This window comes from Stenella coeruleoalba (assembly GCF_951394435.1).
Source record: "Stenella coeruleoalba genome assembly, chromosome: 20".
Lineage (NCBI taxonomy): Eukaryota > Metazoa > Chordata > Mammalia > Artiodactyla > Delphinidae > Stenella > Stenella coeruleoalba.
In genome coordinates, this window is record NC_137166.1 from 51,984,605 (window position 1) to 52,228,397 (window position 243,793).

Sequence of the window (243,793 nt, forward strand, 5' to 3'; positions counted from 1 at the left end):
GTCAAATGCAGGGGATTATAAATGAAAGAATAAAGGTCATATGTTGATAACTGTTGGAGCTGGGCATATGGGGGTGCATTATACCCTTCTGCTTTGCAGGGATATATTTGAAAATTTCTATAACACATTAAAAAAAATTTTTTTTTGTTTTTATTTTTTGGCTGTGCCACGTGGCATGTGGGATCTTAGTTCCACAACCAGGGTTTGAATCCAAGCCCCCTGCATTGGGAGTGCAGAGTCTAAACCACTGGACCACCAGGGAAGTCCCTTAAAATGTTTTAAATTGAAGTATAGTTGATTTACAGTGTTTCAGGTATACAGCAAAGTAATTCAGTTTATATATATATATATATATATATATATATGTATATATATTCTTTTTCAGATTCTTTTCCATTCTAGGTTATTACAAGATAGTGAATATAGTTCCCTGTGCTATATAGTAGGTCCTTGTTGTTTATCTATTTTATATAAAGTAGTGTGTACCTGTTAATTTCAAATTCCCAATTTATCCCTCCCCCCTTCCCCTTTGGTAACCATAAGTTTGTTTTCTATGTCTGTGAGTCTATTTCTATTTCGTAAGTTTTTTGTATCATTTTTTTAGATTCCCCATATAAGTGATATCACATGATATTTGTCTTTCTCTGACTTACTTCACTTAGTGTAATTATCTCTCGGTCCATCCGTGTTGCTGCAAATGGCATTATTTCATTCTTTTTCATGGCTGAGCAGTATTCCATTGTATATATGTACCTCATCTTCCTTAGCCATTCATCTGTTGATGGACATTTAGGTTGCTTCCATGTCTTGGCTATTGTAAATAGTGCTGCTATGAACGTTGGAGTGCATGTATCTTTGAATTAGAGTTTCGTCTTTCCCGGATATATGCCCAGGAGTAGGATTGCTGTAACACATTTTTTTTTTAATACTGGATAACGTGTTCAAGTACGACACGGAGAGGTCACTTTATTTTTTTATTTCTTTATTTATTGGCCACGATGCTCGGCATGTGGGATTTAGTTCCCTGACCAGGGATTGAACCCATGCCCCTTGTGGTGGAAGCACAGAATCTTAATCACTGGACCGCCAGGGAAGTCCCGAGAGGTCACTTTAAATCCCTAAATCCAGAAGTTCTCTCCTAAGAGGGGACATTGCATTGAGACCTGAAGGATGAGCCAGCCATGGGGAAAGCTGAGGTGGGCAGGGGGCAGGAATGAGTCTGGAGGGTCTTAAAGGCCAAGAGGAGGCCGGTGTGTCTGGTGCATTTAAGCTGCGGAAGGACACAGCTGACTGATGTTGCAAAAAGCACCCTGAGTGGCCAGGATGGAAGCAGGGAGAATGGCCAGGGATGTCTCTACAAGGTTCCAGGCAAAAGATGATGGTGATGGTGGCCTGCACCAGGTGAGGCAGTGGGGATGGGAGGAGGTGGCCGGCTTTGGGGTGTGTCCTGGCTTTGGTTTGGGGTGAAGGATGGGAGGGGGTCCGTCCTGGCAAGAGTGCCTGGGTGATTGATGGTGGGCCCAGCTGCCAAAATGGGAAGACTGGGGATGAGTGTAGTTTTTCTGGAGAAAATCAGGAGTTAATTTGTTCAGGTCAAAATCTTAAAAGCTATTGTGGTTCAACCCCTGAGCAATTCGAGGAGCTCCTGGGGTTCCCTCTTAATGCTCCATCTTTTTTTTTTTTTTTTAAAGATTTGATTTGATTTTTAGTTTTTTGTCTGTGTTGGGTCTTCGTTGCTGTGTGCGGGCTTTCTCTAGTGGGGGCTACTCTTCGTTGCGGTGCGCGGGCTTCTCATTGCGGTGGCTTCTCGTGTTGTGGAGCATGGGCTCTAGGCACGTGGGCTTCAGTAGCTGTGGCACGTGGGCTCAGGAGTTGTGGCACGTGGGTTCTAGAGCGCAGGCTCAGTAGTTGTGGCGCATGGGCTTAGTTGCTCCGCGGCATGTGGGATCTTCCCGGACCAGGGCTCGAACCCGTGTCCCCTGCATTGGCAGGCGGATTCTTAACCACTGAGCCACGAGGTAAGTCCCAATGCTCCATCTTGAAGCCAAAAAGGACTTGTCTAAGCCTCATCTAGAACCCCATACATGAACTTGTTCATGACATGGTCTTAAAACTTAGTAATGGGTCACCTCCTCAGCCCCTGAACCCCAGAATGGTCTTACTCAAATCCCGTCCTGTAATTTTTTGCTTTCCAATAATGGCCTTGTGGCTGCTGAGCGCTTGCGACGTGGCGTGGCATGTCTCAGCTGAGCTGTGCTATATGTATAAACACCAGATTTCAAAGACTTAGGAAGATAAGAATGTCAACTATGTTGAAATGATAATATTTGGGTATATGGGGTTAAACGAAATATATTATTAAAATTCATTTCACCTTTTCTTTTTACTTTTTTTTTTTTTAACGTGGCAGGAGTATACTGAAAACTGTACTTGTGGTTCCCACTGTATATCTTCTGGGAAGTGCTGCTCTAAATGGGCAGGGATGAGTCCATGAGCTCCTGTGGGTGGCGCCACATCCACCCCCCACGCAGGATGGGACAGTCCCAGGGATTTTCAGGTTAGGGTGGCTCTTCCCAATCTCACTCCTCATGTGTGCCCAGAACGCCTCTGCTTTACAGCCAATCTTAAAAATTAACTTTTGGCTAATTTATGAGCTCTAGAGGGGGTTGGGAGAGGACTGAGTTCCCCCACCTACCATGACAGAACTTAGAAACAGGACATCTTTCACCCCACAACAAAACCCCAGAGTTTACTCTATCTGGCTCCTGGTGGGCTCTGGGTGAAGGGTTGGTTGAAGGTGGTGGGTGAGAGGGAGGTGGATAGTTAAAGCTGGGAAGTGGGTCGCTTTTCCCTCTTCCTTAGGGACAGAATTTTCCTGTTCTTCAGACTCTGGATGTCTCTCTTCGCATCCCTCGAAAAGCAGACTAGTACCAACCTCACTACTGATATATATATATATATTTTAATGGCGTTATCCATACCCCCAGAATTCAGAGTGGATGTTCCCAGCACCCGTGACACTCCCCCAAGGCTCATTCCAAGAATACTAGGTTTCTGAGATTGGAAAAGGCTGGCGGGTGGGGCTTAGTTCCTCGAGGTGACAGAATGGACTCTTCCCGTTCCTTTTGCCCCAAATTTCTCTTTAGCCCTGGGCGTTGGAGTTCTGGAGGCTTTGCCTTCCCCAAAACCAGTCACCCAAAGGTCTCTGGGGCGCCAAGGGGTAGTGGTTGGGCGAAACAAAGCGCATTCACTGATTCCTTCCCTTTAACCAACGTTCTTCATTCAGTACCAGGTCCCCTTCTTGTTCAGGAGGAGCTCCAAGCCCAATTTTTTATTCGATATCTGTTTAATGGTGTTATGGTTGAAAAGAAAAAAGCCATTGTATATTGAAAAGTGGTTAAAGGCCAAAATATAGTTTACATCCAGGCTCTACCACTTCTGAGCTGTGTGACCTTGGGCATGTCATTCAGGTCCTCTTCGGACCTCAGTTTTAACCTCTGCTTAATGGGAGTAGACTTGAATTACTGGGTCCTCCGCTCTGGGATACTTGGTCTCCGGACAAGTTTAGGTCGCAACATCTTGGCCTCTAGAGAAGGTAGGGGAAGGGGGAAGGGATGTCTTCCTGGAAGGAGATTAAGGAGTCGGGGGTGAAGGAAAGGGAGAAAGGAGAACAGAAAGACGCTTGCGCAGCAAATACCTCACGCTCTCCTGCCCCTCCCAACCCCTTCTCTGCAGCAGGGAATTGCAGGCGCCACTCCACCTATCCTAGCCCAGCCGAGGGCAACCTCCTGCTCCTTCCTTCTCTACGGATCGTCGCCCTCCTCCCGCCCCCACAACAGCCCAATCGGGGGTGGGAGTCGGACTGGCCCGGCGAATCCTCGACGCCTGCGGGGGCGGTCTACCCGCCCATGGGCCTCAATCAACGTAAGTCCCGCCTGCTCGAGCCCGCTCCCCCGCCTTCCTTCACGTCAATCCCTCCTTTCTAAGAGAGCGACCGGATCCAATCAGTATCGGAGCCGGCCGAGCGGAGGGGGCGGTCCCACTGTACGTAACCGAACTCCGCCCGTCTCTCGGGCAACGCCCCCACCCCCCCCCACGGATCGGAAATAGCGGGGCTCTGGGCCAATCGTAGCGGCGTGCCTTTGTCCAGAGACCAATGAAAGAGGGAGTGGGGATGAGCCCGAGTCTGAGCGGCAGTAATACAAGCCAATAGACGGCTGAGAGCTCAGGATGGCGGAGGGGAGGGGTGGGGCCGGGGGCGGAGCCGCGGCCTGCCAGCCCGCCTGCCTGCCAGCCCGCCTGCCAGCCCGCCCTCCCCCCTTGGCCGGCTCGGCTCCTCTGCGCTGCCTGGGGTCCTTCCCTCCTGGTCCCCGCCTGCCAGCCCCCGCTGTGCTGCGCCCTGCCCGGCCAGGCCTGGAGCCGACACCACCGCCATCATGCCGGCCGTGTCCAAGGGCGATGGGATGCGGGGGCTCGCCGTGTTCATCTCCGACATCCGGAACTGTGAGAGAGCGGCTGGGGGACACCGGGCGAGGGGGAGCGTGGGATTGAGGGATTCGGGGGTTACAGAGGGGCCCAGGGGATAGAAATCCATTGCGGTCTTAGAGTGAGAGGATAGAGAGGCCCCGGGGGTACTTTAGGGTGGGGGGATGGGGGGGCTTAGGGTGTCATAGTGTGCCTCTTGAGGTGACGACACGGAGTGGCTAGAGGCGTCCGGGAGGGTCTTAATATAGAGGAGGCTAGTAAAGTCCCTGGGATGGGGCATAGAGTTGTCCCTGGGAATGGAAGAAAGGCTGGGGGATCGTATTAGAGATGGGGTTAGAGAAATCCCTGATGTAGCTAGAAAGGGAAAAGGGTGCATGGGTGGGTGGGTGGGGGTATCCTGTGGAGAGATAAAGTGGGAGGAGGCCAGAGAGGACTGGGAGGACGTGAAACACAGGAATCCTAAAGGGACTGGGCTTGAGGGCCTGGGTGAGGGGGTGTCATAGAGGGGAAGGGACTAGGTAGGTCACCGAGGCTCCCAGCTAGTTCATAGAGAGGACTTGAGAATGACAGAAAGTCCCAGGGGTTTGGGGAGGAGAGACGGAAAGGTGGGGGCCTGTAGTGGGCCCCTGGTGAGGGATAGAGGGGCTCCAGGATGGAGGATTGCTTAGGAGACATGGAGGGCAGTGGAGAAGGGGCTAGAGGGGGTACTGGGAGGAGCACAGAGGAGAGGCGCTGCAGGTGGAGAGTCTTGGGAGAACCTGGAATAGCGAGCTGGGGGGCCTGCAAAGGAGAGGACATTATAACGCGGGGTCTTGGGGTATGTGCCAGAATGGGGAGAGCCCAGATCTCAAAGAAGGGGCCAGGGGGCCTTAGGAATTTGTGGGGAAGAGATCTGGAAAGCTGGGGGGTGGGGGAAGCCTGGCCCCAGAGAGGGGTCATAGGTCAGGGAGCAGGACAGCCCTGAATCTGGAGCGCTCTCCCATCTGACCACATCAACATGGGGGCAGCCATCACCAGCAGGAAGAATGGTCGTGACTGTGGGAGGCCTGGCGCCAAGTCAGCTCCCGGCTCCTGCGAGCGGGTGTTGGTGTTTTGAGCTGCCAAAAGCTTCACAGGCTGTGTCCGCATGGGCTTTGGGGTCAGCCAGACTTGGGTTTGAGTGTGAGCGCTCTCACTCCCCAGCCGTGTGACCTTGAATGAGAGACTTCGCCTCTCAGTTTCCTCATCTGTCAGGAGGGACTGATCACACCTTCCTGATGGGGTTGTTATGATACCGAATGTGGGTGAGGCCTTTCACACACTCCAGGCACTAGGTAGCTTGGCTACTGTTCTTGTTATTTGGCTGGGTCTGAGGAGCGGCCTCTGCTGGGTGCCCAGTGATGATTTTAGAATTTAGTAGGGATGGGAGGATCTGGCATGTAGTAGGTGCTCAGCGAGCAAGAGGGGTGGAAACTGTTGGGTCTCAAGTGGTGGAGAGAGGTTAAGTCTGTTATGAAAGGGGTGGAGCTTCGAGGATTTGTGGGTTGCGGGGGCCAGCTGTTAGCAGCAAGTGTGCATTGCCTCTGACACCTACCTTGCGACCCTTGGCAAGTCATTCAACCTCTTGGAGGCCCCCTTTTCTTGTCGGCCGACTCCCATTGATCAGAACATCTTGTCTCTGAAGGTTCGTTCATTCGTTTATTCATTTGACAAAAAGCTTTTTGATCACTCCAGTGTGCCAGACACTGTTCCGGGGACTGGGGCTATAACAGTGAACAAAAATTCCTGCCCCTGGGAGCACCCATGCCGGGAGGGAGATTAACAAGTAAACACAGAGAACCCACAGGGTCAGACGATGACTAGTGCTGTGAAGAAAAATAAGGCAGGCAAGCGGGGGAGGGGAGGGACCAGGATTGAGAGGGATCGAGCCCTGCAGACTTTGGAGGAATGAGGGGTCCAGGCAGGAGAATGGTGCATTCAAAGGTCCTGAGGTTGTAGCATGCTTGGTGTGGGTTCAGATAAATGCGAGGGGGCTTGTGTGGCTGGGGCCAAGAGAGGGAGGGAGGGAGGGAGAGCGGTGGGAGATAAGGACAGAGAGGGGACAGGGCTTTGTGGGCCACTAGGAGCACTTTGGCCTTTCTCTGAGCGAAGCTAGAGCAGCGGGAAGGTTTTGAGCATAGGAGGGACAGGAGCTGATTGATGTATTAAAATAGTTCCTCTGGCTGCTGGGAAGAGAACAGACCCAAGGAGGTCCAAACAGAAACAGGGAAGGAATTAGAGGGCCGTTGCAGGCATCCCAGTGAGAGACGGTGTTGGTTCGACTGGGGTGAGAAGGAAACGATGAGAAGTGTTTGGTTGGAGATAGATTTTGAAGGATCTGCAAAGGGATTGGATGATGGGGGCAGGACAGGAAAGAGAAAACAAGTGGGTGTCACTGCAGGACCCCAGAGGGAAGCCAGAGGACGGAGGGGAGACTCCGACTTGGGGGCAGTGGAAGTAGTTTAGCCAAATGAGCCAGGGCTGGAGAATCAGGGCTTCCCCTTGTCCTTGGTTTTCTCATCAAGTGTAGGTTGAATGGCTGGTATGTTTCAAGCCTTATCATGGGCACTGGAGAAACAGTGGTAAATAGGACAGACTTGTCTGTACCCCCATGAAACTCCCAGCCCCTGAGGGAGACAGGTGCTGCATAAAAGTGGCAGCTGTCCATCTCCCAAGCACTTGTATATGGATGTTCATACAGCATCGTTCATGATAGATAACCAAAGAGCGGAAGCAAACCCAAATGTCTGCCAGCGGATGGATGGCGGCGAAACACAATGTGGACACCCACACGATGGAATAGTATTCAGCCATTAAAAAGGAATGAAGTACCGTAGAGGCTACAGCACGGATGAAGCTCGAAAACATCATTTTAGGTGAAAGAAGACAGACACAAAAGGCTACATATTGTAGGATTCCATTTCTATGAGGTGTCCAGAAGAGGCAAATCCAGAGAAACAGAAAGTAGTTGAGTGGTTGCCTAGGGCTAGGGGGTGGTGGAATGTGGAATGACTGCTAAAGAGAACAGGGTTTCTTTGGGGGGTAATGAGAATGTTCTGGAATTAGATGGTGGTGATAGCTGAACAACACTGGATCTGCTAAAGACCACAGAATCGCACTATCAAATGGTGAGCTCTGTGGTGTGTGAATTGTATCTCAGTTTTTTTTTTAAATTGAAGTATAGTTGATTTACAATATTGTGTTAGTTTCAGGTGTACAGCAAAGTGATTCTGTTATACATATATATATATTTTTTTTCTCATATTCTTTTCCATCATGGTTTATTACAGGATGTTGAATATAGTTTCCTGTGCAAATCCTGGTTGTTTATCTGTTTCATATATGCCACTGTTAGATGATATATTAATTTTATTTTCTTTACCTAAATTGAGGAAGAAACCTAAAATCAAATCTAAATATATTACAAGGCATTCAGGGAGGTATGTTTTGTTGCCCCTCAGAAAATTACCTGAAATTTACTTTCAAAATTAGATCTGCTTGTTTAAAAGCCCTATCCTGGCTCCTTTCTTGTTTGCATCAAGTTTTTTTTAAAGCGGAAAAAAATTGTAGCTGTCCTAAGTCCAGTGAGGTAGAGGGCCACAATGATGAGAGAACGGGGCCTCTGTCTGCTTGCGTTGCCCAGACAATGGGGAGGGGTTAGCCAGGCCAAGGGAAGGGGAAAAGAGCTGTGAAGGCAGAGGAACAGCAAGTGCAAAGGTCCTGAGGCCCCGTCGAGACTCTGTGCTAAGGCCTATGTGGCTGGTACAGAGAGGGATGGGATCTGACACTGGGGAGGTGGGCAGAGGCCAGGTTGGTGTTTGTCCCGAGAGCACCGGAGAGGGTTTCAAGCTGGAGTGAGGGCAAAAGAAGGAATGAGGGACATGGATGAGGCCGTGCTCAGAGCTGAGCAGGTGGAGGACAGCGAGGAGTGTGGAGCCATCCTGCTGGAGGATCTGAAGGGCATAGTGGAATTCAGGGGGAAGGAACTAGAAGGAGATGAAAGGCAGGCTTTGAGAAGGAGAGCCAGGAAGGGCAAATTCTGCAGATAAGAAAGGGAGAGGTGAGGCTGGGCCCAGCCTGAGGGCGTAGTCCTGTCCTGTCTGGAGGGGAGTCAGCCTCCCAGACGCTTATCTGACTGGGAGCTCCCTAAGGCAGGAGCTGGGGTTGCCTCCTCTCTAGGGCCCAGCTCCCCCCAAGCCCAAGGACAATGTGAGTGAATGAATGGGAAGGGGGTTGCTGGGCTGCCACAGTGCCCCGAGCTCTCCATGAGGGCACATCCCACTGCAAACTGTGACCCATTCTGTTTGTGGCGTCTCCCTCAGCCCCTGGAGTGCAAGCCCTGGTCTGATCCCTTCCCGGGTCCCCACTTCCACCTTCTGCAGGGCCTGGCCCGCAAGAGTCCTTGGGAGGTGTTTGCTGATTGAATGAATGAATGGACAAATCAATCTTTACTGAGCACTGATTGAGTGCTAGACACTTTCTAGGTGATGAGACTAAAACGGTGAGCAAAAGTCCCCTTCCAATGGTGCTCACATTCTAGCAGGGAAATGGACCAATATACAGGTAAATATGTAGTGTTCAGGTGTTCAGACAGGTAGCAGTGAGTGTTGGGAGGAAATAAAGCAGGGAAGGGGTGTCGGGGTGTAGGGATGGCGCTCTCATATAGGCTGCTCGGAGCGTCTCTCACTGAGCAGGTGACATTGGAGCAAAGAAGAATTTGGTGGGTGAATTGGCCTGCAGAATCTGGGAGAAGACATTTTTGGCAGCGCAGACAGCCTATGCAAAGGCCCTGAGGCAGGACTGTGCTTGAGGTGTAGGAGGAATGCGGGGAGAGGGTGGGAGTTGTGGTCAGAGAGGGAACTAGTGGATCCAGTGACGACTTGTTTTTACACTGAGCCAGATGGAAGCCAGGGAGAGATTCAGTGCAGAGAAGGGACAGGGTTTGACTCAGCTTTTCACAGAATCCCTCTGGCCGCTGTGGAGAGAGCAGAAGGAATGAGTCCCACTTTGATGGTGCTCCAACATCAGTGTGCCGTTGGGGACAGCGCCCCTCCCCCCACACCCCTGCTCAGGGCACTTAAAGGAACTGGCTTTAGGTTGTGAGTGGCATCCAGATGCTGGCAACAGACAGATCCAGGCCTGAGCTCCATCCCTCTCTACCTGTGTGTCATCTAGTGACCTCGGTCCACAATCGCATTCAGCACCTCCCCCGCGTCAGGACTGCTCTGGACCCTGTGTCAGGATGCTACACGGGACGCAGCCACCCACCCCTGCCCTTGGGGAGCTGGCATTCCCATCCAGAAGCCGAGGGCTTACAGAGCAACATGTGCCCCCTTAATATGTTAGGCGGCAGCTCAGGGAGGTCTTTGCAGCTGCGTTCAAGTAAGGGAATGACAGGGTCTGACTTGGTTGCTCAAGGAGAATATTTTCTCTCAGAGATGTTGACAATTTTGATAACGTCTAACCCAGGGTTGTCATGCGGCGATCCACATACGTACATTTTTTAAAAATTGAGGTATGGTTAATTTACCGTGTCATGTTAGTTTCAAGTATACAGCAAAGTGATTCAGTTATACGTATATATTAAATACATATACGTATGTATATATATCCTTTTTCAGGTTCTTTTCCATTTGAGGTTATTACAAGATATTGAGTATATTTCCCTGTGCTATACAGTAGATCCTTGTTTATCTCTTATGTATAGTAGTGTGTGTATGTTAATCTCAAACTCCAAATTTATCTCCCCCCCTCCCCCCCACCCCTGCAGTTTCCCCTTTGGTAAACATAAGTTTATTTTCTGTGTCCGTGAGTCTATTTCTGTTTTGTAAGTCAGTTTATTTGTATCCTTTTTTTATATTCCACAGATAAGTGATAATCATATGATATTTGTCTTTCTCATATGATATTTGTTACTTCACTTAATATGATAATCTCTAGGTCCATCCACATATGTACATTTAAATTTTCCGTAGTCACATTAAAAAAGTAAAACCAGGGAAATTAACTTTAATATGATTTATTTCCTTTACCCCAGTATGCCCCAAATATTATCTGAATGTGTAATCGATATTTTTTCAATGATTAACAAGTCAGTTTATGTTCCTTTCTCAACTCGGAGGCTACAGTTTCTTTGGAAATATTTTCTCTGTCTTAAGAGTTCATAAAACTTACGGTTAAAAAAGAAGATTCACAAAGGGTCCAAGTCGTTCCAGACATACTTTTCCAGTGACTGAGTGGAGGATTGGTTTTTAATTTTTAACTTACTGCAATTAAATAAAATTAGGAATTCAGTCACTCCATAGCACCAGCCAGTTTTCAAATGTCCAGTGGCCACATGTAGCCAGTGGCTCCGATGGTGGGCCGCGTGGGCCAACATGTTCTGAACTTTATAGGGGTCCAGAGTCAACAAGCATCATCTCCCAGAGCCCTCTTTGAGGACTCAGGGCTGTTGGGACTTGTGTGGGAGACATCGGAGCACATCCTAGTAGAGAGAAACTTTTGTTGCTTTGTATTGTAAACAGTTGTCTGGAAGGCAATGAAGGGTCTTGCAGTGAGGTGCCAGCCAGTGCCTGGGTTACCGCCATAAGCGCATGTCAATCCCTTCATGGTAGTCCAGGTTTGTTAGGAGGCCTTTTGTGGCAGTGACAGCCCCACCCCGATGCCCCAGGTTAAATGCTTAGGGAGGCTTATTTCCCCTACCCAGAAGCCCCAAGGTCCTTCTGGAGCCGTCAGCAGTAACCTGCCCTGGCCTGTAGCAAGGGGGTGGCCTCTTTTCCACCTGCACGGCCCTCACAGCAACAGCTGCAGGCAGAATGGGACCCCCTGCCCTCCCATGGCTCCCCAGCACCCTCAGAAAAGCCAAGAGGTTGCACGGTCTGTCCCTGCCTGCTGTGCTGGCCCCCAGGCCTTTGCACAAGCTGGTCCTCGTGCCCAGAGCACACCTCCCCTTATTTCTGCTTGGTTCATTTCAGCCTCGTCTTTTGAGCCTGAAATCCCAGGAGCGGGGAATTCCCTGGCGGTCCAGTGGTTAGGGCTCCATGCATGCTTCCACTGCAGGGGTCATGGGTTCTATCGCTGTTAGGGAACTAAGATCCCACATGCCGCAGCGTGGCCAAAAAGGAAAAAAAAAAACAAAAAAAAACCCAGGAGCTGGCCAAAAAAAAAAAAAAGTCTCAGAAACTGGGTACCAGGAAGCCTTCCTCCCCGCATCTGATTCCAGCATCCCAGCCCCCACTGTGTTTGTCTCTGTGAAAGTTTTCCCCATTGTCCCTGTCAGCCTCTCCAATCAAGGAGCATCCCCAGGGCAGAGCAGATGTGACTCATCCCTGAGCTTGGCCCAGGGAATGTTTGAAGATAAAGGAATCTCTTTAAAACACCCTGAAATGCTTGCATGCCTCTTGTGACGGGAAGCTCATTCCCCCTGTCGCAGGCTGGCCGAGTGATGGAAAGTTTCTTCCATGAGCCCAGTTCTGTCACAGCTGCCTTCAGCCCCTTTCTCCCATGCGTTACACTCAGCAGCGCCCAGGTGCTGTCTCTGGGCACCCAGGCTCTAGATATTTGCAGAGGTTATGTGCTCTGCTGGGATGCATTTCCTCTAGGGCCACAGAACATTCTCTTTTGGAGACCTGATGCTTTGTTCTTTCTGTGAATTCTTTTTTGTAGCAAAGTATATTGGTGGTGCAGAAGACAATATCAAATAGACGTGGACAGTTTAAAGACTAAGGAAAAAACATATACACACACAAACATATATTCTTTGAATATTCCTTACTTTAAATTTTATTTATTTATTTATGGCTGCGTTGGGTCTTTGGTGCTGCGCGCGGGCTTTCTCTAGTTGCGGCGAGCAGGGGGCTACTCTCCTTTGCGGTGCGCGGGCTTCTCCTTCCGGTGGCTTCTCTTGTTGCGGAGCAGGGGCTTTAGGTGCGCGGGCTTAAGTAGTTGTGGCTCGCGGGCTCTAGAGCGCAGGCTCAGTAGTTGTGGTACGCCGGATTCATTGCTTCACAGCATGTGGGCTCTTCCCAGACCAGGACTCGAACCCTGTGTCCCCTGCACTGGCAGGCGGATTCTTAACCACTGCACCACCAGGGAAGCCCTAAAAATTTATTTTTAATTTTTACACATAGCAGGCACTAATAATATTTTTTTATTAAATGAGCGAAATGTCCAACTATACCATAATAATTAAATAAATTACGGGATAATTCACTCAGCTATCATAAATTCTTTAATTAGGAAACAGATTCTCATACCACGATGGTGGGATATAAACTGGTTCATTATGGGAAAGCCATTTGCCTTCATATATCAGAAAAATTTGAAAATGGGCATACTCGTTGCTCTAAGAACTTTATTTCCGGGACTTTATTCTAAAAACAAATTACATAGTGTTATCATTTAGCTATAAAGAGGTGTATTGAAGAACACTTCAAATTAGCCAAAATTTATGAACTATGGCCATTACTTTTCTTTTCCATATTCTCTGTCATGTGCTTATGTTATCTTTGAATTTTTGGTTTTTTTGGCCACACCCCGCGGCTTGCAGGATCTTAGTTCTGTCACCAGGGATCGAACCAGAGCCAAAGTGCCGCGTCCTAACCACTGAACCGCCAGGGAATTCCTGCATATTCTTTAAATTGTCCATATCTGTTTTCTATTCTCTTCTACATCATTGATATACTTCACTATACAAATATATTAATATATATTTGTATACAAATATATTAACTTGTATATTCACATATACATATATAGTGTATCTATAAAAAAAGCTCACAGATCAGAAGTGATGAATTTTGATGAATTCATCATCAAAATCTGATGAATTTTCCCCAGCTGAACACAGCTGTGTAACTGGCCCCCAGGGTCAGAAACAACATCCCTAGCTCCCTGGCACCCCCCTCCCCACTGCTCAGTCATCCAACACCATAGGTTAGTTTTGCCTGCTTCTTGAAGCTTTTAATAGAGGTAAACGAAGGCCAGAGAGAGCTCTAGGCTCAGTAATTTAATTGCCGTTCAGATACCCGTCTATCTGTGGTAAAAGTTAGGCAGCCACCGTGTGCTATATGGTCCATTTATAAAAGCTGTTTGGTTGTTTTTTCTCGTCCCTACAGAATAGCTTTAAGGCAACTGATTAGAGCAATTGTGTGGTTATCCTCAGGTTAGGAGGAGAACGGAACCTGCGCACCAGTTTTGTGGAGCTGCCGTGCTGGTCACCGCCCCTGCCCTGCCCCCAGAGGGAGGTGCTGTCCTGACCCCCTGGCCACCCTCCGGTGGGCACACCTCAACAGTGTGACGTGGTTCTGGCTTAGTTCTCGCTGGTGAACTGCGCCTGAACCCTCCTCATCTTTCACGGCCCTCCTCAAATGTCCCCTATTCTTGGCAGCCACCAGCAAGGCCCCCGGGGGTGTCTGGGTGACCTCCAATCGTGCCCATCTCGCTCAGGTGTGGGGACAGGGCCCCGCTGCCTGCGCCCCACCAAGCCAGGAGTCCCCGGGGGAGGATCAAAAGTGCCAGATCTGCGTGGGCCCTGGGTGCCCAGCGTCGCCCCGCTCAGGCCTGGCCCACAGGGCTTAGGAAACGTGTAATTAATAAATGAAGCATCAGATAGCCTCTGGGCCACACAGGGCAATTCAGCCTCATCACTGAGGTACTGGCCCTTCATCGCCTGGCTCCCAGAGACCTCCCACCCTCCCTGAGGCCTGGGAGTGGGTCACTCTGTACCTCTTCAGCCCCTTTTTCTTTCACATCTTCATGCCTTTCCTGAGCTCAGGCACTCAGTAAGCCTGTGGAACGTGGGGTCACTACCCAGAAAAGTGGCAGATGCTGGCCCTACCCTCGGGGCTCTGGTGTGGTCTGGGGACAGCAGCAGACCCAGACACGCACAGCAGCGTTGAGGGAGGTGACCCGGGCAGTGTGGGAGCCCAGGAAAGGCCCAAGAGCAGCGTTACCCAGAGGGCAAGCCGCATGTGTGGTTTTTAACTTCTTCAGGAACCACTTTTTTGTTAGTAGAAAGTAGAACGGAATGGGCCAAATTAATTTTAATAATATGTTTGTATAATCTGATACACCCCCAATATTCTTTTTTAAATATTTATTTATTTATTTTATTTTGGCTGCCCCAAGTCTTAGTTGTGGCACGTGGGATCTTTTTAGTTGTGGCATGCGGGCAACTAAATATTCTCATTTCAACATGTATTCAGTATTTAAAAATTGTTTTGATTAAAAAAATTTTAAACAACTAATTAATTATATTTTTAACTTTGTAATGAGATAGTTTACATTTCTTTTTTTTAATTAATTAATTAGGTTGTGCTGGGTCTTACTTGCGGCAGGCAGGCTCCATAGTTGTGGCATGCATGTGGGATCTAGTTCCCTGACCAGGGATTGAACCCAGGCCCCCTGCATTGGGAGCACAAAGTCTTAACCACTGTGCCACCAGGGAAGTCCCTACATTTCTTTTTTTTTTTTTCCACACTCAATCTTCTAAATCCCATGTGTCTTTGCCACTTACTGCCCATCTCAGTTGGGAGCAGCAACGTTTTAGGTGCTTGAGAGCCACCTGGCTGATGGCTGCCGTATTGGACACGGCAGCTCTAGCGTCTATTTGGAACTGATCAGGAGGTGCTAATCAGAAGGGGCTTCCTAGAGGAGGTGGTAGCTGAAGTGAGGCTTATGGGAGCTTCCCCGGAAGTTGGGAGTAGGTGGTGAGGCAGGATTTCTAAAGAGAAAGAGAGCACATACCCTCGCTTTCTCCTTCATTCACTCATTCATTTGAACCTCCCAGTTGCCTGATGACACAGCCATGGGTCAGAACAGGCTCCACCATTCAGATGACCAGACATTTATTAAGCACCTGCTATATGCTGGGCACTATTCTAGAAGCTCCCCTGTGATGCTTATAATCTGAAGGGGGAGCCGAGGTTTGACAGTAAAGGTAAATAAAATAGTTACATGGTGTGAAATGAGCCAGGGAAGACTTTTTTTTTTTAATATTTATTTATTTGGCTGCACTGGGTCTTTAGTTGTGGCATGCAGGGTCTAGTTCCCTTACCAGGGATGAAACCCGGGCGCCCTGCATGGGGAGCACGGAGTCTTTTTTTTCTTTTCTTTTTTAAATTTATGTTTTAGAAATTTATTTTATTTATTTTATTTTTGGCTGCATTGGGGTCTTCATTTCTGTGCGTGGGCTTTCTCTAGTTGCGGTGAGCGGGGGCTTCTCATGGCAGTGGCCTCTCTTGTTGTGGAGAACGGGCTGTAGGCACTCAGGCTCAGTAGTTGTGGCTCGCAGGCTCTAGGGCGCAGGCTGAGTAGTTGTGGCACACAGGCTTAGTTGCTCCGCGGCATGTGGGATCTTCCCGGACCAGGGATCGAACCCATGTCCCCTGCATTGTCAGGCGGATTCTTACCCACTGTGCCACCAGGGAAGCCCGGGAGCCCGGAGTCTTAACCGCTGGACCACCAGGGAAGTCCCAGGACATTTTTTTTAAATGATGGAAACAGAAGAAGAAGGCACTGACTTTAAAGAACTGGCCAAGAGGGAATTTCCTGGCAGTCCAGTGGTTAGGACTCTGCACTTGCACTGCCAGGGCCCCCGGTTCGATATCTGGTTGGGGAACTAAGATCCCACAAGCCGTGCGGCACGGCCAAAAAATAACAATAATAAATAAATAGAGAATTGACCAAGAAAGGCCTCTTGGAGGAGGTGACAAGAGCTGAGACCCAAGTGATGAGAAGAAAACTGGATAGATGGGCAGGTGGAGGGCACAGCACGTGCAAAGGCCCTGGAGGTGGGAAGGAGTGTGAATTGTCCCTGGAACTGACAGAGGCCTGCGAGGTGGGGACACACAGCAAGATGGTGAGGGGTGACACTGGTGGGGTGGCCAGGGCAGGGCCAGAGGGCTTGGTAGCCACGGGGTAGAATCCCCCCAGTGGGAAGCAAGGATGCCAGAAAGGAGGCTGCCACAGTGATCTGGCTGGGCAGGCGGAGGTGGGGAGCCGGGAGCTCAGGACCCAATGCCTGGCAACTGGCTGGAATTGGGAAGGTGCAGGCCCAACAGTTTTCAGGAGACACTGAGCTCTGGGGTGTGGTCAGAGTGAGGGTCCAGGGGGCCAGCTCGAAGGCAGCCTATCTCTGCATTCATTCATTCATTACATATTTCCTGCCAGGGGCATATTTCAGCTGGGGGCTGGTGCAGTGGTAACCGGAGCCATGGGTGGGACAGGAGCTGGAGGAGGGAGGGAGGCAGGGAGTGCCCCAAAGTGTGTGCTGGGCTCCTCCTCTGGGTGGTAGGGACCAAAGAGCCAAGGTTCCCACCTCCCGGAAGCTCCCAGCTAGAGACAGGGCCCAGGCCTTGCCTCAGCCCCCTGGGCCTGGAGCCCCAGGGTGGGGAGAGTCTGCCCTTCCAGCCGGAAGGACCTTGCCCAGCAAAGTGAGGGCAGGCGGCTCAACTCTCTGGGACTCTCCTGACCTGTCCTCCCTTCTCCCTTCCAGGTAAGAGCAAGGAGGCGGAGATTAAGAGAATCAACAAGGAACTGGCCAACATCCGCTCCAAGTTCAAGGGTATGCTGGGGGCCCAGGCTCCTGGGTCTGTGGGAGGAGCGGGCTGTGCGCTGGGGCTGGGATACCTGGGACCTGTAGGTTTGATCCTTCCTCATTTTTACCTCCCCTTTCTTCCTTCCTCTGGCCCCAGGGGACAAAGCCTTGGACGGCTACAGCAAGAAAAAGTATGTGTGTAAACTGCTCTTCATTTTCCTGCTCGGCCACGACATCGACTTTGGGCACATGGAGGCCGTGAACCTGCTGAGCTCCAACAAGTACACGGAGAAGCAGATAGTGAGTCTGGGCGGGGAGAGGGCTGGGGGCCTGGACTCCTGGGTCTGAGGTGGGAGGGGCCGGGGGCCTGGATCCTGGGTCTGAGGTGGGAGGGGCCGGGGGCCTGGATCCTGGGTCTGAGGGAGGAAGGGCTGGGGGCCTGGATCCTGGGTCTGAGGTGGGAGGGGCCGGGGGCCTGGATCCTCTGTCTGAAGGAGGAGGGGCCGGGGGCCTGGACTCCTGGGTCTGAGGGAGGAGGGGTTGGGGGCGGGGATTCCTGGGTCTGAGAGGGGAGAGGCCTAGGACCTGGACTCCTGGGGCTGAGGGAGGAGGGGCCGGAAGTGCAGACTCCAGGGTTGAGGGTTGGGGTCTAGGGCCAGTTAACCACAATGCTCCAAGCCCACCACCTCCCTCCGCAACCCAGGGTTACCTGTTCATCTCGGTGCTGGTGAACTCCAACTCGGAGCTGATCCGGCTCATCAACAACGCCATCAAGAACGACCTGGCCAGCCGCAACCCCACCTTCATGTGCCTGGCCCTGCACTGCATCGCCAACGTGGGCAGCCGTGAGATGGGCGAGGCCTTTGCCGCTGACATCCCTCGCATCTTGGTGGCTGGGTGAGGCGTTGGGGACCCAGGTGGGGGGATGGGGTAGACAAGACCCAACCCAGTTTGAGGGTCAGAGAGGCTCTGTCACCTGCCCAAGGTCTCCCAGCCAGGCTTGGCACCACCGTGATTCCGGTGGCAGCCCCATGGTTGTCTCTTGTCATCTCACCAAAGTGACTCGACAGTGTAAGGCAGCTTCCCAGCAAAGCCAGTGGGATGTCTATCTGATCGACCTTTAACATCTAGTAAAGAAGAGGTGATAACCTTAAGTTATGTCGGTGACAGCCCTCCAGAGCTTCTGCCTCTTCTCCATTCATTCATTCAACAAACATCTGTTGAGCATATATGTGCGGGGCACCATGCTGATTGCTGGGGATGTAGCCATGACCAGAAACGGACATGGTCATCCTCCTCCCAGGATGAAACATATATTTCCTCTCAGAACCATGCTGTGGGGTGCGGAAGCCCATAGGGCATGTAGTAGGCATGCCTGACCTAGCCTGGGGGCTCAGGGAGGGCTTCTCAGAGGAAGTGGGATCAGGCTGAGACCTGGGTGAGTAGGAGGAGTTGGCTGTGGAACAGGGAAAGGCGTGAAGGGTGGTGGATCAGCCTGTGTGACCTTTCTGAAGCAGGAGGTTGTTCAGCAAACACTTCTTGAGCACCTGCAATGTGCCGGGCACTGTTCCGGGCATGGGAAGGCAGGAGGGAGCAGCGGAGACGGTCATGCCCATCCTCAGGGAGCTTACATCTCGGGGGGAATCCAAAGAGCAAACACATAGGCAAAGAAGTGAGTTGAGTTCGGATAGTGACAGTTCCTCTGAAGAAAACAAAACAGGGTAGTGGGGGGCAGCAGAGATGGTGGGGAAGGCTGCTTAAGTCAGACTCATCAGGGAGGGTCTCTGCAAAAGGTGACATGTAATTTGAGACTGGAATGATGAGGAGAAGACAGTCATTCAGAAATGTTGGAAGGTATCTCCTCACACCAGTCAGAATGGCCGTCACCAAAAAATCTACAAACAATAAGTGCCGAAGAGGGTGTGGAGAAAAGGGAACCAACCCTCTTGCGCTGTTGGTGGGAATGTAAATTGATACAGCCACTGTGGACAACAGTATGGCAGTTCCTTAAAAAACTAAAAATAAAACTACCATATGACCCAGCAATCCCACTCCTGGGCATATACCCTGAAAAAACCATAATTCAAAAAGAGTCATGTACCATAATGTTCATTGCAGCTCTATTTACAATAGCCAGGATATGGAAGCAACCTAAGTGTCCATCGACAGATGAATGGATAAAGAAGATGTGGCACATATATACAATGGAATATTACTCAGCCATAAAAAGAAACGAAATTGAGTTATTTTTAGTGAGGTGGATGGACCTAGAGTCTGTCATACAGAGTGAAGTAAGTCAGAAAGAGAAAAACAAATACCGTATGAAAACACATATATATGGAATCAAAAAAAAAATGGTTCTGAAGAACCTAGGGACGGGACAGGAATAAAGATGCAAGCTCAGAGAATGGACTTGAGGACACGGGGAGGGGGAAGGGTAAGCTGGGACGAAGTGAGAGAGTGGCATTGACATATATAGACTACCAAATGTAAAATAGATAGCTAGTGGGAAATAGCTGCATAGCATAGGGAGATCAGCTCGGTGCTTTGTGACCATCTAGAAAGGTGGGATGGGGAGGGTGGGAGGGAGACGCAAGAGGGAGGGGATATGGGGATATATGTATACGTATAGCTGATTCACTTTGTTACACAGCAGCAACTAACACAACAATGTAGAGCAATTATACTCCAATAAAGATGTTAAAAAAAAAAAAAAAAGGTTGGAGTAGTGCTCCAAGCAAAAGGAGCAGCAAGTACAAAGGTCCTGAGGTAGGCATGAGCTTTGTACATTCAAGGAACCAAGAGATAGTGTCTCTGGCTTGACTGTGGTGAACAAGCGAGAGAATAAGGGGAGTATGGATTTATTCTAATTGAAACTGGGAGGCAGTAGGTGTGTTTTGAGCAGATAAATGACATGCTTGGCTTTGTTTTTTTATTTTATTTTATCTTTTTAATTTTTATTTATTTATTTTTAATTTTTGGCTGCATTGGGTTTTTGTTGTTGCACATGGGCTTTCTCTAGTTGCGGTGAGTGGGGACTACTCTTCATTGCAGGGCTTGGGCTTCTCATTGTGGTGGCTTCTCTTGTTGCAGAGCATGGGCTCTAGGCACGCGGGCTTCAGTAGTTGTGGCTCATGGGCTAGAGTGCAGGCTCAGTAGTTGTGGCGCACGGGCTTAGTTGCTCCGCGGCATGTGAGATCTTCCCGGACCACGGCTCGAACTGTGTCCCCTGCATTGGCAGGCGGATTCTTAACCACTGCGCCACCAGGGAAGCCCCTGTTTTAGTTTTTGTTTTTTAATGTTTTAAAATTTTATTTATTTATTTATTTATTTATGGCTGTGTTGGGTCTTTGTTTCTGTGCATGGGCTTTCTCTAGTTGCGGCAAGTGGGGGCCACTCTTCATCGCAGTGCGCGGGCCTCTCACTGTCGTGGCCTCTCTTGTTGCGGAGCACAAGCTCGACGTGCAGACTCAGTAGTTGTGGCTCACGGGCCTAGTTGCTCTGCGGCCTGTGGGATCCTCCCAGACCAGGGCTCGAACCCGTGTCCCCTGCATTGGCAGGCAGATTCTCAACCACTGCACCACCAGGGAAGCCCGCCCCTATTTTTTTTGGCTACTTTATTATTTATTTATTTATTTATTTATGAAGCCTCTGTATTTTTAAAAGGTCACTGAACCTGGTGTGGGAGAAGGTAGGACTTGTATTTCTGGCAGCTTGTGGGCTAGATTCCTGCCTGAGGGTCTCCCCAAAACGCAGTTATCAATGTGGGTTAAAAGAGGAAATGAAATATTCTTCAATGTATTCATGAGCTAGCAAGAAAATAAGGAGACACACAGGCCACAAGCCAAGAGGAGCCTGACACCCAGGAAGATGAGCAGAGTGCCTAAGCTGGATTTTGCTTGGAGCATTTGCTGACCTGGATGAACTTAGGTATTGGTTTTGGGGCCCTATAGCCTCTGGGAGCAGAAGACAAGCTGGTTCAAGCAAGGGCTCCAGAGACCACACTTCAAAGTGAGGGTGACCTAGAAATAAATCCCCTTAAGGTCTATAAGCAAAAGTATCCTTTTTGAACTTTGGCATGGAACAGCCCACACACTGGTGTTCAGTCCGATTTTCCCCTTCCTGGGTCATCCATAGAAACTTAAACCAAACTTCAGCTTAAGTGACACAAACTGCTAGTACCCCAGTGCCTGACAGAAGCAAACACATCTTTTTGGGAGAAACCCACTTTCACCATAGGCCTCAATGATTTCCACAGATGAAGCTCCAAGTTACATGAGTAGCTCACAGTCGAAAATCACTAAGCACAAGACGCAAGGCACCGTGAGGGAGAACCAGCAGAAAGAAAATGGAAAATAACAGTTGGATTGGAGTTTTCATACAGAATGTAAGATGAGTATGCTTAATATGTTTCAAGAAAAAAGAGAACAATTTAAAAATGGAACGAAGTGTAAGCATTTTTTAGAAAGAAATGGACAACATTTAGATTTTAAAAAAAAATTAAGTGGTCTAGTTTAGCAGCAGAATAGACAGAACCAAAGCAAGGATTGTAAATAGGCAGAAGAACTGGAGAAATTAATCAGAATGCAGCCCAGAGAAACAAAGATGGAAAAATTTAAAAGAGAGGTTAAGAGTCAAGGGAGATAAAATCTAACAGCACTCTTTAGAGTTCTAGAAAGAGAGAAGGGAGAGACTCATAACATGACACAGTGTTTGAACAGATTATGGCTAAGAATATACCAGAACCAATGAAAGAACATGATCCTTCGATTCAAGTAGCCTAGAGACTGTCGGGGGCGCCAAACGCGGTAGCAGGGAGACCATTGAGATGTCTGTTGCCGTCCTGGGCAGAGCTGACGGTGGCTGGGACCAGGGTTGTTGCAGAAAATAGTTACTAGAGCTGTATGTTTTGGAAGGAAAGACGACAGTACTGATTGTATATGGTGTAAGAGAGAGAGGAGTGAAGTTGAACAGGTGGATGAATGATGAAGGAGGGAGTGGGGAAGAACCAAGTGAAGGAGGGGGAGGATCCAGAGCGGGGTTTGGCCATGTTGAATCTGAGATGCCTAGTAGACAAAGTCAAAACAAATAAGTAGGGACTTCCCTGGTGGTGCAGTGGTTAAGAATCTGCCTGCCAATGCAGGGGACACGGGTTCGAGCCCTGGTCCGGGAAGATCCCACATGCTGCAGAGCAACTAACCCCGTGCACCACAACTACTGAGCCCGTGCTCTAGAGCCTGTGAGCCACAACTGCTGAGCCTGTGCGCCACAAATACTGAAGCCTGCACGCCTAGAGCCCGTGCTCCGCAACGAGAGAAGCCACTGCAATGAGAAGCCCGCCAACCGCAACAAAGAGTAGCCCCTGCTCAATGCAACCAGAGAAAAGCCCGCGTGCAGCGAGGAAGACCCAGTGCAGCCAAAAATAAATTAATTAATTAATTAAAAAGAAAAAAGTAAAACTAATTTCATTTTTTTTTTTTTAATTTTTGGTTGCACCGTGCGGCACGCGGGATCTTAGTTTCCCCACCAGGCATCAAACCTGTGCCCCCTGCAGTGGAAGCTCAGGGTCCTAACCGCTGGACCGCCAGGGGATTTCCCCATCTAATTTTAATATTTTAATCTCACCTGATCCATCCAGAATCATTTTGACATTGGATCAACATACACATTATCCAATATTTTTTGCGTTAAGTCTTTGAAACCACTGTGTAATTTACACACATGGCATCTCAGTCTGGACTCACTCCATTCAAGTGCTCGGTAGCTTCGTGTCGCTGGGGGCCACCAGATGGGACAGCGCAGGGTGGATGGTAATGAAAGCCACGGCCGGATGAGGTCCCTCAGGCAGGATGTGACCAGAGAAGAGAAGAGACCAAAGGCTGGGGTGATCCAGCGTGTGGAAGTCTGGCCAGGGAGAGGGAGGAAAATGCAGAATGGGCTGTGGCTTGGAGCTTGGAGAAGAAACTTTCGCGGAGGAGGGAGTGGTCCGCCGTGGTGAATGCCGCTGACAGTTTCTTTAAGATCAGGACAGGCAGCTGGCATTGGCTTGGGTGAGTCAGGTGGCCAGTCACCCTGATTGGGGAGAACTTGGCACCTCTGAGGGCTGAGAAAGAAGCCAGTGTGACAAACATATATGAGCACAGGTGATGTTCCCGTTTCACACAAGGGCAGGGCCCTGCCGAAGTCACAGGCCACGCTGGGCTTGTCTGACTGTAGGCTGGGCTCTCAGCACTGGAAACTTGACCTTGACAGTGACTGGGACACAGAGGAACTGTTTTTATGTTTTTGATTTTTTGTTTTGTTCTGGTTTGGGCTGCACCGCGTGGCTTGTGGATATTCCCTGGCCGGGGACTGAACCTGGGCCATGGCAGTGAAAGCCCAGAATCCTAACCACTAGACCACCAGGGAACTCTGGGTTACTGTTTTCTTAGGTCGTTTTTTTTTTTTTTTAATTTGAGGTAAAATTCACATAACATAAAGGTCACCATTTTAAGCACTTTAAAGTATACAGTTCGGTGGTCTTCAGTCCATTCACAGTGTGTTCAAGCATCCCCACTATCTAATTGCAGAACATTTCCATCACCCAAAAAAGAAGCCCTGTGCCCATCAGCAGTCATTCCCCAGACCCTCTCTTCCCAGCCCCAGGCCCTCTCTAATATGCTCTGTGTCTCTAAAGATTTGCCTGTTCTGGACATTTCAGATAAATGGAATCACACAGTATGCGGCCTTTGTGTCCGGCTTCTTTTCTCTTGGCATAATGTTTTTGAGGTTCACCCCTGTTGTCGTATGTGTCAGGGCTTCATTCCTTTTTTATGAGCCAATAATAACATTCCACTGTATGGATGGACCACAATTTATTTCTCCGTTCATCACCAAGTTTCCACCTTTCGGCTGTGATGAATAATGCATGCATTTGTGTGAACTCTGTTTTCGGTTCTGTTGCGGAGCTGCCTGGGCATGAAATTGCTGGGTCATAAGGTATTACGCCTTGTTTCAAAAAAAAAAAAGAAAGAAAGAAAGAAAGAAAACAGCTGCGGTTGAATTTCCCTTCGGTTCCCTCATATCATCTCTCCATCTGGCGTTCCTCCCGGTGCCCTGAGTCTGATGGTGCTTATTCCCATGTACGTTTTGTCCTTTTGCACCCAGGCACACCCCCCTATATTATGTAGCTTTCAGCTTTACCTACATAGTATCACAATCTCTGTGTAACTTAACCAAGTTGATCAATCGCTCTTATTCTTTTTTTTTAAAATATTTAAATATTTATTTATTTAATTTGTTTGGCTGCATTGGGTCTTAGTTGCAGCACGCGGGATCTTCGTTGCGGCATGCGGGGTCTTTCGTTGGAGCACGCGGGTTTCTCTCTAGTTGTGGTGCGCGGGCTCAGTAGTCGCTGCACGGGCCCAGTTGCCCCACGGCATGTAGGATCCTAGTTCCCTGGCCAGGGATTGAACCCGCGTCCCCTGTATTGGAAGACGGATTCTCAACCACTGGACCACCAGGGAAGTCCCCGCTCTTATTCTTTTATTTGGGATTCTCCTGGACGTTTCCTTACCTGTCGCGGAGATGATAATAGAGTCCACCTCCTCAGAGGGCTGTGCTGAGGATTAAACGTGTTAATATGTAGAAGCTCTTAGAGCCTGGGCCAGAGGCAGGCCTCATGGGGTGTGAGCTATGATGGTGATGGTGGAAAGACCACCATTCATGGAGCTCCGCTGTGGGCAGACCTTCTGCTGGTTTCTGGTTTTAATATGATCTTTCCTATGCCATGACCTTGAGCACGTGTGTGTGCCTTTCCCCAGGGCAGGTGTCTGGGAACAGAATTGCTGGTCTAGGTCCGCATGCCTTACAGCAGCTACCTGACCAGGGGTAGCCCAGCTCCTTTTCTGACGGCCTGTGTCTGTGTCCACCCGTGGCCACGGCACCCGAAGGCTCCCGTCTCCCCAGCCTGGCCGACACACACGAGTCTGCCTAGCTGATGGGAGAACACGGAGCCACCATGTCCATGCAATTCATGTTTCTCCTACACATCCAGGAAAACATCTTTTCACCTGGCCTTTGACTCCTGCAGTTTCACCCACCCTTCCTGGGACCCTCCCCTGTGCTTCTGTTGAGTCCTTTCTGGGGAAATGTCACTGTAAGGCCCAGTCTGGGTGGTCGAGACAGCTCCTAGGACCCATTCTGTGCTTGAGGCCGCGATACCCAGGTTCACTTCTTCATCCGCCAATCTGTGGGGGTCCTCATTTTCCCCAGGAGGAAATTGCCAGTCAGAGAGGGTCAATGCCTTATACCCAGATCACGCCCCACAAGCAGGCGTGTCTGACCCCAGAGACCGGGGAGTGCTTTCTAGAACTGTTAGGCTTCACACTCTTCGTGATGCTGGGACCTGGGTGCTGACCGGGCCATGAACTCAGCCCTCTGGAATGGGACACTGCTGGCTGCCAGGCTCTGTGCTAACCCAGTGCCTGTTCAGTTTCCTGTGGCCACTGTAACCCACGACCACAAGTTAGGGGCTTAAAACACACATTGATTCTCTCACAGTTCTGGAGGTCAGAAGTCCACAGTGAGGCTCACTGGGCTAAAATCAAGGTGTTGCTAGGTCTTTTCCAGCTTCTAGAGGCTGCCTGCATCCCGTGGCTCATGGCCCCTTCCATCTTTAATCAGCAGGGTAGCATCTTCTCTCTGATCTCTGTATCTGGCCTTGCATCTCTCTAACTCTGATCCTCCTCCTCCTCTCTTCTAAGGACCTTGTGATTACATTTAGGGCTCACCTGGGTAATCCAGGATCATCTCAAGATCCCTGATTTCATCATATCTGCAAAGTCCCCTTTGTTTTTGTTTTTTTGCAGTACGCGGGCCTCTCACCGTTGTGGCCTCTCCCATTGCGGAGCACAGGCTCAGCGGCCATGGCTCACGGGCCCAGCCGCTCCGCGGCATGTGGGATCTTCCCAGACCGGGGCACGAACCCATGTCCCCTGCATCGGCAGGCGGACTCTCAACCACTGCGCCACCAGGGAAGCCCATATCTGCAAAGTCCCCTTTGAATGTAAGGGAACACATTCACAGGGTCTGGACATTAGGATGTGGACCTGTCGGGGGGGGCATTATTCAGCCCACCACGGTGTTTGACAGGCTTCCTCTCCTCTGAAGAGGGGAGTAGGGTTCCCATTTTATGAAGGACATTATGGAGGCTCAGAGAGGGAAGGGCGCTTGCCAGAGGCCACACAGCCCTGTGGGTCCAGGGCCACACTGGGTGTCTCGTTAGCATGTCAATTTCGTATCTGTTCAGTATCAAACTTGGGTCTCATTCAGCGCCCCACCAGCCATCTTGCCCCAGGTCCCCACAGAACAAATGGTCTCACCACTCGCCAGGTCCCTCAGGTCAGAAACTTGAGGGTCACCTTGTCCCCTCTTCTGTCTCCACCACCTCATAGTAAAAATGTATCAGAACAGAGCCACTTCTCACCTGCATGGCTGCAGCGGGGTCTGAGGCACTGTCGTCTCCTGTCATCTCCTGCCTGGACTATTGCTGTCACCTCCCCCCCCGACCCCGCCCCAGCCTCCCACAGTCTCTTCTTCACACAGCAGCAGAGGGACCTTTTAAAAACATACGTCAGGGCTTCCCTGGTGGCGCAGTGGTTGGGAGAGGCCCGCGTACCGCAAAAAAAAAAAAAAAAAGCAAGTCAGATCTGGGGACAGTGGTCCATAGTAGTACCTATTTTCTCGGTTTGTTGTGGAGATAAAATGAATGAGCCAGTGCCTGTACCAGGGCCGAGCAGATCGGAAGGGCCCTGGGTGGTAGCTTTTACTGCTGTCGCCTTAGTATCATAGCTTCCCTGCTTGTCACCTGCAGCGGCTCCATCTCCCGCTGGGTAAAAGCATAGTCCTCACCATGGCCTGCAAGGCCCCGCACGGTGTGGCCCTCAGCCCCTGCTCTGTCCTGTCTCCAGCCACACAAGACTCCTCCAAGCTCCTTCCACACACAGGCCTGCCTGCCTCGAGGCCTCCACAGGCTCTTCTGTCTGCTGGGAACATTCTGTGCAGAGTTTTAGTCGTTTCTCTCAGTTTTCTGTTTACCTGGTGCCTTGTTAGTGAGGCCTTCATCCAAAATAGCGTCCCCAGGGACTTCCCTGGTGGTGCAGTGGTTAAGAACCCGCCTGCCAATGCAAGGGACACGGGTTCGAGCCCTGGTCCGGGAGGATCCCACATGCCACGGAGCAACTAAGCCCGTGCGCCACAACTACTGAGCCTGCGCTCTGGAGCCCTCGAGCCACAACTACTGAGCCCATGTGCTGCAACTACCGAAGCCCACACACCTAGAGCCAGTGCTCTGCAAGAAAAGAAGCCACTGCAATGAGAAGCCCGCGCACCGCAACGAAGAGTAGCCCCCGCGCCACAACTAGAGAAAGCCCGCGTGCAGCAACGAAGACCCAACGCAGCCAAAAAATTAATTAATTAAAATAAAAAATTAAAAAAATAAAACCCCAAAATAGCATCCCCGGAGTGCCTGCCCTAGTTTGCTCTGTAGCACTGAACCTGGACAGTATCTGTTGTAGGATGCTGGCTGCCCTGGTGAGAACGTACGCTCTGTGAGGACACACTGTTTTTGGTTTTTTTTTTAAGAAAGAACAACTTTATCTGATACTCTGTGGATTATTTATTTATTTTGGCTGCATCAAGTCTTAGTTGCAGTACGCGGGATCTTTCGTCGCAGTGCGCGGACTCTTCGTTGCGGCGCAAGGGCTTCTCTCTAGTTGTGGCACGTGGGTTCCAGAGCACGTGGGCTCAGTAGTTGCAGCATGCGGGCTTAGTTGCCCTGCAGCCTGTGGGATCTTAGTTCCCCGAGCAGGGATCGAACCCGTGTACCCTGCATTGGAAGGCGGATTCTTAACCACTGGACAACCAGGGAAGTCCCTGTGAGGACACACTTTGGACCAGTTTGTCCACCACTCTGTCCACAGAGCCGACAGCAGTGCCTGGTTCCCAGTAGGTGCTCAATAAGTGGACGGTAACTGAATGAAGGTGCAGAGTCACGCTTGGCATTTTGCTCGGCCCTGCCCATGACCCCATGAGGTTACTGGGATGCAACCCATTTTGCAGATGAAGAAACTGAGGCCCGATGGGCAGTGAGGGCAGCACCAGATGGGTTCCTGGGTCTGCCGGGCTTTTTCCGCCTCTTGTTGGACACCCTTCCTGGGAGGAGCGAGAGAGGAGGGGGGAGGTGTGCAGGGCCGTGGTCACGCTGACCCCCCACTCCCACCCCACATTGTGTCCCGGCAGGGACAGCATGGACAGTGTGAAGCAGAGTGCAGCCCTGTGCCTGCTGCGGCTCTACAAGGCCTCACCCGACCTGGTGCCCATGGGCGAGTGGACGGCCCGCGTGGTGCACCTGCTCAACGACCAGCACATGGTGAGACCCCTGCCTGGTGCCCAGGGACCCTGGACCCAAGACCCACCGCCCTTGGCAGCCACCTGATGCCTGGGGCCCCCCACCTCTGCCCTGATTCCCACCTGGGTGCCTGGGGACCCCTCCTCTGCCCTGATTCTTACCTGAATGCCCAGGGCCCCCCACTTCTGTCACTGACACCCACCTGGATGCCCGGGGTTCCTGTCCAGTGTCCCCAACACCCGTCACTCACCCAGCCCCTCAGCAAAATCCCAGCCTCTATTTCCGACACCCAGAGATTCCCCCATCGCCTGCCCAACCAGCACAGAGACACTGGCCTCTGTCGCCACCCACGGTGCTCCAGTCCCTCATGGTCCCCAAGCCGTGAAACAGCCACCAGGACACCTGTACAAACCCAAGCGCACCCCTCAGGCCACCCCAGCCCCAAGTACTCCTGCGCCTCTCCTCTCAGAACCACAGCCTGGACACTTGTCTCCAGTCTGACCCTCCCCCGAGGGCCCTGACCTGTCACTCGTCTGCCCCTACAGGGCGTGGTCACAGCCGCTGTCAGCCTCATCACTTGTCTCTGCAAGAAGAACCCGGATGACTTCAAGACATGCATCTCCCTGGCTGTGTCTCGCCTGAGCCGGGTGGGTGTGGTATCAGCGCCAGCTGCAGCGTCCCTGTCCCCTGGGCACCTCTCTGGTCCTCACTTTCCCAGAGAGACCATCTAGCTCAGTGGTTAAGGACTCAGGGTCAGAGCTGGGTTCATCCCAGCTCCGTCACTTCCTGGCTGTGTGGCCCTAGGCAAGTGGCTTCACCCATCTGGGCCTCGTTTGCCTCATGTGTTCAAAGGGGATTATTCCAGTGCCTGCCTCACAGCATAGCTGCTGTGAATTAATCTGTATAAAGAGCACAGGGCCGGGCACACGATGAGCACCCAGGAAGTGAGGTTGCTCTCCTGTCTGTCTCCCTCTCGTCCCCCTCTCTTTCTTCTTCCTGCTTCGCCTGCTTTTCCTTCCCTCTTCTGCTCCTCTCACCACCTTCGCCCCTGTCCTGGGAACATGCCCTGAGGCCTCCTGTGGGCCCATCTCTGTGCAGGCTGACACTTGGGGACACGGATGAGTCAGACCCGAGCCTGCCCTCAGGGAGCTCCCTGTCCTGTTGAGGGGAGGGATGTACGGCAGGGCCAACTCAGGCACAGATTATCATAAAAGGGGCGGTGTGTGCAGTCGTGGAGGTAGCAAGGATGTTGCAGGCCCCCCAAAGGAGGCACTTCACCCAGCCTAGAAGTCTGGGAAGGCTTCCTGGTGGAGGTGATCCTTGCCTGAGTTGAGACTTGGAATAAATATAAATGTTTCCTGAGGAGGTCGAGAGAGGCCTGTGTTCTCAACCAAAGAGAACAACACACCAGCTTACTCCTTCGTATTTTCATTCATTCACCACACATCCGAATTCTCTCGCGGGCCAGGCTTGGTGGGGGAGACACAGACAGTAACAGCGGGGGCGGGGCACCTGCTGTCATGGAGGTGGCTCAGAGCAGGATGGGGCTTGCTTCCTGGAGAGGGGTTTTCAAGGTGGCGTAGGAGTTTGTCGTGAGGAAAAAAAGTTGCTAATTCCCCCACCTCTTCCCTAATCCCTTCTCGTGTCTGACCCTGTAGTAGGCCCGGGGACCCAGGAATGGGTCAGACCCAGTTCCTGCCCCTGTGTATCTTCGGGTGTTGGGGGAGGGCCACAAGGAAGCACTCTCCAGGGAGCCGTGGGGTCCAGGTTCTAGTGAAGGCAACCCAGGGCATTGTGAGGCGCAGAGTTGGAGTCCCCTTCACAGAAGGGGATCGGGTTGGCCGAGATTTCCTGCCCACCCAACGCCAGCTTTACTTGGAAAAACCGACCAGTCCCAGATCCAGCCAGTCACTCGCTGTGTGCCCGAGGCTTCCTCACCACCCTCCCTGAGCCTCAGGTTTCTGCACCATAAAACTGTCAGGTCACAGCCACCCCTCCCCGTGCCCCTACCCATGCCTCGCCCCCCTCCTCTGCCCCCAGATCGTCTCCTCGGCCTCCACCGACCTCCAGGACTACACCTACTACTTCGTCCCGGCGCCCTGGCTCTCGGTGAAGCTCCTGCGGCTGCTGCAGTGCTACCCCCCGCCAGGTACTGCCGAGCGCACCCGGGCTGGGGTCTGGGGCCTCCAACCCCATGGCTGGGCAGCGGGGCCGGGTGCTGGGGGTCTGTGTCAGGAGTCCTCTGAGGCTGGGCTGGTGCCTCTAGCCCCTGTTCCGAGGCTGCAGTGGGGGCAGCGCTGAGCCCAGGGCCCCGGATGAGAATGTTGTATGAGGCTGTTGGAGACGGGTTGGGGGAGGGTGGGCAGCAGAGAGCAGGGCATCCTCCCGGCTCAGCACAGACAATGGGACAAATCGCTTGTTTGTTGACTCCCCTGCTGTGGGCCTGGGTCCCTGCAAAACCAGACTCACGCTCCAGCCCTGAATGCTCCAGCCCTGGAATGTCGGGGCTGTCATGGCATCTGTTACAGATGAGGAAACCAGGGCTTGGAGAGGGGAGGGCCTTGTCCAAGGTCACCCAGCAGGTCAAGGGGCAATTCCAGGCCATGCAGTGGGAGTTAGCATAGCTCTGCTAGGGGTTTTTCATGCCCTCGTTGCTCATGGTCATGACCGCTGGTGTGGACGGAGGGTACTGCAGTGAGCTGGTACTGCACCGGGGTGTCCAGGTGCCCCCAGCAGAGCTGGGGATATGAGTCCCTGAAATAGACACACCGGGCAACTGAGGCTTGGAGAGAAGACATTGCCTTTCCAGGGCAGTGAAGGAAGAGCAGAGCCTGACTCCTGAATCTCTGCTCTAAACCCTTTCCCTCTACCACGTGGGCCGTGGCTCCCCCTGGGCTTCTGTATCCTCGGCTGTCCGACCTCACAGAGCAGTTCTGAGGGACCCTGTGCTGAGGTGCTCAGCACACAGTAGGCGCTTGATAAACCAGTGCCCTTCGATTCAACCAGGGTGCTAAGCACCTGCTGGGGCCCAGGGAGCTGGTGTGTAGCCCCAAATCTTCACAGCCAGCTGGGTGCGAGCGTGCGCGAGCGTGCACACACGCACACACTGTGATGGAGTGTGTGATGCAGGTGACACCCAAGGCCCCTCCCAGCCGGTGAAAGCCAGGGATGGATTTTGTCATGAGGCCCTGGGGAAGCCTCGTCCCCACTCTGGGCCTCTTTTCTCATCCTGTAAGGAAGGGCATAGCTAGAACCTAAGCCCTCTTGCATCTAGAAGCCCCGCCTCATAATTCTGGGGTGTGCCCTGGGCAAGCACCTCACCAACTCTGATCCCCTGCCCTGTGAGAATTGCAGCCATTCCCCCACCCCACCCCCACCCAGTGCTGGGCAGGGAGGGGCTGCTCCAATTTGTTTCCAAGTAATTTATTTTTTATTCAGTTGCACCAGGTCTTAGTTGTAGCAGGCAGGCTCCTTAGTGGCAGCACGTGGGCTCCCTAGTTGCAGCAGGCGGGCTTCTTAGTTGCAGCTAGTGGGCTCCTTAGTTGTGGCATGCATGTGGGATCCCTGACCAGGGGTCGAACCCGGGCCCCCTGCATTGGGAGCGCAGAGTCCTATCCACTGTGCCACCAGGGAAGTCCCATAAGTCTCTTTTAATCTCGAAGAATTCCCCCTTCATTCCATGACACTGGCCTTCACTGCAACCTTTGGTTAAGAAAAATTTTGGACATAAGGATAACTTGGGAGAACAGTAAAATGACCACACCCAGATGCCCCCGACCCAGACTCGGCGGAGCTTTACCACTTTGCTGGATTTGCTCCCTTGTTCCCTCACTGTCTCGGACATCCAGTTGCTGAATTACTTGAAAGTAAGTGGCAGGGACTTCCCTGGTGGCTCATTGGTTGAGAATCCTCCTGCCAAAGCAGGGGACACGGGTTCGAGCCCTGGTCTGGGAAGATCCCACAGGCCGCGGAGCAACTAGGCCGGTGCGCCACAACTACTGAGCCTGTGCTCTAGAGCCAGCGAGCCACACTACTGAGCCCACATGCCACAACTACTGAAGCCCGTGTGCCTAGAGCCCGTGCTCCACAACAAGAGAAGCCACCACAATGAGAAGCCTGTCACTGCAATGAAGAGTAGCCCCCGCTCACCACAACTAGAGAAAGCCCGCGTGCACCAACAAAGACCCAACACAGCCAAAAATATATAAATAAAATAAATAAATTTATTTAAAAAAAAAAGTGGCAGACATCATAACACTCCCCCTCACCCCAAAATATTTCCGCAAACGTTTCTTAGAATCAAGAACGCTACAAACCCACAATACTCTTATCACGCCGAAGCAGATTTAGAATAACCTTGGGGTCATCAGCTACCCAGGCAGCAAACTGCCCTAATTGTCCATAGCATTATTTTTATGGCTTAAAAAATACAGCCTAGGACCACAAATTAACTGATTACGTCTTTGTCATTCTTTTTTTCCATCTGGGATAGCCCCACCCCCACTCCCAGTTTTTGAAGAAACGGGGAGGTTTTGGGTTGCGGTGTGTCCCATGTTTTGGATTGGGCCGATCGCTGCCTGTGTCCTTTAGCTGGTTCTCTATCTTGTGAATTTCCCGATAGATTTGGGTACAACATTCTTTGCTAGAACACTTGACAGTTGTTCTGTCCACTTGGTGTTGCCTCACAGGTGAGGGAATGGCAGTTCCCAGGGTTTGTGTGAGCTCCTAGATGGCAACTGTCTCAGGCACTCAGACCCCTCCTTGGGAAGAGCCGGGTTTGGGCGTGTCTCTGGGGAAGGTTCCTGCAGCTTTCTTTGTTCTGTGAGACTCCTAAAGTGCGTGAGTGCTGCGGGAGGGGAAACAGGGGCTCCCAAGGGTGGAGCCTCTGGCCCAGCAGAGTTAGAACGGAGCAGGACGAGAGCTCTGTCCTCTGTCAGCCTCCCCTGGTCACCTGGGGACCCAGGAAGGACTTGGGGGAGTAGAGGCCCCAGCCTGAAGCTGCAGGGCCCGCACTCTTCCTCTGGAGGATGGGAGCCATGGCGTGGCCCCTGCCCCTGGCATGCGGGCTGGGCCGGCGGAGAGCTCAGCCCAGGGCGTGCCCTCTGGTTCCCCAGAGGACGCGGCCGTGAAGGGGCGGCTGGTGGAGTGTCTGGAGACCGTGCTCAACAAGGCCCAGGAGCCGCCCAAGTCCAAGAAGGTCCAGCACTCCAACGCCAAGAATGCCATCCTCTTTGAGACCATCAGCCTCATCATCCACTACGACAGGTGCCTGCCTGCTGGGGGCGGGAGCCTGGCCTGGGAAGGGAGGGCTGAGGGCCGGGAATGTGCCTGCTAGCTAGGAGGGTGATGGGGGTGTGAAACGCTGCCCTGCCAGATTGGCACCGGGCCCCTCTTGAGGGGCAGAATTCCCGAATATCTGTATTTGGGCTGGATGCCCAGGTGTCTGGGTCCCCAGGGGACCCAGGGCAGGAGTTAAGAGCTGAATCAGCTGAGGCCCGGTCCTCCATCTCCTCATGTCATCTTGGGTGTCTTCCCTGCCCCCACCCCGGTCTCTTCCTCTTTTGCCGGCAGTGAGCCCAACCTCCTGGTCCGGGCCTGCAACCAGCTAGGCCAGTTCCTGCAGCACCGGGAGACCAACCTGCGCTACCTGGCCCTGGAGAGCATGTGCACACTGGCCAGCTCCGAGTTCTCCCACGAGGCCGTCAAGACCCACATTGACACCGTCATCAACGCCCTCAAGGTGCGACCTTTGGGAGCCTGCCCCCGGCCACACTGACCTGGCCTGTGTCTCCTCTGCTCCCTCAGAGAGGCTCTGGGGGTCAGAGGCCCTGGGGTGGCCGGCCCATGCCAGGAGGGAGCCTAGAACACACCCTACCTGCTCTCCTCCCTCAGACGGAGCGGGACGTCAGCGTGCGACAGCGGGCGGCCGACCTCCTCTATGCCATGTGCGACCGGAGCAATGCCAAGCAGATTGTGTCAGAGATGCTGCGGTACCTGGAGACGGCCGACTACGCCATCCGCGAAGAGATCGTGAGTCCTGGCAGGGGCAGGACGCCCAGACTCCTGGGTCTCCAGATCGGGATGCGCTGAGCCCAGATGGGGTGAGTGCACACCCCACCTCCCCGCCGTGGGCACACTCGCACACCCGACCTCCCTCCTGGCTGGCAGGTCCTAAAGGTGGCCATCCTGGCTGAGAAGTACGCCGTGGACTACAGCTGGTACGTGGACACCATCCTCAACCTCATCCGCATCGCGGGCGACTACGTGAGCGAGGAGGTGTGGTACCGCGTGCTACAGATCGTCACCAACCGTGACGACGTCCAGGGCTACGCTGCCAAGACCGTCTTCGAGGTCAGCACCCCCGTCTCACCCCCACAAAGGGGCCACAAGGCAGAGCAAGGACAGCTGGGGCGGTGGGCCAGGTGGCCTGGGCCTCCATCCTGCTTCCTCCTCCTCAGAGGGGCCTTGGCCTCCTGGGGCCTTCCAGGGACACAGGGCCCGGGCCTCCACGGGCTCATATATATGAGGGTCAGCAGGGCGTGGGGTGCCACCAGTCCCCAGGTCCCGGCAGTTTCTCACTCCCTCTGCCCCAGAAAAGAGGGCCCATTCTGCCCCGTTTTACTCCCTGTGTGAGCTCCGGCCAGTCACTTAACTGCTCTGTGCCTCACTTTCCCCATCTATAAACCCACCCACAGCAGAGTCAGGAGGCTTCTGCAGTTAATAGGAGTCGAGGGCTCAGCGCCGCGCCTGGCACATGCTGAGCGCTCCTGAGTCAGGATGGTGCCACTCACCGCTGTCCCCGCCCCCCAGGCGCTCCAGGCCCCCGCCTGCCATGAGAACATGGTGAAAGTTGGCGGCTACATCCTTGGGGAGTTTGGGAACCTGATTGCTGGGGACCCTCGCTCCAGGTGAGGGGGTGAACGCACACAAACTCCTGAGGGGTCTGGGGCCCTGGGGTCCGCCTGCGATCCCCGGAAAGGTCCCCCTGAGGGAGGCGGCACCTCTCATGGGGGCTTCTGGGAGAGGGTGGTGGAGCTGGCCACCTGCTGACGCGCACCCCCGGCCCCGCCCCCTGCAGCCCCCCAGTGCAGTTCTCCCTGCTGCACTCCAAGTTCCACCTGTGCAGTGTGGCCACCCGGGCCCTGCTGCTGTCCACCTACATCAAGTTCATCAACCTCTTCCCGGAGACCAAGGCCACCATCCAGGGTGTCCTGCGGGCCGGCTCCCAGCTGCGCAACGCCGACGTGGAGCTGCAGCAGCGCGCCGTCGAGTACCTCACCCTTAGCTCGGTGGCCAGCACGGACGTCCTGGTCAGAGCCCCAGTCCCCACGCGCCCCTCCTCTGCACCTCTGTCCCCTCCTCCTCCCCGGGACGCCCGTCCCTGACATGCTCCTTCCCCCCAACCCCCCTGCCCCGATCCGCAGGCCACGGTGCTGGAGGAGATGCCACCCTTCCCCGAGCGAGAGTCGTCCATCCTGGCCAAGCTGAAACGCAAGAAGGGGCCAGGGGCCGGCAGTGCCCTGGATGATGGCCGGAGGGAGCCCAGCAGCCACGACATCAATGGGGGTGTGGAGCCCACCCCCAGCACCGTGGTGAGTCCCGTGGGGCTGGGCTGCCGGGGCTGGGCCCAGCCATGCCGTCCTCTCTTTTCACCTGTGCCTGCATTCCCTGCAGTCCACGCCCTCACCCTCCGCCGACCTCCTGGGGCTGCGGGCAGCCCCTCCCCCAGCGGCACCCCCAGCTCCCTCGGGTGCGGGCAACCTCCTGGTGGACGTATTCTCCGACGGCCCGGCCGCCCAGCCTAGCTTGGGGCCCACCCCCGAGGAGGCCTTCCTCAGGTACCGCCCGCCTTGGGCCCAGGGCTGCCCCCTTTCCATCTGCCCCCTCCCAACTCCCCCCTCCCTCCCTGTCCCTGAGCCTCTGTCGCCCTGGCTGCCACCTCCCCCAGCCTCCTGCCTCCCTCTGGGCCACTCTGGACTCTCGGCTGACCCTGGCCACCCTGTGTTGTCCTTTCCCGTCATCACGTCTCAGCCTGCTCTTCCTTCTCTCCTTCCCTTCTCCCCACTCCCTCTCTCTTTGCCCTCTTGCTGCCTCTCTGGGATTGGCTGCTGCCACGCCTGTCTTCTCTTGTCTGCTCTGGGATTGGATGGCCCAGCGAGCTGGAGCCGCCTGCCCCTGAGAGCCCCATGGCTTTGCTGGCTGATCCAGCTCCAGCTGCTGAGTAAGGGGTGGCCTCAGGGGGTTGGGGGGCAGACTCCCGTGTCCCCAGGGAGGGTTAGGGGCCTGGGAGCTCTCGTCAAGCTCTCCTGATGAGCTGCAAGGAATTGGAAGGGAGTGAAATCAAGGCCGTCTGATACAGGGTAGGGGGGTGCTGACGGTACCTGCCAGGGTCCTATTCCCACTAGAGGCAATTGCCAGTCTGATTCTGGGGCTCTTTGGGGAATCTGGGTATATGGGTTCTGGGCTTCTGTTCCTTCAGGGCTTGCAAGCTCTCACCACTAGCTCTGGGCCTTTACCTCTAGCCCCCCAAGCCCCTTCCCATCTCTCTCCTTTCCCACCTGCAGCCCAGGTCCTGAGGACATTGGCCCGCCCATCCCGGAAGCCGATGAGCTGCTGAATAAGTGAGTCGTGGGTGAGGTTGGGGAGGGCAGTGGGGACAAGTGGGACGCACAGAGCAGGAGCCAGGCGAGCACCCGTCATCTTGAGCTCCCACCGCCCCCACCCAGGTTCGTGTGCAGGAACAACGGGGTCCTGTTTGAGAACCAGCTGCTGCAGATTGGAGTCAAGTCAGAGTTCCGGCAGAACTTGGGTGAGTCCAGGGGGCGATGGGGTGAAGTTTCAGGGAGACCTTGGCTTCGGGAGGGCATGGAAGGAACTCAGATGGAGCCCTACCTCTCCTCACCCCCCACAGGGCGCATGTATCTCTTCTATGGCAACAAGACTTCAGTGCAGTTCCAGAACTTCTCTCCCACCGTGGTCCACCCTGGAGACCTCCAGACTCATATCCTGTCGGCCTGGCCCAGCCCCGCCCCTCCAGGTCCACCTTCCTGGCAGCTGGGAAGGAGATGGACCCAGGTCCAGACCCCTGTTGGGCCCTCTTACTTGAAAGCCTGAGCCTGTGGTACTTCTCTGAGATTTAGTGTCATCTGTAAGATGGGGTGGGCCTCTTTAACAGGACAGGAGATGATAGTGACATGATGTGATCGGGATGCAGGAGGTGTTACTTCCGGAATCACAGCTGCTCTGGGCCTCAGTTGGTCCCTGTGAAGCCCCTCCCGTGTCCTGACCTCGTCTTCCATCGGGCTCGACACCCGATTCCAGTGCCTCCTGCCCTCGAAAGCCAGGCCTGGGGGTCTTGTTGCCAACCACGGCCTTCTCCTGTGTGTCCTGGGCCAGTCACTTGGCCTCTCTGAGCCTTGCTATCCCTTCTGTGAAGTGTAGATCCTCCTCCTCCTTTTCACAGGCTTGTTTTGAATATCAGTGTGGTTCGAAGACCCTGGAAGGGTGGCTGGCATAAAGGAACTGCTTGAGCCGTGTCGTCAGTCCCCTGTCCCGCTTCTCTGGGCCTCAGTTTGCACAACTTGGAAATTAGAGTGGTTAGACCCTAAAACTGAGGACCTTTTCAGTTCTTTGGTTCAGCATTTCCAGAGGCCTTCTGTAGGCTCAGCTCTGTGCTGGGCAGGGCCCGGGGGAGAGAGACATAAGACCCCATCCTTGCCAGTGGGTTGTTGACACAAAGGCCACCATTTTGGTGAACCTACCGTGTGCCACACACACTGACAAGTACTTGTGCTGGATGATTTCATGGACTGCTGAGGACACTACGTCCATTTCGCAGATGAGGCTAAGAGAGGTTAAGTGACTTGCCCATAGTAACCGAGGTGCTAAGAGCTGGGATTCAAACCCAGGTCAGCCTTCAGAGCCATGGTGTGACCTGTACCATAATGGAGGTGGCTGAGCCCACTATGGAAGGCCAGAGGAGGCACCTAGGTCAGAGGTTTGGCTTAGGAAGGACTTTGGAGCTAGGCCTTGTACGATGAGCCCTGGACGGCAGCGCCGAGCCCCTGAAGGGACGGCAGGCTGGGGCTTCCAGGAAAGTTCTGAACCATCAGGTGATGGTCAAGTCCCTTCCCCAACACCACCACCCCGCCCCCCGGGCCGCTCCTGTTTCTGGCTTCCTTGACCACGGGCGGGCACAGCTGGCCGTGCAGACCAAGCGGGTGGCCTCGCAGGTGGACGGTGGGGCACAGGTACAGCAGGTGCTCAACATCGAGTGTCTGCGGGACTTCCTGACGCCCCCGCTCCTGTCCGTGCGCTTCCGGTGAGTCAGGAGGCGGGGCGCTGCGGGGTGGGCGGGGGTTCCGGGGCGAGGGTGTGGTCTGACCGAGCCCTCCCTCCTCTCCCGCCAGGTACGGGGGCGCCCCCCAATCCCTCACCCTGAAGCTCCCGGTGACCATCAACAAGTTCTTCCAGCCGACGGAGATGGCGGCCCAGGACTTCTTCCAGCGTTGGAAGCAGCTGAGCCTGTGAGCCGCGCGGGGGACGGAGCCAAAGCCGCCCTCAGGGTGGGCGGGGCTGGGGCTTCCAGATCCCTGACTTGAACCTTTCCCGGCCCCTAGGCCCCAACAGGAGGCGCAGAAAATCTTCAAAGCCAACCACCCCATGGACGCGGAGGTCACTAAGGCCAAGGTGAGACAGGCTAGACAGGAGAAGCACCGGGGCTAGCTTCCCAGCCCTGCCTCTCTCTCCAACTCTGGGATTTGGGGAGCAGTGGCTGCTCCACTTCTGAGCCTCTGTTTTCCCATGTGTAAAGTGGGGCCAGTTTCCACTCCAAAGGGTTTGGGGGAACTGGTGTGCCACTGTCTGGGAGCTAACAGAGATCGGGCACCCTCTGACGGCTCCCCCGCTTCCTCCTCAGCTCCTGGGGTTTGGCTCTGCTCTCCTGGACAATGTGGACCCCAACCCAGAGAACTTCGTGGGGGCTGGAATCATCCAGACGAAAGCCCTGCAGGTGGGCTGTCTGCTCCGGCTGGAGCCCAATGCCCAGGCTCAGGTGAGTGGTGCTCTGCGAGGCTCCCCGCTTCGTGTGCATTCTCTGCACCCGGCCCCCTCCTGCCTCACTGTGTTCTTTGAATCACATGCCTCTGCTCTGTGGCCCTGTCTCCTCCCTCTCCTGCCTCCCTCCTGTCTCTCCATCCTCTGGTCTTCCTCTCCCTTTCCCTCCCTGACTTTCATCTCTCCATATCCCTTCCACCCTTTGTGGCCTCTTTTTTATCTTTCATCCTTTACCTCTGTCTTCCCTGGCCCTTCTATCACCTTTCTGATCCCTTGATCCTTTTTCTCTCCTCTCATCATTTATCTGCCCTGTATCCCCCTCCCCCCCAACCCCCCACCCTGGGCTCTCCATCCTCTCTGCCTCCTCCCTGAGTCCCCCCGTCCCCCCAGATGTACCGGCTGACCCTGCGCACCAGTAAGGAGCCCGTCTCCCGTCACCTCTGTGAGCTGCTGGCCCAGCAGTTCTGAGCCCTGGACTGTGCCCCCGGGGACGTGGCCGGCACTGGGCAGCCACCAGGACTGAGGCAGCCGTGGTGGATGGGGCAGCGAGGGGACCTCCGCTGGTGACAGGGAAGACCCCGGGGTCGGGGGGTGCCTAGGACCTTCCTCCAGCCTTTTGTATTTTTATTTTTGTTCATCTGCTGCTGTTTACATTCTGGGGGGTAAGGGGGAGCCCCCTTCCTCCCTTTCCCCCCCGAAGCACAGAGGGGAGAGGGGCCAGGGAAGTGGGAATGTCCTCCCCTCCCACCCCACCCTGTCGTAGCCCCTCCTGCCCCCTCCCTGTCCAGGGGCTGTGTATTATTGTGAGCGAATAAACAGAGAGACGCTAACAGCCCCACGTCCTTGTCTGTGTCTGGCGCTCACGCCCAGCGGTCAGAGGAGTGGGGTGAGGGCATGCAGAGTGTGGGTAGCTAGGCCCCGCAGCCCATGCGTGGGGCTCTGAGCAGACAGCAGCAGCAGCAACCGCCGTGGCCCCAGCTGCAGGGCCACCAGTCGCCATCCTGTGCCTGGCTCCTCAGCCCCCGACACCAGGTAGCAGGCTCTCGGTACCTGCGCCCGATGGACCACCTCCTCCGCCTTCTCCTCTGGCTGCCCCGCCTCTGAAGGAAGAACAGGGAGGGCCGAGGTGACCAGTGGGGCCTGGACAACTAGGATGCCAACCTGCGGGGGCCACCCCTATCCTGGGCCTAAGTTTGACTCCTGACAGAGGAGAGCCTTACAGCTCCAGCCAGCTGTCAGGACCTGAGAAGATCACGGACTTTCTCCCCCTCTTCCCACCCAGCCTCAGTCCCCCACTTTCGTGGGTACACTGCGTGTGCAGCCCTAGGTAATCTGCTTAGCAATACAGATCATAAACACGCAGGAGATGTTTACCAGGTGCCGGGCGCTGGGCTCCAGGGAAGACCTCCGTAACCCTTCTGAGGACCCTGCCCCACTTACAGGTGGGAAGCAGGTTGGGCGGTGGAGTCGCATAGCTCGGAAGGGACAGTCGTCTGCCCCTTCCAGGTGGAGCTTTTTACCATGTTGTTACACTCATCAGGGTCTTCGCTGGGGTGGTAGTGTCACTCTAGGTCTGCAGCCCATGCGTGGGGCTCTGAGCAGACAGCAGCAGCAGCAGCAACCGCCGCGGCCCCAACTGCAGGGCCACCAGTCGCCATCCTGTGCCTGGCTCCTCAGCCCCCTTTGTCTCTCTGAGCCTCACAGGTCATATGTGACAACTTTTCCTTCCGGACCTGGGCTCCGTGGAATCTACCACCCCTACTCCACCCAAGACTATCGGCAAAGCGTGTACTTGCAGCACTAGAGCAGGAGTGTGTGGATGTGGGAGCCAGGCTTGCCTGGCTGAATCGTGGCTCTGCTGCTTATTAGCTGAGCCTGTTTCCTCATCCATAATATGGGAATGATGACATAACAGGAGATAGCCCTCACCTATGAGGATGAAGTGAGTCAGTACACAGAAAAGCACCTGGCAGGACATGAGGCCTCAGTGTTAGCTATTAGGATTAGCCAGGAGGTCCTGAAACCTACCGATTGGGACCTCCCTGCCCCTCTCTTGCCTTCCTGTCAGTGTGCACTGCCCAGTCCTCACAGACAGCCAAGCCCACTTCGCAGCTGGCTTCTCCTACCAGTTTCCCCACCATCAGCTTGTGAGAGCTGGGACTCGAGTGTCCCAGCCTGTGCAAAGGGGCCGCTGTGCCCGCCGCTGACCTGGTGGAAAGTGCGTGGCGGTGACCAGGGTGTAGAAGGAGCGGAAGAGGCGCCGACGCTGCTCAGAAGACGGTTCTGAAGGGGGAAGAGGGACAGGGTAACAGAGAGCCCCTCCCCAGCCCACGCCCCTCCTGGCCCCGCCCTCCTCTCAGTCACCTTGATCCCCCGAGGGCTCCACCGTGAAGAGGCAACGTTTCAGTTCCAGGTGGAGGAGCAGCAGCCTGTGGGAAAAGAGGTGTCACGGCCAGAAAAGGGGATGAGGACCCCCAACCCACTCCCCACCTTCAACCCACTCCCCGGTCTGAGCCCTACCCAAGGATGTCCGTGTGCAGGGGGAAGCCCGCGGGCAGCGCTCGGGATCCCAGCGGCAGGCAGGCCCGCAGCGGGTCCAGCAGTGGCTGCCACCAGCGCTCCAGAAGCTGCAGGGGGCGTGGCCAGCGAGAGAGGCGGGGCCGGTGGGTGAGGTCGGGGGAATACCAAGAGAAGGCGGTTTGGCCAGGGCAGGGGAGGAGAACACAAGGGCAGAGGGCAGAGGGGACCGGGGAAGGGGCGAGGCCTGGAAGGACGCTGTAAGAGGGAAAGAGGGGCCGAGCTGCGGGGACGGTGATTGGAGCACAGCCCGAAGGGGGCGGGACCAAGGGCGAGTCAAGCGTAAAGAGCGCACTCGCGGGTCAGGGTGCTCAGAGAAGGGCCGGGGGTAGCGGGTGAAATAGGGGAAGAGCGGGACGTAGCCCAGATTCACCTGTGCATCCAGCTGGCTGAGGGGAGGGCGCGGCCCGCAGAGCAGACACAGCTCCAAGCCCGGCAGGAGCGTCAGGGTCAGAAGCCGGTGCGGCACCTGAGGCAGCCCGCAGAGTGGGCTGGCCGGAGCTCCTCCCCTTCTCATCGCAAGCCCCGCCTCCTCGAGACAGCCTCCAGGTACCACCCCTTGCGCGCTCCTCCCCGCCCCCACCTTCCCCCTGCCCGCCCCATCCACTCACTCACCGTGGGACTCCCGTGAGGCAGGTACACCGGGTAGTCGCGAGCGGCCTGCGGCGGCAGGGATCCCACCAGCCAGGGGAGCAGCACGGCTTCCGGCATCCCCAGCCGCCACCAGCTCTCTGTCGCTGCCACCACCCGGCCCGACACGACCAGGCTGACGAAGGCCGTGCCCGCAGCCTCGGCGAACCCAGAAAGGGCTTCCTGGGTACGGGAGGCAGGCCGGCTGCAGGTCAGGAGACCTGAGCAGGGCCGACAGTGACTTCCCAGGTGCGTAAGGAGTGGGAAGAGACGGCCATACAATTCAAAGCTTGCCTGGTGGCCATGCTCATGTGTCCCACCCTCCCTGGGCCTGAGTTCCTTCACCTTCACATGCAGGTGCCATCCCAAGTCACAGTGCGAAATTAAACAGGTAGGGTGATTGCTAAATAGCCTGACACGTCCTACAGAAGCTAATACTTGTAACAGCAGCAGCTACGGTTTATCGCGTTGTATTATAGGCCAGGTAGGCGCAATCTACAACCAACTGAAGCTCAGAGAGGTCAAGTCACCTGCCGAGAGTCACAATGCTGGGAGGCAAGTCATGCCAGATGAATCCAGAGCAATATTTAAGGAAGGGGAGATAGAGATCTCCTAGGTAGAAGGAACAGGATGTGCCAGGGCAGGGAAGCTGGGAAGCTGTGGGGATTTGTGAGACTCATGAGGCAGCTGGGAGAGGGTGGACTGCGGAGTTAGTAGAGATTAGGGCGAGCAGGCTGGCGGGCGTCAGATTCCTCAGGTCCTCAACACCAGGCTGAGGGGCTGAGACCTTGTCCTGGGGGTGATGGAAAGCCACGGGCGGGCTGTGACCAGGGGAGGGGCAGGGGCAGCTCTCGGTGTAGAAAGATCCTTCCGGGGTCAAGGCGGGGGTTGGACTAGAAGCCAAAAGGATTAGGAAGAGGTTGAGGCAATGGTCCAAGGGTAAGAGGATGGGGACTGAGCCAGGGCCAGAGGGACAGTTTTAAGACTTTACAAGGCATTCCCAATACCTGCAGCAGGGACCCCTCTGGAGGAACCACACAGTCCACACACTGGGTCAGGTCCCCGATGAGCTCTGAGTCCCCAAGGAAGCTGTCGATGAGGCGGTAACTGGCCTAGCAGAGGGAAAATGAAGCCTAGGACCCAGGTGGTACCCAGATCTGCTGCCTCCTCCTCAGAAAACTGGCCCTACTGGGCCTTGCTGAGGGGTGTCAGACAACCAAGCTGCCCCCTGAACCCACTGGGTCAGGCTGCCCCGGGGGCTTCTGGGAACTGTAGTTCCCAAATATCAGTAACCAGGTATCCTAACTTCCCATCCTCACGTCCTGCAGCCTCACCCTCAGCTCCTTCTTCAGTCTCTCTACATTGCGGATATTGGTCAGCTCTTCAAGTCCCACAAGAAGAACCTAGAAGAAACATATAGGAGAGCAGGCGACCTGGATTACTGGTTATAAGACAGGAGGGGCTGGGACTCAGACTCCTGTGTCTGCAGGAGGAGGAAACTGGGGATCTGGACTCCTTAGTCCGAGGCAGGAGGGACTGAGTTCTAGGATTCCTGGGTCCTGAGGGAGAGGGATGCTGAGAGTTCAGATTCCTGGGACTGGAAAAGAGGGCTGGGGAGTCTCACCATGGCCCCAAACACCATCTGGAGTAGTCTCTCCAGCCTCAGCTCCGAGGTGCCCTCCTCAGATGACAGAACAATGAGGGTGATGCTGTGAGAAAGGAAGGTGAGAAGGAAGAATGAGTCCAGGCCAAGGAAACAAGGCAGCGAGGAGAGTAGGGTCTGCCCTTGATCCTGGATGCCAGCTACATCCATGCCCGAGCACAACCTGCTTTTCATTCAGAGAAACTCAGGGATCAGAAAGGGTAACTGACTTGTCAAAGATCCCACAGCCAGGTAAACAGCTGGCGTTAGAGAGCTGGATGGCCTCAGGGTTGTCTTCAACAGGAGCTATCACCCTGGCCCTGCCCCCAAGCTACCCTTGGAGACCTGTCATGGAAGCTCTTCCACACCACGGTTGTGTCCTCCGTCTTCGCAGAGCTCAGCTGCACCTCGAGATTCTGCCCAAACATATGGACTCCATTGAGGGAGCCGATGACAGAGAATGGGAGCTGGGGAAAGATTGGGGATTTTAGACAGGAGCCCCCAAATCCCGTCTTCTATTGGAACCAATGACTCAGGTCCCCAACCCCCTCCTCTCTCTAGATCTCCTGGCCCCTCCTCTTCGGGGAACCAGGATCACTGGTCAATTGCACCCTCGACCCTCCAAACTCAATTCTGAAACTTCCCCAGCCCCTACTCCCTTGAAGACCCAGAGTCCAAGCATCTAAACCCCTTCCATTTTGGAGATCCAGGCGCCCGGGGGCCCACCTGTTGGCGGGCGGGGGCGCCGCCGCGGCTGCTCCTGCAAAACAGAGGGACCCCGCTGGATGCCGCGAGGCACAGCAGATGTACGGTGCCTTCGGTCCCCTCCTCTCCCATTTGGAACCCCCGCTTCCCAGTCCCTCCGTGGGGACAGTCAATGCCCGCCTTGGAGCATGCCGGTAGTCACACGAAGTCAGGCTGCGGTCCGAAGCCGACAGAGGGCGAGATGGGGAGCTAACTGGAAGAGGACTGGATTCCCGCCTTCTTCATCCAACTCAAACCCCCATCAACTCCTATTCCAGCACCTCCCCCACGCCCCGTTACGCTCTCTTCCGCCCCAGCCGGAAGTCACAATACCCCTAACAAAGATGGCGGCTAATTTTATTTGCTAAGCTTCCTAGTCGCTCCTTGGAGCGGTTCGACTCTATTTAAGAGAATGAAGAGCCCGACTCGAAGGTAGGGACTGCGCCAAGGCGTTGCCTAGTAACCATCACGTAAACTAATACGTTTCACATTCTAAATTGACAAAAGAGCCGTGCCACACTCAAAGATGGCGACGGTGCCGAGGCGTTGCCTAGCAACCGCTTTGGCTTAGCTTTCCGTTTTGTAGTGGCAGCACTATGCCATACTCAACGATGGCGACAGTGCCTAGGCGTTGCCTAGCAACCACCATTCAGTCCTCGTTCTCTTCCAAGGCTAGAAACAGCTGTGCCCCTCTCAAAGATGGCCGCATGACGAATCCCGAGCACTTCCTTAGAGCAAAATCTCCCTCCTCACCCTCGAGGATGGTTTGGTCCGGCGAGCGTTGCCTAGTAACCCACAAATGGCATGGTTGTTTTTGCTGTTAGAAAAAGAAAGATGAAATCCTTTATTTTCCAGAATCGGAAAATAATATTATTTGTAATGAATTTATACATGATAGTGTATTGTGCAGAATGTGAAAATACTCCTCCCAAAATCCTTTCCCTAAAATAAAATCTTTACAGTTTAACACAGAATACTCACGTTTTCACAAATATGGTTACTGTGTTAATGTTGTTTTCAAACTTTCTTTTTCTCATGAAACCGTATAAATGCAATTCGTCTTTTTTTTTTTTTTTTGCGGTACTCGGGCCTCTCACTGTTGTGGCCTCTCCCGTTGCGGAGCACAGGCTCCGGACGCGTAGGCTCAGCGGCCATGGCTCACAGGCCCAGCCGCTCCGCGGCATGTGGGATCTTCCCGGACTGGAGTACGAACCCGTGTCCCCTGCATCGGCAGGCGGACTCTCAACCACTGCGCCACCAGGGAAACCCCACTTCGTCTCTTTTGAATGTCCTATTCTGACCTATATTATAGATGTAACAAAATAGATTTAGCCTAGCCTATGCTGATATGCGTTAGGTTCTCACCTCTGTGTGTTTAAAGTGATGAAGTAAATCTTCATTAAGTTATCAATTTAGTCAGCTAGATTTTCTCTCTCTTTTTTTTTTAACATCTTTATTGGAGTATAATTGCTTTACAATGTTGTGTTAGTTTCTGCTGTATAACGAAGTGAATCAGCTACATGCATAGCTACATCCCCATATCCCCTCTCTCTTGCGCCTCCCTCCCACCCTCCTTATCCCACCCCTCTAGGTGGTCGCAAAGCACCGAGCTGATCTCCCTGTACTATGCAGCTGCTTCCCACTAGCTATTTTACATTTGGTAGTGTATATATGTCAATGTTACTCTGTCACTTTGTCCCAGCTTACCCTTCCCCCTCCCCGCGACCTCAAATCCATTCTCTACGCCTGTGTCTTTATTCCTGTCCTGCCCTAATGGTTCAACAGAACCATTTAGATTCCATATGTATGTGTTAGCATACCGTATTTGTTTTTCTCTTTCTGACTTCACTCTGTATGACAGTCCATCCACCTCACTAAAAATAACTCAATTTCGTTTCTTTTTATGGCTGAGTAATATTCCATTGTATAAATGTGCCACATCTTCTTTATCCATTCATCTGTCGATGGACACTTAGGTTGCTTACATGTTCTGTCTATTGTAAATAGTGCTGCAATGAACATTGCGGCACGTGACTTTTTGAATTATGGTTTTCTAGATCTTTTCTCTTTTGTGAGAACAGTTGCCCTCATTTATCCAAATATATTTACAAAATATATAGCAATATTAAAAAACATTTGTTTTTTTAATTTATTTTTAAAAATTTATTTATTTATTTTTGGCTGTGTTGGATCTTCGTTGCTGTGCGTGGGCTTTCTCTAGTTGCGGTGAGCGGGGTCTACTCCTCGTTGCAGTGTGCAGGCTTCTCATTGTTGTGGCTTCTCTGTTGCGGAGCACGGGCTCTAGGCACGCAGGCTTCAGTAGTTGTGGCACGTGGGCTCAGTAATTGTGGCTGGCAGGCTCTAGAGCTAAGGCTCAGTAGTTGTGGTGCATGGGCTTAGCTACTCCGCGGCATGTGGCATCTTCCCGAACCAGGAATGGAACCTGTGTCCGCTGCATTGGCAGGCAGATTCTTAACCACTGTGCCACCAGGGAAGCCCACATTTGTTTCTTTTAAACATGTTTTGTCTGCACTCTGGATTTGATTTCTAATAGTTGATAAGAAATATTAAGACATTTACCCTGCACATTAAATTACATTAAACTAGGTGAAAAACTGCATAAAATAACAAATGAACTAAAATATCAATTTCTCCCTGTAGTTCTATGAATTTTTTCTTTAGTCCACTTACATTTATTTTCTACTGATATATGTAGATTTATTTCTATTGTTTTATTTTTATATTTCTTGTTCTGCCTTTTCAACGCTTTTTTCCTCCATTCTTATCTTTTACTGGATTTTTTGTTTGTTTGTTTCCTCAGTTCATTATTTTCTCTTTCTTCTGGTTTCAAAGTTATACAAGAATTCTCTTTTATTTTTATTGGTTATTCTTGAAACTTTACCTTACACATCTAATTCAGCAAAAAGTTAAAGATCTTAAACCCTCTCTCAAATAATACAAAGAGAATATAACACCTTAACTCCGTTAAGCTCCCTCCCAGACTAACCAACTAGTGTTGTCAGCATTTTAGTTTTACTTTTTTTATGCCCTCGTTGAATATATCTCTTATTTTATGCAGGCAATATTTATTTGTAATTACGTAAATGTTTATGACTCATGTTGCTCTCCCTCTTCCTTCTTGTCTCTCAGATAATCTTTCCAGGTTAATTTAAAATTTTCCTACTGCCTGAAGTACTTCCTACCGAAAAACTGTTTCTCCCCTCACCCCATTTAAAGAACCGGCTTGCTCCCCCTCACGGAGCAAACAAGGGCACCTCTTTCTTGTTTTTCTCCCTCCTGCTGCAGCAAGAGTCCCAATAAAGGCTTGCCTGAATTTCTTGTCTGGCCTTTTATCAATTTTTATTGATTAAAGAGTCAAAGGAGGCTTCCCTGGTGACGCAGTGGTTAAGAATCTGCCTGCCAGTGCAGGGGACATGGGTTCGAACCCTGGTCCGGGAAGATCCCACATGCCGCGGAGCAACTAAGCCCGTGTGCCACAACTACTGAGCCTGCACTCTAGAACCCATGAGCCACAACTACTAAGCCCATGTGCTACAATTACTGAAGACCACACGCCGAGATCCTGTGCTCCACAACAAGAGAAGCCACCGCAATGAGAAGCCCGCGCACCGAAACGAAGAGTAGCCCCTGCTCGCCGCAACTAGAGAAAGCCAGCGCACAGCAATGAAGACCCAATGCAGCTAAAAATAAAATAAAGTTTTAAAAATTATTAAAAAAAAAAGAGTCCAAGGACCCTGGTGGGTGACACATGGAACCTCTGGCCAATAGTCTGTGAAGAACTGAACCCTGGTAACGATGACAAGAATGAGTATGGGAGAAGATCCTTTCTAGTTGTGCCTCGAGGTGATTACAGCCCTGGCTGACACTTTGATTATAGTCTCTGAAGCAGGGGACCCAGCTAAGCCATGCCTGGATTCCTGATCTACAGAAACTGCGAAGTAACAATGTTGTTGTTTCAATCCACTAAATTTTGGGGTAATTTGTTACACAGCAGGAGACAACTTAATGTCCTTTATTTATCCTATTATTTTGCATATTGTGGTTCATTATGAACCTGACAATTCCAGTACCTGGAGGTGGGGGACCTTCATCTGTTAACTGTTGTTTCTGTGGACTCTAATTTCAGTCTTTACTTCTGTGCTGGTGGTCTTTGTGATATTGATTAGAGTCCTCTAGAGAGGATTCACTTCTACTTCTGCAGGTTGTCAGGAGTGTTAGTATCCTGGAACTAGATCAGCTGCCCTGGACGGCTCTTGCTTAGCTGGGGAACTACACTGAAGTTTTACAAATCACAGCTGGCTTCAGGCTCTTGGTAATGCCAGTGCAGTCCTATCTGGGGCAGGAAGTTCGATTCCAACTGCATCTTTTTTAAAATTTGTTTCCTCTGTGGGGAAGGGAAGATACTTGAAGACTACCCATACCTCTTATGAAACCACCAATGTCACAAAAACAATGTCATATCACCTAATGTATCATAATGCCAGAAGCTGAAGTCCAGGCTAAAATATCTCATTGTTTAACTTATCGTTTGTAATACATTAATGGAAATGGTTAAAAATCAGTTAATGGAGCCAATCACGCATTCAGCTTATCTAAAGAAAAGTTTCCTTATGGTTAGGAGAGAATTTTAGGTACCATTTTAATCTCCTTACCTATTTATCATTTTGCCTTTCTCCAACTTACTTTTATCTTCCTTATAATTTTTTAAAATTTAATTACACTAGCATAAAAAAGAAAGGAGCTGCTTTAGATTAAAAGAAATTTAAGCCATCTAAATACGTGTTTGGTCATTGTTTGGATCTTGATACAAATAAAACAATTGTAAAAAGGCATTTTGAGAGAATTGGGAAAATTTGATTATGGATTTAAATGTTCAATGATACCAAGAAATAACACAATTTTGTTAGGGGTGTTAATGGCATAGTGGTTATGTGCAAAAATTTCCATCTTTTTAGAGATGCCTGTCAAGAATGTAGAAGTAAAATGATATGTTGGGATTTGCTTTAAAAGGGTTCATCAAAGAAAAAAGAAAAAAGGGATCGATAAAGTACATGTGACAAAATGGTGACACTGCTGAGTGCAAAGCAATGCACTCTTTTACCTTGAAATATATTGACAAACTGCATTGGAGCAAGTCGTTTTGGTTTCCACCCCCACTAGATCACCTCTGAGCCGGCTCATTTCACCCAAACCCTCCCACCCCAATGGACTTATTATTTCCAACTTTAATTAACATTACAAAGGTAAAATGCTATGTCATTGGACTCTCTGTTAGCACTTTTTAATTGGTGAAGATGAGCGGCTTTCAGATATTTGCTATTTTTAATATTTTTTGCGTGTGAGAAAAGCCTGCTTAGTTTTCTTCCCCATTAAAAAAATCAAGTATTTCTATTTTCCTTAGTTTTTATTGATTAGTAACATGTATTTATGTAGTTACAATGACTTTCCCAGTTTACAGTATCGTTTTCAACTTGGTTCATGGAGTCTTATGCAAACAGTTCAATATTTTACGTTCTCCGGCTTTGCTGTAATGATAAGAAAATCTTTTTCCAGTCTTCAGGATTATACAGGGTTATGCTTTCATTTGTTACATTTACATTTTTAATCCACCTGGAACGTATTTATGTTCTAGGCCAGTTTCTGGCTCTTCTCCCAGAAAACAACTAGCAGGTGTTGCTTAGCAACCTCCACTTGGGTTGGAGATCGGCTTCTTTTCAGGGTGGGAAAAACAGCTGCACTCCCTTCAGAGTTGATTGCAACCTTAAAGCGTTGCCTAGTAACGCCGTTTCGGATGCTGTGATTGGACCCTTCACACGACCCCCCCCCATCCCCCCAAGCCAGAAAGAACTTAACTAGAAACCTAATCTCTCTTTTAGAAAACAAGGGCAGCGTACGCGTTGCATAGCAACCAGGTCTCCAGACCCTCCCATTGAAACTAGTGTCGGAATCGTCGCCACGCTCAAAAATGGCGGCTGACGCACAGCTTTCAATATATTTCGCTTTCGACAGTTCTACCAATAATTCAGTCTTCCACATCAGGCCCCCGAAGGGGTTCGCTAGGTCCTTTTTGAGTCTTGCACACACTGGGTGCGAAGGAGGATGGAGATAAACCCACCAGCCCTGGGTGCCCCGCACAAACATGGCCGCTAGAGCGTCAACAGCGGCGCAAGGCCGTCCGGCGCGGCTGCGCGCGCAGCGCAAGCGCATTTCCGCTCATCCCGCAGTGGCTACGGCGGCGGTGTCGGTTGCGGCGCGGGGCATGGTACCCGGGTCGGAGGGCCCGGCCCGCGCCGGGGGCCTCGTAGCTGACGTGGTGTTTGTAATTGAGGGCACGGCCAACTTGGGGCCCTACTTCGAGGGGCTCCGCAAGCACTACCTGCTCCCGGCCATCGAGTGAGTGCCGTTTCCGCGACTCCAACCCCGCCCTCCGACTTTAGTTTTCCACAGTCTCTTGCCTCACCCCGACCTTTCATCTCCGACCTTCACAGGTATTTTAATGGTGGTCCTCCTGCCGAGACGGACTTCGGGGGAGACGTGAGTCTTGGGACTCCTGAGTTTGAGGGAAGCGGGAAGCTGGGAATCCGGACTCCTGGGTCTGAGAGAGGAGGGGGCGGGGACCTGGACTCCTGGGTCTGAGGTGGGAGGAGCTGGGGTCTGGACTCCTGGGTCTAAGGGACGGGGAGCTGGGAGCCCCAACTCCCCTGAGGGAAAAGGGAGCTGGGGTTCCAGATAAAAAATTTCTCTGTCCTCCCCTTCCAGTATGGGGGGACCCAGTACAGCCTCGTGGTGTTCAACACGGTGGACTGCGCCCCAGAGTCCTACGTACAATGTCACGCTCCCACCAGCAGCGCCTATGAGTTTGTCACCTGGCTCGATGGCATTAAGTGAGCTCTTTTCTGGGCTTTGGGAAGGGTTGGGGGACCCTGTGACGGACCGCGGAGGAATGGTGGCTTGGATTTGAGCTGCAGGATCCATCCCCTCCCATTAGTTGGCTGAAAAGGACTGTGATGGGGATTGTGGTTTTATCCCTAAGTCACTTCTGTGGTCGGTTCTGTGTGCTTAGCTGATGTTGCTGTCTGGCTCGGAAGTAGAAAGAACTTCCCAGTCAAGGAGGCCTGTGGAACTCCAGCACCCACGTGTGATTCCTCCCTTTTCTGCCTGTTGCTTCTCATTTCTACTCTGGTTCTCCATTTTCAGGTGGAGGCATTGAAGCCTGAGTGCAAGAGGGGTGGGGCTAGGCCAAGATAAGCTAGGCCTCTGTGCTTTGGAGTGAATTGTGATAGTTCACGTTGCAGGCTCTTGCAGGTGCAGACAGACTGGGGCCACAGCGTGGCTCCACCACAACAGAACTCCCTGTCCCCTGTGTCTAATATAATTTGTCTCTAAAACGGGAAGGTTAGTAGTACTTATAGGTGTCGTGTTACTTATTCACTATTGGGTAACAGATCAAAACTTAGCAGCTTGGGACTTCCCTGGCGGCCCAGTGGTTGGGACTCCACACTGCCCCTGCAGGGGGCACAGGTTGATATCCGGTTGGGAACTAAGATCCCACATGCCTGGAGGCGCGGCCAAAAAAAAAAAAACAAACGACTTAACCGGCCTAAGACAACAGACATTTATTATCTCATGTGGTTTCTGTAAGTAAGGAGTTCAGGGGTGGCTTCGATGGGTTGCTCTAGCTCAGGGTCTCTTGTGGGATTGCAGTTGCCATGACTTTGGGCTGCAGTCATCCAACAGTTTGATTGCGACCGGAGGATCCATTTACAGGGTGGCTCACCCTATGGCTATTGGCTAGAGGCCTCGATTCCTTGCCAGATGTTAGCCGTGGGGCTGCTTGAGTGTCCTCCAACAGCTGGCTTTCCTCTGCCTGAGCAATCCAACAGAAAGAGCAAAGAGGAAACCACAGAGCTTTTTATGATCAAACCTTGGAAGTCATACACCATCACTTCTATCCCATTCTGTTTAGTACACAAGTCAGTCCTGTCCAGTGTTTGAGGGGGCGTGAATACTAGGAGACGAGGATCATTGGAGACATGGTTACCGTGACTTTGTAGGGATACTTTGTGAATTAAACGAGTTGATGCCTCTTTAAAACAGTGCCTGAGGGCTTTCCTGGTGGCGCAGTGATTGAGAGTCCGCCTGCCGATGCAGGGACACGGGTTCGTGCCCCGGTCCGGGAAGATCCCACATGCTTGCGTACCGCAAAAAAAAAAAAAAAAAAAAACAAAAATCAGTGCCTGACACGTATTAAGTGCTACCTAAGCTTTTGCTGTTGTTTCGTGTTTTGGTTTCTTGGATTGCAGATGGGTGATGGTAGTCCATGTCTCAGCACTCTTGGGAGGATCACAGGACCTGATTTTCATACTGTGTTCAGCTCAGGGTCTGGTCAGAGTTCATTAAATAACACCAGGTCACTGTTACCTTTGTATGTCCCTGCAGCAAATGTTTGTTGAACACCTGCTTTGTTCCAGGCTGTATGCGCTGGACTGGGTGCTGCATGTTCACTGCAAAGTTGACTCTTAAGTTTCCCCCTCATGGTCTTTAGAATTCATGGTCAGGGTAGAGCAGAGTTTCTCAGCGTCAGCACTGTTGACCCTTTGGGCCAAATGACTCTTTGTTATTGGGGGGCCGTACTATGCATTGTAAGGTGTTCAGTAGCATCTCCGGCCCCTACCCCCCAGATGCCAGTGGCTACTTCCCTCCCCCAGTCTAACAAACAAAGGTGTCTCCAGACGTTGTCAGGTATCTCCTCGGGGGCAGAATCCACCCCATTTAAGAACCTTTGGACTAGATTGTGGTAAGACTTGAATAATGTTGAATGGGGGGCTCCTTGAGGCCCAAGTCCAAGTCTGATGTTCCTCAAGTCTCTAGCACCCAGCACAGGGCCTGGCACAAAGGAGGCCTAAGGAAAACTTTGTTGAACCAGTGAGTAAATGAATGAATGCCCAGAATGCACTTCATAATCTGGTTCCCCCCCCGGTAAACTCCTATATGAACATCAAGACCTGACTCAAATGTCCTTTCCCTGATTCTGGCAAGCAGCCAGTTGCTCTCTCCTCTGACCCCATTGCTCCCAGGTGTTTCCCTGTCACAGCTTCACACCTCTGGACTGTGAATGTCCAGGACTTGGGTGTTTCTCCTGCTGTTTGCTTCCAGCTGGGGCCTGGGACCCAAGAGGCCTTAGGAGACCTTTGCTGAATAAATGAACGAGTGAAAGCTGTGGGGAAGATAATTACCAGGAAACCAAACCTTCTGGTGGGTGTCAGGAAAAGCAGTTAAACCCCCTTATTTAAAAATGTCAAGGGCACTGGGAAGATAAGAGGGAAATGCTTTCTGAATAGTTTCATCCCATATTCACCCTCCCCTTTAACCGACCTAGAATACACTGTACCTATAACCAAATAAAAAAGCTTTGTGTGCTGTATGCTCACCGGAATCCTCCCAATCAGCTGATAAACATTTTAAGCCGTTATTTAATATTCACAGTCGTCACTGTTTTATCAAGTCCTATGTAACTATCTAAATTCAGTTTCTGTGGCATTCAGGGCCCTTCTGTAACAGAGATCACGAAGAAAGTCAGCAAGTTTTGTTCATGCTTGGAGAAATCTTATCTTTTCCTGGAACATCCATCACTTATGGAACAAAGCAGGCAGTGTGATTTTTTTTTTTTTCTTTTTTCTTTTTTGCGGTACGCGGGCCTCTCACTGTTGTGGCCTCTCCCATTGCAGAGCACAGGCTCCAGACGCGCAGGCTCAGTGGCCATGGCTCACGGGCCCAGCCGCTCCGCGGCATGGGGGATCTTCTTGGACAGGGACACGAACCCGTGTCCCCTGCATCGGCAGGCAGACTCTCAACCGCTGCGCCACCAGGGAAGCCCGGCAGTGTGATTTTTGAAATGTCCTTGCTTTGGAGAGGTTCATTTCTGATGTTACATTTTCCTTTCTGACAAGAGGGGCGGTTCCCCCTCCCCCCTACAGCTAGTGACCCAGCATCAGAAAAGCTAGGGTAGGGACTTCCTTGGTGGCTTGCAGGGGACATGGGTTCAAGCCCTGGTCCAGGAAGATCCCACATGGCGCGGAGCAGCTAAGCCCGTGCGCCACAACTACTGAAGCCTGTGTGCCTAGAGCCTGTGCTCCACAAGAGAAGCCACTGCAACGAGAAGCCCGCGCACCGCAACAAAGAGTAGCCCCCACTTGCCGCAACTAGAGAAAGCCTGCACGCAGCAACGAAGACCGATTGCAGCCAATAAATAATAATAATAAAAAAAGATTAAAAAAAGAAAGGATAGGGTAGAAGGAAAATAGCCCAAGTGTCTTCCCCATAGCGTTGTGACAGTGCGTTTGTGCATTCATTCATTCGTCTGTGCCTTCATTCATTCAACAGATGTTTGTGGGGCAAATTGTTCCAGGCACCGAGGAGTCGGGGGTATGAGGCAGGCAAAGTTCTCGCTTCTTGGAGCCAGTGTTCCCCTGGGGTGATGGGCTGGGCAGGGGTCTGGCAGTAGGAAGCCCCTGGTCAGAGCTGGCTGCTGTTCATGTTCCTTCAGTCCCTCCGGGGGGCTCCCGGGGCCTGTTAGCCCATGAAAGTGGGTGGTGAGGACTCAGTGGTGTGACATCGGGCGGAACAGTTGGGGGCAGAGGCATGAGGATGAGGAATCATTTTATTTTTACTTTATGTTTATTACTTGAGGGGTTTATTTGAAACTTTATGATATTTAAAACATGTTTTGCAACTGGTTATGCTTTCTCCCATTCCCCATTTTTTTTTTTTTTTGGCCGTGCCACCCAGCTTGTGGGACCTTAGTTCCCCGACCAGGGATGGAACCTGGGCCCTCGGCAGTGAGAGCGTGGGGTCCTAACCACTGGACCGCCAGGGAATTCCCTCTCCCACTGCCCATTTTTAAGGTTTTCTCATTTCTTGGACAAAATATTTGTTATGTGTCTGTCCCTGAGTTGGTAAAAGATGGCTTATGCTTACTGCTCAATAAGAAAAAAAGCCAGCTTTGGGATCTCAAAGTGGTCAATCGCACTTTCCCTCATAAATTATTTTTTTTAGAAATTGAGGTGAAATTCACATAACACACAGTCATTTTATTTTATTTATTTTTAAATATTGATTTATTTTTTGCTGCGTTGGGTCTTCATTGCTGCGCGCCAGCTTTCTTTAGTTGCAGCGAGCGGGGGCTACTCTCCGTTGCGGTGTGCGGGATTCTCACTGCAGTGGCTTCTCTTGTTGTGGAGCACGGGCTCTAGGCGCGCGGGCTTCAGTAGTTGGGGCTCGCGGGCTCTAGAGCGCAGGCTCAGTATTTGTGGTGCACAGGCTTAGTTGCTTCGCGGCCTGTGGGATCTTCCTGGACCAGGGCTCGAACCCATGTCCCCTGCATTGGCAGGCGGATGCTTAACCACTGCGCCACCAGGGAAGTCCAACACGCAGTTATTTTAAAGTGAACAATTCAGTGACGTTTAGTACATTCAAAATGTTGTGCAGCCACCTTCTCTATTTAGTTCTGGAACATTTTCATCACCCTAAAAGGAGACCCCGAATTCCTGAAGCAGTTGCTTCCTGTCTCTCCCCCTGCCCCCTCACCCCTGTCTCCTTAGCCCCAGCCATGAAGATGGCTTGATTTCTTCCAGCACAGGAAGCTGGCAGTAGGGTGGATCCAGAGTTGGTTCACTTATCGGGGTCTCCCCCAACTCTTCGCCATTCAAATTCCTGTGCAAACTGGAGTCTCGGTGGTGAGGAAGAGGAGGGCTGGGGAGTGGGTCGTGGGGAGGAACAGTGGTGTGGCCTGAGCACCCTGAGCGTGGGCGCAGAGGGCAGGAGTCTACACCGGGAAAGCGTTCAGGTGGGCACAGAGGGGGCATGCTTCGGTGGCTCACTTGCTCAGCAGGCATTTCCCGGGACTCTGTGTGTACTTTTAGACCTGGCTCAGACCACTGGCTCTCCCTCACTGAGGGCTGCACCGTCTGGAGGGGAGGTGGGCTGTGGAAGGAAGCTTGACATTCGCAGTATTGGGGGACACGTGATGTGATTGAGGGTGGGCCCTGAGATCAGGTGGCAGGTGAGGAAGGCTTCCTGGAGGAGGATGACACTGGGCTGGGTGTCTGGTTAGGCAAGCAGGGTTTCTACCTGTGCCAGAAGGGGCAGTGGTACATGGTCTTGGGGTGGACAGCACAGGCAGAGGCCTGGGCGCGTGGCTGATCACGGAGTCCAGGGACACCCAAGAAGCTCTGGAGGACTTGCACCCAGAGAGGATGGAGTGGAAGGTGGACAGGGCCCCAGATGCCCAGCTGAGGGCTTGGCTCTATTCTGGCCTTGATGGCCAGGGTTGGATTTGAAGCCATTTGTTTATGTAACACACAGTTCCCAAGGCCTCCCTTGTGCCAGGCTTGGTGGGGTGGGGTCGGTGAGGCTGGCGACAAGGGAGGTCAGAGACCCCCGTCCCTGCCTTGTCGGGGAGACAGGTGCCGACACAGACACAGGGGCCACGGTTCAGAGCAACAGGGCCCTTAGGGCTCCCAGAGCGGGGCCCAGTCTGCACAGATGTCCCCTGCGGCAAAGGTTCAGCCTTGTGACCACGTGACCCGAAGAATCATGGTGACAACAACTGCAGTCTAGGAGAGGCCTGCCACAGGCCACACGGGGACAGACACTGGGGACCCCTCTGTAGATCAGCTGGGGGAGAAGCCCAGATCTGTATGTAGTCGTTTTCTGGGGCTGCTGTAACAGTACTAGAAACAAGGTGGCTTACAGCAACAGAAAGTTATTGTCTCGCAGTTCTGGGTCCAGGAGTCTGAGATGGGGGTGGGCAGGGCCGTGCTCCCTCTGGAACTTTAGGGGAGGGTGCCTTCCTTGCCTCTTCCAGCTTCTGGTCGCCCCAGACATTCCTTGCTCTGTGGCAGTGACATTCTGATCTCCACGTGGCGTTCTCCCTGTGTCTCGTCACATCCACATTGCCTTTCCTCTGAGTGTGTCTGTCTCTGTGTCCCGAGTCCCCCTTCTTATAAGGACACCGGTCATATTGGATTAAGGCCACCCTAAGGACCTCATTGTAGCCTGTTTACCTCTGTAAAGACTCTGTTTCCAAATCAGATCACATCCTAAGGTGTGGTGGAGGGCTAGGACTTAAGCATACCCGTTTTGGGGGACCCAGTTCAACCCATAACACTGTGGGAAGACAGAGGAGGCCCCTGCACCAGGCTGGGAAGCTGGGGTGAGGCCAGGGCAGATGGCCCAGAGAGGGCAAGGTGCACAGGGACTGGGACACAGCACAGGATCCTGGGCTTAGAGTCCTGGGCCCTTTCTCTGTTCCATCCTCTGATGGGGCCTCTTGCCAGAGGGACTGCCTTGCAGGAGATGACAAATGTCCCCTGTCCTCGTGCCAGCACTGGGGATAGAGCAGGAAACTCGGCAGTGTCCCCGTCCCAAGGTGCACAGTCTATGAGGAGGGATGGCGCAGGTTCGGGCCCTTCCAGGGTGGCCCAGGGGCTGGGGGCTGGAGCCGCAGGGCCCCCCAGGGGCTGACCGCCTGGCCCCCTGCAGGTTCATGGGCGGGGGTGGCGAGAGCTGCAGCCTCATCGCGGAAGGCCTCAGCACAGCCCTGCAGCTGTTCGATGACTTCAGGAAGATGCGGGAGCAGATGTGAGTGGCCCACGCCGGTCTCTGTCCGCCGGGCACGTAGCCTGCTTTGCCTGTCGTGGGGCTCCACCCCCGGCCTCACTGTGGGGAGGTGGGTGGGCTCTGCATGCTGGACACGGGGCTGGGAAGCAGGCGGTGTCCAGACGGTGTTCTGATGAGATCACCTGGCCTGTGCCCAGTCTTGGTGTCCTCATCAAAGGGGAGCCAGCTCTGGGTCTGCTTCCTGCCTGCCCTGCTTGCCGGGCATCTTAGAGTGAGTCAGGAGGCTCTTCCGGGCCTCAGTGCTCTCAGCTGTGAAATAGGGGCCTGACTCCTGACTTCCTGTGGGCCGGAGGACTTGCACCTCTGCTGGTGCCGGCTCTGGGTCTTTTCTCAGGGCCCCTGTTGCCACGCGCTCCACATCTTTCCTTGTCCTCGGCAGCGGCCAGACACACCGAGTCTGCCTCCTTATCTGTAACTCGCCCCCGTACCTGCTGCCTGCTGTCGAGAGCACCACGTACTCTGGGTGCACGACGGAGACCCTCGTGCAGAAGATTGGGGAGGTGAGGGCTCCTGGGTCTGAGGGAGGAGGGCTGGGGCCTGCTGCCTTGGGCCACAGGATCGCCACAGACCCCGTGGCCAGCTCAGCTGGCTCCTGTGGGAAGAACTATAACCCAGAATTCTCTGGGGCAGCTAATACAGGTCTTGGGGTCTCCTGTCCCAAAGCCCGATGGGATTTGGTTTTAGGGCCCAGCAGGTGTGACAGCCAGGGCTTGGCCTGGTGCCTTTGTCCTGACTGCTTGTCCCCTCTCCTGTAGCGAGGAATCTACTTCTCCATCGTGTCTCCCCGGAAGCTGCCTGCCTTGCGGCTTCTGTTCGAGAAGGCAGCTCCCCCGGCCATGCTGGAGCCGCTGCAGCCGCCAGCAGATGTGAGCCAGGACCCGCGGCACATGGTGCTCGTGCGGGGGCTTGTGCTGCCAGGTGAGGCCCGGGTGCTGCTGGGGGGACGGGGGTGGGAGGGGCGTCCTCCCTGGCTTCTTCTTACTTGGATTTTCTTCCCGTCTCTCAATCCCCTTCTCGTGGGGCTCGATATCCATCCTTGGCTCTCAGTCGGAGGTGGCTCGGCCCCCGGCCCCCTGCAGCCGAAGCAGCCTGTGCCCCTGCCTCCAGCACCACCCTCGGGGGCCACGCTCTCAGCAGCCCCCCAGCAGCCTCTGCCCCCTGTCCCCCAGCAGTACCAGGTGCGAACATCACCGGGGAAGGGACACGCTCCTGGGGCCTTGAGGGAGCCCTGGCCCCTTGGGAGAGACCTAGCTGGATGTTGGGCCTTGGGGGTGATGGGTGTCTCCCTTGAGACACCTGGAGAGTAGAACTTTTAGGGTGGGGAATCATGTCCCTGTGGGGTGATGGGAGTCACGAGCTCCTGCGATATTGGGGCTGGGGAGGGTGGTCCTCACCAGCCCCTCCCCTCTACCGCCAGGTCCCTGGGAACCTGAGTGCAGCCCAGGTCGCTGCCCAGAACGCAGTGGAGGCCGCCAAGAACCAGAAGGCTGGGCTGGGCCCTCGCTGTGAGTCCTGGGCGGGGATGTGGCAGGGCGGGTGGGGGCAGCCGGGCCGCTCGCCACACACCTGCCCCCACCGCTTCCCTTGGTGTCTCCCGCAGTCCCGCCCATCAGCCCCCTTCAGCAAGCCGCTGCGGGAGCCGGTCCCCCCTACAGCCAGGCCCAGGCCCCCCCGCTGCCCCCAGGGCCCCCCGGCGCCCCCAAGCCACCTCCTGCTTCCCAGCCCAGCCTGGTCTCCACTGTGGCCCCTGGCCCGGGCCTGGCCCCCCCTGCACAGCCAGGGGCACCGTCCATGGTAGGTACCTGCCTTCTGGCTGCCAGCACAGTGCAGGGGAGGAGCAGTTGGCCTTTCTGAGGAGGGCCCAAGGGCACGTGGGTGGTGTTGTTCGGCGTCCTCGGGGGCTCGTGGAGCTTGTGCTATAGGCAACACTGAGACTGCAGGGTCCGGGGGCAGAATCATGGGGTTTGTGGTTCCGTGTGGGTGAAGACTGTTCTCAGGAGCCCGAGGGCTCCTGGGAGTGCAAGACATCAGGGCCTTGAGAGTCTTTGAATCCTACAGGGTCAGAGCATTTATGGTCCCAGGCATGGCCCAGTGGTGTTCTGGGCCTGGGGGTGCAGAGGAAGGGACCTCCGTCCCGTTCTGCTTGTTGGTTTGTCCCTCTCTCAGGACACTTCCCCCCAGAAGATGGTCTGACCCTGCCCCATGGCCCTCCTTCCTCCCCTCTGTCAGGCGGGCACCGTGGCCCCAGGAGGGGTGAGTGGCCCTTCTCCGGCCCAGCTCGGGGCCCCGGCCCTCGGCGGGCAGCAGTCAGTCTCCAACAAACTCCTGGCCTGGAGCGGGGTCCTCGAGTGGCAGGAGGTGAGTGGATCCATGGGGCCAGGCCTGGTGGGGTGCAGGGTTAGGCCGGGGCCCCCATGGGGTTGTGGGACTTGTGGTCCTGAGGATGGTTCCAAGGACACGTGGGATTTATAGCCCGGAATTCAGGATTAAGAGAGGTCTTGGATACTCGGTCCAGGGAAGATCCGGGGGATGGTGGCATCTAGGGGACAGAGGGCTGTGGGATTCGGGGGCAAGAGGAGGAGCCCCAGTGTTTGTGGAATTTGAAAGCTAGAGGATTGTGGGATTGATGGTCTGGCGGAGGGGCCCAGGGCTCGTGGGACTTAAACTGGGGTGGGGGTCCCGAGTTTCGGGGCTCCCAGGGTAGGGCAGGAGAGGCCAAGGGGATGGAGGCTCAGGGCCTTTCTCACTGTGACATGCCCTTCTTCCCCTCAGAAGCCCAAACCTGCCTCCGTGGACGCCAACACCAAGCTGACTCGGTCACTGCCCTGTCAGGTCTATGTGAATCACGGCGAGAACCTGTAGGTGCCTGCTGGGGGTGGGGTGGGCGGGAAGCTGGGGTGTGCGTTTCCTGACGCCCCTCCCGTTGTTGCCCCAGGAAAGCAGAGCAGTGGCCCCAGAAGCTGATCATGCAGCTCATCCCGCAGCAGCTGCTGGTGAGTGGGGAGGGGACAGCCGCCCACCCCCCCCCACCCCCACCCCCCCGCCTCTGTCCTCACGCGCCTGCTCTGCCCGCTGGCTCACGTCAGTGTCTCCCACAGACCACCCTGGGCCCTCTGTTCCGGAACTCAAGGATGGTCCAGTTCCACTTCACCAACAAGGACCTGGACTCCCTCAAAGGCCTCTACCGCATCATGGGCAACGGCTTTGTGAGTGGGGTGGGCGGGTGGGGGGGCAGGTGGCCACTCCCCATCCTCGTGGGCCCCAGGGAGCCACTTTTGATGGTGGGGCTGCCTTTGTGACCTCGGGTTTCTCAGCCTTAACTTTTTTTTTTTTATAATTACAACAAGCACCAGGTTGAGGTCCGTTCCGTGTTAAAACCCTTGGCTCTGACGGGGGTTTGCTGGGTTGGCTTCCTGGGGCCAAGAACGACAGAAATGTATTCTCTCGCACTTCCGGAAAAGAGGAGTCTGAATGAAATCAGGGTGTCAGCAGGGCCGTGCTCTCTGAAGCCTCTAGGGGAAGACCCTTCCTTGCCTCCTACAGCTGGTAGCCCCTGGCGGGGTTGGCTTTAGGCAGCAAAACTCCAGTCTCTGTTTCCGTTGTCACATGGCTGCCTTCCCTCTGTGTGTTTCTTCCCTGTGTGTGTGTCTCTGTCGTCTTATGAGGACACCAGTCATTTGGACTGGGGTCTTCTTTAATGATCTCATCCTAACTTGTTACATCTGCAAACACCGTATTTCCAAATAAGGTCACGTTGACGGGTGCTGGGGTTTGGCACTTCAGCATGTGTTTTCAGAGGATACAGTTCAACTCATAACACTGAGGGAGGCTCTCTAAATAGAGCAGAACCGGTTAACGAGTACATCCTGTGGACCTGGCACTTTTCTAGGAGAGGGGACTTTAGGCGGATTACCTCATGGAATCCTCAGGAAAATTCTACAAAGAAGGTGATCCTGAGAGTTGGGAATACCTGCAACTGCAGATAGCAATACACCCAACCAGCAGAGTTTTTAGAGCAGATAGATGATTGGGGTGGAGGCTTACAACAGTTCACGCTTTCTCCTAGTCCCGTGTGTGTCAGCTGGGCTCAGCTGGGCTAGTCTTGCTTGGGGACTCTTGTGGGGGTTACTGTCAGGTGGTGGCTAAGACTGTGGTCATCTGAAAGCTCACCTGGGCTGGAGGTGCAAGATGGCCCACTCACATGGTGCGGTCAGTGGGGTTCAGCTGGGCCTGGCCATCCGGGTACCCACATGTGGCCTCCCCATTTGGCTTGGGCTTCTTCAAAGCATGGCAGCTGGGTTCTGAGAGGGATGTCCCCAAAGCGAGCACTGTACAAGCAGACATTCATTTGTGACACGTAACAGGACATCCAGAGGTGAGCAGCTCTCGGGGTTACTTATGTAGCCCCATGACGTCAGGGCCAGGATCTCTGGGGTTCTCCTGGCTTCTCTCTAGTGGTTGTAAGATGGCTTTCGAAGCTCGAGAACTCTTGTTTGACTTGATGTAGGAAGGCAAGAAGGAGGCGTGGCATCAGCCGTGTATTTCCCTTTCTTTAGGAAAGCACTTTCCCACACTCGTGGGCAGGCTTCCCTTCACGTCCTGGGCCAGACCCAGGCCACTGGGCCACCCCTGGCTGCATAGGAGAGCATCGGGGAACAGGCACCCATGAGTGCACTGGGACCCAGACATGTTGCTACCCAAACGGAATCGGGGTTCTCTACCCAGGGGAGAAGGGCAGATGGTAGACAGCTAGCAGGGTCTGCCTCACGTGAGAAAGCAAAGCTTACTTGGCCAAGGTTCTACAGGGGGGACCTCAGTCTTATCAGCCCCTCCTCCCCCAAGAGCCCACCTCCTGAATACCCTGCGTATTACGGGCTTACCTGACATTCGCTAATGTTTCCCGGGTACTTCCGTGCGTCCAGCCATGGGCAGGCTGCCTGACGTGTGTTGGCACATCCCGGAGTCACATCCCCTGTGGTGTTAGCGCTGCTACCCGCGGTTCTCACTGCGGGTACTGAGGCTGGGAGGGTGTGGCACCCCCAAGGGCCTCTTGGATTCCCAGTCAGTCACGTATCCGCCACCACCTTTGATCACATGATTCCAGTGTCAGCTCTCTGTTGAAGCCCCTCCCTCTCAGCCGTGAGCCCTCCCAGCCTCCCGCGGTGTGGCCAAGTTGGGGGGACTTCCTCTCTGCTCTCCTGCCCGGTGGTCAGCAAGTGCCCAAGTGAACAGGTGCCCAGCCTCGCCCTGTTCCTTTGGGCACCCAGCTCTCTGGAGCAGCCTCAAGCCAAGCCTTGAGTCTCCTCCACCTTTCAGAGCAGGAAGCTTGCCACTCCCGGCCTGTGGGGCCTCTAGAACCATCTGAAACCCGGAGGGGTGGGAGGCCTCCTTCTCCAGGGTGTGACCAGTTGCGATCCTCTCCCACAGGCGGGCTGCGTGCACTTCCCGCACACGGCCCCCTGCGAGGTGCGCGTGCTCATGCTCCTGTACTCGTCCAAGAAGAAGATCTTCATGGGCCTCATCCCCTACGACCAGAGCGGCTTTGTCAACGGCATCCGGCAGGTCATCACCAACCACAAGCAGGTCCAGCAGCAGAAGCTGGAGCAGCAGCGCGGGGTGAGCGCCACGGCTCCCGGCCCCAGAGCTCACGGCCAGACCCCGCAGGGCCCTCCTGGGACTCCAGCGCTGGGCACTTACTCCTGCCAAGTTCAGCCCCGTCCCCATGTTGCCATGCACCATTGCTCTCCTTTTTTAGTGTTCGTGTCGGATCTCCAAGACACAGCCCCCTCTTGGGGACCTGGGAACGTAAGGTTTACCTCCCAGACCTGCCCACCCGCTGCAGAAAAGGTCCCCAGCTCCTGACAGGTTCCCTCTCAGGGCGCAGACCCTCCCCAACATGGGGACGCCCCACCAGCCACTGATCTGCTCCCTCTCTCCTCACACAGATGGGGGCACAGCAGGCACCCCCGGGGCTGGGCCCCATTCTGGAGGACCAGGCAAGGCCCTCGCAGAACCTGGTGAGGACAGGGCCAGTGGGGTCAGGGCCCGGGCGGGGGCGGCCCCAGAGGAGGCTGTGATTCTGACCCCACCACAGAGGTCAAGGTGTCTGGGGGCTCTGCCCTCACCCCCATCTCTTCCCGTCAGCTCCAGCTCCGCCCGCCACAGCCCCAGCCGCAGGGTACCGTGGGGGCCTCTACGGCCACGGGGCAGCCGCAGCCCCAGGGTGCTGCCCAGGCGCCCCCGGGCGCCCCACAAGGCCCTCCCGGAGCGGCCCCCGGCCCGCCCCCTCCCGGACCCATCCTTCGGCCCCAGAACCCCGGGGCCAACCCCCAACTGCGGAGCCTCCTCCTCAACCCACCACCGGTGAGCTTTGGGGGCGGGGGGCAGATGGGAGCTGTGGGTCCTGGGCCTTGACAGTTTGATTCCTCTCATCTTGGAGGTGGGAGGTTGGTTTGATTGGAGGGTGTGACTGGCGGCCCGCCTGGCTCCTCCCCATGTGTCTTACGTGGGCTTCTGATAAGATTCCTTGGAAGAAAGACCAGAAGCTACCCGAAGGGCTGGGGGAGGTGGGGGCTCCCCACCAGGGCCCTCTGAGCTGCTTTCCTTGTTCTCCCAGCCCCAGACTGGGGTGCCCCCGCCTCAGGCCTCCCTCCACCACCTCCAGCCACCAGGGGCCCCTGCACTGCTGCCCCCACCGCACCAGGGCCTAGGGCAGCCCCAGCTGGGGCCCCCGCTCCTGCACCCGCCGCCGCCGGCCCAGTCTTGGCCTGCACAGCTTCCCCCCAGGGCTCCACTGCCAGGTAAGGGGGTTCGGGGGAGGCCAGGGTCCTGGACTGAGTATCCCAACAGCCCCTGGACTGGAGCCCCAAGACCAGTGACTTCTGGGAAGTAAAGTTCTGGGATTGAAGAATAGCGGGTCCCCCATGGCTCTTGGGGCTCTAAGGGCTCCTGGGGGACCAAGGAGGCAGGAGCTCTCCCCACCATTCCCCTCTTGCGTGTCTTCCTGGGGTTGCTGGGAAATGTAGTCTTAGGGCCAGAGAGGTATGTTGGGGGATGGGCTCCCAAAGGCTTAACGGGAAACAGACTATCTGTGGTCACATGGCATCAGAAGGCGACTCTGTGGGTCCCCCCAGGTCTTCCTAGACCACTCAGTGCCTTGGGCTCCCAGAGGAGGAGGGAGGAAGCAGGTCCAGGGCCCTCCAGGGCCCCAGGGACTACTGGGAGATGCAGTCCCTTCCCCACTGCCCCCCAGGTCAGATGCTGCTCAGCGGGGGTCCCCGGGGCCCGGTCCCCCAGCCGGGCCTGCAGCCCAGCGTCATGGAGGACGACATCCTCATGGACCTCATCTGAACCCCCGACACCCAATAAAGTTCCTTTTAACACACGCCCCGGCTCCCGTCACTGACATCCCCCAGGACTGGGCAGGAGGAGACGGGGGGAGACACCTCTGTCCTTGTTCTCGCTTCAACAGACGTCCCTGAGGCCCCGGGCTGGTGAGGCCAGGGCCTTGGCGGCGAGTCAGGCGGTCTGGTGCAGCCTGGCTCCAGGGAGATGTGGAGGCAGCAGGCAGGGCCCCCAGGACCACGTGCACTCGTGGAGCTAGAGAGGGTACCAGGTGGGCCCGGGCTCTGAGGCCTCTGAGCCAGCTGGGCTTGGCAGCATCTGTGAGAAGCAGGAGTCAGGGAGGCTGGGAAGGCAGGCGCTGGCGGTCTAGGTGCGGAGACCACAGAAATGAACGTGTGGGGGCAGGAGGAAGCTTGGGGTGGTCAGAGGAGCGAGTCCATCCTTCTGGAGCACGAGCATAACGGAGGGGGGCCTAGAGAGGTGGGCAAGCACCAGGCGGGGACGGGGCTCAGGTTCCAAACCAAGCAGCTGGAGGCTTGTCCAGGGGATGCAGAAGAGCTGCGGGAGGCCACCAGCAGGGGCCAGGCCTGGGTCGGCTGGCTCTCAGAAAGCCCCCTCTGGGCTATGGGATGTGATGGGGCAGGACGGAAGGCAGGTAGGGGTCTGGGGCAGTTTCCCTGGGGAGAGGAGAGGCCAGAGGAGGGGCTGGGCCGAGTCGGGGGGCAGGAGGGGTGAGGCTAGAGACTAGTGTGCTGTGCGAAGAAAGCTGGGGGTGTACGGGCGGGGTTGAGGGCGGTGCCCAGGGCCTGGCCTGGGTGTGTGGTAGACAGTGGGCCTCCCTGAGGCAGGGAGCTGGGAGAAGGAGCCAGTAGTGAGTGTGATGGTCCAGGGACATCCAAGTGACCAAGGCCGTGTTGGGAGCTCAGGATGTGTGTCCTTAGCGACAGTATGTGTTTGGTGGTTGAAGACACCAGAATGGATGAGGTCTCATGTGGAGAGGGCAGGCTCCATCCAGGTCCCAGGCAGAGACCTACCTTCCAGGGCTTTGGACAGGGTGGACAGTGGAGCCATCCTGCTGATGGGAAACCCAGCAGGAATGTAAGGAGGATGTACAGGTTTGGGATGTAATGAGGCAAGGGGCCTCAGGTCGTCCTTAGAGAGACGTCCAGGGGACGGCTGGATACAGACACGTGGCTGGAGCACAGGGGTGCTCTGGCCTGGGGGCAGAAAATTAGTTGTCCATTGTCAGACCCTAGAGCAGTGTTGCTCAGAGCGTGGTCCACGGCTGGACCACCAGCATCCGCATTGTTTGAGATGCCGGTTAACATCAGATTCCCGGGCCCCGTCCCAGGAGAGAGGTTGCAAACTGGTGGCCCGTGGGCCACTCTACAGATGAGTTTTGTTTGGCCTTCCCTGTGTTAGCATATGTGGCATTTTTTTTCCTAACAAGTTAGTTGTAAAAATCAGGATAATTCACACACACGCACACACACACAAACACACACACACACACAAAATCTGCAGTCTTGGCTTCTCTTGACAAGTCAGAAGATCTGGCACCCCTGGGCCCGCCCTTCTGCCTAGCAAACAACGGGCTGGAGCTGCCCCTTTCCATGGGGCGTGTGCTCTCTGGTTCGCCACAGTCCCCACCACTCCCTCTTGACTCCCCTACCACGAGGCAGGAGGCTGTTGCCTTTGGCACGGGGCTTGCACTGTTGTTGTTCCTGTGGTAGCGTTCGGAGACAGTGAAATCTTTCTTGTACCCATGTCTCTACCAAAAGTGGCAAAACGAAAGAGAGAACGAGAGGGCCACGTGTTTCGAGAGAAATGGGAGCGAGCCTATTTCTTTGTGGAGGTGAAGAGCATGCCTACGTGCTTAATATGCAAAAAAATCGTGTCTGTGTTGAAAGAATACAACCTGAGGCGTCACTATGAATCCAAGCACAGTAAGAGCTTCGACCAGTACACAGAGCAGACGCGAGACGCAATACTCAATGAACTGAAAAAGGGCCTCAAGTGTCAGTAGGGCTGGTTTTGGGAAGCGGACGGGAGCAGTGGCACGGCTGCCACGCACGGTTCCGGAATCATGTGAAAAGAGTCACCTGGGCATTCCAGCCTACCGACAGCGAGTTTATAAGGGAGCAGAAATGACGCCTCCCGAACAGAAACTCATGTCTGTCTGGACCATCCTTTAAGTCTAGCAGGCGTCTGCATCCCATGGGGAGGTGAAGAGAAATCCGAAGACTGACAAGTCCGTTGCTTGAATGAGTCAAATCAATAGTGGCCTTTTCTATCGCTGCTCATGAACTGTTACCACCCAGTTAGCTTTATTTATTTGTGGTGTGGAGAATCTCGATGTGACCGAAGAAATCTGTGACACCGTGCCAAGGCAGGCCCGACACCGGGACGTGACCTGTTTCCTGTGTGTTGAGAGAAATGCACAGTTTCATGGAGACTGGTCAAAATGCCTGAGCACAGCTACAGACCGTGGTAGTGATCAAACGATCAGTGTCACACGGGACCGACAGGGGATGCCTTGATCCGAGGACTCAGATCGTTGCATCATACCAGGCACTGACCTTACTAAGAAAGTCAACGGAACACAGGACACGACGTCCGTGACAGGCTCGTGTACCTTAACCACGGGCAGGCTGGTGATGAACTTGACCCAATGTGTTTTATAGAAGCTCTGTGACCTGGTTGTCACAGGACGTGTGGAAGCAGTCTGAACCGTTGCAGTCCATCCACTTGGTTCATTTCAGATGAGGCAGAAGCCACACCTTGGTTCCCCTGAGAAGGTCAGTCAGAGACTTTTGATCGAGGTTCCAACCCTTCTGAACACTCTCTTTTCTCCGCAAGGACATACACAAACAGCTACTTGAATGTATGATTGTGTTCACCCAGTCCTGGCAAAAATGGGGAAGTCGTTGGCAGGGAATATTCTGACTCCCTTTCGTTGCTGCAGTTGGTTTCCAGAAACGAAAGACATGGCCCAGACCACATTCACCCAACTCGTGGTGTTGAAGACCAAATTCCCCCAAGGGCTCTCCACATCCAGACTTGATGAAAACTAACACTGTCCACTTTGCCTTTGTTGGTTAATGTCGATCGTGTGAATGCAGACCGCAAATAGTAGTTATTGAACGAACTACAGGGCAATAAGCTGCTGGTTCCTAAGTGGGTTCCACCGGAAGATGACAGTCCTACACCACGCTCCAGTAGTTGTCCTGCATCTCTGCGTTGGGAAGCGGCCACGCTTGTGAACAGCCGTTTTCCGTTACAAAACTGAATCAAGTTCAATATCGCTCCCAGCTTCAGGAGTCCAGGTTGAATTCTCAACCACCCATCCCACCATGACATCCAAGGCCTGACGTTGACATCTGGGGGCGGCAGGGATGATGTCGGCCTCCCGGCTTCAAGTCAGGGAGCAGAAGAGTTACGACAGAGAAAAAAAATTTTAGTAATTAAATATTTCTATTTTTCAATTTGTATTTTTTCAATTTTGGATTTGAAATATAAACTCCAGTATGACACATGTTTGTATTATGTTCCATGCATTCACCAGAGTTCAGTAAAGATTCCATTTGATTATATTTCTGGCCGTCGACTTTTCTTATACCTGGCAAGTGCACTCATTTATGTGGCCCACCTGGCTCCTGCCGGCATTTGAGTTTACGATCCCTGCCCTAGAACCATCTAGAACCATCTAGAACTGTCGAAGCAAATCCATCCGGGGGCGGGAGGGAGGCTGGGCGTCGGCATTTGGAACAAGCTCCCTCGGCGATTCTGACGCAGATGAGAGATGGAGCAGGAGATCCCAGTGGCGGTCGAAGGAGGGAAAAGCGGGTGAGGTTTCCCAGGCAGCGTGCGTAGCAGGGGTTTCTGAAAACTCAGATGGCTCCAGGGACCAGGCAGGTGATGGAAATGTGTGACGCGGACGGGTGTAAGACGACAAGGATTGATGGGGACTGTGGCGAACTTGGGGAGTGCTTGCCCCGCCTAACTGCATTCAAATTAAAACCAAAAAACACTGTGAGGACCAAACAAAATCCGCTGGTGGGTCTCACGAGGCCACCGGGCCGCCATTTTGTGACCTCTGGAAGAAGAAGACGCGAGGACAAAGGACAGAGGCCAGAGAAGGACCCACGTGTGCGAGTTGGGTGGGGGCCGGGAGACAGGAGGAGCAGGCAGGCACGTGTGTTCTGGAAGCCGAGTTTCTGAGGAGAGAGGGATCGACTGTGTCCAAAGCCGCTAAAAGGAAAGAAGACTAGCGGGGAGCAGCCCGTGCCGTTCCCACCAGGGTGGACGTTGCCCTGCAGGGAAACACAGGCTCGAGTCCATCTGGGACAAATTGATCAGACAAAGAAATGTTTCCAGTCACTGGTTTGGCCGTTGTGGGCCTATGAGGCCCTCTTGACCTCAGCACCCAATTAGAGGAACCAAAGGGACTGTCACAGTGTCATCACGGGTGCATATCATACACAGGGTGAGGCAGAAGAAAGCCCTTGGTTACGGGTGGGCCCGGAGAGTGGAGGTCTAGACACGGAGGACTCACCTCCACACTTCACAGCCGGGGTGTAGACAACAGCCTTTAAAGTACCCCCGAGAACCGGCCAAAACGAATAGAGCAAATCTTTCTGGAACCTTTGAGCACGAGGTACGGTTACAAAGCTGCTGCAGTGTAGCAGAAATGGTGCAAACCTTAGCACCTCAGTGTTGAGACTCCAGGTCCTGAACCAATGAGCTGTGTGGCTTTGGGCAGGTCCCCACGCCTCTGTGAGCCTCAGTCTCCCCACATGGCAAGTAGTGACTTCCTCGTAGGATTGAGTACCTGGCGGGCTCAGCACAGCCCTCCTCTCAGGAGAGCTGCTATTAGCCATGGTTGTTATCACTGGCCAGAACGCGCTCTTAGAGGGCAAAACTGCTTCTAAAAATGCATGCCCGTTTGTCAGTACCACCAGGGCGTCCATGAAGGCTGTAATGGATGAGTGACTGGTTGGAAACATTTCATTTTTGACCAATTTGCTTTTGGACCATGCATTTAGAGCTGGAAGCAAGACTGGGAACTGAGAATTCTTCCACAGGAACAGATCTGGCAAAAGTGGCAGAACATAACTGAAAAAAAAACAAAAAACAAAAAAACACCGACACATTAACGGTTAGAAACCTGTCTTGGGTGAGAGCATGCCCCCCTACTACCTCTATAAAGAAAATTTGTGAGAGAAACGACACCTTCTAAAAAAGGTATATTTGTTTCAAGGTACACAATACTCACTAATATATATTTTCCCACCATCTTGGGTTTTTAAAAAATTAACCTTAAAAATTTATTGCGATACACAGGATTCTAGTTTCATAAAGGTGAAAAACCACTGAAATGTGTAGAATAAGAAGTGAAGTACACTTTCACATCTCATTCTCCCCTCTCACCCCAAACACTGAGCGAAGCAGCATCCTCCCCAGAGGCAGATATGTCAGTTTGGCGTTGGGTGTACATGCATGCGGTTGTAGACACGTTTATAGTTTCTTAAATGTTTTATGTAAATGAGGTCAGTTTCTATATGTTCTTTATCTTGCTTTTCTTTCACTTGAGTCATGACCATTTGTCCACATCATTCGTTACATGAGGCTTTATGTCCTGTTATTAAATGGTTGCTTTCTCTAGTCCATTAAGTGGACAAATTCCAATCCCACAGACCATCCCGGCGGCATAAGCTGTCTGTCTGTTGATATGTAACATCACTCAGTGGCTTAAAACAATAAGCGTTTATTGTCCTGCAGTTGCTCTGGGTCAGGAACCCAGGCCCAGCTTAGCTCGGGCCTCTGGCCCAAGGTCTCTCAAGGTTGCTGTCAAGTGGGCTGGGGCTGTGGTCTCATCTGAAGGCTCCACTGGGAGAAGGCCCACTTCCAAGGTCATTCACATGCCTGCTGGCCAGATCTGGTTCCTTGCAGGTGCCTGGACACAGAGCCTCTGTTCCTTGCTTGCTCTTGGCTGGAGGTCTCCCTTGGTTTCTCGCCATGTGGGCCTCTTCATAGGGCACCCAAGATGGAACCCACAGTCTTTTTGTAACTCAGTGGTGGAAGTGATGGCCTGTCGCTTTTGCCGTATTCTGTTCATTACAGCTATCGCTAGGTCCAGCCCACACTGAGGCTGAGAGGGTAATACAAGGATTATAATACCAGGAGGTGGGGGTCACGGGGGCCGTCTTTGGGTAACTGTGTAGTTTTCCACTATTATCAAAAATGCCGCAGAGAATCAGCATATACGTACATCTTTAACCCCTCATTTGTGCAGGGATTCCTGTGTGATACAGTCCCAGCTGGAAAATTTCAAAATTGAGGCGTATGCCAGTTCTGTTTATTTGCCTTTTTAAAGATTGAACTTATTTTTTGCATTAAAAAACCTTCTATGGTTCACACTTGTAGAGGTTCCAAAATCAACCCAATGCATGGTCTCTCCCAGCCCCCTCTGGAGACCAGTAACCAATCTCTTGTGTGTTCTTTCAGAGATCTGAACGAGCAGGTAGAAGCAAACAGAGAAGTATATTCATTTTCTGGCTCTTCTATCCAGTGGCAGCCTGCTTTATATTTTTGTAAACAGCTTTACTGAGGTATGATTGAGTTTGGATATATGTATACACTCACGAAAGCATCACTACAATTAAGGTAGTCGGCATCCATCACCTCCAAAAGTTTCCTTGTGTCCCTTTGTTTTGTGTGTGTTTGTGGGGGGTGGGTAGTAAGGACACTTAACAGATTTATCCTCTTAAATTTAAGTGCACAGTAGAGTGTCAGTAATTATGGGCACTTTGTTCTACAGAAGATCTCTAGAACTTAGTCTGCTTTATTCTGTAGATTACTTTTTTCATCTGACAGAGTATCTTGCAGGTTATACCCGGGCAAAAAGCCCTCTGTCCCTTTTATTTGGCCATGCCCTACGGCATGTGGGATCTTAGTTCCCCGATCAGGGATCGAACCCACGCCCACTGCATTGGAAGTGAGGAGTCAACCACTGGACCACCAGGCAAGTCCCCCTCTGTCCGTTTTCATGGCCGCATGGTATTCCCCCTTGGAATACCACAGTTTTCTCAAATCTGTCCCCTATTGTTGGCCATGTAGAATGTTTCTGACCTTTTGGGGTGCCCATTTTATTTTATTTATTTTTTAGTGGGGTGCCCATCTTAAACTGCAACAGAACTGCCCAGTTGCTCCCTCCAAAAAATGCCTGGCACACCAGTGATTGTACCAACTCGTATCTTGCCAGTTAACCAGTGTGGATCATACTGTACTGGAAGAGGCTGGGCAGGACACGGCCATCTCAAGGCACCTTGCCTCTGAAGGCGAGGAGACAGGCCTCTGGGCTTAGAGGTGGGCGAGGTCCGGGTTTTTCCAGTCTGGGAGTGTTTGGAACAGTACATGTTGCGGAGGTAGGTGGTGGCTGAGAGGCAGACGTGAGAGGTGTCCCAGTGACGAGGACGGGAGGGTCCCAGCCCCTAGTTGATGGCCCTGGGTGGGCCTTGGGCAGGAGCGACAGAAAGTTAAGGTGTTCACGCCTAATGCCCCTCATTTTTTCCACCAACTAGGGACCAAGGGCTTCTGCTGAGATTAAGGACGAACCTGGGGGACTTCCCTGGCAGTCCAGTGGTTAAGACTTTGCCTTCCAATGCAGGGAGTGCAGGTTTGATCCCTGGTCGGGGAGCTAAGATCCCACATGCCTCACAGCCAAAAAACCAAAACACAAAACAGAAGCAATATTGTAACAAATTCAGTAAAGACTTTTAAAATGGTCCACATCCAAAAAATCTTAAAAAAAAAAGAACAAACCTGGGCTTGTGATCTCTCTCTGCCTCTCCTCGGCCTGTGACCTCAGGCTCCTGCCTCACTGGTCCTTGGTTTCCCTGTCTGTAGAATGGGATAATAAGATTGTCACCCTCATGGCCTGGTGTGTAAGTCTTCGGTGAGCTCAGACATGAAGTGCTTAGCAGTGTCTAAGACATGTTTATTATTATTGCTTTTCCAAGAGTGATATATTTTTATTTATTTATTTTTAATTTTATTTTTTTGGCCTCACTGCGTGGCTTGCGGGATCTTAGTTCCCTGACCAGGGATAGAACCCACGCCCCCTGCAGTGGAAGTGCAGAGTCTTAACCACTGGACCGCCAGGGAAGTCCCTCCAAGAATGATATGTTTTTAAATTAAGTGATACAGGCTGGCACCAGCTCTGACAACCAGTCTGACCCACTCTGGTGTGTATGGCTGAGGATCAACCAAACTCTAGGAGGTAATCAAGGAACTTTATACAATGCCAGGCAGGAAGCAGGGGCCAGTTGACATTGGAGGTCAAAAATTTGCAGTTCATTTGTTTGGGAAATACTTACTGGAAGCCTGGTAGGGGTTAGGGCTGTGGCAGGGAAAAGGTGTGGTCCCTGCCTTCCTGTAGTTGGCAGGAAGAAATCAGGGAGCTCACCTTGCAGACCCTGTTCTCTCATATCTGTAAGTTGAGGCTCTCATAAGCCAACCTTGAAGGGTCCTTGTGGGAATTGAATGAGAACTCCCGGTTTCATGCTTAATGAAAAGTACATGCTATTATGGGTCATCCTTTGATAGGTACAACTAAAGGGAAGGGCACAGTAGGTAGAGGGGACAGTGTAAACGAAGGCCTGGAGACTACAGACTACAGAGCACATGTGGTGGGTAGACAAATAGGATTAAAGAGCCCTGTGTGTGTGTGTGTGTGGTCAGATCAGACTATGTTATGTTAACAAATCCTTAAATCTCACTGGTTTAACAGAGGGTTTACCTCCCTCCGGCACTGCCCCACCATGATAGCCTGGGTCAGGCTGTTCCCTCTGGCGGCTCTTCTCCAACAGTGACTCGGGGGTCCTGCTGCTTCCATTCAATAACCAAACCCTCCTTAGTCTCCAACACTGGAAAGAGCAATAGAGCAAGGGCACGGGGAGCGAACACTGGCTCTTACCGGCCTGGGACCGGAAGTGACGCTCGCTCATGACGTCATGATGCTCATGCATACGCTCCCACAGGTGAGAACTCAATCTTCCCCTCCTACTGCAGGGAAAGCTGGGACAGGTGGCTTCCTGGTGCGCCCCGGAAGGGGAAACGGGAGAGTAAACACATTACATAACCTCTCTAGAGGTGTGGAGGGTGTTCTAGGGGGTTGTACACTTAGACCCAGAGAGCTGTGTGCTGGGTTCTTGGAATATAGCTGTGAATACGCCAGACATGGTCTTTGTCCTTAAGAAGCTCCCAGTCAAATGTGGGAGACACAGATAATTACAAATCATGATGAGAAAGCTTAAGGAAGAATGTATAGAGCTTGAAGAGTATGTATCAGGCAGACCCTTAATTTTTAAGAACATTATTTTGTAATTGCAAAAACAAACAAAAGAGAAACTTCAAGATAGAGATCACCTTACTCCCACTTTGTAGTATAAAGTGTTATTTGTCCATGTTGTCTTCATGTCCTTGTCTGTGCCACATACATACCTATTTGTACTCCCAGCTTGCCCTTTCAGTAAAAGCAATCAGATTGGTTAAACAGGATTATTTGAAAAGGACATTTCTATGTCAGGATAGGCTGGGTTATGCTGCAATAACAAACAACCCCCAAACTGCAGTGGCTTGAAATAGAAAAGGTGGATATTCTCACTCTCGCTACACCGAGGATCAGCTTGGAGCCCATGCTGAGAGATCTTAAACATTGCCAAGTGGCATGGGAAAGGCATAGAGTGCTCTGGTCTGGCACCAGTAATTAAATGCTCCAGACTGAATTCACATGTGTCATTTTTGCCCATACCTCGTTAGCCAGAATTAATTACATGGCCCCACTCAAATGTAGTGGGGTCAGGAAGTGCAATCCTTTCAATTGCTGGGCCAGTGGGGAGTTAGAAGAATATGGCAGATAGCATTAATGAACGTCTAAACACTTTAAATGTTTTATTTTCATCAAGAACATTTTAGAAAGACATTCATCTCTTCCCTCTATGTAGAACCAAGACCTTTTTGTTGTTGTTGTTTTTTCGCTGCACTGGGTCTTCGTTGCTGTGTGTGGGCTTTCTCTAGTTGCGGCCAGTGGGGGCTACTCTTTGTTGCGGTGCGCGGGCTTCTCATTGCGGTGGCTTCTCTTGTTGCGGAGCACAGGCTCTAGGTGCGTGGGCTTCAGTAGTTGCAGCACGCAGGCTCAGTAGTTGCGGCACACGGGCCCTAGAGCGCGCGGGCTTTAGTAGTTGTGGCACATGGGCTTAGTTGCTCCATGGCATGTGGGATCTTCCCGGACCAGGGCTCGAACCCGTGTCCCCTGCATTGGCAGGCGGATTCTTAACCACTGTGCCACCAGGGAAGTACCCAAGACCTTTTCTTTAAGTATACGTCTCCCAGTTCTCATACAACGTCACATGCTTGTATAAACTGCACCCATAAACCACAAAGTCATTTATCATTTCCAGTTCTTTTTAAAAAGTGACCTGAGAGGGACTTCCCTGGTGGTGCAGTGGTTAAGAATCCACCTGCCCATGCAGGGGACAAGGGTTCGATCCCTGGTCCAGGAAGATCCTATATGCCGCGGAGCAACTAAGCCCGTGCACCACAACTACTGAGCCCGCGTGCCTAGAGCCCGAGCTCTGCAATAAGAGAAGCCACCACAATGAGAAGCCTGCGCAATGCAACGAAGAGTAGCCCCCGCTCGCCGCAGCTAGAGAAAGGCCATGCACTGCCACGAAGACCCAGCGCAGCCAAAAATAAATAAATTTATTTAAAATAAAAAGTGACTTGAGAACCTAAAGACACTTATCAAGCAAACTGCAGGCTGGACCTTCCTAGGTTTTTATGAGCTTTTCCGTTTAATCATTTACGGTTGCTTTGCTTGCATCTAATTTGGCAGCATTTTATTTTTTTTTTAAGTAGCTCACTTTTATTCTTTCTAATGCAGGCAACCTGCTTTGCATACAAACAACTCTCTTGCATTAATATTTCATTTATCTGATAGGGTTAAGTTATTAACTTAAACATGGCTGGCATAAACAGGTTTGGTAACAGCTACTCCTCAGGAAGTGTACAGCTTAACAGATGGGAGCAGAATTGCTTTGTCATAATAGTAGCCAGCTAGGCTGGGTAGGTTTTACAGATAAATGAACAGTGGCTTGCAAACTGGCAAATTGGGTAAGCTAGATGGTTTCAGAGAGCTGTACTGTAATATTACTAATAGAATTTCAGCCTGTGTTTTCATTTCACATTCTGACATGTTGCCATTTTGCTCATGCTGGAGTGTATCCTGGCACACCTTTCTCCATGCTTAGACAATCCTAGGAATTCATACCAACACATGTGTCCTGATGGGATCTGAGGGACGGGAAGGCATCAACTAGGTGGAGGACAGAAAGGGCACAGAAGAGATCAGCCTGAAGAGAGCAGTAGGGGTCCCACCATGCAGGGCTTTAGAGAAAGAGTTTGTATTTAATTTTAAGGGCATTGGGAAGCCATTGGAGTGTTTTGATTAGCGGAATGAGAGTCAAGGTGGCAAGAATTAGGAGGCTGTTACCTAGGCAAGAGATCACAATGGCTTGGACCGCTAAGAATGGTGAGAACTGAGGATTTAGGGAGATTAAGGAAGAGAAGGAGGCTTCTGCCCCTACAGTTCTTTCTCCTTCCGGCTGCCAGCGGTGGGGTGTCCTGACATTGTCAGGGCTCTGGAGGTAACTGTTGATATCAAACTTGCAGTCTGGGTCCAGTGAGCACTGGTTCCCTATTTGGCCACAATCCAGGCCAGATTTGGGGCTCAGGTTGGGGCACCATCAGCCCTGGGAAACCCTTGGGCAAGCAGCTTAGTGGGTCAGGCAAGCAAGGATGAGAAATATGACCTTGCCTGGGGCTTCTCCTCAAATTTCATGTGTCTGTCCTCTCATTTGCTAGTTGCCCCTCATAGATCTGACCTCTGAAGGGATGGAGTGTCCCAGTCTTTGTCCACACACACCTCCTCGTGATCTCTCATTCATTCTCATCAATTCCAACACTGAAGGCTCCCGAAATTATATCTCCAGACTCCCCTATCCAAATTGTTCAGTCAACATCTTAAATGTACCTCATAGAAACAAGTGATATTTCCATCTCCCCCCCCCCTCCCATAGTCATTTCCCTTTCACAAAATGACACTTCTGTACAAGCAAAAACCTTGGCATCTCTTCACCCCTCTCTTTCATTCACTCTCTGCACAAGTCCTTTCGGCTCCAGCTTGAAAATAAATTGTGAAAGTGACCACTTCTACTGCGGCCACCCTGCCTGCGATCCAGCCCACCTGTGCCTCTCACCTGGATTATTGCCATAGTCTCTTCTCTGCCCTCCTGCTCCACTATCCCCTATAATCTTATATTCAACACAGCCAGAGGGATCCTTAAAAAAAGATGTTAATATATCAACAATTATTTTTCAATAGGCAACATTTGTATATGGGAAGAATTCCAAATAGTCTAAAAGAATAAACTGAGTCTCCTTTCCACTCCTGTGACCCTTCCCCACTCCATCTGCTGCCTTCTCTCCTCAGAGGTGACTCTGGATCCCAGCTTCTTCTGTAGACTTGTAGTGACATTGTGTGCATAACTCTATGCATCCTGTGAATGATTTGTTTAAAATGTAAATGAGACTATGTCCCTTCGTTGGTAAAAAAACCTTTTGCTGGTTCCCCAGCAAAGTGAGACTAAAATCCAAATTCCATCCCAAGGCTATAGGACCCTGCTTGTGGCACCTGGCCACACTACACTTCCACAGCTCTCCTCCACTGTCACTCTGCTCCAGCCATACTGGCCCCCCTTGTTTTCCTTCCACTTTCAGGATTTGTGCCCTGGCTGTTCCCTCATCTTAGCACACTCTTCCAGCCTATGTGGAGTTGCAGGCTGCCTAAAGGTCACTTTCCTGACTTCTCACGGTCACCATCCCACCCTTCTGTGCATTTTCTCTATAACACTTATCACAAACTGCGATTATTTATTTTCTCCAGTGGACCTGGTCTGTTTGGTCACCACGGTATACTCGTTGCCCAGCACAGAACTGGAAATGGTACTAATAATGATTTTAAAAGGAGAAAAACTACAATTTAGGTCGTTACTGTGCCAGATACCGATCCTAATACTTTATTAACTCATATGATCCTCATAACCATCTTAGGGTTAGCTATTATCCACATTTAAGAAACAAGGAAATTGAAGCAGGAAATCTTACACAACTACTAGTAAGTGAACACGCAGTCCTTTAATCGCTGAGTGAATGAGCGAATCAATGAATGGCCCCGAGAGGCGAGTGGCAAGGAGATGCAGAGGGAGGCAGGCGGAGCCTAGGGCCCGGGGACCAATGGGCACGCAGCTGTGACCGGCGGCGTCTCCTGGGGTTTCTGGCTCCGCCCACGCCGCCCGGCGGCCGCTGGGAGTTGTGGTCCCCTGCCCACCTAGCCACGTCACTGTCTTCAAACCCTAAGTCCTCTCCTTAGGCCTTGTACGACCCGTATTCCCGAACTTCTAGGTAGGTTCCCTGGCCCCTAGGCCTATTATTCCTCCTTTTCCTTACATGTCTTGATGCTCCCGGCTCCACAGGTCTGGGTCTCGGGGCACGGTCTCCCCTGCCACCCCCCCCAGCCCACTTGGTATCACCCTCTACGTTCATCTCCTCCGGTCACCCTTCGGTCTGTGTTTCCAGCCGCGCCCCCCTGAAGTGGTTTCTCTCACGTCCTCTCAGTTCCTCCCCTCCGTGCTCGAGCGACCCATAGTATCTTCCAATTGCCGTATTCCCCGCCCCACACACCCTTTTCCCGGGGCTCCCCCAGCCCTATTTTGGTACACCCCGGCCACGCCCCCTTGCGGACGCTATTGGTACGCGCCGCACTCCCCTGCTCGCCGCAGTGGTTTGGCCACAGCGACCGTCTCCGGCGGTGCGTCCCCCACGCTTGGTACAGCCCAGCCTGTCTCCCCCTAAGCCGCGCGCCCGCGCCTCTCAGTCGGTGGAGCCCCCAGCTCGCTCGGCCTGCACCAGCCATGGTCCGTCCGCGCCGTGCCCCACACCGCTCCGGCGCTGGGGGCCCCCTCGGGGGTCGCGGCCGCCCCCTGCGGCACCTCACGGTGCGCGCCGCCCGCTCGCGCTCCTGGCCGGCCAGCCCCCGGGGCCCGCAGCCGCCGCGGATCCGGGCTCGCTCGGCCCCTCCCATGGTGAGCCCCCCGCCCTTTTTCCAGAGCTTTCCACAGCCCCGCCCCCGCCGGCCCCTTTCCCGGACTGGCGTCTTTGTCCGCGGCCTCCCCCCTCGGGGGTTTCTCCGGTGACCCGAAGGGTGGTCCCGCCTGGGGCCGGCTTCCCTGTGAACCCCCCTGGGTGGTACGCGCCGGGCTCTCCCCTTTGTTTCGCATTCGGGATGGGGTGGCGAGGGTGGGGTACGGGGGCGGGAAGGGCTCAAATTACTGCTGACTCCGCGACCCGATTTAAACGCGGGGTGGGGGGCGGGCGGACGGCCGGCGTGCGTTGTTGTTTTTCCAATTGGAAAGTTGCTCGCTTTCCGGGCAGGAAATCTGGAAATGGGGGAGGGGGCTGGGGGGACGGCGGCGAGAGGGCCCCGCGTCTCGCACTGGCGCGCCCAGGTGTTGCCCCCGGGGGCGTTCTCCCCGGGCCCGCACGCGTCTGTACGGCGCCCGTGGCGTGTGCGCCCAGGGTTTATTTGCACGCTCGCCCAGATGTTGGATGCCCTTACGGATGGCAGTAGGCCAAGTAAGTCCAGATCTTAAACATAAACATCCAGCTTTGCAGGTACGCGAAGTTACACATGCTTCCCGAGACCTAAAAGATGCACATACTTGTCAAAACTCTTAAGGTTTTTCTGGAGCTGTAAATCTACATATCCCGACGTTTCACGCACAGCCAAGCCGTGATACGCTTGCCCAGATGCGCGTTTTACCCTAACCTGGCGCTCAAGCTTCCTTCTTAAATATCCTGCCCCAACATTGTGCGTATCGGGGAGCTGTGGCAGCTCCACACTAGCCTTAAACAGGTTTTCTCGGATCTTATATTCAGGTACCCGGACTCGGAACACCTCCCTAAACTTAAACATCATCCTTCACTCCATTGCCTTCTCCGTTCCTTAGCGTTCATGTCTGCTTGTTCAGAAGCGCCTCCTGGGTCCTTAAACGTACATCTTAAAGCTTTCATTCTTCTTCCAGGTACTAAATAGGCTTCCTATGCAGTGAGCACCAGAACAGGTGTGGGAGGCATTTTACACACACCTGCCCAGATGTGAGATTTCCTTTAGGATTGCACGTAGGTCTAGCCCTTAAACGTGGTCCTCCACCTTGACACGCATCCTGCTTTCGGGGAGACCTGAGCTTAAGCATCGCTGGTTTTTACACCCCGGTTAAAACGTAGTCAGACTGGCCTCCAGACACAAGCAGAGTTTAAACAGGTGTCCCTGGTGCACACATTAACTGGGCCCTAAAGTGAGTTCACCTGGATCCCAAAGTCTCCTCCAGGTGTGTGATTTAACTGGTTTTCTCAGACGTTATGGGCTCTGGCTGTGGTAACCTACACGCCCAGGGCTACAACAGTCTTTCTCCGTCTCGGACGCTCCGACCGTGTTCTTACACCAGGATGCTCTCTGCTCTTCTTCCTGATCTCTCACGGTTGCCTGAATCCCAGAGTCTCCTGCCCAGGGGGAGAGTGTGCTTGCTCAGGTTTTTATTTTGCTTTTTAAGCCCCTACAAAATACAGTTTTTCCTGCCTGTTGTTATTCTGGGGCAGAAGACACCTGTGTGCTTTATAGGAAATTTGGAAAATACTGATTAGTAATGAAATGAAAAGTAACAACCATTTTTTTTCTGCTGCCTGGAGGCACCTATTAGGAGGGTTTTCACCGGTTTCCTGCTGTCAGGCTGTTTCAAAGCCTTCCCTTGTTTGCTTTGAGATGTTTTGGGTTTAAAAAAAAGATAACTGGAGAGTGCCTTGTGAGTAAATTGTGTAGCTTTCCTTGGCTTTATTGCTGGGACTTCTGGTGTTTTGCAGATGCTCTCAAGACGTTGTGTTTGAGAGACCCTTCCAGGTGTTGTCAGGCTCTCTGTTGTAAATGTGTCCCCACCTCCCTGGAGAGTTCTGGTTCCTTCCCGCCTCCCCGTGGTCAGCCTGATGTGGCTGCAGCCTGGGCTGCGCTAGGGGAGGCGGGCAACTGGCTGGGGAGGTTGGCGGGAGCCAGAGAGGAGAGTCTGGATTTTCTCTCTCCTTTTTTGATTTTTTTAAAAAATTAATTAAATTACTTATTTATTTTTACGGCTGCACCGGATCTTAGTCACAGCACGCGGGGTATTTTGTTGCGGCACGCGGGCTTCTCTAGCTGTGCACGGGCTCCAGAGCGCATGGGCTCTGTAGTTTGAGGCACGCGTGCGCAGCAGTTGTGGCACGCAGGTTTAGTTGCCCCGCAGCATGTGGGATCTTAGTTCGCCGACCAGGGATCGAACCCGCGTCCCCTGCATTGGAAGGCAGATTCTTTACCACGGGACCACCAGGGGAGTCCCTGGATTTTCTCTTGAGGGCCTGGGGGAGCTTTGGAAGGGTTTTGAGCTTGGATGGGATGGGGCAAACCAGTGTGCCAGACAGACAGACACAGCCCAGGCTGGCTTGTGTGTCGTGGGGGGAGCTTCAGGGAGGCTCTGGACCCCCAGAGAGCTGCTTCTGAGTTATCTCAATAGAGGAATCAAAAATTGATCAGCACTGGGAGGATGAGTGGGGAGCATCTCCTGAGGAACGTGGTGGGGGGGGATGGCCCGCTAGGATGAGAGCACAGCTGGAGCAAAGGCTGGAAGGGGAAGCAACTGGTAGCTTTCAGGGACCCTGCATGGGCCAGTGTTGAGGTGACAAGTAGCCTTGGGGCGGGGAAGCGTCCTGGGGTGGCAGCAGGAAAAGGACACGGGGGGTCAGCCACTCAGGGTCTCAACCCTGGGAGAAAGGGGTTGGAGATGGCCCTGGGGGTTTCGCAGCTGGGGATCGGGGTCTCAATGTTGGGATGTCCCTTCTGGGGTATGTGGGGGACAGCTCCCCTAGCGGGCCCCTCAGCCTCAGTTTCCCTACCCCCTCTGCCACAGCAAGGTGCTCGGGTCTTCGGGGCCCTGGGTCCCATCGGGCCCTCCTCGCCTGGGCTCGCCCTCGGGGGCCTGGCCGTGGGTGAACACCGGCTCAGCAACAAGCTGCTGGCCTGGAGCGGCGTCCTCGAGTGGCAGGAGGTGAGCGTCCACGTCAGGTCCTCTTGTGAGTCTGCGGGGGGCTGGGGGCTGGCCCCGGGGTCCCTTCTGCCCCTGCAGGTGGGGGCAGGCCTGGGCACCCGGGCTGTGTCCAGTGACCCCTCCGCTCCCACCACAGAAGCGCAGGCCCTACTCGGACTCCACGGCGAAGCTGAAGCGGGCCCTCCCCTGCCAGGCCTACGTGAACCAGGGCGAGAACCTGTGAGTGGTGGGCAGGGGGCGGGCGGGCGGGTGGCAGGGCCGCTCCCCTGACCCTCTTCTTCCCGCAGGGAGACCGACCAGTGGCCGCAGAAGCTGATCATGCAGCTGATCCCGCAGCAGCTGCTGGTGAGGCCCCACCCTCTGCTGCCCGCCCTGGCCCCAGAGCACCCGCCTGGCCCTGACCCAGCTGTCCCCTGTCGCCCCCAGACCACCCTGGGCCCCCTGTTCCGCAACTCCCAGCTGGCGCAGTTCCACTTCACCAACAGAGACTGCGACTCTCTCAAGGGCCTCTGCCGCGTCATGGGCAACGGCTTTGTGAGTGGGGCGGGGGTGCTGGGGGCAGATGGGCGGGGACAGGGCGAGAAGGGCCCCTTGGAAGCACCGTGGTGACCAAGTACGGCGGGAGGCAGAGCTCTGCTGGGACAACCCCAAGGCAGGTGGCAGGGTCCGGGTGACCTCTCCTGGGGGCATCCCTGTCCCTGGAGAGCAGAGGAGCCCAGCCAGCCTCCCGGACAAGCTGGAGCCACCCCCGGGCGCGGGAGCGAAGGGAGAGGCCTGGGCCAGCCCTCCTGGGACCCAGGAGCTTGTTGGGGCCATTGCACATGGCAGGGACTTGGCATTTCGGGGTGGCCTGGAGGAAAGAGGGAGCCAGCAGTGGAGATGGTCTGCTGGGACTCAGTTTCCTCATCTGCGGTCCTGGGGCCACTGGGAGGAGTGAGTAAAGCACTTGAGGCGGTGACTTGAGGGCGTTGTGAGTGCTCAGGAGGTGCAAGCTGGAGAGATTGTTAAATTGGGGATTCAGACACAGGACATGGTAGGCGTGGTCCCTGCAAGCCACTCAGGTCTGGGCCCAGGCTTCAGCCGCTGCCCCCACCCCCCAGGGCTCCGGCTGTGGGACGGCAGGTACTGGGAAAGGGTTGGGTTGAGGTGGGAGTAGGTCGTTGGCCTGGAGGACTCAGCTCTGGGGTCCTCTCCCTTTCCTGGTCCCCTTTGGGACAGACCACCCTCCAGCTCCTGGCTGCTGCCTCCGGGGGGGCGCTGTGTGCTGCCCTTCAGTGCCTGGGCGATCCCCTTTTCTTCTGGGTTGTGACTGGTGTGGGGTCTCTTGCCTGCCCGGTCACCCCTTCATTCAGCACCGTTTGCTTGGAGCCTGGGGCTCGCAGGCTGCAGGGAAGGTGGACCTCAGCATGCGCCCTCCATGGCCTGTCCGGTTATGCTCCGGGAGGGCCGACCGCACGTGGGTCCAGGAAGGCCAGGGGTGGGGTCCCTGAGCCAGCGGACCCCGGGGCTGAGAACGCGCATGCCCCACTGTCTAGACACCCCAGGTGGGGACGTCTGTGAGGCTCAGGCTCTCCCGCAGTCCCACCAAGGAGGCAGTAGCATCTTGTGTAATGAGCGTTTATGTGGCGCTTACTCTGTGCGCCGTTGTTGTGCTGTTTTACACGTGGGGAAACTGAGGTCCAGGGGTGACCTGCCTTAGGTCACACAGCTAGGAGGTAGCAGAGCCAGGGTTACTCCCAGGCAGTCTGGTCCTGCGTTTGTGCTCTTAACCCCCGGGCCTGGTGGCCTCTGTCAGCGGGGCCCAGCAGCAAACTCCGCAGGACAGGGATGACCTCGGGGCACGTGGGCGGCAGGTGGAGCCCTCTCAGGACCCTCACCCGGCACATGACCCCAGAGTCACGGTGGGGGGGGACACCAGGGTGCACGTTCACAGGCTCCCAGAACGACATGTTCTGGCTACACACCAGTCATTTAGGGTCCTGGTGTTAACCTTGAGGATTTCTGTCCCGTGATGATCGTTCCCTCCCCACCCCCACCCACAGGCGGGCTGCATGCTCTTCCCCCACATCTCCCCCTGCGAGGTGCGCGTGCTCATGCTCCTGTACTCGTCCAAGAAGAAGATCTTCATGGGCCTCATCCCCTACGACCAGAGCGGCTTCGTCAATGCCATCCGGCAGGTCATCACCACCCGCAAACAGGTGTGCCCTTGGGCCCGGCCGCCACACGTGTCTGAGGCTTTGAAGGGTGAGGGGGTCGAGGGGTCTGACAGGGTGGTTCCCGGCAGGAGGGGTGCCCATGGGGAGCAGGGAGGCGGATGGGCAGGCGGGCACACTCGTGGCAGGAGGGTACACTCGTGGCAGGAGGGTGACCTCAAATCCTGGCTCACACCTTACCAGCTCTTCAGTGACCCCTTCACCCAAAAGTGTCCCAGTTTGTGTGGCAAGTTATACAGCCGCCCAGTTCTTAGAGGCAGACCCTGTGAGCCATGTCCCCCAGGCTGATGGCGGGGGCTTGGCCCAGGGCATGGGGTGTGCTGTGAGGGGCAGGGCCCGCTCTGGGGAATCCTCTGGGCCTGTGGGCAGACTAGAGGCCGGGCCGGGCCAGGCTGGGCCCTGGGGGCAGCAGGTAGATAAGCTTGGGACTGACGGACTGGGGGCGTGGAGGGGTCTGGGCAGCGTTCTTTGGGGAACTCCTGGGGCACCAGCCCACCTGTCTCCTCCCCAGGCAGTGGGACCTGGTGGCGTCGCGGGCCCTGTCCAGATGGTCAACAACAAGTTCCTGGCATGGAGTGGAGTCATGGAGTGGCAGGAGGTGAGCCCTGGGCGGGCCTGGGTGACCTCAGGACCAGGGCATCCTCCCACTCCTGACGGCTCCCCTCTTCTTACCCCCCAAAAGCCCAGGCCTGAGCCTAACAGTCGGTCTAAGAGGTGGCTGCCGTCGCACATCTACGTGAACCAAGGGGAGATCCTGTGAGTGTCGGGCAGGGGGTGGCGGCGGCGTCTCGGTGAGACCTGGCCTCCTGACCCTCGTCCCCGCATCCCTGCAGGAGGACCGAGCAGTGGCCGCGGAAGCTGTACATGCAGCTCATCCCGCAGCAGCTGCTGGTGAGTGGGGGAGGGGCACTCGGCTTGCCGCGACCCTGGGGCCCTGGGGGAGGCTGCCTGTCCAGCAAGTGGCGGTAGGCGGGGCGGGGCCTGCCGACGTGTGGCCATGAGGGGCTGCGGGGCCCTGGCGCCTGGCCCAGCCACCTCGGGGCCTCCCTGCAGACCACCCTGGTGCCGCTCTTCCGGAACTCCCGCCTGGTGCAGTTCCACTTCACCAAGGACCTGGAGACGCTGAAGAGCCTGTGCCGGATCATGGACAACGGCTTTGTGAGTGGGCTGGTGGGGCCCAGGGCCGGGCTGATGGTGGGACAGACAGAGCCAGAGCCGCTTGGTGTTTAAAAACTGAAATGAGATTAAGAGCGGACGATTCCCCAAAACTGGCCGGGTGTGATGGTAGCCGTGGGGAAGGCGTGTTGGCTCTGTGCCTGGACATTGGCTCCCCTGGGGCTCTGGGCCATCCTGACCCCATTTTACAGATGGGGAAACTGAGGCTCGGAGGCTGTGCTGGCAAGTGCTGGGCGGGAACTTGGACCAAGTCTGGTTTGGGCCCCCGGGGCTGTCCCCCCCTGCTCTGTCTGGGTTTACTCAGCTGAGGCTGACATCACCCCATGCGTCGACTCTGCTCCCAGGTTCTTACCTGCCGCCTTCCTCTTGCTCCTTTCCCCTGGGACAGGGTGGAAAACCTGAGGCTCCCAAGGCCCTCACCAGGCAGGGTATCTGCCTGCCTCCAGCCGGAGCGAGCTCTGAAAGCCCCTGGTGCTCACCTGCTGGTGGGCCTTGGCCAGTTCTCCCCTCTCTGCGGGCCTCGGTCTCTCCATCTGTGAAGTGAGGAGCTTGGCCCTCGTGCTTCTGAAGCCGCAGCTGTCTGTGTCCGCTTTGTGGGTGTTTGCTGTACCAGGTCATAGCTGTCCTCGAATTAGCGTAATGTTTCTAAGTCAGCCGAAGTCATCATGGCTGTGCCACTGTGCATTTGAGGGGCTGGTTATTTAAGAGTTTAAAAGCAGGATTCCCTCAGGGAAACTAAGGCCTCGAGGACATGGCCGGTGCTCCCTCGGCGCACTCGGGCTTCCCTCGGCTGTTGGCTCGGGGGTGCTGTGAGGGGCTTCCTCCTCGATGCCTGTCAGCACTGGCCCCTGCAGTGGCACACAGGCCCGAGGGCAGGCATAACCCCTTCTGGCTCTGGGGGCCTGCGAGTCCCCGAGCTCTCAGCCTGGGTTTGCTCACCTGTAAGATGGGGACGGTGACCCCTGGGCCCTGGAGAGAGGATCCTGTGAAAGGCGTCAGGGAGCGATTGGTGCCTGTCGGCACTGCGGTCGCTGTGACGCTGAGCCATGTCCCAAGCCGCGGTGACGGCGGCATCGCAGTGGATCAGTGCCGCCCAGCTTCCCCGCCCTCAGCTGGCCCGGGGGTCGCAGAGTGGACGGAGCCCTGGTGCCCGGCCTCCTGGGGCCAGATTGGCCCCTGGTGTTTCTCCCCCGCCGCGGCCTTCCTGCGTGGTCGCGGTCACGGCCGTGGCTGGTCCCGTGGGCACCCTGGGTACTGGCTGGCCGGCGTGGGGGCCACAGTCTCGCTGGAGCTCGTCGGGCAGCCTCCTGGGCTCAGCTGTAGAGCCCACTCACTGGTCCTTGCGCAGGCACCTCTGGTGTCCTGTGGGAGTGTTGACAGGGCTGAGGACGGCAGCTGGGAAGGCCCAGCGTGCTCCGTGGTGCCCGTCTGCCAGGGCGCTGACCCGTGCGGTTTGCGCCCGTGTCTCAATGGGGAGGAGCGTCTGCGCTGAGGGCCCGCCCGTGACACTGTGCTCCACACCGCCAGGCCGGCTGCGTGCACTTTTCCTACAAGGCCTCGTGCGAGATCCGCGTGCTCATGCTCCTGTACTCCTCTGAGAAGAAGATCTTCATTGGCCTCATCCCCCACGACCAGAGCAACTTCGTCAACGGCATCCGGCGCGTCATCGCCAATCAGCAGCAGGTCCTGCAGCGGAACCTGGAGCAGGAGCAGCAGCAGCGTGGGGTGAGCGAGCGCCGCTGCCGGGGCCTCGGTCCCCTCCCCCCCACCCCACCCCGCGCTGACTCCTCCCTGGCTTCCTCTCGCACAGATGGGGGGGTAGGGGCCACCCCGCCGGGCTGGGCCTCTCCAGGAGCCACGGACGAGGCCCCGCCGAGACTGGTGAGTGGAAGCTGGGCCAAGGACAGGATGGACCCTGGGAACTGCCTGGGGTTCGGGAAGTAGTGTGACCCTAGCCTTGAGAAGACCAGAGCAGAGAGAGAGGCACGCACATCACCCATGGTCCCAGGCCTCCTGGGAAACTCCAGCCCCGCTCCCCACCAGGCGGCGACAGGAGCAGGAGTTTCCAGTCAGGGGCAGGGAGGGCAGGGAGAGGCTCTTCTTGTGCCCGGGGCCCTGGAGCCTCACCTGTCCAGTCCCTCCCACTATGCCCCCTGCCCCCAGGTCAGATGCTTCTGAGCAGAGGCCTGTGGGGACTGCAACTGCCCAGTGAGATGGAGGACAGCGTCCTGAGATATCTCCAAGGACAGTCCCCACCCTTGTACGTTTCCCCAATAAAACCTTTTAAAAGCCCTTTGGCCACTGTGCTCTGTCCAGGCACCCTGGCTCGGGAGAGGCCAGGCCCCTCCCAACAGCAGCTGTCCTCAGACCCGAGTGCCGTCCCCGGGGGCTGATGGCTGGGCCCACCCCCGAGTGTTGACACGGCTGAGGCCTGGGAGTGTGCATTTCTACCATTCTCAGGAGAGGGGTCACCTCTGAGATCACTGTCACCTGAGCCAGGAGGGGAAGCTGCAGTTCACGGAGCTGCCAGGTCTGCAAGGTGCTTGCTGGGCCGTGTCTTCCAGAGTCTTTCCACAGCTGGCCGGCTGCTCCTGGGGTCCATCCCCCGACTCCCGGCGTTGCCAGGCTGCCCTCCTTGTCCTGCGGGTTCCACAAGCCTCACTTAGCTGGAAGCAAACACAAGGCAATGCCAGGCCGGTTCCAGTCCTCTGGCACTGGTGGCACGCGGCAGGCCTGGCCGGGCTCTCAGGCGCCCCTCGCTGCTGCAGGTCCAGGCCATAGCCCTGGGGTTCAAGTCCAGCATGCAGAGCACCTCGTTTCTCACGGAATCGGAGCTCCAGCTCTTGGCCCCGGGTCAGTCTTGCTAAAACTCCGGGCTTGCTCTGCAGCTGGCAGCTGCGTGCAGCGAACTCCACTCGGGCCCTGCCAGCCAGGATGCCCTGGCGCCCATCTGGAGCGCCAGCAGCCGCAGGCTGGAGAAGCCGAAACCCCCGTCCGCGAGATGCAGTTGTCCCCAAGGTGGGCTGAGGGTTTAGTTTGAGGCAAAGTTGCCAGCAGTGCCTTCCTGGGAGACCAGGCCGGTGGGTCTGTGCTCCCAGCCCGGCTGGGAGCAAAATGCTGGTCAAACATGAAGAAAAACAGCATTTATTGTGGGGTGGGGAGCAGGTGGGGGTGGGCGTTGGCTCAGCCCTCTGAGAACTGGCGGTACAGCCGCTCGAGCTGCGGCGCCACGTGGATCCGGAACGGGATCTCCAGGATGGCGGAGAAGCCTTCGGCCAGCGTGGGGGCCTCGAGCTGCTTCCTGGCGGCAGAGGGTGGTGGGTGGAGGTGAGGCCCAACGTACAGGCTCAACCTGGCGTCCCTCCCCGCCCGCGGCGCCTACCTGTAGCCGTAAATGACGATGTCGGTCACGGGGATGTGAGAGGAGTCCGTCATGTCCCGGAACTGCGGGGGGCGGAGGTCAGGCTGGGGCGAGGGGGTGGGGGGCGGGCGGGATGTTGTGGGGGGCTGGGGAGGCGGAGGCCGGCTCACCCGGTTGTTGTGGCGTGCCTGCTCCAGGGTGGTGCTGAAGAGGAAGCAGCGGCAGGGGACGCCTGCGTCTCGGGCACACTTGATGTACCTGTGGGGGCCGGGGAAGTGGGGGGCTGGCAAAGGGCCCGGGGCCCACCCTACAGAGGCCGCCCCTGGGACCCCGGTACCTGGCTCGGCTCTGGATGTCCGGGTTCGTGTTGTCAATCACGACCCGTTTCCTTTGCTTCAGGGCCGCCTCGCACGTGGTCACGCAGCGCTGCCATGAGCCCAGAGTGTCCTGGGGGACCCAGAAAGAGGTCACGGATGGGGGCCAGGAGACCCAGGGGGACAGAGAACCAGAGAGGAAGACCCAGAGACAGAGGGGTTAGGGATCCAGGGTAGCGGGGAAAGGCAGGGAGAGGGGGGCAGGGACCTGGAGAGAGGACCTGGGGGCAGGGGGCAGAGCCAGAAAGAGAAGGACAGATGCGAGGGGAGCAGAGACCTAGAGGACAGCTCTCGGGGGTGGGGGCGGAGGGGCTGCGGATGTCCTACCCTGTTCACGTGGACGTATCCGGCCGACACGAGATGCTCCTGGAGGAAGGTGGACTTCCCAGCTGTGAAGGGCGCAGCATTAGTGGGGGCCTGAGAAGTCGGAGCAGAGCTGGGGCTTTTGAGGGGCAGGAGTCTCACCCCCAGGAAATCCCACGGCGACAACCACCTCGGGGTCTGAGCTTAAGAGGGAGCTGGACTCGGGGAGGCAGAGAGGCCCAGAGCAGGAGACGGTCCTCTGGGAGGGGCAGACATGATGAGCGAGACGCCCTCCCCATCCCTGCATGTCCCCCACTCTGCCCCCAGCCCGCCCCACGGGCCTCACCGGGTCAAAGGCTGGGAGCTCGAAGCGGGCCATGGGCCATTTCAGAAAGAACTCCTCTGGCGTGGCGAAAGGCAGGCCCAGGTTGAGGGCAAACTGGGGGCAAGGGCACACATCAGACTGGGTAGTGGCTGGGCTGGGGGGTGGGGTGGGCAGGGACAGGGTAGAGCGAGCCTCACCAGGCGGTCAGCGCAAGAGAAGTCTTTCTTCTTGCGCCCAGGGGCCCAGTTGGCTGGGCGTCCAGCTGCATCTGGAACACATGGAGGATACAAACCCGTCTCCACCAGGAACCTTGGGGACAGGGGTCCCCAGCCTACCTGCATCAGCCCTGCGGACCCACACATTTCCCCACCCCCAGGCCCTTACCTCCCACAAAGACGCTGTCCCCGATGGAGATGGGCACGCCCTCGTTGGCCTGGGGAGGGACAGGTGATAGACAACTGGCAGTAAAGAACCTATTCACACATCTGTCCCCCCAGGGCACTAACGGGGCCTGCCGGATGCTCAGCTTGGTCTGTGCCCCACAGGAGGCCTATCTCTAACCTCTTATGCTCCACACCCAATCCATCAGTGAATCCTGTCGGCCCCGCCCTCCGGCCACTTCTCACCCCCTTTGCCGGCACCACCAACTCGATCCTGGCCAGCAGCACGTCTCTAGAATATTCGGTCACTCCTTCCGGGTCTCCCGGCTTCCACTTTCGCCCGTCTGTTCCCCAAACGGCCGCCAGAGGGCGCAAGTTCCCACTTACCGCGGCTCCGGACGCTCTCCTCCCAATCCTCCCGGTGGCCACCTCACTGTGGCCCACGAAGCCTGAGAGCCTGACCCCTGCTCTCTGACCTCATACCCCTCACTTTCCCCCTCACCCGCTCAGGTACAGCCACACGGGCCTCCTCACTGCCCATGAGCACACCAGGCTCGGTCCCACCTCAGGACCCTTGCACTTGGCGTTACTCCTACCTGGACCACTCTTCCCTCAGATACACACATGGCTCCCTCCCTCAGCAGCTTTGTATCTTTACTCAAGGGCACCTCAGAGAGGATTTCGCTGAGCTCCGTAGATAAAGCAACACCCTGCCTTATCCGCACTCTGCTATTCCACATATCTGTCAATGCACCTTCCCTGATCTGGCAGCAGGCAGGTTTGTCTTGTTCACTAATATTTTCAGCTCAAGAAGCTGCTGAACTTCAGAACAAACGCACACCCAAACGAATGAATGGATCCATGAGCGACTTCTCTCTCCACCACTGTTTTTGACAGTTTGTGAGCACCGGCCTCACGTATCAACACTAGGACACGACAGCAAAGGAACTGAGAAGGCCAGGCTAGGGTAGGGGATGAGAGGAAGGTCATGCACCAGAGACCCAGAGTGGGGAGGCAGGGCAGAGAGCAAGGGGCCGCAGAGGGAGGAGAGCCACTGGGAGTCCGAAGCTCACCTGCCCCTGCAGGTGGTCCCACATGCCGATCACCGGCTTCCGGTACAAGCCTGCGTGCGTGGCCACCAAGACCTGTGGGTGGGGCAGAGGTTAGACACCATCCTTGGCTCCTCCTCCAGCACCCAGAGTCCTTCAAGGGCACATGGGTCCCAAGGATGCTACCCAGAACCTCACCAATCCAAGGAGAGCGCCCGGTGCCCTGGAACTTGCCACTTACAATGGGTTTGTCAGCATAACCCCACCTGGGGCCCACACCCCACTCACCCAGGGTCTCTGTTCCCCCCACCTCTCCAACTGGCTCACCATGTCATACCTTCTCCCTGGGTCTCTGTTCCCTCCTCTGTCCCATCTCACTGTCTCTGTTCCCCTCTCTCTGGGTCCCTGTGCCTGGCCCCCTCACCTACCAGGTTCCCCCCCCACCGCCCCCATCTCAGAGTCTCTGTCCCTCCACATAGCCCTTCAGCCTCCCTTACAGCCATACCTGAAAGGGGACCCCCAGCTTCTCCACCACAGCCTCCACCTTGGCCTTGAACAACTCCGCTGGCAGCTTCCCGCGTCCAATGCCCATCTGGTTGGTGAAGATCACCAGCTGGGAAGCGGACAGGTGTCAGCCGGCGCCCTCCTCATCAGGCCCGGACCTGCCCTGTGAACCCGCCACCACGCGCGCACGCGCACACACACCTTGTAACCCTCGGCAGCCAGTTCCCGGAGCTTCTGTGGAATCTCTCGGTACAAGATCCTAGGGCGGGCGTGGAAGAGCAACGTGACGTGGGGCCCGGAGTGCACCTCACCCACCCCTTCCTCTTGTCTCTTATCACCTCCAGTCACTGGGGCCAGTGGGAAAGACCTTCCCAGAACGTGTGGTGATGAGGGTCCCATCCAGATCAAAACTGGCCACCTGGCGTTACCCAGAAAAGAGGAAGAACGGCACTGTTACACCTCTGATCCCCCTCACTCACAGGCTGGTTCACATCGACCCTGCAAGCTGGGGACTATTACCACCCACCCCTTACAGATGGAGAAACTGAGTCACAGCGGGCCTACACATCTTAGGTAAGGACAAGGCACAGCAAAGATGTATCTCGGACACTGAGTTCAGACAGTGAAATCTTCACTCTACTATCTCCTATTCCTCCGGAGCCCCTCAGTATTCCAATCTTTAAAATGGGTTTCATATCCGACCCAGCCTCTTCCCCTGGCCTTTTTCACCTCGGACGGCAAGAGTCAGGAAAATCCAAACAGGAGCTAAGTTTTGTTTGGGTGTTAACTGCATATAAGGGGCTGTGCTCCCTCAGCGCTCAGCTTGGGCCTCACCTTGCCCCGGGGCTTCACACCAGGTGCCGTGAACACTAGCAGCTTCTGGAAGCTCTCCCAGCCAGGGGATGACTTCCTTATCCGCTTTTTCTGCTGTTCATCCTCCTCCTCCTCCTCCTCCTCCGGGGCCACAGGAGGGGTGCCTGGTGGAGTGTCTGGCTGGGATTCTGGCGTGTGAGCCTCTTCCCAGCGCAGGGTCAGCGGGTGGAGGCCATTGACCAAATACAGCGTGTCCCCCACCCCCAGAGAACCCTCCAACCCTGTTCTCAGCTCCTGAGTCCCGGCAGTTGAGGGGTTAACTCCCAGCTGTAGAGAGAGAGGGAGGACTGGAACTGGCTCCACCCCCAGCGGCAACCTCCTCCAATCAAATAACCCGGAAAAAGACTCGCCTTTCTCCACCAGCCAATCAGACCCCTAAGTCCCGCCTCCTCACCCTGTACCACCAATCAGGGCTCTGGGAAGGTTATAAGCATCCAGTCTTACCCAATTTAAATGGGTATGGATGTTTACCCCACTGAAACAGGCACACCTGTTCCCCTCCCAGAATCAGATTTTCCCAGTTGGGCCTGTTCCCCGCTGGGTAGCGATTCTCCACACCCCCCACCCCCACTCCACCCCCAGGCCCCTTGCTAACGAACTGGTACCTGTTTCACTGCCACCGTCCGAGTCTCAGGGTCAGCGACCAGCTCCACTGAGGATTGAGGGGGTGGAGTCAGGATTTGAATCCTTGTGTGACTGCTTCCCTCCTTACTGGGGAGCATGGCCAGCTTCAAATCACAGTATGGGGCTACAGCACCCATCCGGCAGGAGGAATCAGTTTATTTCTAAGTAGAATTGGCTCACTCCTTGACATGCAGTACCCAGATAAAGGCCTTAACGACTGCCTGTGTCACTGGTCCTCGCCTAGGGGCAGGGCAGGTATTTTTCCGTATAGAATTGGCTTCTCCTTGACAACGCAGACCTTGGCAAGATGCAGGTTCTGGGCTTGGCCCTCTACCACCCATCTCTGCTTAGCAATATGCACTTTTCTCCGTAGGATCGGCTCTCTCCTTGACAAGGGTCGTGGCCTGATTCAAGCCTTCCCGGTGGCCTGTGAGTATCCTCTGCCCAGTGACAAAGTGTCTCGGGATTGACTCCATCCGCTCCCGCCCAAGGTGTCTGGCTAGTTCCAGGTCAAGCACAACCTTTTTCTTCCTGTGCTCCCCACATGCCACCTACCAACTTCAGGACTGGTTGCACCACGCAATTCCTGGACTACCTTTCCCATTGACTGTGTTCCCGCTCCTGAAGCGGACCACACCCCCTCCAGCTCAGGCTCCTCCCTGCCCACCTTGGTTTCTGGAGCACTTCCGGTCGGTAACCTGCGTCAAGGGTCCTCGGCCCAGCACCAGGGCTTGCCCACCCAAGGGCAGGAAGATGGGAGGCGCTCCCCCAGGGGGGCTCTCCAGCCACAGGCGGCCCTGGGCCTCCACCCTGGCCATCCTGGGAGCCGGCCTAAAGGAAAGTAGGTAAATAGGTTTGAGTGGCAGCCCTCAGTTGCTAAAGGAAGTCCCGCCTCCTCTCGCTCGCTACACCAGAAATTCCCTTCATCAGCTAAAGGCTCCGGAAATCCCACCCACTCGTTGGCCTGGGGCTCGCGCCGTTTCCCAGGCGATAACGCCCCACTCCTTCCCTCCGGGACCCCGGACTCCAACTTCCCACGGCAAAGGCCGAGAAACTCTCGCGCACTCGCTTCGGCCGCACGCTCACCCTTGCCCGCCGCTTGGCTCACTCGCCGGTTCCGACCAGGGAGGGCCTGCCGGAGGCGCTCTGCTCGCAACTCGGCCGGCTGCTGCCTCTGTTTCTCCGCGGACGGAAATGGCTCGTCCTATCAAAGTGGGCGGGGCATTTGGCTCCGCCTGCCGTAAGCCCCGCCCTTTCCCAGATACAGTGCTCCTAAGGTCCCTCCGCTGGTCTGACCTTCGTCTCTCCTGATGCAGTATGAGACGCAGGCCAGTAGGGGGGGTAGATTCCCTGTTCACACATTTTTTCCTCTTTCCACGTTGAACTCTAATTTTCATTCCCTTTGCCGGAGACAGTTATAGCGGGAGGAGATTCTCGTTACGATTATTGTCAGTCGAAGAAACCCCGCCCCGACAGCAACCCTACCCTGGATGCTGCAGTTTTCTCATCTACAGTGTGGGGATAATCGTTTCCACTTTGTGGGGTTACTAGGAAGATTAAATGAGGTAGTACATGTAAATAACTTATAAAAGTGTCTAGGTGATAGTTTGCCCTAAGTTTTGTCTGTTGTTAGCATTCCATTGGTGGTGGTCTGATGGGACATGGGGATTCCGCGTTTACATCTTCGGACCAGGAGCCATTTGTTCTCTAACCTCCAGCTGTCTTACGTTAGTCAGAAAACTCCCGGCCTCAGCTGGAGGTTCCTGGCTTTCCTGCGCACTATGTGGGCTCAGGAGACTGACTCATTAAACTATTCCGATCCCAACACTCAAAGCCCTGAAGATTGGGACTCCACGATCATACGAGGAAGGAATGGAATCCTTCCTCCCACCCCATGAACCTCTCTTTTCTTGTTCGTAAAATGGGGACGAGTCCAATTTCCAGCGTTGCACTGAGAAGCAATGAGACGCTGCTAATTTGGCTTCAGAAAATGTTAAATGAATACCCACAACACACCTCAGACTCATTTGTCAGAGGTAAAACTCTTTAATCTCAGAGCGCCCCTCCCAACTCCCGATCCCGACCCCCCACTCTCTCCCCCACACCAGGGCCGGAGAGTGAGGCCCCCTGCCCCCCACCTTGGGTGGACGAGGGCCCTTTAAGGCACCTGTGGGGGTGGGGGGAGAGGGGCGGGAGCTGGTAACGTCCTGGATGCAAGGACGGGTTTGATTGGCAGGCTGTTGTGGGATGGAACCAATGAGAGGGTGTCAAACGCAGGAACAGGATCGGGCCATCCCTGAGGGGGCCAGAGGGACAATTGTCAGGACTTCGGCAAAAGACGACCCCAGCCCCAGTAGTGTAAAGAACGTAAATTTAAGGCCACAGGCCAATCCTGGGCACAGGAAGAGGGTTGGCCACGCCCCCAGAAGTGGAACCAATCAGGCGGGGGAACTCAGGAAGGGTGATGGCTCTCTCGGGAGATTGGTCAAGCCCTTTACAGTGTTCGAGCCAATCAAGTGAAGGAGCTGCCCATTCACCGTGCTGAAGTCGAGGGCCACTACCCAATCCTGGAGCTTGACTGTGCTCTTTCAGGAATGGAGCCAATGCCGTGCGAGCAAAGCCCTTGTTGCTAGGCGGAAAACGACGAAGTTGGCCAACTAGCCACGTCCCGATCGGGGAGCGAGACAATCCCTTAATAGAAAGAATCTGTCGCTGGGCAGAGAGAAAACAGACCCAATCGGGAAACTGCACAGGCATCGCTCATCCGCGCGGGAGCGGTCGTGGGCTGGAAGGGCGGCGGGGGTTGGCAGGGGCTGGTCAATCCTGGTGGCCCGGGAGGCCGGTCCCGGATCTGACTCGGATTGGCGGGCCCCGGGGGCGGGGCAGGGGTGTAGTGTGGGGGTGGGGCGGACGCCGGGCCGGGAAGCTCCCTGGACCTCAGTATTTCCGCTTCAGCTTCTGGAAGTCGCTGGTGTTGAGTCGTGGCCGCGGCAGGTCCCCGAAGACCTGAGTGTCCTCGGCCTCCCGCAACACCAGCGCGCGCATGCTCGCCGCGATACGGTCCAGGTCCGGCGAGGAGGGCTGCGGGAACGGCGATACGGCCGGGGTCAGAGCCTACACCCTGGGCTCCAGGTCCTCTCCTAGCACTTTTGCCCCTGCGATGCCTACGGCCAGGAAGGCCCTTCACCCTGTCCTGCTCCATTTAGGGCTCTGCCACCCAACTCAAAACACCACCTCCTCAAAGAGCCTTCCTGCCCCTCTCCTCCCCCCCATTCTCCGCCTCCTATGTGCACACACAAAGGCCTGTCTCACCGCCGTCCTTCCACATAGTGGAAGTGCTGCCTGTCTGCTGACCATCACGGCTGTGTGCACCCAGAGGGTCTCACGTCTAAGGATCCGGGTTCGGGATTCAGTCAGGTTCTAATCAGGCTTCTGCCACCCACTAGCTGTCAACAGGGATTTTACCTCCTTAGGTTTCAGTCTCCCCTCGGAAAAACGGGGCTGATAACAGGCTCTGAGATAATCAGCACAGTGATTGCTAAAGAAGGGTGAACGACCATGTCACCAGCGCTGTAGAGAAAGGAGCCCTCTCACTGTCAGTCTCCACTGAGGAGGGGTCCTGTCATTCTGCCTGCAGCCCTAGCCCTAGCACTACCTCCCTTAAGGCCCCTGTCACCCTGAGCTGGGCCTAACGCCCAGCGGAATGGGAGAGGCCACGAACAGAAGCTGGACCCGGGCCCTCTCAGAGGCCAGCCCAGGACCCAGCACTCAGGCCTCAAAGGTTCAGTTAATTAACTGTGTTTCCACCAGTGATAAACAAGGACAGCAGCAGCTGATGGACCCTGCTAGTCTATAAATGAGGACACTGTGAGGTGTCATAGGGAGGGGGAACCATGGGATGCAAGGCCTCCTCTCTGCAAGTCCATAGCTCTTTTCCAGAAGTAAGCTAGGTTCCAATCCCAGCGCTGCCCCTTATGGGCTGAGTCTCAGGAAGTCATGTGTATTCTCAGTGCCTCAGTTTCCCCTCTGCTTCAGGGAGCTTTAGTGATGGGAGATAAGGACCCACCCAGGCCAGCCCAGGAACTCCATGTGTAGGACAGTGTGGGAGGGAGGAACAGAGGACAAGGGAGGTGGCACAAATTCCAGGAGGGGCCAGCAATATGTGGGGTGAGGGTGGAAGGTGATCTGACCCCTCTGAGCCTCAGTTTCCCAATCTGGAGGGGATACTAAAATACTTGTGCCCTGCGCAGACCACGTATTCTATAAACGGTACTGTTCCTGGAAATTAGAGGCTGCTTTCTCTACAAGGCACTGGGGCACATTACAAGGCTGTGATAGTTAAAACTGCAGCGCTCTAGCCCAAGAGCCAGCCTTATGAGTAGGAGGGGAGGATCAATCCTGAGAAACGTGGCATCCACGTCCGAGGGCTTCCTGGAGGAGAGAGCTCTGAGCCCTTCCTGACACCCTCCTCCCCACCTCCCATTTGCCCCTCACCGGCCCGTTCTCCTCATCAGATGACCGAGCTTCTGTCCTCTTCTCCTTGAAGGCCCAGACGGGCACGGACACGGGCAGGGACTTGGCGTACTGCTGTGTGGGCAGGGCTGAGGCTGGGGGCACTGAGTAGGCTGGGGGCCCAGCGGGGGTCTCCTCGCTCAGGCTGCCATCTGGGAGAGAAGGTGGACTTCAGCCTCTGTCTTCAGCTGCCTTCCTCCCAGCTCCCCACCCCCCTCTCCAGGGATGGGGACAGCCTGTGACACTCACCGTCCGTGCTCTCAGGGTCTGACTCGCAGAAGGGGGGCAGGTCCTGGAGCGTGGTATCCTCATCCATCACAAAGAGTCCTGTGGATGGCATTAGAGGCCCGGACCAGTTGAGTCCCGCTGGACTCCATGCGCTCGAGACTCCGGCCACTGCCACCGCCTCTCCGTTCCCCACACTGGCCAGGCCCTTGCAAGCCTCGGGGCTTCTGGAATAATTATTCCCTCTGCCACGAACACCTTTCCCCTGGTTATCTGACTGGCCTTCGGCAGAAATAAATCCAGTTTCTCTCTATCTGGTACATCCCCAGGTGAAAGCAACTGGCTGGACGAACATGAAATCTGTAAGATCTGTTTGGAATGAACCGACTCAAAATACAGGCTGAGAGAAATATGAGATGATTATGATCCCTGTTTGACAAACGGGGACCTGGAGGCACAGAGAGATTAACTCACTTGCGCTTAGTCCCAAATCTAGTAAGTGGTGTCACCAGGATTTGAACCCAGGCCACCTGGCTCGAGTCTGTGCCCTTAATCCTATGAGGGTTTCTCCAGCAACAGTGAGGAAGTCAGCCGTTGGTAGTAACAGTAACAAATGAGTAACTACTTATTGAGTCCCCCACCCACCCACTGCCGGAGAACTCCTACTCACTCTTCAAAGCCCTAATGTTACAGCGCAGTCTCTGGGAAGCATCCAACCTCCACGTTTCCCCCAATGCAGCCAGTTGCTTCTTCAGCTGTTGCTTGTACCCCTGACTCCTCTTTAACTCCTGTCTTTGCTCTCACAGGCATTAGGCACCCCAGATTTGGAAACAATTCTGTTCTACTCATGCTCCTGGCTCAGGAGGCTCCCTCCCCCGCCATGGCCTCCACAGGGCACTGCTTCATGTCAGGACTCCAATTCCTTGGCCAGACCCAGAGTCCCTAGAGAAAAGACCCCAAGTTGGCTTTCTCTGTGCCCAGCGTCTCCCAGCACAGAGCTGGCTCTCAGACACGATGGAAGGAAACTGAAGCTCAGAGAAGAGAAATGACTTGCTCAAGGTCACAGAGTGAGTCACAGGCAAGCCTGCAGCTTACATGAACATTAGGGCTCAGAGACAGGCCAGCTGTACCCCTCCAGAAAAACCCACTGAGGAGGCAACTTACCAGGACCCCCCCCCCCGGCCCCTGCCCCTGTCCTTCTCACCTCCATTATCGCTGACACCCAGCCGCTCCCCAGAGGTCTCTGTCTCCGTTGGCTCGTCCTCATCCTCCTCATCTTCCTCCCTGTTCAGGGTAGGCCGAGGTGGGCTCCGTGCAGGGCTGGGCGGCTGCGGTGCTGGTGGGGGCATGGGGGGCCGGGCGGTGGCGGCTGCCCGGTGGGCCAGGGCGATGTCGTGGAGGCAGCGGCGGGCAGCCTCGGCCAGGGCCCCTCGACCGTGGGCTGCATAGGCGCAGGGGCCCGGACGGGGGGGCGGGGGGGGCGCAGCCGTCAGCAGCACCAGCTCCGTGCCCGTCCGGGCCCGGAAGCGCTCGGCAGCCCCCACCACGGCCTCCCACAGCTCCTCGGGGCGCCCCGACGCCATCCGCGCCCTGCGGGGCAGAGCACGACACAGTGGGCTGAGGCTTCGCTGACTTCGCAGTCCACACCCAGCCCCGTGTGTCCACCAGTCCCTGGACTCCACCCCCACCTCTCCTCTCCACCTGATCCCAGCTGAGCTCCGCATCTTCCCCCCAGCCCCATCCCTCATCCCCGCAGCCCAGCTCTCTCCTCTTGGCCCTGCCCTGTCCAACATGGAAGCCATCAGCTACACGTGACTAGGGAGCACTTGAGCTGTAACTGATCCAAAGTGAGAGGTGCCACGAGTGTGAAATCCACACGGGGTTTGCAAGACTTAGCACAAAAAGGTAGGATGTAAGATATCTCATGAGCAATCTGAAGTTGATTAAATGTTGAAATGATCACATTTATTTATGCTGACTAAATAAAATATAGGGTGAAAGTGAATGTCATCTGTTTTCTTTCCACTTTTTTAATGTGGCTCATGCAAGATTTGAAATTATACAGGTGGCTCAGATCATATTTCTGATGGACGGTGCTGCCCTGGACCATTGCCCCAGCCTCCAGTCCAGCTGGCACACAGCCCCCCAGGGGGTCCTTCTACCCCTGCAGCTGCCTCTGCTTCTCCCCCGCATCCCCAGGACAAGGTCACAGCCCCTTAGCCCGGCGCTGGAGGGCCTGCCCCCGGCCTCATATCCTTACACGCTCCTTCAGTCAAGGTGGACCCCCTCTACGGGGACCACTTGTCCTCCATGTACTTGTCACTCCTGCACTCACCCAGAGCTCAGGTTGGCCCCTCCCCACCTGTGAGCTCCCACAATGTCTGAGTGACCCCCGTTCTAGCACATATCCCTCTGGGGAGCACTGCCTGGATCCACATCCATTTCCCCAGCCAGTGTGGGCGTCAGATTCATCTCTGAGACACCAGCCTTGCCCAGCACATGGTAGGTCTCAGAGAGCGGGGGTCGAGCAGAAAATGGGGTGCCAGCTGTCCTCTGCCCACAAAGCTCTCGCACTTCCTACAAGACTGTTCCGGCAGGTCCTCTGGAAGTCTTCCCTGACCCGCAGTAGGGATCAGATGCCTTCCCTAGACCCACAATGCCCTGGGCTACCTCCACTATAGCTCATGTCACACGAGCTTGTGACAGCTGTACCTCTGGCTGCCTCCTCCATCAGAATATGAGCAACCCAAGGTCAGTGATCTGTGGCCCCAGGACAGGTCAGCCCTAAGCAGACAGTCTGCTTGGATCCATCTCCTTACAAGGTGAGAGGAACAAGGGACAAGGGGCCTGGCTTCCTGCCCTGACGGCTGTGTGACCTTGCACCACTGAATGGCCTTCTCTGTGCCTGTCTTCTCCCTGTAAACCAGTGGTTGAGCTGGGCCTGCTGGGCCGCTGAGGAGCCTCCGCAGAGAGGCAGCAAGCTCCCCGTCACTGCAGGGATTCAAGCAGGGCTGTGATCTAGCCCTCTAGGGTCACAGAAGTTTGATTTCGATTCGCAGGCCCTTTGTGACTCGAGATCATAGAAGCCAGTGTTTCCTAAGCACCTACTCTGTGCAGGGGCTCTGCACCTGTCATCTCCCCTCCTACCTGACCCACAAAGGTGGGAGCTGTTACCTTACATATGAGACAGTTGAAGCTCACCGAGTACAAAGCCCTTGCAGTGAGGCACAACCAGTACCAGTCCTGACAGACCCTGAAGCAGGTTTATACCACACCTCCCACAGGCTAGGCAGGGACCCGAGGGTGTCATCAACAATCTCATTCCACCCTCCCACCACCCCTGTGAGGGAGGAGCTATGATCACCCCACTTTACAGTTGCAAATGGAGGCCTGGGGAGATTCAGTATCTTGCCCAGGGTCATTTAGCTAGAGAGATGGACAGCTGGGACCTGGATCTGGCAACCTGCTCTTAATCCCAAATGCCATCCTGCCTACCTTATGGGGAAAGATTTATGATCTCCTAGTCCAGATGGGAAAAATGAGGCTCAGAGAGCTTAAGGCACTGACCAGAAGGCACACAGCTAGAAAGGGCAGAAGTGGGTGAGACTGCTGTCTGCCTGACTCCAAAAGCCAACAGAATTGGGAGCTGCACAGGGTCTCACAGCCACTCCTTGGGTCAGCCCCATCTGATGGAGGAAACTGAGGCTCAGGGCAGGGAAATGACTGGTCCAATGTCACAAAGCCTTGTAGTGCTAGGCCAGGGGGCTCTCACTCCCTTGGGACACCAAGATTCAACTCCTTTCTTAGACAACATCTCTAAGAGTAGATCAAACTCCTATAGCTTAGAATAGCTGAAAAGAGTGAAGTGGGGGTGAGTGGGTCATGAGGGTCCCACACACCTCAAAGAGGAGAAGGGTGACTCACGCAGCTCTCTCTGCCAAGGCTTGGGAGCTCTCTGGCGTCGGTTACCCAACAGGAGAGTTGCCAGGACCAACAGGAGAGTAGCCAAGCCAAGTACCCCACAGGAGAGTCTCCCACTCCTTCAGCTTCCGGAGGAAGTTCTGTATCTTCCAAGGAGCTTAGAGATGGAAGATCCTCCCTCCCCCCAAATGGAGGTGTTTAAGATTAGGGAGAGAGGGAGGTAAGACCTGTCCTCCACAGGAGGAGGAAGGGACAGGTAAGGTGATTGACCTTTTAGGATGAGGTGAGGAGATGAAGTGAGGAAAGTGACTCCAGGAAGAGATGAGGAAAGAGGAAAAGCCCCCCAAGGAATGAGGGATGCTAGCGAAGTCCCCTCCCACCACCTGTCAAACTGGAAGTAAACCCCTCCCCCGCCCCAAGGTGGGAGGAACTCGAGGATGCACCCAGTGGCCGGGGGCAGGTGAATGTCCGGGGTCTTTCTCTACCGCTCAGAATCCCCATTTCGCCAGGGGGTCCAGGGAAAGACCCACTTCTCTAGGAAGAAAACAGGAAAGCCCGCCCAGGTGGGGGCCAGGACCGGAAGTCCCGCCTTTGGACGGGTGAGGGGCGCCCCGAAGCCCCACCGAGTAACCCCCCGACCCTGTGGACATGGTCCACGGCCAAAGTAAAGATCCTAGTGGGTCTAGAGACCGGAGGATAAGGCTGTCTAAGCGTTGCCTCGGGTCAGACACGACGGTTCCCGCGGGCGACACCTTTCCAGCGCTCAGCGTAGGGTCACTGGGCGATTTCTGCCCTCTGACCTACGCTGGCTATACTCCTCCCGCGAGCGGCTCGCCCTCCCAGCACCCCTCTCCTCCGGACGGCCAAATTCTCCCCACACCGCGGTTCACAACGCCGCCTCCACTCACGTGCCCGTAGCCAGCATGGCCGGCCCGGCACCGTCGCCGCCCTCAAAAGACATGGCGGTGCCTTGCGTCACTTCCGCATGGTTGGCCCGCCTCCACTCTGCACACTCCGCCTCCCTTATCTCGGCTGCCCGAGACCAACATGGCGGCCACGGGGGCTTCGCCGGATCACAGTGGAGCAATGGCGACGGCAGGGTGCCCATAAGAAAGATGGTGAAAAAAAAGCTTCAGCTTGCTCGGAAACATTTCCCCAAGAAATATGGGGAAAATGCACACGCACACTCAGGACCACAGTATACTAATGCAAGCGACCTAACGGCCCTCCCCCATAATAACCTCTTCCACAGAACTGGTGGAAAGCAGGGCCCGTTAATGACATGGCAACCAGCCTGGCATCATTTGCCCATAATGTATATACGGGCTCTCTCTCCAACCTAGCCCCCTCAGCACCAAGGCTGGCAAAGATCCAACATGGCATCCTTTCTTGCTTCGGTTTGCCCAGCTTCAATATGGCGGCTCAGAACGCTTTCTCTCGACGGTGACTCAGGAATTCGTCTGGGACCGCTTCGTCCCCGGGGATACTGACGGCTTCATCCCGTTAACCCGAGTCCTTCGGGGCCTCGTGTGATGTACAGCTCCTCTCACCTTTTTCTTTAACCGTTTCTCTCTTCTAGGACCTTGCTTTCGCGCCCCGCAGAGAGATGGGACTGCCCCGCATTAACATGGCCGCAGCTGACCGGCCTTGCCCGTGCCCTCGAGCAAAATGGCACCTCTTTGGCTTCGATGCCAGTACACAATATGGAGAAAGGAGTAGGCCTTTCCAAGCCAGTTTGAGCGAGGGGGTGGAGCTCTTGGACCCGCCCCCTTGTTTACTTCTACGTTAGGACTGTTTTGCTGCGCCTGCGCACTGGCCGCTCCACCGTTAGCGTCTGTGACGTGACTTGATACCTCGTGGTTCAAGTTTAACCACCCCATTCTGAAAAATGGTTACACCCATTCTTATTCTAGAACAGATGGGGACGCCACCACTGTCTGGGCTTGAGGGGAGTCTCCTATCCGGATGTGACAGCACGCTGACCCGGAAAAGGAGGGAGCCGGGGCAGTGAGGTCTCGGCCGCGGCTATGGAGGGCGCCGGTTACAGGGTAAGCACTGAAGACGCGTTGTTTCGCTTCCGTCTATGCGAAACGCCGCCCTCCGGTGGTCTGCTTCTTTCTCAGGACTTGCAGGGACTCTGGGAGCCCAGCACCTCCTTAACAAGCACACCATTCCCTTAATAAACACGCTGTCACCCTTCCTTCCACTGCCCTAGGGAGACCCATATCGTTTAGCCCCGCCCCCTGCGGCTCACCCAGTTTGGAATGCACTCCCCCTTTCTCCCCTCCCCATCCTCCGGAGTGCCAGAGAAGCCTGGCGCTATACAGGATTCACTCCGGGCCCCATCCTCTAGGTAAATGTACCCTGGGCCCCGCCCCCAAGGTGAATAGCTCTTCCCCCGGGTCTGCTCCCATTGGCTCTCTTTTGAGCCCCGCCCCCTGAGTGTCTTCCCACGCTTGGGCCCCGCCCCTCAATGGTTCCCGTTCCTAGGTGGTATTTGAGAAAGGAGGCGTGTACCTGCACACCAGTGCCAAGAAGCACCAAGACCCGGACTCCCTCATCGCCGGCGTCATCCGTGTTGTGGAGAAGGTAGGCCGGGAGAGAGCAGGGCTCGGGCAGGCCTAGAGCGGGAGGGAGGCGGCGTCTGTAGGAGTATAGTGTGGAGGTCAGCAACGGGAGGTTAAGAAGGAGAGGTGGCTTTCTAAGGCTGAGGGTCCAGAACTGGGAGGAAGTTTGGAAATATGGTTTGGGGAGTTTGGAGTGAAGCACTCCCAACCCCTCCTTTTTTCCCTCAGGACAATGACGTCCTCCTGCACTGGGCTCCTGTAGAGGAGGCTGGAGATTCCACCCAAATCTTCTTCTCCAAGAAGGTAGGCTACCTTTGCTTCCCCTTTCTCCACTTACTTTTTTTCTAGGTCGGGGCAGTGGAAAGCATTTGAAGGACTTGAATACAATTCCAGACCTACCCTAGGAGCATGTGTGGTCCTGGTTGGGACCTAAGTTCTCTCTGTCACTCACTTTTGTCTCCTCTGTGAAATGGGGCTGAAGATGCCCATTCACGGAAAGAGAGTAGACACTATGAGATTTGTGGCCATGGGGGTAGCTGCCTGCCTCCTCACCCCCTTTGCTTCTTGGGAGAGCTCTGCCAGGGTGCAAGAGGACAACTCAGCCTGTGGATTCAGGTTCCACGGGCTCTCAGCCCATAAGGACTTGACAGAGTGTGGCATTTTTTCTTGGGCAGTCTTGCCATCGTGTCCAGAGAGGGAACAAGACCTGACAGAGGCTACTCATCCACTTCGCCAGGATTCCTTCCTTCCCCGGGTACAACACCTCGCCCTTCTCATTTCCAGATGTCTCCTTGTCAGGCCCTTGTGCTGGATGGTGCTGGGACCCAGAGATGAATCCAACCCAGACACTGCCTAAGTCCTCCCTCACCCCTCATTCTGTTTTTGAGAAATTGAGGCACGATGAGAGGAAACCTCATCCTCTCATCCTCTCCTGAGGTCAGAAAAGCTAGGAAGTATTGGAACTTGGATTTGAACCCACACATACTGACTCCAGAGCACGTCTCCTTCTGGGGAGCAGACATTTGGGCTAGGACTCTAGAGATGAGAAGCAGGCAAGAATATATTTCAGTGGGGACTTCTCTGGTGGTCTAGTGGTTAAGACTCTGCACTTCTACTGCATGGGGCATGGGTTCAATCCCTGGTTGGGGAACTGAGATCCCACGTGCCACACAGCACGGCCAAAAAAAAACCCCAAAAAACAATATATTTCAGGGACAGGAGGAAGAAGGGTGTTTCAGGGCAGAACGGAACGTGGGATATCTCTGTAGAGGGTTTTGCTGGAAAGATAGTTGGGCCTGAAATGCCAGGCTGAGAAGCTTGGACCCTGTCCTGGGGGCCAAGGTTAGCCTTGGGAGGGGAAAGGTATGGGTATGGAAAGCCCCATCTGTGGGATCATGTGGGAGATGGATGGAAGGACCAAATGGAGGGAGATTGGGGGCTGGGAGGTCGGGGAGGAGGCCAGTGTGACGGGCCAGGAAGAGAGGATGAAGCCTCAGCTGGGGCCATGGGGTTTCAAACGGAGATTCCAGAGCCTCCCCTATGGAAGTTGAAGTAGCAGCAACCAGGATTTTGCATTTTCACCAACCTCACAGGCAGTCTGAGTGCCTTTCTTAAGAATATTGCTGTCCTCTTTGGCGCTCTTATTTTCAAATAACAGAAACCCACTGAGACAGGCATCAATGGGAAGGACACATATAAATTCAGGATACATTCAGCTCCAAGGAACACAAAACTGAGCTGACAACACAGTGAGCAAACAAGTTTGTTTCTTTCACCTCACAAGACTCCAAATGGTATGAGGCTGCTGTCCTTGGCTAGTGACATCAAGGCTTGGATTGCTGAGAACCTACTGTGCTTGCTCTAGTGGTGTTTAAATGACCACTTCAGCTGCAGCCATTGCATCTGCCTTTTAAGGCAGGAAAAAGGGGCCAGCAGGGTACCAATCATATCTGTCCTTTTTATCAGTGAAAACAAGAGGTTTTCCAGAAAGCTTTGCGTCAGTTAGGAGTTGCATTTGGTTGTATGTAATAGAAACAGGAATACCAGCGACCTAAACAAGATAACAGCTCATTTCTCTCTTTTTACAAAGCCCAGAAGTCAGCAGTATAGGTTCATATGTTATCAGTGACTCAGCTTCCTTCCAACATTGCTCTGTAATCCTCAACATGTGGCATCTGTTCTTAAGGCTGCCTTCTGGTCCAGAAGGGCTGCTGGAGCTCCAGCCTTTTTAACTGTTTTTGTTCACTCTACATGTGTATCTCAGGTTGGCAAAAGAGCTTTGCTCATCATGATTACTCAAGGAAGCATGCTGCTAGAGCAGCCAGCATCTTAAAGGTCTCATTCCTTGTGGCAGAGGGAAAGAGATCTCTAGAAGTTTTTCCCTGGCAGTTAAACAGTCCATCTTGGAAGTGATATATCCCAGCCGTTTGGCCAGAACGAGTTGCATGTCTCCACTCAGCCAGTAGAGTTCAATGAGCTGTAATCCTACTGTATGCCCGAGGGGTGGAGAGCTGCAAACATTTGACAGACAACACACTAATTATCATTATTTTGTGTAAACACTGGCAAAATTATCAAATTCTTCATGTCACAAAACAGGGAGGGCACAGATGGCTTTGCCAGGGGCTGGTTTGGCAGCTTGTGGACAGGTGTCCCTGCCATTCCTTGGTCTTCTCTTCATGGCCCTGGTTGGCTCAGTTCCAAACACCATGTCCTCCCTTGACAGCACATAGAGCCTAACCTGAATAGGGTGTTCACTCCTGTAGGTGCCTTTTTATCAGGAATTCCCTTCTTCAGACTCCCCGCGGATGTACCCTCAGCTTCCACTGGGCAGAGTTGGGTCCCTAGGCCATTCAGAAATGCAGGGAAGGCTGGGAAAGTGGATATTGGGATATTTCAGCTTCTGTTGTGGGAGTGGCTTGTCAGTCTGGAATATCCAGCAGAAATGGCTGTGGGGTAGACCCACAGTCTGAGTCCTTCTAATCATGCAGGGTTTTACTGCAAGAGTCACAAAACACTCCAGTTACTTTAAGCAGCAAGGGGTTAAATGCAGAGACGTGGAGGCTTACAGAATTTTTACAGAAGCTAGAGGAATAGGACTGACACTGCAGAACTGACCTGCCAGGGGAGCTGCGATCCAGTGAGGGCAGGGCTGTAGGGAATGGGACTGTCATTGGAGTTGTCAAGTTCGAGAATACTACCATCAGAGCTGCTAATCGGCCCCACTGCTGCCCCAGTTACCGCTCTGTGTGCAGGAAGATGAAGACAGAGATGAGACTCCTCCTTTTTCCTTGTCAGCCAAACACCAGCCAGAGTGGCAGGAAGTTGCCCTTATCCAATTTCCACTTTGTAGATCTGAGTGCATCTGATTGGTAGGCTCTTGTGCCTGGAACGCAACTTCAGGGGAGCCTGGGAAATGTTTTACCTTTCTAGCCGTTCCCATAGAGGAAGAAGACACACGAGCTGTGAATTCTCTCCCAGTTGCTGCAATCCTCACACATTTTGTCCCCTCCCTGCCCTCCTCCACGGCTCATGGCCAGCGTCATCGGCTTTTACTGCACTCTGACCCTCAGCATGGCCCTGCTCTGCATGGTTTCCCTGAATCTGCCCAACAGGCCCCTGAGCTCATGTCAATAAAAGCAGCCACCAGCTGGCCCCATGCTGGGCACTTCATGTTACTTTCATAACAAAATACGAGCCACCTATTTTTTTCTTTTATTCAGATAGAATTCACTTACCATCAGACTCAGAAAAATTCAAGCTTTATGAAAACATAAAATTGTCAAAGTGCATAATTCAGTGGTTTTTAGTATTCACACACGTTTGCAACCATCACCACCGTGTAATTCCGGAACATTTCATCATCCCCGAAAGAAACCCTGTACCTGTACTCCCCTCCTCCAGCTCCTGGCAACCACTAACCTGCTTTCTGTCTCTATAAATTTGCCTTTTCTGGATATTTCATACAAATGGAATCATACTCTATGTGGTTCTTCGTGACTGGCTTTTTTCATTTAGGTTACTTTCAAGGTTCATCCATATTGTAGCATCTATCGGAACGTCCTTCCTTTTTATTGCTGAATAAAATTCTATCATATGGATCTACCCATTTTGTTAATTCATCAGTTCGATGGACAGTGGGTTGTTTCCACTTCTTGGCAGTCACGAATATGCTGCTGTGAACGTTCACGTGTAGGTCTTTGTGTGGGTGTTCATGTTTATTTCTCTGGGGTGTATACTTAGGAGCAGAATTGCTGGGTCATATGGTAATTCCACGTTTAACCTTTTGAGGACCTGCCAGACTGTTTTCTACAGTGGCTGCACCATCTTACAATGCTACCAGCAGTGTAAGAGGTTCCAGTTTCTCCACATTCTCACCAACACCTGCTATTGCTTGTCTTTTTTTATCCTAGCCATTCTAGTGGGTGTGAAGTCGTATCTGATTGTGGTCCTGATCTGAGTTACTCTAGTAACTCCTACCTACTTATTTTAAGCACAGTGACCTCTGGCAGTCTGACTGCAAAGCACCCCAGCCCCTGCCTAGCTGTCTGCTTTTTATGTGGGGGTGCTTTGGTTAGAGCCACCGTGAGACTTGGCTTCAAATCCTGGCCCATTCCCTGGCCGCATTGGGTGACCGACCCTGAGAGCAAGCGCTGTGCCCTCTTCGTGCCTCAGTTTCCCTCTTTGTTCAATGGGGCTACCTCCCAGGGTGGCCTCGAGGCTCAGATCTGGAAACTCTGAATCCACAGTCCCTCAGTCTCTTTTCCTGTCTTCCCCCAAGGACACCAGTGGGGGAGACTCCTGCACCTCTGAGGAGGAACCAACCTTTGACCCCGGCTATGAACCCGACTGGGCCGTCATCAGCACCGTGCGGCCACGGCACCGCCACTCAGAGCCCACGAGAGGTAGACTAAACTGTTGCCCCTGGGTGGGGGCAGGCGGAGACACGACTTACCCTCAGTGGTCATGGCTCCATGGGCTGTGCTGCCCACAGTCAAGATGGCCACCCACAGTGGCCTCCAGTCCCAGGTGAGTGGGTGGGGGGTGCAGGGCGGTCCCCAGCCCAGGTCCAGCGTGGCCAGCGTCCCTGAGGTTTGCAGCCTTGCTCATCAGGCCGGGCTCCCTGATTGGCTGTGGGCACCTCCACGTAAGTCCTGCCCATGGAATTTCCAGGCTGTGGCGGTGATGGTTGCAGGGTGACAGGGTAATTCGGGCCATCCTGGAGTCGCACAGGGTGCTGGGGGCACCAGAGGAGGTATCTAACCCCGTAGGGGGCAGAGGAGTCTTCCAGGAACGGGTGGTGCCACAGCCTAGCTCTGAAGGATGCTTGAGAGTTTTCTCTCCCTGCAGAGAGAGCAGTGGGGGTAAGGCCAGAGGTGTGGGGCACTGGGTGTGTTTAGGAAACCACAGCCTTTTTGCTGTGGCTTGAGAGGTCTAGAGTGAAGAGAGGGTTGGAGGTGAGACAGGCAGGGTTGGGGGGGGGGCAGGGGACAGACATGGGGAGCCTGGGGAGATTTGGGGGGCAGGCACGCATCCCCCAGGCTCCCCTCCAGTTTTACTGGGTTCCTTTCCCAGAGGGCCTGGGGCTGGCTCGCAGTGGGCTCTCAGGAGATGCCTGAGCCGCCTCTGGCTCCACACGCCCCCGCCTCCCGACCCCCACCTGCTCCCGACGCTGCTGTCCCCCTAGGTGCAGAGCCCAGCTCCCCCCGGGGCTCCTGGGCCTTCTCCGTGAGTCTGGGGGAGCTCAAGTCCATCCGCCGTTCCAAGCCGGGCCTCAGCTGGGCATACCTGGTTCTGGTCACGCAGGCCGGAGGCTCCCTGCCCGCCCTGCACTTCCACCGCGGGGGCACCCGCGCCCTGCTCCGTGTCCTCAGCCGTTACCTACTGTTGGCCAGGTGAGCCTTGTCCCAGGCCCCACCCCTCCAGGGATGCAGCCTGACTCTCAGGGCTGTGAAAGTAATACAACCCAGACTGATTTAAAGGCAGGAAAAAGAGACTTGAGTGGCTCGTGTAACTGCAACATCAAAGGGCAGTTTGACATCAGGCGGGACCCGGGTCCCAGAGTGCAGAAAGAGTTGCTCTTTTTCTTTCTGAGTTTGTTGTCATTCTCTGGGGGCCCCGGTGGGTAGAAAGCACCTCTTTTCCCACATTCCAGCAGCATCTTGGGGCTGCTTCTCGTTGGCCTATCCCTGAGGCAGTCACCCTGGCCAGGGAGGTGGAAGGCCCTCGTTGACCAGCCCTGGGGCCTGTGCCATCCCTGGGGTCCAGCTGGGGTCTCAGGCCTGAGATGAGGGATTCCCCATGGGCAGTCGGGACACTGAGAAAAAAAGGAAAAAGCGGGCACCCTGCCTGTGTGTCACCCAGATGCCCTGCCCGCAGCTCCCCGCAGGACTCCCGCCTCTACCTTGTCTTCCCCCATGACTCCTCGGCCCTCTCCAACTCCTTCCACCACCTCCAGCTGTTTGACCAGGACAGCTCCAACGTGGTGTCTGTGAGTCCCCAGCGCCAGGCTGGCCGGTGTGGGCAGGGAAGGGCGGGCCGTGAAGGCCAGGCAGGGAGGGTGGACGGTGACCGCCCCTCGGCCCTGTCCCCAGCGCTTCTTCCAGGACCCCTACTCCACCACCTTCAGCAGCTTCTCCCGTGTGACCAACTTCTTCCGCGGAGCCCTGCAGCCGCACCAGGAGGGGGCCTCCCCTGACCTGCCTCCAGCCCCCGATGACGAACCCGAGCCCGGGTTTGAGGTCATTTCCTGTGTGAGTATCAGGGTGGACGCTGCTGCTCTTTGGCGGTCACCGTGGGCATGGGACTGCATTTCCCTGGGCCTCTGTTTCCCCAGTGAGATGGGGATGATAACAGCATCGCCCTCATCGGGTTTCATGAGTGACTTGCTGGAAGGTGCTTGTAGCCTGTGCACCTGGTGCCTACTATTACTGGGGGGGCTTTCCTGACTTGGGGGGTGACTTTTTCACTGACCCAGCCAAGGAGATGCTTCCTGCCCCAGACGTTCTGTCCGTCCGTGCAACTTAGAAGGGCTCTGAGCTGACTCGGAGTGGCCCACGGTGGGCTGGGGAACGCTGTTGGGCCGAGGCCCTGGGCTCACTCGTCCTGTGTCCCCCAGGTGGAGCTAGGGCCGAGGCCGGCTGTGGAGCGGGCGCCTCCGGTCACGGAGGAGGAGTGGGCCCGCCGCATGGGCCCCGAGGGCCGCCTGCAGCAGGTCCCTGAGCTGAAAGCCCGCATCTTCTCAGGGGTGAGGAGCCGAGTGGGTGGGCAGGGTCGGCGGGCAGCCAAGGGGAGGCCCGTCTGAGCTGCCCTCTGCCCTCCAGGGTCTGAGCCCCAGCCTGCGACGCGAGGCCTGGAAGTTCCTCCTCGGGTACCTGAGCTGGGAGGGCTCAGCCGAGGAGCACAAGGCCCACGTGCGCAAGAAAACGTGAGTGAGACGCCGTGGCTCCTGCCCTGCTGCGCTGCAGCCTCTGGCCTCCTGAGTCGACTGGAGGTTTTTGATCAACAGCATATCCCAGTGGGCGGCCCGGCACCGGCGCGCTACGCGTGCACAGACGGGCCGTCGACCTGAGCACAGCGGGGACAGAGGCAGTGGGCCAGGCCCTGCCCCTGTAGGGCCCAGAGCCCATCCCCGATGCCGTTTTCATTCTGGCGCCGTGCCGTTTCAGTGGTCACCGCTTTGCAGCGGGCTTCCTAACCCCATGGGGCCACCTCTCGTCGTTCCTGGTATATCTTGTGCCTCTGCCGTGTGTCCCGGTCCTGCCCCTGCTGCTCTCTGTCCAATGGGGGTGACAGACTTTGAACAACAACAAAAAAACCCCCCAAGGGTGTTGTGTGTCATGAGAGATGTGGGGAAGGGGAAGCACAGGGGCGGTGAGCTAGGCTGAGCCCTGTAGGATGAGGCGGCGGGGGGTGTCCCTACATCTCACTCCTCCGCTCCCCTCAGGGACGAGTATTTCCGAATGAAGCTGCAGTGGAAATCTGTGAGCCCGGAGCAGGAGCGGAGGAACTCACTGCTGCACGGATACCGCAGCCTCATTGGTTGGTGGGGGGCAAGGGTGGGATGGTGAGACCAGAAACAGCTGGGAGGGGCCCGAGGGAGCCCCCTGTCTCCCTAAGAGCAGGAGCAAGGCCATCTGTAGGGATGGAGGGGAGTGAGACGGGTGTGAGCAGGGGTGAGTGGCCCTGGGGTCGGGGATGGGGGAGCACGGGAGGGGAGCCAGGCTCCGTGGGTTCAAATCTACCACCTACTCACTGTGAGATCTTGGCAAGTGATCCTACCTCCCTGGGCCGCAGTCTCCCCATCTGTTGATGGTTTAGTAACTGTCCGCTGCTGGGAGGGTGTGGCGAGCTGGTGAGCGTGAAGCACAGTACCTCACGTGAGAGCGTTCAAGATGGTCTCTGGATGACCCACACCTGCCTAGGTGTGCTGGCGGCCGGCCGGCAGGGACAGGGCTCACCTTTCACGCCTTTGCGCTTTGCCCCCTGTCCCCACAGAGAGAGATGTGAGCCGCACCGATAGGAACAACAAGTTCTACGAGGGCCCCGAGAACCCGGGGCTGGGCCTGCTGAACGACATCCTCCTTACCTACTGCATGTACCACTTTGACCTCGGTGCGGCACAGCCCGGGGGCAGTTGCTGGGGGCTGGCCTTGCAGGGGGAGCGCGCTGCAGGCCTCGGCTGGGCCCTGACCCCATGTCCCCACAGGCTACGTCCAGGGCATGAGTGACCTTCTCTCCCCGATCCTCTACGTCACTCAGAACGAGGTGGATGCCTTCTGGTGTTTCTGTGGCTTCATGGAGCTCGTGGTGAGGCTCGGCAGGGCTGGGAGACAGGCCCCCTCAAAAGCTGGGGTCTGGCTCCTCACGTGGCCCTCCCTCCCACAGCATGGGAACTTTGAGGAGAGTCAGGAGACGATGAAGCGGCAACTCGGGCAACTCCTGCTCCTCTTGAGGGTGCTGGACCCTCCGCTCTGCGACTTCCTGGGTACGTGTCTTGGCGGGTAGGCAGGGGATGATGGTGGGCCCACACACCTTGCTGCAGAGTCTCTGGGAGTGGCCACAGACAATGTCCAGGATGTTTGGACGTGGTGCAAGCAAGAGAAACATCCCCACAGAACCCAGAATTGATATGTAAAAGCAGGACTGTGGTTTGGAGCAAAACCTCAACGAATGCAGACGTGGGCCCCCTACCCCTGCCAAACGCGCCCCCGCTGCCTGCTGAGGTGGCTCCTTCGTGTGCTGTCAGGCTTTTCAGACGAAGGACCTGGGCGCAGCTCCTCACACTCCTCATCTCCAACCAGCTCTCATCTCCAGTCACCCCTGAGCCTGGACTGGAAACTGGTTCTCTGGGCTGCTGGGGCGGGGACTGCTGCATTTCGGCTTTTAAATTTGACTGCGTTGCTTGTTCAATATAAAAAATGCAGGGAATTCACGTAAAGAAAAGAAAGTTAAAGTTGCTGTTGCTCGTACTATTTTTTTGAATGCAGATGATGATAAGCTAATTTATTTAGTTTTTAATTTTTGGCTGTGTTGGGTCTTCGTTGCTGTGCGCGGGCTTTCTCTAGTTGTGGCGAATGGGGGCCACTCTTTTTTTTTTTAACAGTTTTTTTTAAATTAATTGATTTATTTTTTGGCTGTGTTGGGTCTTCGTTTCTGTGCGAGAGCTTTCTGTAGTTGCGGCAAGCGGGGGCCACTCATCGCGGTGCGCAGCCTCTCACTGTCGCGGCCTCTCTTGCTGCGGAGCCCAGGCTCCAGACGCGCAGGCTCAGTAGCTGTGGCTCACGGGTACAGTTGCTCCGCGGCATGTGGGATCTTCCCAGACCAGGGCTCGAACCTGTGTCCCCTGCACTGGCAGGCAGGTTCTCAACCACTGCGCCACCAGGGAAGCCCCTGGGGGCTACTCTTCATTGTGGTGCGCGGGCTTCTCATTGCGGTGGCTTCTCTTGTTGCAGAGCACGGGCTCTAGGTGCGTGGGCTTCAGTAGTTGTGGCACGCAGGCTCAGTAGTTGTGGCATGTGGGTTCTAGAGTGCAGGCTCAGTAGTTGTGGCGCACGGGCTTAGTTGTTCCGCGGCATGTGGGATCTTTCTGGACCAGGGCTCGAACCCGTGTCCCCTGGCATGTCCCCTGCATTGGCAGGCAGGTTCCCAACGACTGAGCCACCAGGGAAGCCCTACATTATCAGTCTTATCGACTACATGGTGTTCTGTCCATCTTAATGATGTATAAAAATAGATTTAACCTGACCTGCTGGACTTTTAGGTTATTTGTAGCTTTTCACCGTGATGAATCTATATTCGTGGGTTATTTTTTTAGGTTAAATTCCAAGAAGTGATATTGTATCCAGTGAAGTACACATTTTTACATCTTTTGAAACATTTGTCTTCATCACTGCTTTCCCAGAAAGTTCTACCAGCTTACGTTTTTGCTAGCAGTGTACACGAGGGCCAGTTTCCTCACACCTCCCCCAGCTTTGGATGTTGAATAGATTTTTTCCCTGAGTGGACTGGTCTTACTGCCTCCCTTCCACATGAGAGCGGAGACCACGGGGCTAGCTCACCTCATCTGGGGCCCGGAAGGCAGGATGGGAAGGTTCCTGCTGGCGCTGAGCGTCCCTGTCCCCGCTCTGAAGCTGTCCCTCCACTTGCGTAGACTCGTGCGGGTTCTTACAGCCAGGGTGACTTCTTAGAGTCCAGTCCGACCACCGGGCGCCCTGTGAATTAGAGCAGGATTGGAGTTGATTTTGAGCTTGCTCTCAGCTGAGTGCCGCCTCTCCCACCGCTGTCCTCCCCTAGACTCCCAGGACTCTGGCTCTCTCTGCTTCTGCTTCCGGTGGCTGCTCATCTGGTTCAAGAGGGAATTCCCCTTCCCGGATGTCCTTCGGCTGTGGGAGGTGAGCCAGCCAGTTGGGGTGGGAGGGCCGAGAAGGAGAAATGGATTGGCTGTACTGCCAGTGGATGGGGCAGGGAGGTTGGTGGGAGGTGGGCAGGGCGTGGGGCAGACCTGGGTGGGACCTGAGGCAGAGGCTTTGCAGTGACCCCTCCCCTGGGCACTGCTAGGTGCTGTGGACGGGGCTCCCTGGCCCCAATCTGCACCTGCTGGTGGCCTGCGCCATCCTGGACATGGAGCGGGACACCCTCATGCTTTCAGGCTTCGGGTCCAATGAGATCCTCAAGGTGAGACCGTGGCTCCCTCCCAGTCCCCTCCCTCCCCCTGCCCGTCCTGACCTGTGTGGAGAAGACACATCATCTGGGTGTGAACTCCGTGGAGGCTGGCCCTGCCCCTGTGCCACAGTACCTTTCGGTAGTAGGTACTCAAAATAGGATTGTGGAAAGTACGATTGGCTAAGCTGTGAGCACGGTGGCCAGGAGACGGGGTCTGTCTGTCTCCTACCCCATTATCCCTGGCTCCCTGCAGTGTCCTCACAGAGCATGTGGCCCATGCATGAGTGGGCCACCTGCCCCTACCTCAGTGCATTAATGTGGGGCGGGGCTGTGGCGGTGGGGCTCGGTGCCCTTTTCCTTCTCTGAATGCTGCACCTGGCAAGCAGCCGGAGAGAACATGACCTCTCCTGATCCCCCAGCTCCACTGTGAGCCCCAAGAGGGCCAGCCCGGTCTGTCTTCCCTCAGTTGTACCCCAGCACGAGGCACAGAGTAGGTGCTGGGGCGGTGGTGGCTGGGTGCTTGCAGGCAGGCAGGCCTGACCCACCCCCACCCGCAGCACATCAACGAGCTGACCATGAAGCTGAGCGTGGAGGATGTGCTGACGCGGGCCGAGGCCCTCTACCGGCAGCTGACCGCCTGCCGGGTGAGTCCCTGACCCCTCCCGATAGCCCCCCAACCCCCAGCAAACCTCTGACTTCTCGCTCCCTACCCGCCAACCCGCCAGGAGCTGCCCCACAACGTGCAGGAGATCCTAGGCCTGGCGCCCCCCGCAGAGCCCCAGAGCCCATCGCCACCTGCCTCCCCACTGCCGCTGTCGCCCACCCGCGCCCCACCGGCTCCGCCGCCCCCCGTGGACACAGTCCCGCAGCCTGACAGCAGCCTGGAAATCCTGCCGGAGGAGGAGGAGGAGGAGGAGGAATGTGCGGACTCTTAACCGTGCTGGGCGAGGCGGCCTGCTCAGCACCAGACACTTTATCCAGCTCCCCCCCACGACCCCGCCCCTCCCGGAGGCTGGGGAGGGGAGGCGCAAAGAGGGGCGGGGCTCTCCACCAGGCCTCCCTTCTCTTAGCTGGTTTCTTGAAACTGACACTTTCCTATCTGGTTGGCCTCGAGTAGGTGGAGCGGGGAGGCCACCACACCGGCTTGGCTCTGGATCGAGAGGGGGTGGTGACTCGTGGTCTCCTCTGACCACTCTGCAGAGTCGATGTCTGACCACTGTGACCCTGACCCGGCCAGTGAGGCCTAAGACGAGGCCCCTTGCGGGTGAGTGGTGGCGGTTTGTGGAGGCAGGGCTCCCTTACCTGCTTGAGTCTGGGGCTTTTGGAGGAGTGAGGATGGGGTGCAGGGGCACATCCCGGACATAACCGAGATGGAAGGGCCTGCGGGGCTGCTCCCTCTGGGGCCCTACTTACCAGCTTCTTGTTATGAGAAAAATAAACTCGTGTTTAACCCAGTGTCGGCTGGGCTTTTTGTTACTTGCTTAAGGTTCCCACTGTGTCGTGACAGCCGTTGTGGGGCACTGTTTACCGGTGGCGCAAAGCAGTGTCCATCCTGTACCTCCTACTCCCCCAAACGGAGCCCGCGGCCCAGGAAGAAGTAGGACAGCTTCTGGGGCTCCAGGATAGGCGCAGCCCCTTCTACCGCGAGGGCTAATGGTTTTGCTCCTGCAAATTGGGGAAGCGACTGAGCCAGGGAGGGGGCGGGACCACACTGCTGTTTCCAAAAATACTTTAATATTCGGTCGTCTTTTGGGTCGTGTGCGGAGCGGTGACGGCATGTAAGGCTGGAGAGTGGGTGCCCCGCCCCCTTTCGAGGCTGCGCGGGTGGTGGTGGGCGGGCGCCACGTGCACATGCCCCATGCTGTTGATGGTCCGGGGGTCGTTCCAGCTGCTGGTCCGGCCGTTGATCAAGACCGCGGCCCGCAGTGCCGACTTGACGGCCGTCTCCACCCAGCCGTGCGGGTAGGCCGTGTGCTCGCCGGCGAAGTAAATGCGGCCGTGGGGGACCGCCCAATCGTACTCCTGATCCTCGTCCTTGTCGGTTCGCCAGAGCATCGGGGGCTGCACCACGAAGCCGCCCTGGCTGTGCGGGTCCTCCGCCCAGCGCTTGACGATGCCGCTGCCGTCCCAGAGCCGGTACACGATGGGCCCGTGAAGCGCCGCCACGTCGTCGAGCGCCAAGCGCAGGGCTTCGGACAGGCTCAGGCCAGCGAACGTGGCAGCCGCGTCCGACCACGTGTACGAGGCGAGCAGCAGCGCGCCCTCGCCAGGCGGCGGATAGAATATCACGCGCGACGGTCGGTCGGTGTTCGAGTGGCCGCCTTCGATATGCTCGTCGTGCCAGAAGGGCCGGCGGAAGCTCAGGAACACCTTGGTGGCCGGCATGTAATGCAGCGCGCGCACTGCCTCCTGCCACTTGAGCGTCAGCGGCGGCGTGAAGGTGATGCGCTGCAGCGCGGGCCCGCTCACCGTCAGCAGCACCACGTCGGCCGTCAAGGACTTCTGATTCCGGGCCCGGCGCGAGGGCTCGAAGTACACGCTCACCTCGTGCGTCCCCTGCTTAATCGCCACGACGGGCGTGTGCAGCAGCACAGGCCCCGACAGCGAGCTCAGCAGCGCGCGCGGCAACAGGTCCCAGCCGCCCGCGATACGGCTGTACCTGCGGCGGGGCGGGTGCGTGACGGGCTCTCGGGCCCTGCATCTCCGCAGCGGCCCCTCCCCAGACACTCCCCGCTCCCCGCTCCAGTTCTCACTTGCCGCTTGCCTCTAATCCCACCCCTTCATCTACCCAGCCCTCGTCAGTCCCCGATGGCCCCCCGAGGCCCGGGAGCTGAGCGGTGTGACCCGGGAACCACGCCTCGTCCCCTCAGGGCCACGCCACTCGCCAGGTACCTTTCTTCCCCTGGAGGAACCGGGATGCGGGGGCGAGTGTGGCGGGACCCAGCGCGCCTCTCTCCGCCCCCTGGGCCCCTGCCCCCATATCTACAGGCCGCGCCCACCCCGCCAGCCCCGCCCACTCCGTACTCGCCCCATCGCCCTCCGCCCCCCCCCGCCCCCTCCGGCGTCTGTCCAGCCCGCCGCCTCACCGGAGCCGGTCGCTGAGGCAGCTGTGAGCCCGCAGGGCCTCGGCGAAGTTGAGATAGAAGAAGCCGTCCTTGGACATCACGTCTCCCAGGAGCCGAACGGCAGGCTGGCTCAGGTTCCCCTCCCCGAGGAGGTATTCCTGGGGGATGGCGTGGCCCACCCAGGTCAGGGCCCAGGCAGGCTGCACCTGCCGGCTCCGTACCCCCTCCCACGGGGCCGCTCCCTGCGGAGCCTCTTACTTAGTTCAGTGACACAGCCGTGCTTAGTGCGGTTCCCTGGACCTCAGCGATACGGCCCCCCCCCCCACCTTGGGACAGATGAGGGAAACCGAAGCCCCAAGAGGGGCGTGTCCAGCCCCGTCAGGCAGGGAGGAGGTGGCAGGCCCGGGGTCCCAGTTTCCTGCCTTCTGACTCCCCGCCCAAGGCCCCATGGACACCCTCCTTGTCGTCGTTTCTCAGACAGCGACACCGAGGCCCTCACTCACCAGGAGCGTGTGCCTTTCAAACTTCATCATTGCCTTTCTGCAGCCCAGTGTCCTGAGATCTTCGATGGCCTGTGGAGGGACAAGCAGTGGCGCTGAGCTGTGGGGACAGGACCGGGGAGGCCCCACCTGGGGTCCAAACCTGGCTTCTCTTCCTGCTCCTGCCCACGGCCAGCCATTTACCTCTCTTGTTCAAGCTGCCAGGATGTTGCCCGTGCTCGGCCCTCAGCCTTGCCCTCCACCGCAACTATGTCACCACCCTGGGAAGTCCTCCTGAGTCATTGCTACCCCTCATTCCCCGGGCGTTCGGTCCACCGGACAATGTCACACTCATCCTGGTTGGGTGTTATTTTGTCTGCCTCTGTCCCAGCCTGTGCGCTCCATGCGCTGTGTCCTTATGGACAGTAATTATTTGTCTCAGTCAGCGCTGTGTCCTTATGGACGGTAATTATCTGTCGCCTGGATCTTTGTGGGCGCAGACGGAAGTGGAGTCCCTTCTGCCACCCACCCATCAGCCCTGACAGGGCATGACTGCTCACGGGGGTTTGTTCGCGGCGCCTTGCCTGCCCACGGCCTTCTGTGGCTCCCCAGTGCCTGGAGCTGCAGAGTTCCAGCCCTCAGCCTGCCGTTCAAGGCCCCTGCCAGCCCCTCGGTCACCATCTTTTAGGGCAGCTTCAGGTCTACAGCACAGTGTCCAGTGCTCAGACCACCCTCGGGTCTCCCCCACCTCCACGCCCCTGCACTTGCTCACCCCCCTCATCTTTGCCGGGCACCCAACTGGTCATCATTCACCACTTTGTTCAAGCCTCATCCCCTCCCGGAAGCCTCGCTGCCCTCTGTTTTCAGCCCTCTCCTTTGTCCACCTGGCTTCTCTCTTGTGGCCAGGGAACTCCCCAAAGGAGGTGTCCCTTCACTCACTCACTCACTCACTCACTCACTCACTCACTCACCCTTCCCCTCACATTTCCCTAGGCTCCTTAAACTGGGCACTGCCAGGGCACAGAAATGGCCTGGACTAAGTGCCCACCCTGGTCCACGAGAGGAGATGGACAATTAGGAGCTCCCATAGGAGGCTTAGGCTGGCTCCTCCCTGAGGGCATCAGGGAAGGCTGCCTGGAGGAGGGGACACTGGAGCTGGTTCTTGAGGGATGAAAAGGGTTCCCTGGGTGGGAAAAGGAAAAGGCCTTCCAGGCAGGGTCAGTGGCATGGGTGTGGGACGGTGGACAAGCATAGTGCAAACGAAGGAGTACAGAGCTGAAGGTGTTTGGGCCACCATGAGAGTTTGGGGTGGGCAATAAAAATTTCTTGGAGAGAAGATGGGGCTAAAGGAGTGGGAGAGACCAGACTGCTCAGGGCTTCAAACTGAGGCTGAGGTGCTAGGGAGCACAGGGGGCTGTGAGCAGGGTGGGCCAGGGTGAGGCTGCAGGGAGAGGTCCAGGCCTGAGCTGGGGCTGGAGCTGGGGGGACAGAGAGGTAGGAACAGTGTGAGGCAGTTGAGGGCAGGACGGATGGAGCTGGGGCCTGACAGGGAAGGCAGGAAGCGAGGATGGCCCCTGGAGCTCTGCTTCGTGACTGGGGGTGGTGATGATGGCACTGTTGTGAGATGGGGAACCCAGGAATCCGAGTGGGTTCAGGGAAGCTGCCGCCGAGCTCAGTGGGAGCTGGAGGGTCCTGGGGGATGGCCAGGGGGAGACAGACATAGGTCTGGGTCTCAGGAGATAGACTTGGAAAACAAGCCCACAGATCATAGTTTAAACCAAAGGTGTAGCGGGACTTCCCTGGCGGTCCAGTGGTTAAGACTCTGAGCTCCCAATGCAGGGGGCATGGATTCAATCCCTAGTCGGGGAACTAAGATCCCACATCCCATGGGCCGAATGACGCAGCCTAAAAAAAACCAAAACAAACCAAAAAAACCCCAAAGGTGTAGAAAGGTGAGGTTGTTCTGGCCAGTGTGTGAGTGAGAAGGGGATGGGAGATGGGGATCATCAGGCCTTATGGGGAAACTAAAGATGGAAGAGCCAGTGATGGGAAACCAGAAGGAATGGGAAAAGGAAAGCTAGGCCAGGAGGAGGAAAGGGCATGGGACACCACAGCGTGGACGACAGGGGCAGGGGGACAGGGCTGCAGGGCTCGCGGACGCGCCTACCCTGTTGAGAGCCATCTGGTAGATTTCTTCGGGCGAGTGGCCCTTCTCCTTGGGATGCAGCTTGTAGCCCAGCTTCTCAGGCATCTTCTCCACCACGTAGTTCCGCAGCTTCACCTCATGCACCTCTGTCCACGTGTTCTCGTCGTACTGGGTGAATTTGGTCAGATTGAGTCCCAGGCTCTTGCAGAGCGCATGGAGGATCCTGAGGGAGTGGGAGCCGCTGGTGAGGGTCGGGCGGGGGAGGTGAGGGCCCCTCTCCCCAGTGGGGCTTGGAGAAAGGAAGGGGGTGGGTGGGGCAGCTGGGGACGGGGCTTGGGGCTGGGCATGAGGCTGGAGCCGGGCTAGACTGGGGGTCCTCAGTGCCAGGGACAGGAATGAAAGGGGAACAAGGCTGGAAGGCTGAGGGCGGCGCACTTCAGGACTGGGTTTGGAGGGGGAGGTGGCTTTCACTGGGGATCAAGTAGGAATGGGGACAGAGCTGTGTTGGATGGGGGTGGGAGCTGGGGATGGGGAAAGGACCAGGGTCGGGGAAGATAGAGCTGGGGGTCTGGAAGGGCTGGACGCAGTGGCCTGAGCACTTCAGGGGTTCAGTGGTGGGGCTGGAGCCGGGAGGCCCGGAAGTGTCAGTCAGGAAAAGGACAGAGCTGGAGGTTGGGTCTAGGCCTGACTTTACTGGGGCGCCAGGTTTGGGGTCAGAGTTGAGGTTCGTGCTGGCACTGGAGCAGTGATTGAGTTGGGAATCTGGTTGAGACTGGGCTCAGAGGTAGGGGCTGGGGTGGCCCTGCGCCTGCCTGGCCCCCAGGTCAGGCCCCACCTGTGTGAGCTGGGCATGCGCATGGCTCCCAGCTCCCCAATCCAGCCGGTCTTCCGGTCCCGGTAGGTGAAGATTCGGCCCCCGATCCTGTTGTCTGCCTCCAGGATGGTGACCTGAGGGACGATGGGCAGCAAGCAGGTGCTTTAGCTCCTCCCACTGACTCCCCATCTCCACCCTGTCGCAGCCCCCACCCCACACCCACCCAATCTTCCATCCCCACAGCAGCACGGATGGAGATGAAAGAAGGATCTTTTTTTTTATGGGGAGGTGGGAGGGGCTGGTGGGAGAACGGAAAGTCATAGTGAACATGTACAATGTGACAATTTCCAGACTGCAGCAGGAAGGCCGCTGGCCAGATTTCAGAGGGACTTCCCAGCTCAGGGAGTGGGGAGATTTCTTCTGTGTACTGAAGCCACTGGCCTGGCCCATACTCATTCTTGGATTTTAGTGGGAGGGACAGTGGTTAGACTTCAGGGGGCACTCCCCCTTGTGCGGAGTTTCCATCTCCACCAACACAAATTCCCCCCAGGAAGTTGGAAGAGGTTTCAAGGGACTTTCCTCCAGGATGAGAGTGGGGCAGGGAAAGTCAAAGCCCTCAGCACAGACACATGTTCCCTCTGGGTTTCATGTTAGAGCAGAGGGTTCCAGGCCTCGCTCCCCTGACCACAAGGAAAGCATAGCTCCCTCTCTCCGCCTCCCATCACCCCCACCCCTCAACAGGGACGTGGCCAGGTCCCTGTACCCGGGACTCCCAGCCGCAGCAGGAAAGACTCAAGGTAGACAGCAAGCAGCACTTCTCACCTTGTGTCCAGCATCGCTGAGCACCTTGGCGGCCAACAACCCAGCCACGCCTGCACCAACCACAGTCACCCTCTGGGGCTTCGAGGTCCGATTGAGGCCCAAGGTCAGGACTCTGAGCAGCTGCTCATAGTCGGGGTCTCGCATACATTTCTCGAAGGGGTCGCGGCTCTGGGCAGTTTGCCAGTCCAGGGAGGCCGCCAGGCTGAGGAGGATGGGGACCAGGGCGAGGAGGCGCCAGGCTGGGGGGAAGAAGGACAGGGTCAGCGGGCAGCTCAGCGGGTATGTGGGGAGAGAAAAGCGGCTTCTGCTCCCTCCGCTGCTTACTTACCCAAGGAGTCCATGTCTCTCTGGGGGAGATGTTGTCTGGGTTGGAGGGGAAGCAGGGCCACTGTGACAGGAGCCTGTGTCCCCCCCAGCCTGGCCCACTGTGGGCTGCCCCGCGCCCACCTCAGCCCTCCCCACTATGGCCCTGGTCTCTCTACACGTGTGTGTCCCCTGTTCCCGGGCTAGCCGGCTCCTGGTCTCTGCTCACCTGTCTGCCCTCCTCTCCTGTCTCTCTTCTCTGTCCCGCCTTTCTCTCACCTCCTCTGGGTCTCCCTGTTTCTCCCTTATCTGCCCTGCTCAGCCCTGTCTCCCCATCTGTTTCTGTGGGGCCCAGTCTCTCTGCAGCCTCCTCGCTACCTCGGCCTCCGCAGGCATTAGCACCTCCTCTCTCCTCTGTCCCCTCCGCCTGTCTGCCGAGTCCCCCGTCTCGCCCCTTAAACTGAGCCGAACCCCGCCCTCCCCTCCCTCTTGGGAAATCGAGCTGTGGGAAATGAAACTCCTTTCCTTGGGGGCGGGTCAGATGCTCAGAGTCTAGTTGAGGCTGGAGGGGGCGCGGCAGCGGGGGAAGGGGTTGGGAGGAAGCAAATCAGTCTGGCCTGCCCGAGCCCTTGGTCCCCCTGATCTGATCGCAGGGCCCCTGTGTCTGCCCTCTTCTCTGCCCTCTCTGCCTCTTTCATTCTCAGAGCAGGGGGAGAGGCGGCCTCTGGCCTTGGGACTGCGTGTGCCCTGCGACAGCCTCTGAGTCCTTCTCTGTGTCAGCCGTCCCTGTGCTCTGGAGGGCCCTCGCTGGCCCCCGCCACATGGCCGCTCTGAGCTCAGTGAAACGGGCACAGCAGGGGACTCACAGGCAGCAGCTCGTGGTCGGTGGCACGAGCTCTGGGCCAGCCTGCCTGGGTCCTGAGTCTGGCACCTGCCAGGGGGGACTTGGAGCAGGCCTTCCCCTCTCTTTGGCTCCGGTGTCATCTGTCAAGGTGGGGGCCGCTCCTGTGCTGGTGGGAGTAGGCAGTGAATCCAGGTCGGGGCCCTGGGAACAGCAGCCGGGTCAGTACTAGAAGCTGCTTCTTAGGAAATGCCAGCTGCTGCCGCCGCGGGGGGTGCTAGAGGGATTCAGTGAAGGCCCCCTCAACCCCAGCCCTGCACAAGGAGCCCGTCCCCCCTGCGCTGAGAACCACTGTGACGCTCGGCTCAGGCTAGGGCTTCGGCGGGGGGCACCTCGGAGAAAGCGTCGAGTGCTTCTGTCTCTCTCCCTGGCTTTGGCCATCGCCACCCACTGTCCGTGGGCCCTTTTCTCCTCAGGGGCGAGGGGCAGGCAGTGGGAACAGGGTGACCCGGCTCCAAGGAGCCCCTGCGGGGCTCATGGCTTCGGGACTTCAGCCAAGGGGACCTATGGTGGGTCCCTTGAAGGGGGTGGGCAGAGGCAATCTTGGGGATTTTTCTGGGGGTTGGAGGAGAGAGCACCAGGCGAGTGGTAAGAAGGAAAGCCAGAGGGCAGCAGGTGCTCTGCAGCAACCAGTTGGGAAAATCCAAACAGTAAATCAAAGAGGGATGTGGTTTGATGGAGGTACGGGGTTGGAGGGGGTGCATACCAGTGAGTCAGAAAACATCTGATGTGGGTGGGAAGGCGGTGGCCAAGAAGGAAACACAATCAGTGAGCTGGACACTAAGAGAAAGCCAAGGGCGCGAGTCAGCAAAAACCAGCAGCGAGAGGGTTGCCGCTCTCTGAGGTGGCCTGCGCTCAGAGCTCTGCCCTGGGTAGAGGAGGAATCTGAGGCTCAGAGGTGGCCAGGGGCTGGGCAGGGGCGGACCCCAGGACTTGCACAGGCCTCAGAGCTGGCAGGCCTTCCCATCGCAGACCCCGCCTGCTTTATTCACAATGACGTAGAGGGTTGGCGTGCCATCGCGTCAGGACCTTACACACCTTGTGAGGGAGGGGAGCCTGGCCCGCGGCGGGGAAGGCACTTGCCCGGGGTCCCACAGTGGGAAACAGCAGAGCTGGGAGTCCACCTGATCCCAGGTCCCTGCCCCCACCCCGTCCCCTTCCCAGAGGCCCCTCTGCTCTACGGCCTCATGGCAATGTCCCACACAGAGAAAGGGAGCAGCAAGAACATGGAAGCAGAAAGGGATGGAGGCAGCAGAGCCAAGGGGCTCCCAGGGCATGTCTGGGCAAGGAGTGTTGGTCCGCAGAGCATCTAGGGGGGCCCTCCTGGGGTCCCTGGGTTGACCCCCTGGTCTCTCCTGCACAGGGTCTCTGTTCACAGTCCCCCCGGCTCCGGGCGCACCCCCAGTTCACCCCCTGGACTCTGTGGAAGGCGTGCAGCCTTACCCCAGAGACCCCATGCAAGGAGTCAGGTGGGGAGGCGAGCAGGACTCTCGGAGGCTACGAGGGCAAGGCCTGCTCGGCCTCCTGGATGCTGATAAGGTGACGGTGGGTCCTGCTGAGTACCGCGTGCCCGACACGCTACACGTTCTACTTCATTGACTCCAGTGACAACTCTGACAGGGTGGGTTGAGCTGTCCCCATTTTACAGTGGAGAAAACTGGGGCCCAGATCAGGCACCAGCTAAGGGGCAGAACCTGTGTTTGATCCCAGCAGCCCGGCTCCAGGATGGCTAACACTTGGTTAGCTCAGGCCCATGGACCGGGGATGGGGCCCGGGTAGGGGCTCTCCGTGTCGGTGCTATGCAGTTGGGACCGTTTTTGTGAGGAAGGTCCTGTGCATTGTAGGACGTTGAGTAGCATCACTGGCCTCTACCCACTAGATGCCAGTAGCGCTTGCCCCTCCAGGCTTAACAGCTACAAATGTCTCTAGACATCGCCAACCATTCCCAGAGGAGGGGGAGGCAGAATCGCCCCAGCTTAGGGTTTGGTTGATGCTGGGTGGAACACCCAAGAGCGGCCAGATACGGTCCACAGTCCAGTTGGCAGGAAGAGACATGCTGGAAGGCCGTACACCAAAGGTTGTTTTGGGGTCAAGAGATTATGAGTAATTTGGGGGTTGCTTTGGTAGAAATGACTGGATCTTCCAGACTCATTCCTGATAAAATCAGAGATTGGTGTTAGGGCTGAATTTACGGTATTAGGGTATGAATTAGGGTCAAAGAGTGGTTTGGATTAGGTTAGGTTTCCTAAGCTTGTGAGTAGGAGACACAGGACACACAGTGAGAACTGAGGGTGGCGGCAGATGGTGGGAAAGACCTGGGGCTTTTTCAACCCTTTCAGGTAAAAATTGTCTCTAGGGAGAAAACCCTACCTTATTTGGCTGGCTTCTAGAACCACAATGACAGTTCTAACGGGGTTAGGTCACATCCGAAGCAGCCAGAGACCTGGCCCCGCTCCCGCCCCCCCCGGGGGGCCCTCTGTGGCCCCTCAGGGCAGCTACTAGTGATGGTGGCCACAGAGATGGGCAACAGACAGGACTAGTGCCTTATATATATTCTTTCCTCTGAGTCAGTCCAAAGACCCTGAGTGGTCAGTATTAAAACTTTCCCCGAGTCTCAGAGGAGGGCAGGGCCTACCCAGGGGATGCCAAGGGCCCCAGACAGAAGTCGGGGGTCCAGACCTGGATGGGGAGGGGTGCAGAGGGCAGAGGACAGACCTACTTGAGGCCCTGATCCCTGGCCTGACCCCTAGACAGGGGCCCCCTTCCCTCAGAGCCCCCTTGCTCCTCCTTCCCCAGTTTCCAGAACCCCAGGGCTCTGATGGGGGGGCACTCACAGCATGGCTGGCTCTGGCGGGCTCTCTCAGCGCCCATGGCCTTTCTGGTTAGCCCGGGACAGAAGTCATCGTTGGGCATATGTGAAACCAGGCTGAGTAGTGCTGGCTCTGTCCTGATTCCCTTGTTAGACCAGAGATGCCAGGGTCCTGGTGTGGGATCAGAGCAGTTGGGAGGCTGTGGAGCGCAGATGCCCCCTTCTCGAAAGTTTTTTATTACGGAAAATTTCAAACATATATAAAAACAGACTAGGATGATGAAGCCAGGTGCATTCATCGCCTCATAGCCTATCTTGTTTCATTTACACTTTCTCCGTCCCCCGCTGATTATTTTACAGCAAACCCCAGACATATTATCATTTTTGTAGGTGAATACTTGAGGATGTTTCTGTAAGACAGAAGTTGACAAATTTTTTCTATAAACATCTGAGACTTTTGGGGCCACGTGGTCTCCACCTCGCCTACTCAACTCTGTCCTCCTAGCAGTCACAGCACGTAAATGGATGGGTGTGGCTGTGTTCCAGTAAAACTTTACTTACAAAAACGGGAAGTGGGGTCACAGTTTGCCAACTTCTGCGCTAAAAGAACAGAACTTGGTGGGAGGGATAAATTGGGAGTTTGGGACTGACATATATACATTGCTATATATAAAATAGATAACTAATAAGGACCTACTGTATGGCCCAGGGAACTCAGTACTCTGTAATGACATATGTGAATAGAATCTAAAAGAGTGGATTTATGTATATGTAAAACTGATTCACTTTGCTGTATAGCAGAAAATAACACAACATTGTAAATCAACTATACTCCAATAAAAATTAATTAAAAAAAGATAAGAACTTATTTGCCTTTTCAAAAATAAAACTCCAATACCATTATCATATTTAAAAATGATATTAAATCAATGCTTACACTTCCCTGATTATCTCAAAACGTGTTTTTCTTTTCTTTGGGCCACGCCATGCGGCATGCAGGATCTTAGTTCCCCGACCAGGGATCGAACCTGTGTCCCCTGCACTGGTAGCACGTAGTCTCAACCACTGGACCACCAGAGAAGTCCCATCAAAACTTTTTTTTCTTTTAACAGTTGGTTTGAATCAACATTCACAGAGCCCACACTGCACCTGAGTGATACTGAGTATCTTTGACAGGAAGTGTCACTTTCAGTTCAGTGGATTTGGGGGTCTATGTTCTTATAACCCAGGGTGGGGTCTGATGTGGCCCCATAGCCCCAGGCTAGGCCTGAGCCTAGCAGAGCAGCACACCTGGGCTCTGCCTCGGGGAAATCTCAGCAGGTCATGGGGTTGAACCAGGATGGTGTCTGGAGGTAAGGTGTGGGTAGCGCCCAGGTGGGTCTCTGGAGTGTGAAGTGACCAGTGCCAAGGTGTGTGAGGGCTGTGGGAGAGGCCCAGGGGCGGCTCAGGACAGTTATGTCTGGCTGGGGGTTGGCTGGTGTCCACAAGCAGACCTGACTTCTGAGAGTGAGGGATTTTGTTCCTGGGAAGTTCTGCAGAGAGCTGCTGGTCTGAGGGCAGACTTTTAAAGCACCAAGGCAATTTTGAGGTCGATTGAAAACCCTGGGAGCAGTGGTGTGCTGGAGCTGGCTCACACCTATTCACGAGAGCCGACCATTTAATTTTCGGATCTCTTTTTTGGTTTTGCTTTGCGAGCCATTATTAAAATATTTACAATTAATTTTATTTACTCAAAATTCATCCCTTAATTATCTGATTATCTTTTACTATTACATATATACTCTTGAGGTGAATTAGTCGCATCTACACAGTGTGTGTCAATTTCCCAAATTTGTGTTTGGTGACTTCATCTTGGTGGCTTGAAATCAGCCATAGTGGGAGAATTTACACCATGGGAATGGGCATATGCTATCGGTCAGGGCTTTCCCTGACCCTGGAGGGCTGACTGCTACCAGCACACCACTGCTTGAGACTCATTTGTTTCAACTTCCCTTTGGAGATCAAGGCTGCTCGACCTCTGGAAATCTCTGGTTGTTTCAAACATCTGACTCTTTTTTTTTTTTTTTTGAGGTACGCGGGCCTCTCACTGTTGTGGCCTCTCCTGTTGCGGAGCACAGGCTCCGGACATGCAGGCTCAGTGGCCATGGCTCACCGGCCCAGCCGCTCCACGGCATGTGGGATCTTCCCGGACTGGGGCACGAACCCGTGTCCCCTGGATCGGCAGGCGGACTCTCAACCACTGCGCCACCAGGGAAGCCCCAACATCTGACTCTTTGATCCCCACCTGTGCCAGATGAGGCAGGGGCATCATCCTGGGGAAAGGGCCGGGCCATAACGGAGGCAGTTGTTTGAGGGTGTCTTGGAGATGAAAAGCGAGCCGTAACCATAACCCCACAGTCGCCACTCTTACCCCTAAACAGGGAGAAGAAATACCGTAACAGCTTACTGAGGGAGATTCACCTTTAAAAGCCTCTGACTGCGAATTTAGCCACCACGCTTGTCTTCATGTTAATTAATGAAGAGGAACTTAAGGAGAGGCCATTTGTCTGGACTGACAAGGAAATGCATCTGTTTTCTTCCTAGAAAGGGAAACTGCAATTACAATGAAGCCAGCATCCGCAGGGTGGTACCCAGTCAGCTGCTGACCCTATTGCAATCTTGGGAACGCCCCTGGCTCCCCCAGGAAGACACTGGAGCCATTCCCCCCATGGTGCCCAAGCACGGGAGCCCCCACTCTGGCACAGCTGTTGTGTCGAATTATTATAATCGCTTGTGTTCTTCAAAGTGGGGTGCCGAGATCCCTTGGGGTGTGGGAGGAAAATATTAGAACTTCAATTTGTTTTTATTTAAAAAAATACAACTATAAGAAAGCAATTAAGCTCCACTAATGTTTAATATGCAAAGTAACAGGTATATGCATTGGAAATGCAAGCTCAAGGAATTTTTTTTTCTTATCGAGATTGTGTGGCCGCTGCCAGTGACCTCATGCGCAGAGAATTATTGTTCCTTTTTTTTTTTTTTTGGCAGTATGCGGGCCTCTCACTGTTGTGGCCTCTCCCGTTGCGGAGCACAGGCTCTGGACGCGCAGGCTCAGCGGCCATGGCTCACGGGCCCAGCCGCTCCGTGGCATGTGGGATCCTCCCAGACCGGGGCACGAACCCGTGTCCCCTGCATCGGCAGGCGGACTCTCAACCACTGTGCCACCAGGGAAGCCCTGTCGTTCCATTTTTGAAACCCCAATGCTAGATCAGGATCTGGTAGGTAGTAGGTGCTCCAAAGATGGATGCTGAATGAATACATGTAGGTAAAACACTACTTCCTACTTTCTAAGGGGACTCAAGGCCTCCCTATCTCTCCTCAGCTTAGGTGAGGGAGTCAGATACGGGTCCCGGATGAAGTCACGGCTCACAGATGGCACAAAGGGCCACTGTTGCAGGGGCCGGAGCCTTCGGAGAGAAGCAACTGGGGTTGCCGGGGTCTCCCTCCTCTAGCTCGTTCCCCTCCCTCTTCCATGGCTTCTGCTGGGATGGGACAGTGGTTCTTAGAAGCCCAAGATGGCCTGAGGAAATGACTCATGATCATGACTTTGGGAAACTGGCCCATACATGTCCAGTGTCCTTGGGCCCTCCTTAGCCAAAACACGGCTTAGTGTGGCACAGGCTGAGGGAGGCTGGAGGGCAGACTTCCAACGCCCTGAACCAGGAGCAAGATCTGAGCGCTCGGCATCACTAGCGCCTACAGGGGCCAGGGTCAGAGGGAGAACGTCAGGCCAGTATCTGGAAATCACCCGATACAAAGCTGCAGCCCAGCTTTACCTGTTGCCCACTGTTGAAGCACAACTAGAACCCTCCGGCCAGCCCCAGGTAACAGGGAGAGGAGTGCCGCTGATGACACGCCTTGGGGATGGTGACAGATGACTGGATATTTCCATGTACTGGAAGATATGACCCAGCTATAACGGGTTTCCCCCCCTGCTCCTCTCCTGCCATCAGCACCAGAGGAAGCCACGTTGTGAACACGTGTATGTGTGTGTGTACGTGTGTGCACGCCTCGGCAGTGCATGTAGGTTTGCTTGCTTCTGAATTTCAGACAAATGGCATCCCACTTGATCTGGAACCTGCTCTTTTCCCAACCTTCTTCTAAGTTATCCACATTAACAGCAGCTTTTTTATTCCACTATAAACTTTATTTTATTTAGAAACGCAACAGACAGCCGTAGGTATTTCAGTGCAGCAGAGTGTACAGACAAATACAAAAGACACCTGGGATACAGCTGGCGGGCTTCTGCCTTCTGCACACCGTGGGTCTATCTCACTGCAGCTGACTAGGTTTGCTTTGGCTTTGGGAGGTTCAGAATCAAGTCTGTGGCCACCTCTGGCACCCTGGCCACTTAACAGGCATCCTGTGGACTAATGTTTTATGCTGGTTTCATCTCTACTGTTCACCTGTTTGACAAGTGTGACAGGAATTGTGCCGAGGACACAAGGGGAACAAGAAACAGTCCCTGCCCCCAGGGGCTCACAACCTAATGGCGAGGCAGAGAAGTAAACAGTCGGCACAATACAGTGTGACGAGTGTAACCAAAGATGTGAGCAACCAAAGATGTGAGCTCGCAAGCTCAGTGTGGTGTGGGGCCCGCAGGATGCAGGGCGGCCACCTGACCCAGCTTCAGGGTGGCTGAGAGGGCTTCCCGGAGAAGCCTGAGACAAGGAGACGAGGACGAGGAGGTGTGTCAGCCAGGCAAGGTGAGACCTCTTTTCTCAACACCTCATTCAAGTCCCTCATCTGACCTATCTCTCCTCCTTTAAAATTCTAGGTCCCACTGTCCGTTCCATTCACAAGTCACTTCTCTATACTGGTTACACTTATACCAGGCTGCTGGCTCCTTGAGGATGGAGATTCTTCAACCGTAGTCTTTTCTCCCTGCACCTACGACTGTGTGTTGGACAGGGTAGCCACGTGGCACCCCGGCTGGGAGACAAGTGGTTCTCAGGCAGCTCAGTGCTTCTCCAGCTCTTGGAGGTGGGTGGTTGTAGTAGATGGAGAGAGTCTAGGACACACAAACACCACACCTGTGAGGCTGCTGCCTGGACCGGCGCTCTGAGAATCCTTTCTATTCGCTAAGGTGGAAAGTCTAACACAGAACAGTTCTCTCAACAGCACGACTGTTTGAAAGAAAGAAACATGTATTTCACTGCAACCCCAAATGGGACAGTAACTGCATGTCCCCAGTCCCGCTGTGCACCCTTGGGGCAGTGGCTCAGTCGAAGGTGATGCGGAAGCTGCGCTCCTGCTCCTTGCGGCGGCCCTCGCACACCTTGGTCACCTCCTCCACCTTCCTCTGCAGCAGGGCCGAGTTCTGGTCGATCCACTGCAGCGAGTCCATGTGCGCGTTGAGGATCTTGCAGATCTGCTGCAGCGGGTCGCTGGTGTCGGCGGGGCCCCCTGACGTGTTCAGATGCTCGATGATGTCCTTGAGGTCCTGGGCCATGCGCTTCAGCTGTGCATCGATGTTCTCGGCCAGCTTGTAGGTCTTCTCTCGCTCCTCGTCGGCGTGCTGCAGGTACACCGTCCCGCTCTGCTCCTTGACCGACTCCTCCAGCGGGCTCAGCAGGTCCTCCAGCTCCTTCTGCTGAGACAGGATGAAGTCAAGCTCCTGGTCCAGCCTCTTCTGGTCCAGCTTCACCTTCTCGACCTCGCGGTGGAGGGTGGTGATCTTCTCCCCGTTCTCGATCAGCGTGCGGTCCCAGGCGTTGACCTGCGTGGCCTGCTGTAAGAAGTGCCGTTCCTGGTCCTCCAGCTCCAGGCTCCACTTGTTGATCAGACTCTCCAGCTGGGCATAGGTCATCGCGGGGCTGGCGGACACCCCGGTGGCTGCACTGGGGCCGGCTGGGGTGGTCCCGGAGGCCGCTGTGTTGCTGGGGATCCCAGCTGGAGCCAGTGGTTTTATATTCAAGGAGAAGCCGGTGGTGGCAGTGGTGGCGGTGGTGGTCGTTGCCGTGGAGGTGGTGGAAGCTGCTCCAGGGGCCTTCAGGCTGAAGCCCAACGTCCCCACTCCAGGCGTCCCTGCCGTGGTGGCTGGGGCACAAAGGGAGAGCCCGGTGGCAGCAGACGAGGCTGGAGCGTTTGCCAGCGAGGCAAAGAGCGAGGGCCCAGCACTGGCGGTAGTGGCGGTGGGTGCGGAAGCAGCCGGCTGTGTGGCCCCTGCTCCAGTGGCCACTGGCGTGGCCGGTGTGAAGGGCAGCCCGGTGAGGGCCGTGGGCTGGGCCGAACTCCCCATGGAGCCAATGTTGAAGCCGGAGGTCCCGGTCTGGGACGTGCCTCCACCCGTGAACGAGAAGCCCCCAGGTGTGGTGGACGGAGCAGCAGACGTGGTGGTAGGACCAAACACAAAGCCGGTGGGCGCCGTGCCCTGGGCTGACGTGACGGCGCTCGAGATGGCATTGGTGAGGGTGCTGCCGCCGAGCCCAAAGCCGCTGGGCTGCGTCGTGGCTGGGGTGGCAGCTGTGCCGCTCAAGTTTAGCTTTGGGCTGTTGATCCCTAAGGAAAATCCGGTTGCTCCTGCTGTAGGAGTTGTGGTTCCAAAACTGAATCCTGGGGTCTGTGTCGCCGGAGCCTGGGTGGTGAGTGAGAACAGGCTGGTGGAAGGGGTGCTCGCAGCTGGCTGGGAGGGAGTCCCAAAATTAAACCCGCCGGTGCCAGACGTGGAGAAAGAAAACCCCGTAGCAGGCGTGGTTGTTGCTGTCTTTGCAGCGCCAAAGGTGAACCCGCCTGTGGGGGCCCCAGTGCCTCCAAAATTAAACCCGCTCATGGCTCCAGACTCTGGTGGCAGCAGCTACTCCGGCTCCCAAAGCAAATCCACCGGTGTCTGCAACCTTGGAAAGATTTTTCAAAGCAGAGGAAGTGACATGATCAGATGACAGTTTTGGAAAGGCAGCCTCAGCGGTATGACGGATCCGTCTGCAGGGTGGCAGGACTCGATAGTTCTGATTAAGCAGCCACCCACCCTCTTCTCAATGTGTGGCCTAAGCAGGCCCTGCTGAGCTAGTAAAGAAGGATCGGGATGCACAGCCCGTCCCGGGGGTCAGGCACTAGGAGCTGGAGGTGCTTGGGCCGCTCATGGCCACAGCCAGCACCAGCGGGAGCCCTGCTGCCAAGGAGGGGAAGGCCGAAGAGCGGGCGCCTGAACCGACCTCAGCCCCTGAGGAGGAGGTCGGATTCGAGGCGCTTCTGGCGAGCGGGGCTAGAGGCACACAAGCGCCTTTGGGACCTGCTCCGCAGGCCTCCCTGCTGACTGCAAGTGGGTGGGGGTAGGCTGATTAGGCACAGTGCCACCCCCCACGTGCCCTTCTGGACCTCACAGAGAGACGGGCCCCGGGAAGCTGAGCCGTACGCCAGGGCCTTGGGTGCCAAAGCCCCTCCCTGCGCATACCCCACACCATTTAGGAGGATGCAGGGCATGTTGGCACAGTCCCTCGCCCTCCTTCTAACTCAGGGGTGGGCACGAGACCCGAGTGCTCAATCAGTGCGCTTGCTGTCCCCGGCCGCAGAGACTGGTTCAAGGGGACATGGAGACACGAGTCGGCCAAGAGATCTCCCCCGGGTTTCTCTCCAGGTGCTACAGAGGGGCCTCCTCCACCTGCAGGTGCAGGGCACAGAGGATGAGCACCGGGAGGTGATGAGCTGCCACCAGAGAGAGCACAGGAGGGAGGGAGGGAGGGAGGGGAGAGAGCGCGAGACCCAGAAAATCCAGTTCTGCTCAGCAGCCCCACTCTGTCTTCCTCAGAAGTGCCACGAGCCAGCACGCCCTGTTCAGTTTAAGCTGACTGAGTTCTGTAATTTCTAACTGAAAAAGCTCTGAGCAGAGCCATCTGTTAGCTGGAAAGTCAAAGGTGACTTGGAGAGGAAAAGGTCAGTGGGCCTGAGTGATCACACGCTGAGCACCAACCGTCAGGCGGGATGCTCAGGGACACGATTTCTCACTACTGTCTGGCGGGAGGGGTTATGTCCCCACGTCCAAGATGAGGAAACTGGGCTCAGAGGGCTGCGGTGACCTATCAGGAGCTGACCCCAGGCCATGGGCCTGATCCACGAAGCTCCTCACCCAGCGCGGGCAGCAGATGACAGGGCGTTTCCCTGCACAGAATTAAGGGATCAATTAGGTATCAGATATAAGGGAAGATCTGCATTATACCCACTGACACGGCCTCTAACTATATTAAAGAAACGCAGGAAATGACAACAAAGGGAAGCAGAATGCAAATTTACTACTGCAGTGTGATCTTAGCTGTGGAAAAACAGAACTACTCTGACAAAGAGGGTTGGAAAGAAATACACCGACATGTGACTGGGGGCTGTCTTTGGCTGGTGGGAGTACAGGTGGATGGTCTCCTTGCTAATTTGCAGTAGCTTCCAAATGTTCATTCCATCTGTATGATAGACACATAATTGATAAGCTTGGTTTTTGAAAGAGACCTTCATATTACAGGGTGTAAATATACTCTGAAGAACCAGCGAACTTGTGTAGCCAGATTCTAGAATCACAGTGCGAGTGGGACAGATAGGGTGACTGAATTAAACAAACCTCCCCTAGGCTGGTGCTCAATCACACCTTGTCTTGCCCCAAAGGTGACTTGGGTGTGGGGAGGGGATGTACACCACAGGCTGGGCTAAAGGAAGCAGGGGAGTCGGCATGTGTAAATAACACCATGCCAGGTCAGGACCAAAGATGTGGTCCTCTAAAGACACCCATGTCAGACTTCCCTGGTGGCACAGTGGTTAAGAATCCGCCTGCCAATGCAGGGAACACGGGTTCGAGTCCTGGTCTGGGAAGATCCCACATGCTGCAGAGCAACTAAGCCCGTGCGCCACAACTACTGAGCCTGCACTCTAGAGTCCACAAGCCACAACTACTGAGCCCATGTGCCACAATTACTGAAGCTCGCGCACCTAGAGCCCGTGCTCCGCAACAAGAGAAGCCACCGCAATGAGAAGCCCGCGCACCACAACGAAGAGTAGCCCCCGCTCGCCGCAACTAGAGAAAGCCTGTGCGCAGCAACAAAGACCCAACGCGGCCACAAACAAATAAATAAATTTATATCTATCTATCTATCTATATATATATATAATATAAAGACACCCATGTCCTACTCCCTGGAACCCGGGAATATACTACCGTATGCGGCAGAAGGAATTTTCAGATGTGATTAAATTAAGGATCTTGAAATGGGGAGATAATCCTGGGTTAAACAGTGGGCCCTAAATGTCACCATGAGTGTCCTTATAAAATTGAGGCAGAAAGAGATTTGACTAGAGAAGAGACCATCTGAAGATGGAAGCAGAGACTGGAGTAACGCATTTTTAACTTGGAGATAGAGGAAGGTGCCATAAGCCAAGGAATGCAGGTGGCCTTTAGAAGCTGGAAAAGGCAAGGAAAAGGAATCTCCCCTGGAGTCTCCAGTAGGAACCAGCTCTCCTTGATTTCAGCCCAGTGAGAATGATTTTGGACTCTGATGTCCGTAAATACAGAGAATAAATGTGCATTGTTTTAAGCTGCTAATAAGTTTGTGATAATTTGTGCGAACAGCCATATAAGACACGAATACAGTTGGGGAGTAGAAAGTGTCTGACGGATATGAAGGGGGACCCCGTGACTCCCCAGGGCTCCCTGAGACTCAGCTCCCTCATCAGGGAAGTGCGAGTGGCCCCTACGACACTGAAGTATGGCCGAGTCGGGAAGGAGGTGGGTATGGTGTTAATGACCTCGGTCGCTGCACACAGGCACACGCTGCACCGTCACTCTGGGGCGAGCCCCTGGAAGCTGGTGAGGAAGGGAGGGAGGCCGCGGGTGGGTGTGAAACCAGCTGTGAAGTGCTTAGGAAAAAGACCTGGAGGTTGTGGCTGACCTCAAGTTTAACACGAACTCACGGTCAGCTGCCACTCTTCAGCGGGCCTCAGGCTGCATGATCCATTCCAGCGTCAAAATGAGAGTGGTGCTGGGGCAGCCCCGACAGCACTGTGATACGTACCCCCTCCTCAGCCAACTTCAGACCTGTCCTACGAGGTCCTCGGGATGATGGCCACAGCGCACAGATGGGGGAGGAGAGGCTCAGACGGAAGTCACCCACGGTGGGCCCTAGAGCCCCGCCCCTGCACTGAAAAGCCCTCTTCATCTCTACTTCATCAAATGGGCACCCCCCGCCATCCTGGCTACAGGGCAAGCAGCCCTGCTTTGGGGGCATGGCGGCTGTTCTGCACCCAGCTTCCACCCCACACCCTCATGTGCTTATTTTCCTTCCATTTAAAAGCAGCTGCAAGACAGCTCCCTGTTTCCAGACACGAAGTTGGTCTCCGAGCACGAAGAAAAGACCTGGGCTTGAACTCTGCTCCTGCTACTCACTAGCTGTGGGGCCCGGCGCAGGTGTCTCCTGAACCGCTCTGTGCCTCAGTTTTCCCACCCGTAATGAGGATACTCCCCTCACACGTTGAAGAATAAACACGGTCATGACAGGGGCTGCATGCCTGGCCCAGAGAAGGCATCCGCCAGTCCTGTCTCCTCTTCCCTCTGCGTAGGTAGCTGCCCCTCCACCTTCCACCGCAGACCCCTGGTTTTGTTCGGCCTCCTCCACACAGCCATGTGCTTCTGGGGAGAGGGGCCCGGGGCCGCCCGCCCTCCCAGTGCGCCTGCCTGGTCTGAGCCAGCAGACCTCAACTGGCTGCCTCCGACCCACCACCTCCTGGGACATACACTCAAAATGTAAGCTGATCAGACCACCAACATCAGTCTCTCTCCAGGGGCGGGATCATGACCTTGGCCTTTTTACAAAGCTCTTCTGGGGGCTTCTGACAAAGGCCTCTCTTCACTCTCGCCACAGCAAGTGCCTTAGCCTCTGGGACCACCGGCGCCCGGCCCTGCACCAGTTCCCTTCTTGCTCGAGAGACGCTCACACCCCCCGGCTCACTGCAGAGCCACCTCGAGCTGGGTCTGCTACCAGCAGCCAGAAGCATCTGAACTGTTACACCCACGTGTCTCAGTTCTCAAGACCTCACTCGAGAGAGCTTCTGCTATTTATAAGCTGCAGCTAAAATTTTTCAGAAAAGCATTTATAGAAAGTTCTTTGCTTTTTATACCACAAGAAAAACAATCTCCCATGGGGCCTTGTCTGGTTTAACGGTTCTATATTTATTAAACGCCTCATCTGTTTCCAACACGTTGGATGCCAGGGACCTACTAAGGAGTGGTGAACACGTCCTGATCCAGCCCACCCTGTGTGTCACGGCTCACTTATTCCTGACAGCAGGTCCATCTGACGAACGAGGAGAGTGAGGCCCAGCGAGATGACCTAAACCCTGAAGGCAGCCAGAGACGCGGCAAACGTCGGGTTTTCAGTACCAGGGCTGCAGGCAGGGGCAAGGCTGGGTCACAGGTAGTGGGAGCGGATGCCTGAGCTGAGCGTTGAAGGACGAGGGGTCAGCCCGGAGACAGGGAGGAGGGTCTGGGTGGAGGCAGAGAGAGGCTGACCAGCAGGTGTGGCTCTGGGGCCTGAGTACGCTGTCGGCATGGGCTGGAGGGAGAACGTGCGCGGGGCAGGGCTGAACCCTGCACATTCCAAAGAAAGGACTGGCCCTTGCCCGGCTCTGGGGAGGGACCCTCCAAGCCCTTGGAGCATCCCGCCTGACAGAGTGTCTCTAAGGTGGGCCTTGGGCCACACGGCATCAGCTTGCCCTGTGAGGGGGCTAGAGGCTGAATAACGAAGGTGACACGGTGCCTGCATGACTGTAGCTAAACCCACCCTGGACAGCAAGGCTTCCCTGGTGGGCAACGTCCCGTGTGTGCTCACATTGCTGCTGGAGGAAGGATTAAGCCCTGTCTGTGTGACTCCCCTGGGAGAAGACAACTGGAAGCTTCCACCTGGTCTCTCCTGGACTCTGCCCCGAATACCTTCTCCCCTTACTGATTTTACCCTGTTTTGGTTTTGCTGTAATAAACCATAACTGTAACAGCTTTGCTGAGTTGTGATCTGTCCTTCCAGCAAATCACAGACGCTGAGGGTGGTCTTGGGGACCTGTGACCACATTCATGTATGGTGCCATGTGACGTGATGGGAGAAGCTGGCAGAGCCACCGATGTCACGTGAATGGCCAGACCTTATCCTGAGGGAGCCACAGAGGGACTTTAAGGCAGGGGGAGGGGGGACTAACATGGTGGGGGATGGACTGGAGCAGTAGAGGCTGGAGGTGGGGCAGCTGGGAGGAGGCTGGGGGACGGTCTAGGCCAAGAGCCCAAGGCCTGAGCCAGGACCCTGGGGATGGAGAAGAGAGAATCCCAGGTTGGGACATGTATACATTTGCACCAAAATGAAACAAAGTGATAGTTCTGCAGGGTCTGTCCCGGTTAACAAAGCCACTGAAGACCAGAACTTTGGGTGTTTCTCATAAAACATGGCTGAACAAATACACACTATTGTGAAATAGTGTGAAAAAAAAGAGAAGGAGCTGTGAAAAAAAAGAGAAGGAAAAAAAGCCCTCTGCCCTCTGTGAGGGCTTTTCTACTTTTACCAAAGGGGTGAGCTTTCCTAACAGAGAAGCTGACGCTGCTTGGGGGCAAGCGGGGAGGCACAAAAACTGAAGTGGTGCCTTTTCCTGGGAAGAGGGGAGGGTGTGCCCGGGCCAGCTGCTCGGAACTGGGCAGCCGCGGCCGGGGTAGTTGGTCCACGTAGGACCCAGGCCCCGAGTGAAAGGGGCTGCCTTGAGATCACTGAGGGTGTTACTGGCAGAGCCACCAGCCCCGCATTTGCCCTCATTTTCCAAACCACATCCGGCCACCTGCATGGCCCCGGGGCGCCTGGGATTCCCACCTACAGACACAACTCACCCCCAGCTTCAAGGACCAGGGTTCTCTGCCATCACCTCCACCTTCGCTCAGGTCCACCAACCTTTAGTTTTCTGCCTCTCCAAACCTGAACTTCATCTACTTTATTCACTCTAGCATTTACTCAGCCCTACCCTGTGTACAGTGATGACAACACAGAGAGGAAAAATGGTCCGTCCCCCGAGGGGGGAGTCACAGAGAGCACACAAATTCTTTGCAGTACAACAGTCATTCATACAACTGGGTTTTTTTGGTTTTTTTTTTGCGGTACGCGGGCCTCTCACTGTTGTGGCCTCTCCTGTTGCGGAGCACAGGCTCCGGACACGCAGGCTCATTGGCCATGGCTCACGGGCCTAGCCGCTCCGCGGCATGTGGGATCATCCCGGACCGGGGCACGAACCCGCGTCCCCTGCATCGGCAGGCGGACTCTCAACCACTGCACCACCAGGGAAGCCCCAACAGGTATTTTTGATCACCTGCTATGTACAGACGCTATTCAAGGCCCCGAAAATACGGCTGTAGATGAGACAGAGGAGTCTCTGCTCTTGTGGAGCTACATTCCAGCGGGGGAGACAGACAGGAAAACAAGACACAACAGAGAAATTACATGGCATGTTAGAAGAGGCTCAGCGTCACGGAGAAAAGACCAAGTGGGGCAAGGGAAGGGGAAGAGGGGACTCCGCACAGGGGTGAGGGGATTAACAGAGGCCGCCAGAGGGAAGTGCATCTGAGACCAGAGGGAGGAGCCAGAACAAAGTCCTGGGGTGGGACCAGGACAGCAGGAGGCAGGCAGGCGGCACTGTTACTGAGCCCTGGGCTCTCCTTTCCCTCCCTCCCTACCACAGCCCCTTTTCTTAGACACCAGGAACAGGGGTGTTTGGGAATGAATATGGGGGGACCTCAGCCTTGGACCAAGAGGAAAAGAAAGATTAAGAAGGGTATGGGGGAGGGGTTGTGTGTGGTGGACAGAATAACAGCCCTAAGACAAGTCCACACCGTAATCGCAGAACCTGTGAATATGTGACCTCACATGGCAAAAAGGGACTTCATAGATGTGATTAAGGATCCTGAGATGGGGAAATGATCCTGGATTATCTGCACGGGCTTTCAATGTAATCACCAGGGTTCTTATTGGAATCAGGAGGCAGAAGAGGACAGCCAGAGGGACCGTGACCATGGAAGAACATTCCGAGAGCTGCTACACTGCTGCTCTGAAGACAGAGGAAGGGGCCATGAGCCAAGGAAAGCAGGTGGCCTCTAGGAGGTGGAAAAGGAAAAACCCAGAGTCTCCCCCAGTGTCCAGAAGGAACACAGCCCTGTGCACCCATTTCAGACTTCTGACCTCCAGAACTGTAAGAGGAAATATTTGTGTTGTCTTAAACGGCTAAGTTCGTGGTAACCTGTTACAACAGCAATGGGAAACTAATACAGGGGTGGGGGACAAAGAAAGAACAGGACGGAACTCAATACAGAGAAATGGATGGGAAACACATCCTGGAGTTGGGGTTGAGAAAGGGGCAGGAGTGAGGGGCGATGGGGCCAGGGCAGGCCTGCCTCTGTGCGTCGGGGCGTGATCGCCGGACCCTAGCAGCTGCGGAGCTACTGGGGAAAGAACAGCTGTGATCCTGAAAATCCAGACATCCCCAGCCACTGGGGTGACCTCATCGGGGTGTGGATGTGTGTGACACCCAGCAACAACAGGCCGTGTATGATGGAGGGGAGGGACAGGGTGGCCTGGGAGCACCAAGGAGGGCTTGTGGTTGTGATGGTGTCAGCCCCACAGGGCAGGACTTCCCTGTTTTGTTAATGGCTGTACCCCCAGCACGCAGAGCAGTGCCTGGCATGCAGCAGGCGCCCAATAAATATCTGTGGCTGACCGACGGCCTGAGAACCGATACTAACTACATTTACTGAGTGCCACCTATGTAAGCGGTACCCGGCCAGGAGCACTAGGGAGCAAGCGGCACACTAAACCCTTCCTGGATGGGAAACAAGCTCAGAGAGTTAATGTGACTTCTTCAAGGTCACACAGCAGCGAACACTAGTCCCAAGAAAGGAATCGAGCTCCTTCTGGGGCAGCGGAGGGGGAGATGTCAGAATTAATTCTTAATGGAGGAGTGGGGTGCTCTGGGCCGACATGTGGCTGAGCAGCCGAGGGAGTGACACACTTCCAGGGCAGCTTCTGCACAGCTACGGCTGGAGCAGCAGGCTGACGGGGAGTGGGGTCGAGGGCCGGGTCACAGAAGCAGACTGGCAGCCAGTCCACCCACCGGACACAAAGCCGGGACCCCGCTTCCCTCCCATCCCCACCACGGCCCTTCACCTTCTCACCTCAGAAGTGACTCTCCCACCACGAGGCTCATCCCCCGGGGCAGAGGCAGCTGCCCCACATCCACCCGCTTCCTTCATAACAGAAACTCTGTTTCATTTGGGGCAGCAACGAATCCAGCCAAAGGACTCCATGTCCCACAGCTCCTTAATGGGGCCCAGGTCTGTCTAGTCCACTGATGGGCCGGGAGGAGGGCAGCAGGCCTGCAGCGGTCACGAGAAGTCCAGCCCATGCACTTCCGTGAGCTCTGCGGACAGAGGACTTTGCCCAACCTCTTCTGCCAGTCGCCCGGCAGGACACAGCCCAGCAACGAGAAGTGGGCGCTGCAGCCTGTCAGCCCGAGCGCCCACTCCTCCACTCCTAGCCCTGGGATCTTAGTTCTAAATTCATCCCCCGGGCCTCAGTTTCCTCACCTGAAAAAAGGGGATGACGGCTCCAGAATCATATGGTCTCTGTGAAGATAAAATGGTCTAATCCGTGTCAAGCACTTAGCACCATGTCTGGTGTATTCTCGGGACCCAGGAAATGTTAACTTATTAATGCGGTTCTGGGAAGTGACGGGAGCAACCGCTCCCAGCATTCTGCCCACAGCCACCTGGTGGCTGCCAACAACGCTGAGCCCAGACAGCACCCAGGAAGGACAGGAGCTGTCTGTACCAACTACGTTTTCCCTTTGGAATTAGCTATTTATTTAAGACTTGGAGGAAGTGTGGCCACGGGCTCAGAGAGACCAGAGGAGGGGAGAAGACATGGGAGAGACAAGGCAGGAAATCAGAGACTGAGGGAACCGCTGCCCCTGGTCGTCATCAGCCCAGCCCAGCGCTGCTGAACGCGGCCCTGCCTGGGGAAATGTGATGCCCGTTGAGGCCCAAAGGCCCATCCTGGCCCGGCCCAGCCGGTACCTTTGCTGTGTCAGTGCAGGAACTCCCTGTCCCCTGCCCCCCACCATCATCTCCTCTAGGTTGTCTCACCAACATGTGAGACCCTGACTCTTGCTTCTTAAATCTCTCTTGAATCGGATCCCCTACTCTCCTTTGAGTCAAAGAAAACCCCTCTAAACCTCAGGGAACGGATAAGCCCAGAGAGCCTGCCCTTCAAGAATGGAAATCAGGGCTTCCCTGGTGGTGCAGTGGTTGAGAGTCCGCCTGCCGATGCAGGGGACACGGATTCGTGCCCCGGTCTGAGAAGATCCCACATGCCACAGAGCGGCTGGGCCCGTGAGCCATGTCCGCTGAGCCTGCGTGTCCAGAGCCTGTGCACCTCAACGGGAGAGGCCACAAGAGTGAGAGGCCCGCGTACCGCAAAAAAAAAAAGAATGGAAATCAGCTGATCAGCGACGAGCAGCTTGCCAACCAGACCTTAGACAAGGCAGAGTCTCAGGCTCCAGAGCAGCGAGGAGGCCAGTGTGGCCAGACCAGTGTGCGGTGTGAAGCCACGATAGAGTTCTGAAGTTCCAGGATCTGATTTACGTTTTGAAAGACTCGCCCAGGTTGCTGGGAGGTGGGGTGGGGCAAGACGCCAGCAGTCGCCTGGCGAGGGCTGGTGGTGACCTGGGCCACTCTGTCTGGCTCTTACACAACTACCCTGCCTGGTGGGCCCGGCCAACCCCAGGTGCAGGAAACGGAGCCCCAGAGAGGGGCAGAGAGGCTTTTCTAAGCCAGTCTGCAGCAGGGAAACCTCAGTGCTCCTGTCCATGTAAAGGCCATCTCTCTCCCACAGCATAAGGCATCCCCAACTGGGAGGGTGGGACAGAGACCAGGTAGATGCAGTTTTCAACTGCCCTCTCACCTCCTTAAGCTGCCTGGGGTTCTGGTCCTAATTTCCTTGGGCCTGTTCCTCCCTGTGGACGGGCACACTGCAGGCTTCTCACCTTCCCAGGTATCAATATAACGAACCCATGTTAAGCATTAGAGACCTGTCTGGACAGACAAACAGGAGGCGTGTCTGTCTGTCTGCTGTGGGGAGGGGAAAGGATATGGAAAGCCTCACTGCCTGTCCTGGTCACATGAACTGATCCCTAAATGTCCCTGCATACTAACTGCCCAAGAGACAGTGTCACACGTGTTCCATTTCCCAACCCACCCAATGACATACTGGTCATTTTTTAAGATGAAAATTAAATTCTTTTTGTGAAAAGATAGTTTGTTCACATGGTTCTATGTTCCAAAGGTACAAGAGGGAATTCCACGGTCTCTGTGATCCTCCCCTGCTCCACACAGCTATCTTTCTTAAACTGGAGACAAGCTTTTAAGTTTCTTGTGCCTCTTTCCAGAGATTTTCTTTTTTTCTTTTTAAAAATAAATAAATAAATAAATTTATTTATTTTTTGGCTGTGTTGGGTCTTCATTGCTGCGCGTGGGTTTTCTCTAGTTGCGGTGAGCTGGGACTACTCTCCGTTGCGGTGCGTGGGCTTCTCATTGCTGTGGCTTCTCTTGTTGCAGAGCAAGGGCGCACAGGCTCAGTAGTTGTGGCTCGCAGCCTCTAGAGCACAGGCTCAGTAGCTGTGGCACGTGGGCTTAGTAGCTCCGCGGCCTGTGGGATCTTCCCAGACCAGGGCTTGAACCCGTGTCCCCTGCACTGGTAGGCGGATTCTTAACCACTGTGCCACCGGGGAAGTCCCTTTCCAGAGATTTTTTTTTTTTTCAATGCGTTTAAGTAAATGCAGTTTGCAATCTCCCCATTGTACACAAAAGGCTGCATGTGCCAGAAGCACTATTCTGCACTCTTCTTTCTTCACTGACTATACTGTAGAAGTCATTTTAAGTACGCTTATTGTCCTCATTGGATGGAGGAGGAAATACTCTCACAGGGGAACTGCCTTGCACCCCTCAGCTGTTTGCTCCTCGGGGTTGCCTCCAGCTAGTACCTAAATATTTCTTGGACTCAAGAGGTTCTCAGCCATCCCTCTTCTTCCTTGCTTCACTGGAAAATACTCTCTCTACCCCAAGAACTCACCTCACGGCTAACGAGCAATTACATTCTCCTTCTCACTCCTGAGGCCCAAACCTGCACCTGAAGGAGCTCAGGTGGTGGGACAAACAGCAAATTTCCCCATGGGGAAAACGAATCAGGTTAGACGTGTGTGGAAAAGTCAGGAAACAACCAGAGGAGTAGATTTTTAAGGAAGATTCTAGAACCACTCTTAATATAAAATAATAGGACTGGACGAGCTCTGAGGATTACTCAGGTACTGGATCCCTTACCTTTTTTGCCAAAAACTGTTTTGTTTCCTTCTCTTGTGCTGAAAGATATTTTTCCCCCCTCTACCTAACCGCATTTTGTGTGTGTGTGTGTGTGGCCGTGCTGCATGTGGGATCTTAGTTCTCTGACCAGGGATGGAACCTGTGCCCCCTGCAGTGAAAGCGCAGCAGAGTCTTTTCCACTGGACCACCAAGGAAGTCCCCCTAACTGCATTTTTAACATTTAAATTTTAACTACACAATCAATACATCAGTCCTCTCTTTAAAATATTGTTTTGGCCACCACCAACAAAGCTAAGCACCCCCTGATCACTATCCTTGATCCTGGTCCCCACACCCATGAGGTAGCCCGGTTAAAGGTCGCTGTGTATCTGTTATCTACGTGCTCATGTGTACGTTCATAGCCAGAGGAAATGACTTTATACATATGTTTTCTCTACTACACAGGGGATCACACTGCATGTGTCACTCCACAATTTGTAGCGTTTCCAACAGGTTTCCCTCTCCTTCTGGCTGCTGTAAACCAGTCCGCAGTGTGGCTAGACCACATTTTATTTATCCGTGCCTCTACTGATGGACATTTAGAATGCTCCTGATTTTTTCTTTATTATAAACAATACTGCAACAAGCATACTCACTCATGCTTTCTCGGGCACAAGCACAGACACTCTTCCAGGGCAGATCCCAGAAGAACTGCTGGCCACAGGTACTTGCATTCTGGTTTTGCTAGGGACAACCAAACTGCCCTCCAACTTGCCTGTATGTGCTTTTATTCTAACTGGTGGTGCCTGAGACAACCATTTCCCTACAACCTGCCAGCACCTGAAATTAGGAAAGTATTGCCAACCTGATATATGAACTGCATTAAAAAAAAATAATGATAAAAGCACCAACCATTCAGCGCCACTGTATGCCAGCACGTGTTGGGTAATTCACAAACATACCTCATTCATTCAGTCAACAAACATCCACTGAGACTTAGGACAGGACAGGCCTTGGGCTGGGCAAACAAAGACAATATGGCATGGCCACCCATCCTCAAAAACCCAGTGTTATAAATGTGATGAAGGAAAAGCTACCAGAATTGAAAACAGGTAGTCAGACAAAAACTTGTGCACAAACATTCACAGCAGCATTATTCCCAACAGCCAAAAGATGCCCCCATCTCTAACCACCCTTTGCCTCCATCACTCCACTCCAGCCCTACAGGCCTTCCTGCTGTTCTGCACACACGCCTAAAGCACTCCTGTCTCAGGGTCTTTGCACTTGCTGTTTTCTCTCTCTGGAACACTCTGATGGCCCCATAGCTCACTCCCTTACCTCCTTCAGGTCTTTGCTAAAATGTCACCTACTCAGTGAGGTCTTCCCCAGCTATCCTTAGGACCCAGCATCATCTGAAATACAATATATTCCATTTACAGACTTCGTTTGTTGTCTGTCTCCCCATTAGAACAACAGTTCCATGAAGGGCAGGATTTTGGTCCGTGATCTCCACTGCTGTACCCCAATATCTGTGACAGTTGCTGGTCACTGGGGGCACTCAGCAAATGCTTGTTAACCCAATAAACAGATCCAGGTTGCTTTGTGCCAGGTACTATTCTACATGCTTTCCATGTACTGGTTTAGTTCTCACTGCTTCTACCACAGGGTAGGTACCATTAGCATCTCCCTTTTAGAGTTAAGTAACTTGCTCAATGTCAACATAAATGTCAAAGTCAGGATATGACAAGGTTCCTGTCCTTAAATAATTCAGAGTTTACTGAGGGTAACAACGAGATAAATTGTTGGACAACAGGTAGACACTGTTAAAAGAGCTTTGGTTAGAACCTACTGGAAGCCCAGGGGAGGGGCAAGGACACTGTCCTAGAGAAGGAAGGGATGTTTAAGCCTGTTTTGAAGGATGTGGAGGAGTTAGTCAAGGTGGGAAGGGGTTAGAGCAATGGCTCATTCCAGGCAAAAGCTCAGATGGGCAAGGGCTGCCTTGAAGAACAGTGTTAAATGCCCTGTGTGAAAACCACAAGATGCCAAAGAAGATACACAAATGGGTGATAAGCATGGGAAAAGCACTGTTAGCTGTTGGGAAATGCAAATCAAAACCAAAATGAGATACCAGTTTACTGGTGCCACTAGGATTACAATAACAAAAAAGGTGGACAATATCAAGCGTTGGTTAGGATGTGGAGAAACTCGAACCCTCATCGCTAGTGGGAATGTAAGATAGTGCAGCCACTTTCGAAAACAGTACAGCAGTTCCTCAAAAGGTTAAACACAGTTATCCAATGATCCAGCAATTCTACTCCTAGGTATCTCCCAAGAGAAATGAAAACATTTGTCCATACAAAACTAGTACACACATATTCCATAACAGCCAAAAAGTAGAAACAACCCAAACGTCCATCAATTGATGAATGGATAAAATGAAATGTTATGCAGCTTTAAAAAGGAATAAAGTATTGACATATGCTACAAAACAGATGAACCTAGAAAACTAGACACAAAGGGCCACCTATTGTATGATTCCATTCATATGAAATGTCCAGAATAGGCAAATCTACAGAGAGAGAAAGCAGGTTGGTGGTTGCCGAGGGATGGTAGCATGGAGAATGACCACTAAGAGGTATGGGGTTTCTCTCTGGAGTGATAAATATGTTCTAAAATTAGACTGTGGTAATGAGTACACAACTCTGAATGTATAAAAATCACTGAATTGTACACTTGAATAAATGGATGTGAATCATGCTTTTTTTTTTTTTTTGCAGTATTTCAATAAAGCCATTAAACAAACCAACCAAGCATGGGATGCCAGGGAGGGGCTGAGAAGGCAGGGGCTGGGCAGAGCTATTTCTAAAGATAGGATCACACTTTCTTGTGGGGATGAGTACAGCTGATTGAGAATGGGCTGGGGAGCAGACTGTAGTTGAAATGCTCCAGTCAGCTGAGGCCAACAAGGGGCTCCAGTGGAAATGCAGCTTGGCACAGATACACCACAGATACAAGACTCAGTGAGGGGCTAAAGCACCAGGGCCAAGGGACTTTAAGACCACCACAGGTGGACACGTGTGAGAGAGAGAGAGAGAGAGAGAGAGAGAGAGAGAGAGAGAGAGAGAGAGAGAGAGAGAGGGAGAGAGGGAGAGAGAGGGAGAGAGAGGGAGAGAGAGGGAGAGAGAGGGAGAGAGAGGGAGAGAGAGGGAGAGTGTGTGTGTAGACAGAACCACACACACCTGTGCTCCCTCCCCAGCCTCTCTTGCAATCAACACCAGTGTCCCAGTGGAGAGGCAGTGATGTCAGTGGGGGAGGGAGGCAAAGGTCCAGGTTGTGGCAGAGGCAGTTGCCATGGAGATGGTTTCTCTGGGAACCAGGTGAAAACCACCAGAGGTGGGGGGCAGGGTGGCTTTGATTCTGAGATTAGAACCAATCACAGCCCATACCTATCCCTGGGTATCAACCACCACACTAACACTTCTGGACATTTATTATGTGCTGTGCCCTGTTTGTAGTGCTTTACCTGTACTGACTACAACCCAAAGAGGCAGGAACTACCAGTGTTCCCATTTTACAGATGAGCAAACTGAAGCCAAGAGAACTTCAGTAACTTGCCCAAAGTCGCCCCGGTGGTTAGGACTGACTGAGGCTGTCTGGCCCCAGAGCTAAGCTGGGGCATCAGGAGCCTCTCCAGTGTGACCCTTTTCACCACTACACCCCCCCATTGCGTGCCATGTCCAGCACCCCCTTCCTGTTCCCTAATGACATCCCAGGTCACCTCTGTCACCTTCCAGACTAGTTTAGTGGTTCAGGTTTCACTCTCAAATCCAACTCAGTGCCGTCTGCTTTCCCTCACTGCAGGCTAGACTCCTGACGGCTTGGAGTGAAGCGGGGGCCTCAGATGCCCTTTCCTGCCCTGCGTCCCCCCGGCCCCCGCCGGAATCTGTTCCTGCTCTGGGTGGGGGCGGGCAGGAGAAGAAGGGCAAAGGGCTACTGAACAAACCTAACAGCTCTGAGGTCTAGGGCCCTGCTGGCTGCTGGCCCTCAAAGTCCCCCCTGGGGCAGTCCTGGGGGACCTCTCAGGCCTGTGAGGTGTTCCTGTTATGGTCCCCTGCCTCTGCCTCAAACCCCCTCTCTCTTGCTCCCTTGGCTCCCCCTATGACTGGCCATCCCAGTGGGTGCCAACTGCGTTCATTCAGGCCTTGCTACTTTCCTTTGTGCCCAAGCAAACCTGGGGGTATGGTGCATCCAAGCCCACCTCAAGGCAGGGGTACAGGCTGCGCTGCAGCTGCCCTCCACCTGCCATCTCCCATCGGGCACGAGGAGCAGGTTTGCTGTGAGAAAGGGAAGAGTGGCCCTGTACTCTCCTGCTGGGCATAAACAACTGAACAGAACACATCAGGCAAGGCCACCTGATTGTGATGGATCTTGACACGTCTCAACACAGACAGAAACACACTGTCTGAAGCACAAAAATGACCAACCATCACTCTCCTGGCTCAGAGCTGACGGCTGCTTCTTAACTAAGCACAGCGTCAGCTCCACTGACAAAGGACGCTGGTCACGGCCTTGCCCCTGCTCCCTGCTGGCCTCCAATCCAGAGCAAAACCCCTCTTCCCTGAACCCTCCCCAGTCACCTAACCCAGCCCAGCCCCTAAAAGTCCCCTCTGACACCCCCTTCCTGAGATGCCCCACGGGCCCCCAAGGTGGGTGGCCCCACAGCTGCGACAAGCAAGAAACCCAAATGGTTTGACTACATGTACTGGTGGTCCTGGGGGCATGGATGGCTGATGAAGGACACCAGCCCCCCTTCAGCAGAAACCCAACCTTCCCGGATGATTCCCTAGAGACCCCCTTCCCTGCTCCCCACAAACAATGCCCTCCCCAACCGCGCATAGGCTGGGCAGCTAAGTGAGACCGGCACCCTTTCAAGCTGGGTCAGTCCGGTGGGGGGTGGGGGGAACAGCTCAGGGGTATGTGTGGCCCTGCACCGAGGAGTCCTCAGTTCCTTTAGTTCTCTGCTCTGGGCAGAGGATGACAGATGTGGGGTTGGGAGCAGCGGGGTAGGAATCACCGCACACAAAGGTCAGGGAGGGCCCTCGGCCCCAGCCTATCCACACTCGAGGTTTGTTGAGGTTTCTCTGAGTGACTCACCAACCTTTTAAAACTTGGATCTCATGGAGAAGTCTGGATTTCTCACTTCTATGAAACCCGAAGCTCTGCGCTGCCAGGCCAGCACTGTTGCAGGGCACATGGGCCGACCCTGAGCAGCACCGTGCCTGCAGGGACAGCTCGCTGGCGGAGCCAGGCGTCGTTCTAGGCCTTTTCATACGTTATCTCTGGTCTTCACCACTGCCCTCTGCTATTGTCCCTGCTCTTCTGATGTAGCACGTGGGGGCACAGCACCTTGCTGAAGGCCACACGGTGATAAGTGATGTGTCCTGAGCTCCAGGACACCATGCTGTCAATTACCTTCAGTTTACCCTGTCCACTCCCTGTGGGCATATGAGGGACGGGTATGCCAGGGCTGGTGCTAGCCTTTAGCTCCCAGGTGAGGAAACGGAGGTCCCGAGAGGGGAGGCGTGGCAGGATGGATGACGCTCCCAAACACGTCCACATCCTAGTGCTCAGAATCTGTGAACGCTACCCTATAGGCAAAAGGGACTTTACAGATGTTGTTAAATTAAGGATCTTGAGATGGAGACACTATACTGGATTTTTGGGGTGTGCCCTACCATAATCACAAGGGTCTTTATAAGAGGGAGGGCAAGAGTATCAAAGGAGGAGATAGGGGACATGATAATGGAAGCAGAGGTAGAAGTGATTCAAGGAAGGGGCCACGAGCCAAGGAATGCAGGCAGCCTCTCGAAGCTGGAAAAGGCCAGGGAATGGATTCTCCCCTAGAGCCTCGAGAAGGACCCCTTTTAGACTTCTCGTCTCCAGAACTGAAAGGGAATAAGTGCATGTTGTTTTAAGCCACTAAGTCTGTGGCAATTTGTTACAGTGGCCACAGGAAATGAAAACAGAAGATGACCATCGAGGGTGCTGGAGCTGGTGCAGCAGTATGGGGCCTCGCCAGGCTCTGAGAGCTGTGGCTGCCTCTGCTGAGGAAGATGTAGCAGGAGGAAGGGGAGGGAAGGGACTCTGGAGGACTCTGAGCCACTGGGCCACGTGGCAGACCTGTGTTCTGTGTGCCTGGCCCCTGCACTGCCCTTTCCCCAGCTGAACTGGCCTTGGCCTTCCTGCCCTTGTTTGCCAAGACACCCACCCCCAACCTCTGCCCTCCTGGCCTGCATGATGCAGACACCTGCCCTAGTGCCCCTTCAGAGGCCACAGGACTGAATTCCCCAGTCTCTGTGCCTGAGCAACTCATTTAAAAATAAACTGATGCGGGACTTCCCTGGTGGCCCAGCAGTTGGGACTCTGTGCTTCCACTCCACGGGTTTGATCCCTGGTCGGGGAATTGAGATCCCCGCATGCCCCACAGCACAGGGCTGGGGGCTGTGAGGAATGATTCTTGGGAATGAGGAGGGTCCTGACTTACCCTCTAAGTGCTCGGGGAAACAGTCACACACACAGACATCTGCCTTCGAGGCGGCTCTGAAAGCAGAACAAAGTGGGGTACGAATACGAAGAGAAACAAACATGGGTTGACCTTGAGCTCCTAGTAAGTGCTGGGCTTTACCTACGTCATTTCATATAATCCCCTCAGCACCTAAGCCTTAAAGAGAAATAATTAATGCTCATAATTAGGCAGGCTCTGTTCTAGGAATTTTACATACATTGACCTATTTAATCCTCACAATAATCCTAGAAGGTGGGTCATCTTATCCCCATTTTATGGATGAGAAAACTGAATCACAGAGAGAAGATGTCACTTGCCGAGGGTCAAATAAGTGGTGTTGGGATGTGAACCCAGCAGGCTGGCTCCAGAGTCAAGGCTCTGAGCCACTTTTCACTTGATCTTAGCCAAAAGGTTGAGAAGCGATCTGAGCCACTTTTCAGAAGGCAGCTGAGGCCAAGGCAGGGTAAGGGCCTCGTGTGCACCCTTGGCCAGGACTAGGTGGTATGGGCTTGGGATTGAAACCTGGGTCCATCTGATGGAAAACTCGGTGCCTCTTCCATCACTGCAGGCCCGTCACCTTGACTGGGAGACCAGTTCGGGGTTCTGCGATAGGACAGGTGAGGAGGGCCTCCTCTGGGACAGGGGATGGGGAGGGTCAGGTCACAATCAACAGAATTTGGCAATTGTGAGCAGCAGCAGACCCGAGGTGAAGGTCCAGGCTTGGTGCCTCCCAGCAGGCTACATCCTGAGCTGGGGGTCAGGGACCCCACACATCTGAGAGAGGACACGCTCTCCCTGGGACCAGCAGGGCCTTGGAAGCTATATGGCGGAGGCCCAGGCTCTAACCAGCGGTGTGACTGTACACGACACCTTGCCCCCTGCAAGCTGAGCGGGTCAGCCTCTGTGATCTGAGTCTGTTCTTGGTAGTTCTTGGCATTGAGCCTGATTCTCAGGGTTCTGCACAGGTTGCTCTCCCTCCCCCTCCCCAAACCCCTCCCTTGCTGTGCTGGAGCCTCTCTCCAATCCAGGGCTTCACTAACCAGGAATGGTTGCCAGGTGCGCAGGGCAGCCCCCAGAGAATCCCCCACTCCCCCGCCCTGTCAAACAGCCAGGGTGATGCAACCTGGCTGCAATCGCCACCTCACTCCCCAAGCCTGGCTCCTCCGCACTGAAAAAGAGTCCCCAGCAGCCCCACCCACGCTCCTAACCCCAGCTCAGGAGTTGAAGGGCCTGGGGCACCTGGACCCCAGAGGACTTTGTGAAGTTGGGGGAGGCCCAGGCATCTGAGTCCTGGATGGGCAACAGGTCCAGAGGTGGGTGTGGGGAGAGGGCTCAGGGTGCCAAGACCTGGGCTCACAGGCACCACTGATGACCCACCGCCCATAAATTCGAATATGCCCTGAAGGGCTGGGAGCTCAGTGTGCAAGCTGGCACCAGCAGAACTCAACTCTATGGGACCCATCAGATGGAGAGAGAAAAAGGCACAAGGGGCTGGGACAGGGGGACCAGGGTCTTCTCAGTCAGCAAACGCCGCAATCTACAAGCAGCAAGATTCCCACACTAAGTTCATTCCCAGGTATTAAAAAATATCCTACCTGGTCGTCCTCTCAAAACCCCACAATCCCCGTCTATGAGACAAAACCAAATGGAGGGACATTCCATAGAATATCCAACCAGCACTCTTCAAAACTGTCAGGGTTGTGAGAGACAAGGAAAGTCTAAAAAGCCTTTGCAGAGCAGAGGTGGCTACAGAGACGGACGACTAAAGTGTAAGACGGCATCCTGGAGGGGATCCTGGAACAAAGGAAGGGCGTTAGCGAACAACTGGTGAAATTAGAAGACAAGGTGGAGTCTAGGTAATAGGAACGTACTGATGTTGGCTCCTGAGCTGTGACAAGTGTACGAGCGAGCGTAATGCAAGATGTCCAGTGACAGAGACTGGAAGAGGGGTATAAGGGGACTCTGCACTGTCTTTGCAGTACATCTACAATTATTCCAAAATAAAAAGTTATTTAAAGAAAAATACTCTACCTAGTCCACCTGTTATAATCTAGAAGGTCTTTTCGAAGAAGACTGGGGAGTGATTGTGCCCCCTCACTGCCAGCGGCCTGTCCAACAGACTCCCCTAATCCCACCTGCTATCGCTCAAATATCTACACTGAGGAGTGGAAGTCGGTCCTTCTTACTTAGAAGAACTTTAAAAGCACTACTGCTTAGCAATGGAGATAAAACATATCCAACTCAATAAAAGTAATAATTAAACCCCCTTATGTAGCACCTACTGTGTGCCAGGCACTAGTCTAAGCACACTTGACCTGGATTAACTCATTTAATCCTCAAAACAGTACTAAGAAGCAGGTACTATTAACGGCCACGTACCTCAGTCCGTTTCTATTAACTCAACTCCATGCTTTATTCTGGCACTGTTAATGGTAACCGAGGCACAGGGAAGGGAAATTGCCAGTAAGCTAGTAAGTGGGGTGTACTCAGCGTTTGAACCCAACAACTTGGCTCCAGAGACTGTGCTCTTAACCACTACTCTATGCTGCCTTGGTAATAACATAGCCCCTATAGGGCAAGAGTTGGCAGAGTGGACAGTTAAGTATCATAAGGAAACATGGTCAGATCCCAAGAAAGACTTCCTGTATGCAACAGCAGCCCGTACGAGGGATATAATGTACAATACGATAAATATAATTAACTCTGCTATATGTTGTATATGAAAGTTGTTAAGAGTATAAATCCTAAAGTTCTCATCACAAGGAAAAACGTATGTGTTTTTTCTATTTCTTTAGTGTTGGAATTGTAGGAGGTGATGGATGTTCACTAAACTTACTGTGGTAATCAATTCACCAGGTGTGTAAGCCAAATCATTATGTTGTACACCTTAAACTTATACAGTGCTACATGTCAATTATATCTCAATAAAGCCGGGAGAAAAAAAGAGCACATGCATTTGGAAGGAAAAGAAAAAAAGCCTGTGTGTATTCACTCCCAGCTAACTCTCAAGATCAGGGTCCCCCACCTTCTTTGGATCTTGATTCAGTCTCATAAGCATGTGGATGAATGCAGGGTGGGAAAAGGAGGGGTTTCTGCTGCACAGGAAAGACCCACATCCACTTGGGGCTGGTGGAGGGTCCAGTGCAGGGGGAGGGGATGGCTAGGAAGCCTGATCTCTTTTAGTGATGCAAGTACAGATCTCCCTCTTTCTGGCAGAGTGTGAAGACTGATCTAGTGGGGGGGGGGGGCGCAGCCGAGGTAGAGGATCCTTCGAAAGGAAGTCTAGGGGAGGGGCAGGGACAGAAGAATGAACCAACGGGCCTGAAAGGAGTGCTAAGGATAAGGGCTGAGGAGAGGTGAGCAGGGGATGGAGAAAAGATAAGACTGAGGGCGATGACCGACTCCCTGCACCAAGATGGGGCTGAGCGTCCATATTTGAATGGGAGAGGGCAGGGATGGCTGGAAATCACCTTGGAGGAGTGAAGGAAACACAAGAACGACCTATTAGCAAGTGTTGCATGGTTAAGTGTCTGGGGCTCCGGCCACGGGGGTCGGAAGGGTTGACGCGAGACTCAGAGTTCCCTCCTACTGATCATAAAAGACGCTGAGCGAGCATGTAGGAGGTGGGATCTGGGTTTCACAGGAATGGACTTATTTCTCACAAACGACCCCACCAGGTACACTTGATTATTCTCCTTACTTTACAAATAATCCCCTATCTGAGAGACTAGAGAATTTACTTGTCCAAGGCCACCCTCGCCGGTCTCTGATTTGAACGGAGCGTGCTCAGTGACTCACGCCAGACTCTAAGCCACAAGAAGTGTTCTCCGAGTGGGACGGCAATTAAGGATAAAGAGATCAACATGTGGCTGACCGGAAATTCGCGAAGCAGGGGAGAAGAAAGGCGAAATGAACTAGTGCGGGTCTCAGGGAAAAGGAAGGGCCGAGTCACCAAATCAGAGGGAGCAGAGAGCCGGACCGCGGACCACGGACCACAAGGAGGAGGGGGCCGGACCCCAGAGTCAGAGGGAAAGAAGGGTCGGCACCCCCGAGGTTGGGAGGAAAGCGGGGCTAGATCTACAGGCCAGAGAAAGGAGAGGCCTGAATTCCCGGGGTGGGAAGGATGAGGGGGCCGGATCCCGGGATCCCCGAGGGCGGGCGGTCAGGCCCGCCTCACGGTTGAGGCCGCGCGGGGCGGGGCGCGGAAGGATCCGGGCAGGCCGTGCTGCGCCACCTCCGGTATATCTGTCCCCAGTCCACGGGGTCACCTCATTCCCCAGCCTCAGATCATGATTTCTCCTCACACTACCGCGACGCCACCTCAGCCCGCGTAGCCCCGGCCATGGCTCTGTAGCCGCGACCCCTCTGTGCCCGCGGCCAGTCTCCGCGCTCACCGCGCCTGCGCTCTCCGTTCCTACCTTCTTTCTTCAGCCGAGGCCGCCGCCGCCTCTCCTTTGCGCAGCCATGGAGTGAGTAACCGCTCGCCTCTCCCTCTCCAACGGCCTTTCCCGCCCTTTCGAAGCTCGCGGCCCTCACGACCGAGTCTGGGGCGTAGGGAGACGAGACTGAGGAATCACGGTCGCGCAGGCGCAGAAGAGGGAAGACGGGTCGTTCGCGCGCGCGGTCGAGCATGCGCACTCGGCCCGATGGGGGGAGGGTGCGTTCTTCCAGACAACGTTGGTGTTTAGACAGCACGTGTGCGTTTGCGCCTGCGCACTAGTTCCCAGAGAGGGTGGTGGTTCCCCCCCGCCCTGAATGAGTCTGCGAGCGATTGCTCATGCGCATCTGTCCACCAGCGGTAGTATTTCTATGCAAAGGGCGGGCAGTAAGCAGCCGCACGTGCGCACTGACCCCCAGGGGGGCGGAGGCCTGAGGGAGCAATGGGGCCGCTACGGCGGTGGAGCATGCGCTTTAGCCCTCGGCGAGAGAGCCGCGTGTGGATGGCGGAGAGTGAGGAGCTGTTCTCCGCCTGCAGCCTCCACCCGCCCGCCTCCACTTTGCTCAGGCGCAAAGCACATCTTCCCTCCGTTTCATTCAGGCACCTCCGGGGAGCGGGGGGGGGGGGGGGGGGCTGGTTTAGATTGACAGGGGAGAAGGCGGGACTTAGAAACGACCCGTTTAAGGGGATGGAGCTAGGATAAGAGGCGTCACGGGGGGGTGGGGCTTGGGGGGGGTAACCCACGGTGAGAAGGGGCGGGACTAAGAAAACCGTTAGCTGAGGGGATGGTGTTTCTATCCGAGAAAGAGGCGAGGCCTCTGGGGAATCGTCGAGGAGGGGTGGAGCTAAAATAAACCGTGGGAGCGGGATTTGGAGGGACAGTGGCAATCACCGCAAAATTCAAAGGGAAGGGTGGGATTCGAACGGATGACATTGATGAAGGGGCGGGACAGGGGGGAATTCCCCTGGGAAGAGATTTGAGATGGACTCTAGGGAGGAGGTGGGGCCTAAAGAATGTATTTTAGAGGAAGAGGTGTGGCTGCAAGAAAATTCTCCTGGGATTGAGTGTTTTTTTTTTTAATGAAACGGAATATTATGCGGTAGGTGGGAGGGACTTAAGGAAATTCCCCTGGGAGACCATAGGTTTCTGTATTGGAAGGATTGGGTCTGGGGAATTCTGAAGAAAAGTAAGTCGGGCGTAAAGAGAATTCCCTTGGGAATGGGTGGGGCTCAGATTTGGGGAAGGAAAGGGCAGATTTAGAATTCTGAAAGGGCAAGGAATCCCGGGGCCCTGGGGATATGGCTTGGTTTACCCGTGGCTTTGGCAGTAGGTGAGGCTGGCCCCTGACCCACTCACTTTTGTGTCACACTCGTAGGTACTCCGCTTTTGCCTTGGTGCCTGTCTTCGTCCAGCTGAGTAACCGCCAGAGCCTCCTGCCACTTGTTGGTGCAGCCTTCTCCATTGCCATCCGTGCCCAACGCCCGTGCTGCAGCCATGTCACTCCTGGCGACCCTGGGGCTGGAGCTGGACAGGACCCTGCTCCCAGCTAGCGGGCTGGGCTGGCTCGTAGACTATGGGAAACTCCCCCTGGCCCCTGCCCCCCTGGGCCCCTATGAGGTCCTTGGGGGAGCCCTAGAGGGCGGGCTTCCAGCGGGGGGAGAGCCCCTGGCAGGTAAGGGCAGGCAAAGAATGGAGGTGGGGTGAGCTGGGCTGTGGGGGGCAGGGGAGAAGAATTCATTCATTCACTTTTCACTCATTCAATAAGTATTTATTGAGCATGTATAATAAGTCAGGCACTGTCTTAGGTGCTGGGGATACAGCTGGAAACAAGACTGACATGATCCCTGCCCTCTTGGAGCTCACACTTTACTGGGGAGACAGACAAGAGACATATTAAACCATGATGCATGGGGATAAGTGGGAAACACTTAGTAGCTGAGCTTAAAAATGACAAGGGGGATTTTCCTGGTGGCGCAGGGGTTAAGACTCCCAATGCAGGGGGCCCAGGTTCGATCTCTGGTCAGGGAACTAGATCTCACACGCATGCCGCAACTAAGAGTCCACATGCTGCAACTAAGGAGCCTGCCTGCCTCAACTAAGACCCGGCGCAACTAAATAAATAAAAATAAATAAATATATAAATAAATATATTTTTTAAAAATGACAACAAGGACACGTTTAGAGCGGGGAGCCAGGAAACCCTCTCCAAGTCAGTAACATTTTGGCTGAGACCTAAAGAATGGTAAGGAATGAGCCATGAAAAGGGAAGAACTGGGCTTCCCTGGTGGTGCAGTGGTTGAGAGTCCGCCTGCCGATGCAGGGGACACGGGTTCGTGCCCCGGTCCGGGAAGATCTCACATGCCGTGGAGCGGCTCGGGCCGTGTACTGCAAAAAAAAAAAAAAAAAAAAGGGAAGAGCTTTTCAGGTGGAGGAAACAGCATAGGCAGAGCTCTTGAGGCAGGAAGTGTTTTATTCATTAGTGTATCCCAAATGCTTGGTACATAGTGGGTTTTCAGTAATTAAAGATGAAACAGGGTGTGTTTATGTGTGATTTAGTTTGCCGTTTACGAGTAAACTAGAGGGTAAATCAAGAAACCACAGATGCAGGCTAATCGGTAAAGAGGATGTTAGAATGGTTGCAGAAATGGCTGGTTGACTGTTTTGTTGTTTGGGTCATTGGTTGGTTGACTGGTTCATTGATTGTTTGGCTAATTGGTCGGTTAGTTGGCTGGTCTGTTGGTCTGTTGACTGGTTTGATGATTCCTTGATTGGTTGGTTGACTGATTGGCTGGTTGGTGGTTTTACTCAACGAATGGGACGAATGAAGTAGTCGTGAGTGGGACCTGGTTGGGTGGAGGCTTAGGAACTCAAGGAGCTTTCTGTCCCTCCCTCTCCAATCCTCCAGGCGACGGCTTCTCCGACTGGATGACCGAGAGGGTGGACTTTACAGCCCTCCTCCCTCTGGAGCCCCCCTTGCCCTCAGGTGCCCTCTCCCCACCTTCCCCACCCCCACCTGACCTGGAAGCTATGGCCTCCCTCCTCAAGAAGGAGCTGGAGCAGATGGAAGACTTCCTTGATGCCCCACTCCTCCCACCATCCTCCCCACCTCCGACACAGCCAGCACCGGCACCCGCCCTCTCCCTTCCCCTCCCCCTGCCCACCTTTGACCTCCCCCCGACCCCGGCCCCGGACACCCTCGACTTGCTGGCCATCTACTGCCGCAGTGAGGCCGAGCAGGGGGACTCGGGGTTGGCACCCCTGTGCCCCCCACAGCAACCCCCTTCTCCTCCCCCTCAACCCTCCCGCCCCACCCCCTACCCCAATCCTGCCGCCACCCGAGGGGACCGCAAGCAAAAGAAGAGAGACCAGAACAAGTCAGCAGCTCTGAGGTACCGCCAGAGGAAGCGTGCAGAGGGCGAGGCCCTGGAGGGCGAGTGCCAGGGGCTGGAGGCCCGGAACCGGGAGCTGAGGGAGAGGGCTGAGTCGGTGGAGCGGGAGATCCAGTACGTCAAGGATCTGCTCATCGAAGTGTACAAGGCTCGAAGCCAGAGGACCCGGCCCAGCTAGCTGGGCCGGGTCTTCAGGCCATAGCGGGCATGCTGCTCTTCGGCTGTGGCTCACTTCTGTTTCTGGGGCTGAGCTGGGAGGTCCCCCATCATCCCCCTGCCTCTAGCTGCCGTCCAAACTTCCCCTCCCCCCCCTCCCCTTTTATCCTTGCCTCCTTTCCTGTCCATTCTGAATTTGCTCCCCTCCTCCCTCCCCAGAATCATGGAATGTTTGGCCTTAGTCAACATCTATACCCTTCAACTAACAGCTGAGGAACAGAGGCCCATGGGAAATTGGGGGGGCAGGGGAGAGCTTGGAAACCTGGTCTCTCAAGCAGGGAAGTGAGGCCAGGAATCTCTGCAGAACGTCTATGCAAAGGAGGACAGGGAAGCCATCTGGAGACTAAGTCAGGGAGGGCTTTAAGAAAGCTGCCCGTAGAATACAAGCAAAATAAGCCAAGTGACCTTGGGGAACTACATTTGGGGGTGGAACCAAAAGGTGGCCCAGTTCACAGAGCAGGTGGATAAGTGGGCAGCTGGGGAGGTGGGTGGGTGGGTGGGAATGGCCATAATGGGTGACTGGGTGTTCCTTTTAGGTCTGGGAGGAAATCAGTGTTTTGTGAAGGTGTTGGGGGAGGGGCTGCCTCTAGGTGAGGGAGGGCGGGGACTGATCCTTTCTGGAGGTTGTGAGTGGAAATAAAATGAAGAATTTCCTCTGGCTGTGCGTCTTGTCTTTGAGAGGAGAAGTTGCTGGGAGGGCAGTCTTAGACCAAAGACGATAATGATAATAATGGAAATAACATAATACTTACGGTCAAGCACACACACCGACACACAGTCAAGGCCAAGGTGGGACTGATTGAACTGGTAAATGTACAAGACCCACTTTAGCTTCCATTTGTTACTTACGTAGACAGGGAAAAAAGAGAATAGCCAAAGGTGCGAGCTCCACGTGGGCCTTGTCACCAAAAAGGGTGACACCAAAAGGGGCTGGATGGCTGCAGCACAGTTGTGGGGTACCCTGTGATGAAGAGCCAGCCGTCTGAGCAAAGCTTCCCAGGGGAAGTCGGGAGGAAGTGGGAGGTGGCCTGGTAGCCATGGCGGAGACATTCGGCTACATCTGTTTTTTGAAGGCTTACTGTGTACCGAGTGCTCTTTTAAGCATTTTGCATGATTATTTCAGTCAACCACAAAGGAAGGTATTGTTAGGTTTTGGATGAATAACCGCAAACACTCATTCCATCTGTGTGGGCTCTGCCGGGCGCTGGCTGGGAGAGGAAGGGCTGGTCACATAGTGGTGAACAAAGTCATGTTTTCTGCCACTGTGGAACCTACATTCCGGTTGGGGAGACAGAGGTGATATAACTTGACCAAGTGTATTAGTTATAAATGCTTTTGGCTGCAAGTAACAGCAGACCTGCCCATCAGTGGTGTGCACGTAAGTTTTTTCCCACAGAAGTCTAGAGGAGAGGCTGCTGCTGTTAACTGAAGTCTCTCTGATTCTCTTGGCTTTTACATCATGGTCACAGGATGGAGGCCACAGCTCCAGGCATTGTATCTAAATTTGAGACAGGAGGTCAAATCTTTCTTAGCTGGCTCTGGTAGATTTCTGCTTACATCTCATTGCCTAGAGCTATGTTACATGGGTACTCCTAGCTGTAGGAATGGAATATGATTCAGCCTTAAAAAGGAAGGAAATTTTAACACATGCTACAACATGGATGAACCTTGAGGACATTATGCTAAGTGAAATAAGGCAGTCACAAAAGATAGTGTATGATTCCACTTATATGAGGTACTATTCAAGGTCCTCAAGTTTCAACCAGAAGTAGAATTGATGAATCAAATGGTAATTCTATTTTTAATTTTTTGAGGAAATGCCCAGCTGTGTTCCACAGCGGCGGCACCATTTTACGTTCCCACCACCAGTACACAAGGGTTCCAGTTTCCCCAATCTTTGCCAACTTAGTCTTTTCCTTTCTTTAAAAAAATTTTTTTTGTTTAATATTGAGTTGGCCAGGGCTTCCCTGGTGGTACAGTGGTTGAGAGTCCGCCTGCCGATGCAGAGGATGCGGGTCCGTGCCCCGGTCCGGGAAGATCCCACGTGCCGCGGAGCAGCTGGGCCCGTGAGCCATGGCCGCTGAGCCTGCGCGTCCGGAGCCTGTGCTCCGCAACGGGAGAGGCCACAATGGTGAGAGGCCCGCGTACCGCAAAAAAAGAAAAAAAAATTGAGTTGGCCAAAAGGTTCATTATGGAAAAAACCCAAACGAACTTTTTGGCCAACCCGATAGTAACCATTTCTGATGGTTGTGTGGTGTATGCCTAAAATTTTTAATTCAAGAAGAATCAAGGAGTGTATTTAAATATACTGTCGATTAAGGTATTGATTTACCAAAGACCACATAACAGAGGCTTTAGTGAGATGGATTGATTTTCTCATGTAAATATCCACACTGGTAGGTGGGGCAGGGAGTAGGTCGGCCCTACCTGCTGAGGTGATCCATGGACCCAGTTTCCTTCTACGTTGTTGCTCCACATCTCCCAGCTCTGGTCCTCAAACTTGATTGTGCATCAGAATCCCCTGGACGGTTTTTGGAAACACAGTCCTGGGCCCCATGCCCCAGAGTTTCTGATTCAGCAGGTCTTGGATGGGGCCTGAGAATTTGCCTCTCTCACAAAGCCCCAGGTGCCACTGCTGCAGCTACAGCTGGTCTGGGGACCACAATTTGGGAACCATTCTCCTAAAGTGTCAGCCTTTTCAAGACAGTTGAAGCCAAGTCATCATTGCTATAACTTTGTTACGGAAAGCAGGAAAGGGCAAAGAGATACTGGAGAGCAAGCAGCCTCCTTTTAAGGACCCTCCTTTTAAGGATGTGAGCTGGGAGTTTTCCACATCTTTTCTGCTCCCTTCCTTTGGCTGAAATTTGTCACGTGGGAACACCCACCTGCAAAGTAGCCTGGGAAATATAGTCTCTAGATGGGTGGTCATTTTCTCAGCCAGAGCCTAGGTGGTCCTATTACCAAAAGGAAAAGGGGAAACTGGATGTTAGGGAGTCTGGTCATTAAGATAGAACTAAGAGAGTCAGCCAGGGTCAGGAATACAGGGATGCAGGGGCTTCTAGGCCAGCAGTTCCCAATGTTGTCTGGGGACCTCAGGGTCCCCAAGGCACTTTCAGGTATTTTACAAAGTTAAAACTATTTTCATAGTAATAGTAAGATGTTGTTTGCCTCCCTCTCTCCCTCTCCCTCTCCCTCTCCCTCTCTCTCTCTCTCTGGAATTTTCCAGAGGTTATGTGATGTATGACATCGTTACTCTGAAGGCTAATGGAATATGTGTTTGTGTATTCTCAATTTAAAAGTTTTGTAATTTTAATTGCTAAAACTGAAACAGGAAGGAAAGGGACAGGGCACAACCTTTAAAAGAATGACATAACCATAGGACATGACAAAAACTGGTTAGAACTAACTAGGTCCGAGATGTCAGAAGATTTGACTTCCAGTGGACCTTGAGCCTCATTTTAATACATTAGCATATGCTAAATGACACACCCACCAGCGCCATGACAGTTCAGAGGCTAACCATAAAAGGCCAAAAAGTGGGCAGTGGCCCAATTCCTGGAAATCTCCACCTCTTACCCCAAATAGTTGGAATAATCCTGCCACTCATTAGCCTGTGAAATTACCCAGCCCATAAAAACTAACCACTCCATACTTCAGGGCTTCTTGCCTTCTGAGATGGCCCACATTTTGTTGGTGGAGTGTGTTTCTCTCTAAATAAATCCACTTCTTACCTATCACTTTGTCTCTCACTGAATTTTTTCTGAAGCGAGACATCAAGAAACTGAGCTTCATTAAGTCCTGAGACCAGGTGTGTGATCTCAATTAAAAGACTGTGGATTCAAGTCCCAATCTGGGTTCTGGCTGGGTTTGAGCCCTGGCACGTGGGACTATAAATATTGATAGATATAACCCATGCAAACAAAAGTTCTTTGGGGTCTCTTATTTATTTAAGAGTGCAAAGGGGTCTCTGAGACCAAAAAGCGTGAGAACTGCTATGTTCGTATTTATTTCTACTTAAATTCAAGTCTCGACACTTGGGCCAGCCAGGGGTTGTGAATTGGGGCTGAAATTCCACCTGAGGGCTGACCTAGCCAAAGGGGCAGGTTTTGCCCTTCTCCACTCGACAGTAAAACATATTTATTTGTGACAGTGCTGACATTTACCTGAGCCAAAGTTATGAAGCACCCAGTATCAAATACTGATTTTCAGACAACTGCCCACCCGCTATCAACTCCCTTTCAAAGCTGCCGATTCAACCACACCCAAAGCAAACGTTCCTGGTCTCTCGGCGTCTCTGTCTTAGCAGGACTCCGCCGCCAGGTGGCGCTGTGCCCCGCTGTGAGTGGGTTAACCTCCAACCTTGACTCAGCCCTAGCCCGTGATTTCCTTGGGGTCTCCTCTCGCCCCGAGGATCCGGTTTACTGGGACTAGAAGCCCTGACCACGAATAGAATTCCCAGAACAGAAAGCGACAGGAGGGTGCAGGCGGTCACGAAGGGATGTGGCCATCCTAAAATATCCACTCATTCCTTCATTCCACAGTGTTCATTAAATGCCTCTGTGCACCTCCCAGAGCTCACATCCCTGTATGGGAGGACGGACGAGACCTCAAATTCACCACCCTGCCGGTACAGGAAGGCCTCCCAGCCTCGTCTGGCGCGAGACAACCCGGGGTGGAATCCAGGCGGCTGTGTGACCTTGGGCAGCTCGCTTAGCCTCTCTGTGCCTCAGTTTCCTCTGCTCTAAAATGGGACTAATAGCACCTGCTTGATAGGGCTGTCTGAGCATTAAGTGAGTTAATAGTTGTAAATCACTTTGAAGGGCCTGATGTATTTGTTAAACCAATTGCTAAAAATTCCCACTTTACAGAAGAGAAAACTGAGGATCACAGTAGGGGAGTGAATCACCAAAGCCACATTTCCCCACCTAGGGAGATCTCTGAGTTGAGTCCAGTGACCTTGATTCCATGACCAGAGTTTTTCCTCGGCATTGTGCTTGCGGTAGAAGTAAACCCAGTTCCCTTGGCGTAGTTGGCGGGGGGTGGGGAGCTGCCAAAGCCAGTGAAGTACTGCAAAGGAGCCCAGGGTCCAACTAGACAACAATTAGTACTGGAGTCACAGCTGAATCTAGCGTGGGGCCCTGTCTCTGGGTCAGTGGAATAGCCAGACAAGTAAATAAATCATTTTCTTACAATGAGCGACATCCAGATTGCAGTAAAGGCATAAAGAGAAAGTAATGTGAGCTGGTCAGTAAGTGTTATGGAGCTATACTGCCTCTTCAGTACTGAACTGTGATGAATTATGAAGTAAGCTTGGGCGTGGCATTAAGCCTCCTTCAGGAGAAGGGATCTAACAGGGCCAGATGGCAAAGGCCAGTTACATTAACAGGTCCCGAGATTCCTGTATCACCTACGTATGCTGCTCTGTGGTCTTGCCCTGAATGTTCAACCGTGTTCAAGTTCCACCTGGAGTTCCCAATGACCATCTGACCAAGTGTACTGGGTTGGATAGTGTCTCCTCCACATTTATGTTCTTCCCAGAGCCCCAGAATGTGACTTTGTTTGGAAATAGTGTCATTGCAGATGTAATTGGTTAAGATGAGGTCACATTACAGTAGGGTGGGTCATTCATCCCATATAACTGATGTCCTTACAAGAAGAAAAGAAACACAGAGACAGACATGCAGGGAGAAGGCCAGGTGAAGACAGAGGCAGGGATGCATCCACAAGCCAAGGGATGCCAGAGATTGCCAGCAGCCACCAGAAGCTGGAAGAGGCAAGGAAGGGTCCTTCCCTAGAGACTTCGGAGAGAGGAGAGCCCTGCCAACACCATGATTTTGGACTTCTAGCCTCCAGAACTGTGAGAAAATACATTTCTGTTAATTTAAGCACCACATTTGTGGTGCTTTATTACGGTAGTGCTAGGAAAATAATCCACCAGGGGGTAAATGACTCAGTCCTGTTTCATAGCTGGTTTGTATTACTATGTTGATAATAGCCAGAAATGTGCTGTTTCTGTATTAGTGGCCCTGAGGACTTAAAAAAATTGTGTTAAAAATACAAAATATATAGCAGCACTGTTTACAGTAGCAAGACAGGGAAGCAACCTAAATTTCCATCGACAGAAGAATGGGTAAAGAAGATGTGATATATATATATACACACACACAATGGAATATTACTCATCCACAAAAAAGAATGAAATCATGCCATTTGCAGCAACATGGATGGACCTAGAGATGATCATACTAAGTGAAGTAAGTCAGACAAAGAAAGATATCATATGATAGCGCTTATTTGTAGAATCTAAAAAAATGATACAAATGACCTTATTTACAAACCAGAAATAGACTCACAGACATGGAAAACAAACTTATGCTTACCAAAGGGGAAAGTGGGGTAGGGATAAATTTGGAATTGGTAATTAGCAGATATACACTACTATATATAAAGTAGGACCTACTGTATAGCACAGGGAACTATATTCAATATCTTGTAGTAACCTATAATGGAAAAGAATCTGATAAAGGATAGATATATATGTATAACTGAATCACTTTGCTGTATACCTGACACTAACACAACATTGTAAATCAACTATACTTCAATAAAAACATACATAACATGACATTTACCATTTTAACCATCTTAAACTGTATAATTCAGTGGCGTTTAGCATGTTCACAGTGTTGTGCAACCATCACCACTATCTCGCTCCAGAACTGTTTCATCCCCTCCCCCACCCCCAAACAGGAAGCCTGGACCCGTTAAGCAATCACCCCCAAAACCCCTCTCCCCCCAGCTCCTGGAAACCATTCGTCTGCTTTCTGTCCCTGTGGCTTTGCCCAGTCCGAATACTTCATATAAAAGGAATCATGCAATATTTATGTGCAAGAACAGAGCCCTCAAAGACATCCAGTTCGTAATCTTTGGAAACCTGTGAATGTTCATTTCTATGGCAGAAATGACTTAGCCTATGTGATTAAATCAAGCATTTTGAGATGGGGCGATTATCCCGGATTCCCTGCATTGGCCCTAAATGGAACCACAAGCATTCTCCTAAGAGGGAGGTGGAGGGAGATTTGAACACAGAAGAGAAGCCCGTGTGATGGAAAAGCAGATGAAAGCAGAGGCAGACAGAGAAGATGCTACGCCATTGGCTTTGCAGATGGCGGAAGGGGCCTTGAGGCAAGGGGATGGATTCTCCTCTAGAGCCTCTCAAGGGAGTAGGGCTTCCACTTCAACTTAAAACCACCCAAATGCATTCTCTTACGGTTCTGGAGTCTAAAAGTCCAAACAGAGTCTCAGGGAGATAAATCAAGGTGTCAGCAGGGTTGGTTCCTCCTGGAGGATCTCAAAGGTGAATCTCTTTCTTGCTTCTTGCAGGTTCTGGCGATGGCATCACTACCATCTCTTTGATCATCGTCTATCATTTACCTCTGCTGTGGTCCATGCTCCCTCTGCCTCTGTCTTATAAACTTGTGATCACAACGAGGCTCCACCTGGAGAATCTCTCCACCCCCCCCCCCCCACCAAGAGCTTTAATGTGATCACACCTGCAAAGGTCTTTTGCCCTGCAAGGTAACACGTATTCACACGTTCCGGGGATTAAGACGGGGATGTCTCTGGGGGCCATTATTCAGCCGATCACATACACTGTCTTCTGGAACCCTCCACCTGGAATGGGACCTAAGAAGTGGCCAAATTGGGCAGGTTTTATGCTTTTTAGGCAAAGAAACAAATCTGTGAGGAATTGACAGGACAAAGAGACTTGGGCTTTGGGTGCCCAATTAGTGAAGAATCTAGTGAGAATTTAGCCTTGGGGTAGTAAATTAAAGAAGTAAGGACGTTTGTTTACACAGGCTTCTCGCCTCGAATTCCCTAGGTCTGCTGATAAGGGTGTCCTTCTCCCTCCAGATGTGGGGAGGGCACCTTTCACTTGAGAGATTTATGTCCTGCTCTCAGGGAAGCAGAAAGGAGGGTCAGAGTGTCCTCTTGAGTTGGCCGTTTCTATCTATCTATTTATTTATTTATCTTTATTTATTTATGGCTGTGCTGGGTCTTTGCTGCTGTGCATGGGCTTTCTCTAGGTGTGGGGAGCGGGGGCTACTCTTTGCTGTGGTGCGCGGGCTTCTCACTGCGGAGGCTTCTCTTGTTGCGGAGCACAGGCTCTAGGTGCGTGGACTTCAGTAGTTGTCGTATGCGGGCTCAGTAGTTATGGCTCGCGGGCTGTACAGCGCAGGCTCAGTAGTTGTGATGCACAGGCTTAGTTGCTCCATTTTTCCCGGAACAGGCCTGGAACCCGAGTCCCCTGCATTGGCAGGCAGATTCTTAACCACTGCACCACCAGGGAAGTCCTGGCAGTTTCTTGAGTAACTATAATGCAAAATAATCAATATGCCATTGAAGCACATTTTGAGATGGCCTGCTCTGGGCCCCAAACACACTTGCACACGTACACAAGCTGACACACACCCATTTGGGTGTTATTCATTGTGAGCCCTGGGGTAAACTCTCCACCCTACTATTTCTCCCGGGAATGGTGGAGCTCTATATCCAGGCAACTGGACCTAGTTTTCAGGCCAAGGAGGCCCAGAGGCAATGACATCTCCCATGGAAGAGAAAGAATAGTGCTCCTGACTTTGGGTGACAGCTTGGTCCTCAGCACTGTGTCCATCCCATGTGGTCCTGAGTCTCCCAGAAATCCTACCAGTGGCTGACCTCCCCACCCCCGTTCTTTCTGGCCATCTATTGGAAAAGCAATGAATAGTCTACTTGATTTGAAAGAAGGGAAGTTTTCGGGGCCTGTTTTGCAATTCTGTAGAAATTGGAAAACTGACTCCAACCAAGACAAGGCAGAGCGATCGAGTCAGAGACAGAGATCCTGGTTTCCCTTCTCCTCAGAGCCTGCCCCCAAGGCCTGCTCTGCATGGGGTCCAGGCCGGGCTGTAGACGACATTGTAGCAAGTGCAAGAGGAGGGATGGGCACCTTGGTACCAGCTGGGACCATTTAGTTAAAAGTGATGTTGCCTCCAGGGACTTCCATGTTGGTCCAGTGGCTAAGACTCTGTACTCCCAGTGCAGGGGGCCCTGGTTTGATCCCTGGTCAGGAAGTTGGATCCCATATGCTTCAACTAGGAGTTCACATCTTGCAACTAAAACCAAACCAAACCAAAACAAAAACGTCGCAAGGAAGATCGAAGATCCTGCCTGCCTCAATTAAACAAAACAAAACAAAAACATGTTGCAACAAAGATCGAAGATCCATGTACCACAACTAAGACCCCACACAGCCAAATAAAAAAAAATGAATATTAAAAAAAAAAGTGATGTTGCCTCCTGTTTGAGAGACAAGCGATAGGGAAGTAAAGTGAGAAACTGGTTGTAGATGAAGAGGAACTGAGGATTTCCTCTGTGCATTTTCTGTGCTTTTCAGGCTGCATTTATCCATTTCCTTTTTATGTATTTGTGATAAACTCAGCAATTTTCCCGGTCAGCAACTTCCCATCCTAGACAAGTTCTGGGCTCTTTGAGAGCTGACCACTGCAGGTCCACCAGAGGGCGCTCGAAAAGGCGAGCGCTGGTCCCCAGGATGGGCAGACCCAGGCAGGTGGGCACCGTCGCCCCCACTTAGGTAAACGGTGGCTTTCTGCACCACAGTCTGAGGAGGAGGAGGGAAACAGACTGTTCTGGGGATCCCCAAGACCACCCTGAAGTTTGATGATTCATTGGAAGGACTTAAAGAATTCAGAGAAACTGTTATACTCAGGATTTGTTACAACAAAAGGACACAGGTTACAATTTGCCAAGGAAGGAATTCCCTGGCCATCCAGTGGTTAGGATTCCACACTCTCACTGCTGGGGCCCCGGCTTCCATCCCTGGTGGAGGAACAAAGATCCTGTAAGTCATGCTGCACGGCCAAAGAAAAAAATTTAGAATAGAATAGAATAAAATAAAATCTGCAAAGTTCACAGGACAGGGTCCAGGGGAGGCCAGGCACAAGGTTCCGGTGGTCTCTCCCAGTGAAGTCATGTGGACAGTGCTTAATTGTCCGAGTGCTATGGACTGAATCCCCCCATCCCCAATTCATATGTTGAAGCCCTAACCCCCTCAATGTGACTGTATTTGGAGATAGAAACAAGGGGGTAATTAAGGTTAAATGAGGTCATAAGGGTGGGACCCTTATGCAATAGGATTAGTGCCCTTATAGGAAGAGACACAGAGACACCACAGTTCTCTCTCTCTCCCTCTCTCTGTCTCTGACATGTGAGGGCACAGTGAGAAGGCAGCTATCTGCCAGCCAGGAAGCAGACCCTCGCCAAGCTAACACCTGGATCTTGGACTTCTGGCCTCCAGAACTGTGAGAAAGTGTTGATACATTTCTGTTGTTTAAGCTGCCCAGTGTGTGGTATCTTATGGCAACTCAAAGCTGACCAATACTCCCAGCAACGATGTGTGACAGCATTTGTGGAGTATAAACCTTGGTGTCCAGCGTTTTTACTGGGGGTCTGTTATGGGTTGAATTGTGTCCCTCCAAAAAAGATGTTCAAGACCTAACCCCCAGTACCTGTGAATGTGAACTTATTTGGAAACAGGGTCTTTGCAGGTGATCAAGTTAAGGTGAGGTCATTAGGGTGGGCCTAATCCGATATGACCAGTATTCTTATTAAAAAATAAAAAGGAAATGTGGACACCGAGACACACATGCCAAGGGCTTAGGATTCCCTCCCAGGAGCTGGGTAAAGCCCACGCCTCTCTTTGGATGAGGTTAATTCTTTACTACATGTATTGCCAGTCACTTGAGAAGTTGGGTTAGATGCCAGCAGAGTGGTCCCAGATATGTGTCCTTCATTCCTATGTTGTCCCGACCCTCAGGAGAGGGACAGATGCTCATCAACCCAGCCTCTGGGCAGTGCTGACCACGCTCTCCTCTTAGGGCAGGTCTGAGTCTGGAAGCTTCTTACAAGTGTTGCCTAAATCTTTTGCAGGCCCCTGAGCAAAATGAAAACGTGAGGTCCCTTTGACAAAAAAAAAAAGCAGGAGAAACCTTTTTCCTTTTTTCCATGGACAGTCTATCAGTCATGTTTTGTTTTTCTCTTAACATTAAAAAAAATTGTCTTAAAATACCCATAACATAAAATTTACCATTTTAACCATTTTTAAAATAGATTTATTATTTATTTATTTTTGGCTGCAATGGGTCTTAGTTGTGGCATGCGGGATCTTTCGTTGTAGTGCACGCGTTTCTCTCTCGTTGTGGCGTGGGCTCCAGAGCGCGTGGGTTCTGTAGTTGCAGCACTTGGGCGCTCTAGTTGCAGTGCACGAGCTTAGTTGCCCCATGGCACATGGGATCTTAGTTCCCCAACCAGGGATTGAACTGGCATCCCCTGCATCGCAAGATGGATTCTTAACCACTGGGCCACCAGGGAAGTCCCTGTTCATAGTGTTTACATTTGCTAGTTAACGTCCAATCCCTTGGGCTTGACTTGGGGGATGGGCAGTGCAGACACTCACAGGCACCCACTCAACTCAGCACACTCCAGACCCTCTCTGTGCCCAAGTGGTGGGATGGGGGTGCGAGGGTGGGCCCAGAAGCTGTCTCCAGATCCAGGACGTCCCCGGATTGACCGCGTGTGATTCAAAGTTCCAATCCCCCCGGCATGCACTCCTATCCATTAGACTTCACTTACAAAATGCAAACTCAAAGATAAAATTATTAAGAATTTCAAGATGGCAACCTCAGAGCATCAAACCCCAGGCGGGAAGCCCTTCTGAGCATGAAGCCGTGTGCAAATGTTCCACTTCATACTGTGGAGCTGGGATCCTTGTGTGGACACATACACGGCCCCAAGACAGGCAGGGAGGTGAGTAGACTTTGGAGAGCCTGGGTGGGGGCACTGGGTTTGGGGTCACGCAAAAGTGAGGCAGGATTTGTGAGGTCATACCCTCCACTGCCTGCAGCCCCTGCGTGCAGTAGCTGTTTGCCTGGCAAATGAATGAATGAATGAATGAATGAATGAATCCCTGCTTCCAGCACCTCACCTGGAGCCTTTCCCCGCCTGTTTCCTGGGAGAGCCCCGCTCCTGGCACCGCCCTCCCCCTAGGCTGACCCAGGGTGGCTGCTTCCTGGGGTCAGGGTTTAGAGCAGCCCCGTATCCTCTCTCTGCTCTGGTGCTTCCGTCTACGAAAGGAGAAGTCAGAAGAGATGTCTTCCAGACATTTGCAGTTCTGAGCTTCCTCTTTCACTCATCTGTGGATGGTAACTGCGCCCCTCTCCCCCAGAAGCTTCCTGTTGGGGCTTCCTCCCCGGACAGACAGGCAGGTCCAGAAACTGGACAGTCCTGGAAACTCCTGGCCCCTTGGACATGGACAGGTTGCTGCTGCTGCTGCTGCCCCTGCTACGGGAGGGTGAGTGCGTGGATAGTGGGGAGAGCAGGGTCCCGGCCGGGACAGGGCTGGGGCTGGAGCTGCAGCTGAGCCTCTGTGTCCCCCCAGGGTCCCTGCAGCAGGATCCGTGGTACCAGCTGCAAGTGCAGGAATCGGTGACAGTGCAGGAGGGTTTGTGTGTCCTTGTGCCCTGCACCGTCTCCTATCCCTTGCTTGGCCAGACCGACTCTACACCCATTTATGGTGAATGGTTCCGGAAAGTGGATAGACCATCCCAAATGGACCTTCCCATGGCCACAAACAACCCGGGCAGGGGAGTAAAAAAGAAGAGAAAAATCCCATTCCACCTCCTCGGGGACCCTGGGGCGAACAACTGCTCCCTGGGCATCACAGACGCCCGGAAGGGGGACAGTGGAAACTATTATTTTCAGCTGATGAGAGGTGATGTGAAACATAGTTACAAAAATAACCTGCTCATTGTGAACGTGACAGGTACGGAAGGGTCCCCAGGAACAGATAACAGGGATGGGGGGGAAGGACGGACCCCCCTGTCCCTCCACCTCTAAGGGGGACATTGGCGCATGGTCACATCAGGGCTGGGCACACACAGGGGTCCCCTCTGCGGTCTGGCTTCTCCCTCTCTGCTCTCCAGCGCTGACACGGACCCCCGATATCTACATCAAGGAGCCCCTGGAGTCCGGCTCTAGCAGCCACGTGACGTGCTCCGTGCCAGGGGCCTGTGACCGGGCCACGCCGCCCACCATCTCCTGGACCGGGGCTGCCCTTCCCCCCCCGGGACTGGACTCGAAGGGGGCCTATAACTCCTCGGAGATCCTGCTCATCCCCGGCCCGCAGGACCACGGCACCAACCTCACCTGCCGGGTGACCTTCCACAGGGCTGGCGTGAGCACGGAGAGGACCATCATGCTCAACGTGTCCTGTGAGCGCGGAATCAGGATGGCGGGGTGCTCGCGGGGCGGGGAATCGGCGCCGGTGACCCGCAGGCCAGGGGCTGGGAGGGTCTGCCGGAAGGATGTAGGCCCTGTTCTGCTGTGCTTCCAGTTCTGTGCCTCCTGGGGTGTGGGGGGCGCGGAAGGGTCAGCTCTGACTCTCTTCCTCACTGCGTCTCTCTGCCCTAGACGCCCCCCAGAACCTGACCATCAGCATCTCCCGAGGAAATGGCACAGGTAGGAAGGGAGGGCTGTGGGGATACAGTGGGGATGGGAGAGACGGGAGAGCCCCCATTCACTCCTAGACAGATTGTTTTTTATTTACTATTCATTTCGTGCGAAGATGATTTGTCAAACATATGCAAATTATGAGGAAACACCATAAAAGGAAGACCCGGGGCTTCCCTGGTGGCGCAGTGGTTGAGAGTCCGCCTGCCGATGCAGGGGACACGGGTTCGTGCCCCGATCTGGGAAGATCCCACATGCCGCGGAGCGGCTGGGCCCGTGAGCCATGGACGCTGAGCCTGCGCATCCGGAGCCTGTGCTCCGCGACGGGAGAGGCCACAGCAGTGAGAGGACCGTGTACCACAAAAAAAAAAAAAAAAAAAGGAAGACCCGGGTGGTACTTACCACCCTGGGTAAGAACTGGAAGATCATCTCCACCTTTGGAGCACCCGATTTTAGCCCCTCCCTTCTGGCCTCGGAGAAAGCCACTACACTGAATTTTGTGTGATTCTTCTTTTTATTGATTTCATTTTACTTTATTTATTTAAAAAATATGTATTTCTTTATTTTTGGCTGCCTTGGGTCTTTGCTGCTGCACGCGGGCTTTCTCTAGTTGTGGCGAGAGGGGCCTGCTCTTCGTCTCGGTGCGCGGGCTTCTCTTGCTGCGGAGCACGGGCTCTAGGTGCGCGGGCTTCAGTAGTTGTGGCACGTGGGCTCAGTAATTGTGGCTGGCGTGCTCTAGAGCGCAGGCTTGCTAGTTGCGGCGCATGGGCTTAGTTGCTCCATGGTACTTGGGATCTTCCTGGACCAGGGCTTGAACCCGTGTCCCCTGCATTGGCAGGCGGATTCTTAACCACTGTCCACATTAGGACATTCACAATGTGGTGCAACTACCCAGCTCAACCTAATTCCAAAACTTTCCCATCACCCAGAAAGAAAGCCCTGTACCTGTTAAGTACTCAAGTCCTCTTCTCCCCTCTCTCCAGCCCCAGGCAAGTACTCATCTACTTTCTGTCTCTGTGAATTTGCTATGAATTCTGGACATTTACAGAAATGGAATTATACCATATGTGGACTTTTGTGTCTGGCTTCTTTTACTTAATGTGATGTTTTCAAGGTTCATCCGCATTGTAGCGTTGATCAGAACTTCCCTCCTTTTTACGGCTGAATAATATTCCACTGTGTGGATGGACCACCATCTGTTTCTCCATCCATCTGCTGATGGGCATTTGGGTTGTTTCTACCTTGTGGCCGTTGTGAATGGTGCTTCTCTGAACATTCCTGGACAAGTAACTGTTTGAGTCCCTGATGTCAATTCTTTTGAGTCTGTACCTGGGAGTGGATTTTCTGTGGCAGAGCTGCCTTGACTTTGGTGTGGCAACATCTCATGATCTTGACTTTCACCCACAGTGCTTGGACCTGTAATGACCATGTCTCCTTGTCGACAGACCATTCCACTGTGGAACTTAGTTTTCCATTCCATTTTTGTTTTTGTTTTTCTCTTTTCCGTTTTACTTTTTTTTTTTTTTTTTTTTTGCGGTACGCGGGCCTCTCACTGTTGTGGCCTCTCCCGTTGCAGAGCACACGCTCTGGACGCGCAGGCTCAGCGGCCATGGCCCACGGGCCCAGCTGCTCCACGGCATGTGGGATCTTCCCGGACCGGGGTACGAACCCGTGTCCCCTGCATCGGCAGGCGGACTCTCAACCACTGTGCCACCAGGGAAGCCCTATCCATTCTACTTTTGACAAGCGTTTGAGTTCACTGATTTTAGTTTTCCTGGGAATGTCCCTTCAAACATTCCCCATTCCCTGGGCGAACAGAATAGCCTTTCTTTTGGGCAATACTTCTAAAGCTTGATTGAGCACACACATTTCTCAACGATCTTGTGACAATGAAGATTCTTACCCTGGAGGCCCAGCAAGGCCTGCAAATCTGCATTTCTAACCAGCTCCTGAAGGGTGCTGATCTCCTGGGTCACAGTCCCTACTCTGAGTTATGAGATTATAAGCCTTAGGGCCAGGAGCATAATTGTGGGGCCTCAGGGATGTATATATATATAATTTTTAAATTAATTAATTAATTTGGCTGTGCTGGGTCTTAGCTGTGGCATGCAGGATCTTTTTTTTTTTTTTTTTAGTCATGGCATGCGGGCTCTAGTTCCCTGACCACGGATCAAACCTGGGCCTCCTGCCTTGGGAGCACGGAGTCTTAACCTCTGGACCACCAGGGAGGTCCCTCAGGGATGTCTATTATCGATGCCACTAGATGAGGCTATGACAGAATAGCTCTGGAGTGGCCACATGTTGCCTGGGACAAGAGGAATTTGTCACTTGGGGAGTCAGTGTGGGAGGGACTTCATCCTGGACACCTCTTCCTTCCTCTGTGAATTTTAGAATGCGAGATGTGAACGCCCTATTTATCTTGAGATAACCGGGGCAAAGGAGGTGAGGAGGTAGAGACCAGGTCCTGAAGAGCCTTGAAGGATCTGGGACTTGAATTTTGGATACTTGAACGGCTAATGGTGAGCAGTTCAGGAAGGAAGGAGAGAAACGTGGATGAGGGCAAATGCCTCAGAGAAGTTAAGGGGCAACCCGTGTCCATCCACAGATGGACAGATGAACAAAACATGGTCTATTCGGACAATGGTTGAGATTCAGCCATGAAAAGGAATGAGGCACTGATACACGTAGATGACCCTTGGAAACATCATGCTGAGGGGAAGAAGCTGGATATTTACACGCCATGGCCGGAAGAGACAAATCCATCGAGACAGAAATTAGTGGCTGCGTAGGGCTGGGGTGATGGGAGGATTGCGGGTGGTGGCTAAGGGGTGCAGAGTGTCGTGGGGGGTCATGAAAATGTTCTAAAATTGATTGCGGTGATAGTTATCGCATGACTTTTAGGTGATATGTAAATGGAGTTGCATGGTATGTGAATTATATCTCAATAAAGCTGCTTAAAAAACTACTTGTGGGATTCCTTCCCAACTTAAAAAAAAAAGTAGAAAGGAGAGAGACATAGAAACAGGGCTTCATAGCCTGGGCTCAGCTCTCTCTTTCTCTCTGTCTGTCTCTCTCTGTGTCTCTGTCTCTGTCTTTGTCTCTGTCTCTCTCTCTCTCCAGAGCTGAATTACCTGGGGAACGGCTCATCTCTTCCTGTCCTGGAAGGAGAATCTCTGCGCCTGGCCTGTGTCACCGACAGCAACCCCCCAGCCACACTGAGCTGGTCCCGGGGGAGCCGGACCCTGAGCCCCTCACATCCCTCGAACCCCGGGGTCCTGCAGGTGCCCCGGGTGGTGTCGGGCCATGAAGGCGAATTCACCTGCCTAGCTCAGCATCCTCAGGGCTCCCTGCGGACCTCCGTGCGTCTCTCCGTGCAGAGTGAGCTGGGAGGAGGGAGAACACCCAGGGAGAGGACACTCAGGTCCGGGGGAGGGGAGGGGCACGCTGATACTTCTCCTTCCCCACAGACGCCCCGCAGCTGCTGGGACCCTCTTGCTCCCAGGAGGAGGAGGGTCTGCACTGCGACTGTTCCTCCCGAGCCCAGCCGGCCCCCTCCCTGCGCTGGCGGCTGGGGGAGGGGCTGCTGGAGGGGAATTTCAGCAACGCCTCCTTCAAGGTCACCTCCAGCTCGGCTGGGCCCTGGGCCAACAGCTCCCTGAGCCTCCGCGAGGGGCTCAGCTCTGGCCTCAGACTCGGCTGCGAGGCCCAGAACGTCCACGGGGCCCAGAGCGCCACTGTCCTGCTGCTGCCAGGTCAGGGGGCCTGTTGAGGGCAGAGGCTTAGGGGGAAAGGAGTCTCCATCCTTTGCAGATGGAGCTTGTGGGGAGAGGGGCCTGGACGGGAGGGGATGAGAGACAGGGGTGGGAGCAGAGTTCTGTTCTTTGGCTGGTTGGGGGCTGCAGAAGAGGAGAGCTCAAATTCTGTGGGAGGAAGGGGCACGAGGGTCCTGGGGCTTGGAGGGGAGTCACCCTACACCCCGATCATCTGCAGGGAAGCCCAAGCTTGGAGGAGAATTCGTTCTGGGGGCCGTCGGAGGAGCTGGCATCGCTGGCCTGCTCAGTCTCTGTTCCTGCCTCATCTTCTTCACGTGAGTGTCATCTCTTGGGGGAGGGAGGCGAGTGCAGGGGGCGGGAAGGGGTCTGAGCCCTGGAGTCCCAGGCAGCACCCCCTGGAGGAATCTGGGTGGTGCAGGGTTTTGGAGAACTGGGCCTTGAGTCAGGGAATCAGAGCAGGGTCTGTCCCCACCCCTCCATCCCAGCCATCCATGAAGGGCGCCCGTTCTCATTATGAAGGTCAATAAGGTGAGGCGCACCCCCTACCCCCTGGCCTCGGTCAGCCCTTCTAGCCTCTTTTTTTGTTTTTTTAAAAAAATTTTTCTTATTTTTGGGCCACACCGTGTGGCACTTGGGATCTTAGTTCCCTGACCAGGGATCGAACCCATGCCCCCTGCAGTGGAAGCTTGGGGTCTTAACCACTGGGCTGCCAGGGAAGTCCCAGCCCTTCTAGCCTCTTAAGCAGGGAGGACAGTAGTCGCCCCCCAAGCTCTGAGCCAGCTGGGCTGCTGAAAGGTCCTGGCTTCCCCTTTCAGAGTGAAGACCTTCAGGAAGGCCCCCGGTGAGAAGGATGCGCCCTCCATGCTGGTCCCACCTCCCAGGTGAGTGACGGGCGCTCTGTCCCTCGGGATTCCATCTGGCTATCTCCCCAGCATGGCCATGGCTGCAGTCCTCTCGATGACTTAGACGCTCATCATGACCCACACAAGCTTTTCCTCTTGGACCCTATCAACACAGTCACCCAGCCCAGTGACCTGGGAGTCACCCTTCCCTCTGCTCTCTGTCTCCTCTCTCAGAGCCAAGGACCACCCAGCCATCTTACTGATTGTACTCAGTTCCAACTGGGCCCTCCCGACCCCTACCTCCTCCTTTCTCTCTGGACCGCTGACCCACTTTCCCCCCACTTCCTACCTCACCTCCCCAAGACAGGATGCCACAAGGCTCTCCCCAAAATAATTATTATCTACTATCAAGTTTGGGGGTCCCCAAGACAAGCTCAATTTCAATAACTCACCAGAAGGACTCACAAAACTCACTGAAAGCTTTTATACTCATGGTTATAGTATATCACAGGACAAGGATAGAGATTAAAATCAGCTAAGGAAAAAGGCACATGGGGCAGAGTCCGGGGTAGACCAGGCATGAGTACCCAGTTGCCTCTTTCAAGTGGAATTGTGCAGAAAGTGCTTAATTCTCCCAGCAATGATGTGTGATAACATGTATGGGCTATTGCCAGACAGGGAAGCACACCTGAGCCTTCACATCCAGAGTGTTTTTTCTTTTTTTTTTGGCCACACTGAGCAGCTTGTGGGATCTCAGTTCCCCGACCAGGCATCAAACTCATGTCCTTGCAGTGGAAATAAGGAGGCCTAACCACTGGACGGCCAAGAAATTCTCCCATACCCAGCATTTTTATTGGGAGTTGGTTACGTTGGCATGGCTGACTGCCCACATGGCTTAGTGTCCAGTGTCTGCAGAGGTGTGATACTGTGGGACCCAAAGCCCCCACCATCTGTCACATTGTTACACCATCGAGTGTGGGCCAAGACCCGGGTGAACACAGACACTCTCATCAGTCAGGATATTTCAAGGGCTTAGAGGTTCCCTCCCAGGGGCTGGGGCAAAGGGTCACATTTTCTTTGGGCAAGGTTAACCCTTTCTGGCACAACAAGATCCTTTGATTTTAGGGTTCATAATGCAATTGGGTGATTGTGTTTGCCTGAACCTCTGAAATGCTGAGTGGTCCCTGAAGGGCCATCCAGGTCTGAGCAAATCCCTGTCCTCACACCATCCATCCCATTTTTGTCCCATCTTAATTTGCAATTATATAGTAATATAATTGACTACTGCTTTAATGCCTGCTCCCCGCCATCCCCCCACCCCCACCCCAGCAAGTTGCAGGAGGTCAGGAATGGTGTCTTCTTTGTTCCTCACTGAATATTCAGAGCCTGGCACCAGGGGAGCTCTTCCATAAGGCAGCACTGGAGTCAGAAAGATCTAACATACACCTTGGCCTTACCAATGACTAAATGTGTGATTTGGGGATATTTACTTAGCTTCGATTTCTCCACCTGATACATGGGGATAATAGTGTCTCCCAAGTAGACTGTTGTGAGGAATCCAGGAGACTGGCAACTAATTACTAAGGGCCAGGCATTATTACTCTCAAGCATTTGTTGAATGAATGAATGAATGAATGAATGGGGGCCTCAGCCAATGTCTGGAATGAATAGATGAAAGACTGAATGTTCAGTTTTCAGGTTTACTTATGGACCCCACTTGCTCTCTTCCAGCCCTGTTATCCTAGTATGACCCCCTTCTTTCCCTCCACTCAGGGTTACCAGCATGAGTGTCCTCCAGGCAGCCCCCGGGACCTCCCCCCTACCAGTGGTGGCTGCCCCCACTTCTGGGGTGGAACGGGAGCTCCATTACGCCTCCCTCAGTTTCTACATGCTGAGGCCCTGGGAGCCTCAGGACCAGGAGGCCGCCAGCACCACCGAATATGCTGAGATCAAGATCCATAAATGACGACCCCCAGCTCTGGAGACCTCCCCCGACCAGAGCTCCCCAAAGACTCTCGGCTGTCGTTGGGCTGCATCGCATCCCTCTGCCCCACCTGCCCCTCCCCCTCCCCCTCCCCTCCACAGGGACCCACCCCTGGGGCACTTCCTCCTCCCCACACATTGTATACTGGCCTCTCTCTGAGCCTGCTTCCTGGAAACTCAATTTGTGTATTTTCTCAGACAAAAAAAATCATTCGCTGATTATCTGAAATCAATGATTCAACGGTACCTCTTGAATTTTGTGTCCTTGATATTTTGGTTCTCCTTAAGTTTCTGGTTTTGCAGAATCTGCTTATAAAATTCCTTGCACTTCCAGTCTGTGTCCCTTTACATTGTAATATAGTTTTTACGGGGGTCACATCCAACTGATTTTGTTCTTTTTTCCATTGAGTGTCCATTTAATTTTTTCCATTGTTTCCATTCATGAGGAAACATGCCCAACAAGAGCATTATGGGCCAAGATAGGGAATGTGTTTTGGGCATAAAGTTAATAACTTCATGCTGATGACTGTTCTTCCAATTGGAGGTGTTGAAGCATGTAATTCCATCTTTCATAGCGGATTTTGCTTTGCCATTTTTCAGGGTCATGTTGCATCTCTTGATCAATGACCTTTAAAAATGGTGTCCACCGACAAAACAAGAGCATGGTTGCCACTTTTTACCCCCTTCCTCAACATGACACAAGATGTTCCATGTGCTCTCATGCTGGCAGAGTATTTGGTAACATCTGTGTAAGAGGATCACATTCTCCAAGACATGTAGTCTTTTTGAAAATATCATCGTGGGAATGCCACAGTAATTACCCACTTCAAGTCAGAATTTCTTCTCACAGATGTTGAAAACAAACAGATGGTTACCAAAGAGGAAAGGAGGCAGGGAGGGATAAATTAGGAGTTTGGGATGAACAGATACACACTACTATATATAAAAGAGATAAACAACAAGGACCTACTGCATAGCTCAGGGAACCATATTCATTATCTTGTAATAACTAATAAGGGAAAAAAATCTGAAAAAGAATCTATATGTATATATGTATAACTGAATTACTTTGCTGTACACCTGAAACTAACACAACATTGTAAATCAACTATACTTCAAATTTAAAAAAAAATTTCTTTTCCTGTTCTAAGTCATGTCTCTTTTAAGAATAGCCTTGACACTTAAAGAAATTTTCCATCAATTCTTTAAACAACAGAGCACTTAACATTGTTTTCTGTTCTTTTTATATATTGATTTTTGGCTGCCTTGGGTCTTGGTTGCTGCGCGCAGGCTTTCTCTAGTTGCGGCGAGCGGGGGCTACTCTTCATTGCGGTGCGACAGCTTCTCATTGCGGTAGCTTCTCCTGTTGTGGAGCACGGGCTCTAGATGCGCGGGCTTCAGTAGTTGTGGCATGCGGGCTCAGTAGTTTTGGCTTGTGTGCTCTAGAGCACAGGCTCAGTAGTTGTGGTGCACGGGCTTAGTTGCTTCGCGGCATGTGGGATCTTCCTGGGCCAGGGCTCGAACCCGTGTCCCCTGCATTGGCAGGCGGATTCTTAACCACTGCGCCACCAGGGAAGTCCTCTGTTCTTTTAATTTGCATAATTCTATGGCTAAACAAACCCTGGAAATTATAAGTAAGCAATGAAACATGCTTACCCCCATGGATTATTTTATTATTTTTATTTTGGCCGTGCCGTGTGGCTTGTGGGATCTTAGTTTCCCAACCAGGGATTGAACCCGCACTCTCAACAGTGAAAGCACCGATTCCTAACCACTGGACTGCCAGGGAATTCCCATGGATTATTATTATCTTCTTCTATAAATTTTATTTATTTATTTATTACTTTTGGCTGCACTGGGTCTTTGTTGCTGCGCACAGGCTTTATTTAGTTGCGGCGAGCGCGGGCTACTCTTTGCTGCGGTGCGCGGGCTGCTCATTGCGGTGGCTCCTCTTGTTGCGGAGCACGGGCTCTAGGCGTGGGGGCTTCAGTAGTTGCAGCACGCGGGCTGCAACTAGAGAAAGCCCACCCAGCAATGAAGACCCAACGCAGCCAAAAATAAATAAAATAAGTTAAAAAAATAAATAAACTAATAGCAATTCAGTTTAAAAAATATATCATCTACGTTTCACAACGTAGATGTGAAACATCTACATCTCACAACGTAGATGTGAAACATTTCACAAACACCCAACATAATTTGCATTTGTAGACTCTCCACCAAAGCAGTAAAAATTTCCCCATTAACTTCCAACTGGGTGTTAAAAATAAGACAACAGGCCCAAAATGGAGTTGCTTATGCTAAGCCCCACGTCACCAAACAGAGACTCCATGACAGTGTTGGCTCCTCCAGAAATGGCATCTTAAACCATCAATCAGGAATCATCTGATCAGAATTAGTTAAGCAATGTGCCTGACAGACCCCTGCAGTCCCCTGAAGAAAAGCAAGTTTGCAATAAGCAACCTGCTTTTTTTGCCTAGTAGAACTTTCTTTCTTTCTTTCTTTTTTGTGCGGTACGCGGGCCTCTCACTGCTGCAGCCTCTCCCGCCGCAGAGCACAGGCTCCGGACGCGCATGTTCAGTGGCCATGGCCCACGGGCCCAGCTGCTCCGCAGCACATGGGATCCTCCCAGACCGGGGCATGAACCTGCGTCCCCTGCATCGGCAGGCGGACTCTCAACCACTGCGCCACCAGGGAAGCCCAGCAGAACTTTCTTGTTCCTGCTTCCTTCTGCCTCTAAAAAGTCTTTCAACATCTGTTCTATCTGCTCGACAGGATGCTGCTCAGTTCAGGAATCACTGAACAGAGCCGATTAGATCTGTAAAAGGTACTCAGCTGAATTTTAACATCCATAAGGAAGTCTCTGCAAACACTTGCCATCGTTTCTGAGGTCTCATCCGGAAGGAATTTTACTTGCAATAGCCTTAGAAGCAATCCTTTTTCATAAGAAAAATATTTCACAAGGGAAGGGAAGTGATTTGTCCTTCCCAGCTGCCTACTGGGCGGCCCCTCTTGGAGATGAAACCCCACACCTTGTTAGGGAACCACTGACCGAAACTGCCCGCCTTTGCTAAGCACAATAATAACCGCTTGCATGAGTTGTCTCATGACAGGAGGTCCTGATAAACAACACGGTGCTTGCGGGAGAATTCAGGAGGGGCCAAAACGAGGGAGGAGACACCAGTCGGTAATATGTCCTGCCAACCTCCCACAAATCCTCATGCTAGAATCCATCTTGGCGGAGAGATGCGTGCACCACCAGGAAGGACCCTGAATCAGCCCAAATATGGGCACAAGCAAGATGCTTGGCCAGAAACAACCCGGAAACTAACCCCATCACCATAAACCTTGAGACCGCGAGCCACGTGGCAGAGCCGTTCTCCGGGGTTCCCTTACCCTGCTGCTCTCCGCCGGGGCGCCCCTTCCCAATGAAGTCTCTTGCTTTGTCAGCACACGTGTCTCCTTGGACAATTCATTTCTGAGTGTTAGACCTCACTCTCGGGCCCTGGAAGGGGACCCCTTCCGGTAACAACTTGAGTTTACTGAAGGCTCAGAGGTGCCCTGCAGTAAAAATTATTTTAAAACGCACACCCCCAGCACCACAAATGTCTCATTAACCTTGAGCCAGGGTTTCATTTTGGGGCAGAGGTGGGAGGGAGGGGACAGAGGACAGGTTCCAGCCACTGTCGGCCACATGGTGGCCTGTGAGTCACTTCCACTCCCCTGGGCCCTGTGATTCTCATCTAATGCCGATGACCACACTCTCCTCTTTCAGAGGTTGGGGGATGAGCTACCAAAACCTGGGATCTGGAGACAGATTAAAGCGGGCTCATTGACAGGGAGGGAAATTGCCCACGTTCTCGCTGCTCTGCCACGACGGACATGGGACTCTCCCATTGTCTGAGCAGCGCTGGGTCTCGCTGCCTTTGCTCGCTCGGAGAGAAGGGTGGAGGACAGGGGGCTGCCGGACTTTGATGCTGGACTGGCCAAGTGCACCGAGGGCAGGATGACGGGAGGGGCAGGTGTTGACTATGACCGTCCCTCTTGCCTGATCTGGGGCCCTGAAGGGTGGCTGACGTCTCTTTTGTGGACTCATAAACACAGAGGGGCTGTAAGTAGGAGATTTTCTGATGGGTTTTCTCTCTCCTTAAGGACTACCTCCTTCTGGAAAGGATTATACACACTTCCTTTCAGCCAGGAAACGATCATCAGTCTGCCAATCTCCTTTCCTCTCCTGAGCAGGGAGAGAATCAGGGCGTCTCAGAGCAGTTTCTTCCCCCATCCAGCCTCTGATTCTCCCCATCTCAAAGCAGGGTGGATGGTGTAAGATATCCAAGGTCCAATTCGGGGAGGCGGGTTTATCCCCTCCTCCTCCTTAGCCTCTCCCAGTCTAATCATTGGCCACGTGCTGCCGGCCAGCCTGCCTCTGACATCTCTCCCCAGGCCCTCCTTTCCTCTAACTACCCTCCCACAGCTTCCTCCCTGGTCCCTCTGAGTCCAGGCTCCCCCCAAAGGTGCCCTCCTGTCCCGAGGCCTCTCCCTCTCCATCACAGCCCGAGCTTTGTCTTCAGAGTGCCAATCACCACGTGAAGTCGCCTCCTTGAACACCGTCTCCTCCCGCTTGACTGTAGGCTCCGTCAGCTCAAGGACCTTGGCAGGTGTGTTTGGTTCATCTGGATCCTCTGTGCAGCACGATGCATGTCATTCAGCATGTGCTCAAGAAACGCCTGCTGAATATTTCTCGAATGAAAGGAAGGGTGAATGTATGGAAGAGAAGAAGGGTAAGTGGATGGGAGAATGAGTAGTAAATGAATGGATGGATGAAAGGGTGAGTGGATGGAGGGATGGATGGAGGGATGGATGGAGGGATGGATGGAGGGATGGATGGAGGGATGGATGGAGGGATGGATAGATAAGTGAAAGAATGGATGGATGAGTGTCTGCCTGAAAGTGTGAATAGATGTATGAAAGAGTAGATGGCTGGGTGAAAGGTTGAAGGGATGGGTGGGTGGGAGAAAAAGAAATGAGCTAAAGTTTTCCAAAAGGAACTTCTTTTGCAGACACTCAACCCTCCAAGCTCCAATGAAACCATTTATTGCTACAGCATAGTGGTGCCAATGGCAGCGTCCTTACTGAGAGGACCAGCCCAACCCCCGTCTGTGAACTGGGGGTCTTCTCGGTCCAAAACGCCAGTGGCTGGTGGGAGACAACGGCTGAAGGGAGGGATGGTCAAAGGAGGGAGTTCACAGTATCTGAGCCTAATTTCCGGGTTCCCTGAGGCTGATCTAGACGGATGATCTAAAGAAGTGGCAGGAATGCACATTCGAGGGATCTTTCTAGAAGCTTGTCTGTGATTCTATAGCAGCCCTTGAGTCACATATCTTCTTTTTTTTTTTTTCTATTTCAAACTGCAGGCTGAAAGTTCTAGAAGACGATAAAAATGGCTGTCAGTGTCATTCATTCAAAGAGCACCCTTTAAGCCCCTACTGTGTGATAGGGGCTTTCTACTTTCTGGGGATGCGAGATACCACCACGAACAAGAGGAACAAGAAGACTTTGCTGGGCTTACAATCTGGAGGAGAAGCGTGGAGACACGACAGATTAAACACGTTTCCCTCCAGAAGGCGACAAGGGGAGGCCTCGGGATCTGAGAGGCAGTGATGAGAAGGAGCCGGTCATGCAAACCGAAGGGGAGGGGCTTCCCTGGTGGCGCAGTGGTTAAGAATCCACCTGCCAGTGCAGGGGACACGGGTTTGAGCGCTGGTCTCGGAAGATCCCACATGCTGCGGAGCAACTAAGCCCGTGCACCACAACTACTGAGCCTGCGCTCTACAGTCCGCAACACAACTACTGAGCCCGTGTGCCACAACTACTGAAGCCTGCGCTCTACAGCCCGCGTGCCACAACTGAGCCTGTGAGCCACAACTACTGAAGCCCGTGTGCCTAGAGCCCGTGCTCCGCAACAAGAGAAGCCACCGCAATGAGAAGCCCGCACACCGCAAGGAAGAGTAGCCCCCGCTCTCCACAACTAGAGAACGCGCACAGCAACAAAGACCCAACGCAGCCAAAAATAATAAATAAATTAATTAATTAAAAAAGAAGGGGAAAATCGTCACAGACCATGCGAATGGCAAGTGCAAAGGTCCTGAGGTAGGATTGAGCTTGGCCTGGCCTAGAATCTGAGGGGTGGTTGGGCGCTCGGGCCAAGGCAGAGGCAAGATGATCCTCAAGTTACTCCAAAGTCCCCGGGCTCCTTAAGGAGCATCTCTTCATTAAGTTCCTAACCAAGGGACAAACTTGGCAGTGAGTAAGTGGTCCCCAGAGAGTGAGCTGTAGTGATCCTGAAAGGGGCTGTTCGGTCTTTAGCTTTTAAATTTCCATGGTACTGGGGGTGGGGGACAGGGAGGTACTGTAAGACAGGCCAGCACTGACGGGAAGGCTGGACTCACCCACTCGGTAAATATGGGTGGAATATTTATGAGCCAGGCCAGTGATGTGAGTGGGAAGCACAGAGATGCAGAAACAGACGTGACCCGGCCCTCCCGGAGCTCACCGCCAGCAGGTGACCAAACTCTGGGGGGTCCGGGCAGAGGCAGAGCCCCGGAGGAGAGGGCTAGAAGAGACTTAGCAGCCGCCTGCAGGGACAGGGCTGGGGGCAGAGAGGGGTGTGGGAGGACCCAGAGGTCTCTCAGGACAGCTGGGGGTTGGGGGGACAGAGACCGGGAGGGTGGCAAGCTGGGTGGAGGTCGCGCCTTCGCTTTTGGAGAGTGTCTGTGACTAAGGCAGGGAGCCTGCTAGGTTACTGAGCAAACAAACAACCTGGCATTTTTGGAGTGCTCTGCACCCAGGCACTGTGTGAAGAGCCGGACACACGTGCTACCTCGTGGTTTCAGCTCTGGGATGTGAGGAAGGGTTGCAGGGCTGAAGAAGCACCTGTCGTCAAGGTGGCAAGAGAAGACCACACTGTGGGAGCCAGGCTGCCACCCACAAGGATGCTCCTCGAGACGCACGCGGCCTGCTTCCTCGGCCACGGCGCTGCTGGTAGCAGGCGGCCTGTGTGTCGCACAACAGGGGGCGGCATCCCCGGCCTCGACCCCTGAGATGCCAGCAGCACCTCTCCTCAGGCGTGAGCACCAAAAACGTCTCCAGACACTGCCAAATGGCCCCCGGGGGAACACTGCCTCTGTCTGAGAACCGCTGAGTTGGACAGACACTGAGCTTTGAATCCAGACAGACATGTGAGAGAAATGACAACCCCACGGACAGGGGAGGGCCCCGGGGAAGCTGCTCCTCAGAACCCATCCATGCTGCCTCACCAAAATGAACCGTCAAGGGAACTGAGTTTATAATTTTGACCTTCCACAGATTCCCGTACGCTCTCACGCAGTGCTAAGGGGAGTGTAAATGAGTGAGCACAGCCCCCGGGGAAGAGCAATCTGCTTATCTCCTTCGAAAGAAATCCATCCTCAGGCCTGTGTGCACACGGGTGTTCAAGGTGTTTTGTCTGGAAAACAAAACCCTGGCAAAGCAAGCCAACACCCAGCCACTGGCGTTACAACGAGCATCCTTCATCGCCACCATCGAGGAGCTGCAAGACTGTGGGGGAAGGAACCAAGCAGTATGAACTGCCCTTCCCCATTATCCCAAGGAATGGCCATATGGGCTCAGTGCAACCACAACGAAAAAGGCAAAAGGACCAACACAGCCCCTTTTATAAAGATGTGGAATGTTTTGTCAGTGTGCTCGTCCACGTGTTGCACTGTGTGGCTTTTCTACTTCCTGGGCGTTAGCTCCCCTACTTCCCTATGTGTGTGCTTACTGTAGTCAAACGTTAGAGTCGTCACACACACACACACACACACACACACACACACACACACGAGCAAGGTGAGGCACTGGACACAGAGCCAGGGGTTTTGGTGGGGGACAGATGGGGTTTTTTGGGGGGTGACCCAAAGGAAAGCAGAGACTGCAGGTGGATGGGTAGAGGGATGGAGGGATGAGAAAAGGGACAGAGAAAGACAGAGAGACTGACAACATCTCGGTGCTAACTTCCAGGCCCCGAATCCAGTCACACCTAAAGCTTCCCCCTCGGAACATTCTAGTGACAAGGGCCAATCAATTGCCCTTTTCCTTAAAGCCAGTTTGAGTCGAGTTCCTGCTACTTGTGCTACTTGTGATGCCCGGGGGCTGGAAGGTTCAAGAATCCTGTGGAAAAAGGCAGCAGCTCACTGGGAAGTTGGCCCCTGGAGTATAAACATCAAATGGCATCGGTGGAAACAGCGGTGGGAGCTGGGGAGAGGGTTAAGCCTCACAAACTCTTCCCACTGGAACGCACCTAGGGTACCACCTGGAGGTCCAAGGGGTCGTAGGCCGACACCCGCAGATCCTGAAGCAGGGCTTTCAGATTGTTCCTCAGGGCGGTGTAGGGCGGCTTCTCCTCGTACTTGAGGGCCATCACCACCTTCAGGTACTTCTGCAGGGTCTCTGTGGTCAAGACACGGGAGGAGCCTGAGAGGGGTACCCAACCCAGAGCCTGAGGGGCTCTGCCTAGAGGGTCTCAGCCGTGGTGCCCATTTGCTCAGTGCTTCCTCTGTGCCCGGCACTGCCACGACCACTTAGATTTGAATTGTTTTTTTGGGAAAACATCAAACATAAGCAACAGGAGGGCGGTACCATGAACGGCAGCGTATCCGTCACCCCGTCTCGTCAGCTGTCAACTCATGCCCATCTTGTTTCATCAAAACCCCTACCCTTCCCCGTCCCGTATTGTTTTAAAGCAAACCCAGGCTGATTATACAATTTTATCTCCGACTATTTGGTGGGTATCTAGATGGGAGCCAGCAAGCTTGTACGCCGGGAATCTCTGTGGCCAGGACCCAGCTCAGCTGTTCTCCCACAAAAGGCCCACGGAAGGCAGGAAGCCGATGGGCGCAGCTGTGCACCAAGACTGCTTTATTTATGGACTCTGCAGCTTGAACGTCAGACAGGTTTCACGTGTCACAAAGTCTTCTTCTCTTGACTTTTTCCCCCAGCCATTTCAAACTGTAAAACAATTCTTAGGGGACTTCCCTTGCAGTCCTGTGGTTATGACTCCGCGCTTCCACTGCAGGGGGCACGGGTTGGATCCCTGGTCAGGGAACTAAGATCCCGCAAGTCAGGGTATGAGGCCAAAAAAACCCCACAAAAACTTAGTTCACTGGCTTACAAAACCAGGCTGGCTGCCCCAGGGACGGAGTTTAAAAGATAGAGGCTGTTTTAAAAGATAAAGCCTTTTTGTTGTTTGTTTTCCCTAAATAGCACAATGCCATTATTACACTTTTTAAAAGTGCCAATTATGAAACCAATACAGTAATCGTAATAGCTCCCACTTGAGCAAAGTCTGTCTCAGGCTGGCCCTGAGCACGTTTAATTAGGGCTGCAGCAGAAGCTAAGGCAGCACCCCTGGGCCCAGCTCTACACTAAATTCTCGGGACAACCCTCGGGAGGTGAGGGCTATCATTGGCCCCATTTTACACGTGGGGAAGCGGAGGCTCAGAGAGGCTGGTAAACCTGGGGCTGAACTTCCTTCTGGCCCCGCCCACCCCAAGCCCGGCCCCACCAGCCCCACTGGCGCCACCAGCTCCACTTCCCCGTGACTGCCTTAGCGTCAGCAGAGCTGCAATAAACTGACCGTGGGGCTCCTTGTCGTTGTTGTTTTTTTTTTTTTGGTCATGCTGGCGCAGATTGCATAATCTCAGTTCCCCGACCAGGGATTGAACCTGGCCGGGCCCTCGGCAGTAAAAGCCTGGCATCCTAACCACTAGACCACCAGGGAACTGCCAATGGGGCTCATTCTTACGGAGCAAGAGCCCGAGGCTGGAGGGGAAAGTGACTTGAGCAGCACAGACATGATCTGAATCCAGGGATTTCAGGTAATTTAAAAATGAGTCCTGGGCTTCCCTGGTGGCGTAGTGGTTGCGAGTCCGCCTGCCGATGCAAGGGACGCGGGTTCGTGCCCCGGTCCGGGAAGATCCCACATGCCGCGGAGCGGCTGGGCCCGTGAGCCATGGCCACTGAGCCTGCGCGTCCGGAGCCTGTGCTTCGCAACGGGAGAGGCCACAACAGTGAGAGGCCCGCATACCGCAAAAGAGTCCTTACAGACTGGAGCGGATAAACTATCCTTTTCCGGCTGTCTTTCCGCCTCATGTTTAGAGAGCAATGTAGACGTCCTACAGCAGGGACGCTGGAAAAAACCACTCCCCCAAACGAAACAAAAACAGCCTCAGTCTCCAGTAAGAGGGATTGGCTTTAAAAATGACGGTTTACATGAAAAGATGCTCAACAGCGCTAATCATTAGGAGAAGTGCAAATCGAAACTACAGTGAGGTTATCACCTCACTCCGGTCAGAATGGCCCTCAGCGAAAAGTCTACAAACCATAAATGCTGCAGAGGGTGTGGAGAAAAGGGAGCCCTCCTACACTGTGGGTGGGAAGGTAAAGTGGTGCAGCCACTATGGAGAACAGGATGGAGGTTCCTCAGAAAACTAAAAATAGAGCTACCATATAAACCAGCAATCCCACTTCTGGGCATATACCCATAGAAACCTCTAATTCATAATCATACACACACCCCAGTATTCATAGCATCACTATTTAAAGGAGGCAAGACAGGGGAGCAACAATGGAATGTTACTTAGCCAGAAAGAGAATGAGATAATGCCATTTGCAGCAACATGGATCATCAAGCTAAGTGAAGTAAGCCAGACAGAGAAAGACAAATATCATATGATATTGCTTATATGTGGAATCTAGAAACAAACAAATGAAATTATAAATAAGACAGAAATAGAGATATAATTAGAAATACATTTTATAATATAAAATATAAATATAAGATGTATTTCTAATTATAACCCATCACTCACATACATATATATGAGTATAGATATGTATCACTGAAGATACGGCATTTCCTTAACTTCTGTAAGGCATTCATAGTTTTCTGTTTTTTAATTTTTAAAAATCCTGTTTTTGACCCGTTAAACGGATTTCAGGACTAATGAGTCAGAACTGTAGTTTTAACTGACGTTAAGTGTATTATACCACAATTTTTAAAAAATACCCATAAAATTCTACAAGTATTGACACAGAAATCTCTAAGGTATCATCTTCTTAAATGAAAAAGTAAGTCAGAGACCAATATACGTAATATGATTCCATTAAAAACCCCCACACATTAAGTGTGTGTGGTTGCATGTGTGTGTGTGTTGCTGTTATTATTGTTCAGATACACTTCTGAAATTTGGGGGAAGATTTCTGTTTTTCTACAAGGGGCACAAATACATGTGTGATTTGGAAAACTCAAAGAAGGAAAATAGACTGGTGTAAAGAGAGGCATCCCCGGGATGGGCCTGAGCCCCGGTCCCTCCAAGGCCCCCGCCTGCTCCCTCCCCTTGGGACATACCTGAGGTATTGATCCAGCGACTGCACTGTCTCACGAGGCCTTCTGGGTTGTCAAGAAACCTGAGAGGACAGAGGTACATGTGAAAGGCCTTTTAGGGACGGAGAGCAACGTTCTGAAACAGGATGTCTGGTAGATGTGCCCTAGTTCTCGTTATTCACGGTAGTCAGGCCTTGGACACTGAAGGAGCAAATTCTGAGCCAGGAGTTTACCAGAAGCACAGTTTCCAATCGCAACATCTTTACCAACTGATCAATACATCACCTGGTTTTACCTGTGTGCCTAAAGACATCTTATTTAATATAATGTTGATCCATTCACATGGATCTCTGGTCCAACAGCACTGAAGGATGCTCATCTCACACATGTATTTCCTTGCGCTTAGCACTTCATCACTATGCTTGGGGCCATTTTAAACAGCAAAATCCCCCCCCAAAAGCATAAAAGTGTGGAAAATGTGGCACTAAACAGACCACATGAAGGACACTTGTGAGCTGAAACAAGAAGGCAGAGTGTCGCCTTGTTCAGCCTCGGCTAGGATCACGTGCGTCGGGCAACTCAATTTTCTCCACTCTGCGTGTCTGAGAATGACTTTGAAAGCCATTCAAAGTATTGATTTTGGGGTTACAAATACATTTTAGTGAAGAGGTCAATTCACAAATACAGAATCTGTGAATAATGAGGATCAACTATCTATCTGTCTATCCACACACATATTTGTATACATACACATGTATAAACACACAGACACACACACACACCCTCTTGGACCACTCAAGAAAAATGAAAGTTGCGGGGGAGGGATAAACTAGGAGGTTGGGATTAACATATACACACTACTATATATAAAATAGATAACCAACAAGGACCTACTGTACAGCACAGGAAACTCTACTCAATATTTTGTAATAATCTATAAGGGAAAAGAATCTGAAATAGAATATAAATATGTTCATGTATATATTCATATACATATCCATATACATATAACTGAATTACTGTGCTGTATAATGAAACTAACATGCTGGGGACCTTCCTGGTGGCGCAGCGGTTAAGAACCTGCCTGCCAATGCAGGAGACACGGGTTCGAGCCCCGGTCCGGGAAGATCTCACATGCTGCGGAGCAACTAAGCCCGTGCACCACAACTATTGAGCCTGCGCTCTAGAGCCTGTGAGCCACGACAGCTGAGCCCTCGTGCCACAACTACTGAAGCCCGCGCACCTAGAGCCTGTGCTCCGCAACAAGAGAAGCCACCGCAATGAGAAGCCCGCACACCGCAACGAGGAGTAGCCCTGCTCTCCGCAACTAGAGAAAGCCTGCATGCGGCCACAAAGACCCAACGCAGTCAAAAGTAAATAAATAAAATAAATTTATTAAAAAAAAAAAACTAACATGCTATTGTAAACCTACCTCAATTAAAAAAAAAAAGCAAGAAAGAGAAATGAAAGTTCATCCACTTCCTTGGCTCCATCCTCAGAGTCCTGGCCTCCTGTATCCTCCTCTGGCCTGGACCACCGGGCTGGCTCCCCACTGTCCACCCAGGCATGGGGTGCTGTCCTCCCCTTCCTCGCCCCACAGCCCACAAGTCCCCAAGCCCCACCTTCCTGCTCCCTAGCACTCTCTGCCCCATCCCCCGCTCTGTCCATGGCTCTAAGCCCAGCTCAGGCCTCACCCTTTCTCCCTGGACCCCAGCCTCCTCCCCAGCTTTCCATGCACCCCCCCCCCACAGCCCCAGAGAGTCTTTCTATGCCCAGAGTGGACTCTGCCCCTCCCTGCTCGCAGCCTTCCTGTGGTTCCCCAGTGCCCTGTTGGGAAACCTCTGGCAGCAAAGCCACCAGCCCCTGTGGCTTTGCCTCCCTGGCTTCCTCTCCCTCCATCTCATACTCCAGTCACACCAAACTCCTTCTAGCCCAACCAGGTCACACATCCACCCACATCCCCTGGCCTCTGTACATAGCTCCTCTGCCTTTGGCAGCCTTTCCCCACCTTGACCCCAGTGAGTGGCTGCTCTCCCTTCTGGACATGGCTTGAGGGCTGGTACCCTGGAAGCTTCCCCTGGACCCCTGCAGGTTGAGGAAACAGATCCCTGCCGAGCGTCTGCACACCCTGCGCATAGGTCCACGGGTCTCCTACAGCAACTCTCATATGTGCACAAGAAGGGCTGGGTCTGACCCTTGTCTCTCCCCAGCAGCCTCAGGATGTATGTGGTAAATGATTGAGCGAGCGAGTGATGGCAGAAACGGGCTGTGCCAGCCTCAGGACACTGTAAATTGTGTGAGCAATTCTCCCATCACAGGCTGTCACTGTGTTCGCGGGACCTCCCCGCCCAGTGGCAGCCTTGAGAGCAGGGACCAACTCCGACCGGAGTCTGTGCTTTCCCTGCTGGGGGCCTTGTACAACAGAAAGCCATGGGGAATCAAATTGCCTCTCCTCTTTCTTTTATTCATTAATTCTGTCATGAACTAGAACTTTCAAAAAAATGAATACATACTTGCTGAGTTAATGGAAAAAAGCCACGCACACCAGTAAGACGTCGGAGAGGACAGGTTAGGGCTCCGGAAAACGTGCATGTGTCAACACTGCCCCCTTGTGGGCCCTTTGGTTACTGCCTCAAGTCAACCGACAGAGGCTGGGTTGGGGGTGTTTAGAATGAGTCCCACATCACCACTGATGCTCCCTGTGGAGTATCTTCATGTTCCCCGCCCTCCCTCTGTGATCGTGGCTGGGATCTGGGGTTCTGGAATCTTACTTATTCTGAAGTCATTGATATGAAAGTGATTACTAAGACCTATTTTATTTACTCTGCGTCCGACTTGGCAAGGGCGGAGTCTCTTAGTGAAGCATGTCACAGTCACATTTGTTTAACTCCTGTGAAGGGGAAGGTGGGAGAGCGGTGAAAAGGGAGATACGACTGTTCTTAGGAGTTAGAGGAGGTAGGGGGAGGGAGGATCCAACCCAGTGGAGCCTCAGGAAGCAGGTTCAGAATGCACGAATGAACGAACAGAGAGTTCACACATGTGACATGCTGTCTATCCAGAAATCTTGCCTCGCCTTTGTCTGCCTGGGAAACTCCTCGGCAGACCGGGTCAGGCGTCTCTTGGGTAAGGGCTCCCAGGGGCCCGAGGCCAGGTCACGTGGCTCCCCTCTGCTCCCAAAATGCCCCGGGGCTGCCTCCACCCTCACAGGCACCAATCACTTCCTGCCTGCGTGTCTCCTCCCGGCCCGGGAACCTCCAAGGCTGGGGCTGCCTCTGCCTGACCCGTGTGCCCACACGGAAGCCCAGGCCTGGGTGTGCAGAAGGTTCACGCCTTCTTTCCTTAGTCGTCCATCCATCCTGCAACTATCTCATGAGCACCTACAACGTGCCAAGCGCTGTACTGCGAACAACACAGTGACGAGAGAGCTGACGCGGTCCCTGCCTTCAGAGAAATCCGACTAAAGGGGGCACTGCGGAGGAGTCCGCTACCTGGCGCCCAGTGTCACTTCTCCCCTGTGATGGCAGAATCCCAGGGGTCCGCAGCCACAGGCTGGAGACATTTCCCAGCCCCCACTGCAGCTCGGGGTGGCCACGTGACCGAGAGGCATGTCATTTCTGGTCCTGCCCTCTAAAAGCAACGGGTGTCAGTGGCACTAGAGCTCGCACCCAGTATGAGGGGGGCCGAGGTACCCCACAACCCTTGGTCTCCTACCTTGGGGCTGTCAGTGAGAAGGAAGTAAAGATCTACCTCGTTTGGGCCGCAGTCTTTCGGGGTCTCCTCGTAAGAGCAACTCAGCCTCGTCACTAACACAGCAGAGCGCTTCAAGGAGCAGCTCACAACTTCAGCCTCACTCAACCGCTTTAGCGGCTGGGCTGTGGGCTCCGGCTACCTGTGTTGCTAATTCTGTGACTCGTTTTCACCTGGCTTCGATGCAAAAATGGAAAACTACTGGAAAACCAGAAAATAAGTGCAGAAAGAAACGAAGAAAGCAGGGAAATGGGCTCATGTTCTGGCAGGTTCTGATGCAGAGGAAACCTGGGAGCTGAAGGTTGCTCTTTCTCTGTCTCTTCGTCCTTCAGCAGAGATGTTGGGGCATATTAGCACCGAAGTGGGACCTCCTACTTGCCTCACTGCCTTTCTGGAGGTGATTCATCTGTCACCACTGCCATGAGACCTGCCCTGGCCTTTAAATCTGAAAGAGCAGGCATGCCCACACCCTGACAGCCCCCCGATGGCTACCCAGGGTTCCGACCTGATGGCCCCCACCGTCTGACCTCTGCCTTGCTGTGTGTTTCACTATCTCTGTACTGTCTATCTCCCCCATTAGAGTGTGAGTTCCCTGAGGGCAGGGATGTTTGTCCTTAGTTACTCCTGTATCCCCAGGCCCTGGAATAGAGCCTGGTGCATGGGAGGTGCTCACTGAGTATTTGGTGAGTGGAGGATGGTAACAACCAAACACTACCAATCCACGTGCGATGGGCCTCCCATACTTGGGAGACACTAGCTTCCAGGTGAAAGGGCCTCCTCTGGAGTCAAATGACCTGGGAGCAACTCTAATCAGCTGTGTGACCTGGGCTGATTACCTAAGCTCTCTGTGCTTTCAGATCACGAGAGCACTTACCTCAGAGCTGCTCTGAGGATGACACAGGGGAGCATTGGGCGCACTGCCCGGCACAGGAAAGTATACAATAAAGGTCAGCCTTGAACAGGTCATTACAGGCAGGCCAATGTGACAGGCGTCCCTTCCTCTGAGCGTGAACAAGCAGGAGACCTGATGCAGTGGGGGCGAGGGAAGGGCTCCCCGGGGACTGACGACTAAGCTGAAACCTGAAGGAGGGTGAGATTTGGGGCATGGCATCTGGGTGTGCGTTCGATCAGCATAAATCAAACATAACACATTTCAAACACAACATATTTTTCAAGGACACAGCTACACCTAAAATTAATTGAGGAGAAGCACTGCGCTTCTTTAACAATGTAAAGTTTAAAAAATATAGCAGTGAGTGAAAGAAAGAGAATGAAATTTAGAGCACAGTACCATTTATGCAAGTTAAATACACTCATCATATGTTGTTTAAAGACATAGACGTGTCTATACAAACTTATTTGAAAGCAGTAGTCAGAAGCAGTAAACTTGATGCACGTGTAATGATGGGGTTAAAGTGTTGAGTGAAAAAAGCCAGAAACAGGTGAGATTCAGAACAGAATACCATTTATGCAAGTCAAATACACACAGTGCCACCACTGTCATGCAAGTTTAAGGATACAAGTACATTTACGCAAGCATATCGGTACGACATATATTCATCAAGTATGTGTGTCCACAGTTGAGAGAAGGAAGTTGGGGGATAATAAAGGGGGCAAAATAAAATGAGACAGAGGCTCAACAGGAACCAACACCACAGCATGCTGAGGACTGAAAAGTACGACAGACTCAATGCTGTTCACTAGAGAGTTTTCCCTCTTCCCACTCTGCACACTTTTCCTGGATAATCTCTCATCCTCTCCCAGGGCTTCTGCTGACAATTCCTGAGACACTGCTGGGGTCTAAGGCTCCGTTTGGACTTCATTCCTGCACTTCAGATGGGAGAGCCAACCATCTCCTGGATGGCCCCTCCTGGATGACTCCTCTTGGGGCAACTCTCATGCCCCAAGCCTACACCAGATCTTGAATCCCAACGTGTGGACCTGCAGAGCTTCCCTGTATCTAGCCGTCTACTGTCCTTGGTGCTGAAGACCAAAGCCCGGTGCTTGCTTCCCTCTGGGCCCAGCTGCCCTCTGTCCTTGGTGCTGAACCGCGCACTCAGCAGCACCTCCCTTGGCACCGAGGTGCCCTCTGTCCTTGGTGCTGACCGCGCACTCAGCAGCACCTCCTTTGGCACCGAGGTGCCCTCTGTCCTTGGTGCTGAGCATCTAACACAGAATCAGCAGGACCCGGCGCTTTTACATGCAGAGGTGAGGGAAGCATGTAAGAGGCTAGTGCTGCCAGATGCCGAGGCAGGGCCCAGGCCAAAGTGTTCAGGTTGCCTGTGGGTCCCCGTGGGAGCGAATGACTCATGGTGTCCTGTACACTGTGAGCATTTTCTACAGGCCAGGCTCTGTGCTGAGTGCTGCGTACCTGACTCCCCCGAATCCTTCCACAGCCCCCTGAGGTGGGTGCTAACAGGATCCCACCTGAGGGAGGACACTGAGGCTTGTGGAGGTTAAGCTGCTCACCCGACACCCTGCAGCAGTGGGGCTGGAGTCTGACCCCAGGCAGTGTGGTTCCAGAGCCCACGCGCCTGTCTGCTGCGATGGACGGTAGAGCAGATTCCCGAGAACTGCAGAGGCCTTGACTCTGCCAGATGCTGCCTCCCCCTCTTTTCTGTTCCCTATTGGGTTCTGAGCTTCAGTCCCCCCTGCAGGGGTGCTCGGCAGTGATGGGCTCTGCTGACCCCCAGACTCACTTCTGTTTCAGCTTCATGATATCCTCGGTGTTGGGAAGGCAGTTCGTCCATGGCAGGGTCCCATAGAGCCACTTCAGCAGACAGTAGCCCAGGGTCTGGAGGTCACCGCGGCGGGAGGGCCCTGGGGAGGGAGGGGAGGAGGTGGCGGCTCAGTCCAGATGTCCTGCTCACTGACACGCCCCCCCTTCCTTTCTCTCACGGACTCAAGCATGGGCTCACACACTCAGCCACCCAAACATACAGGATCTTGTCTGTTCATTCACTTCTCACTCACCTACTCTCAGTCCCTCATGGGTCTCTCGATTACTCATTCACTCCCTCAGCCATCCCTTCATCTCCGCTTTCACTAGCTCACTCCCTCATCTACTTGTCTTTCATTCATGCACCTATTTATTCAATGAGTCCTCAGAGCCCTGTGTGCCAGGCCCCTTCCCACATTCTTAAAACACAGATAAGAGTTTGGTAGGGTCCCAGCCCTTGACAGTCCAGTGGAGAGACAGTTATAGCGTGGGATCATCTGGGTTATAGAGGAGACAGAGCAGCGCATGAGGGAACGCAGAAGGATGGGCACTGAACTCAGCCTCCCTCAGTAGGGGAGGGCAAAGGAGACAGCAGGGTTTGATTTTTCTTCTGCTTCCTGAACCGCATGATGTAGACAACACTGCACATAAGCACTCAACGAACACTGAGAGTTGACTCTGCCAGACCTTCGCCCTCTGGTGCTGGAGGCACAGGCACCATCGCTTCCCTGGGGGAGCTTAGTGCAGTGGGAGGATGCAGGCAGGCCCATGGATGGTCATATCAAGGGGTTTGGGAAGGAGAGGCCGAGACCTCCTCAAGGAATCTTCTTCTCAAAGTGCTCTCTTCTCTCCCCATACACCTTCCTTGGATAATTTCATTCCCATCCCTGGGCTTCAACTGACAACTCCTGAGATACTGCTGACATCTGAGTCTCCATCCAGACCCCGCTCCTGTGCTGCTGACGTGGACAGCCAACTGCTTACTCAACAGCCCCTCCTAGATGACTCCTGGGCAACTCTCACGTTCCAAGTCTAGAGAGATCCTGAACGTGAACCTCTGGAGCCGCAGGGCTTCCTTGCAGTCAACTGCTCACTGCCCTTGGCGCTGGACTACTGCCCCACAATGCCCTCATGTGTGTGGGCGCTATCCATGGTCCTGAATCCCTACTGTGGCTCCCTGGCTCAGTCTGACTCCTGTGTTTGGCCATCTGCTGTCCGTGGCTGTGAAAACCTACAACTGCCCTTGTCCGAGAAGCATGTCTCCATGGTCCCGAATCCCTTCTCTGGCCTCTTACCACATCCCTTGTGCAGGTCCATGCTAATGAACTCAAGGTCCCCCTCATGTGGAGTCCTGCTGCCTTCGTTGTACTCCACGTGTCTGCCACCTGGCGAATAGCGGAAGGTGAAGCCGTAGCCTGCCAGGGTCACCTGTGTGGACGTGGGGAGAAGCCATACAGTTTGAAGGTTAGGAGCTTGGATTCTGGAGTCAGAGATTTCAATCGTGGGTGCAATTTGAAACATAATGCCAAACAGTACACAAGGGTGTGAAAAAACACAAACCAACTGTCCCCATCACTGCTCAGCCCCCCTAAACCCACTGTCCAGAAGTAACCATTAATATAGATTCTTACGTGTTATTTCAAATCATTTTCTTTCAATAATCAGTAAACACATGTGGTCCGGGAGGGGGCTCTATTTTCCCACACGTGGATCACACTCTACCTCCTGCTGGACACACAGCTTACTGCACTTCAACAGCGTATTAACTCTAGAGCCAGACAGACCAGGTTCCAATGCCAGCTTGGCCCTTTAGTGGCCATACAACTTTGGGCAAATTATGAAACTTCTCTGTGCTTTGATTTCTCCATTTGTAAAATGAAGATATGACAGTCCTCACCTTGCAGGGCTGTTAGGAGGCTTAACTGAGTTTAAAACAAAAAGCCCTTATCTACTAGACACACACAGTTAGCCACATCAGCTTTTTAATGGCTGCATTTAAAAAAAATTTAATTAATTAATTAACTAATGTCTGTGTTGGGTCTTCGTTGCTGCGCGCGGGCTTTCTCTAGTTGTGGCGAGCGGGGGCTACTCTTCACTGCAGCGCACGGCTTCTCATTGCAGTGGCTTGTCTTGTTGCAGAGCACGGGCTCTAGGCACGCAGGCTCAGTAGTTGTGGCGCAAGGGCTTAATTGCTCCACAGCATGTGGGATCTTCCTGGACCAGGGCTCAAACCCGTGTCCCCTGCATTGGCAGGTGGATTCTTAACCACTGCGCCACCAGGGAAGTCCCTAATGGCTGCATCTTATTCTGCCGAATGGAGAGTAGAAAACTGTTGGCTTTGTCCATGTGAGACCTACATCTTTTTCTTCTGGTCACAGTTTGTGATGGTTAACTTTATATGTCAGCCTGACTGGGCCACAGGGTACCCAGACATGTAGCCAAAGGTTATTCTGGGTGTGTCTGTGAGGGTGTAGCTGGATGAGATGAATATTTAAATCAGTAGGCTGAATAAAACAGATTGCCCTCTCTAGTGTGCACGGGCCTCACCCAATCAGTTGAATAGAACACAAAGGCTGAGTGAAAGGGAATGAATGCCTCCTGCCCGACCACATGAGCCGAACATCAGCCTTTTCTTGCCTTTAGATTTGAACAGAAATATTGGCTCTTCTTGAGTCTCGGGGCTGCCAGCTTTCAGACTGGAAATCACACGATCACCTCTTCTAGTTTCCAGGCCTTTGGATCTGATGAGACACATTATCAGCTCTTCTGGTCTCCAGGCTGCCGATTGCAGATCGAGGTCCCTAGATCAGCTTCCATAATTGTTTGAGGCAGCTCCTTATCATAAATCTCTCTCTCCCCCTTATATACATACGCACACACACACACATTCTATTGGTTCTGTTTCTTTAGAGAGCTCTGACTAATATGGTTCCAGGGTTTTTCTCTGGGATCACCCCTCTCCAGTTCTCAGTCCATGTGTCTGAGGTGGGGCTCACCTGATCTATTTCCACTGGGGTTGCTCAACTGAGGGGATTTGAGCCTCGTTTGCTGGTGGTTATTTTGTCACCACAGGGAAGACAGTTTGCCTGATTATGAGCAATGCAAACACAAGAAGAGCCCAGAAAGGGAAGCGCCAGCTTCCCAATGACTGGGTCTGAGTCCTTAGATTCAGCCACGCTTGAAGCCAGTGAAGCCCTAGATTTTTCCACTCCATGGAGCAATAAATTGCACTTGGCCCTTTTTAAACTTTTTTTCCTTTTTCTTTTTTGCTTAAGGCATGTTAAATTGGGTTTCTGTCATTAGCAGGAGTAATTAGAATTTACTTTAAAATACTAATTAGTACTCTACTGGGAGTATAAATTTGAGGTTTTCCAATTTTACTGTCACAATCAACGTTGTCAGGAACATTTTGTACATGTATCTTCGAATATATGGATAAGATACGTTCCTAAAAGAGGACCCGGTGGATCAAAAAACATATGCATTTGAATTTTGACTGCTATATTCAAATTACCTTCCAAAAAGTTGCCCATTTCATACTTCCAATAGTATGTAAAGAATTCCTAGTTCCTTACATCCTTATCAGCAGGAGATACTATTTTTCTTTTTAATTTTGTCCACCCAAAGGGTAAAAATAGTGTATTTTAAGAGTAATTGCTATGACTATTAGGGAGGTTAAGCATCTTTTCATACATTTAACTAACCTGTGGATTTCTTTTTCTACGAACTGCTTTTTCTATCCTTGTCTATTTTTCTACTAAGTCACTTATCTCTTCTTATTTATTTGAAGGAACTCTTTATACATGACGGATAGCAATTCTTTGTCTGCAACAAGCATTGTGAAATAAACGCAGGTTTTGAGACAGGTGAGATCCTGAGCCCAGAGAGCCCCCAGGATGGAGGAGGACCTGGCTATTACCTGGCACAAGTCCTCTGGATTCACAAAGATATTCTCAGCTGTCACATTGCCGTGAACATACTCATTCTCATGGAGGAACTCCAGGGCATCCAGCTGGGGGGAAGCAAGCAAGCATCTCCTGAGCAGCAGGCTGACACAAAGAGGCTCTGATGCAAAGCTCCGGAGGGAACCCCCACTGTTGGGCCTGGGGTCACGTGGTGCTGCTTGTGAGGGGGTGGTGGTGGCGGTGGCGGTGGTCCAAGCCTGACTACTCCTAAGTGAAGCATCAGCACACCTAAGCATGTCTTCTAATTAGGTTTTTGAAAAATTCAGCATTAAAGCCGATATTTGGTTTTCCACTGACCTCTTATGTCTATCTCTTGGCTGATCTCAGGAGGGGAAGAAGCTGGTTACTTATTGACCCCCCGCAAGAAAGAAAACCCAGCACTCATGTACATCAAAGAGGTTTTTTCTCATTTGCCCTAGGAAGCAGAAATACATTTAGCTAAGTAATTTATATTCTGATCTCTAGCTCTGACTTTTCCATTGAGCTCATACATTGAACTGCCCAGGTACTCCTTACATCTTGATTACAACCCAAGCCCCCGTCGACTCCAAGGCTCTACTGCCCACCAAGTTCTGCTTGTTCAATCTCTCCATCCCCACAGCCCAGCTCCTCCTCAGGCCCGGTCCTCTCTGTGCTGACCTCACCCAGCCTCCATCTCACCCCTCCGGCCCGTCCCCACACGGCCCACAGGGTCTTTCTACACCCAGAGCTGACCCTGCCTTCCCCTATTCCCAATCCTCGCGTGGCTCCCCAGCGCCCTCGGGACAGAGTCCCGGTTCCCCAGGTTGGTGTTCAAGGTCCTGCGTGATCTGGTCACTGCTGAGCTCCCACACCACCCTCAGCTGTTACCTTTCCCCTCTACACGTCCCACTGCAGACACTCTGAGCGTACTGACCTTCAGGACTCACCTGATGTGTCACTCCCTTGCCACTTCCATCCCTCCAGCAATTTACACTGGGTCCTCTTATTCTCCATCACTTCTAGTCAAAGCACTTTCCACAATTTGTGCAACTGTGATTTAATATCATCCTCTCCCACTAGGCATAAAAACCATGACTGTGCTGCCCCCCATGGTACTCCCAGCCCCTGGGACAGTGTCTGATTCCCAGCAGGGACCTGATAAATATTTAATGAAACGATGGATGAAGGAAGGAATGAATGAACAAAAGTCTTGTGCTCTCTCTCCCACACCAGCCTTTGCCTAAGCTATATCCTTGGCCTGGAATGTTCTCCCATGCATCTCCACTCCTACTCTACCCAGCACCTTGCTATTTCCCACTCTTGACTTAGAAATGACCTCTACCAGGAAGTTCAACTGAACCCCTCAATTTAGGCTGGGACCCTTCCTCCAACTGCTACGGTCTCCTGACAATACTTATCACTCTGTTTTTTTTTTCTGGCCGCGTTGCACGGCATGCAGGATCTTAGTGCCCCAACCAGGGATTGAACCCGCGCCCCCTGCACTGGAAGTGCAGAGTCTTAACCACTGGACCGCCAGGGAAGTCCCACTTATCACTCTGGTTCTAACAGCCTGGTGTTCAGCTGTGTTGGTCACCGTGCTCGCCCCAGTGCCCAGCAGAGGGAGGTGCGGGCTGAACGTGTCAATGAGCAAACAGACGGATAAACTAGGACCTGGGGGGCCATCCTCTGGATGGGAGCCTGCAACTCTCAGGGACTTACCAGCCGGCAGGCCATCTGGAACACAGACCTCACTGACATCACATGCTTCGGGTAGTCATCCAGGATCGACTGAAGGCTCCTCCCCAGGATGGGGAACACCAAGAACCTGGAAGACATGAGTGTCCCAGCAAGTGGGAGAGATGACCAGGGGAGGGGATGGAATACAAGCCACCAAGGATGCGGTGTGGCTGGGGGCTACCAGATCCCGGTCCTGGGTGAGATGAAGGTTTCGGATTGGTAGGGGACCAGCCTGGCTCAAGGCTGGGGGAAGGAAGGAAGCAACTATCTGGCCAATGGCTCCAGGGTCCCAGCCATGCCTGGGCATGTGACAGGGAGAGAAAGGAAGGGGCCAGTGAGGCGAGTGGCAAGTGAAGTGACTCACCTGTACTTGTTCTGGTGAATGCCAAAACCGACGCAGGTGGGGATGGCCAGCTGGGGGGTCGAGTGCAGCTTTTTCCACTTGTTCACTGTGGGAGGCAGGGGCCTGAGAGGTTAGGGCCCACCTGGCCCTGCACCCACAATGAACAGCAGCCTGTTCCCAGACCAGAAGCAGAGCGCGCCCGAGCCCAGGCCACACACTGGGTCTCCTGGTTGGTGATGTCGCCTCTGTGGGTGCATGACAGCGAGGGGGGTGACGATAGGGGGTGTGAACATGGGAGAAAGCACTGACAAATCTGGAGTGAGTGGAAAAGGTAAGAGCGACAGCGTAACCTCTGAATTCCCATGTAGAGCTAATGAGATCGGGGAGTGTCTAAACTGGTCAAGGTGTCACTACATGTCCGCCCACCTTCCAGGATCTCAGTTGGATGGTATGGATCCAGCGGTGTGCTGATAAAAGTTTAACAGCTGGTTGTCTGGGCAAAGATAGCCTTGATCTGTCGTGTTTGCTGATTTCTGTGGTGTAAATACTTCCCAGTATGGCCAATTTCAAGCTACCAATGTGGTAGCATGGAAGACTGAGGTAGAAAGAGAGGCAGTAGCGTGCCCTTACATGGTATTTCCACCACACAGATACAGTGAATGTAAACAACCTCAATATAGATAGTAGGGACTTCCCTGGCGGTCCAGTGGTTAGGACTCTGCGCTTCCGCTGCAGGGGGCATGGGTTCAATTCCTGGTCGGGGAACTAAGATCCCACACGCCAAGAGGCGTGGCCAAAAAAAAAAAAGTCTAGATGATAGAAAATGTAGACAAATAATTAGGAAGGGATGGACTTTGAGTATTTATTATCCTTGCTCCTAATTTGACTGTAAATTGATAAAATTAATTTATGATGACTATGTTTTATTTATTTATTTAAGATGGCTATGACTGAAAGCTTGCAGGGCAATTTTATTATTTTAAAATTTATTTATTTATTTATTTGGCTGCGCTGGGTCTTAGTTGCAGCACGCAGGATCTTCGTTGTGGCATGCGGGATCTAGTTCTCTGACCAGGGACTGAACCCAGGCCCCCTGCATTGGGAGCACGGAGTTTTAACCACTGGACCACCAGGGAAGTCCGATGGCTATGTTTTAATAACTGGCTTGCAGTATTTGTGAAAATTTAATACTTGGCGCTCAAGAGCTGGTATGACAAGCCAGCCTCAGCCCATTGTCCGCTGTCTGTCCTCTGGGGCTTGAGGCCCGAGGGGTGATGGGAGCAAACCTGGGCCTTTAATTTAATCCCCACCCTGCCCACACCTTCAGGGAGAAGCCAGTTGTTTTGACCAAGCCGGTACCCCCAACTCTTCCCCCACTTGCCCACTTCCCTGAGGAATACCTTGCAAAGGCTTGGCGGCCCGCTGGAAGAAGTTCTGCTCATTGAACAAGCGCCCATCCTTGGCATCCTAGTGGAGGAGGAGAGGGGAAAAGGCTGTCACACTGGAATCTCTTAGGCAAGGGCTCCAAGGTCATCACTGGCCATGGATTACCCCAGGGTAATGCCAGCAATAACCCAGGTTCCCCAAGTCCTGCACATCAGAACCAAATTCCCTAGGGTGCTCCATGTGAACATATATCAGAGACTTTGAGTCACTGCCCAGGTTCCTTTTCTTTTACAATAGGATCTACAAGTTTTCCCTAGACACATGCCCTTCAGCTAAAAACTACATTTCCCAGTCTCCCTTGCAGTGAGGAATGCCCACATGACCAAGTTCTGGCCAATGGGGACGTGAGCAGAAGAGACACGGGCAACTTCCAGGTTATGCCCTTAAAGGGCTAGGGCAGGCACTCCCCTTCCTCTTTTCCTGTTCCAATTGGCTGGAATGCAGATGAGATGGTAGGAGGTGGAGCAGCCATCTCAGCCCATGAGATGAACGTTATAGATTGAGGGGCCTGGAGCAACAAGAGAGAAGGAAAGTAAGCCCCTGGTTTATGGAACTATCATATCAGCCCTGGACCACTGCCCCCAGACTGTTAAATGGAAAAGCAATAAAATATACTTGTTTAAGCCATAACTAACATTGGGTCATTTTTTCCAAGCAGTCAAACCAAATATTTTAATTAAACACAACTAGTACAGCTGGGTTCTTCAGGGCACAGGGTCAAAGAGAACTGGGTTCAAATCTCAGCTCTGCCATTCACTCATTCTTTCTATAAAGCACCTATTATGTGCCTAGTATTGTTCTGGGCATTGTCAATACAGCAGTGAACAAAGCAATTTTCATAATGGGCGTCCCTGGGCAAGCGACCGAGCCTTTATTTCCTCATCTGTTAAATGGGAAACACAGTAACCACCCCACAGGTTTGATTATGAAACTCTTAGCCCAGGGTTGGGCGCAGGACAGGCTCTCAGCAAGCAGGTGCTATCACTCATCTGCGAGCCTGGCTCAGGAGCACCGGCTCTGAACCACTCACACGGCTTCCATCTAGGGCCAAGGGAGGGCACCCAACCCAGCCGTCCCAGGTTTCGGGCGCTTGCCCAGACACACAGCCAGAAAGCATCAGAGCCAGGGCTCATGGGTGGACCCGACTGCGGTTTCTGAGGGGCCCCATGTAGAAGAACCCAAGGCCCAGAGGGAAACGTGCCCCACCCAAGGTCCCACTGCTCCTTGAAGGCCAAGGCTGTGCTCTCTGGCTTGCCCAGCCCACAGAGGGGCTTGGAGGTCAGTGGTGCATTTGCTAAAGCCCCAGGCCAGCCCCTCAGTGCTGCTCCCCCCCGCGGCCACTCACTAGTTTAAGTGAGAATCTTTGTTTTCCGAGACTTGACTCGCAGGCAAAGGTGGAGTCGGGCTCAGCTGTGGATGGACGAAAGGAGCAAGGTTATCATCTAGAGGGAAGGTCAGGGTCAGTGTCCTGAGTAACGAGCAGCAGCTGTGGTTAACGGATTCCCACAGGGTCAAGTGCATTCTCGACTTTCATGACCTGCTCCTTCCTATTTTCAACAGCTTCTTTCTCTCTCTCTGTTAATACACAGCTGTGCACAAAGGGTAATTAAACATGAGACTGCTCTCCTCCGAAAGGCCTGCGTGCAAGGCTGAACCTCGGCTGGTGTCTACGAATCAGCTGGGAAGGTTCTAGGATTCCTAACCAATAAAAGGGGCTCCCGGTGCCCAAACCATTATGCTGAACACCTGCTTTCCTTCTGAGAGTAGAATTTTGGTACCTGCCAGGCAGAGAGTGCCTGTGGGACCAGCATCCAACAATAATCCTGGGCACTGAGTCTCTAATGATCATTCCTCTAATGAGCGTTTCATGTGTGACGTCACAGCTTGTTATAAATCCCGTGTGACTCTAAGGGGAGGGGACTCCGGAAGCTGGCGCTGGTTCCCCCGGACTTACCCCATGTGCTTTATCCCTTTGGTGACTGTGCTGTATCCTGCTATAATAAATTATGACTATAGGCTGAGGCCTGTGGGTCCCCCCAGTGAATCACTGAACCCAGGGGTGGTTCTGGGGCCCCTGACTCAGCAGCTGTATGCATTTGTCTGCATATATGGGTGTGTGGCTGAACCACACCGACTCCATCTTGTCAGGGTCATCTTAGGCCCACTGTCCTACCCCCTCCCCTTTCTGCATGACAGAGCTCTAGCCTACGCATGAGGAACGCACCCAAGCCAGATAAGTTCCTGATTAACTTTAAGCCTTCCTCTGAGAACTGGAAGAATGACTTTTGCTGACACAGATGGTTCACGGTCCACGAGGAATAATGGTTATGAGACCCCCCAGGGGAAGCAAAAACCCAGCTCCTGTTGGCGCAGACGTGCTTCCCCCTTAGAAGTCAGATTCTCTCTTTAGCTTTGGCCCCTTTAAATCCCCTGTACCCCTTCTGGCAGCATAGAGTGCAGCTGCAAATGCTTCCAGATCGCTGTCCGCAGGATCCTACCCATATGTAAGGTACCCACAATAAACTTCGTAACTGTACTTTATGGAGCTGTACACTTCGTTTTCTTCGATCTCAAAGTTCCTTCTCAGCTCAGGGGATACTATTCAATATCCCCGTCTTTGAACAATGCATAAGTACCGTGTGATGGACGCAGATCCCCTTGGAGGAGGACCTGTTCCCCTAGCCCCACGCAACCTGGAGAGGCCACTGCAGCAGCCTTCAGTCCCTCAGGGATGCCCTCAGCTGCAAGTCCCAGGGCGGCCTATAGCCAAAAGCTGATGGAGGGGGATATAAAGGCCCAGCCGTGTTGGCCTAACTCAGAACCACACTGAAGGACTGCTTCTGCTCCAGAGCCCCCATGGGGCCAGCCGAGGCGATCCCTGGGCTGCTCCAGCGCTCTATGTCTCCCCCCTGCCCCACCACTTCCTCCCCCTCCCCTCTGCAGGTGCTGATCCCTGGGGCACTTCCTCATAAACACCTGCATGCTTGCCCCATTCTGCTTAATTACAAACCCTGCAAAGTCTACTGCCCCGTGCTAAGTGTGGGCTTTACGCACGTTGTTTCCTCTAATGCTCAGAACGGCCCTAGGAAGGTCTAATACAATGTTATTGTTATTACTATTATGGTGGCTGTCGTTGTTAGCTCCATTTTTTTTTTAAAGAGACAAATGGAAAATTTTATTTGAGCCAAATTTGAGGATTATAACCTGGGAAAAGCATCTCAGAAAGCTCTAAGAACTGTTCCCTGTTAGCTCCACTTGACGGACGAGACGAGAAAGCCGAAGCTTACTGAGGCCAAGTGACACGGGAGGCTTTGTGCCACGTAGATCCGGGCTCAAGCCCAGCCCCTCCGTCAACTCTGTGACTTGGTGTGAGGTGCTAATCCTCTCTGGGCCTCCGCCCCATGTCAGTAAAGTAGGACTAATGAAGCCCACCCCTGAGACTGGATGCAAGGATTCAGAGGGGTCGGCAGGAATAACAACAGTACCAGCTGAGCAGGAATCATAGCCAGCTTCACCCGTTTTTGGTTTTGGCCATGCCGCGTGGCTTGTGGGATCTTAGTTCCCTGACCAGTGACCGAACCTGGGCCCTTGGCAGTGAAAGCATGGAGTCCTAACCACTGGACCGCCAGGGAACAACCCCAGCTTCACCCTTTGTATGAGCTGCTCAATGATGCCCCCACCACAGCCCAGCATCACACTGGGCACGCCGGGAGCGCTCAGCGTGTGGCAGCTTTTAAAATATAATCAGCCGAGGGCCCACAGCTGGTAGGTGGCAGAGCGGCACTGGCCTAGGTCTAGCTCACGCCCAGGAGCTCATGAACCGAACCATCGCCATCCATCCCAGCTGGCTCTCTGCATCCTCCTCCCTTTTCTCTCTTCTTTCCCACCCTTCCTAACCATCCAGGCTGGTGTTGTCTGAGACACTGAGCTAAGGGGCAGGGAGGTGACAAAGTTACCTAGAAGCCACCCTTGCCTTCAAGAAGCTCCAGCTGGAGCCGGGCAGGAACCAGGGCTTACAGATTTAAGGCCAAAGGTGACCTGAGCCCAGCCTAAAGGAGGGAAATGTGGAAAGATCATGGATCTTGGGGGAGAGAGGCGTCCTTCCCACCTGTGCGGAGGGGGTTTGGGGGGGATCTTTGAGGGGCATGCTGGAAATGGCCGGGGCACCTCTCAGGCATAAAAACAGTACCTGCCTCAGAGTTACCTCAGGGTCCGAGGAAAAGCACCAGTCAACGAACCACATGCCTGGCACTCGGAAGCAGGCAGAACAGCTGGTAATTTAAATATGCTTTTCCTGCACTGCTCTGCAGATTATGAAGGGCTTTTCCCCTCCACTCTTCTCACTGGCCCTCCCGCCGACGCCGGGGAGTCAGCTGGGCAATTCCCATTACACAGAGGAAGCGACAGAGGAGGAAGGGCAGTGGGCTTGGCCGAGGGCCTCAGCAGAGCCGGGCTGTAAACCTGGCTCCAGACCCTGCGACCTGGGAGACCCCTGCTTGATGCAAACCTGATACGTGTATGGAAAGTCCCTACGTGTGACAAATGCAGACAGGGGTGTGGCAGGCAGGCAGGTGGGAGCCTCTGATGGCCAAGAGACAGGCGACATTGAACTTGGAGCAACAATGCTGCGCTGGGATCCATCATAACCAGAATAACAACAGGAAGCGTTTATACGGTGCTTTTGCTATTTTCCTGCTCATCGTTCTACTCATTTAACTCTCTTAACGACAACCCCGTGAGGTCGGTGTTATTACACTCTCCATTTGGCAGGTGAGGAAACTGAGGCGCAAGGTCATGACATCCCTCGAGGAAGATCAGACAACGACCTGCCGGCAGAGGCAGAAGGCTAACTCAACCGGTCTGCCTATGCTTTCCCGCCTCCCCAAACCTGGATGGGGACTCCGGGCATCCCAGGCCCCACCGTCAGCAACACCAGGATCCTGACGCTTCCTGCGTGGGTTTCCAGCCTCTGAGTCTTTGCCTGTGCCGTGCCTCTGCCCGGCCTGACCTTCTCTGGCCCAACCTTTATTGTGGGCACAGCTGAAAGGCGCTTAATAAAAGAATAGTGATTCCACCCGACAGTTACCAGCTGACAGGGTCTCTCTGTCTTTGGAGGGCACGTCCGGGACGGCCTGACTCAGTGGTTCTCAACCGTGGGCGGTTCTGCCCCCCAGCGGGCATCTGGCCATGTCTGGAGACAGTTTTGGTCGTCACGACTGGGAGAGGGGATGGGTGAAGGTCGAGGATGCTGCCAAACGCCCTATCGTGCACAGGACAGCCCCCACAATGAATGCCAAGGGTGCCAGGGCTGAGTTAACTGTGTACTTAAAACAAGCCCTAAAGGACCCCTGGGGAACCGCTCGAAAAGGGAGGCAACCATTCTCCCAGAGCAGCTGAAACTGAGGACCAGGGAGAGGCTCAGGGCAGCCACTGGGAGAGATACGTCGTGTTAAGGGGCTGCAGGTAGAGAGAACCAATGGCGAGTCTTTGTAGGTGTGATTAAATTAAGGGTCCTGTGCTGTGGGGACTGACTGTCCTGGATGATCCAGGGGGCCCTAACGTAATCCTACAAGGGTCCTTATAAAGAGGGAGGCAGAGGGAGATTTGACCACAGAAGAGGAGAAGGCGATGTGATGGTAGAAGCAGAGCCTGGGGTGATGTGCTTTGAGGATGGAGGAAGGGGCCACAAGCCGAGGGATGCAGACGGCCTCTGGGAGCTGAACAGGCAAGCAAACGGATTTGCCTCTGGAGCCTCTTGGAAGGACTAGCCCTACCCATATCTCTTTTTTTTTTAAATTTTTTTTGGCCGTGCCACGCGGCATGCAGGTTCTTAGTTCCCTGACCAGGGATCGAACCCGTGCCCCCTGCAGTGGAAGTGCGGAATCTTAACCACTGGACCACCAGGGAAGTCCCTTCACCAGTATCTTAACTTTAGCTCCGTTAGACTGATTTCAGTCTTGTGACCTCCACAACTAGAAGAGAATAAATGTGTGCTGTCTTCAGCCACTAAGTTTATGGTGATTTGTGATGGTGGCCACAGGAAATGAATACAAGCCCCGAACCTCCATCCACGGGGGGGCAGGCCGAGACTTGAATCCCAGTTGCTTCTCAGAAACAATTCTCCACGCATACCGCAGCTGCAGGGATTTACATGGTTGCCTCGGTGACAGGTCTCCCAAACTGGGCCAGGGAGACCAGGGAGGATGACGTTATAATTCAGTGTTTCACAAAGTAAGAGCGCGTGCCAGCTCACAGGGCTGCTATGGGAATCAGGTGAGCTAACAGACATAGAGAACTTAGCGGGGGTGGGGGCGCAGAGCGGGCTGGAAGCATCAGCTCAGCTGCTATAATAAAAATCACCACTCTGGTTGCTGCTGCTGTTGTACTCTCACTGTTTTCAACTACATCTTCCCAACTGGTGCAAACTGGCAGAAGCCAAAGGCAACCTGTCCTGGGGGAACGCCGCCCTGAGGCACATCTACACGCAGCCCCCTCCCCACTGTGCCCGAGCCAGCACCCCGACCTCGCACCGGGCTGGGAAGGGGTCTGATCAAACAACCCGAGACACAAAAGGTGAAGACACACGGCCCAGAGCATTTCCTTCCTAACCTTCCACTGTGGGTTTCTGATGTGAGGACACAGCTGGTTTTTTTTTCCTTCAGATGCCTCCTGCCTTGTTTGTCTTTCTTCTCCCTCTTCCTTCCCGGTCCTCTGGGCCTCTCCCCATCCTCTCTCCCCAGCCTTTCTTGTTGTTGGTTCTGCCCCTCTATCCTTTCTCTTCCTCTCATTCCTTCTCACCCCGATTCCCTCCTCCTCCCTCCCTCCCTCCCTCTCTTGTGGTGTAATGGTTACGAATTACACCTAGGTTCAAATCCCAGCTCTGTCACTTTGAGGCTGTGTGACCTTGGGCGAGTGGCTTCCCCTCTCTGTGCTCCAGCTGTAAGATGAAGTAACATGAGTGTCTCCCTCCTAGCGTGGCTGGGAGCATTAAATGGGCCCCAGAACAGTGCCTGGCATGGAGTGAGCGCTCCCTAGTGTCCCTTTATGCTCTCCTCTCTCCCTCCCTCACCCTCTGTCCCTCCATGACTAATGCTACCTACCTCCGCCTGAGAAGATCCCTTTACCGTTTTCCAAGCTCATTGCCTCTGTCCCTTCTCACCATTTGGGACCAACAGCCCCAGGAGGTGGGCAGGACACCACCTCTCACTTTCCCAACTGGGACATCAAGGCAGAGCTGCTCGCCCAGGCTCACTCAGTGTGCCAGAGCCCAGTCACGACTCCACCTGGGTCCGTTTTTTCTTTTTTTTGGCCTTACCGCACGGCACGTGGGATCTTACCTCCCTGACCAGGGATCGAACCCAGGTCCTCTGCAGTGGAAGCCACTGGACCACCAGGAAGTCCCCACCTGGGTCTGTCTCAAATGTGGCTGCCCTGCCCTCCTGCCCAGGCTCTAAGGCAGGATGGCCAACCTGAGGCTCGAAATTGCCGGCACCCGTGTCTGGCCGGCCGGTGCTTCCAAATCAGAGATTTCCTCTCAAAATCCCGATCTCTGGCTTTTCCTGCAAGCTTGGAAGCTCTCTGGAGCCAGATCTCTGTCTAGTCATTAACACCCCTGGGCTTCATTTTCCTTATCTAGAAAATGGGGATAATGACCTTGCTGACGTCATGAGGCTGTCGTGAGAATTAAACGGGTTAAGAAGTATAAAGCAAACATATGTCCACGTGAAAACCTGTACACGCACGATCACAGCAGCATTATTCATCATGGCCCGAAGTGGACACAGTCCAAACATCCACCAACTGATAAATGGATCAACCAGATGTGATATATACACACCCTGCAATCTTACTCGGCCATAAAACAGAAGGAAGTTCTGACAAAGGCGACAACATAGTTGGACCTTGAAAGCATCGTGCTGAGGGGAAGAAGCCAGACAAAAAAGGCCACAGAGAGTATCGCTCCATTTACCTGAAATGTCCAGAATAGGCAAATCCAGAGACATAAAGTAGATTAGTGGTTGCCAGGGGCTGGGGGGGGGAGGAGGAGAGTAACTGGTAAAGGTACAGGGTTTCCTCTTGGGGTGACAGAAATACTCTGGAACTAGATGGTGGTGATGGATGCGCACCATCGTGAATCTACTAAAACCCACTGAACTGTAGACTTTAAAATGGTGAATCTTATATGAATTTTATCTCAATTTTTAAAAATGCAAAAAAACCTCATAAAACCACATAAAGTGCTTAGAACAAGGCCTGGCCTGGAGTAAGCACTCAGTTAATGCTAGGTTGATTAATACTAACATTTCCAGTGCAGTTATCTTTTCCTTCATTGTAACAAGTTGTCTTGCTGCATTTTTTGTTTAACTGTTGTTTTGTTTAACTTTAAAGCCCAGCCCTGCTTCTTCCCGTCCCACTGATAAGAAAGCCTGGAGCTCCCTCTTTTGGTGATGGCAGAGATTCAAACCACATGAGGCCCTGGCCCGGGCAGAACCCTCACCCCAGCCCTGCCCCTTAACCACAGTAAAAACCGGGGCTAGGTGCTCTTCCTTGTTCTCACAGAGCTTCTACCCCCACCAGAGATCTCAATTACACAAGCAGTAAACCTTTCATATCCTCATCGGTCTCAACATTCAAACCAAATTTGGAGGGAGGGTCCATCCTATCTCTGCAGGACAGACAGACAGTGATCACTGTCCTTATCTTCCGGCCACACTGGGCCTGCACTCCCACGTGACAACAGTAGGTGGCGGTGGAGAAGAGTGTCCTCTTTATCCAGGGCACATGCGCTTTGGTTGGCCACAGTCCCCACCACTCCCAATCGCCTGACTCCCAGCCTCCTGCACTCATTTACTCTACCTTCCCAGCCGCTGTAGGTGCATAGGTTTGCAGTCCCAGCTCTAAGAGAAAGCTGCCTCGAGGCAGGTCTGCAGCTGGGATACAGCTCCATCTCCATTCTCAGAAAGTGGTTCCCTCCCCTTTGCCTTGGCTCCAAGATGGTCCGACCCAGCCCAGCCCAGCCCAGCACCTGCCCACCTGTGGACAGAGTGTACCTTCATAGAGAATGCCCTGGCCATCCCTGCTCTGGAGGCAGCTCAGCTTCCAATGCTGCCCACTTTTGTCTATCAGCACCGTCCTCTCTGGCAAAGCCTTGAGCGAGGTGGTCACCCGGCTCCGCTTCAGTGCCTGAGGGCTCTGCCTGGTTGTCTGAGGGCTGCTCTGGGAGGTTGGGGATCTGCTCCAGCACCCTGCAGGAGGATGGTGAGAATAAAGAAAAGGCGGCATCCGGGAGAGAAAAGTTGGGTGGGTAATCAGACGGCGCTCATAATACTGTTCATTTATTCATTTGTCCATTCAACAAAAGCTTCCTCAGACCTTCCACGGATCCTGTGTGCTGAAGCTGGGGACCCGGACGTGAGTTGGATCTGGACCCTTCCCTTGGGAGCCTCTAATTTGGTGGGGGAGACTGACCTGGACACAGCTGGTCAGAACTGAGTCTGAGACAGGGCAGTACAGAGGAATATGAGAAAGAGACTGACAGTGCCTGCAAAAGTCAGGGGAGGCTTCATGGAGGAGGGGACATTTGAGTTGGGTCCTATTGGACGAGTAGAAGTTTGCCAGGGAGGAAAAAAAAACCATTCCAGACATTCAACCCAAAACATCCTAAAACAGGACCTGGTTTTGTGCTGAGCATGAAGAGGGACAAGACATTTGTTAGACTGAGGCCGTGCCTTTGAGGGGCTCCTAGACTGGCAAGACAATGCGGGCGGTGTGGTGAGATAGGGACACAGGAAAAGATATTCCCTGCTCCACTCCTCCCAGCCGCCATCCACCCAAGGCACAGATGGGATGAGGCCGCGGGGCCCAGAGATAACAAGGGAGAAAGAGGAGACACCGAAGGGCTGTGACTTGAGATCCGAAGACCCAGTGGGAAGGAGACGGGCATATGGTCCTCACCCTTCCCTGCTCACTGGCTGGCACAGGGAATACACAAATGAGTCCACCCGGTCCCTGTCCACGAGGGACTCTCAGTCCAGCAAGCGAGGCAGAAAGGGACATAGAGCCTGGAGGAGACATGAACTCAAATGAGGACATCACTGGCACTGTGGGAGCCCAGACAAAGAGGACAGAGAGGCTATGGAGGGAGATGAGGTGGACTTGATCCAGCCTATGGCATTCAGGAAAGGCTTCCTAGAGATCTGACCCTGAGTGCTGGAAAGAGGAGAGGCCCTAGGGCTGAAGGAACAGACTTAGCCAAGACCAGAAGCTGAAAACCCTAAAAAGTATTTCCAAAAGTGAGTTTTCTGTGTACAGGGTTGTGGTGAGAGCTAAAGGAGGAACCAGACCATCGTCTCAGAGGTCAGGCTGAAGAGCCCAGACAGTGGGGCGATGGGGACGGTAGGGGGCTGTGAGCAGGGACGGGTGAGGTCACCTCTGGCCATGTAGGGATGGACTGGAGGGGGAGCCTGTGGGCTGGAAGGTGGGGGAGGATCCTGGGAGGAGGGTCCAAGCAGGCGTATGTGATGCCTGAGCAGAGGCATGATGCCTCAAACATTGTCAGATGACCCTCCTTTCCCCCATATTGAGCAGAACTCTCATCTTTGGGTTTCTCACAGGTACTGAAGGTATCTTCAGATTCAGAACTCTCACCTTCTGAGAGAAGGGATGATGGGGGAGAGGAAGCGCAGCTGGGCCATTTCACTTTCTTGGGAGATATTTCAGAACTGGTGTTCCTCCTTTTCTTTGAGCCTAGAGAAAGGAAGACTGAATGCAGACTGGAGTTACAGAAGTCCTTTCCAGGAACCATTAAAGCAGAAACCTGAGGTCATATTCAACACTCTCTTCCCTTTGACCCTCACAGCCAAGTTTTACTACTATCACCTAAATAATCTAAACAAACTTTCCTTTGTTTTAGTTATTCTTTCCTAAGAGAGGCTTAGCCTCTCTTTTATATTCTCAAGCACTTTATCACAGTGTGGTCTCCTTTAGGTAATTTCTTCAGATCTGTCTTCCAGTTCACTGTTCTCCTTCAGAGTGTCTAGTCTGGAGTTTAAACCATCCAATGAGTTTCTGATTGCCATGATGATATTTATTTTTATCATCAGAGATTTTATTTGGTTCTTTTAAAATCTGCCTAATCAATCCTAACTAGCTTTCGTTCCTTCACTGTACCTTCAATTACTTCTTTTATTTCTGTAAACATAATAAATGTGCTTTGTACATATTCTCGTCTGTTAATTCCAAGGTCTCTGGTCATTGTAGGTCTGATTCTATAGTTTGTGTTTCTCCTGGCAGTGGCTTGTTTCCTGGTATCTTTGTTAATTGGTTGGGAGCTGATGTGCCTGTTGGAAGTCTAAGGTCTGTCTTTAAAAGATGTTCCACAAGAAAAGATTTGGCTCTGCTGGGGCGGAGGGCACCCACCACTCATCACTTTATACTAACTTCTCTGCTTGTATTTTTTGGGGGCCACACAGATCAGTATGAATTCTGGCCCCAAACTGGTTAAGGATGTGAGTTCTTGGTTAGGAGTTCTCAGAGAGGACATTTTTCACTCACAATCAAGGCTGAGACAGACAAATGTCTCCACATATTTTCTCTGTGGAGCAATTTTTTTTACCACTGAAAAGTCCCAGATTTTAGAGGAGGTTTCCAATCTCACCCCTGTGCTGCTCAGGCCCTATGCTTTGTCTCCTGTACCCCATAATGACCAGCACACAGCCCAGGACCAATACCCCCTATAGCATTTGCTCAGCCCTGTGGGTCTGTGTTTTCTTTCTTTTCTTCCTTCCTTCCTTCCTTCTTTTCTTTCTTTTTCTTTTCATTCTTTCTTCATTTTCTTTCTTCCTTCCTTTCTTCCTTTTCTTTCTTTCTTTCTTTCTTTCTTTCTTTCCTTCCTTCTTTCTTTCCTTTCTCTGTCTCTGTCTCTCTCTCCCTCCCTCCCTCCCTATCTATTTATTGCCTGCATTGGGTCTTAGTTGCGGCAAGCAGGATCTTTTGTTGCAGGGCGCGGGCTTCTCTCTAGTTGTGACGCATGGGCTCCAGAGCAAGCGGGCTCTCTAGTCGTGCGTGAGGGCTCCAGAGCACATGGGCTCTATCGTTGGGGTGCGTGGGCTTAGTTGCCCCATGGCATGTGGGATCTTAGTTCCCTGACCAGGGATCGAACCAGCGTCCCCTGCATTGCAAGACGGATTGTTAACCACTAGACCACCAGGGAAGTCCCTGTGTTGTCTTATTGCTCACTTCCATGTAATTACCTTACTTTCCTACCGTTCAGCCCTATGAATATAAAGATATTCTTTATATTTTATCCAGCATTTTGTGCTGTGCTGAGCCATAAGGGACTTTTCCTTATCATCTAGTCTGCTGTACTACTAAAACCAGAAGTCTTCTTTCAGTTGACATTACCTCAGCCAGCATACTTGGTCTCTGGACTCCTGGAATGGCCTCCTAACTGGTTTCCATGCCTCCAATCTACTTTCCACACGTAGCATTCAGAGAGGTCTCTTCAAAATGCAAATCATACTGTGTTTCCCATTTGGCGGAAGTTCTTCCATGGCTCCTCACCACATCAGTGATTACTAAACTCCTTACCCATGGTCTACAAGGCCCCACGTGTCTGCCCCCAGTACAGCTGTCCTTCTTTACTTCTCCAACATGTATGGCTCTTCCCCATACCATGCCTCGATGCCTGAATTCCTGTTCCGACCCCCTCACCTTGCCCCCAGTCTTCACTTGGCTAACTCTTATCATCCCTAGATCTCGGCTCAAACATTACCCACCTAGGGAGGCCTTCCCTGACCCTCCCAGAAACACATCTCCCTTATGTGTGTTCTGTGGTCCATCCATTGCCCTTCTGTTATCATGCACTCAACTAATAATTGTTTATTCAATGTCTGTTTGCCTTACCAGCCACCAAAATCTCTGAGAGAGCAGAAACCAGGTCCATCTCACCTGTTACTACATCCCTGGGCACAAACACAGCACCTAAGTACACAATAGGCAGTCCAAGTATGTTTGTTGCCTGATGACTGGGTGAATGAACAATGAGTGAGGCCCAAGGCTGGCATTAGCGAAGGCTGGGGTTAAGGACTCAGGCTCTGATGGATGGACCTAGAGATTATCATACTAAATGAAGTAAGTCAGACAGAGAAAAACAAATATCACATGATATCACACATGTGGAATCTAAAAAAAAATGATACAGGACTTCCCTGGTGGTGCAGTGGTTAAGAATCCACCTGCCAATGCAGGGGACACGGGTTCAAGCCCTGGTCCGGGAAGATCCCACATGCCGCGGAGCAACTAAGCCCGTGTGCCACAACTACTGAGCCTGCGCTCTAGAGCCCGCGAGCCACAACTACTGAGCCGTGTGCCACAACTACCGAAGCCTGCACGCCTAGAGCCCGAGCTCCACAAGACAAGCCAATGAGAAGCCCGCACACCACAGGAAGAGTAGCCCCCACTCACCGCAACTAGAGAAAGCCCGTGTGCAGCAACGAAGACCCAACACAGCCAAAAATAAATAAATTTATATAAAAACATGATACAAATGAACTTATTTACAAAACAGAAACAGACTCACAGTCTTCAAAAACAAACTTACGGTTACCAAAGGGGAAATGTGTCGGGGAGGGATAAATTAGGAGTTTGGGATGAACATACACATCACTATATATAAAATAGATAATTAACAAGGACCTACTGTACAGCACAGGGAATGCTACTCAATATTCTGTAATAACCTATATGGGAAAAGAATCTGAAAAAGAACGGATATGTATATGTATAACTGAATTACTTTGCTGTACACCTGAAACTAACACAACATTGTAAATCAACTCTACTCCAATATAAAATGAGAATGGGAACCAAAACCATACACTAAGGATGAGGAGAAAGACAGGAGGAGCCTGGGTCCCTTACGGCATCATGGGGACACCATCCGTACACTGAACTGTCCCCTCCAGACTTTTTGTTAGAAAGAAAAACAAACCTCATTTGTTTAAACTCTTGAAGTAGTGTTTTCTGTTACTTGCAGCCAAACACACTCCTAAATGATAAAACGAACGTTGCTGAACTTTCTGCCACGTATGCCAACTTCCTTCTGTGGCCTTCAGATAAGCAAATCCACTTCGATTTACCAATGTAGGATCTGTGCTTGGGCTTTCCATTGGCTGGGACCTACTGCTGATATTTCATTCATTCAGTCAACCAATCAATAAGATTTCTCAGCACCCAACTCTGTATCAGGCACAGTCCTGGATGCTGTGCAAACAACAGAGCTTACAAACCACAATAAACTCCTATCCTTACAGAGCTTCAAGATGAGGAGCAATATAAATGAGTAAAATAATATATTTAATCCAGTTGATACTTACAAGTACTGAAAGGCAAGATAAAGCAGGGGCAGGGGACAGGGGCTGTCACATGTAGGAGGATGCAATTTAATTAGAGGTGTCAGGGAAGGCCTCTCTGAGCAGGCAACAATTGCATAAAGACCTGAAGAAAGTGAGAGGGGGGTCATGCACCAGATGAGGGAAGAACCACCCAGAGAGAGAGAACAGCAAGTGCAACAGCTTAGAGGTCCAGGGTTAGGAGATGAGCTCTGAGAGACAACAGGGACCTGATCATGTCAGGCTTAACCTGGGAAGGTAGTGAGCAGGGGAATGACAGGGTCTGACTTTGTTTTAACAGGGTCCATCAGGCTGCCACTTGAAGAGAGCTGCAGGGAACAGAGAAGAAGCAGGGAGACCAGGGGAAGAAAGCTTCTACAATATTGGTGAGGTGAGGGTGAGATGGATCAGGGTGGTGGCAGGAAGTGGTCCAATTCAGCATTGAGTTTTTTAAAAAATAAATTTACTTATTTATTTTTGGCTGCATTGGGTCTTCGTTGCTGCTCACAGGCTTTCTCTAGTTGAGGCGAGTGGGGGCTACTCTTCATTGTGGTGCACGGGCTTCTCATTGCACTGGCTTCTCTTGTTGCAGAGCACGGGGCTCTAGGCGCAAAGCCTTCAGTAGTTGTGGCACATGGTCTCAGGAGTTGTGGCTTGTGGGCTCTAGAGCACAGGCTCAGTAGTTGTGGCACACGGGCTTAGTTGCTCCGTGGCATGTGGGATCTTCCCGGACCAGGGATCGAACCTGTGTCCCCTGCATTGGCAGGTGGATTCTTAACCACTGTGCCATCAGGGAAGTCCTTGGCATTGACTTTTAAAGGGAGAGATGATGAGATCTGCTGGAGGGCTGCAGTCATGGGGTGGGAGAGAAAGAGGACTTGAGGATGACTCCATGGTCTGAGAAGCTGAATAAGCTGAACTGCTGTTACCTCGATGGGATAGTCTATGGAAGGGGCAGGTGGGGGGTGGCAGTCATATCAGGAGCTTAGTTCTGGGCATGCGGAGACACTTATGGGACATCCAATAGATGTCAAGCAGGGAGTCTGATATATATGAATGTAGATTTCAGGGGAAGAGTCCAAGCTGGAGACAGAAATGCATGAGTTGTCAACTTCAGAGCCACGAGCCCGATAAAACGCCAAGAAACTCTGTATAGGGAGAACCTGAGCTCTGGACTTCTCCGGTATCCATGCAGGGTCAGGCAGACTGCAAAGGTGTCTGTCCTTCCTTCCCAAATGCACACACGCACGCATACACATCACCCCTCCTAAAGGGAGAAGCATAAAGCCCCGGTTCTTACCTTGGGAGGATGACATAGACGGATTGACAAAGGTCTGGGACCCCTCGTGCTCCTCTGTAGGCAGAGGTTTTCCGCAGTAGGGGCAGAATTTGAAAGTTGCTTCAACATCTTTGCCACAGTCTGGACAGGAGATCATGCTAGAAAACAGAAGTGGGGTCGGGGGACAGGAAGCTGGAAGAAAACTTAATCCACTGCCGACGAGTAGTCACCTGAGTTCCCCATGATGATGAGATTACAGAAAGAAGAAAAGTTATCATACCTGGAATACCCTCTCTCAGAAAGTGGCCACTTCTTTTTTTTTTCTTTTTTGGCTGCACTGCACGGCACGTGCGATCTTAGTTCCCTGGCCAGGGATCGAACCTGTGCCCCCCTGCAGTGGAAGTGCAGCATCCTAACCACTGGACCGCCAGGGAATTCCCAGAAAGTGGCCACTTGTAAAATGAGTTCTCAGGGACTTCCTGGCAGTCCAGAGGTTAAGACTCTGCACTTCCACTGCAGGGGGCATGGGTCTGATCCCTGGTCAGGGAACTAAGATCCCGCGTGCCGCATGGTGTGGCCAAGGGGGGGCGGGAAAGTGAGTTCTCGCCCCGTGTCCAGCCTCTAGCCACCTGTCTCTCCCTAATGGCCCAGGGCAGGTACAAAGCAGAACAAATGCAGAGTGAAACTGCAGCGCTCACAAAAGATATGAGAATGGCTTGAGGTCAATAAAAGTTCTGCAGAACTGCTCCAATCACGGAAGCATTGAGGATCTTCAGCTGTAATTGTGATGCTCATTTCTTGAATCATGTTATGGGGAAGGTAGAGACCATTAGTGCTCACCAGATATCCACATCCTCCCCTTCACTTCCCAGGATCCTCTGCAGTGAGATTGGGGCCACTAGTTTTGGCTACTTCTGGCCAATGGGGTGTGAATGGAAGTCACTTCCAGGCTGAGGCAGTTAAGAGCCCAAGTACCTCCTCTGTCCACCCATCCTCTGCAGGGATGGCCCAGATGGTCCATACTCCAGATGGCATAGGTACAAGATGAAGCAGGGCTGCCTGGTCCATGTCACAATCTCATGATGCGCAAATAAACTTACATTGTATTAAGCCACTAAGATTTCAGGGTTTACTTGTTACTGCAGCACATCCTACCCTATCCTGACTAACTTAGAGGGGTAACGGGTGTTCACTACGTTATCCTCTAAGCCTTGTGTATTTCTGCAATACTTCCTAATACTTTAAAAAAATCAAAGGCAAAATTACACATAGAGCCTACAACAAATGAGGATACAGCAGGTGTATTCATTTGCTTGGGCAGCCACAACTCAATACCATGGACTAGGTGGCTTAAACAACAGGAATTTATTTTCTCACAATCTTGGAGGCCAGAAGTCCGGGATCGAGGTATCAGCAAGTTTGGCTTCTTCTGAGGCCTCTGTCCTTGACTTGCAGATGGCTGCCTTCTCACTGTGTCCTCACACGGTTGTCCCTCTATCTGTGTTCTAATCCCCTCTTCTTATTGGACTAGGGCCCATCGTAGTCTGTTTGAGTGGCTATAATAAAATATCACAGACTACTGGGTGGCTTACAATCAACAGAAATTTATTTCTCACAGTTCTGGAGACCGGGATGTCCAAGATCAAGGTGCCACCGTGGCTGGGTTATGGTAAAGGCCCTCTTCTGGGCTACAGACTGACAATTTCACCCTGTGTCCTCACATGGAGGAAGGGGCTGGGGAGCTCTCTGGGTCTCTTTTATAAGGGCACTAATCCCATTCATGAGAGCTCCACCCTTACGACCTACCCACATCCCAAAGGCCCCACCTCCTAATACCGTCACATTGGGCATTTCATTTCAACATATGAATTTTGCGGAGGGACACAAATGTTCAGACCACAGCAGGCCCACCCTAAAGACCTCGCTTTAATTACCTCTTTAAAGGCCCTATCTCCAAATACAGACGCATTCTGAGATACTCAGGGTTAGAGTTTCCTAAAAATATGAATTTTTGTGGGATACAACTTAGCCCATAAGAGCAGGATGAAACTAGTTCATAAATGAAGCAGAGAAACTCAACAGGGATGACAGTGCAATAGGCATTTCCAATGAATATACTTTAAATAGCAAAAGAAAAAAGCAAAATTATTTTGTTTTTTATTCTAAGATTCAGTGTACAGTCCCAGTTATAAGCTGGGATATCAAAATAGAAGTCAAAATAAACTTGTGCTCGTGACTTCATTTTGCCTTCCAAGACAAAGTTCTTTTCTTTTTACTTTCACTTATTTATCTTTGACAAATAACAACTGTCTATATTTAAAGTGTACAACTTGTTTATATATGTGTGTATGTATATATATATAAATAATTCTAATTTGCCATATATATATATGACACATTAAAATTATAATGGAGTGATCATAGTTCAGACATACAAAAATGGAACTGGGCAGCCACTGAGGATCTGGTCTCAGGACTTTCCTGCAACACTGAGAACTTGAACTTTCTGTGAACTATACCTAACCCAAGGACACCAGCCATTTTTAAAACAACATCTGCTTCCTGGAACCTTGTGTCTCAGGGCTGTTCCCCCTTGTATAGATGCAACCATTCTGACCCCAACCAATCCTTGCTTAACAAACACCCTACTTCTTGCCAGCTTGATTTTTTTTTTTAACATCTTTATTGGGGTAAAATTGCTTTACAATGGTGTGTTAGTTTCTGCTTTATAACAAAGTGAATCAGCTATACATATACATATATCCCCGTATTTCCTCCCTCTTGCGTCTCCCTCCCACCCTCCCTATCCCACCTCTCTAGGTGATCACAAAGCTGGTATCCCTGTGCTATGTGGCTGCTTCCCACTACCTATCTATTTTAGATTTGGTAGTGTATAAATGTCCATGCCACTCTCTTCATCCCAGCTTACCCTTCCCACTCCCCGTGTCCTCAATTTCATTCTCTACGTCTGCATCTTTATTCCTGTCCTGCCCCTTCAGAACCATTTTTTTTTTTTTCAGATTCCATATATATGCGTTAGCAGACGGTGTTTGTTTTTCTCTTTCTGACTTACTTCACTCTGTATGACAGACTCTAGGTCCATCCACCTCACTACAAATAACTCAGTTTTGTTTCTTTTTATGGCTGAGTAATATTCCATTGCATATATGTGCCACATCTTCTTTATCCATTCACCTGTCGATGGGCATTTTGGTTGCTTCCATTTCATTTCTGGCTATTGTAAATAGTGCTGCAATGAACATTGTGGTACATGACTCTTTTTGAATTATGGTTTTCTCAGGTTTGCCCAGTAGTGGGATTGCTGGGTCGTATGGTAGTTCTGTTTTTAGTTTTTTAAGGAACCTCCATGCTGTTCTCCATAGTGGCTGTATCATCTAATTATAATTCTTGATAAACAACTAATGTAACTAATTGTGGCTTTGCAGTTTTTGCCTTTAGAAGCTTCCTTCATTTGTAGTCCAGTGGAACACAATTCAAGTTGCTTCTTCTTTTTTTTTTTAATTGTAATACGTATATATGTATTTCTTTATTAGGATGCCCTCAAGTACTTCTTGAATCTGGGTCTCCTGGGCTGCAGTCCTAACAAACCCCAAATAAATCCCTCTTTATTTCAGTCAGTCTCCGTTTCTGAAAGTCTGGTTAACAGTATACATTTGAAACGATCACCACAATCAAACTAATTAACATATCCATCACCTCTTATAGTTCCAATTTGTGTGTGTGTGTGGGGGGGGGTAAGGACACTTGAGATCTACTCTCTCAGAAAATTTCAAGTATACAATTAGTTATTATTTACTATAGCTGCCATGCTATACATTAGGTCTCCAGAATTTATTCATCTTATAATGGGAAGTTTATACCCTTTGATCAATATCTCTTTTCCCCCACAGCCTCTGGTAAGTACCGTTCCACTCACTGTTACTATGAGTTTGACAATTTTTTTTTAGATTCCACATATATGTCAGATCATGCCATATTTATCTTTCTGTGTCTGGCTCAGTCTAATTAAAACCTTTTCCTTTATTCACTGTAAAGACTGGTTTCTGTTGAGAATGCAAACAGTAGAGTCCTTAAAATCACAGGCTCTGGTCCCAGGCTGCCTGGATTTGAATTCCAGATGTGCTCCTTGCTGGGCATGTTGCAATACATTTCTATCAATTGCTAAGAACAGGGGCCCGGCCCACAGAAAGCCTTTTATGTTAGTGGTTGTTATTACCCTATCATGCCCTGTATCCCACTTATCATCTTCCATTTGTTAACGTTTCTATTCTTCCCTTTTCTCTTTCCATATCCTAAGTTCTGAGCCTCTCAGGTCTCTCCATTTCCTCTTGGTGCTAACTCATGGAATTCCAGTGCTTGCCCTTGAAACACACAGGCCGTCCAAACAGCCCATGAAAGAAATCTCAACCAGAGGAGAAAAGGGTTCCTCTTCCCCTTGGCCTGCAGAAGAGCACAAACCACGCTGTGGCATAAAACTGCCTTTCTGTTATTTTACACAAGTTGTGTAAGACATATGATTTCAAAACTGCCGCCAAGTGTTCTTTAGCCTCTAAGAAGGTTGTAATCCTGATTGGTCGTGTGACTTAGTCATTTGCTTTCCTGGTAATAACATTTAAATGGACATCTCTAGCTTTTCGAAGATATAAATACTGGTGAGCATTTTTTTAAGCTAGAAGAGTCACCATCACTTCTCCCTTCAGGCCATGACAAACCAGAAACCCTTGTGTGATGTTGGAGCCACAAGATCAAAACTGTCTAGAGGACAGCTACCCTGGAGAGTTGCTCCAGACTTTGTATTAGTGAGAAACTGGTGTCTGGGTTAAGCTACTGAGATTTGGGGGTCAATTGTTACTGCAGCATGGTCTAGCCTAGTCTGACTAATACACTCAAGACTGTGCTAGGTTACTTATGTAAATAAAAGTTTGAAAATTTGAGGCGGTTTCAGTGGAATTTCCCCAGGTGCCAAGTGCCGTCGGATAAAGACGGCTTTTAGGAATGGGTAAGCGCCTGGACCACTGCCACGCCGCTGATAACCTTTCTCCTGGGAGTGAAGTCTGCGAGCAGTAACACACAGGAGATGCAGCAGGAGCAGGCTGTTGGTGGGGAATAGGACTTAAGGGGCATATGTCCCAGGGGATGGTACCTTTATGGGGTCACGGTCTGGCCCTCAGACTCACTGGGCTGGAAACTCCATCTTAACTGTGTCCTGTAAGTGAAAAGAGGTGGAGAGGCTGACTCAGGTTTGCTGCACATAAGTAAAAGATAACGGTTGGGACTTCCCTGGTGGCGCAGTGATTAAGAATCCGCCTGCCAATGCAGGGGACATGGGTTCGAGCCCTGGTCCGGGAAGATCCCACATGCCACGGAGCAGCTAAGCCCATGCGCTGCAACTACTGAGACTGTGCTCTAGAGCCCACAAACCACAACTACTGAGCCCACGTGCCACAACTACTGAAGCCCGCGCGCCTAGACCCTCTGATCCGCAACAAAAGAAGCCACCCAATGAGAAGCCCGCGCACCTCAAAGAAGAGTAGCCCCTGCTCGCCACAGAGAAAGCCTGCGCGCAGCAACGAAGACCCAATGCAGGCAAATAAATAAATAAATATTTATTTTTTAAAAAGATAATGGTTAATGTTTATTGAGCATTGGCTATGCAGCCAACATGTGCTAAGTTTGTTCATTCACTCATTCGCTCAATAATTATTCACTGGGCTTCCCTGGTGGCGCAGTGGTTGAGAGTCCGCCTGCCGATGCAGGGTCCCACATGCCGCGGAGTGGCTGGGCCCGTGAGCCATGGCCGCTGAGCCTGTGCGTCCAGAGCCTGTGCTCCGCAACGGGAGAGGCCACAACAGTGAGAGGCCCGCGTAGCGCAAAAAAACAAACAAACAAACAAACAAACAAAAATTATTCACTGAACTCCTAATATGTGCCTACTACTGGGGATACAGCAGCAAAGGAAACAAACAAGGCTCCTGACCCGACAAAGCTCATTCTAGTGGGGGAAGACAAGTTTAATAAATAAGTAAGCAACTGTTTAATACGTCACGTGGAAGTACAGCTATACTAAACATTCAATAAATATATATGGAAGAAACAAGGAAGTCTCAGTGTTGAAGTCACCGGTCCAAGGTCATATGGCTAGCTCAGGACTCAGAGCCAAGGCTCCAACACTCAGGCCAGTCTTTATCATTCATTCACCCATTTTCTTTACTTACTCAACAAACATTTACTGAACATCTGCTATGTGTTAAATACTGTGCCCCTCGTGGAAGAGCTAAAGATTAGACTCTAACTTAGGGCAGGAGGGCTAATCACCTAGGTGACGGGATACGCCTCGGCCCCGTCCTCCGCGGAAACCAGGGATGACGTAGTACCACGGCGGGGCGTCTGTCGAACTCCCCATTAGCTCTGCCCGTCTCCGTCGTAGCCACGCCTATCACCAAGAGCCCGAAGAAGCTGGGGACACTTGGAGCCGGCAGGTTATTTCGGAGACCAGAAGCTTCTTTCATCCCGACCCCCGACGCCCGTTCCCAGGGGCTCCGCCTCCCACAAAGAGTCGCGCTCACGTCACAGGCACCACGACCGAACTCTGGCTAGGGTATCAGGAGACCTCCCCCTGCTCCGCTTCTCCTTCCCCTCACCTCTAGATTTGGTGAGCGGAGCGGGGAGACATATATTTGCGGCCAGACCCTCGGACCCGCCAGGGAAACTGCGACTCACCTTCTCAGTTGCCCCGCGAAAACTTCCGCTTGGGCGGAAGGCGCTGCGCGCGCACCCTCTCCCTCGCGGAAGGACTGCGGCCGCGCAGCCTACGCAGACCTCCGGCTTGCCCGCGGGCTGTGCCTTTCTGGGAACTCCATTTCCCAGGCACCTTCGCGGCAGACCAGCCCTCTGACTCAGGGCTGGGGGAGGGATTTTCCCTCATCGCCCAACCCCATTCCACATTCTGTGGAACGCTTCCTGGTTCTATTGCGCATATGCCAACGTGGAGCCAATCGTAAGGAGGGATGAACTACGAAGACTGACTAGGTTGTCCTTCAAAAGCTGGACTACAATACCCAGATGCCACCTGATGCCGAGTCTCTTTCTACTCTATTTCCCAGTGTGCTCAGCGGGGCCTCTAAGGACGAAGAAGAGGGTGGAGATGGGAAGACAAGAAAAGGCGTCCGCATAGCTCTCTGGGAAACGGGGTCCTGGGGCTGGCGCGGAGGATCCTGGGTGGGGAGTAGCTCTGAAGAGATTCTCCCGGTAACGGAAGTGGCTGTGGGGAGGCGTGTGTCCGAGCAGTTGGGTCTCCGGCTCCCACCCGTTTGGGGTCGAGTCTTTTAACCTGGCTGACCGCAGTCTCGAGGTGAGGAGACGCCGGGGCTGGGATCGCTGAAGACGAGAGGTGACGGAATGCTTTTGGGGAGACTTCGGCACTGGGCGAGTCGCCTTGGGCTGTGGGTATCTAGGTGGAGTCTTGAGCCCTTGTTCAGAGTTACAAGCCAGGATCTTGCTGAAGTGGTTTCCAACTCTCACCGGCAGCCCAGAGAGGATCGATTCTATTTTATTTTATTCTTGGGTGAGGAAACTGAGGCTGAAGGAGGGGGGTGAGTTGCCTGAAGTCTTTGGCAGAGCTGAGTCGGATCTTGAGGGATGAATGAATGGCAGTTCCTTAGAAAGTCAAGATATTTACCATTTATTTGGGCGCTATCTGTGTGCCAGGCGCCGCTCTGTCCTCGCATTTTCTCTTGTCAGCTCCGCAGCCACCAGGATCATCTCGGGAATCAGAATTTTTCAGAATTTAGAGAGTTAGTAGGGTGCATGTTTCATAACTAGGCAACACCCCCAAGCGAGATCTGGGGCAATTCTTGGAAATCGAGTATTTCTGCCGGAAAAGGCATGAATACCCACACTAAAGGGGAATAAAGAATATACATAGCCTATGGCAATTCGGGTTCAGATTGGCTGCCAATTTTTGAATAAAGTTCTGGTTTTCAGAGCCTTACGTTTTCAGAATTGTAGACAAGAGATTGTGGATGAGTTGTATCTGCCCTATTTTGTACATGAAGAAACAGGCACAGAAAGGGTGAATGATCTGGCCATGGTCCCACACCAGGAAGAGGCAAGATTCCCTGACTCCAGGACCTAAGGTTTTCCAGTCCTATTTGTCTCAAGTTATTATGACAGGCTGGGTGACCTTGAGCTTCGCATCAGGGCTCCAGTTTCTTCCCTCCCAGGGCTGAGAGTGTATGAGATGTGGACAGAACGGGATCTGGAAACTGTACGTAGAGTTCTCAAACTCAGATGTCTATGAGCGTCAGGCAGATAAGGAAAAGGAGAGAAGAGGTCTGGGTGAAGGCTGTGGGGCATCTGGGAGGGCTCACCCCATCTAAAGCGGGGTGCGGGGGTAGCTCTAAACGGCCTCCAACAAACTAGCTTCATGGGAATGCAGACCCCATGTGGCCAAATCCTAGGATTTTTCAGAAGCTGGAAATCAAGTCTTTAGGTGAAATCTCCCAGCTTTTAAGTTTGGGATTATTTAAAAGAATTTTCTGTCAAAACAGTGCCAACTCAGGCCAGATAAAACACCTGTGGGGCTTCCCTGGTGGCGCAGTGGTTGAGAGTCCGCCTGCCGATGCAGGGGACACGGGTTCGTGCCCTGGTCCGGGAAGATCCCACATGCCGCGGGGCGGCTGGGCCCGTGAGCCATGGCCGCTGAACCTGCGCATCCGGAGCCTGTGCTCCAAAACGGGAGAGGCCACAACAGTGAGAGGCCCACGTACCGCAAAAAAAAAACACCCCAAAACAAAAAACATCTGTGGATTGGACATAGCGAACAGACTTCTGGTTGCCAAGGGGGAGGGGGGCTGGGGGAGGGACAGATTGGGAGCTTGGGATTAGCAGATGCAAACTATTATATATAGACTGAATAAACAACAAGGTCCTACTATGTAGCATAGGGAACTACATTCAATATCCTGTAGTAAACCATAATAGAAAAGAATATGAAAAAGAATATATATATATATACACACATATACTGTATGTACATATATATATAAATAACGGAATCACTTTGCTGTATACCAGAAACTAACACAATATTGTAAATCAACTTTACTTCAATAAAATAAAATTTTAAAAATCTGTGGATCAAATTATACTAAAAAGTCACGGCTTAACCTCTGTTGTGAGGGAAATCCTCGATGGGTAAAATGTTAGCACTTATTATAGGTCTACCACATTCCCTTATCTGCAGTCACAAAATCTAGAAAGCTCTGAAAACCAAACATTATTTTCCATGGATTTGGTGCCCGCAACTGATTAGAACTGCTGTGATTTATTACTTTTACTTATCCTACCTAGAGTGAATATTGATACCTCTGTTCTAGAAATATCAAAGTATTCAATTATGAAATGCTCCCGCCAGCGCCCTCCCCCGACCCCACTGCATTGGGATTCTAATGAAATACACCATATATATGGTGGATCACCTTTTTTTTTTTTAAGAGTTTTTTTTTTGGATGTGGACCATTTTTTAAAGTTTTTATTGAATTTGTTACCATATTCCTTCCGTTTTATGTTTTGATTTTTTGGCCATGAGGCATGTGGGATCTTAGCTCCCCAACCAGGGATCGAACCCACACCCCCTGCATTGGAAGGTGAAGTCTTAACCATTGGACAGCCAGGGAAGTCCCTGGATTATCTTTTTTTTTTTTTTTTAAACGAATACCCATAGCTCTTTATTTATTTATTTATTTTTTGCGGTACGCGGGTCTCTCACTGTTGTGGCGGAGCACAGACTCCGGACGCGCAGGCTCAGCGGCCATGGCTTACGGGCCCAGCCGCTCCACGGCATGTGGGATCTTCCTGGACCAGGGCACGAACCCGTGTCCCCTGCATCGGCAAGCGGACTGCCAACTACTGCGCCACCAGGGAAGCCCCTGGATTATCTTCTTAAAATCTGAAAATTTCTGAATTCAAAGCATACCCGGCCCCAGAGACTTAAGAATTGTGGACCTGTGTCGTTGCTGATTCATGATATGGAATGCTTTTGACACCCCACAGGTATATGCTACTTAGGAAATACACAGTGGCCACACCAGTGGTACAGTGTTTTGCATACTATGGGTGATGAAAATAACTCGGGGGGCAGTGACCATAATTTTTTTTAATGAAGTAAAATAAAAACAACCAGAATGGTAAACATCCCAGTCCATCCTACTTTGTAAGATGAAGTATTGTTTCATGAAGCTTTTGTTCAGTTATGTATGCAAATGAGTAGTCATGGTATATATTGTCTGTGTTACTGTGGGTCATGGTTTAAAAAAAAAGGTTGAAGAAACATCAACAGTCTTGGAGGCTCACCTGGACTCAAGTCTTAGAGATGAGAATCAGAAATATCAGAAGCATCGTCCCAGGGGTTCAGTTAGAGACACATGTGTTCTGTCAACAAATATTTTAAAAATCCCTACTGTGTGCCAGGCACTGTGCACACAGTGGGGAGCAAGACAGAAGGTTCCGCCAAGGTGATAGATCTGAATCTCCACCTCTCCCAAGTGGGTATTTACTGGCTGTATTTACTGACTGTGAGTGCCAAGAAGGGTTGTGAAGTGGCCTTGAGGGCTCTGAAGCACAGGAGGAACGTGGGGCTGGGTGGTTTCAGTAAATAGAATTGTTGTGGTTCCTGCAGGGAGACTTATGTTCTGACTCCTCCTCCTGCTTCTGGAAGTTTTGGGGGCTCCTCCAGCGTGGCCAGAGTCAGCCCTAGGAGGAAGGGACACTTTCTCCCAGGAGGGGGAGCTTAATGGAGGACTCGGCTGCTGGGCCCGCATTGGCTATGACTGAGGTGAGTCAAGGGTCCCTCCCTATCCTAACCCATCATCCCCAAAGGCTGCACAGCTGGCCTGCCTTGTTCTGGCTCACTGTCTTATCATGGTCCCCAACTCGATCTTTTTTTTAAAAATTAATTAATTTATTTATTTTTGGCTGCGTTGGGTCTTCGTTGCTGTGCGCAGGCTTTCTCTAGTTGCAGCGAGCGGGGGCTACTCTTCGATGCGGTGCGCGGCCTTCTCATAGCGGTGGCCTTTCTTTGTTGCAGAGCATGGGCTCTAGGTGCGCAGGCTTCAGTAGTTGGGGCTTGCGGGCTCCGCGGCATGTGGGATCTTCCCAGACCAGGGCTTGAACCCGTGTCCCCTGCATTGGCAGGTGGATTCTTAACCACTGCACCACCAGGGAAGTCCCCCAGCTCGATCTTCTTAAAGAAAAGCCCTCACACTGTCGCTCTCCTGCTCAGTATCCTTCCAGGAATCCTTATTGCCTATAGGATAAAATCCAGGTTTCTGAGCCCATCCCTGCGTGACCTGGGTCCTGCCCCCCTCCACACTGTCTTCTCCGTGTCCCCACACAGGCCGTACTCCCTCCTTGGCCTGGTGGTAAAATGTTACTCTGTACTTTCCAGCTTCCCGCCTTTGGTCAGGCTCCTCCCTCTGCTAGAATATACCCCGCCCACCATCTCTGGCTGGTGAGTCTTCCACAACCTTCAAGACCCAGCTCATTCCCCCCACTTTCCCTGGGCAGCGTCAGCTCCTCCCCGCTCTGGTCTCCCATATCACCCCTGCTGCCTCAGCTGTAGCACAAATCCACCCGGATGGGGTGTCCCTGACTATATCTGTCAGCCCCACCAGACTTGGCGCTCCACGGGTACAAGTACTGATTGGGACTCATCTCTGGGTCCCCAGGGACCATCACCGGTTTGGCACACAGGAAGCCTCAAGATGTTTTTTGTTTGTTTGTTTGTATTTTAATATTTATTTGTTTGCGCTGGGTCTGAGTTGTGGCAGATGGGCTCCTTAGCTGCTGCTTGGCAGCTCCTTAGTTGTGGCACGCATGTGGGATCTAGTTCCCTGACCAGGGATGGAACCTGGGCCCCCTGCACTGGGAGTGCGGAGTCTTATCCACTGCGCCACCAGGGAAGTTCCTCAAGGTGTTTGTGGAATGAGTAAATGAAACAGAAACAGGCTCACAGACACAGAACAGACTTGTGGTTGCCAAGTGGGAGGGGGTGGGGGAGGGAAGGATTGGGAGTTTGGGATTAGCAGATGCAAACTATTATATATAGAATGGATAAACAACAAGGCCCTACAGGGAACTATATTCAGTATCCTGTGATAAACCTTAAGGGAAAAGAATGTGAAAAAGAATGTATATGTATAACTGAATCTCTTTGCTGTACAGCAGAAATTAACATAACATTGTAAATCAACTATAATTAAAAAAAATTTTTTTAATTAAAAAAACTTAAAATCTTGAACAAACACTGAAAAAAACAAAAGCCAAGGTAGATGGATGTCAGGATCAGGCAGACCCACCTCTGTGACCTTGAAGGAACCTCACGTCTCCTCTTCAAGACTCCTGTCCTTTCCTAGAAAATACGGGGATGCCCAGTGTCTTGCATCTGAAGGTTCTCACAAGACGACTTTTGCCAAAGGCCTGGGGCATGGGGGGCTGGGGGTGCTGAGTAAGCCGTTGGCCCCTCCCTGACCCCAGCCCCGCAGTCATCACTGACAGTGTGTTGCATTCCAGGAATTTGCGACCCTCGAGGACGTAGCCATGGACTTCACCTTGGAGGACTGGGAGCAGCTGGGGCTGGACCAGGGGGACCTGTTCTGGGACACAGCACTGGACAACTACCAGAACCTCTTCCTGCTGAGTGAGTGTCCACCTCAGCCCCAGGGGTCTGTCACTGCCCTGCTCGGTGATCACCCGTGGCTCTCTTGTCACCCATGGAAGGGGCCCGTGCCTCCTGAGCGCCTCAGACCAGCGTACTCAGCTGGCCGATTCTGCAACATTGGCAACGCCTGGCGACCTTTTTGATTGTCACCAGTTGGCAGTGGTGGGTGTGCTCCTGGAATCCAGTAGGTGGAACCCAGAGGTGCTGCCACATATCCCAGAATGCAGGGATTATCTGACCCCAAATGGCAGTAGTGCCCAGGTTGAGAAACCCTGATCTGGCCCCTGCCTTTCCTGTTATCATAGTAGAAGAATTCCTCCAGCTGACACTTAGGGATCTTTGCATTTGCTGTTCTCTGTCCCCTCCCTGACTCAGGGCTTCCCCTTTTTTCTTTTTTCCCTTAAAAAAAAAAAATTATTTCTGGCTGTGTTGGGACTTTGTTGCTATGCGCGGGCTTTCTCTAGTTGCGGCGAGTGGGGGCTACTCTTTGTTGCGCTGTACAGGCTTCTCATCGTGGTGACTTCTCTTGTTGCAGAGCATGGGTTCTAGGTGCGTGGGCTTCAGTAGTTGTGGCACGTGGGCTCAGTAGTTGTGTCTCGCGGGCTCAGTGGTTGTGGCGCACAGGCTCAGTTGCTCCATGGCATGTGGGATCTTCCCGGACCAGGTTCGATCCCTGGTCCGGGAAGAGCCGACATTGGGATCCCACTTTAGCAGGCGGATTCTTAACCACTGCACCACCATGGGGCTTCCCCTTTTTAAGACAAACTGCAACCCCATGAGCACTCCCTGCTTTTCCCCTGCCCGGCTTGCCCACTGCTCCTTCATGTTCTGACCGCTCATTTTATGGTCTGTCTCCCTCTGCTAGGATGGGAGCTTCCTGCGGACAGGGACTCGTGCTGCTCCCTGGTGGAGCCCCCGTGTCCGGAACGGACAGTACCCGCTTTGGGGGCTCAACGAATAGATGAGTGAGCAGCAAGAGCCGCTGTGTCAGGAGCTGGGTCTTGTGCTGGGCAAGCGCTTACAGTCCTCTCCTCCCATCTTCCAGTCACTGTGCAAGGAAGTCTGGCTCCCTGTTTTCTTGATCCTCCTGAAATCGAGGTTCAGAGAGGGGAATTCACCTTCCCAGCTCTGTGGGAGTCCCCAGGAGCACCCCGACATTTGGTGATTGACTAGGAGGACTCTTGGGACTCAGCGAATGGTCCTACTCACGGCCATTGCTTAATTCCCCCAGCGACCAGGTGCGCCAACACATATGAAATGTCTACGAGGATGCTCATTAGAGACCCAGCACCCAGGTTCTTTACCAGGGGCTGGTCGCATAGGCACCCTCTGCCTGCCACGTACCCAAATCCTAGACCCCCCGAAGGGAAGCAGGCATTTGGGCACAGGGAGCCCCTCTTATTGGTTAGGGAATGCTGGAACCCCCCACTCCCGAAATCCAGGTTCCCAAACACCAGCCAAGGGCCAGCCTTGCGAGCAGGCCTTTCCAAGGAGAGCAGGCAGCCTGCGGCGCTAACCGTTCTCCCTGGGCTGTGAACAGCAGTGTCACCCAGGGAGGGAGCGGCAGGGCTGAGACACTAGGTGGAGCCTGTGCTGCTCTTCGTCCATGTCACCTCATCCTGATCAGCTCATTTCCCCTTCTCAAGTTCCTTGCTTCTTTCTTTTCCAAAAGCAGAAAAAATAATTTATTCCAAAAGATTTTTAAAAAGGAAAAAAAGGATTACACACTGAAAAATATCATTTCATGTAATTTTATTGCATTGGGGCAGATTTTCTCTAAACTGCTCAATGTACGCTACAGAAGCAGCTTGTGGGAGGTCAAATCTCAGTGTCTGCAATTTTTAAATTACAATCCATGGTAGAAATGTGTTTCCCTTGACTCCCTGGCACACGTTTGTGTGTCTATATATATGAGTGGTGTAATCGTTTGCTATGGCGCTCTTGCAGATGCCACAAATGTGGCTGAAAACAGCACACACTGACTGATGGTTCTGGAGGTCAGAAGTTTTTTGGTTTTTGTGGTTGTTTTTAATTTATTTGTTTTATTTTATTTTTGGCTGAGTTGGGTCTTCATTGCTGAGCACGGGCTTTCTCTAGTTGCAGCGAGTGGGGCTACTCTTCGTTGTGGTGCGTGGCCTTCTCACTGCAGTGGCTTCTCTTGTTGCAGAGTACGGGCTCTAGGTGCGTGGGCTTCAGTAGTTGTGGCACGCAGGCTCAGTAGTTGTGGCGCACGGGCTTAGTTGCTCCGTGGCATGTGGGATCTTCCCAGACCAGGGCTCGAACCTGTGTCCCCTGCATTGGCAGGCGGATTCTTAACCACTGCGCCACCAGGGAAGCCCCATGGAGGTCAGAAGTTTGAAGTGGGTCTGCCTTGGCTGAAATCCAGGTGTGGGCATGGCTGGTTCCTTCTGGAGGCTGTAGGGGAGAATCTCTTTCCTTGCCCTCTTTCAGCTAAAAGATGAAGCCTACTTGCTGGGCTCATGACCTCTCATCTTTGAAGTTAGCAGTGGCTTTCTCCCCACTGTAGCACATTTCCCCAGGGATTACAACTCTGTGCTCCCTTCCTTGAGAAAGTTTGCAGGGGGGTAGAGTGCGGGATTGAGCTCTGGGACCCCAACACACTTCACGGGGCCTAGCCCACGGAGGCCTCTGGCCGTGTGTGGTCCATGGGTGAATGAATGAATCTCAGATGACCGAGGAAGTACCTGCCTCTCCCTGGCCACTCTGCTCATTCCTCAAGAGCTGTTACAGATCCTTTGTGTTCCCAGGCCCAGTTGTCACAGCTCTGATCATTCTGGATTGTGACTGTCCAGGTCCCTCTCCTCCACTGGACTGGGAACCCTGTAGGGCAGGCGTTCCTGGAGTCACCCAGTGCTGCATCTGGTCCTTGGGAGCCGTGCGCTGGATAAGGTGCTGAATAGTCAGGAGAGCTGGGAAGTTCCCACTCAGTGGCTGGATGACCCTCCATGCTGCTGTCATCTGGTTGGTGACAATGCTTTTCTCTCCCTTCAGATTCCCCCAGACCCAACCTGACCTCCCATCCAGATGATGGGGAAGAGCTGGCGGCCCTGGCGAAAGGAAGCCCAGAGTCAACAGGCCCTGGTGAGTGGGCAGAGAGGGCCCACCAGCACCCAGCGAGCAGGAGGGTGGAGGGGTCGTGGGGTGTGGCCCTTTGTGGGCCCTCCATCTTTGGACCTCCATCCCACCCAGTTTGTCTACCCAGACAGCTTGATTCCCTGCTTCCGGGCTTCACTCTGCCTTGCACTGGCTTTAGGTCCAGGACCCTCACCCAGCATGCCTTATCTCTGCCTGCCTCTGTGTTCAGCACATGGTTGTCCTGTTGCCCTTCCTCTGTCCCCTCCACATCCTTCCAGACTCAGCAGGGGTTGGCCTTCCATTCCCTGAGTTGGTCTCTCCACCTTCTTGCCTTGTGCCCCTTGAGCACTGTGGACCCCCTGTCTACCTGTTTCACCGCCCTTTCATTCAGGCCCATCCTTCCTTCCTGGTCCACAGGGCCTAGCAGATGGCCCATCTGTTAGTAACTCAAGCCTGGGCCTAAATGCTGCCAAGAGCCTTCGGTCTGCCCTCTTCCAGGCCACGGTTTCTCCAGGGGATCCAGTCAAGCAGTGAGGATTCCCAGGTGTTAACACTGGTTGAGACATCCCCAGGAGGAAAAAGCAGAGGCAGGGCCCTGCCTGGGGCACTGGAGGCTTTTCTCATTGTTAGGCTGTTAACATGAGGAGAAGGACCCCTGAACCAGAGGCCACGGAGTGGAGGCTGCATGGCTCAGTCTCAGCCTGCACCCCAGCCGTCAGCCTGGAGCTCTATTCTCTGCTCACCTCTCGTGAGCTTGTGAACATGGACCTTCTGTAGCCTCCCGTTGAGCACACAGGTGTTTTCACATAGGCCCAGGCTCCTGCAATAGTAGATTTCTGTTTCTGCCACCTTAACATCCAGGCTGGTTCCAAGCATGTGTAACCATGTGCAAACCACCTTTGGATGTGGTTACAATGATAACCACGTGGTAACAATCATATTGCATTGTTATCATTTATACCTCTTTTCCATTGAGTGCACTTCTCTAGGAAGTGGGCCTTAGCTGATGGGGGTGATGGTGGAGAGTATCCACTGAGAGCCTCCACTTCTCTGTGGAACCCTCGAGGTTGCCCAGCTTCCCTCTTAATCCTCCTGGAAATGGGCTCTGTTTCCTGTGATGCCAGTTCCAGCTGGATCACCACTCTGGCCCCGTCTCCTTCATCTCCTTGCCAGATAGGCCTGACTCAGGACCCATCACCTGTTCTCCCTTTTGTCTGCTCTCAGCGTTCAGCTCCCGTCTTTAACCCCCAGGGCACAGGAGACATTTGCTCTTGCCCTCTCTTTCAGACACTGCTGAGGCCAAGACCTCTCCTCTGCCACAGGACTTCTTGGATGAAGGAATCTTCCAGGAGATTACTGAGATGTTTTCCAAGGATGGCCTCTGGAACTCCCATCTGGAAGAAGCCTACATAGATCAGAGCTGGTTAGATAGTTTGCTTGGAGATCCGGAAAGTCTTTTGAAGTCCGATATTGTTACCAGCAAGGAAAGTCCCACAGAATGCAAGAGCCACGAACTCGAGAGCCACAAACTCAAGAGAGGCCTTGGTCCCAAGTCCCTCCCTTTCCCAGGAGCAGGTTCTGTGACTCCTGATCTTCCTGAAAGGAGCCTGACACCCGCTAAGTCTCAGGAAAGTGGGAATGACTTTGGGTGCTACTCAGACCAGAGCCAGCAGGATAACATCCAGGGAGGGGAGAAACCTTATAAATGTGGTCAGTGTGAGAAGAGCTTCAGCCAGAGCTACCATCTGATCCAGCACTGGATTCTTCACACTAGGGAGGACCCCACTGTGCCTCAAGAGAATGAGAAAGATGTCAACCAGAGTTCTTGCCTTTTTGTGCAGCCAGTGTCTCACACAGGCTCCAAATCCTATGTGGGTAACAAGTGTGGGAAGACTTCTAGTCAGAATACATACCTCCTGTGGCATCAGAACATTCACAGTGAAGAAGAACCATGTAAGAGTCAAGACAGTGATGGTCCAGCAGGTCAAGACTCACAGCCTGTTGAGTGTCACAAACCACCCCCAGGTGGCAAATCCGACAAATGTAATGAATATGGTGAGAGTTTCAGCCAAACCTTTCATCTCACCCGGTATCAGAAAACTCACACTCGGAAACTCTACGAATGTGCCAGATGCAAGGCAATCTTCAACTTTAACAAATACCTCCTCCAACATCAGAAAATTCATGCTGCAGAAAAGACCGCTGTGTGTCAGGAGTGCGGGAAGGCCTTCAGGCGAAGCTCCTTGCTTGTCAAACACCAGTCTGTTCACACTGGAGAAAAACCTTATAAGTGCGACGAGTGTGGGAAACGCTTCAGTCATATCCTGACCTTAAAGACCCACCAGAGGGTTCACAGGGGCGAGAAGCCTTACGAATGCAACACATGTGGGAAAGCCTTTTACCGGAACACTCACCTTAATGAACACCAGAGGGTTCACACGGGCTACAGGCCCCACAAGTGCCACCAATGCATCAAGAGTTTCACCCGGCCCTCCCACCTAAATCGACACCTATCCATTCACGCCATAGAAAAGCCCTACAGCTGTGCAGAATGCAAGGAGACCTTCAGCCACAATGAACACCTTGTTCAGCACCAGAAAATCCACGCGGTAGAAACCCCCTACGAATGTCAGGAGTGTGGTGAGCGCTTCATTTGCCACTCTACCCTAACTTGCCACCAGAGCATTCACACCAGAGAAAAACAAGGACTCGACGAGAGCAGGAAGATCTTGAATGAGAACCCAGAGCACAGAGAGCCTCCAAGGGTCAGTGAGAAGCGCTTTAAGTGTAACAAATGTGAGAAAACCTTTAGCTGCAGCAAATACCTGACTCAGCATGAGCGGATTCATGCCAGGGTGAAGCCCTTTGAGTGTAACCAGTGTGGGAAGGCCTTTAGCCAAAGTTCACAGCTCATCCGCCACCAGAGGATCCACTCTGGAGTGAGGCCGTATGAATGTAGGGACTGCGGGAAGGCCTTCGTTCATAGTGCCTCCCTTGCCAAACATCAGTCCACCCATAAGAGTGAGCACCCCTTTCAATGTAACAAAAGTGGAAAGACCTTCAGCCAAAGTGCATGTCTCTCAGAACATCAGTTAATCCAAACTGCAGAGGAGCCCTTTAAACCTAACAAGTGTGACGAAGTCTTTGCCTACAGTAACCACCTTGTTCAGCATCAGGGAACTCAGGCAGGAAAGAAGCCCTTTGAGCAAAATGAATGCGGGAAAACATCACAGCAGAGCTCGTGCCTTTCCAAGCATCAGAGAATTCACACAGGTGAGAAGCCCTATGAATGTGGTGACTGTGGGAAAACTTTCAACCTGGGTGCTCAACTCATCCGACACCGGAGGATTCACACTGGAGAAAAGCCTTACGTTTGTCAGGAATGCGGGAAAGCCTTCAGCCAGAGCTCGTGCTTTTCTAAGCATCAGAGAGTTCACACAGGTGAGAAACCCTACGAATGTGGCGACTGTGGGAAAACCTTCAGCCTGGGTGCTGCACTCATCCGACACCGGAGGATTCATACTGGAGAAAAGCCTTACGTTTGTCAGGAATGCGGGAAAGCCTTCAACCAGAGCTCCTGCCTTTCTAAGCATCAGAGAGTTCACAGTGGAGAGAAGCCTTTTGTGTGTGCCGAATGTGGGAAAGCCTTCACCCAGAAAGCAAATCTGATGCAGCATCAGAGAACTCACACTGGGGAGAAGCCTTATGCTTGCGATGTGTGTGGGAAAGCCTTTGGCCTTAGAGCCCATCTCAGTCAGCATCAGAGAATTCACACCAAGGAGAAACCACGTCAGTGTCCACATTGTCAGAAAGCCTTGTGCTGCTGCTTAGGTCTTAGCCGACATCAGTGAGTTCACACTCCAAAGTAGCAGGTAGCAATTCTGCCCATGGCTGCTGGGTGGCAGCAGGATCCCAGACATCTGAGAATGTGTTCATCCGAGGCCTAAAGTTGAAACCATCCCAGTGTAAGCCCCTCCCCCCCAAGAGTAATAAATCTCTTTATTAATAAAGATTGATTAGAAAATTTGCACACATGAGTTTCATTAAAACAATGAAAACACAAACATTGAGAAGCTGTGGAGCTTTTGAAGTCAGAGTTAGACTGGAGCCAGTCTGCTGAGTTAAATCCCAGCTCTTCCATCTGCCACCTAAGTGACCTAGGGAAAGTCATGGAACCTTTCTGGGCTTCAGTGTCCTCATCTGTAAGGTGGGCAAAATAATAGCTACCTACTTCATAGGGCTGTTGTGAGGATAAAGAGATGTGAAGCACTTTAGAACTAAGTGCCCAGCACATAGTGAGTACTCACCAAGTGTGAGCTACAAACACGCATCAGATATAACAAATATACACTTTTACATTAAAAGGAAGAGAAAATTAAGCAACCCTCTATCTTTATTTCACTGCAGTTAACCTTATTACTAATAATGTGCATGCCTTTTATTTTTAAAGTTTTCCACCAAAATATCCTTGGCTTCGTTGGATCCAAAACCCCAGCACTTTGCTCTTAAAAAAAAAAAAAAAAAAAAAAGCCTAGCATTTTTCTTCCCTCCATCTCTCAGCTCTGTCCTAGTACTTTCTTTCTTTTTAAATTATTTTATTTATTTATTTTTTGGGCTGCATTGTGTCTTCGTTGCTGCACACGGGCTCTCCTCTGGTTGCGGCGAGTGGAGGCTACTCCTTGTTGCGATGCACAGGCTTCTCACTGCGGTGACTTCTCTTGTTGTGGAGCATGGGCTTTAGGCACGCAGGCTTCAGTAGTTGTGGCACACAGGCTCAGTAGTTGTGGCTCACGGGCTCTAGAGCGCAGGCTCAGTAGTTGTGGTGCACGGGCTTAGTTGCTCCGCGGCATGTGGGATCTTCCTGGACCAGGGCTCGAACCTGCATCCCCTGCATTGGCAGGTGGATTCTTAGCCACTGCACCACCAGGGAAGCCCTGTCCTAGTACTTTCTTAACCCACAAAAAGCCAAGAAGAACACGTAAACTAACATTGCATGGCAGGAACTTTCCACTCCTAACCTCCCAAACCTCTCACTCAAAAGGACCCCCTCCCATATCCACATGCCACCCCTTCCCATAATCTCCTCCTACTTAAAGTTGTTGGTTAAATGATGAGACCCAGTTTATCGTGAGAGTGAATACCGTAAACAGCTGGATTCAGTTAGGAAAGCTGCTTTGGATGTTGCTGTCTCCACACAGTTCACACCATTTATACAGAAGATGTGCTTGGTAGCAAAAACTGATGCACAGAAAAGACTGCTGGAATGTTCCTCCTTTACCAGTTGTCCAAGGTGGCCACTCACCAGGCGCTTCCCTAGGCTCCAGGGTGGGGAACACCAATACGGTAATCCCTGCCCTTGCCTTGAAGCTTCTAGAATCAAAGGGAAATGGATGGCCTCGTTTCCATTGCCAAGTGACGTCTTAAAATACCACATTCTCTTATATGACAGCAATTCCCCTGAGGATTGTTGGCGAGCCCAGTGAGGACACAGTCCTTCCTGTTGGAGCCCCAGAGTT

At 53.3% G+C, this 243,793-nt stretch overlaps 13 protein-coding genes across 39 annotated transcripts; 7 read left to right on the forward strand and 6 right to left on the reverse strand.

The window, feature by feature from the left end:
* The first annotated feature begins 3,803 nt into the window (after positions 1-3,803).
* Positions 3,804-40,009, forward strand: AP2A1 (adaptor related protein complex 2 subunit alpha 1). 2 transcript variants are annotated; one of them, XM_079906738.1, is made up of 23 exons: positions 3,804-4,044; positions 17,000-17,068; positions 17,199-17,341; positions 17,745-17,938; positions 28,322-28,451; positions 28,976-29,077; positions 30,471-30,579; positions 33,545-33,695; positions 34,002-34,170; positions 34,323-34,460; positions 34,599-34,781; positions 35,241-35,338; positions 35,509-35,740; positions 35,855-36,022; positions 36,105-36,268; positions 36,995-37,051; positions 37,157-37,239; positions 37,342-37,430; positions 38,627-38,751; positions 38,840-38,956; positions 39,050-39,119; positions 39,349-39,483; positions 39,876-40,009. In XM_079906738.1, the coding sequence occupies exons 3-23, from the start codon at positions 17,291-17,293 to the stop codon at positions 39,951-39,953; spliced, it is 2,643 nt and encodes an 880-aa protein (XP_079762864.1). In that variant the 5' UTR covers positions 3,804-4,044; positions 17,000-17,068; positions 17,199-17,290; the 3' UTR covers positions 39,954-40,009. The 2 variants fall into 2 exon arrangements, with proteins under 2 accessions (XP_079762864.1, XP_079762863.1); XM_079906737.1 differs by lacking the exon at positions 3,804-4,044 and adding an exon at positions 4,284-4,503.
* A 298-nt stretch (positions 40,010-40,307) lies between these two features.
* FUZ (fuzzy planar cell polarity protein) lies at positions 40,308-45,432 on the reverse strand. Of its 4 annotated transcripts, XM_079906740.1 has the most exons (12): positions 45,242-45,432; positions 45,061-45,094; positions 44,680-44,801; positions 44,317-44,401; positions 44,027-44,095; positions 43,700-43,804; positions 42,678-42,875; positions 42,436-42,531; positions 42,006-42,112; positions 41,850-41,914; positions 41,694-41,768; positions 40,308-40,585 (listed from the first exon to the last, which is right to left on the reverse strand). In XM_079906740.1, the coding sequence occupies exons 3-12, from the start codon at positions 44,760-44,762 to the stop codon at positions 40,359-40,361; spliced, it is 1,110 nt and encodes a 369-aa protein (XP_079762866.1). In that variant the 5' UTR covers positions 44,763-44,801; positions 45,061-45,094; positions 45,242-45,432; the 3' UTR covers positions 40,308-40,358. The 4 variants fall into 4 exon arrangements, 2 of the variants coding, with proteins under 2 accessions (XP_079762866.1, XP_079762865.1); XM_079906739.1 differs by having other exon boundaries at positions 45,061-45,432; XR_013825214.1 differs by lacking the exon at positions 42,006-42,112 and having other exon boundaries at positions 40,514-40,585; positions 45,061-45,432.
* Positions 45,433-51,324: 5,892 nt separating this feature from the next.
* Positions 51,325-72,648, forward strand: MED25 (mediator complex subunit 25). Of its 7 annotated transcripts, none has more exons than XM_079906515.1 (18): positions 51,325-51,492; positions 51,588-51,633; positions 51,859-51,983; positions 58,642-58,740; positions 59,159-59,279; positions 59,535-59,697; positions 59,827-59,957; positions 60,197-60,284; positions 60,380-60,573; positions 61,009-61,137; positions 61,552-61,637; positions 61,715-61,772; positions 61,866-61,985; positions 64,207-64,395; positions 64,725-64,796; positions 64,924-65,142; positions 65,396-65,579; positions 72,631-72,648. In XM_079906515.1, exons 1-18 carry the CDS (start codon positions 51,359-51,361, stop codon positions 72,636-72,638), a joined length of 2,166 nt encoding a protein of 721 aa, XP_079762641.1. In that variant the 5' UTR covers positions 51,325-51,358; the 3' UTR covers positions 72,639-72,648. The 7 variants fall into 7 exon arrangements, with proteins under 7 accessions (XP_079762641.1, XP_079762638.1, XP_079762636.1 ...); XM_079906512.1 differs by lacking the exon at positions 72,631-72,648 and adding an exon at positions 67,905-69,771 and having other exon boundaries at positions 65,444-65,579; XM_079906510.1 differs by lacking the exon at positions 72,631-72,648 and adding an exon at positions 67,905-69,770.
* Positions 72,649-79,884: 7,236 nt separating this feature from the next.
* On the forward strand, positions 79,885-89,053 carry PTOV1 (PTOV1 extended AT-hook containing adaptor protein). Of its 4 annotated transcripts, none has more exons than XM_079907998.1 (13): positions 79,885-80,327; positions 83,235-83,372; positions 83,509-83,591; positions 83,660-83,717; positions 83,799-83,906; positions 85,415-85,570; positions 86,097-86,183; positions 86,268-86,341; positions 86,419-86,476; positions 86,639-86,743; positions 88,289-88,486; positions 88,572-88,642; positions 88,925-89,053. In XM_079907998.1, the coding sequence occupies exons 1-12, from the start codon at positions 80,157-80,159 to the stop codon at positions 88,581-88,583; spliced, it is 1,248 nt and encodes a 415-aa protein (XP_079764124.1). In that variant the 5' UTR covers positions 79,885-80,156; the 3' UTR covers positions 88,584-88,642; positions 88,925-89,053. The 4 variants fall into 4 exon arrangements, with proteins under 4 accessions (XP_079764124.1, XP_079764123.1, XP_079764122.1 ...); XM_079907999.1 differs by lacking the exon at positions 79,885-80,327 and adding an exon at positions 80,418-80,490; XM_079907997.1 differs by having other exon boundaries at positions 86,097-86,341.
* Positions 88,325-95,750, reverse strand: PNKP (polynucleotide kinase 3'-phosphatase). Of its 2 annotated transcripts, none has more exons than XR_013825327.1 (17): positions 95,641-95,750; positions 95,222-95,385; positions 94,536-94,582; positions 93,892-94,197; positions 93,396-93,475; positions 93,259-93,316; positions 93,059-93,166; positions 92,578-92,649; positions 91,509-91,557; positions 91,322-91,392; positions 91,146-91,238; positions 90,962-91,058; positions 90,824-90,885; positions 90,293-90,569; positions 90,144-90,205; positions 89,252-90,062; positions 88,325-88,459 (listed from the first exon to the last, which is right to left on the reverse strand). XR_013825327.1 is itself a non-coding variant. In XM_079907995.1 (17 exons), exons 2-17 carry the CDS (start codon positions 95,370-95,372, stop codon positions 89,945-89,947), a joined length of 1,572 nt encoding a protein of 523 aa, XP_079764121.1. In that variant the 5' UTR covers positions 95,373-95,385; positions 95,641-95,750; the 3' UTR covers positions 89,890-89,944. The 2 variants fall into 2 exon arrangements, 1 of the variants encoding a protein (XP_079764121.1); XM_079907995.1 differs by lacking the exon at positions 88,325-88,459 and having other exon boundaries at positions 89,890-90,062; positions 90,293-90,380; positions 90,460-90,569.
* Positions 95,751-96,617: 867 nt separating this feature from the next.
* Positions 96,618-104,822, reverse strand: AKT1S1 (AKT1 substrate 1). Its single transcript, XM_079907680.1, has 5 exons — positions 104,763-104,822; positions 100,496-100,881; positions 99,316-99,393; positions 99,049-99,218; positions 96,618-97,635 (listed from the first exon to the last, which is right to left on the reverse strand). Exons 2-5 carry the CDS (start codon positions 100,872-100,874, stop codon positions 97,492-97,494), a joined length of 771 nt encoding a protein of 256 aa, XP_079763806.1. The 5' UTR covers positions 100,875-100,881; positions 104,763-104,822; the 3' UTR covers positions 96,618-97,491.
* A 234-nt stretch (positions 104,823-105,056) lies between these two features.
* On the forward strand, positions 105,057-118,460 carry TBC1D17 (TBC1 domain family member 17). Its single transcript, XM_079908355.1, has 17 exons — positions 105,057-105,260; positions 105,703-105,801; positions 106,008-106,082; positions 110,560-110,683; positions 111,466-111,673; positions 112,158-112,269; positions 112,373-112,531; positions 112,897-113,025; positions 113,102-113,205; positions 113,725-113,819; positions 114,276-114,392; positions 114,487-114,587; positions 114,666-114,765; positions 116,574-116,671; positions 116,838-116,954; positions 117,500-117,586; positions 117,668-118,460. Exons 1-17 carry the CDS (start codon positions 105,240-105,242, stop codon positions 117,875-117,877), a joined length of 1,956 nt encoding a protein of 651 aa, XP_079764481.1. The 5' UTR covers positions 105,057-105,239; the 3' UTR covers positions 117,878-118,460.
* Positions 118,461-118,569: 109 nt separating this feature from the next.
* Positions 118,570-128,385, reverse strand: IL4I1 (interleukin 4 induced 1; the record flags this gene model as incomplete). Its single annotated transcript, XM_079908371.1, has 7 exons — positions 118,570-119,601; positions 120,029-120,165; positions 120,511-120,579; positions 122,654-122,855; positions 123,468-123,580; positions 124,269-124,507; positions 128,307-128,385. 7 exons carry the CDS (start codon positions 128,383-128,385, stop codon positions 118,674-118,676), a joined length of 1,767 nt encoding a protein of 588 aa, XP_079764497.1. The 3' UTR covers positions 118,570-118,673.
* A 3,646-nt stretch (positions 128,386-132,031) lies between these two features.
* NUP62 (nucleoporin 62) lies at positions 132,032-157,782 on the reverse strand. 3 transcript variants are annotated; one of them, XM_079908356.1, is made up of 2 exons: positions 157,647-157,782; positions 132,032-135,156 (listed from the first exon to the last, which is right to left on the reverse strand). In XM_079908356.1, the coding sequence occupies exon 2, from the start codon at positions 135,090-135,092 to the stop codon at positions 133,542-133,544; it is 1,551 nt and encodes a 516-aa protein (XP_079764482.1). In that variant the 5' UTR covers positions 135,093-135,156; positions 157,647-157,782; the 3' UTR covers positions 132,032-133,541. The 3 variants fall into 3 exon arrangements, with proteins under 3 accessions (XP_079764482.1, XP_079764484.1, XP_079764483.1); XM_079908358.1 differs by having other exon boundaries at positions 157,623-157,735; XM_079908357.1 differs by lacking the exon at positions 157,647-157,782 and adding an exon at positions 143,895-143,935.
* Positions 157,047-161,745, forward strand: ATF5 (activating transcription factor 5). The gene is made up of 3 exons (XM_079908370.1): positions 157,047-157,697; positions 159,043-159,339; positions 160,573-161,745. The coding sequence occupies exons 2-3, from the start codon at positions 159,162-159,164 to the stop codon at positions 161,232-161,234; spliced, it is 840 nt and encodes a 279-aa protein (XP_079764496.1). The 5' UTR covers positions 157,047-157,697; positions 159,043-159,161; the 3' UTR covers positions 161,235-161,745.
* Positions 159,670-229,334, reverse strand: VRK3 (VRK serine/threonine kinase 3). 10 transcript variants are annotated; one of them, XM_079908366.1, is made up of 15 exons: positions 229,105-229,189; positions 227,607-227,669; positions 222,464-222,600; positions 217,421-217,534; positions 215,824-216,018; positions 208,119-208,183; positions 206,728-206,794; positions 205,349-205,433; positions 204,967-205,072; positions 203,241-203,333; positions 200,617-200,749; positions 199,302-199,422; positions 192,880-192,938; positions 189,772-189,920; positions 186,790-186,857 (listed from the first exon to the last, which is right to left on the reverse strand). In XM_079908366.1, exons 3-14 carry the CDS (start codon positions 222,597-222,599, stop codon positions 189,772-189,774), a joined length of 1,323 nt encoding a protein of 440 aa, XP_079764492.1. In that variant the 5' UTR covers position 222,600; positions 227,607-227,669; positions 229,105-229,189; the 3' UTR covers positions 186,790-186,857. The 10 variants fall into 10 exon arrangements, with proteins under 10 accessions (XP_079764487.1, XP_079764485.1, XP_079764489.1 ...); XM_079908360.1 differs by lacking the exon at positions 229,105-229,189 and adding an exon at positions 228,779-228,984 and having other exon boundaries at positions 217,421-217,519; XM_079908361.1 differs by lacking the exons at positions 186,790-186,857; positions 189,772-189,920 and adding an exon at positions 159,670-160,052 and having other exon boundaries at positions 229,184-229,334.
* SIGLEC11 (sialic acid binding Ig like lectin 11) lies at positions 173,636-182,578 on the forward strand (the record flags this gene model as incomplete). The annotated part of the gene is given in 10 exon segments (XM_079907867.1): positions 173,636-174,149; positions 174,310-174,597; positions 174,797-174,844; positions 177,956-178,213; positions 178,303-178,587; positions 178,826-178,922; positions 179,424-179,467; positions 179,470-179,489; positions 181,224-181,271; positions 181,273-182,578. Coding segments are annotated over 10 exon segments (1,746 nt in total). The 3' UTR covers positions 181,417-182,578.
* A 364-nt stretch (positions 229,335-229,698) lies between the features above and the next one.
* Positions 229,699-242,252, forward strand: ZNF473 (zinc finger protein 473). 2 transcript variants are annotated; one of them, XM_079908106.1, is made up of 5 exons: positions 229,699-229,814; positions 233,142-233,297; positions 235,034-235,160; positions 238,194-238,283; positions 239,565-242,252. In XM_079908106.1, the coding sequence occupies exons 2-5, from the start codon at positions 233,256-233,258 to the stop codon at positions 242,126-242,128; spliced, it is 2,823 nt and encodes a 940-aa protein (XP_079764232.1). In that variant the 5' UTR covers positions 229,699-229,814; positions 233,142-233,255; the 3' UTR covers positions 242,129-242,252. The 2 variants fall into 2 exon arrangements, with proteins under 2 accessions (XP_079764232.1, XP_079764233.1); XM_079908107.1 differs by lacking the exon at positions 229,699-229,814 and adding an exon at positions 229,818-229,853.
* Positions 242,253-243,793: the final 1,541 nt, after the last annotated feature.

Coding starts and splice junctions, on each gene's coding strand:
- ZNF473 (XM_079908106.1), top strand. CDS start 233,256: ATGGAGGACTCGGCTGCTGGGCCCGCATTGGCTATGACTGAG. Junction 235,161..238,193: donor CCAGAACCTCTTCCTGCTGA/GTGAGTGTCCAC, acceptor CTCTCCCTTCAG/ATTCCCCCAGACCCAACCTG. Junction 238,284..239,564: donor CCCAGAGTCAACAGGCCCTG/GTGAGTGGGCAG, acceptor CCTCTCTTTCAG/ACACTGCTGAGGCCAAGACC.
- PNKP (XM_079907995.1), bottom strand. CDS start 95,372: ATGGCCAGGGTGGAGGCCCAGGGCCGCCTGTGGCTGGAGAGCCCCCCT. Junction 93,317..93,395: donor ACTGGCCCCAGTGACTGGAG/GTGATAAGAGAC, acceptor CGCCCGCCCTAG/GATCTTGTACCGAGAGATTC. Junction 93,167..93,258: donor TGGCTGCCGAGGGTTACAAG/GTGTGTGTGCGC, acceptor TCCGCTTCCCAG/CTGGTGATCTTCACCAACCA.
- AP2A1 (XM_079906737.1), top strand. CDS start 4,437: ATGCCGGCCGTGTCCAAGGGCGATGGGATGCGGGGGCTCGCCGTGTTC. Junction 38,752..38,839: donor CTCCTGTCCGTGCGCTTCCG/GTGAGTCAGGAG, acceptor CTCTCCCGCCAG/GTACGGGGGCGCCCCCCAAT. Junction 39,120..39,348: donor CGGAGGTCACTAAGGCCAAG/GTGAGACAGGCT, acceptor CTTCCTCCTCAG/CTCCTGGGGTTTGGCTCTGC.
- PTOV1 (XM_079907997.1), top strand. CDS start 80,157: ATGGTCCGTCCGCGCCGTGCCCCACACCGCTCCGGCGCTGGGGGCCCC. Junction 80,328..83,234: donor CTCGCTCGGCCCCTCCCATG/GTGAGCCCCCCG, acceptor CCTCTGCCACAG/CAAGGTGCTCGGGTCTTCGG. Junction 83,718..83,798: donor TGATCCCGCAGCAGCTGCTG/GTGAGGCCCCAC, acceptor TGTCGCCCCCAG/ACCACCCTGGGCCCCCTGTT.
- NUP62 (XM_079908356.1), bottom strand. CDS start 135,092: ATGAGCGGGTTTAATTTTGGAGGCACTGGGGCCCCCACAGGCGGGTTC.
- ATF5 (XM_079908370.1), top strand. CDS start 159,162: ATGTCACTCCTGGCGACCCTGGGGCTGGAGCTGGACAGGACCCTGCTC. Junction 159,340..160,572: donor GGGGGGAGAGCCCCTGGCAG/GTAAGGGCAGGC, acceptor CCAATCCTCCAG/GCGACGGCTTCTCCGACTGG.
- MED25 (XM_079906510.1), top strand. CDS start 51,359: ATGGTACCCGGGTCGGAGGGCCCGGCCCGCGCCGGGGGCCTCGTAGCT. Junction 59,698..59,826: donor GCGGGGGCTTGTGCTGCCAG/GTGAGGCCCGGG, acceptor CTTGGCTCTCAG/TCGGAGGTGGCTCGGCCCCC. Junction 61,773..61,865: donor TCATCCCGCAGCAGCTGCTG/GTGAGTGGGGAG, acceptor GGCTCACGTCAG/TGTCTCCCACAGACCACCCT.
- VRK3 (XM_079908361.1), bottom strand. CDS start 222,599: ATGATCTCCTGTCCAGACTGTGGCAAAGATGTTGAAGCAACTTTCAAA. Junction 199,423..200,616: donor GGACCTGCACAAGGGATGTG/GTAAGAGGCCAG, acceptor CTCCCTCCCCAG/GGCCCTCCCGCCGCGGTGAC. Junction 192,939..199,301: donor ATCATGAAGCTGAAACAGAA/GTGAGTCTGGGG, acceptor CTGTCCTCTCAG/GTTTCTTGACAACCCAGAAG.
- AKT1S1 (XM_079907680.1), bottom strand. CDS start 100,874: ATGGCGTCGGGGCGCCCCGAGGAGCTGTGGGAGGCCGTGGTGGGGGCT. Junction 99,219..99,315: donor AGACCCTGAGAGCACGGACG/GTGAGTGTCACA, acceptor CTTCTCTCCCAG/ATGGCAGCCTGAGCGAGGAG. Junction 97,636..99,048: donor CTGATGAGGAGAACGGGCCG/GTGAGGGGCAAA, acceptor CCGTTCCCGCAG/CCCTCCTCGCCGGACCTGGA.
- TBC1D17 (XM_079908355.1), top strand. CDS start 105,240: ATGGAGGGCGCCGGTTACAGG. Junction 114,393..114,486: donor CATGTACCACTTTGACCTCG/GTGCGGCACAGC, acceptor ATGTCCCCACAG/GCTACGTCCAGGGCATGAGT. Junction 116,672..116,837: donor ATGTCCTTCGGCTGTGGGAG/GTGAGCCAGCCA, acceptor GGGCACTGCTAG/GTGCTGTGGACGGGGCTCCC.
- FUZ (XM_079906739.1), bottom strand. CDS start 45,171: ATGGGAGAGGAGGGGACCGAAGGCACCGTACATCTGCTGTGCCTCGCG. Junction 44,402..44,679: donor TGGAAGAGCTTCCATGACAG/GTCTCCAAGGGT, acceptor CCTTTCTCACAG/CATCACCCTCATTGTTCTGT. Junction 43,805..44,026: donor GACTGAAGAAGGAGCTGAGG/GTGAGGCTGCAG, acceptor TCCCTCTGCTAG/GCCAGTTACCGCCTCATCGA.